This window comes from Eleutherodactylus coqui, chromosome 8, assembly GCF_035609145.1.
Source record: "Eleutherodactylus coqui strain aEleCoq1 chromosome 8, aEleCoq1.hap1, whole genome shotgun sequence".
NCBI lineage: Eukaryota > Metazoa > Chordata > Amphibia > Anura > Eleutherodactylidae > Eleutherodactylus > Eleutherodactylus coqui.
The window spans coordinates 31875519-32136379 of NC_089844.1; the positions used below are offsets into that span (position 1 = coordinate 31875519).

General features: G+C 46.0%; 1 protein-coding gene and 1 long non-coding RNA gene across 3 annotated transcripts; one reads left to right on the top strand and one right to left on the bottom strand.

Moving 5' to 3' along the window:
• Positions 1–75755: 75755 nt before the first annotated feature.
• On the bottom strand, positions 75756–239173 carry CDK15 (cyclin dependent kinase 15). Of its 2 annotated transcripts, XM_066575422.1 has the most exons (15): positions 239078–239173; positions 230088–230119; positions 211102–211251; positions 210056–210153; positions 196099–196178; positions 195141–195235; positions 194738–194800; positions 192448–192571; positions 188932–189052; positions 182304–182397; positions 171436–171499; positions 132418–132466; positions 118992–119131; positions 79747–79867; positions 75756–76875 (listed from the first exon to the last, which is right to left on the bottom strand). In XM_066575422.1, the coding sequence occupies exons 1-14, from the start codon at positions 239121–239123 to the stop codon at positions 79758–79760; spliced, it is 1266 nt and encodes a 421-aa protein (XP_066431519.1). In that variant the 5' UTR covers positions 239124–239173; the 3' UTR covers positions 75756–76875; positions 79747–79757. The 2 variants fall into 2 exon arrangements, with proteins under 2 accessions (XP_066431519.1, XP_066431518.1); XM_066575421.1 differs by lacking the exons at positions 230088–230119; positions 239078–239173 and adding an exon at positions 220999–221122.
• Positions 125185–189121, top strand: LOC136576266 (uncharacterized). Its single transcript, XR_010786328.1, has 3 exons — positions 125185–125268; positions 164404–164529; positions 188905–189121. It is a non-coding gene; the product is annotated as an uncharacterized lncRNA (long non-coding RNA).
• Positions 239174–260861: the final 21688 nt, after the last annotated feature.

Genomic DNA, 260861 nt, shown 5'->3' on the forward strand with positions numbered 1-260861 from the left:
CCTTAGAAGTAGTACTGCCCATGAATTACATTTGCAGCATGTAGAACAGGTCATAGAGTGGAAGATACAGCTTGCCGCCCAGTCGCAGGCAAACAGCACTCAGTCTGCACCAGTTGGCCATGAGCATCTCCTGTCTACTTCAACCCATGCCAAATGCCCTGGACACTCTGAAACAGTTAACATGGATCAGTCTGAGGAGCTGTTTGATCATTCAGTGTCATGGATGTCAACGGAGCAGTCCAAATAACCAGAGGGAGAAGACCAAGACATTGAATGCACTGAAGCCCAAACATTACTTCCTCCTCCGAAGAGGAAGATAAGGGTGGGTCAATGCATGTAAAATGTATGACATTGCTTTTTTGACACACCTGCTGTCTTGCGTAGCATAACTTTTGGCAATTCTACTGCAGTTCCTTGGAGCATTTTTGATTTAGGAGACCCTATGTGAGCCTTTGTTTTCAGTGACAGCCCTGTGCTGTCACTGTAGATGAAAAATTGCCCAAATGGGGAGTTTGTTTGAGCTTTAACCCCAAGCGCATTCTGTGGCAGACCAATCTGCAACGCTATTGAACTGGATTTTTTTGAAGTTCCTATGCTGAATTTTTTTCAAGGCTTTTTGTGTATTTTTTTCATCCTTGTCCACAAAGGGAAAAAGCCCCAATATAAATCAAAGTGTTAAAAAATACATACAAGTATAAATGACTTTTCTGTAAAAACAATTCTACATTACATTTTTTTAAAGAAAAATCCTTCATAATCGCGCAAAACTGCCTATCCAACATCATGTTTTTGTCTGCTTTTGGGATGCAAATATTTCGCTTCTCATGGTTGACAATGCTGGAAAACACATGTATGAATGAAGGTTTGCATCTGCACTGCCTCTCTTCATTGATTTATATACATGTTTTTATCATATTTGGTGCAACTACATGGATATTCCATAGTGGTTCTTGATAGGGAAGTATAAAATGTTTCCCTCGTGTGTTCTCTGTAGATGAAATGTCAGGCTGGAATATTTTCTAAGTTGTGTGATCTCTCCACAGACTCTATGACTTGATCCACAGCTGTTTGTTTTAGAAGCATATACTGATCCTCAAAAGCATATGAATCCGATGAGCTAATAGGACCGTGCTGCGGGAACCATGACCTTGCACAAGTCCCAATGTGCCTCCATGTCCCTGTGTAAACCTAGCAACACTTAAATAGTAAAATGGGGAGAACAGAAGGAAAATCATCAAAAGTACCAAGAACCAACTGTATGTATTAAAAGCAGAATGAAAAATAACTCTCCGTCATTTTTCTCTAGATATATGTGACCAGTGGTGGATTGTCATATGGGAAGTTTGGCCACCGCCAAGGGCCCATGGCCACCCAAAGTACCATAGGATTTGATGCATATTGTGTTTTTTTCACAATTTATGTAATTTGGGACCAAGCCGTAAAGAGCAGTGACCCATGCACAAGACTTGACACAAATGTATGTAGGACCTGTTATTGTAGAAGGACCTACACAAATATGTTGACATGACTATATTAGTTCAGATCCTGAAGCCAGAGTATATAAGTGTCTGTTGTCTGATCTGGGCTCAGTATTTGTATAGGGGGTCTCGTCTGGGTTTTGTATTTAAGGTTTCCAGTCTGGGGGTTATTAGTTTGGGGGCTCTCAACTGGGACTTTTATTACATATTTATTTTTTAGTCTAGTGGGTCTGTTGTCTGGTCTCTAGCCTGTATACACAGGGTGTTTTAAAAGTGTGGAAACGCCCATAGAGAATGAAAATGGTCTGGCAAATGGTAATCCAATTTTGTATACACACTGCAGGGCAAGGGGAAAACCTGACAGCCATTTTGAATGCTGCCATCTTTGATTCAACTCTAGTTTTTGCAATGGGATGTTAAACTGGGCAATTACTCAGGGCTCCCATCCCCAAAGGGGCCCTTTACTTCAGGGCTGTTATTCAGCTGCCCATCTGTGGAAATGAGCAGGTGGCAGCGGAACAGAACTCACGGGCTCTGTCCATCATTTTCATTGCTTTCAGGTTGGATTGAGCTGCTGCCCTCTGCCACGGGGTACAGTGTACATTCATTCACATACCCAACTCCTCTTCCTACTCTCTCTATCTCTGCTCTGAAGCAATGGGGAGTTGGCGAAGACGTTGGGTATACGAATGTGCCCTGCTACACTGTATCAGTGGGCAGCGGTTCAGTGCGATCTGACAGTTATAAAATTAATTGACGGAATTTCGGGGCCAGAAATGGGAATGCAGCATAGAGAATAGAGCCACGGAGCCAAATGTAATGTAGAAAGTGTTCATAGAGCTGTTTTTACAAAAAAGTCATTGGACTCCAGAGGAAAAGGACCCATAAGTTTAGGGGCCAGAAACAGCATGGCAGCAATGTAAATGGGGCCAGGGGCATTGGACTGTAATGGGGATAAGCCTGTCTGAGGGGGATTAATACCTTGAGGGCCATTATTAGTTTGTGGGGGCACAAAAACAAAAAGAAAAATCACTTACTTTATGGGGACAAATGTTCTCCCCATGTTTATGTTGGTTTCCTCTCCGGAAATAACCTGATAGGTTGTTTAGCTTCTAAAGAAGCCTAAATGAGTTAGGGAAGTTAATGTTGACCCCATTGGGGCAAGGACTGGTGTTATTGGTGAATGGCTCTATGCAGCTTTGCTGAATATGTTGGCACTAGAGATGAGCGAGTATACTCGCTAAGGCTAACTACTCGAGTGAGTAGTGCCTTAGCCAAGTATCCTCCCGCTCGTCTGTAAAGATTCGGCTGCCGGCGGGGGGTGGGGAGCGGCGGGGAGCAGGGGGGAGCGAGGGGGAGAGAGGGAGAGAGAGATCTCCCCTCCGTTCCTCCCCGCTCTCCCCCGCCCCCCCGAATCTTTAGAGACGAGCGGGAGGATACTCGGCTAAGGCACTACTCGCTCGAGTAATTAGCCTTAATGAGTATACTCGCTCATCTCTAGTTGGCACCATATAAGCAATATGAACTTTATAGACAAAGGCGCAGCTGATAGTTATTTGTCACTGGCTTTTAATTATGGGGCAAATGTCGCAGTCTAAATTGTGGAGATCAATTATATTATTTTTAATTCCAGAGCATTTTTGCTCAAAGGATTCTTTTATGATTGTGCATCAACTGGAAATGTGTAATGTCTGTGGATTGCAGGAATCCATCAGCATTACCTTTTGCCTTTGAAAGTAAATTCTGAAGTGAGAAATCCCAGGACTGAAGTTGTTTTTACAACCATGAAAAAAACACATGAGACCAAAGCCAAGCCCTTAAATGCTGTAATAACACATTAGTCCAACTGTCTAGATTATACAAGCAGAGATGGAGAGAGGCACATCAACCATGTGCAAATCAGCTATGCAAAAATACACTAGGCTTTCTATCTCATGTTAATGTTGAGCAAAGGCCCCAGCTTAATGTTCCATAAAACTCTAGAACTTATTTCTTCAGGGAGAACTGGTACTTAAGCTGCTAGGAATCAAAAACTTGTGAGGAAAATGTTCAGGTAATCAACCACAGAAGCCGTCTCTCCGAAGAAATGCTTACACTAATAATTGTAATGCAATGTGACACTCCTCTAAGTCCCCAAACCTGTCTGCCCGCACCTCTTATAATGCCATCTTTTGTCCTGGTCTCAGAATTCTAATATTGGTGTAATGATGTAAACGGGAAATACATTTTTTGGAAATAATTCAAGTGACTCCTTTCGACTATGTATATATAGTACAGTGAGGGATCCAGGTTACCGTCTGACAACCGCTCCCCACGACCTGAGTACCTAGGCAGTCTGGAAAAGCAAAGTTGTCCAGCTCATAGGGGTGGATTAAAAATAATCTATTCTCTGTTATCAAGGTTCCATCAACACCAATAAGGTTTAATGGATTGGTTTGGTTGGAGGCCGTGAGTAAGAACTCGTAAGCCTGTTAGAAAGGTGTTGACATGAACTATATGCAGAAAATTGTATTGGTATTAATGGAACTTTGATAACAAAGAATTTGCTATTTTTAATCCACTCCTCTGAGCTGGACAACTTTGTGTTTTCACGTTGGAAGTCTTACTCGGGACTATTGGTGCTCGAGTGTTGCAACTGGGAGGAATATAGGTGAGCTGGCTTCTTTTTCTGGAGCAGTCTGCCAGAAAACAATCACGGATACACTGATCAGTAAGGACCACTTAAAGGAGTATTCCCCAAATTGACTTTTATCACCTGTCTACATCACTGAGACCCCCACCGATCCTAAAAAACAGGGATCCAGTATGCCCCTTTTCTCTTCACTGCAGGCTCAGTGCACCCGCTACAGTGAATGGAGTAGCAGCCAAGCATGCACAGTGCCACTCCATTCATTTTAATGGGGCTGACGGAAATAGCTTCAGTATATTTTTTCCTGGCTCAGATCCATGAATATTATCTAGAGAATCAATTACCAGATTAATCCCGTTCCCTGAAGTCCAGTGACCAGCAGAGTACCCAGACCCAAATAGAAATTGCAGGGGGGAAAAAAATGAGTTCCATACCGGAAATTCAGTTTAGTTCTTTTTTTTTTTTTAAACCACTTTTCATGTGAAATTAGTGAGGGCACGGAGCGGTATGAGGTTTATCGGATGCCGGATATGCCAGGGTTACTAGGGAAAACAGACATTGCTTGGAATGGGTAGGTGGAAGGTTAGGAATGTGGCAATGGTTTGAAAAAAGGACAAGGTCTAGCCCACCTTAAATAAGCCTCAGTACAGGGTTGGATCATCATTTCCTGCTGAACCAGTGAGCAGCCCGCCTTCCCTTTCGTTAAATTTTGGTGCGTGGGTGAGGGTTTGTTGGTAAATATTCAATGTCGTTACGACGATCAGCCGCTGGGAGGTTGTCCAGGGCACTTATGAAAGTGTGTTCTGGTAGAAGGTGTTATCGGATGTATGGTACACCTCTGTTCTCATGGATATTAAAGAACATTTGGTTCCTTAACGGATAGGTCTTGTGCAATCAGTGGTTCGGAATATGCAGTACTCGGTGGCATATTTGTCACACCCCCCAGTCGGTGCAGTGTGGCTGTAGAACAACCTCTTTAAAAATTATTATGGTATTGACATTTGGATGCCATTCTTGACCTCGCTGGTGTTTTAGCTAAAATTGTAAGTACAGTTATTGTTATCAAGATGTTATTTTGAGTTTAGCAATAGTACTTGTTATATTAACTAATGTTTATGTGAACATGTTATTTAATAAAAAGAGGCAGTTTTGACCAACAATTTCAACATCGCTCAGTGTCGTGGTATTATACTTGGTAGCATGGGGTGTTTGTTGGATGGGTGGTTGAGTTGATTATTAGATAGCTTGGGTAGGGGGTGTTTGATATTTAGCCAGAAATAACTCTGCTATACCCTTAGTCAAGAAAAACCCTAAAAAATGAATTGCCTTAACAATACGGTCATGCACAGTGGTGATCCGGCGATTACACTGGCATAAGATGCTGGTTCTCATTCACGGGAATGGTAAACATTAGAGATGAGCGAGTACGGTCGGATAAGTCAGTTAACCGCACTCTTCTCGAATAACTGCATTCTTGTCCGAGAGTGCTCAGGGGGGGGGGGGGGGGATCTGTCTCACTCTCTACCCCGCTACTCCCCGCTATCCGCCCAGCCCCCCCCCCCGAGCACGCTCGGACAAGAATGCAGTTACTCGAGAAGAATGAGGCTCGCTCAAGTAACTGACTTATCCGAGCGTGCTCGCTCATCTCTACTAAGCATCCATTTACAGCATGGAGCGATGGTCGTTTAACATTTTTCAAAATTTCCACTCAAGACACAAAGATGGATGTATATTATTATATATGATTAAAAGGCAAAGCAGCAGTCAAAGTTTGGTTACTGTGTCGCTTTAACTTACAAATGCCATATTGATTGTCACTTTTAAATTAGAGTCTCAGTACCTGATGATAAAAATGTCACTTGGTTGTTGATTGAACATCCTGACAAAGTGACGGTAGACACTTCCTGTTGTGTTCATCACAGCAAAACAAAAAATGTCAATTTAATTACCAATCTTTTACTACTTGTGTTACTTTAGATTAATGGTATTTTTTAAATGCTAAGGAGAAATTCCCTTTAACCCCTTCCCACTCCAGCACTTTGTGTTTTTCATTTTTTCTTCTCGGCCTTTAAAGAATCGTAACTTTTTTTCTTTTTTTTACATTAAATTATTTTTAGTAAAGAATTTACATTTATCATTTAACAGGCTTACAAAATGAACATATATTAAATATAACTAAAGATCACAAAAATTAAACATCTGAGTACCACCCTTTAGTAATCATTAGTCAGTATTAGTTCCTGGTGGAGTCAAGATTGACAGGGGGGTGACGCCCCCTGTACCTGATTGGCTGCACAGGGTGTTAGGTTCCAGGTCCTGGCAGCACACCAAAGAAGAAAAGAGAAGGCATAGAGCGCCCTATGTCGCAGCAGGCGCCTACCCCCAGGAGCAAGTGCGTTCCCGGCGGCGGCGTACAAGAAGGCAGAAGCAGCCTAACTGTAGAAGCACTGCGCGCCGTGTTTCTTTCCCCAGACTGTGTTTTCCTGCCCGTCACTCACCACTGATTCGGCCGGTGGAACTCACCTGACAGCTGGGACGGAGGCGTGAGGAGGCGGCCGCGATGGAGAGGTGAGCAGCCAGCCAGGTGCATAGCACGCATGGGTGAAATGGGGTGCGGCACGGTGAACTGAGGCTGCAGCGTCTGCATAGATGTGTCCTAATGCTGTAGCCTTAGGCAGACAGTTACTATACTTCTTAGCCTTACATTATGAAATGTAAATGGTGCCATGTTACACCGATAACATGGCAGCATTAACAGGTTATAATGTCAGGCTAACAAGTATAGTAACCCTCAGCCTAACGCTCCAGCGCTGGGACAAATCTATCCACACTGTGCTGCTACGACCTTCGTGGCTTGACCCCATCGGGAGCTGGGGGTGTGACAGGGGCGTTACTCCTGTCAAACCCCTAGCTTCCGGTGGCTTCAAGATACACTAATACCTCATTAGTCCACAAAAACTCCACTCTAAATAATACTTGAAAAAAGCTGTAGAAAACAGCCGAAACTTTGTCTCTTCTTATGTGCAACTAATAAAGGATATGGCACTTTTTATGGATTTGTGAGTATTCCACCTTCTTGACGCCCTGGATGCGGTTTGAATCTTGGAAAATATATGTTGGATTTATAGCCTATGGATCTGGGTCCAATCTAAACCTGCATCGCATATGTAATTATTGAAGCCTTCCCTCAGATTTTGAGGTACGTCTGGGTACTGCTGTCAGCTATTATTGTTTCCACTCTAAATAATATACAGTATATCATTACCATTAATCATTTACTTGCCTTAGTGTTCAGTTTAGCTCCGACAAGCCACTTCAGTACACAAATAACCATGGTGGTTCTTGTCGGGGACCCGCTGGACACCATCAGCCCCTAAGATTCCTTTATTGACCAGTCCATTACTTCATGATAAATAGGCAAAAGAAAAGAGAAAGAGAGAAAAAAAAAAAGAAAAAGTCTCCAGTCACCCTGGCCACCTCATGCTTTATTACTTCTTTATTTGTTTACCCACACCTCTCTTGTCTCCCCCACTAGTCTTTTCTTCATGTCCTCTCTTGTGGTTGCACTGCATCATCCACGAGCCACCTATCACAACTTAAAGACAGAAGGAATCTCCCCAAACCTCCCATGTTTCTTTGTATACCAACCATTTAGCTTCATCCTTGGCCCTTAATTCCTCCATATAATTATTTTCGTCCATGGCCAACACCCAGCTCAAGCGCGTAGGTGCAACCGGGGATTTCCACAATTGAGGAATCACAATTTTCATGGCCAGGATGAAGAAACATCGGATATTCTTTTTACATAGCTTCATGAGTAGAGTTGAGCGAGCATACTTGTGAAGGCGATTTACTCGAGAGAGAGAGAGAGCATCGCCTTTTTCGAGTACCTGCTGGCTCATCCCTAAAGATTCAAGGGGGCTGCGGGGGCAGATTCTGATGCGGAATTTACCATGGCTTGCACTTCGCCCCGTGTCCCAATTGTGGTCCATGCAAAAGGTCTCTTAGAAGTTTTTGGTTCCAGTTTCTTTGCATTACAGTTAATAGATCTGTGAATGATAACAGATTTCATACCTGCGATCAGTTTCAATTGTTCCATTTATGAGTTATAGTTTCCAAAGGATTGTGAACCTGTCAGCCTTATAAGAATGTAACCAATTAAGCACTGAAAATCAGAAAGTCTGTGATCAACTCAAAAAAAGCAAGAATTTGTGATTTACCTAATCAACAGGTGATTAAACAAACCACTTTGTCAGGTAGGCATAATGATTAGGTGGTTGTTATCTTCATCAATGGCCTGCCAGCCACCCTTCAGGGCATTCATTCTACATCCTTGTCTTTAGGCCTAATTGCTTTTTCCATCTTCTTTGTATTTGGAGGTACCTGGTGTTTACCTCAGACAGCTGAGAATTCCCTTCTGACACCAGTTCTGCTTTTTCCTACTTATTTTAAAAACTTTACGGTGAAAATCTATGAATGTTTGTGGGAACGCTCCTTTAAAAAGAGATCAACATGAAATGTACAACTGACAATGATCTGTACGAGGATCAAAACTGCTAGTCATGTAGCTTCCAATAACTTTATTAATAGTTGTGTAAGCAGAGATTAACCCTTTCTAATCCACTGTCTGACATCTTAAAATATTCTGATTGAAGGCTTTACAGCTCTGATGTCGGAAAAAGTCTGGCAGGGTATTCTTACTGTAGATTACTGGTTGCTCTGTTGTCGGGGGCCTCTCCAGCATGTTACATACCGCTGTACTGGCTCTAGCCAGCAGATGGTGCGATTGTATAATGGCAGAAAGAGAAAGCCCCCTAGGAAACTCTGAATCCAAAATTGGATTGCAAAGGGTTAATATAGGCAGGAGATAAATATAGAACTGGAGATCCTCACACCTTGTGAGCCAACATGCTGATGGCCTTGGTGTTACTGGAGCAAACTGAACATGTCCTATTCAGTTATAAATAAAAAAACAAAAAACCTTAAACCGGGCACGGGACTGCATAGAATCAGGACACACAGGTATGTCCCAATTCTTGGATGTGTCCATCTCGTGTGAGTGATCTGACTCTGACATACAGTGACTGCTACTGGGCCTACCATCTCCTGCTTTGCCAGTCTGTCACTTAGTAAGCTCATTGGGGGTCATGCACAAAGACTTTTATGCCAGTTTCTGGCTTTAAAAAGTTACAATTTTTTGCGCAATCTGTAAATATGTAACTTTTAGGCTGTTTGAACCGGCCTTACCACTTTTGAGAAAAGTGGGTGGGGCTTGTCAGGAGGAAAGTGAACCTCCTCTGACCGACAGCCTTATGTATAATTTACTCAATAAATTGGTATAAATTATTCCAGAAATGTACCCTAAGGTGGGCTTTGGCATACATTTCTGAGAAGGCGCATGTGTTTGCGCCTCTTCATATATTGGGTATGCCAGGGAAAGTTATACTAAGCCCGGTGTTGGAAATGCTGGGCTTAGTAAATGTCCTCTATTGTATGTTGAAATCCAACATGCCTGATCTATTTTAATCCTCCCGATCCTTCTGTCATGGTAAACTCCCCCCCCCCCCCCCACATTAAATGGGTGGTGGTTTGGGCTGCCATAAGTCTAATATGTATGGGCACTTTAATTGTAGTTTGTCCACCAGGAGATGAAATGAATATTATTAGACCTGGAGTGGAACATGACCACTCTCTTATATTGTTCTTCTGAAATTATCTTATATTCCCCTCTTAAGAAACATCCAACACACGGTAAAGATCTGTTTCGTTGCCGCATACGTTTATCATATGATTACCACAATTACGTACACTGTACAGGAAGTATACAACAAGGTCATATGAATGTAGATGTTGCATGTAGAACACCCAAATTGAGATCTAAAATGATATTGTCTTCATGAGCCTGGAGAATGGTTATGAAGACCGAACAAAAGATAAAGTTGCATTACTCATGCTTACTTTGTATCAAGCATACCAAAAAAAACTTTGAAGACCACCACATGATCCCATTAGAACCCTAATACACAATCCAAGCAGATACAGTTATATACTGTTTGTATAATTCATTACTGGTCATAGTGCAGATATTCCCAACTCTAAATCACTATAAAACAACACAAGTTACAACTCGAAAAATATATTTAATGGTCATCAGTCAGAAATATTTAATTCATGTTATGTGAATACGTGGAAGAATTCCAAGAGCAACACAACTGTTAATATCTCCCTGGATAAACCTAAAAGGCCTCTACCTCCCATAATAGTCATGGCTGGAGCTAGTGAGGGAATGTAAATTAGGCCTCATCTGCTAAAATAGTCTGTAGAAGAAATTTATGGGGAGATAAGAAACAAAAATAAGACAACCCTTTCAGTAAGAGAAATGTTCCACTCGTGTCCCATATATCTTGGATTTGCTAAAAAGAAAAAAAAAGTTGGATTCCTTGGTTGTTGATACCTTTTAATGGCTAACTGAACGATGATGACACACAGCATACTTTTGATACTACTTAGGTCTCCATTGGGCATGGTTTTTCATGGATTTTCTGGTGGATTATGGCCATGTGATTTCATATGTTCAAAGAACACGATTAGCATAACTATAAGGCCGGGCTCACATGACCATATCGTAATATGCTGCGTAAAGACTGCAGCGTTGTACCAGCATATCGAACTGTGTATCCCTGTGTATTGGCGTGTTTTTGCTCAACACAGACCTACCTAAGCAAGGACATCGCTCCAATAAAGAGCGGCCTTCGGATCTGGGCCCTTGCTGCTCCTAGGAACCCACGGACCCAGGATAGGACACATACACATGCCACCACCGACAGGGACAACTGGACAGAGTAAGAAGACACACAGAGCCAGAAATCACACCATACAGCCACCAAAATGCAAACACTTGTAGCAGATGTTAATACTATAAATGCCAGGTATTAGTTGACATTTTGATCAAAATATGGAAGCTAGCGGGCCACTTCATGGCTCCTGGCTATACCACTAGTCCCTAAACTAACCAGGAGTCCAGCGACACAACCAAACAGACACAAACCTTTCTTATAGCCACCAGAGACAGCATGAGCACAGAGAAAGCTAACCAAACCCACACCTGGGAAGACAGCTTTATGTGCACTGGCCTGCAGTGATTGGCTGACTGGAGACACACTCACACACACGCCCAGCCAGCACAATTCCCACACCTCAGCAGGAAAACTGCAGAGCACCTGTAGCACCACAGGTGTAAGGAGACAGATGTGACAGTGTGCATGAAGAATTCTTTTTCCATAGCACGCTATGCAGGGTTATTACTACGGAACCCGGAGGCAAACGCCCCTCCAGATTCTGCTGCAAAAATCCACCCATGTGCATGAGGCTTAACAGTCTGTTTATGGGTTTACTGCAAAAGTGATGCATGTAAACAGCGGTAGATCAGCGGCTGCATGAGACACAAAAGAAGACCCAGAGTGGCAGATGAAAGATATAGGTTGCCTACTTCTATTTTGTGGCTGGAAAACCCCTAAAGAGTAACTGCACTTTTTAAAAAGTTTTCACAGGCAAGAGCGACGTCCAAAGTTTTGAACGTTGGAGGTCCAGGCCCTGCAACCCCCACTGATTGCTTAAAGCAAGGAGCTGTAGCACTTAACCATGCACGATGCCCCTTTAGTTGTCTTTGCTGCCTGCCAGTTCCACTTCGCATATGAAGCTGGATGCATAGACTGCTATAGAAATCTATGCGTTGGCCTTCAGTTGATGACAGAATCTGACAGGCAGCAAAGACAGGCGAGAGGCACAGTGTTTGGGTGAGCCCTGCAGCCCCTTTATATGAGTGATCAGCACCCAGACCCCCCACTGATCAAAACTTTAACATCATCATGCCAAGGGTTTAAACAGTATACAGCAAAGTCTGCAGCATCGGCCGCACAGGAACTGTATAATTACTGTTTGTTAATCTTACACATTTGGAGCCTGTTGGGGGATATTTTAGGGGTTGGAAAACCTAATTTTTGATTCATTATATTTCACTTGTAGAAACTGGATGATGACAGGTAACTAATATTTTTTTAAGATCATTGACAAGAAAAGACGACACTTAGATAATATTCTATACAAGCCTATCTGATAAGCAACAGCATCTGGTAACCTCACGAATCGGCACGGTCATTGCTGCAGTTTTTGATCACTTTTCCTTATATTGTTTTTGCAGATTGGGAGCATAAACAAAAGATTTTACAGATTAGGTAAATCAATAAATCATGTGTGATTAGATTGGCAGAACCCGCCGATTTTGGCAAGTCTGGCCCATCATCTAATGTGTATGGGCCACTGACTCTCCCCTGATGGCAGATGACGCAGGAAATAGGGATCAGGCAGTTGAAGTTCAGTTGACTGATCCTTTTGTTCTTAGGAAATAAGCTGCTGCCAGAGAAGTCTTGCAGCAGCTTAATCCCCCCTCTTCATTCTTAAGGCATGCGTGCTCAGCCACTATACATAGCTATCTAATATGTATGGGTAGCCGTAGGCCACTTTCACATGGCAGTATTTCGCGTCAGTGTTTGTAAGCCAAAACCAGGAATAGGACATACAGAGAAAAAAAAGGTATAAGAAAAAGATTTGTATCTCTCCAGTTTCTTGGACCCACTCCTAGTTTTGGCTTACAACTACTGACGTAAAATACTGAGATGTGAAAGGGACCTAAAGGCGATTACGACCATGAATACGATGCTGCTTATATTATGAAACAATATTTAGATGTACAAGCCATAAACCATGTTAGTTTATATAATGTACTGTATATTTTACACTCTTTTCATGAAAGTTTTTTTTTTTTTTTTTTGTTTCTTATCAGTGAAATTCTGGCATACTGGGAAACTTTTGTTGGCTCACCTCTTGCCCTCCCCCAGGTTGATCCTAGGCTCCTCTCTAGGCATTGTATTCTCAGCATGCCTAGGAGGGTGTATTTCAAAGGTCTTATCAGAGAGGGCACATTAAAAGGTGTTTATTTTCGCATATCCACAGCCTGATGGGGGACAAGTCCATTTGAAATGCAGATTAGCTTAATTCCATTCCAAGCCTCCCCCTTCTCCTATGTGGGTGGTATCCGTAAGTAAATACCATGCCGGCAGATGAGAAGTTGGAAGATAGAGAACTGATCTTAAATTCTACATACTGGAGCTTTAGCCGCATCCTCTTCAACTCCTTTACAAATGAGGAAAAAAGCACATGGCAAATGATAAAGTTCTATGCATTAGCACATACAGTATATATATACCCTGTTTCCCTGAAAATAAGACATACCCTGAAACTAAGACATAGCATGATTTTCCAGAATTTTTGAGGATGCAAAATGATTTTTCAGGCTTTTTGAGGATGCTTGAAATATAAGCCCTACTCCAAAATTAAGCCCTGCTAACAGTTAATTTAAAAAGTCAATTTAAATAGTGTCCAGGCAGCTATACATGTAAAAAAGTTAAACCTTATTGAACAAAAATTAATATAAGACACTGTCTTATTTTCAGAGAAACACTATATATATATATATATTTATTTATTTATTTATTGAGCTCCTCCCTCATTGACTCGAATGCTGTAGCAGAATGATTGTGATTGAAAAGGGTTCCATTGGTCCTGGAGCGGAAAAAGTTCCGCCCAAATCACTGGACGAGCACCACTTTCAACTGGATCAGTGCCTATCGGTATGTGGTCTCAGCTGAAAACTACAGTAGAGTGCTATTTGCCCTGTCACCTACTCTGGCGAGCCACAGGCTGCTTCATGCACACAAAGTATATCAGGTGGTGATCACACCGCTTGTGCCGGACCCTGTACTGCAGGATGGACAGAAGCTGCCACTTGTGAAAACAGGAAACGTGAGTCTTGAATTATTTTTCATTGACTCTAAATAATACATATGGAAGCAGCATTAGGGTTCATTCACATCAGGGTTCAGGAGTTCCGTTTTCTTGCTCTGTTCGGGCAGCAGGAAAATGGCCCCCCTGGCCGAACAGTTCCATCTTATGACAGAGCCGAACAGAACCTTTTGACTAATGGGGTCTGTTTGATTTCTGGCCAGCAGTCCGGCATTCCACCGGACTCTACAGAATAAAATAATGCAGCTTGCTGCACTATTTTGTTCTGTCTTCTAGCAGAAATCTGAAAGGAACCTCAGACGCTGATGTGAATTAAGACTTGGGGCCCATTTACACGGGGCGAGTGTCGGGCAAACAGTTTGCCCGATACTTATCACCACATATACTCGCTCCTGTGCTGTTACACAGGAGCGAGTATCGCTGGATCACTCACAGCCAGGCCAGCAGGGGGCCGGGGTGGCTGGAGGAGAGTTCTCTCCTCACCCCCCCCCCCCCCCCCCGCCCCTCTCCATTCACTACAAGCTGCTTAAAATTCGGAACGCTGATCATTCAGTATAAACAGCAGCCGGTCAGTACTAAACGGCCGCTGCTTGCAGTGAATGGAGATGCGCAGGGGAGAGCGAGGAGAGAAATCTCCTCCAGCTGCCCTGGCCACTCTGTGAGCGAGCCAGCGATACTCGCTCCTGTGTAACAGCACGGGAGCGAGTATGTGCGGGAACAATTGACAGGCATCGTTTTTCCAACACTCTTCCTGTGTAAATGAGCCTTTACAATGCATGTGGGACAGCATAAAAGGTGCAATATTATTATGTTGGAATGGGACAAAACAAAGGGGACATTATTACTATACATGGAGGAAGTACAAGGGGGATTAATACTATGCATGGGAGGGCAGCACAAAAGGGGTATTATCACTATGTACTGGGGATGCCTTGTGCCACCATACAGGGTCATTGCATGTGCATCTGATCACACCACTTAGGTCCAATTGTGAAGGAAGCTGTTTTGTAAGCTAGAACAGACAGATCTTGTTTAAATGACCGCTATGGAGATGAAAATATTTTGGACATTGATTATCTGATCTGAAAGATCAGTACATTTTTTTCCAAAAAGTATTAACTGGCACAAATAAACTGCAGAAAGCAAAGCGCGCCAGTCCAATAAGACCGCAACTGTATTTTTCCATCAGTCTGGGTTCCGTTCTTGAAATACAAAATCTACTTTACAAAAAATATTACTAAAGTCTGATATATTTATTTACTTTTATGTTACAGAAAATCATTCACATTTCTGAAGGAGCAGATTTAACATTCAGAGTGGAGGATGGATCTCTTTGAAGTATCTCAAGAAAATCTAAGCTGTGGTAGCTATAAAATAAAACATAGATTAAGACACTATTACTCTTGGGGCCACTGACGGGTATACTATTGGTACTGGAGTCACTAGCAGGGTCACTGTTACTGCTGGAGACAATTACTATTGGGGCCACTACTGTGGGCACTATTGTGGCCCCTGAGGGGAACACAATTAGTAGTTGAGGCCACAGCGTTAAAAACCTCAATTGTGATAAGCCATGCCCCCAAACACACTCCCAAACCCCTCCCCATTTTACATCGGTCCGCATGTTTTTGTGACAAAGATGGCAACCTTAATGTCGCATAATGTATGTGACAAGAGCAATACACAGATCATCTCCTCCTGCAAAAACAAAAGTATACACAATGCAAAGTACAGCAAAACAGGGCAACCCAACTTAACCACAATCTATTAACCAACTGGGATTCCTCCACATGTGAAGGGAGTCGTCTGTCAGTGCCGTTTTGAGTCATCACAGCTAGTTAAACAACAGGTTTATTAACAATACACAGTAATGCACTAACTTCTAATCCAGTAACCAGCAATATCTCAGTATAACCACAAAGTCTAAAAACAATTGTAATTGGTTATTACTCAAAATCCTTGCCCAGTCAACTGGAAGCAACAATAAGGGATACTGAGTTTACCAAACAATTTTTAAGGCTCTTTTACATGCAACGATTATCGCTCAAAATTCGTTCATACAGCCGAAAATGAGCAATAATCGTTACATGTAAACGCGGGCATCTGGCACTTTTCATTTGAATGATGATTTTAAGGTTAAAATTAGAGATGAGCGAACGTACTCGTCCGAGCTTGATACTCGTTCGAGTATTAGCGTGTTCGAGATGCTCGTTACTCGTGACGAGTACCACGCGATGTTCGGGTTACTTTCACTTTCATCTCTGAGACGTTAGCGCGCTTTTCTGGCCAATAGAAAGACAGGGAAGGCATTACAACTTCCCCCTGCGACGTTCAAGCCCTATACCACCCCCCTGCAGTGAGTGGCTGGCGAGATCAGGTGTCACCCGAGTATAAAAATCGGCCCCTCCCGCGGCTCGCCACAAATGCGTTCTGACATAGAGGAGGGAAAGTGCTATCTTGGTGGAGCTGCTATAGGGAGAGTGTTAGGAGTATTTTAGGCTTCAAGAACCCCAACGGTCCTTCTTAGGGCCACATCTAACCGTGTGCAGTACTGTGGAGGCTGCTTTTTGCAGTGTTGCACATTTTTTTTTTTGGTATATCGGCCGTGCAGAGCATTGCGCCCTGCAGTAATACTCCAGGGCCAGAAGTGGTGGTTTGGCAGGGACAGAAGACATATTGATTGAATATAGGCAGTGGGCCTTTGCAAAAACATTTGGGGAAAAAAATCTATTTGGGCTGCCTGTGAGTGTCCTCAGTGTTCTGGGTCTCTGCTGGGTGTAGTAGTCCTCCAAATTATTTCCTGGCGTTCCGTAAGCGAAGTCAGCCTCCAACCACAGGCCAATAAGCGGCACATTTAATTACAGCGTTCTGTTTCTGCACTACTCGTAATACACCATGCTGAGGGGTAGGGGTAGGCCTAGAGGACGTGGACGCGGGCGAGGACGCGGAGGCCCAAGTCAGGGTGTGGGCACAGGCCGAGCCAGTGCGGTGGCCAGGGGTAGAGGCAGGGCCAGACCGAATAATCCACCAACTGTTTCCCAAAGCGCCCCCTCGCGCCATGCCACCCTGCAGAGGTCAAGGTGCTCTACGGTGTGGCAGTTTTTCACAGAGACGCCTGACGACCGACGAACAGTGGTGTGCAACCTTTGTCGCGCCAAGATCAGCTGGGGAGCCACCACCACCAGCATGCGCAGGCATATGATGGCCAAGCACCCCACAAGGTGGGACGAAGACCATTCACCGCCTCCGGTTTGCACCACTGCCTCTCCCCCTGTGCCCCAACCTGCCACTGAGATCCAACCCCCCCTCTCAGGACACAGGCACGACCGTCTCCCGGCCTGCACCCACACCCTCACCTCCGCTGTCCTCGGCCCCATCCAGCAATGTCTCTCAGCGCAGCGTTCAGACGTCGCTAGCGCCACTGTTTGAGCGCGAGCACGCCGCCACGCACCCGCACGCTCAAGCGTTAAACGTGCACATTGCCAAATTGATCAGACTGGAGATGCTGCCGTATAGGCTTGTGGAAACGGAGGCTTTCAAAAGCATGATGGCGGCGGCGGCCCCGCGCTACTCGGTTCCCAGTTGCCACTACTTTTCCAGATGTGCCATCCCAGCCCTGCACGACCACGTCTCCCGCAACATTGTACTCGCCCTCACCAACACGGTTACTGCCAAGGTCCACTTAACAACAGACACGTGGACAAGCACAGGCGGGCAGGGCCACTATATCTCCCTGACGGCACATTGGGTGAATTTAGTGGAGGCTGGGACAGAGTCAGAGCCTGCGACCGCTCACGTCCTACCCACCCCCCGAATTGCGTGCCCCAGCTCGCTGGTGGTATCTGCGGCGGTGTATGCTTCCTCCACTAAACCACCCTCCTCCTCCTCCTACGCAACCTCTGTCTCGCAATCAAGATGTGTCAGCAGCAGCACGTCGCCAGCAGTCGGTGTCGCACGGCACGGCAGCACAGCGGTGGGCAAGCTTCAGCAGGCTGTGCTGAAACTACTCAGCTTAGGAGAGAAGAGGCACACGGCCCACGAACTGCTGCAGGATCTGACAGAGCAGACCGACCGCTGGCTTGCGCCGCTGAGCCTCCAACCGGGCATGGTCGTGTGTGACAACGGCCGTAATCTGGTGGAGACTCTGCAGCTCGGCAGCCTCACGCACGTGCCATGCCTGGCCCATGTCTTTAATTTTGTGGTTCAGCGCTTTCTGAAAAGCTACCCACACTTGTCATACCTGCTCGGAAAGGTGCACCGGGTCAGCGCACATTTCCGCAACTCCAAGACGGACGCTGCCACCCTGCGGACCCTGCAACATCGGTTTCATCTGCCAGTGCACCGATTGCTGTGCGACGTGCCCACACAGAGGAACTCTACGCTCCACATGTTGGCCAGGCTCTATGAGCAGCGTAGAGCTATAGTGGAATACCAACTCCAACATGGGCGGCGTAGTGGGAGTCAGCCTCCTCAATTATTTACAGAAGAGTGGGCCTGGTTGGCAGCCATCTGCCAGGTCCTTGGAAATTTTGAGGAGTCTACCCAGATGCTGAGCGGGGATGCTGCAATCATTAGCGTCAGCATTCCTCTGCTATGCCTCTTGAGAAGTTCCCTAGAAAGCATAAAGGCAGACGCTTTGCACTCGGAAACGGAGGCGGGGGAAGACAGTATGTCGCTGGATAGTCAGAGCACCCTCATGTCTATATCTCAGCGCGTTGAGGAGGAGGGAGAGGAGCATGAGGAGGAGGGAGAAGAGACAGCTTGGCCCACGGCTGAGGGTACACATGCTGCTTGCCTGTCATCCTTTCAGCGTGTATGGCCAGAGGAGGAGGAGGGCGAGGAGCATGAGGAGGAGAGGGAAGAGACAGCTTGGCCCACTGCTGAGGGTACACATGCTGCTTGCCTGTCATCCTTTCAGCGTGTATGGCCAGAGGAGGAGGAGGAGGAGGATCCTGAAAGTGATCTTCCTAGTGAGGACAGCCATGTGTTGCGTACAGGTACCCTGGCACACATGGCTGACTTCATGTTAGGATGCCTTACTCGTGACCCTCGCGTTACACGCATTCTGGCCACTACGGATTACTGGGTGTATACACTGCTCGACCCACGGTATAAGGAGAACCTTTCTACTCTCATTCCCGAAGAGGAAAGGGGTTCGAGAATGATGCTATACCACAGGGCGCTGGTGGACAAACTGATGGTAAACTTCCCATCCGACAGCGCTAGTGGCCGAAGGCGCAGTTCCCAGGGCCAGGTAGCAGGGGAGGCACAGAGATCAGGCAGCATGTACAGCGCAGGCAGGAAAACATTCTCCAAGGCCTTTGCCAGCTTTCTGGCTCCCCAGCAAGACTGTGTCACCGGTCCCCAGTCAAGGCTGAGTTGGCGGGAGCACTGTAAAAGGATGGTGAGGGAGTACGTAGCCGATCGCACGACTGTCCTCAGTGACGCCTCTGCCCCCTACAACTACTGGGTGTCGAAGCTGGACACGTGGCCTGAACTCGCGCTGTATGCCCTGGAGGTGCTTGCTTGTCCTGCGGCTAGCGTCTTGTCAGAGAGTGTGTTTAGTGTGGCTGGGGGAATCATCACGGATAAGCGTACCCACCTGTCAACCGACAGTGCCGACAGGCTAACACTGATCAAGATGAACAAAGCCTGGATTTCCCCAGACTTCTCTTCTCCACCAGCGGACAGCAGCGATACCTAAGCAATACGTAGGCTGCACCCGCGGATGGAAGCATCGTTCTCTATCACCATCAAAAACGGGGACCTTTTTGCTTCATCAATCTGTGTATAATATTCCTCCACCTCCTGCTCCTCCTCCTGAAACCTCACGTAATCACGCCAAACGTACAATTTTTCTTAGGCCCACAAGGCTCAGTCATATAATTTTTGTAAACAATTTTTAGACGTTTCAATGCTCATTAAAGCGTTGAAACTTTCACCTCAACCAATTTTTATTTTAACTGGGCTGCCTCCAGGCCTAGTTACAAATGCCACATTAACCAAAGCGATTAATGGGTTTCACCTGCCCTCTTGGTTGGGCATGGGCAATTTATCTGACGTACATTAGTACTGTTGGTACACCAATTTTTGGGGGCCCTCGCCTACAGTGTAATCCAATTAATTTTTTGCCCACCTGCATTACAGCTGACGTTACATCAGCTGTGTTGGGCACTGCAATGAGATATATTTATGTACCGCCGGTGGCTTCCTGGCACCCACCCATGCTGTGGGTCCACAGGGAGTTGTAACTGCCTGTGTCCACTTCTAAAGAACCCCAGTCTGACTGGGGCATGCAGTGTGGGCCGAAGCCCACCTGCATTAAGCACGACATTACCTCAGCTGTGTTGGGCACTGCAATGGGATATATTTATGTACCGCCGGTGGCTTCCTGGCACCCACCCATGCCGTGGGTCCACAGGGAGTTGTAACTGCCTGTGTCCACTTCTAAAGAACCCCAGTCTGACTGGGGCATGCAGTGTGGGCCGAAGCCCACCTGCATTAAGCACGACATTACCTCAGCTGTGATGGGCAATGCAATGGGATATATTTATGTACCGCCGGTGGCTTCCTGGCACCCACCCATGCTGTGGGTCCACAGGGACTTCACAATAGGGAGTTGTACCTGCCTGTGTCTATGAATTAAAAACCCTGGTCAGGTTAGGGCATGCAGTGTGGGCCGAAGTCCACCTGCATTTAATCGGACGTTACCTCAGCTGTGATGGGCACTGCAATGGGATATGTTTATGTACAGCCGGTGGGTTCCAGGGAGCCACCCATGCTGTGGGTGCACACGGAATTCCCATTGCGGAGTTGTACCTGCCTGTGACTATTTATAAAAAAACGCGGTCTGACTGGGGCATGCAGACACCTTGACAGAATGAATAGTGTGTGGCACATAGGTTCCCCATTGCTATGCCCACGTGTGCAGCTCCAGATGGAGGTGGCACAGGATTCTCATTGCTTATGTACAGCATTGTGGACTATCGCCCCGCCCCTTTTAAAGAGGGTCGCTGCCTAGCCGTGCCAACCCTCTGCAGTGTGTCCCTGCTTTTCCTCTGGCAGACGCACTTATAAATAGACATGAGGGTGGTGTGGCATGAGTGTAGCTGAAGGCTGCGCAGGGACAGTTTGGTGTGCGCTGTGGACACTGGGTCGTGCGGGGGGGGGGGGGGTTGGGCAGCATGTAACCCAGGAGAAGTGGCAGCGGAGTGTCATGCAGGCAGTGATTGTGCTTTGTTGGAGGTAGTGTGGTGCTTAGCTAAGTTATGCATTGCTAATGAGGGCTTTTCAGAAGTCAAAGTTGTTGGGAGGGGGGGGGCCCACTCTTGCCGCTATTGTGGCTTAAAGGGGTGGTCCGGCCATAAACATTAGGTCTCATTACTTCTGTTTGCCCAATACAATGCACTTTGTAATATACATTGTGCATTGTAAATTAGGCAAACAGAAGTTATTCAGTTACCTTTAGGGCTCATGTCCACGGGCAAAATATGATTTAAGATCCGCAGCGGATCTCCCGCATGCGGATCCGCATCCCATAGGGATGCATTGACCACCCGCGGGTAGATAAATACCCGCGGATCGTCAATAAAAGGGATTTTAAAAAAAATGGAGCATGGAAAAATCTGGACCATGCTCCATTTTCGTGCGGGTCTCCCGCGGGGACGGCTCCCGCGGGCTTCTATTGAAGCCTATGGAAGCCGTCCGGATCCGCGGGAGACCTAAAATAGGAATTTAAAGTATTTACCTATCCGGCGCGGGCGGGGAATGTCAGCTGTTCCTCACGGCCGCATCTTCCTTGCTTCGGCTCGGCGGATGTGCCCGGCGCATGCGCGCGGCACGTCGACGACGTGCCGGCGACGTGCCGCCGGCGTCAGGAATTCATCCGCCGGCCGAAAATGAAGATCCGGCCGTGAGGAACAGCTGACATTCCCCGCCCGCGCCGGATAGGTAAATGTTTTTAAATTGCTATTTTCGGCGCTCATGTCCGCGGGGCAGGAGGGACCCGCTGCAGATTCTACATGGAGAATCTGCAGCGGATCTGATTTTCCCCGTGGACATGAGGCCTTAGGGTTGCCCCCCCTCCCTGTGTTGCTCCTCGGTTGCCATGGTTCCTGGTTCTGACAAGTCTCTTGTCCTCTTCTTGTCGGGACGACCGGGGACGCGCCTCTCCAGCACAGCTCTGCGCATGTGCAGAAGAGCTTCAGCCTGGGAAGCTCAGTTCTGCCTGCAGGGGAGGCGTGTCTGCTGGCTCTTCAACTCCAAGGTAAGAATGAGAGGAGAGGCGAGCTCTCGTGGGGGGGGGGGGGAGGATGGATGGATGTGTGCAAGTGGCTGTCAGAAGTCCCGGGGCGGGGGGGGGGGGGGGGGGCGGGCGGCAGTGATGTGTGTGCGTGTGCAATGTCAGGAGACCCGGCTGTCAGAAGTCCCAGGGGGAGGGGGGGGTGCAGTGATGTGTGTGTGTGCGCAATGTCAGGAGACCCGGCTGTCAGAAGTCCTGGGGGGAGGGGGGATGGGGGGTTCAGTGATGTGTGTGTGTGTGTGTGTGTGCAATGTCAGGAGACCCGGCTGTCAGAAGTCCCGGGGGGAGGGGGGGGATGCTGTTAGTGTACTTGTGTGTGGGCACTGTAAAGGGGGACTCTGTGGGGGAGGTCACAGGGGGGCACTGTATAGGGACGCTGTGGATGGGGGGCATGTGTAGGGGGGGTACTGCGGAGGGCACTGTGGGGGGGAATACTGGGCGGGGCACTGTTGAGGGGGGACTGTGGAGAATGCTGTGGTTGGGGGGAATGAGGGGGGCTACTTTGGAGGGCACTGTAGGGGTGACACTGGGGGGCATGTGTAGGGGGTACTGTAGAGGGCACTGTTTGTGGCACTGTGGGGGATCATTAGGGGGGCACTGTGGGAGAGTACACTGTGGGGGCGGGGGTCATTGTGAGGGGGGGGGGTCGCTGTGGGAGGGGCACTATGAGGGCATGTGTGTGTGGGGAGATGTTTTGTTTCACTTTAGCAGGGTGGGGGGGCAGTAGGTAGCCTTGCAGTGGGGGGCTGCAGGAGAGTTCTCTCTGGGCTCTCCCCAGCCCCTCTCCATTCACTATACACTGTGCTGCTGTTTACACTCATGCCAGGATTTTATCCTGACATGAGTGTATAACGCAGTCTCCCCTGGCCACACCCCCTCTGATTATAGTATGCAGCAGGGGGCGGGGCCTGGGCGGGGAGAGACTGTAGAGCAGTTCAATAGAGGTGGGCGTGTCGTGGGCGGGGCTAGGAGGTGAGCTGAGGGAGGCCATGAAATCCTGCCTTTTCATGTCTCTTACTACCATCGGGAGCACGCACACAGAGGAGGGAGAGTGCAGAGCATGTGAGAAGGCAGCACAGAGGGAGAGCGCAGAGCATTGTGGGAAGGCAGCACAGAGGCGCCATCTTTGAAAGCTGCAGTGAAGATCAGATTCTAAGGTAACAAACTGACATTGCAGCTGATCTGCCGGCCGGTTTGAGCCCCTGTATGCTGTCTGTTACTATCCTTACTGAAAGGAAAGCAGCAGCATTATAAAAATTTTTACCCTGTGTGGCCGGAGAACCCCTTTAATAGTGGGACCTGGGAACTTGAGATGCAGCCCAACATGTAGCCCCTCGCCTGCCCTATCCGTTGCTGTGTTGTTCCCATCACTTTCTTGAATTGCCCAGATTTTCACAAATGAAAACCTTAGCGAGCATCGGCGATATACAAAAATGCTCGGGTCGCCCATTGACTTCAATGGGGTTCGTTACTCGGAACGAACCCTCAAGCATCGCGGAAAATTCGTCTCGAGTAACGAGCACCCGAGCATTTTGGTGCTCGCTCATCTCTAGTTAAAATCCATCTTTCAGCCACTCGGGGATAAAGCAAACACATTTATCTTTTAATAGACCTCATGTTGTTATCTCCATGGCATGTTTACACTAGCCTGGAGGAGAACAATGCAATCTGCAGACAGCCAGGAGAGTACAAGGGAATGTGCTGGAAGCTGTGTGCACAGCTGGGTGTGTGATTTATCACACACTGGGCTCTACAAGCAACTCCTGGAGGCTCTTTTACATGCAAATGAAGATGATAAAGTGTTAATGGCCATTTATGGCCATTAACACTTGATGCAAATAGATCGCTAATAGAGATGAGCGAGCACCAAAATGCTCGGATGCTCGTTACTCGAGTCGAACTTTCAGTGATGCTCGAGAGTTCGTTTCGAGTAACGAACCCCATTGAAGTCAATGGGTGACTCGAGCATTTTTGTATATCGCCGATGCTCGCTAAGGTTTTCATTTGTGAAAATCTGCAAAACACAAGAAAGTGATGGAAACGACACAGAAACGAATAGGGCAGGCGAGGAGCTACATTTTGGGCTGCATCTCAAGTTCCCAGGTCCCACTATAAAGCCACAATAGCGGCCCCACTGTCAGCGTAAAGATCGTTCTCCTCTGCCACAGCTGTGGCAGATAAGAACGATGTTAGCCCATTGAATTCAATGGAGCCGGCAATACAGCCGGCTCTATTGAAAGCAATGGGTTGCCGGCGTACGCGGGATGAATTGTAGGGAAGGGCTTAAATATATAAGCCCTTCCCTACAATTCATCCAGAAATGTGTAAAAATAAAAATATATATATATATATATATATATATATATATATATATATATATATATATATATATATATATATATATATACACTTACCTGGTCCCGGCAGAACGATGTTAGCCCATTGAATTCAATGGAGCCGGCAATACAGCCGACTCCATTGAAAGCCATGGGCTGCCGGCGATCGCGGCATGAATTGTCGGGAAGGGGTTAAATATATAAGCCCTTCCCTGCAATTCATCCAGAAATGTGTAAAAATAAAAAATATATATATACTTACCTGGTCCCGGCAGACGGAGTTCAGTGCGGCAGGCTGCAGTTCTCCTGAACTGCTCTAAACAGCTGTGAGTAGTATTCAGCAGCCGGGGATTTAAAATCCCCGCCTGCTGAATGAGATGCCTCTGATTGGTCACAGCCTGACCAATCAGAGGCATCCCTCACTCACACCCATTCATGAATTCATGAATGGGTGAGTGAGGGCTGCCTCTGATTGGCTTAGCGCAGGGACAGCTGAGAGCTGCCCCTTAGCCAATCAGAGGCAGCCCTCACTCACCCATTCATGAATTCATGAATGGGTGTGAGTGAGGGATGCCTCTGATTGGTCAGGCTGTGACCAATCAGAGGCATCTCATTCAGCAGGCGGGGATTTTAAATCCCCGGCTGCTGAATACTACTCACAGCTGTTTAGAGCAGTTCAGGAGAACTGCAGCCTGCCGCGTTTGCCGGGACCAGGTAAGTATATATATATTTTTTATTTTTACACATTTCTGGATGAATTGCAGGGAAGGGCTTATATATTTAACCCCTTCCCGACAATTCATCCCGCGATCGCCGGCAGCCCATTGCTTTCAATGGAGTCGGCTGTATTGCCGGCTCCATTGAATTCAATGGTCAGTGCTCCTTTAATCGAGACGAGTACCGCGAGGTGCTCGTCTCGAGTAATGAGCATCTCGAGCACCCTAATACTCGAACGAGCATCAAGCTCGGACGAGTATGCTCGCTCATCTCTAATCGCTAAATCTTTCATTCTTTCAGCCATTTGAAAGATTATCTTTGCATGCAAAAGGGCCTTTAGGTCTTTCAGCACGGGATACCTGCAGCAGCTCTGTTCCCAGCTGACCGGTGATCAATATATTTCTAGCCCGCAAGTATGGGTTCAGCATCCACTGGCGGGAGGGAATGGAGGAACCGCTTGGCACTAACTTCACTATTCATCACTTATTTTTCTGTTCACTAGTGGACAACTGCCCATAGGACAATTGCTTTAGACCCATAGCATACACTGTTCCTACTTTCCCACCCCCTCTTAAGGAGACAGGACCACAAAAAAACACAGTATTTAAAATAGAACGGTAACAACTTGTACCCCCTCACACATGTTCATATAATGTACAAATGTGCTGCATGCTGCAAAGAAAGATGCTCCATATAGCCCATCTATGCTCCATCCTATTGTTAGTGTTTATGAATGAGGTACCCCCTCGGTTAACGACTGGTTGGTTGACCATGAGTATGGCTTCTTCTAATTTGGGCTTGTGTGGCGCAGAGTGTTTAGGCAGCAGTATGCAGTCATAAGCTCTCGCTCACGACCTGAATGTTGTGAGTTAAATCCCTGCATGGTTCAGGTAGCCGACTCAAGGTGTATCTTGACGCCACCAGAAGCTAGGGGTTTGAGAGGAGGAACGCCCCTCTCACACCCCTAGCTCCCGATTGGCGGCCAAGATTACGGTCCTACAATGCAGTGGATGAGGGGGCTGAAGCACCTTGCCATGTCACTGACCCGCAGTGTGCTAGGCGGCTGCACGGCACTCACCCGGCTCCCTGTCACACTCCCAGCGGTGTCGGCTCCCTGCTTCACTCTCCCTGCTGTGCCACCTCTCACTGTCTCTCCATCTGGCCCTCTGCAGTGCCTAAAAGCGACAGCGATGTGACCGGTAAAGCCGCTTCACACCTGTGTGACTGTGTTTTCCCCTGCTGCTCTGGCGTCCTTGAAGAGGCTGCCAATGTGAACGTTAAAGGTGCTTCACAGCTCTGTCATGGTGTCTCCCCCCCCCCCCCCCCCCCTCCGGAGTCCCTGAAGACGGCGGCGATATCACAGTGAGAGGGTTGGAGGGGGCGCGCTTCTGGAGCCGTGCCGTTACACCAGCTTCACACATGCTTTCCCTCCCTGTTTTTAACCCCGCGCTGCAATGCTACAGTTACGGAGGTTGCGTGTTATGCTTCACCCGCGTGGAAGCCCCTTCATGCGAGCACCTTGAATTAGTGCCGGGACCGGGGACTGTATGATAGTGGGCTGCCAGGACCTGCAAGGAAAGGCTTTGCTGCAGCCAATCACGTTCAAGGGGCGTCACCCCCCTGTCACTCTTGACTCCACCAGGACTTCGTGGTGGCGTCAAGATACACTAATACCGACTCAGCCTTCCATCCTTCCGAGGTTGGTAAAATGAGCACCCAGCTTGCTGGGGGGGGGGGGGGGTAATGAATAAAAAAAATTACCTGAAAGCGCTGTGGAAAAAGTTGGCGCTATACAAATAACAAATACTTTCCTATCAAAAACAATAAAAAAGTAAACTAGAGAGCACAATTCTTCCTTTACGTGATGATAAAATATTGGCACACTTGCAGAAACGATGTCGTCTTGCTGACAGTCTGCTGTTGTCAAAAGCGGGACCAAACTTACCAAAATCAGAACACGGTTGGAAGAACATTCAGATGTGTATTTTGGAACATCTTCAAAAGGATCTGAACAGCTCTCACCAAATAAATAAACCGTCAGTCCTGCAGCATTTTGCTCCTTTAGAAAACCCCTCTAACAATGTACGCCTGGTCTGACCTTCTGCAGGGTGCTTAACAGTTTTTATACAGTAATTGTATCCAATTATGCCCCATAACAGCAGAAGCAAATGGATATTTACACGTCATGTCAAGCTTCGGCTGTGTTCATTTCCTTATCTGAGAAACATGAAGTAGCACCCAGTATAAAAGATGAAATACTAGAGGAAAAATAAAGACCCCAACTTCTATGAATTAAACATATAACTGCAAATGAAAGCAAGAAGGTGGAAGAAGAGTGATATGTGTGCGGTAGCTGACAGCTCCCATCTCCCTGCTCACAAAATCTCTCACCAGAAGTCTAATTAAGAGTCCATCAAGACTCAGGAAGACAGTTAGGAAGCAGATGTCTTGTTCACAGCTGATGGAAGGGACTTGTCTACAAACTTTCTGTTTTGTGTTGCTACATCTGTAAATAACACTGCGAGGGCTCATGCGCACAGCGCAGCCATGTACACGGAGCCTATAGGCCAATACGGAGTCGTACAGTTTACATGGGTTTTAATGCAGGCTGTGTAGGGAGGTGCATGTAAAAGTCCAGTGGAGTGTCTCACTATTTGTTTTGGGATTGGTATGGAATTAAAAAAAAAAAATGCTTCCATACAGAGGTATAGCAAAGGTCCATGCACGGAAGCTGTATGGAGCCATATTATGGCCATGTGCACAAGTCCTAGATTCTGTTACAATGTGTACACTAGGGCAGTATCATTGATACATTGATGCAAAAAGCATTTACATAGAACTGCAATTCTACCTTACAGTTTGATTTATATCGCCAGTTAGGTGTTTTTTAATACTAACAGCCATGGTTCATTGGCAAGGATATTGAATGATTGTATTAAACAATGTGATTTTAGGACATCAGCGTTTTTAGCATGCGAGAATATATGTAATTGTAGTTGCAACTTTAAAAAGCAGTCAAATGAAAATGTTAACACAATGTAATGCTGAGAAGCAATGATTGAACCACATGCGTTATAATTAGAGATGAGCGAGTATACTCGCTAAGGCACATTACTCGAGCGAGTAGTACCATAGCCGAGTATCTCCCCGCTCGTCTGTAAAGATTCGGGGGCCGGCGGCGGGCGGGGAGCGGCGGGGGAGAGCGGGGAGATCTCTCTCTCCCTCTCTCCCCCCCAACTCACCTGTCACCGGTGCCGACCCCCGAATCTTTAGAGACGAGCGGGGAGATACTCGACTAAGGCACTATTCGCTCGAGTAATGTGCCTTAGCGAGTATACTCGCTCATCTCTAGTTATAACACTATATATTGCCGTCCTGAAGGAGCCCATAAACACCCAGTAGCTGTTGACCAAACGTGTCTTCTGTTGGCAGCTCATCTCTCCTGCAAATAAAAGAATTGAGTATGAAATTCAACATGCCTGATCCTTCTTTCATCAAATCTCCTTGTCTGGAGAGAGTTGGGAGGCTCCCATATACACAAGACTGTCAGCTGCACCTCCACCAAAATGCAAATAAGGAAGATGGAACAATACCTCTGCAGCTCCACTTATTAGATGGAAACACCCCTGAAACAGCTGTCTGTGTATGGATTCTGGCTTGGTTTTCAATTCACAATCATTGTTCTAAACAACTGTATAAAAGGTCGGACATTGATTTACGGGAATGCTGCCATCCAATAGGTGGCGCTGCAGAGCTATTGCTCCATCTCCCTTATTTGCATATATTTTCCACAGGAACATGCATGGCCTTATAATACTCCTCACTAACCTTCTAGATTCTCTTCTTAAGGAGAGATGATACCCCTCCCAATCCACCAAAATCTGTATGGATCCTTAAGAATTACCAGTGTTTTAGATACATCAGTATAGAGCTTCAGAATTGGGAACTTTTAGGATATAACGTTTTCTGCTGCGATAGATATTTCTAGCATGTCCACCTATTAAATAAAGTTAAGTCACATTATTATGACCACCAGCTAATATTTAGAATAACCACCATATGCCACACGAACAGCAGCTAGATGGGCTAGGAGTAACTCAATAAGGTGCTGGTGGGTGGTCTCCGGTATCTGTAGCCATGCTGACTGCAGTACATCCCATAGTTGCTGGAGGGTCCATGGGGGTAAACCATAGAGCGAACTCGATGATCGAGGTGGTCTCACAGATGCTCAGTTGAGTTCAAGTCTGGGGAACTAGAGGCCAGAGAAGTACTTAGAAGTTTTGGTTGTGCACTTCCAACCACTGGCGGAGATTTCTAGCCATTTCACGTTACATAGTTTTACTGGAAGATCCCATCTGCCCCAGGGAAAACAAAACAGCATGTATGGTTATACCCGACCTTCAGGGATGGATCCATTACCAAATCAGTTCAGAGTGCCTTCCACATGGATGAGTGGGCCGATATTCAGGCTCTGCAGGCAGCTCTGTAATATACGTGACGCCTAATAGAAAGCAATGCTTCTCTTAAATGCTATAGGCATTTTTTCTTTAGATGTGTTTCTATATATTTGGAAATAGCAGTAGATGCAAATAGACTTGCTGCTGATTTAGGGCTCCTTCACACTGGCGAGGGTGATATCAGGCCGTGACTGGATGAACCCCTGGATGTGAGACGTTTTCACATGGAAACAGCCTCGCATCCCTGCAGGACTGAAGGGATCCCCCACTGCAGCTGTTACAGCAGCAGCAAGGGATCGCAATGTTCTCCCATTGTTTATAAGGGGAGCGGCGCTGCTGCCGCCGGCCCCATTGGAAGCAATTGGTGATATCATAAAAAAGAAAAGACATGCTGTGTTTTTTTTTCACGCAGCATCGAAGGAGTGAAAACATCGTAAATGAGAATGAAAATGGAAAATCATTGGTTTAATAATCTCACGATTTTCTCGCCAGTGTGAAGGAGCCCTTAGAAACGGCAGCGTGGATTAGTTGCGGAAACTTTCAGCTGCAGAATTTCCGTAGCAATTTTGCTAGCAGAAATTGCGCAGCGGTTTCGACCCGTATGAAGGCTGCTTTAGGCCACCTTCACACGCGGTGGAAATGACTCGCTGTTTTAGTGCGGCCATCTGAGCATTAAAACACTGCTAGTGTGAAAGAGCCCTTATAGACTTGCTGCATAAAACACAGAAAGATAGGGCAAGAAACAGCCTCATGAGAACAAATCCATTGGAACAAGTGCGCAAACACGTTCGTCTGTAGTGTGCAAAGCTCCCGCACCCTCTCTGCCCATTGTCGGCTGCTGGCAATTGGAGGGGGCAGGGGCTTAGCAACTAGCCTGTTTCCCTGAAAATAAGACATACCCTGAAAATAAGACATAGCATGATTTTCCAGAATTTGAGGATGCAAAATGATTTTTCAGGCTTTTTGAGGATGCTTGAAATATAAGCCCTACTTAAAATTAAGCCCTGCTAACAGTTAATTTAAAAAGTCAATTTAAATAGTGTCCAGGCAGCTATACATGTAAAAAAGTTAAACCTTTTTGAACAAAAATTAATATAAGACACTGTCTTATTTTTGGAGAAACACAGTAGCTCCCGCCCCACCAATTGCAAAAAGCGAGCAAGTGGCGGAGAGAAGAAGGGAAGGTGGTGGGAGTTTAGCAGACAGGGAGTTTCAGAGTCTATGGAGCCACCGCCGTATTCCGACCAGAAGGTAGTTCCTGAACAATTTTTCTTGGCCGGCGTAAAAGCGCCCGGCCAAAATGCGCTATCTTAGCCAGCTGACCAAGAAATAAGACCTACCCCGAACAAAAGACCTAACCTGAAAATAGCCCCTAGCTGCATTACATTAAAAAAATAGCCATCAGATTGGTTCTCGGGTGCTGCGATTCAGCCAACCAGAACCATCGCTTCCTGGAGGTGGGGTTTATAAACCACCGTAACCATGAAACGATGTGCTGAGGCCTGAAAGCAAGTTTGCCGGAATGGAGGAGACCAGCAGGAGGACCCGAATCACGCCTGTTAGGTAATGCATTGTTTGGGGGTTTTTTATGTTATGCAGCTATGGGTTATTTTCTAAGTAGGGCATATATTTCAAGCTCCCACCAAAATACAGAAAAATTGGAGTAGGGCTTTCTATTGTTAAAGTTGCATTGCACGAAAGCTGCGATTTCGTGCGATGCAACACAAATAAAAGCTCTATAGCAAAACATAGGCTACAAAAAAAAGTATAGTACAATGTGTCGATACGGGGCAAATCAACTCCATTCACTGTACTAGTATGTTACGCTGAGGCGAGTGTATTTGCGTATACGCTCGTCTGAAGCCGCCTTATATTCTATATACATTTTTTCTATCGATGTGTTTATAGATGTTTGTGAATAGCACTAGATATATCTAAATAATCTGAAGTTTAGGAGACCCAATAAATATCATATCAGAGAACTATATTATGAGCAATTTCCTAAAATAATGCATTCCTTTCAGGGAACAATCCAGCAGAAATCCTCGCCAGCCTGCGAAGCGCATCAGCCATTTATTTAACCATTAATGGGTCTTATTTTTGAAATGACTCCCTGGAGGTTGAGTTCTGAATGGAGTTTCGTCTGCTCTTCTCTCTTGTCCTCTGTCGCTGTACATCACTAATGATGCATTATGTACAGGATTGGAGGCTCTAGGCCCCCACTACTTTAAGAAGCTTTTCAAGAACATTGTAATACAGTGGGAAACACGTTATTTTCTTCAGGTGTGATCAAGAGGTTCCTCTGCTGCTGTCAGCGAGAAGACATTTTCCAACATACAGAGCGTCTGTCTGCAACATTCTCTCATTATCCTTGGAAAATTACTAATGAGGTAGAAGGAAAGATGGTGTCTGCTGCTTCAACCACCTGCTGGGGAGGTAATGAAGCAGTGTCTTGCTATGGTGGGGCAATCACTTTTATCTCTGGGAACCCCAATCACCATTTAAAAATGACACCTGTCACGACAGAAATGTGGGGATTTTAATCTATCATTAGAGCTTTTTTTCGGCTGTGTCACTTCTAATCTGCCATTTAAAGCTGGTAGTATGGAGAAAAACAAGGCGTGTAGGGCAAGGAAGGTTTCTGACTTTTGGTATTTTAGCAGATGTATTATGTTGCCATTTTCCTTAAAAATTCACTATAATTGAGGAGAGGTTTAGGTTCTCACTAGAACACAAGATATCGTTATCACAAATCATCATCCTCGTGTTTCACAAGATACTTATTCAAGATTAATTAAGGATGGTTTACTTCTGACATCTGTTCTTTGTCTTAATTGCAATTGTTACTCCATTTTTTAAATTGTCGGGATACAAAACAAAAAGGGAGAGGGAAGAGGTGTTCAGTAAACAACTTTAGCAGTAAAGTAATGAGGAGACCTACAAGTCCCCTATAATATTGTATATAATAGGAAAAGAGTACCGCCAGACAAAAAGCAGGAAGGAAGAGGAAATAAACAAGAAAAAAAGGAGAGAATGATTACATCGACTTGTAAAGAGTAGCCGGAGAGACATGAACAACAGACAGGGATGGGGGTTGCGTCCTGACCAGGCGTGCAACATACACAAATAATAATAATAAGCACAACTGTGCATAACACAACGAATAAGAACGACCCTGCAACGTAAATACAAAATAAAATAAGGGAAATCCTTACCCCCACAAACCCATACCCCAGGAGGGAGCACTGCGTAATAGGCGGGTCGATTGCTTCCAACAGGTGCGGACCCACACTCGTTCCTAAGCCACTACAAATCCCTGCCAGGGAGCCCTGAACAAACGAGGAACGGTAACCAGCAGTGGTACTTAGCTGTAGTAGCGGTCTGCAGCACGGGCTGGAGCTCCAGAGCCTGGAAGTGCTCCTCACCAGAAGCACCTGAAATTGACCAGCACTGAGGTCAATTCTAGCATAGCTAATATAGGGCAGGGGCTACTGAGACAGGTGAGGACTGACATCACTCATCCAAACATCACGCCCCTCAGCCCCAGGAAAGACAGAGCCACTGTCGTCCGGTCTGAAAGGATGGCGAAGACCCCAGAACAGCTGAAACAAAGGGGCCTTAGAATCTGGCTAAGGCTTCATTCACACAAGCGTATATCAGCTGCACTTTCATGCCCGGCCGATATACGCTGCCCATCTGATACATTGCTTTACAATGCATCAGTTCAGATGGGCGTATTCCCACAGCGTAAAAGCGCTTTTATGATGGGCAGGAAAGACAGTTCAGAAACTATTTTCTCGACCGGAAAACAGCAACGGCTCCCATAGACTCCTATGGGAGCCCATGGTAGCTGCCGGACAATGAAGGTGAGAGGAAGTTTAGCAGCATGACCCTCTTCTCTTCTCCTCTCAGCGCCTTGCCAACTGTTTGCAATGGGAGGGGGAAGGGACAGGGTAGGAACCAGTTGCTAAGTTACCGCCCCATCCCGTCTCCTCCCGTTGCTGGCAGCCGACAAGAGGCAGAGAGGAGGGATCACGGTGGCCCGGGGAGGTCACCAAAACCGGGACTCCTGTGCCGCACCCCCACAGCCCGGGCAATGGGGCCGGTAGTGTGGACACGGAGACTCCCGGAGCTGCCGGACCTCACAATAAAAGGTCGGACATTCATTTGCGGAAATGCTACCATCCAATAGGTGCTATTGTTCCATCTCCCTTATTTGCATATATCTCCCACAGGAACATGCATGGCCTTATAATACTCCTCCCTCACCTTCTAGATTCTCTTCTTAAGGAGTGATGATACTCCTCCCGATCCACCAAAATGTGTATGGATCCTTAAGAATTACCAATGTTTTAGATACATCAGTATAGAGCTTCAGAATTGGGAACTTTTAGGATATAACGTTTTCTGCTGCGATAGATATTTCTAGCATGTCCACCTAATAGATAAAGTTACATTATTATGACCACCAACTAATATTCAGAATAACCACCATATGCCACACGAACAGCAGCTAGATGGGCTAGGAGTAACTCAATAAGGTGCTGGTGGGTGGTCTCCGGTATCTGGAGCCATGCTGACTGCAGTACATCCCATAGTTGCTGGAGGGTCCATGGGGGTAAACCAAAGAGCGAACTCGATGATCGAGGTGGTCTCACAGATGCTCAGTTGAGTTCAAGTCTGGGGAATTAGAGGCCAGAGAAGTACTTAGAAGTTTTGGTTGTGCACTTCCAACCACTGGCGGAGATTTCTAGCCATTTCACATATTGCATTGTCTTACTAGAAGATCCCATCTGCCCCAGGGAAAACAAACAGCATGTATGGTTATACGCGACCTTCAGGGATGGATCCATTACCAAATCAGTTCAGAGTGCCTTCCACATGGATGAGTGGGCCGATATTCAGGCTCTGCAGGCAGCTCTGTAATATACGTGATGCCTAATAGAAAGCAATGCTTCTCTTAAATGCTATAGGCATTTTTTCTTTAGATGTGTTTCTATATATTTGGAAATAGCAGTAGATGCAAATAGACATGCTGCTGATTTAGGGCTCCTTCACACTGGCGAGGGTGATATCAGGCCGTGACTGGATGAACCCCTGGATGTGAGATGTTTTCACATGGAAACAGCCTCGCATCCCTGCAGGACTGAAGGGATCCCCCACTGCAGCTGTTACAGCAGCGGCAAGGGATCGCAATATTCTCCCATTGTTTATAAGGGGAGCGGCGCTGCTGCCGCCGGCCCCATTGAATGCAATTGGTGATATCATAAAAAAGAAAAGACATGCTGTGTTTTTTTTCACGCAGCATCGAAGGAGTGAAAACATCGTAAATGAGAATGAAAATGGAAAATCATTGGTTTAATAATCTCACGATTTTCTCGCCAGTGTGAAGGAGCCCTTAGAAACGGCAGTGTAGATTAGTTGCGGAAACTTTCAGCTGCAGAATTTCCGCAGCAATTTTGCTAGCAGAAATTGCGCAGCGGTTTCGACCCATATGAAGGCTGCTTTAGGCCACGTTCACACGCGGTGGAAATGACATGCTGTTTTATGGCGGCCATCTGAGCATTAAAACACTGCTAGTGTGAAAGAGCCCTTATAGACTTGCTGCATAAAACACAGAAAGATAGGGCAAGAAACAGCCTCATGAGAACAAATCCATTGGAACAAGTGCACAAACACGTTCGTCTGTAGTGTGCAAAGCTCCCGCACCCTCTCTGCCCATTGTTAGCTGCTGGCAATTGGAGGGGGCAGGGGCTTAGCAACTAGCCTGTTTCCCTGAAAATAAGACATACCCTGAAAATAAGACATAGCCTGATTTTCCAGAATTTGAGGATGCAAAATGATTTTTCAGGCTTTTTGAGGATGCTTGAAATATAAGCCCTACTTAAAATTAAGCCCTGCTAACAGTTAATTTAAAAAGGCAATTTAAATAGTGTCCAGGCAGCTATACATGTAAAAAAGTTAAACCTTTTTGAACAAAAATTAATATAAGACACTGTCCTATTTTCGGGGAAACACAGTAGCTCCCGCCCCATCCCGTCTCCTCCCGTTGCTGGCAGCCGACAAGAGGCAGAGAGGAGGAGGGATCTTAGAACACTAGTTCCTGCCCTGTCCCACCCCCTTCCCTTGCAGAGAGTCGGCAAGGGGGTGGAAAGGGAGAGGCAGTTTAGCAGATCTAAACTATCTCCCCCTGCCCGACGGCAATCTGGGCTTAACATATATGCACCAGGCCCAGGCCATCTGAAGAAATCTGCCATTTATGCGTCTGTTCACATGATTTTCGGTCGCCGTTACACAGCCGATCGAAAATCGCTACGCTTGTGTGAAAGAGCCCTTTTACACGTAATGATTATTCTCACTGGATCATGCGAATTTGAACGCATCACCCAATATTTTCAATGGGACAGTCAAACACATCACAGGCCGTGCGATGCGCCCACAACTGCTATGTGATGTTTCAATGGGAAATCCTTGGATATTCGTGAAACATTCTGTAGGATCGGAATTTCAGAAAAGTATTGTGAATAGAGATGAGCGAGCACCAAAATGCTCGGGTGCTCGTTACTCGGGACGAAATTATCGCGATGCTCGAGGGTTCGTTTCGAATAACGAACCCCATTGAAGTCAATGGGCGACCCAAGCATTTTTGTATTTCGCCGATGCTCGTTAAGGTTTCCATGTGTGAAAATCTGGGCAATTCAAGAAAGTGATGGGAACGACACAGCAACGGATAGGGCAGATGAGGGGCTACATGTTGGGCTGCATCTCAAGTTCACAGGTCCCACTATTAAGCCACAATAGCGGCAAGAGTGCCCCCCCCCCCCAACAATTTTTACTTCTGAAAAGCCCTCATTAGCATGGCATACCTTAGCTAAGCACCACACTACCTCCAACAAAGCACAATCACTGCCTGCATGACACTCCGCTGCCACTTCTCCTGGGTTACATGCTGCCCAACCCCCCTCCCCCCTGCACAACGCAGTGTCCACAGCGCACACCAAACTGTCCCTGCGCAGCCTTCAGCTGCCCTCATGCCACGCCACCCTCATGTCTATTTATAAGTGCGTCTGCCGTGAGGAGGAACTGCAGGCACACACTGCAGAGGGTTGGCACGGCTAGGCAGCGACCCTCTTTAAAAGGGGTGGGGCGATAGCCCACAATGCTGTACAGAAGCAATGAGAAATATAATCCTGTGCCACCGCCATCAGGAGCTGCACACGTGGGCATAGCAATGGGGAACCTATGTGCCACACACTATTCATTCTGTCAAGGTGTCTGCATGCCCCAGTCAGACCGGGCTTTTTAATTCATAGACACAGGCAAGTACAACTCCCTATTGTGAAGTCCCGGTGGACCCACAGCATGGGTGGGTGCCAGGAAGCCACCGGCGGTACATAAAAATATCCCATTGCATTGCCCAACACAGCTGAGGTAGTAATGTTGTGCTTAATGCAGGTGGGCTTCGGCCCACACTGCATGCCCCAGTCAGACTGGGGTTCTTTACAAGTGGACACATGTAGGTTAAACTCCGTGTGCACCTACAGCATGGGTGGCTCCCTGGAACCCACCGGCGGTACATAAAAATATCCCATTGCATTGCCCAACACAGCTGAGGTAGTAATGTCGTGCTTAATGCAGGTGGGCTTCGGCCCACACTGCATGCCCCAGTCAGACTGGGGTTCTTTACAAGTGGAAACAGATGCATTTATAATTCCCTGTGGACCCACAGCATGGGTGGGTGCCAGGAAGCCACCGGCGGTACATAAAAATATCCCATTGCATTGCCCAACACAGCTGAGGTAGTAATGTCGTGCTTAATACAGGTGGGCTTCGGCCCACACTGCATGCCCCAGTCAGACTGGTAATATGTACCTTAACAGTAACCGCGTTGGTGGTAATGTGGTGGTGACTGCGGACCTAGTAGCGCGGTTTTATTTTGTTGGTTTTCGGAATGTGGCCAGGATTAAGTGGGCGGTGGCGGGGGATGTTTTTGAGGCACTACGTGTCCTCTCCACGTGTCCGTGGTTATATGCACCTTAACAGTAACAGCGTTGGTGGGAAATGGCCTCGCCGCCATCATGTCTTTGGGAAGCCTCTGTTTCCACACCCCAGAGACATACCATTAGCAGCGGTATAGGCAGAGCCCATAATTAGTAACATTTCAGCCGTATCATTAGGACAGGCCCCACTAACATATCACTAGCAGCATTATAGGGGGAGCACAGTATTAGTTCCATTTCAGTAATAGTAGCACTCAAGACAGGCCCCAGTAACAATTCCGAAGCAGCAGTATAGTGGGAGCGCAGTCTTCGTTCCATTTCAGTAATAGTAGCACTCAAGACAGGCCCCAGTAACAATTCCGAAGCAGCAGTATAGTGGCAGCGCAGTCTTCGTTCCATTTCAGTAGCTGCAGTATAGACAAGGCCCAAGTTACATTTATGTAGCTAAAGTGTAGGCCAACCCCACACACCTTTCTGTACCATGAGTGCAGGCGAAGAACATAGAAATTGCTATGATTACACTGTAGGTGAGTGCCCAAAAAAATTGGTGTACCAACAGTACTAATGTACCTCAGTAAAAATTGGCCATGCCCAACCAAGATGGCAGGTGAAACCCATTAATCGCTTTGGTTAATGTGGCTTAAGTGGTAACTAGGCCTGGAGGCAGCCCAGTTTAACGAAAAATTGGTTCAAGTTAAAGTTCCAACGCTTTTAAGAGCATTGAAACGTATAAAAAAATTTTAGAAAAATTATATGAGTGAGCCTTGTGGCCCTAAGAAAAATTGCCCGTTCAGCGTGATTACGTGAGGTTTCAGGAGGAGGAGCAGGAGGAGGAGGAGGAATATTATACACAGATTGATGAAGCAGAAATGTCCCCGTTTTGGATGGTGAGAGAGAACGATGCTTCCATCCACGGGTGCAGCCTACGTATTGCTTAGGTATCGCTGCTGTCCGCTGGTGGAGAAGAGAAGTCTGGGGAAATCCAGGCTTTGTTCATCTTGATGAGTGTTAGCCTGTCGGCACTGTCGGTTGACAGGCGGGTACGCTTATCTGTGATGATTCCCCCAGCCGCACTAAACACCCTCTCCGACAAGACGCTAGCCGCAGGACAAGCAAGCACCTCCAGGGCATACAGCGCTAGTTCAGGCCACGTGTCCAGCTTCGACACCCAGTAGTTGTAGGTGGCAGAGGCGTCACGGAGGACGGTCGTGCGATCGGCTACGTACTCCCTCACCATCCTTTTACAGTGCTCCCGCCGACTCAGCCTTGACTGGGGAGCGGTGACACAGTCTTGCTGGGGAGCCATAAAGCTGTCCAGGCCCTTAAAGACTGTTGCACTGCCTGGGATGTACATGCTGCTCGATCTCCGCACCTCCCCTGCTACCTGGCCCTCGGAACTGCGCCTTCTGCCACTAGCGCTGTCGGGTGGGAATTTTACCATCAGCTTGTCCGCAAGGGTCCTGTGGTATAGCAACACTCTCGAACCCCTTTCCTCTTCGGGAATGAGAGTGGGAAGGTTCTCCTTATAGCGTGGGTCGAGCAGTGTGTACACCCAGTAATCCGTAGTGGCCAGAATGCGTGTAACGCGAGGGTCACGAGAAAGGCATCCTAACATGAAGTCAGCCATGTGTGCCAGGGTACTTGTACGCAACACATGGCTGTCTTCACTAGGAAGATCACTTTCAGGATCCTCCTCCTCCTCCTCCTCAGGCCATACACGCTGAAAGGATGACAGGCAAGCAGCATGGGTACCGTCAGCAGTGGGCCAAGCTGTCTCTTCCCCCTCCTCCTCATCCTCCTCATGCTCCTCCTCCTCCTCCTGAACGCGCTGAGATATAGACAGGAGGGTGCTCTGACTATCCAGCGACATACTGTCTTCCCCCGCCTCCGTTTCCGAGCGCAAAGCATCTGCCTTTATGCTTTGCAGGGAACTTCTCAAGATGCATAGCAGAGGAATGGTGACGCTAATAATTGCAGCATCGCCGCTCACCACCTGGGTAGACTGCTCAAAGTTTCCAAGGACCTGGCAGATGTCTGCCAACCAGGCCCACTCTTCTGAAAATAATTGAGGAGGCTGACTCCCACTGCGCCGCCCATGTTGGAGTTGGTATTCCACTATAGCTCTACGCTGCTCATAGAGCCTGGCCAACATGTGGAGCGTAGAGTTCCACCGTGTGGGCACGTCGCACAGCAGTCGGTGCACTGGTAGATTAAACCGATGTTGCAGGGTGCGCAGGGTGGCAGCGTCCGTGTGGGACTTGCGGAAATGTGCGCAGAGCCGGCGCACCTTTACGAGCAGGTCTGACAAGCGTGGGTAGCTTTTCAGAAAGCGCTGAACCACCAAATTAAAGACGTGGGTCAGGCATGGCACATGCGTGAGGCTGCCGAGCTGCAGAGCCGCCACCAGGTTACGGCCGTTGTCACACACGACCATGCCCGGTTGGAGGCTCAGCGGCGCAAGCCAGCGGTCGGTCTGCTCTGTCAGACCCTGCAGCAGTTCGTGGGCCGTGTGCCTCTTATCTCCTAAGCTGAGTAGTTTCAGCACGGCCTGCTGACGCTTGCCCACCGCTGTGCTGCCACGCCGCGAGACACCGACTGCTGGCGACGTGCTGCTGCTGACACATCTTGATTGCGAGACAGAGGTTGCGGAGGAGGAGGAGGAGGAGGGTGCTTTAGTGGAGGAAGCATACACCGCCGCAGATACCACCACCGAGCTGGGGCCCGCAATTCTGGGGGTGGGTAGGACGTGAGCGGTCCCAGGCTCTGATTGTGTCCCAGCCTCCACTAAATTCACCCAATGTGCCGTCAGGGAGATGTAGTGGCCCTGCCCGCCTGTGCTTGTCCACGTGTCCGTTGTTAAGTGGACCTTGGCAGTAACCGCGTTGGTGAGGGCGCGTACAATGTTGCGGGAGACGTGGTCGTGCAGGGCTGGGACGGCACATCGGGAAAAGTAGTGGCGACTGGGAACTGAGTAGTGCCGGGCCGCCGCCGCCATCATACTTTTGAAGGACTCCGTTTCCACAACCCTATACGGCAGCATCTCAAGGCTGATCAATTTGGCTATGTGGACGGTTAACGCTTGAGCGTGCGGGTGCGTGGCGGCGTACTTGCGCTTGCGCTCCAACAGTTGCGCTAGAGACGGCTGGACGCTGCGCTGACAGACATTGGTGGATGGGGCCGAGGACAGCGGAGGTGAGGGTGTGGGTGCAGGCCAGGAGACGGTAGTGCCTGTGTCCTGAGAGGGGGTTGTATCTCAGTGGCAGGTTGGGGCACAGGGGGAGAGGCAGCGGTGCAAACCGGAGGCGGTGAACGGCCTTCGTCCCACCTTGTGGGGTGCTTGGCCATCATATGTCTGCGCATGCTGGTGGTGGTGAGGCTGTTGGTGGTGGCTCCCCGGCTGATCTTGGCGCGACAAAGGTTGCACACCACTGTTCGTCGGTCGTCAGGCGTCTCTGTGAAAAACTGCCAGACCTTAGAGCACCTTGGCCTCTGCAGGGTGGCATGGCGCGAGGGTGCGCTTTGGGAAACAGTTGGTGGATTATTCGGTCTGGCCCTGCCTCTACCCCTGGCCACCGCACTGCCTCTTGCAACCTGCCCTGCTGCTGCCCTTGCCTCCCGCTCTGAAGACCTGTCCTGAGTAGGCGTTGCAAAGCAGGTGGGGTCAGTCACCTCATCGTCCTGCTGCTCTTCCTCCGAATCCTCTGTGCGCTCCTCCCTCGGACTTACTGCCCTCACTACTACCTGACTGCAAGACAACTGTGTCTCATCGTCATCGTCCTCCTCACCCACTGAAAGGTCTTGAGACAGTTGCCGGAAGTCCCCAGCCTCATTCCCCGGACCCCGGGAACTTTGCAATGGTTGTGCATCAGTGACGATAAACTCCTCTGGTGGGAGAGGAACCACTGCTGCCCAATCTGAGCAGTGGCCCCAGAACAGTTCCTGGGAGTCTTCCCGCTGCTGAGCATGTGTCATTGTAGTGGAGTGAGGAGGCTGGGAGGAAGGAGGAGCAGCAGACAGAGGATTCGGATTTGCAGCAGTGGACGGCGCAGAACTGTGGGTGGACGATAGGTTGCTCGAAGCACTTTCTGCCATCCACGACAGGACCTGCTCACACTGCTCATTTTCTAATAAAGGTCTCCCGCGTGGACCCATGAATTGTGCGATGAATGTCGGTACGCCGGAAACGTGCCTCTCTCGTAATCGCGCAGCAGTCGGCTGCGATACACCTGGATCAGAAGTTCGGCCTGTGCCCACACCCTCACTTGGCCCTCCGCGTCCTCGGCCGCGTCCACATCCTCTAGGCCTACCCCTACCCCTCAGCATGCTGTATTACCAGTGATTTGATTTCCCAGGCAGGAAATAAATTGGCGCAAGCCTGCAGGCCAAATATACTTGTTTCCCTTTTTTTTAAAAGGAAAGGCCCACTGCGTCTATTCAATGAATAATACGTTTAATAACTGTGTTGTGCCCCTGCAAATGTGTCACAGAACTTTAGTGTTGCAAAGTTATTAACTACAGCTGAGCAAGGAATTTCACAGGCAGGAAAGAAAGTGGCGCAAGCCTGCTGTAAAACGTAGCTGGTTGCGTCTGATTTTTTTACGTTCTCCACGCAGCACACACGTACCCAGAGCCCTGAGGACTGTCAGAGGCAGGCCAAATATACTTTTTTCCCTTTTTTTTAAAAGGAAAGGCCCACTGCGTCTATTCAATCAATAATATATGTCTTCTGGCCCTGCCTAATCAATTCTGTCCCTGTAGTATTAATGCAGGGTGCAATGCTCTGCACAGCCGATTTTGAGAAAGAAAAAAAAATGCAACACTGCTAACAGCAGCCTGCACAGTACTCCACACGGTTAAATGTGGCCCTAGAAAGGACCGTTGGGGTTCTTGAAGCCTACACTCACTCCTAACACTCTCCCTGCCTAACCACCACTTCTGTCCCTAATACAGGGTGCAATGCTCTGCACAGCCGATTTTGAAAAAAAAAAAATATATATACACTGCTAACAGCAGCCTGCACACGGGTAGATGTGGCCCTAAGAAGGACCGTTGGGGTTCTTGAAGCCTACACTAACTCCTAACGCTCTCCCTATAGCAGCTCCAGCACCAGCAGCACTGTCCCTCAGCTATCTCACAAGGCATCTGAGGCGAGCCGCGGGAGGGGCCGCTTTTTATACTCGGGTGACATCTGATCTCCCCAGCCACTCACAGCAGGGGGGTGGTATAGGGCTGGAACATCACAGGGGGAAGTTGTAATGCCTTCCCTGTCTTTCAATTGGCCAGAAAAGCGCGCTAACGTCTCAGAGATGAAAGTGAAAGTAACCCGAACATCGCGTGGTACTCGTTACGAGTAACGAGCATCCCGAACACGCTAATATTCGCCTGAGCATCAAGCTCGGATGAGTACGTTCGCTCATCTCTAATTGTGAAGTATTTGTGCATGAAAAACTCCTCGCATCGGCATGTAAACTGTACATTCACAAGCACAATATTGGGCAGGGTTTCTCAGCCCGATATCACGCTCTCCTGTGTGAAGGTAGCCAGAGGGAGTATTTTACAGAAATTACAGATAACAAGGGTTGTTGTTGAAAGAGGAACCACAAAGTTGCCAAATCGAATGAGGGTGGCAGTATGCCATGGATCTGCCAGATTATGAGTAGGACCAGGAGTGTAGAGAAAGGGTGTTAATGAGAAAAGAAGAGTTCTCCCTACAATAGTGCTACACCTCTCTAGTGAAGCAAATAGGGCCCAAAAGGGAATTTGGGAATACAGTTGGACTCGAACCCCAGATAAATGAGCTAAAGAGTATAGGGGCCAGCCACAACTTTTCAATTTAATTAAAGGGGTTGTCCCGCGCCGAAACGGGTTTTTTTTTTTTTAATAGCCCCCCCGTCCGGCGCGAGACAAACCCGATGCAGGGGTTTTAAAAAAAAAAAAACGGATAGTACTTACCCGAATCCCCGCGCTCCGGTGACTTCTTACTTACCTTGCGAAGATGGCCGCCGGGATCTTCACCCTCGGTGGACCGCAGGTCTTCTGTGCGGTCCATTGCCGATTCCAGCCTCCTGATTGGCTGGAATCGGCACACGTGACGGGGCGGAGCTACGAGGAGCAGCTCTCCGGCACGAGCGGCCCCATTCAGAAGGGAGAAGACCGGACTGCGCAAGCGCGTCTAATCGGGCGATTAGACGCTGAAAATTAGACGGCACCATGGAGACGAGGACGCTAGCAACGGAACAGGTAAGTGAATAACTTCTGTATGGCTCATAATTAAAGGGGTTGTCCCGCGGCAGCAAGTGGGTCTATACACTTCTGTATGGCCATAATAATGCACTTTGTAATGTACATTGTGCATTAATTATGAGCCATACAGAAGTTATCAAAAGTTTTATACTTACCTGCTCCGTTGCTGGCGTCCTCGTCTCCATGGTGCCGACTAATTTTCGGCCTCTAATGGCCAAATTAGCCGCGCTTGCACAGTCCGGGTCTTCTGCTGTCTTCAATGGGGCCGCTCGTGCAGATTGCCGACTCCGTGTAGCTCCGCCCCATCACGTGCCGATTCCAGCCAATCAGGAGGCTGGAATCGGCAATGGACCGCACAGAAGCCCTGCGGTCCACAGAGAGAGAGGATCCTGGCGGCCATCTTCAGCAGGTGAGTATGAAGACGCCGGACCGCTGGGATTCGGGTAAGTACTACCCGGTTTGTTTTTTTAACCCCTGCATCGGGGTTGTCTCGCGCCGAACGGGGGGGGGGGTTAAAAAAAAAAAAACTTGTTTCAGCGCGGGACAACCCCTTTAATGCACAATGTACATTACAAAGTGCATTAATATGGCCATACAGAAGTGTATACCCCAACTTTGTTTCGCGGGACAACCCCTTTAACTTTATTTCTGGTTAAATGGTAATTAAACTTTTTATAAACTTCTAAAACGTCATGGTGACATGTTAGAAGTTTTGATGAGTCCAGGTCCAGGTGCTGAAGCCTCCACCAATCACTAAAACAATTGAGCAGAAATGCTCAGCTGAATGCTGTGCCTGTTCCTGTATCACTGTGAGTGGTGTGTGAACCCCATAGACCTTCTACTGAGCCCATGCGCTGCTTAGGGCCTCATTCACATGAGTGTTGTTTTAGTGCTGCATAGGCATGTGAAAAGATTGCGTCTATACTGCACTAAAAAAATCAAAAAAAAAATCGCATGAACGGGGGATTTCCAGCTATTTTATTTAGCTGTGAAAGTGCCCGTTCACAGGATCAGAGGTGCGTGGTGCTTGTTATCCAGCTCCTGTAGGAGTCTATGGAAAGACCTTGCACCAAAGATCGGTCAGGTCCTTTCTTTTTTCACAGCGCGGACCTTAGATGCGAGTTTTGCAGTCCATGTCCTGTCTTTGATTGGTGTGAGTATTTAGCCCGTCTAAAATTCCTTCATCTTAACGGTGCATCACAGAAGGGAAAATAAAAAATTAAAAACAATCACAGAAAACGGCCATTACTTACTGACTGAGGAGTGCATATAGATGCATCCTCCTCTCACCATGCAGGTAGCTGACTACCAAATGGAGGAGCCAATAACAACTGAGAGGGCACCGATAAAACACCCACTCACACTGCCTCCTGATAATGAGGGGGGTGGCTGCTTGGTGTATACTCCCACACATAGTGGATACAGGGTGCCAGACCATTCTGATATATGTAGTTCACCATGCAGACCAGCAACCTATTAATGACGCCATGATAATTCGGCGGGTTGCCCTGCACTTCCATCAGTGAACCACATTGGTACTGCCACCCTGGGCTCCCCCTGGAGTCTTAATGCCACACTGCATGTGAAGGGGAAATCAAGAATTAAAAACAATCACAGAAAAAGGCCGTTACTTACTGACTGAGGAGTGCATATAGATGCATCCTCTCACCATGCAGGTAGCTGACTACCAAGCATCCACCCCCTCATTATCAGGAGGCAGTGTGAGTGGTTGTCTTATCGGCGTCCTGCATGGGTGTTTGGTAGTCAGCTACCTGCATGGTGAGAGGAGGATGCATCTATATGCACTCCTCACTCAGTAAGTAACGGCCATTTTCTGTGATTGTTCATCTGAACGGTGTAGTATACAAACAGTGGAAAAATCCCCGCGCTCCGGAACCCAAAAGGATCAATGATAGACTCTTTGGTCTATACAATATCTTTTATTTATACGACGCGTTTCGGCAACATAGTACTTGTCTTTCTCAAGCATATAACATATATAAATATTGAAAATACATCTACATTTATATAGAAGTTTAAAAAGCCCACTTACGCTCATCACGATGCACGCCAGCGCCGGAGCCACCTTGGCGTCATGTGAGCAGCGTTATTTCCTATCTACGTGGCGTAATACATTACCTTCTTTTGTCAATGAAACCTCGGTTTTACAACCTCACTCACAAAAACTTGTGTTTACTATAGTGGAAAACCACCTCCTTTTACTATTCGTATCATTCACGATTCCATTCATAAAACTCTACATTTACTATAGTGCTCGCTGTCACAGCCTTAACCCTTTCCAATCCAATTTGTATCCTGGTTTTCCTAGGGGGCTTACTCTTTTTCTGCCGTTATACAGCGGTGCTATCTGCTGAGTAAAGCCAGTACTACATGAGGGGACACATTGGATAGGCTCCGACAGGAGAGAGGCTGGCAATATACAGTAAGAGAACCCCGACGGACGTCTTCCAACATTGGAGCTGCACAGCCTTAAATCATAATGTCTTTAGACGTCAGACAGTGGATTGGGAAGAGTTAAAATTGTAAATAGCTCATATCTAGTTAAATCATAAATATAACCTTACATCTTAAAAATCATTTTAAGTAATTTTCTCTTAATCTATAGATATCACTAATCACTATTATTGTGCAGTAATGCAAACCAAAAACATCCATTTTTTGTTTTTAAAATGATCATACTATCTCATTATGCAGCTTAAAAAATAAATTAACTAATCAATGGTGTCGATTACATCTTCATTAAATCTATGCAATTAATTGATTAATCCTTAGATTATAATAAAATATAAAATCATTTGTTTTACATTCAACCTACTAAAATCCATGTCATTATATAATCGTTATTTTTAATATTAGAAATCCCACTATAATTTATTCTAGAAAATATATAAAAATGGTATCATAATAATAAATGCCTTTGAAGCGCTATAAAAGATTATCAAATATTATTCTATTTAGATTTTTTCTAATATTTCATTGAGACCTGAAGGAACTAAAGTTTGTAACCTATAAATCCAGTACATTTCTTTTTTTCTCAACTGGCTAATGGATTTAGTGTGAATCTGCCATGCCTTATCACAGCGATCATCAGTGCTGTGGTGAAATTTCCTCAGAGGGACACAAATTGTGTAAAAAGAAGAAAATGAATAAAAAAAGAAAAATGTAAAAAAAAACCTTTTTTATGCTTTTTCTCAGATTAGCATAAAAAAGGGGGAAAAAATCAAACCCCCACATATTTGGTATTATCGCATCCGTAACGACAAGTACAATAAGTTGCACATGCTTTTGACTGTGCACAGAAAAAAAGCATTAAAAAACGCTAAAAAACTGAGGCAAAATGCTAATTTTTAGCATAAAACGCAATAAAAGTGATCAAAAAAAGCCGTATGTACCCCAAAATGGTACCCATAACAACTACAGCTCGTCTCGCAAAAAATAAGCCCTCATAGAGCTCCGTACATAAAAAAATTAAAAAGTTACAGAACTTTGAATGCAGCGATTTAGAAAAAAAAGATTTCCAAAAAAAAGGGTTTTTATTGCAGAAAAGTGGAAAAACCTAAAAAAATGTAAGAATTTTGGTATCGTTGTAACCGTAGCGACCCGCAGAAAAAATAGATTGTGTCATTTATGCTGCATGATTAACGCTGTAAAAAAAAAAATCTATGGTAGAATAGATGCGTTTTCTCTCCCTGCTATCATAAAAAAAAATAATAAAAGTTTTACAATCTAGTAAATGTACCCAAAAATGGTAACAATAAAAACTACAGTTCGCCACGCAAAAAACAAGCCCTTATACGGCCGCATCGACGGAAAAATAAAAAAAGTTATGACTTTTGAAAAATGGAGAAGAAAATCCGCCAAAAATCGTTGGGTCCTTTTTCCATAAATTCATGCAGTATGGGATCACTCTTAAGTATAGACCAATGTTTTTGGAATATTTTCCGAATTGTCTGGATCAGGAACCCAGAGTGGTTGAAAAGCGTTCGGGGATATCGGGTGCCAGTGGATTCTCGGTCCTGAGAATTCCACTGAGCACCAGGTGAGTACTCAATAATACTCACTACATACCTGCTTGCATTTTTTGATGAAGAGGCGCTGATATATATTTCCTATTTATCTGAATGGTTCTATAGGAAATCATTGGCAATCTTTTCATGCGCCTCTAATGCGCTAAAACAGTCTGAACAAGGCCTAAAGCAGTGACGGATGAACACTTCTGCCCATTCATTTTATGGATCACAGCTCCTGGACCCCCCACTGATCAAATCTTCTGACATGTCACTATGACGTGTGATTCTTCTCAGTAAGAGAAACCAAGTACTGCAGATATAATACCCTTTAATGCGTAAAAAAGCCACATGATGTTAAAGCGAGCTTTCGGATCCTCTTAGGACTCTTTCTCTGACCTGAGGAAGGGTCCTAAGAGGTCCTAAATAGAGATGAGCGAACGTACTCGTCCGAGCTTGATACTCGTTCGAGTATTTTTTTTTTTTAATTCGTTTTATTTAAAACAGAAATATTTTGCGCAGTACAAAAATCGAAAAAGGTTTGTTAAATACATATCAAATTGTACATAGGTATTACATTGTACTTGAGTTGGTATTGTAAATAATATACTAATTTCTGGATACTTTTTTAACATTTATATCAATAAACTTAACATATAACCATCGTAACCTGTCTGTGTCGATCCTTTGAATTTGTATAGTAGAACTTCGTGTGTTTAGTGATGTAAAAAGGAGGGGGGGGGGAGGAGGGGGGGGGTTCAGGGTTAAGAGTTTATTCTACAGATAGGGTGGATTGGGAATCCAGCCAGGGAGCCCATACCCATTGAAATTTGTTCGGGCAGCCTCTGTTTTGGTAAATAACTTTCTCATAGGAGATTATTGTGTTCACCATTTGAATCCATTGTGGGACTGATGGGGCTTCGGCAGCCATCCATTGTATGGCTATCGCTTTCCGCGCCAGAAATAGCACCCTTTCGAGGAAAGTGCGGGTATGACACGGCCATACCTCCTCCTCCAGTAGACCAAATAAAGCTATTTTTGGGTCCAGATCGATGATAAATGGGGGTGGTAATATTGAATTTATAAAGTCTATGATTTTGGACCAGAAGTCATTAACTGAAGGACATTCCCAGATCAGGTGCCAGAACTTTGCTTCCGGTTGGCGGCATCTATGGCAGGAGTTTGTCGAGGCATTGCCCATTTTATAGAGACGGCTGGGGGTAAGGTAAGCCTGGTGTATTATGTATAGCTGTTTCAGTTAGTTGTTTACGGCGGGGGAGACAGACAAATGGGATTTAATAACGTCCAGCCATTCTTCAGATGATAGGGATGGGATAGAAAGTTTCCATTTGTCCCAAGCTGGGAGTGGATGAATATCCATTTTGGCTGAGAGGAGGTGCGTGTAGAGTGCTGAGATCAGACCTTTGGGCCCTTGTGATTTAAGGATACCTATTGTAGGAAATTTTGATATTCGAGTGGAGGGAAGTGGGAATTGGGAGTTTAGTGCATGTCGCAGCTGAAAAAATCTAAATAGTTGGAGTTGTGGGGCCTGCAATTTGTCACGCAGCTGGGTAAATGTGGGAAGTGTTCCGTCCGTATAGATATCTGCCAGTGAGCGTACCCCTTGGGATATCCAGTATTGGGGGTCTGGGACCGAGTGTAAGGCCACTAAGCCAAGGTTGTTCCATAAAGGGAGCTCGGACACTATATCTTTGTATCGTTGTAGAGTTTTGGCCTCCTTCCATACGCTTAGGGCTAGTCTGTGAAGTGGTATTGTGTCAGAGGAGTTTGTGCATTCTGGAAATTCTAGGTAGGCTAGTAAGTTGTTTGCTTTAACCTGTTTTGCCAGGTATTGATCTGCTATTGGCATCTCGCGGTCCAGAACCCAGGCTCGGATGTTTCGTAACTGGCCTGCTAGGTAATAAAGCCGTAGGTCCGTGAGGGCCATTCCGGCTTGTTCTTTAGATCTTTGTAGTGTTAAAAGACTTAATTTCGAACGTGAAGAGTTCCATATGAATGAAGTGATGAGGGAGTTAAAGGTTTGGAAGATGCGTTTAGGGACGCTCACTGGCATGTGTTGTAGCACGTACAGACACCTTGGCTGGACAGCCATTTTAATCAGGTTTATGCGTCCTGCTACCGACAGTGGCAGCTTAGACCACTTTTTTAGCTTATATTTTATATTTTTTAACAGTGGGTCAATATTATCCTCTATGGCCTTATTATGGTCTTGGGGCATAAACATCCCTAGATATTTAAATGTAGTGACTACCTTCAGCCCATACCTGGATACGCAGGGATCGTTTTCCGGGGTAAGGTTTGTGTACAGGATCGTAGACTTGGACCAGTTGACATACAGTCCGGATAGAAGGGAGAATCTGTCTATTTGGACCATGGCCTGGGAGAAAGAGTTTATTGGGTCTGATAGAAAAAGAATTGTATCATCTGCGTATAGCCCTACTTTACTTTCAATCCCCCCCCATCTGATGCCGGTTACGCTGGGGGTACATCTCAGGCGGATCGCCAACGCTTCAATGGCTATAGCAAATAGGGCCGGGGATAGTGGGCATCCTTGTCGGGTGCCTCTTGCAAGTTGGAATTCGGCCGATGGGATACCATTTACTATCACATTAGCGCTTGGATGTTTATATATGGTTTTAATCCACTGTAGGAACTGGGGGCCAAACCCGAAACGAACTAGACAGGCTTCCAAAAATACCCATTCCAGGGAGTCAAAGGCCTTCATCATGTCCAGGGAAACCAAGGCCCATGGCATGTTATTCTGCCTGCCCAGCTGGATAGCTGTTTGGACTCTGCGTATATTGATTGTTGTGGATTTCCCTGGCATGAAACCAGTCTGGTCGGGGTGTATGATGGATAGGATTACCTGGTTCAATCTAATGGCTAAGATTTTTGTCAAGATTTTATAATCTGCATTTACCAATGAGATGGGACGGTAGGAGCCGCAGTCTGTGGGGTCTTTATCTGGTTTTAATATGACTACAATGGAGGCCTTATAGAAGGAGGATGGGAGTGCTTTATCTAATTGGGCCTGCTGTAATGTCTCATATAGTTGTGGGGCTAATTGTTCACTGTACTTGCGATATACCTCTATTGGGAGGCTGTCTGGGCCAGGGGATTTATTAAGTGCCATTTCTTGGATTGTCTGTTTAATTTCATCCAGGGTGATTGGGGCCTCCATGAACTCCATCTGTTCTGTGGAGAGTGTTGGGAAAGTCAGGTCCTGTAAGTAGTTCATTACTAGAGATGAGCGAACGTGTTCTTCCGAGCTTGATATTCGTGCGAATATTAGGGTGTTCGGGATGTTCGTTATTCGTAACGAACACCATGCGGTGTTCTGGTTATTTTCACTTCCTTCCCTGAGACGTTAGCGCGCTTTTCTGGCCAATTGAAAGACAGGGAAGGCATTACAACTCTCCCCTGTGACGTTCAAGCCCTATACCACCCCCCTGCTGTGAGTGGCTGGGAAGATCAGGTGTCACCCGAACATAAAAGTCGGCCCCTCCCGCGGTTCGCCCCAGATGCGGTGTGAGTTAGATGAGGGACAGTGCTGTTTGTACCGGAGCTGCTGTAGGGAAAGAATTGGTAGTTAGTGTAGGCTTCAAGACCCCCCAAAGGTCCTTATTAGGGCCACTGATAGCTGTGTGTTGGCTGCTGTTAGCAGTGGCAATTTTTTTTTTCTCAAAATCGCCTCTGCAGACCGTTGCACCTGGCATTAGGGACAGAAGTGCTGCATAGGCAGGGAGAGTGTTAGGAGTGAGTGTAGCCTTCAAGAACCTCAACGGTCCTTTCTAGGGCCATATTTATCCGTGTGCAGTACTGTCCAGGCTGCTGTTAGCTGTGCTGCATTTTTTTTTGCTTCTCAAAATCGCTTCTGCAGAGCATTGCACCCTCCATTGATACTGCAGGGAAAGAATTGTATAGGCAGGGCCACAACACAGTTATTATTCATAGAATATACGCAGTGCTGCCTTTTGCTTGTAAAACAAGTGAAAATAATTCTATTTGTCCGGCCTCTGTCCGTCCTAAGGGCGGTGGACACGTGTCGGCTGCGTGTGACACCTTTAAAAATCATACGCACCCAGCTACGTTTTACTCCTGGCTTCGCCATTTGCTTTCCTTAATTGGGAAAAAAAATACCTGCTCTGCCACAGTTAATAACTCTGCTACCCTCACGTTCTGTGACACATTAGCAGGGACACAGCACAGTTATTAAACTTCTCATGTTCATAGAATATACGCAGTGCTGCCTTTTGGTGCCAAAAACCGGAAAATAATTCTATTTGTCCGGCCTCTGTCCGTCCTAAGGGCGGTGGACACGTGTCGGCTGCGTGTGACACCTTTAAAAATCATACGCACCCAGCTACGTTTTACTCCTGGCTTCGCCATTTGCTTTCCTTAATTGGGAAAAAAAATACCTGCTCTGCCACAGTTAATAACTCTGCTACCCTCACGTTCTGTGACACATTAGCAGGGACACAGCACAGTTATTAAACTTCTCATGTTCATAGAATATACGCAGTGCTGTCTTTTGGTGCCAAAAAACGGAAAATAATTCTATTTGTCCGGCCTCTGTCCGTCCTAAGGGCGGTGGACACGTGTCGGCTGCGTGTGACACCTTTAAAAATCATACGCACCCAGCTACGTTTTACTCCTGGCTTCGCCATTTGCTTTCCTTAATTGGGAAAAAAAATACCTGCTCTGCCACAGTTAATAACTCTGCTACCCTCACGTTCTGTGACACATTAGCAGGGACACAGCACAGTTATTAAACTTCTCATGTTCATAGAATATACGCAGTGCTGCCTTTTGGTGCCAAAAAACGGAAAATAATTCTATTTGTCCGGCCTCTGTCCGTCCTAAGGGCGGTGGACACGTGTCGGCTGCGTGTGACACCTTTAAAAATCATACGCACCCAGCTACGTTTTACTCCTGGCTTCGCCATTTGCTTTCCTTAATTGGGAAAAAAAATACCTGCTCTGCCACAGTTAATAACTCTGCTACCCTCACGTTCTGTGACACATTAGCAGGGACACAGCACAGTTATTAAACTTCTCATGTTCATAGAATATACGCAGTGCTGCCTTTTGGTGCCAAAAAACGGAAAATAATTCTATTTGTCCGGCCTCTGTCCGTCCTAAGGGCGGTGGACACGTGTCGGCTGCGTGTGACACCTTTAAAAATCATACGCACCCAGCTACGTTTTACTCCTGGCTTCGCCATTTGCTTTCCTTAATTGGGAAAAAAAATACCTGCTCTGCCACAGTTAATAACTCTGCTACCCTCACGTTCTGTGACACATTAGCAGGGACACAGCACAGTTATTAAACTTCTCATGTTCACAGTACATACGCAGTGCTGTCTTTTGGTGCCAAAAAACGGAAAATAATTCTATTTGTCCGGCCTCTGTCCGTCCTAAGGGCGGTGGACACGTGTCGGCTGCGTGTGACACCTTTAAAAATCATACGCACCCAGCTACGTTTTACTCCTGGCTTCGCCATTTGCTTTCCTTAATTGGGAAAAAAAATACCTGCTCTGCCACAGTTAATAACTCTGCTACCCTCACGTTCTGTGACACATTAGCAGGGACACAGCACAGTTATTAAACTTCTCATGTTCATAGAATATACGCAGTGCTGCCTTTTGGTGCCAAAAAACGGAAAATAATTCTATTTGTCCGGCCTCTGTCCGTCCTAAGGGCGGTGGACATGTGTCGGCTGCGTGTGACACCTTTAAAAATCATACGCACCCAGCTACGTTTTACTCCTGGCTTCGCCATTTGCTTTCCTTAATTGGGAAAAAAAATACCTGCTCTGCCACAGTTAATAACTCTGCTACCCTCACGTTCTGTGACACATTAGCAGGAAAACAGCACAGTTATTAAACTTAGATTATTCATTCACTAGAGGCAGTGGGGCCTTTCGTTTTCAAAAAAGGGAAAAAATTATATTTGGCCTGCAGTCTTGCGCCAATTTATTTCCTGCCTGTGAAATCAAATCACTGGTAATACAGCATGCTGAGGGGTAGGGGTAGGCCTAGAGGACGTGGACGCGGCCGAGGACGCGGAGGGCCAAGTCAGGGTGTGGGCACAGGCCAAGCTCCTGATCCAGGTGTGTCGCAGCCGACTGCTGCGCGATTAGGAGAGAGGCACGTTTCTGGCGTCCCCACATTCATCGCCCAATTAATGGGTCCACGCGGGAGACGGTTATTAGAAAATGAGCAGTGTGAGCAGGTCCTTTCCTGGATGGCAGAAAGTGCTTCGAGCAACCTATCGTCTACCCGCAGTTCTGCGCCGTCCACTGCTGCCAATCCGAATCCTCTGTCTGCTGCTCCTCCTTCCTCCCAGCCTCCTCACTCCACTACAATAACACCTGCTCAGGAGCGGGAGCACTCCCAGGAACTGTTCTCGGGCCCCTGCTTAGATTGGGCAGCAGCGGTTCCTCTCCCACCAGAGGAGTTTATCGTCACTGATGCCCAACCATTCGAAAGTTCCCGGGGTCCGGGGGAGGAGGCTGGGGACTTCCGCCAACTGTCTCAACAACTTTCTGTGGGTGAGGAGGACGATAACGATCAGACACAGTTGTCTTGCAGTGAGGTAGTAGTAAGGGCAGTAAGTCCGAGGGAGCAGCGCACAGAGGATTCGGAGGAAGAGCAGCAGGACGATGAGGTGACTGACCCCACCTGGTGTGCAACGCTTACTCAGGAGGACAGGTCTTCAGAGGGGGAGTCAAGGGCATCAGCAGGGCAGGTTGCAAGAGGCAGTGCGGTGGCCAGGGGTAGAGGCAGGGCCAGACCGAATAATCCACCAAGTGTTTCCCAAAGCGCCCCCTCGCGCCATGCCACCCTGCAGAGGCCGAGGTGCTCTAAGGTCTGGCAGTTCTTCACAGAGACGCCTGACGACCGACGAACAGTGGTGTGCAACCTCTGTCGCGCAAAGCTCAGCCGGGGAGCCAACACCAACAGCCTCACCACCACCACCATGCGCAGACATATGATGGCCAAGCACCCCGCAAGGTGGGACGAAGGCCGTTCAGCGCCTCCGGTTTGCACCCCTGCCTCTCCCCCTGTGCCCCAACCTGCCACTGAGATGCAACCCCCCTCTCAGGACACAGGCACTACCGTCTCCTGGCCTGCACCCACACCCTCACCTCCGCTGTCCTCGGCCCCATCCAGCAGTGTAGTTCAGCGCACCGTCCAGCCGTCGCTTGCACAACTGTTGGAGCGCAAGCGCAAGTACGCCGCCACGCAGCCGCACGCTCAAACGTTAACCGTCTGCATAGCAAAATTCATCAGCCTTGAGATGCTGCCGTATAGGGTTGTGGAAACGGAGTCCTTCAAAAGTATCATGGAGGCGGCGGCCCCGCGCTACTCAGTTCCCAGTCGCCACTACTTTTCCCGATGTGCCGTCCCAGCCCTGCACGACCACGTCTCCCGCAACATTGTACGCGCCCTCACCAACGCGGTTACTGCCACGGTCCACTTAACTACGGACACGTGGACAAGCACAGGCGGGCAGGGCCACTACATCTCCCTGACGGCACATTGGGTGAATTTAGTGGAGGCTGGGACAGAGTCAGAGCCTGGGACCGCTCATGTCCTACCCACCCCCAGAATTGCGGGCCCCAGCTCGGTGGTGGTATCTGCGGAGGTGTATGCTTCCTCCACTAAAGCACCCTCCTCCTCCTTCTCCTCCTCCTCTGTCTCGCAATCAAGATGTGTTAGCAGCAGCATGTCGCCAGCAGTCAGTGTTGCGCGGTGTGGCAGCACAGCGGTGGGCAAGCGTCAGCAGGCCGTGCTGAAACTACTCAGCTTAGGCGATAAGAGGCACACGGCCCACGAACTGCTGCAGGGTCTGACTCAGCAGACCGACCGCTGGCTTGCGCCGCTGAGCCTCCAACCGGGCATGGTCGTGTGTGACAACGGCCGTAACCTGGTGGCGGCTCTGCAGCTCGGCAGCCTCACGCACGTGCCATGCCTGGCCCACGTCTTTAATTTGGTGGTTCAGCGCTTTCTGAAAAGCTACCCACGCTTGTCAGACCTGCTCGTAAAGGCGCGCCGGCTCTGTGCACATTTTCGCAAGTCCCACACGGACGCTGCCACCCTGCGCACCCTGCAACATCACTTTAAGCTGCCAGTGCACCGACTGCTGTGTGACGTGCCCACACGGTGGAACTCTACGCTCCACATGTTGGCCAGGCTCTATGAACAACGTAGAGCTATAGTCGAATACCAACTCCAACATGGGCGGCGCAGTGGGAGTCAGCCTCCTCAATTCCTTTCAGAAGAGTGGGCCTGGTTGGCAGACATCTGCCATGTCCTTGGTAATTTTGAGGAGTCTACCCAGGTGGTGAGCGGCGATGCTACAATCATTAGCGTCACCATTCCTCTGCTATGCATCTTGAGAAATTCCCTGCAAACCATAAAGGCAGCTGCTTTGCGCTCGGAAACGGGGGCGGGGGAAGACAGTATGCCGCTGGATAGTCAGGGCACCCTCCTGTCTATTTCTCAGCGCGTACAGGAGGAGGAGGAGCATGAGGAGGATGAGGAGGAGGGGGAAGAGACAGCTTGGGCCGCTGGTGACGGTACACCGGCTGATTGCCTGTCATCCTTTCAGCGTGTATGGCCTGAGGAGGAGGAGGAGGAGGAGGATCCTGAAAGTGATCTTCCTAGTGACGACAGCCATGTGTTGCGTACAGGTACCCTGGCACACATGGCTGACTTCATGTTAGGATGCCTTTCTCGTGACCCTCGCGTTGCACGCATTCTGGCCACGACGGATTACTGGGTGTACACACTGCTCGATCCACGGTATAAGGAGAACCTGCCCACTCTGATTCCCGAAGAGGAAAGGGGTTCGAGAGTGTTGCTATACCACAGGACCCTTGCGGACAAGCTGATGGTAAAATTCCCAGCCGACAGCGCTAGTGGCAGAAGGCGCAATACCGAGGGCAAGGTAGCAGGGGATGTGCGTAGATCGAGCAGCATGTACATCCCAGGCAGTGCAACAGTCTTTAAGGGCCTGGCCAGCTTTATGGCTCCCCACCAAGACTGTGTCACCGCTCCCCAGTCACGGCTGAGTCGGCGGGAGCACTGTAAAAGGATGGTGAGGGAGTACGTAGCGGATCGCACGACCATCCTTGGTGACGCCTCTGCCCCCTACAACTACTGGGTGTCGAAGCTGGACACGTGGCCTGAACTAGCGCTGTATGCCCTGGAGGTGCTTGCTTGTCCTGCGGCTAGCGTCTTGTCGGAGAGGGTGTTTAGTGCGGCTGGGGGAATCATCACAGATAAGCGTAGCCGCTTGTCAACCGACAGTGCCGACAGGCTAACACTCATCAAGATGAACAAAGGCTGGATTTCGCCAGACTTCTGTTCTCCACCAGCGGACAGCAGCGATACGTAAGCAATACGTAGGCTGCACCCGCGGATGGAAGCTACGTTCTCTCTCACCATCCAAAACGGGGACATTTCTGCTTCATCAATCTGTGTCTAATATTCCTCCTCCTCCTCCTGCTCCTCCTCCTGCTCCTCCTCCTGAAACCTCATGTAATCACGCTGAATGGGCAATTTTTCTTAGGGCCACAAGGCTCACTCAAATAATTTTTCTGAACAATTTTTATAAGTTTCAATGCGCTTAAAAGCGTTGGAACTTTAACTTGAACCAATTTTTCGTTACACTGGGCTGCCTCCAGGCCTAGTTACCACTTAAGCCACATTAACCAAAGCGGTTAATGGGTTTCACCTGCCCTCTTGGCTGGCCATGGCCAATTTTTGGGATGTACATTAGTACTGTTGATACAGCAATTTTTGGGGGCCCTCGCCTACAGTGTAATCAAATTAATTTTTAGCCCACCTGCATTACAGCTGACGTTACCTCAGCTGTGTTGGGCAATGCAATGGGATATTTTTATGTACCGCCGGTGGGTTCCAGGGAGCCACCCATGCTGTAGGTGCACACGGAGTTTTTAATACATGTGTCCACTTCTAAAGAACCCCAGTCTGACTGGGGCATGCAGTGTGGGCCGAAGCCCACCTGTATTACGCACGACATTACTACCTCAGCTGTGTTGGGCAATGCAATGGGATATTTCTATGTACCGCCGGTGGCTTCCTGGCACCCACCCAGGCAGTGGGTCCACAGGGAGTTTAACCTACATGTGTCCACTTGTAAAGAACCCCGGTCAGACTGGGGCATGCAGTGTGGGCCGAAGCCCACCTGTATTACGCACGACATTACTACCTCAGCTGTGTTGGGCAATGCAATGGGATATTTCTATGTACCGCCGGTGGCTTCCTGGCACCCACCCATGCTGTAGGTGCACATGGAGTTTTTACTACATCTGTACACTTATAAAGAACCCCAGTCAGACTGGGGCATGCAGTGTGGGCCGAAGCCCACCTGCATTAAGCACGACATTACTACCTCAGCTGTGTTGGGCAATGCAATGGGATATTTCTGTGTACCGCCGGTGGGTTCCAGGGAGCCACCCATGCTGTGGGTCGACAGGGACTTCACAATAGGGAGTTGTACCTGCCTGTGTCTATGAATTAAAAAGCCCGGTCTGACTGGGGCATGCAGACACCTTGACAGAATGAATAGTGTGTGGCACATAGGTTCCCCATTGCTATGCCCACGTGTGCAGCTCCTGATGGCGGTGGCACAGGATTCTATTTCTCATTGCTTCTGTACAGCATTGTGGGCTATCGCTCCGCCACTTTTAAAGAGGGTCGCTGCCTAGCCGTGCCAACCTCTGCAGTGTGTGCCTGCGGTCCCTCGTCATGGCAGACGCAATTCTAAATAGACATGAGCGTGGTGTGGCATGAGGGCAGCTGAAGGCTGCCCAGGGACACTTTGGTGTGCGCTGTGGGGGGGAAGGGGTGCGGTTGGGCAGCATGTAACCCAGGAGAAGTCTCAGTGGAGTGTCATGCAGGCAGTGATTGTGCTTTGTTGGAGGTAGTGTGGTGCTTAGCAAAGGTATGCCATGCTAATGAGGGCTTTTCAGAAGTAAAAGTTGTTGGGAGGGGGGGGGGGCACTCTTGCCGGTATTGTGGCTTAATAGTGGGACCTGTGAACTTGAGATGCAGCCCAACATGTAGCCCTTCGCCTGCCCTATCCGTTTCTGTGTCATTCCCATCACTTTCTTGAATTGCCCAGATTTTCACACATGAAAACCTTAGCGAGCATCGGCGAAATACAAAAATGCTCTGGTCGCCCATTGACTTCAATGGGGTTCGTTGTTCGAAACGAACCCTCGAGCATCGCGGGAAGTTCGTTCCGAATAACGAACACCCGAACATTTTGGTGTTCGCTCATCTCTATTCATTACGTCTGCTATAGAGTCACTTGTGGAAGAGCTATATAAGTTGGCATAGAATTCCTTAAAACAGTCTGTAATAGATAGGGCATCAGTCAGTTCCGCGCCGTGTTGGTTTTTGATCTTGAGGATCGTGTTAGTTTGATTTTCGTGTTTAATTAGATTGGCGAGTAAGTGACTGGATTGATTTCCCAGTTCGAAATAGTATTGTTTAGCAAAGAATAGTTTACGTTTAGTCTTAGTGTGAATATGTTGTTTATAGAGGCAGGAGAGGCTGAGCCAGGCTATTTTATTAGCATTTGTAGGGTCGGAAATGTATAGCCTTTCGGCGTCTAATGTCTGGGCTTCCAGCTCTCTGTCAGTCTGGGATGTTGATTTTTTGATGTGTGTAATAGCGGATTTGAGGAATCCTCTAATATAGGCCTTAAGAGTGTCCCATTTTAGGGCTGGGTGGGTGTTCTTATTATGTGCGTCTAGAAATAAAAATATGTGAAAGGGCGTTTGGTCATCTGACCCGATTAGTTTAAGCCAGAATGGGTGCAATTTCCAAGTGGGCAGTATCTTGTGTTGGGGATATTTTAACGTTAATAATATTGGACTATGATCAGATATTCCTCGTGGGCAATGTGTAATATTGGAGAGACAGACTGCAAGTTCCATAGAACTAAATATATAGTCAATTCTCGCCAGGGCGTTATGTCCAAGAGAGTGGCAGGTGTATTCTAGGGTTTCGGGGTGGCGCAACCGCCAGAGGTCGACCCAGCCAACACCCTCGATCAGTTGCCGTAGAGGGGAGCTTGTGGTGGTGGTGGTGTTTAGGGGTACGCGAAATCTATCTTTTGTTGGGTCCATTACTTGATTAAAGTCGCCCATGCAGATCACTCCTGCCATAGGGTATTGATGTGCAAATGTTATGGCAGCTTGCAGGAGATGTAAATTGTTATGAGGGGGATCATAGATACACAGGATAACATACGGTTTAGAGTCTATTTCAACATATATGAATATGGATCTGCCTTCAGGGTCTTTACGGATATTGATGGGATTCCATCTCAGTGTTCTGTGGACAAGTAGTGAAACACCCCTGGAAAAGGAGGTGTGGAAGGAGTGGGCCATCCACTGAACCCATGGTTTTTTGAGGGTGTCAGCTTTTTCTATGGTGAGGTGTGTTTCCTGCAGGCAGACGATGTGGGGATTAATTTGCTTAATGTAGGAAAACACTGCCCTTCGTTTGAGAGCAGTGCCTAGGCCTCGCACGTTCCAACTGAGACATGTCAGAGACATTGGTATCCGCGTGGGTATGGGGCTTTAAACGGGTTATCTGCACTCGTAAAGTGAGGGTGAAGAGAGGGGCTTTGCATATACTGGGAAAAAAATCGGATCAGCACAGACTTGTCAAGAAAAATAATAAAATTCAATTTAAAACAATTTAAACTATCAACCATTGACATCTTGCTTAAATTTCAGCGTAGATGTCAAACAACAGAGAAAGAACAAAAGAGAAGTTAGCTACAGTCTATCTCGAAACTAGCAGATGTTGTCGTTAGGGGATATCCCTTTGGCCTACAGAGGGTCAAATCTTTTGCCAACTGGGTTTTACATATGTTGTAACAATGGCATCGAAGCAAAGAGAGACTAAGAGAAATTTGTCTTGCTTCATGGCTTTCTATTTTTTGCCCTCCGTGGGTCAGGGGGACCTCAAATTCTATTAATCACAGCTGAGTTCAGGGTTTTGCCGCCTGTGTGTTAGGGCTAGGCATTTTTGGCGGTTCAGGGTGCATGTCGAGCCACTCCAGTGCCTCGGTGGCAGAATGTAGAAAGGTCACTTTCCCTTGTGTCGCGATGCATAGCCGAGCTGGGTACGCCATTGAGTAGGGGATGTTCCTGTCCTTGAATTTCCTCTTGACTTCCGTAAAGGTGGCCCTTTGTTTTTGTAGGTCCGCAGAAAAGTCTGGGAATATGGAGATGGTTGCGTTATTATGTTTGAGTGGCCCTCTCAGTCTGGCTTAGCGTAGAGCAGCATGTCGGTCCCTACAATTTAGGATTCTTGCCAGGAATGGGCACGGGGGAGCACCCGGTTGCGGGGGTTTTGCGGGGACGCGATGCGCTCTTTCTACTGTAAAGTGAGTCGAGAAGGTGTCGTCTCCTAGTAGGGATTTCAGCCAGGTTTCAGCGAATACTTCCGCTTGGGAGCCTTCTGTCTTTTCGGGGAGACCTATTATGCGTAGATTATTGCGACGTGAGCGGTTCTCTAGGTCATCTAGCTTAGACTGGCAGAATTCAGTTAGTCTTTCGACTTTCTTCACCGCCGCGGGGAGCGGACGGAGAGAGTCCTCTGCATTAGAGATACGGTCTTCCATCTCTCGCATTCTGCCCCATATGTTTTGTAGATCCTGTCTTAGCAAAGTGACGTCTGTCTTGACTTCTTCTATTTTGTTAGTAAGGGAGGATTTACAGGTGTTAATAGCCTCCAGAAGTTGCCGCAAGGTTGGTTCCGAGGCTTGTCTTGTGTCGTCTTCGAATTCTCTCGCTTGAGTAGGTCTTATTGTTCGCGGAGAGTGGTCGGGGGTTTCAGTGCGGGAGAATTCCTTTAATTTTTCGGCTGCAGAGCCACTTTTAGCGCGTGTGCTCATGGTGAAGAATATCAGATATGCGCGTTAATTTAGAGAGGTCGGTGGGCGACTGTTTCTGTGTCCCCCTCCAGTTATGCAGCACGGGCGATGTCGGGTAGCGTTGCTTGTGGAGGGAGTAGGTTAGCGATTGAGATAGTGTAGAATGTCTACTTTAGAAGTTTAGACGTGTGGGTCTGCAGAGTTCTAGAGATTTAGTAGTCACAATTTCCAGATAGCGGGAGTCCCATAGATTAGATAGCTAAAGGGGATCCAGCTAGGGCTTGATCTGGGCTTGGCGAGAAAGTTAGTCAGTAGTGATGTCTCTAGCTAGCCGCCCCGTCAACTAAGGTTTTTGAGTTTCGGGCTTTCAGCCTATATAATGTAATTCAAGGGTCCAGGAAAGATTAGTGTCCCAGATGGGCCTTAGTGTTTTGCCGGTCCGGCTAGTTGTGTTCTGGTTAGATTTAATGCAGAATAACGTCTCCTTCCCCCAGAGGGTCACTATGTAATTGCGTTAAGTAATAAAGAGGATGTTTCTCTAGGGTATAGGGGTGTCCTCAGAGCCAGTTCTGTCGGGCTGGGGTGTTACCCCCCGTCGCCCTTCAAGAGGGAAACTCACGGTTTGTTGCCGGCTCCGCAGGGCCGGGTATGGGATCGTGATCTCGCAGCCTCGGAGTCCGATGTGATGTGGGTTGTCGCGGTCCAGTGGCAGCAAATAGTTTCAGGTCGTAAGGCTGTTGTTGGACCCGTTGGGTGGCTCGTGGTCTTCAGCAGGGCTGCACCGTGGGTGTTTTCCTCCGGGGGCGCTGCGGTAGGTCTCCAAACTCTCAGGAGCTGTCTTCCACTCGGTGGGTCTTTTAGCGGTTTTCCCGCCACAGAATATAGGGTTCCCGTGGCCCAGTTGTAGTAGAGCGTCCCCGGGGGACAGGCCAATCCGGGAGTTCGGGCGAGGGTGGGTCGTTCCCCTCCACAGAATGGTGTAAGTGGAGGTTACACCGCACTCGGGTCCCGGCACGGGGCCGCGCGGCTGTCAGATGTCCTCCGATCTCGGTGGGCGCAGGAGCAGGAGGGTGAGCCGCTCACCCCTCCGGAGCCAGGTCCGGGCCGCTCCGCAAATAGCCCGCGGCCGGATGTGGTGCACCGCAGCAGCCGCCGGGGGTCCGGAGTCGGAGGAGTACCAGCACGGGGTCCGGCGCGCGGCGGGTCTTCCGGGCATCTCATGGACAATCCGCGGCCGGGTGTGATGTGCTGCAGCGGCCGAAGGAGGTCCGGAGTCGGAGGAGTGTCGGCGCAGGGTCAGGTAAGCAGCAGTTCTTCCGGGCCGTCCCGCCGATCGTCCGCGGCAGGATATGGCGCGCTGCGGCGGCTGAAGGGGGTCTGAAGTTGGGAGGGTATCAGCGCGAGGTTCGGTGAGTCGCGGGCCCTCCGGGGCGCCCCGCGGACAGTCCACGTCAGGATGCAGCACACCGCAGCCGCCGAGAGGGGCTCGGGATCAGAGGGGTGTCAGCGTTGGGTCCGCTGAGCAGTGGACTTTCCAAGGGGTCTTGCGCTGTGTCAGCCGCGTCCAGAGCGAGGGGGTCGGTCCACCCGGGTCCCGGTCCGGCACACCGGTAAGGTGGGGCAGCGAGGCGGGGGCCACCCGCTCCGGGGATGAGCGGGAAGGCCGCAGGGCGCTGGCGTGGCGTTGCCTCTGCTCCGACGGCGTCAGGAGGAGTTATTTTCTTTTGGCCGTGGTTTGGCCACCTCTGCAAGGTTCTAGAGGTCCAGTTGGCTAGTTTGCAGCTCTTGGTGACATGTTAAGGCCAGGATTTTGAAGGATTTTGTAGTTCCCCTGGGGAGCTCCTCTCAAGTGCGACTGTACATGTCGGTCGCTGGCTCCGCCACTCGTTCGAGTATTAGCGTGTTCGAGATGCTCGTTACTCGTAACGAGCACCACGCGATGTTCGGGTTACTTTCACTTTCATCTCTGAGACGTTAGCGCACTTTTCTGGCCAATTGAAAGACAGGGAAGGCATTACAACTTCCTCCTGCGATGTTCAAGCCCTATACCACCCCCCTGCAGTGAGTGGCTGGCGAGATCAGGTGTCACCCGAGTATAAAAATCGGCCCCTCCCGCGGCTCGCCACAGATGCGTTGTGACATAGCTGAGGGAAAGTGCTATCGTGTTGGAGCTGCTGTAGGGAGAGTGTTAGGAGTTAGTGTAGGCTTCAAGAACCCCAACGGTCCTTCTTAGGGCCACATCTAACCGTGTGCAGTACTGTGGAGGCTGCTTTTTGCAGTGTTGCACTTTTTTTTTTTTTTGGTATATCGGCCGTGCAGAGCATTGCGCCCTGCAGTAATACTCCAGGGACAGAATTGTGTAGGCAGGGCCAGAAGACATATATTATTGACTAAATATACGCAGTGGTCCTTTTCAAAAAAATATTGGGCAAAAAATCTATTTGGCCTGCCTGTCACTGTGCTCAGTGTTCTGGGTCTGTGTGTGCTGGGTGTAGTAGTTCTACAAATAAATACGCAGCCAGCTAAGTGTTACAGCAGGCGTGCGCCAAATTATTTCCTGGCTGTGAAATCACCGCTCTGTTGCAGTTAATAACAGTCAACACTCTGCAGTTCTGTGACACACACATCAGGGACAGAATTGTGTAGGCAGGGCCAGAAGACATATATTATTGATTGAATATACGCAGTGGTCCTTTTCAAAAAAATATTGGGCAAAAAATCTATTTCGCCTGCCTGTCACTGTGCTCAGTGTTCTGGGTCCGTGTGTGCTGTGTGTAGTAGTTCTACAAATAAATACGCAGGCAGCTAAGTGTTACAGCAGGCTTGCGCCAAATTATTTCCTGGCGTTCCGTAAGCGAAGTCAGCCTCCAACCACAGGCCAATAAGCGGCACATTTAATTACAGCGTTCTGTTTCTGCATTACTGGTAATACAGCATGCAGAGGGGTAGGGGTAGGCCTAGAGGACGTGGGCGCGGCCGAGGACGCGGAGGCCCTAGTCCGGGTGTGGGCACAGGCCGAGCTCCTGATCCAGGTGTATCGCAGCCGACTGCTGCCGGATTAGGAGAGAGGCACGTTTCTGGCGTCCCCACATTCATAGCACATTTAATGGGTCCACACGGTAGACCTTTATTAGAAAATGAGCAGTCTGAGCAGGTCCTGTCGTGGATGGCAGAAAGTGCATCCAGCAATCTATCGAACACCCAGAGTTCTGCGCCGTCCACTGCTGCAACTCTGAATCCTCTGGCTGCTGCTCCTCCTTCCTCCCAGCCTCCTCACTCCATGAAAATGAGACATTCTGAGGAGCGGGCAGACTCCCAGGAACTGTTCTCGGGCCCCTGCTCAGATTGGGCAGCAGTGGTTCCTCTCCCACCAGAGGAGTTTATCCTGACTGATGCCCAACCATTGGAAAGTTCCCGGGGTCCGGGGGATGAGGCTGGGGACTTTCGGCAACTCTCTCAAGACCTTTCAGTGAGTAAGGAGGCCGATGACGATGAGACACATTTGTCTATCAGTGAGGTAGTAGTAAGGGCATTAAGTCCGAGGGAGGAGCGCACTGAGGATTCTGAGGAAGAGCAGCAGGACAATGAGGTGACTGACCCCACCTGGTTTGCTACGCCTACTGAGGACAGGTCTTCAGAGGGGGAGGCAAGGGCAGCAGCAGGGCAGGTTGCAAGAGGCAGTGCGGTGGCCAGGGGTAGAGGCAGGGCCAGACCGAATAATCCACCAACTGTTTCCCAAAGCGCCCCCTCGCGCCATGCCACCCTGCAGAGGCCGAGGTGCTCAAAGGTCTGGCAGTTTTTCACTGAGAGTGCAGACGACCGACGAACAGTGGTGTGCAACCTTTGTCGCGCCAAGATCAGCCGGGGAGCCACCACCAGCAGCCTCACCACCACCAGCATCTGCAGACATATGATGGCCAAGCACCCCACAAGGTGGGACGAAGGCCGTTCACCGCCTCCGGTTTGCACCGCTGCCTCTCCCCCTGTGCCCCAACCTGCCACTGAGATCCAACCCCGCTCTGAGGACACAGGCACTACCGTCTCCTGGCCTGCACCCACACCCTCACCTCCGCTGTCCTCGGCCCCATCCACCAATGTCTCTCAGCGCAGCGTCCAGCCGTCGCTAGCGCAAGTGTTTGAGTGCAAGCGCAAGTACGCTGCCACGCTCAAGCGTTAAACGTGCACATAGCCAAATTTATCAGCCTGGAGATGCTGCCGTATAGGGTTGTGGAGACGGAGTCCTTCAAAAGTATGATGGCGGCGGCCCCGCGCTACTCAGTTCCCATTCGCCACTATTTTTCCCGATGTGCCGTCCCAGCCCTGCACGACCACGTCTCCCGCAACATTGTACGCGCCCTCACCAACGCGGTTACTGCCAAGGTCCACTTAACAACGGACACGTGGACAAGCACAGGCGGGCAGGGCCACTATATCTCCCTGACGGCACATTGGGTGAATTTAGTGGAGGCTGGGACAGAGTCAGAGCCTGGGACCGCTCACGTCCTACCCACCCCCAGAATTGCGGGCCCCAGCTCGGTGGTGGTATCTGCGGCGATGTATGCTTCCTCCACTAAACCACCCTCCTCCTCCTCCAACGCAACCTCTGTCTCGCAATCAAGATGTGTCAGCAGCAGCACGACGCCAGCAGTCGGTGTCGCTCGTCGTGGCAGCATAGCGGTGGGCAAGCGTCAGCAGGCCGTGCTGAAACTACTCAGCTTAGGAGATAAGAGGCACACGGCCCACGAACTGCTGCAGGGTCTGACACAGCAGACCGACCGCTGGCTTGCGCCGCTGAGCCTACAACCGGGCATGGTCGTGTGTGACAACGGCCGTAACCTGGTGGCGGCTCTGCAGCTCGGCAGCCTCACGCACGTGCCATGCCTGGCCCACGTCTTTAATTTGGTGGTTCAGCGCTTTCTGAAAAGCTACCCACGCTTGTCAGACCTGCTCGGAAAGGTGTGCCGGCTCTGCGCACATTTCCGCAAGTCCCACACGGACGCTGCCACCCTGCGCACCCTGCAACATCGGTTTAATCTGCCAGTGCACCGACTGCTGTGCGACGTGCCCACACGGTGGAACTCTACGCTCCACATGTTGGCCAGGCTCTATGAGCAGCGTAGAGCTATAGTGGAATACCAACTCCAACATGGGCGGCGCAGTGGGAGTCAGCCTCCTCAATTCTTTTCAGAAGAGTGGGCCTGGTTGGCAGACATCTGCCAGGTCCTTGGAAAGTTTGAGGAGTCTACCCAGGTGGTGAGCGGCGATGCTGCAATCATTAGCATCACCATTCCTCTGCTATGCCTCTTGAGAAGTTCCCTGCAAAGCATAAAGGCAGACGCTTTGCGCTCGGAAACAGAGCCGGGGGAAGACAGTATGTCGCTGGATAGTCAGAGCACCCTCCTGTCTATATCTCAGCGCGGTGAGGAGGAGGAGGAGGAGGAGGAGGAAGATGAGGAGGAGGGGGAAGAGACAGCTTGGCCCACTGGTGAGGGTACACATGCTGCTGGCCTGTCATCCTTTCAGCGTGTATGGCCTGAGGAGGAGGAGGAGGAGGAGGAGGATCCTGAAAGTGATCTTCCTAGTGAGGACAGTCATGTGTTGCGTACAGGTACCCTGGCACACATGGCTGACTTCATGTTAGGATGCCTTTCTCGTGACCCTCGCGTTACACGCATTCTGGCCACTACGGATTACTGGGTGTACACACTGCTCGACCCACGGTATAAGGAGAACCTTTCCACTCTCATACCCGAAGAGGAAAGGGGTTCGAGAGTGTTGCTATACCACAGGACCCTGGCGGACAAACTGATGGTAAAATTCCCATCCGACAGCGCTAGTGGCCGAAGGCGCAGTTCCAAGGGCCAGGTAGCAGGGGAGGCGCGGAGATCAGGCAGCATGTACAGCACAGGCAGGGCAACACTCTTTAAGGCCCTTGACTGCTTTATGGCTCCCAGCAAGACTGTGTCACCGCTCCCCAGTCACGGCTGAGTCGGCGGGAGCACTGTAAAAGGATGGTGAGGGAGTACGTAGCCGATCGCACGACCATCCTCCGTGATGCCTCTGCCCCCTACAACTACTGGGTGTCGAAGCTGGACACGTGGCCTGAACTCGCGCTGTATGCCCTGGAGGTGCTTGCTGGTCCTGCGGCTAGCGTCTTGTCAGAGAGGGTGTTTAGTGCGGCTGGGGGAATCATCACAGATAAGCGTACCCGCCTGTCAACCGACAGTGCCGACAGGCTTACACTCATCAAGATGAACAAAGCCTGGATTTCCCCAGACTTCTCTTCTCCACCAGCGGACAGCAGCGATACCTAAGCAATACGTAGGCTGCACCCGCGGATGGAATCATCGTTCTGTATCCCCATCAAAAACGGGGACCTTTTTGCTTCATCTATCTGTGTATAATATTCCTCCTCCTCTTCCTGCTCCTCCTCCTGAAACCTCACATAATCACGCCGAACGTGCAATTTTTCTTAGGCCCACAAGGCTCAGTCATATAATTTTTGTAAACAATTTTTATACATTACAATGCTCATTAAAGCGTTGAAACTTTCACCTCAACCAATTTTTATTTTAACTGGGCTGCCTCCTGGCCTAGTTACCAATTAAGTCACATTAAAGGGGTTCTGACACAAATAATGTTTTTATGCTTTAGCAGCCATTGTTCCCTGGTCTGCCTAATGGACCCAGGGAACCCATGGGTTAATGGCTGCTAAAGCATAAAAATCTTATACTTACCTTGTCTCCTGTTGTTGTTGACATCGGGGGGTCATCTCCCGGCAGCATATTAGCACTTTCTGCTTAGGTTAAGCAGCCTGACTAGAGCCACCTGATTGGTGCACGCTGTGCAGTCACGTGGTGCCGAAGAGCCAATCAGGTGGCTCTAATCAGCAGCGCTGCTTAACCTAAGCAGAAAGTGCTAGTATGCCTCCCGGCAGGCAGTCTTCTTCCTCCAGCAGCCGCGCCGCTCCGGGATCGCGCGCATGCGCAGTGGAGAGGTGCCCTCTGGCAGCACTCCGAAGTTCAGCCGGACGGACGGGCCGCCCACAGCAAGCACTGCTTGTGACGTGCTTGCTGTGGCGGTCCGTCCGTTGACCTCGGAAGTGCCTGACGGACGGACCAGAGCAGGAATCGGTCTTTTTGACCGCTCCTGCTCTGCTTTAAAGGCACAGAAGAAGATGCCGGCTGGAGGGGACATGCCTGGCGATCGGGCCAGGCCAGGCAAGGTGAGTACAATTTTTTTTTTTTCTTGTCAGAACCCCTTTAACCAAAGCGATTAATGGGTTTCACCTGCCCTCTTGGTTGGGCATGGGCAATTTTTCTGATGTACATTAGTACTGTTGATACACCAATTTTTGGGGGCCCTCGCCTACAGTGTAATCAAATTAATTTTTAGCCCACCTGCATTACAGCTGACGTTACATCAGCTGTGTTGGGCACTGCAATGGGATATTTTTATGTACCGCCGGTGGCTTCCTGGCACCCACCCATGCTGTGGGTCCACAGGGAGTTGTAAATGCATCTGTGTCCACTTCTAAAGAACCCCAGTCTGACTGGGGCATGCAGTGTGGGCCGAAGCCCACCTGCATTAAACATGACATTACTACCTCAGCTGTGATGGGCAATGCAATGGGATATTTTTATGTACCGCCGGTGGGTTCCAGGGAGCCACCCATGCTGTGGGTCCACAGGGAGTTGTAACTACATGTGTCCACTTCTAAAGAACCCCAGTCTGACTGGGGCATGCAGTGTGGGCCGAAGCCCACCTGCATTAAACATGACATTACTACCTCAGCTGTGTTGGGCAATGCAATGGGATATATTTATGTACCGCCGGTGGGTTCCAGGGAGCCACCCATGCTGTGGGTCCACAGGGAGTTGTAAATGCATCTGTTTCCACTTCTAAAGAACCCCAGTCTGACTGGGGCATGCAGTGTGGGCCGAAGCCCACCTGCATTAAACATGACATTACTACCTCAGCTGTGATGGGCAATGCAATGGGATATTTTTATGTACCGCCGGTGGGTTCCAGGGAGCCACCCATGCTGTGGGTCCACAGGGAGTTGTAACTACATGTGTCCACTTCTAAAGAACCTTGTCTGACTGGGGCATGCAGTGTGGGCCGAAGCCCACCTGCATTAAACATGACATTATTACCTCAGCTGTGATGGGCAATGCAATGGGATATTTTTATGTACCGCCGATGGGTTCCAGGGAGCCACCCATGCTGTGGGTCCACAGGGAGTTGTAAATGCATCTGTTTCCACTTCTAAAGAACCCCAGTCTGACTGGGGCATGCAGTGTGGGCCGAAGCCCACCTGCATTAAACATGACATTATTACCTCAGCTGTGATGGGCACTGCAATGGGATACATTAATGTACAGCCGGTGGGTTCCAGGGAGCCACCCATGCTGTGGGTGCACACTGAATTCCCATTGCAGAGTTGTACCTGCCTGTGACTATTTATAAAAAAACGCGGTCTGACTGGGGCATGCAGACACCTTGACAGAATGAATAGTGTGTGGCACATAGGTTCCCCATTGCTATGCCCACGTGTGCAGCTCCAGATGGAGGTGGCACAGGATTGGATTTCTCATTGCTTCTGTAGAGCATTGTGGACTATCGCCCCGCCCCATTTAAAGAGGGTCGCTGCCTAGCCGTGCCAACCCTCTGCAGTGTGTGCCTGCGGTTCCTCTGGCAGACGCACTTATAAATAGACATGAGTGTGGCGTGGCATGAGGGCAGCTGAAGGCTGCGCAGGGACAATTTGGTGTGCCCTGTGGACACTGGGTCGTGCGGGGGGGGGGGGTTGGGCAGCATGTAACCCAGGAGAAGTGGCAGCGGAGTGTCATGCAGGCAGTGATTGTGCTTTGTTGGAGGTAGTGTGGTGCTTAGCTAAGGTGTGCATTGCTAATGAGGGCTTTTCAGAAGTAAAAGTTGTTGGGGAGGGGGGGGGCACTCTTGCCGCTATTGTGGCTTAATAGTGGGACCTGGGAACTTGAGATGCAGCCCAACATGTAGCCCCTCGCCTGCCCTACCCGTTGCTGTGTCGTTCCCATCACTTTCTTGAATTGCCCAGATTTTCACAAACGAAAACCTTAGCGAGCATCGGCGATATACAAAAATGCTCGGGTCGCCCATTGACTTCAATGGGGTTCGTTACTCGAAATGAACCCTCGAGCATTGCGAAAAGTTCGTCTCGAGTAACGAGCACCCGAGCATTTTGGTGCTCGCTCATCTCTAGTCCTAAAGCTTGCTATAACATCATGTCTTTTTGTTAGCCATTAGAATGTATCATATCTACAAGATTACGTGGTTTCTCTCACTGAGAAAAATCACATTTTGCTCTGCTAGCTAAAGGTCCATTTACACCAGCCGATGATCGCTAAAAAAAAATCGCTAATCGGCGATCGTTTGAGCGATAATCGTTGCATCTAAATGTGTGCCCATCGTGCGCTTTTCTGGCACTACTGGCTGATTGTTAAATTCAGTCCGACCTAAAAATCGTTGGTCAGCCTTATCAGCAGTTCTTCATGGGGAGTGCTGATAGCTTTGTTTCCCCATGGAGAACAAAGGATCTGAGTGCAGATAAGAGCCCTCTGGCTATTAACTGCTTTCAGCTAAGGCTTCATTTGCACACCTAATTGCTCTTAAGTAATTATTTAATAGTTTATGCAAAATGATCGCTCAAAGCTGTCACTAGAACTATCATTTGGGTGATCTTTGAGCGATCATCAGCCCATGTAAACCAGCCTTAACACGGTACCAAATCTTTTTTTTTTTTTTCGTTTTACTATGATAGGTCAGATGTTAGTAAAAAGTTGAGTTACCCTTTAACCCCTTAGTAACATGGCTTATTTTGGAAGATGCGATGATATTTTTTGGAGGGAAAATTCATCTTCACTTTTCAAAAGTCATAACTCTTTTATTTTTCCGTCGACGTGGCAATGGGAGAGCTTGTTTTTGCATGGCAAACTGCAGGTTTTACTGGTAAAATGTTTGGGGCACATAAAATGTAACTTTTATTTTTTTGGGAGGGCAGACAGAATTCTGCCATTATTTTTTTTTGTTTTTTTAACCATGCAGCAAAAATGACATGATGTTTTTTAAATGTTTTGCATGGCTGCATTCAAAGTTCCATAACAGTTTTATTTTTTACACTCCTGAAGCTCTGGGAGGGCTAGTTTTTTGTGTAATGAGCTGTACTATTTTCACATTCATATGACTTTTTTGATCACTTTTATTGCTTTTTGGTAAGCAAAATGAACAAAAAAAGCATCTGGGCTTTTTAGCTTATTTTACAGCATTTTTTGTGATAAAATGTGTGTTCAATTTTTTGTACAGGTTTTTTATGGATGAAAACGTGTATGTTTTTGTAAACACAGGGGGAAAATGCGTAAAAAAAGTTTTTATTGCTATTTCTTTACAGATTTTTTATGTCCCTGTCGGGGACATGAAACGGTGAAATTATAATAATGCATTGCAATACTTCTGTACTGCATTGTATAATCGCTAATAATAGCGATCATAGGCTATGGCAGACCCGGACAAGAATGACTGGCTTCTAGTTGCTATGGCAACCCATGGACCCTCTGCAATTTGCTATGGCAACCCATAGACCCTCTGCCAATCACATCTCAGATGCCACCTGCTGATTTTGATGTGGAACTGAATGTCTTAAAACCTGCCAGCAATTTCTCCCCAAAATTCACAGTTAGACCTTGCGTGGAATTCAACAGCTGCAGATTTGGGTGCGTTGTGCATCCTAATTCCGGCCCATGTGAAAGGTACCATAATAGAAATACCAGCCAGAGGATTTACTAAATACATGCACTGTAGTGATATCAGAACAAATCTGTGCCTAGGGAAAAAGGCAAGCACCTGTAATGCCATCACAATAAAGTGCAATCTATACATAAATACAGAAACTACTGCGACCTTGTAAAAATGTAACAGAGCCTAGGAATGAGGAGGAGCACTATTGTGACATCATCAGAATAAAATAACGCAAAAAAATGAATACAATGATAAGTGGGTAGAACGATGGCTCAGTGGTTAGCACTGTTTTCTAGCAGTGCTGGGGTCCAAAGCCCACCATGACAACAACATCTGCAAGGAGCTTGTATGAGTTTCTTCCACACAAGCACAGGGAGAAAATATTCCCAAAACACACCAATAGGGCTTTTTTACACGAGTGTATATCGATCAGCGTTTTCACAGTTCCATCTGAGCAGTGTCCCCCTCTTCCCTCCCCCGCATCAGCTCTCTTCTCCTCTCCTCTCCCCTGAGCAGTTTGCAACGGGAGTGGGTGGGACGAGGGCAGAGCTAAGCTGCAGCCCCCTCCCAGCTCCTTGTCTGCAGCCAGCAATGGGAGTGGGTGGGACAGAGCAGAGCTTAGCTCCGCCCCTGTCCTGCCTCTCCCATTGCAAACACCGGAGTGGAGCAGTGAGGCAGAGAGCTGGTGGGGAGAAGGTAAGGGGGGAACTGCTTAGGTGGAAGCGTATATCAGCCGGCCGTGAAAATACCGTCCGATATACGCTTATGTAAATAAGCCCATAGACTGTGAGCTCCAATGGGGCAAGGTATGTACAGCACTGCAGAATAAGTACGCGATATGTAAAAATAAATAACATAATCTAATATTGCCTAGAAATTTCAGATACCATGGTAACCAGATCACAATAGAACACAGCTGGGAAAAGCGATTGTGACATTCATTCTTTAGCAATATCCTTCACTCCTAAAATTCTAAGATAAAGCTTTATAGTGAATCTGTAAAAGTTCAATATAACGAAATTAAGCCCGCTTCTTCTAGATTTCCGGGGCATTATTCATATGCAGATTTTTATTTTTATTTTTGTATCATTTGAAACAGGCTGGACTTTAGCACATGTTGTAACATTGTAGATTTGTGGATAAACCTTTAGGGTTTTCTTTGTGATTCTTTTCTTCACAAAATGCATCTTCTGATGAATTTTGGAATGGCAGTCCTGGCATCCTGTGCCAGCTGTAGCGGAGAGGACATGTAATGGCAGAACATCGTGAGTCGGGAGGAGATGGGGACCACATCATAACTCTTCACAGGTTGTAACAGCTAATGTTGCGTTTTTCGTTTTGTGTTCTGTGGGCAACTCTTAAATTCTGTTGTAACCATGTTGACTTGCTGCAGAGCTGGTGGTTCGGTAATAGTACATGGGTGAAGTGGGCAACCTGGTACAGTAGAGGAGGGGTGGAATTTAGGGGGAGTTATATAAGGTAGTGTGATGTCAGGTCACGTGCAGATAGAGTAAGTGCCTAACTAGAGGAGTGAGAAATGTTTACAGGACAATGCCAACTCTAATGGGTATCTTGTCCTTAGTGAAATCCGTAGAGACCTGGTCGGATCAGACCACATGAGCGGGAGTCTTCCTGCCCAGTTACATCCAGTGGCTACTCCCTGTTAGAAGGGTGCAGAGCAAGTATAGACCAAGAGCCACGTTATCGTAACGTTTAAAGAAATTGTACCACAATTGACTTTTATCACCTGTCCACAGGATAGGTAATAATGTCTGATCGGTAGGGGTTTCGCTGTTGCGACCCCACCATTCCTAAGAGTGGGAGTGTTGTGTGTCTCTCTCTTCCTCACTTTGGGCTCTCTGCACCCCATCTAGTAATGTGGAGATTGAATGGAGTGGCAGTCGCTCATGCAGGGTATTGCATTCATTTTCAATGGGGCTGATGGAAATAGTTAAATGCAAGCGCTCCGCTATTTCCGGCACTACCATTCAAAATGAATGGAGCAGCACTGCGTTTGCGTGACCACCACTCCATTCACTCTCCTCCTCACTGCAGGGGGTGCAGAGCAGTGAAGAGGAAAGAGGGACATAAGACCCCCATTCTCAGGATTAGTGGGGGTCTCAATGGTGGGATCCCACTGATCAGACTTTTATCACCTACCCTATGGATAGGTGATAGAAGATAATAGTTATACAACCCCGTTAAGACTGTACCTCACTTCTGCAAAGTTTGAAAAGTGTGAGAAAAGTCTGTTGAAAGCGCCTCAGTGTCCGGTGTTGTCATGTTAGGTCAAGAGGACTACAATCACTATGTGTGTTGGTCCAGACCCCACGTCAATCTTATAAGTGCACCCTGACTTCATAACTTCAATATCTCCTTTATGCTCCAAGGTCCATTTCAGAGAGTCACATCTTTGGAAAGCCATTACCACCCTGTATAATGAATTAATGTTAATTGCACATTGCATGATATTTATTAACCCTTTCCAATCCAATTTGTATTTTCGGCTATGCATCACCTTCGCAGCAGGCCTTAACAGCAAAAAGGTGCTCTACTAAGTACTAAAGACATTTGTCATGAAGGGGTAGAATAATTCTGAGATTGCAGTAGTCATTAACCCTTTCCAATCCTATTTCTGTCCTGGTTTTCCTAGGGGGCTTACTCTTTTTCTGCCGTTATACAACGGCGCTATATGCTGGCTAAAGCCAGTACTGCATGGGATGACACGTTGGATAGGCTCCATCAGCAGAGAGGCTGGCAATATACAGTGAGAGAACCCCGACGGACGTCTTCCAACATTGGAGCTGTGCAGCCTTAAATTATAATGTCTTCAGAGGTCAGACAGTGGATTGGTAAGAGTTAACTATCCCTAGCTAGATAAATGTGATTTTCCTGCATAATTTTACCAATCTGTGCAAGCTGACTGCGGATACCTGATATCCAATAACAGAATTAGGCTGAACAATGGCTTGGTATAATATATATGTTTATTTTATATGATTTCAGCAGTGTTTTGACTTCATATTTAAATGTACAGCAAAATGTTAGCCAGCAGTACCGATGTAGCCAAGTTTAATATGACTCCTAACAAGTCATGATAACTTTCTATACCACAGTTTATTCGCCCTATTAATAGATTTACAATGGCTTTTGTTGTGTTAATATAACAATAGCTTTTCAATTGTTTAACATAAGATAACTTGTAGCAAAAAGTTATGACGGTCAAGTAAAATTTAGCGACATCGGTACTAGATCTGTTACAAAAGTGAACATTTCTAGGTCTCATAGTCTCATTTTACTCCAATAGTATCAGAATCTGTAGGTTAAAGGCAGAGGAGACCTGGTTCCATAACACTACAAGAACACAAAATGCTAGGCTGGCTTCACACGGGCATATTTGCGCGTGCAAAATCTGCTTGCACAGTATGCAGAGTGTAAAGCTCATTGATTTCAATCAGGTCTTTCAGATTTCTGTATTTTGCGCACATGTTGGTCGCGCAAAAAAAAACTAGAACATACTCTATTTTTCTGTGTGTTTGCACACCAAAGATCCTGTATAAGTCAACGGGGAGTGCGCAAATCCACATGCAATACGCAAGAAGAACTGTGAAATACTGCGTGATTGCGCTGGAAAAGGACCACGTGGAACTACTTAGCCATTTGAATTGGTGCATTTTTGTTTGCCATAAGCAAATGAACATACCCTGCGGGGGGCAAAAAGTGCTGTAAAGTACGCCGATGCACACGCAAAAAACCATTGTTCATTCCGCAAATACCCAGCGCTTAGGAGTGCGCAAATATGCCTAAACTCATGTGAAGCCGCCCTTAGTCTGAAGAAATATTAGTGCTACAGATCAGCATTGTCTCCACTAGAGTCTCTCCTATAGAAGAGCAGCAAAGCTACAGCAAAAATAATGGTTCCCACTGTGGAGAACTGGATAAAGCAGGACATATACTTTTATAAGGTGCAAGGTTCTTCAATTTTGTTTCAAGATGGCTTCTCTAATAAGAAGGCAGCAGGTAGGGGAGGGTGTGCAAAGTAGGGTGGAAGGCTAGTACATTCAAACAGGTGCATACAGAGCTTGCGGCTGAACGTCCATCTAGATAAAAGGTAGAAAGCAAGAATAACTTTATAAGCAGATAATGTACAATGTATCCCACAACCAAGAGGCAATGTAGTTACACATAAGGATCTGAGGCAGGACCCTCTTAAAAAGCCAAAACCGATCATTAACATATTTCCGGAACAGTTTACTTAGAACAGTGATGAGGCTCATAAGTAAGTCATTTACAGCAAATGAAAGACAAACAAAAGGGAAACCACCACTTTACTCAAATACTGGAAGAGGCCAAAAAGTAATCAAGCTCAACCATTTACTTCCTGCTACATTTATTCCTTTGATCAACCCCCACCCAAGAAAAACATGAGATAGCGCAAGGATCCCAAGAAAAAGCACTTTGTATCTCTTCTGTGTTTCTCCACATAAATGTATTATATTCTTCTCATTTTGTACCAAGTCTCTCTTGTATTCCTTTCTTCTACAATATTAGGTATTTTTTAAAGTTACCGCAGATACGCCAATAATTTGTCCAATCCAGTGGAGTCTGTCCAGAACATATTTTCAACCATCATCTGTTATACATGCTGGGAAAAAAAAATGTATGCCTCCAACGGAAGGCTACAATCTATCATAGAGTATTGGAATATAGTAGGCTACATTACTCATATGCTACCATTGTAAATACAAGTATATGCTGCGGTGTGTGTTGGTATATCATAATGTATGTTATATGCTATTGTAGATAGATATACCGACATACAAGATCTGATAGAAGACAAAGCACATTCTTTTGCCCCATGTCAAGTGAATGGAGCCCTATGGATAGATTTAGTACATTTAGCATATATGCCAGGAGCTTTTCCCAGCTTTAAAGGTGATGGAGCCTTTGGAGAGCAACGTGTCCTTTTTCACTTATATGCCTGTTTTGGGGTTGGCGATCATTATTTCATTGGGGTTTGATATACAATTTGCATTGTTTGTCTTCTGCAACTTCTACATATCACTGTATGTAGACAGTCTAAAGGCTATTTTACATGAGCTGAGTTCTTGGCCTGATGTAACAAGCGGCAATCAACACGCATGTCAATCGAGCGCTCATTTAATTATTTTTTTTACACAGGCTGCAAATCCGCTTATGGGGAGCAATGATAACTAGTACGATTGTTTATCCCCATTGACTGGGCCGTACTTCTCCCTGTTCACACAGGGTAACGTATTCCCGATCTGTGAGCCTTTTTATGCTCCATGAAACTGAATGATCAGCCAAGAAATGCTCGTTGGTTCCTTGACTCCTTTACATGGACTAACTGTTGGGTGAATGAGCATTTACACTAATGTTTGGGCCTGATCAGCCTGTATAAAGGGACTTTTAGCCTGCAATTTCTATATAGTGATATGCAGAATGACATGCATCTAAAGGCCCATTTAGACATAATGAATAAACATTGATAAACATTGTGTCCTTTACAGCGCAAGATAATCGCTCAAACGTTGAGCGATCACCTTGCGCTGCGAACGGAGGATGCAGAAGACAAGCGGGGTGTTCCCGCTTGTCTTCTACGTCCAGCTGTTCTCCGCTCGGAGCGCCCGGCTGTTATACAGCCGAGCGCTTGGAGCGGAGGATGCAGAAGACAAGTGGGGTGTCCCCGCTTGTATTCTGCATCCAGCTGTTCTCCTCTCTGAGCGCCCGGCTGTTATACAGCCGAGCGCTTGGAGCGGAGGATGCAGAAGACAAGTGGGGTGGCCCTGCTTGTTTCTGCATCCAGCTGTTCTCTGCTCGGAGTACCCGGCTGTTATACAGCCGGGTGCTCAGTGCGGGGTATGGAGAACAGAGCTGGACCGCTCTGTTCTCCATACCCAGCCTTATATCAGGGAGCGGGATACAGCTGAAACAATAGTATCATCTGTATCCCGCTGTGAATCCCTGATCAGGCCGATCGTTGTCTTTCAGCATGCTGAAAGACAACGGAGAGCGACGGGAGAACGAAAACTGGACGATGTCAGTGCCGTTACACACAACGATTATCGCTCAAAAGCCGTCTTTTGAGCGAATTTTGAGCGATAATCGTTGTGTCTAAATGGGCCTTAAGTGAAAAAAATGCCTTCCCCTCCAAAGGTAGCCATAGCCTTCAAAGTCATAACATGATGCCAACAGGCTCTTATAAGAAAAAGTTTTGTTTCAACCACTGAAGACTCCAGTTGGGCCCATGCAGAACTCAATGACAAACATTCTATTTTGCGGCTAATCACCAGTACTGTATCTGAGATCTATGTACCACAAAAAGAATGGAGCAGCTGTCATCGGACAATGGAATCTTTTTTTTAATCTGTTTTAGATTTAAAAGAAAACAATTGATAGTCTCCTTCAAGACCCTCCTCTATTAGCCAGCGTGGAGAGCGACTGCAAACAGCTGCTCTTGCTTTGTTGCTCTGCAATAAGCGGCACATCTGTGAATTACACATACAGTGGATGGCTTTCTAAGGGCTCTGCATGCAGCCCGGAGGTTGTCCCTCAACTTTTTGTCTATGCATCTATGCATGGAATGTGGACCTCTGTATCCGAAACAATGAAACTTAGATCAATCATTCTGGAGTAAATATTAGGTAACCATTCCTTGTTCTTATGTCTAACTCAATGAAAAGAGGAAAAAATAAAAGAGAACATTGAGCCAGCTTGATTCCGTTGGTAAACATTGGGCAACTAGATTGTAAACGCAACTGTGATAAAGATTGATGTGAGTAAACCTCTGTTCAGCTCTATGTAATGTGCTGCTTCTACAGTATGACAAATTGGAATCCGCACAATCACATTTATCTTTGCATATCCACTTATAAATGTTAACACCTAGTATTCCTAAATTTGCTGTTTTTGGTCACAGCGGCACACCACTACGGGCTGAGAAGACTCACCTTTGTAATATTCACCATGGCTTATGATGTACGGTTGGCTGGGAAACTTTCCGATGAGGGATAAGCAGATCTCGGATCTCAGGTTTAAGGCTCAGCCCAGGTACAGTGAATATGGACCGTACTGAAAGTAAACACATGCATAGTTAGCCGTAGTTGCATCTAAATTACTTCAGTGGTGGTGACCACATGACAAGAAATGGTGGCTCTGTTTAGATTAGTGATACCTGAAGGCAAGAAGCACTCAGTAATCTAAACTTGTCCAACGACCTACAATGCAGAATAAATTGGCAAGTAGTGAGGACTGTATGGATGGCAAATATACCGTCTTCTCTCTAGATATAGTCCACATATTAAGCTCTTATGATGAGCACTCGAGGACCCAGTATTATCATAATATATATAAAACGAATTTGGTGCAATAGACAGACTTACTTTGCTCAGTTATTTTACCCTGTAAAGGTTGGACGCTCACTGGCGATTTTTTTTCTTTCTTGCGCTGCGAGACCACTAGAAAACTCTCGCCTCGCAGCGCAAGAAAGACGCCGGTATAGAACCGGCATATCGCTAGTGGTTTCAATGGGGCCAGCGGCAGCAGCGCTAGCCCCATTGAAAACATAGGGAGAATGCCGCGGACTTCTGCCACAGCGGTCACAGCTGTGGCAGGAGTTTCCTTCATCCCCGCGGGGACCGCGGGATAAAGGAATCCTCTGTCACAGCTGTGGCAGAAGTCTGCGGCATTCTATCCCATTGCTTTCAATAGGATCGGCACTGCTGCCGATCCCATTGAAAGCACTGCTTTGTCAAGCCCTGCGGAATGATTATCGGGGAAGGGCTTGAAATATAAGCCCTTCCCCGATAATTAGCAAAAAGTGTTTAAAAAAATGAAAAAAAATTTACTCACCTCTCCGGCGCCCTCCTGCTGGCTCCCCAGCACTGCTATTAAGCTCTTTCAGCAGGCGGGGATTTAAAAATCCCCGCCTCCTGAATGGGCTGTGCAGATTGGCTGAGGGCTCAGCCAATAGCAGCTACTGCTTAGCTATTGGCTGAGCGCTTAGCCAATGACACATAGCCCTTAGCTATTCATTCATGCCGATGCCGGCTTTTTTCTCGCACTGCGCTGCGAGACTTTAACTTTACTCTCGCAGCACAGTGGAGAAAAAATCGCCAGTCGGTGTCCACCCAAGGGTGACTACTCACTACAGTTTTTTTTCACTGCGAAATTCACAGCGTTGTTTTTTTCTGCAGGCGAAATTGCGATTTTGCGCAGTCACAATTTTAACATTACAAGTCCCATAGACCCCTGCAGAAAAAAAAACGCTGCAAATTTCGCAGTGAAAAAAAAATGTAGTGGGTAGCACCCTTAAAAAAACATCTACAAACTTTGGAATACTTTGTATGATGCACCCAGCTATAGTCTGCTATTGTTTGCATTAACGTAATGGTCTAGAAAAAAAAAGATCTAGAAAAACTTCCACAGTGGGTGGCAACTAACAGAATGGTATTTAACAGGGAGAAATGCAAAGTCTTACATCTGGGCAAGAAAAATGAAGAAAGCATATACAGAATGGGAGGAACTGAGCTAAGCAACAGCAAATGTGAAAAAGACTTGGGTATACAAATAAATCATAGACTGAACATGAGTCAACAATGTGATGCAGCAGCCAAAAAGACAAACACAATTCTAGGATGTATTAAGAGAAGCATAGAGTCTAGATCACGTGAGGTGATTATCCCCCTCTGATCTACCTTGGTCAGACCTCACCTGAAATACTGTGTCCAGTTCAGGGCACCCCACTTTAAAAAAAAACATCGACAAACTGGAGCAAGTTCAGAGAAAAATTACCAAGATGGTGAGCGGTCTGCAAATCATGTCCTATGAGGAACGGTTAAAGGATCTGGGAATGTTTAGCTTGCAAAAAAGAAGGCTGAGAGGAGACTTAATAACTGTCTACAAATATCTGAAGAGTTGTCACACTGCAGAGGGATCAGCCCTATTCTCATCTGCATAAGGAAAGACTAGAAGCAATGGGATGAAACTGAAAGGGAGGAGACACAGATTAGATATTAGAAACAACTTTCTGACAGTGAGGGTGATCAATGAGTGGAACAGGTTGCCACGGGAGGTGGTGAGTTCTCCTTAATGGAAGTCTTCAAACAAAGGCTGGACATATATCTCTCTGGGATGATTTAGTGATCCTGCACTGAGCAGGGGGTTGGACCTGATGACCCTGGAGGTCCCTTCCAACTCTATCATTCTATGATTCAATATGTATATGCTATATAAAAGTGACAATTATGAAGCAGAAGGAGAACATACAAACTCAATGCAGATGTTGTTAGATTTGAATCTAGGACCCCCAGCACTGCAAGACAATTGTGCTAACCGCTAAATCCCACCCTCATTTGGCTGTGATCATTATTTTAGGGGTATTGGTGAACTTCTAGTTCTGTACAAACCGATCTTGTTTTTGCTGATCTCTATTCAGAAGCTCTCCGCAATCAGTGGCTGTGACAAAGGAAATGTAGCATTATGGTCCTTTTACAAAACTCATTCTGAATCATGTATCAAGTAGCGATCAACAAGATTGGTGCTCAATTACCTGACCTTCACATAGACCGAATCAGTACATATGGGGGACGAACGATTGTACATGTGATCATTTGACCTCCATACTTGTCAGCAGCATATCCCCCGTTCACAAAGTAAGCTATGTTGCTGACGATGGTGATTTTTTTTCTCGTGTTGCACGAAAGATGTGATCAGCCAACAACTATACACAGTCCGATGGTCCAGCAAACAAACATTCCTAAGAGTTTTCTTGCCCGTTCATAGGACCGTGTAAAAGTTCCTTTACGTGGATCTATAGTTAAAGCCATACACCCTAATACACAACCACAGTGCAAAGTGGATATCTTAGTGAGAAGACGCACCTAAGACCAACTAAAGGCTACTCTGATACAGGTGTCTTTTTCTGTGTTTAACGCTGCATTTTCAGCACAGCGCTAAACACTGTCAATCACTACATTGATTTCAATAGGGCTTCTCCAGACAAGCGTTAAAATGAAGCGTTTTTCAAGCGCTGTCTATTCTATTGTCATGCGATTCTGCATTTTAAAATGCAATGATTTGCCCATTGAAAGGAATGGGCAGAAAATGCGGTACAGTATGCTTTGCTGCGTTTATAACTGTGCTGAAAACACAGCCAAACCCTGTCAAAAATGCATGTCAACACACCTGAAAATGCAGTAAATGCAGCGTTAAAAACTGCAGCGTTTTTTCAAACGCCTGTTTTATAGTAGCCATGGGCAGATTTGCATTGTGGAATCCGGAGTAGTCATCCGCCTCCAGATTCCGCAGCAAATACCAACCATACTGTGTTTAAGCCTACCTCAATAAGAAGAGATACCCTGATTCTCAGAAAGGAGGGGGGGAGGGGTGTTTGAAATATAAGCCTTCCCACGAAAATAATCCCTAGCTAGACTACATGAAAAAAGAAGCAATTATCCCCAAGTAGGCGGCATTCGAGTCCCTGGCGCTGGTCTGTGGCGCTACTGCAAGCTGCTGTGTTCTCCTGAATGCCGACATAGTATTTGTTTTCCTGATAGCGGGGCTTGAATACCCCGCCTCCAGCAAGCTGCTGCTCTGATTGATTAATCAAGCGCCACGTCAGCCAATGAGAGTGGGTGTTCGATTAACCAATCACAGCTATTCATTGAATGACATCAAGTCCATCAACTGTTCCCAACAGCAACCAGCAGAATTCCATTGGGAACAGCTGACAAAAGTGCAAAATGGTATTCGAAGACGAACATACAGAGACCTGATTTGCATTAAGATGTTAAGATAGTAGCTCAGTTGGAAGGGTTAATCTTTCTCAATAGGACAAGATATACTTGGCAGCTAAGTTCCAATGAATGAAGTGTTCTGACGAGCTGTAAACTTTTTAAAGTGAAAATCAGTTCAAACCCGAAACTTGTGTACATTGAAGGCAGCTCATTAAGCTGGAGAAGATATTAGAACACTGTGCAGATGCAATCTGAGAATAAACTGTTCTCCCTGTCGAGGCGGTTAATCTCCCATCTCCCCATTCTAAGCAGTCACTTGCATATTTATTTATTCAGGGCACGAGGCTCCTGAGGTAATTAGACTGTCAGATTCAGAGTTAATAAGAAATTGCCGGAGAGAGAAGGCATCTTCTGTGTCTTTCACACTCTCTTCATCTTCTATTTTTTATCTTATGTGCTTAGTGGCTTTATTTCACTTGCTGTTTCCTATACCGTGTATTTTCTTCTCTGGAAGCTCAGGATCTTAATTAAGAGATCACTTATCTCCAAATGGGGCTCTGTCTAGCTGGAGCTATTCCTGCCCTAGACCACTGATGTGTTTGCTAATAAAGGCCTACAAGTGGCCCTTGGTCCAACTAAAGCCAAATTGGGTGACCAAATAAGAGCATTGGGATTAAATGTTCACAGTAGACCATTAAAATTAACAATAGCTGAGGAACACATCATTATCATAACCACATGAGACCTCTGGGCCCCTATTGCTTTACTGTGGGGTAGGCAGACTTGTTGAGGTAGAGATCTACGATAATAGTACACAAGTTACAAAAAGGATCTACCATGATAAAAAATGTCTCATTTTTACACAAAAAAGACCATGTTTAGGTCGCAGGCTGATCTTATACAAGGTGCTCACAATTTGACACCTGTTTTGGCTTTGACAAAAACAATGAGGCACATTTACTAATACTGTCTAACAGTTAAGGCCTCCTGCACACGGGCAGGATTTCCTGCAGAATTTCCGCCCGTGCCCGCTGCCATAGGATTGCATCAGATAATGCAATCCTCTGCAGACAGACAGGATTTGATGGCGTGAAAAGACGCGTGGTAAATAAATTGTGGCATGTCCTGTTTCTTTGTGAGCCTCGCAGAGGCCCGCACAGAAATGTCACTGGTGATGCACTGGCTCCGCTGTGCGCATGCGGGATCCATCTGCAGGAGGCCATAGACCACATGTGTCAAACACAAGGCCCGCGGGCCAAATCCGGCCCGCTGCCTCATGTTATGTGGCCCGCGGCGTGCCCACGCCGCTCACCACTGCAGCGATTACCAGTTGGGGTGCCGCTGCTCCCTGCTGATAATCGCGCTATTACCGCTGTTCCCGGCACACACTGAGAGGACTCAGGGAGGAAGCGTGCCGGGCACACACACTGCCGTCAGTGTGTAGCCGGGATCAGCGCGAGCAGAAGGAGAGCGGCGCTGACTGCAGGGAGCAGGTAAGTATAAGGGTTGGAGGAGGGTTAATATTACTGCTGCGGGGGGGGGGGGGGGGGTAATATTGCTGCTGGAAGGGGTTAATATTACTGCTGCTGGGGGGGTTAATATTGCTGCTAGGGGGGTTGGTTAATATTACTGCTGCTAGGGGGGGGGGTTAATTAATATTACGGCTGCTGGGGAGGGTAATTAATATTACTGCTGCTGGGGGGGTTAATTAATATTACTGCTGCTGGCGGGAGTTAATATTACTGCTGCTGGGGGGGTAATTAATATTACTGCTGCTGGGGGGGTTAATTAATATTACTGCTGCTGGCGGGAGTTAATATTACTGCTGCTGGGGGGGTAATTAATATTACTGCTGCTGAGGAGGGGGGATAATTAATATTACTGCTGCTGGGGGGGCTAATTAATATTACTGCTGCTGGGGGGGGGGGGTAATTAATATTACTGTTGCTGGGGGGTTAATACTGCTGCTGGGGGGGTTAATTAATATTACTGCTGCTGGGGGGGTTAATTAATATTACTGCTGCTGGGGGGAGTTAATATTACTGCTGCTGAGGGGGGGGGGTTAATTAATATTACTGCTGCTGAGGGGGGGTTAATTAATATTACTGCTGCTGAGGAGGGGGGTTAATTAATATTACTGCTGCTGGGGGGGCTAATTAATATTACTGTTGTTGGGGGGGTTAATACTGCTGATGGGGGTGTTGGTTAATATTACTGCTGCTGGGGGGGGTTAATTAATATTACTGCTGTTGGGGGGTAATAATATTACTGCTGCTGGGGGGGGGTTAATTAATATTACTGCTACTGTGGGGGGTTAATATTACTGTTGCTGGGGGGGGGCATGCTGCTAGGGGAGGGGGTTATGCAGCTGCGGGGGTTAATATTACTGCTGCTGGGGGTGGGGGTGGTTTATATTACTGCTGCTGGGGGGGGTTAATATTACTGCTGCTGAGGGGGTTTAATATTGCTGCTGGGGATGATGTTGCTGAGGGGTTATTACTAGTGAGGGGGTATATATTACTGTGGGGGTTACTATTACTACTGGGACCACTGTGGGGGTCGCTATTACTACTGGAGCCACTGTGGGGGTCGCTATTACTACTGGAGCCACTGTGAGATACCCTGTTACTATTGGAGCCACTGTGGGATACCCTGTTACTACTGGGGCCACTGTGGGGCTCCCTATTACTATTGGGGCCACTGTGGGGCTCGCTATTACTAATGGGGCCACTGTAGGGGTCAATATTTTCACTGGGCCACTATGAGAGTCACTATGACTACTGCGACCACTATAGGGGTCACTATTAGGCCTCGTTCACACGGGCGTAATTGTATTTCGGTCGCACAAATACGTTACATATTTGTGCAATCGAAAATCGCTTATGTCTGTCTATTTGGGCACGCAAAAAAGAATGCAGATGAACCCACTGAGATGGTGCACAAATATGCAGTGAATACATAGGTTTCCTGCGCATTCGCCACATATTTGCGCGGCCCATTCACTTCAATGGCCTATTGCGGTGCGTAGTATGTAACAAAGTAGGTCATGCTGTGTGAAAACATACATCATGTGAATGACTTTACTGCATATTATGTTCACAAATACACTTGTGTGAACGAGCCCTTACTATACTGTCTTACAATCGGCCCTTTGAAGGTCACCATAAGCCCAATGTGGCCCTCGGTAAAAATGAGTTTGACACCCCTGCCTTAGACAGTGTAAACTAAGGCGGCCTGCACATGGACAGATTTGCATTGTGGAAGCTGAGGCCGGCATCCGCCCCCGGATTCCGCAGCAAATATCTGTCATTTACATGCTATGCAAAAGCGCTTTTCCCTGCCCATGAGTGGAAATCAACTGCGATTTTCCGCTCACCGGGGAAGATGCGCAGCATGTTCTATTTTAGTGCAGGACCCGCACAGACGGCTTTCATTGAATTCAATGGAAGCCGTCTGTCCTGTGTTCCTTCCACAATGAGCATTGCAGAAGGGTCGCGGGATCTACTTCGTTGCCATGCTCGTTTTTCAGACAAGTCGGAAAAAGTGTCCAAAAGGGTCTAAAAAACATAGCGAATGTGGTATAAAGCATGCAAGATATAGTTTTCTGGTACAATTTGCACCCGAAAGCTTTTATATTTTGAATAGCAAAGCTTCCAATTGTTTTCACATAATTTTTGCTTATTTTTGCACACATATATTACAAAATGGAGCAAACACACAGTATATTTACATCTTATCACAGAAGAACTTATCCTTCCCCATCTGCTCCAATGTATCAGTCATTCTAAACAGAAATAAAAAGGGAAGCTAAAAGTGGTTCCTGGTGGTTGCACTAGCTGGCATTAGGCCCCTTTACACGAAATGCCATTTTAGTGTAAATGCTGCCAGCAGCTGAATGCCAAACAAACTTTTTTCGCTTCATGTTCGTCACTCGTGCTGTGCAGGCAAAAGAAATCAAACAACAATCAGCCCGAATGACTGCCTGTTTACTGTGAAAGAAAGCAGACAGGCGGGAGCGTTCTCCGACCTGTTCCGCCTCCATTCACGGAGCGATCATTGCTTCTGTGTGGAAGAGCCGGAGCGATCATCGCTGGGACGACTGTTGGAAGCCTTTGCGTCAGACAGCTGTCCCGTGTAAAAGGACCCTTCCACTAGAGATTTTTGTCATCTTCAATGACTGATATTAACTACTTATTGCTGTCAGTCACCATTTCTACATGACATGAGCAAATAAGGGGGATGGAATAAATCCTCTACAGTGCCACCTATTGAAAGGCAGCATTCCTTCAAGTCAAAATCAGACTTTTTATACAAGCCTTGTTACAATGACTGGGATTTTGACTTGAAGGAATGCTGCCTTTCAATAGGTGGCAATGTGGAGGATTTATTCCATCTCCCTTATTTGCATATTACCCAGAGGAGCGTGCGTGGCCATTTGAGTCTCCTCACGTAGTTTATAGTATATAGTTGCTCTCCCTAAGGAGAAAAGAGCATTTCTGACCTACATGACATAAAAGACTGTGCTAGACACTGACCACAAGAAAGATCTATGAAAACTGTGATCAGACGCATTGGTCTTTTTTGATGGTTGCCAGATGTGGTTGTTGGTAATACATTTAAAGCTTTCTATGCCAAAGAAGATATATGTGCCCTATCAGTAAAACTGCAGATCAAAGATCAGGGCAGAAACCCAGGTCGCCAATTTGTCTTTTTAACATATGGCATTGCCATCTAGAACAACAACCTTCACCGACCAACCATAAAAAGACACTTTTTTTAAAACTGAAACATTTAGTATATAACTAGATTAAAGGGAACCTGTCATGTTCCCACAGCACTATAAAATCAGTTATGGTTCTGTTAGGGAACATGAGAGGAAGACGGGTGATGTATTTTTTTTTTATACTCACCCGCTCCCGTGATCCAGTGTTGTCACCAGTGAAGTTGCCACATGGCACAAAAATCTGACTCTTTTCAGAGTCCCGTACACGCTCTCCTATATGAGTTTATTAGTGAGGGACTCTGTATGACCAGTATGATAACTGGAATATTTCAAGATTATGTTGTATTGATAGTAACAATAAAATATAGAAGGCACAGAATAGTGAGAGAGAAAGTGGGGAGAAATTTTAGCATTAAGATGGTGCCTGATAAGTATCACATATGAGGCTGCACTGCATGGAAGTGACTATATATATATATTTATATATATATATATATATATATATATATATATATATATATATATATATATATATAAATATATAAAGACGAAAGCCCTCACTGATTCACTGACTGACTGACTGACTGACTTCGCCACTAATTCTCCAACTTCCCGATGTCGTAGAAACATGAAATTTGGCACAAGCATAGATTATGTCCAAAATAGGAAAAGCTAATGGGTCCCAACTCAATTGTTCAATTCTAGCACAAAATAATTAGCGTCCAAATTTAACGTACAGAATCTAATTCTCTCACTTCCCGGTGTCATAGAAACTTGAAATTTGGCACGAGCATTGATTATGTCATAAATAGGAAAAGCTAATGGGTCCCAACTCTATTATTCAATTCTAAGCGCAAAAGAATTAGCGTCCAAATTTTATGTACGGAATGTAATTTTCTCACTTCCTGATGTCATTTTATATAAAGGAAACGTCGCATGGTTACCTCCCTGTGGTGTTTCCTGGGTAATGCAGAGAACTATGCAAAATGGTGAACATATATTTTTCCTCGGTTTCTCTAAAGTAACCACGACTTCATAAGATTTTCCGAGTGAACACCAGATAAACACCAGTACCAAATTAACTCGGGCGAAACCGGGTATATCAGCTAGTAACATATATAGGAGACATCCAGAGTGTGACATACTGTACAATCAGGTGAGGGGTGCACGGATGGAAAAATGTGTTTTTGCTGGAGCAACCCTTTAAATAAAATGTAATTTTCCCAACATGCATTCCTAATATTATGGTCATTATCTGCACCATGGCTTAGGAGCTTAGTAGTTAGCACTGCTGCTCTGTAGCTCTGGGATTATAAGATGAATCTGACTAGAATCACATTTCCTTTTAGATTAACCCCTTCCCACCCCAGGACGTACCGGTACGTCCTGGGAGCCTGGTACTTCCCGCAAGAGGGCGTACCGGTACATCCTGGGGATAGCGCGAGATCACATATGATCCAGCGCTATCCCGCAGCGGGGGCTGGCTGTCAGTCACAGCCGGCGTCCCGCTGCAACAGCGGGGGGGGGGGGGGGGGGATCGGAGATGCGCCCCCCGCTGTTAACCCCTTCCCTGCCGGGAAAGAGTTCACAGAGGGACCGCACTCCCTGTGTGTCTCCGGCTGGCACTCGTGATGTCATCGCGAGAGCCCGGCCTGTCACCATGGCAACAGGACGCCAGGCACTGGCGTCCTGTATTGCCTATGCCTATGATCACTGTATAAGCGATAAGGCATGGCAGAGCAGTAGCTCTGCCATGCCTTATGATAGCGATCATAGGCACAGTGCTGCAAGTCCCTCAGAGGGACTCAAATTGTGTAAAAAAAAGAAAAGAAAAATGTAAAAAAAAAGAAAAATGTAAAAAAACCCCTTTTTTATGCTTTTTCTAATATTAGCATAAAAAAAGGTAAAAAAAATGAAAACCCCACATATTGGGTATTGACGCATCCGTAACGATGTGTACAAAAAGTTGAACATGCTTTTTATTTTGTACGGCAAAAAGCGTAACAAAAAACGCTAAAAAACAGGCAAAATGCTAATTTTTAGCATTTTGCCTCCCAAAAAATGCAATAAAATTGATCAAAAAAGCTGTACATTCCCCAAAATGGAACCAACAAAAACTACAGCTCGTCTCGCAAAAAATAAGCCCTTATAGAGCTCTGTACATAGAAAAATAAAAAAGTTACAGGACTTTGAATGCAGCTATAGAGAAAAAAAAAGATTTCCAAAAAAGGGTTTTTATTGCAAAAAAGTGTAAAAACCTAAAAAAAATATAAGAATTTTGGTATCGTTGTAACCGTACCGACCCACAGAAAAAATTTTGTGGGTCATTTATGCTGCATAATTAACGCAGTAAAAAAAATCTATGGCAGAATTGATGCGTTTTCTCTCCCTGTTATCATAAAAAAAATAATAAAAGTTTTACGATATAGCCTATGTACCCAAAAGTGGCACCAATAAAAACTACAGCTCGCCACACAAAAAACAAGCCCTTATAAGGCCGCGTCAACGGAAAAATAAAAAGGTTATGGCTTTTGAAAAATGGAGATGGAAAAATACCAAAAATCGTTTGGTCCTCAACGCCAAAATAGGCCATGTCCTTAAGGGGTTAAATGTTCTCCTCATGCCAATGTTGGTTTCTGAGTTGGATGGCACGAGTAGAGTGGTTTGAAGTTGACAATTCTGTTTTCCCTGTGATTTGACCCATGTTTGCTTTTTGAATTTGGAATTGATACTTGAGGACATTAATCAGTTGTTGCCATATGGCAGCCAATACGAGTGATTCTGTATAGACATGTATGGCTGCAACTAGACAAACAAGACTCATGAGGCAAGTTAGTTAACACCTTAAAAGCTTTGTTATGTTCCTTTGTTATTATTCATTTCTGAACAATTTTTTAGTGGGCTTGTAGTGGCCCAGAGGGTCCTCCAGAATAGCCATACATTCATTGTCCTGTGAACACCTTGCTATGTGCTCATATTGAGACATAGAAGGTGTCGTACGTCGGAAAGCCCTGTCTTTCCCCTTTCTTTCAACAACCTAAACTAACTGCTTGGCAACAGCTGGCTGCTGATTGGCTGCTTGTCACGTAGTCACTGATTAGGGAAAGGGGAAGCATGAGAGTCTGGAGAGTGGGAAAAAAGCTCGGGGCTAGATAGGATGTTAGGGGGAGGAGTAGCTAAAAGTGCGGGAAAGGGGCAGGAAGAGAAGAGGGGTTGTAGTTAGGAGGAGGAGGAGAGTGGACATGCTGTCGGAGCAGGACGCGCAGGAGGTATTCCGCAGGCAAACCAGAGAGAAAGAACGTTGCCTGGAGTAGGAAGCCAGGATTAAATAAGCTTCCGAATCAACCCACATCATGGAGAAACAAACTGGGACCTTTCTAACAGTGAGTTACACTGAACCCTGCTCAAATATTTTCAGGGAAAGTAAGAGAGGCCCAGCTTTAAACCAGCTTCAGTTACTACCATAAAGTCTTCTAAACAAACATCCGAATAGATAACTAGGACTGTGGGAGCATTATGAGGTAACCTCTAGAAACAAATAGAAAGAGCATTGAAGAGTAAAGTGGTAAATGTACTGAACTGGATTTGTGAAACAACGTTACCAACTGTATGTCAAGTGAATACTTCTGTCATAATCTGCAAGTCTGCCATTGTTGTGATTGTTTCACTATTTCAAAAATTAGTAAACGGCATACCTCTACTTTGCAAACTAAAACTATCAGGACTCATGTCAGTTATTTAGTCTTTAACTCCGAAGTTCCTGAAGAGGTGCTGGCGTCACGTGACAAACCACTGTTGAACAGTGTTTTACTATACTGATCCTTTTGCCACCATGTGCAGCCGAGCCAGGCACTTTGCCGCCATTGCTGGGAGAGATTCCAGAGCTACCTGTGACATCCATCTTGATAACCCGTGGTCTCCCCTACATTGACGTGCCTTGCTCAGACGCTGCAGGCTGGTGGGCATTTTCCTGTGAAAAGAGGACACTGCCATTAGGGAATACTGTTATCATGAAGGGGTGTACTTGGTCTGCAACAATGTTGAAGTAGATGTTTTATGTCAAATTAACATCTATCCAAAGGATCCAAAGTTTCCCAGCATAGCATTCAAACTTGCCAACAGTCTTGATTTTGGAGGGACAATTCAACAAACTGGGTTGGGTTTTTGTACACCCCTTTTAAAATTGACCATTTTTGAGGTGTTCTCAGGCTTTCCCGAGAGTGAGGTTTAAATATCCCAAATTTGTATGCTTTAAATGTTGGGAAGTAATCTGTTATTAGAGGTATACCACCCTTAGAGAATAACAGTATGTCCTCTTAGAAACAGTGTAAAGTTGCATCACCCCAAAAGGCTCAAATAAAAACTCTCAGAATTGGCATTTGGGTGATTAGTTTTTCAGTGCCAGCCTTTTCTGCTCTCCCATTTGATATACAGTGGTACCTTGAGTAATGAGTGCCTCAGCTTGCGAGCTTCTTGATTTGCGAGCAGGTTCTTTCCTGAATTTTTGCTCTGATTTAAGAGCAAAAAGTCGGGTTACGAGCCTGCTCGCCAGTCAAGAAGCTCGCAAGCTGGGGCTCAGGGGGGGGGTCTAATACTCACCTACCGCCAGCATTCCGGTCCTTGCGATAGTCTGCGGTGCTGCTGCAGGCAACCGTATCCTCCTCCACGCTGACATAGCATTTCTTCCTGGAAGCGGGGCTTGAATACCCCACCTCCAGCAAGCTAATGCTCTGACTGGTTAATCCAGCACCGTGTCAGCCAATGAAAGCCTGCGTTGGGTTAAGCAATCACAGCCATTCAATAATATCATTGAATGGCTGTAATTGGTTAACCCAGCACCGGCTTTTATTGGCTGACGCGGCGCTGGATTAACTAATCAGAGCATTAGCTTGCTGGAGTTGTGGTATTCAAGCCCCGCTTCCAGGAAGAAATGCTATGTCGGCGCGGAGGAGGTCACGGTGGCAGGACAAGGACATAGTGGCAGCAGAAGGACGAGGAGGCGAAGCGAAAGCAGGAGGAGGAGGAAGCGGAAGCAGCAGAAGGAGGATGAGGAAGCAGCAGGAGGAGGAGGACGAGGATGCAGCAGCAGCAGGAGGAGGCAGCAGGAGGAGAACGAGGACGCAGCAGCAGCCCGCACAGGGACCGGAATGCGGTAGGTAAGTATTGATGTTTGTTTTTTTACATGTAGTTAGGGCTTATTTTTGGGGAGGTCTGGAACGGATTAATGGCATTTCAATTCATTTCAATGGGAAAAATTGATTTGAGATACGAGTGTTTTGGGTTAAGAGCTACGTCACAGAACGAATTAAACTCCTAAGCCAAGGCACCACTGTATAGTACTATATGAGTGAGTGCTGTTCATTTTGAGTGGCAACTGAGATTGAAATGGGTTACTGGCCTCCCCTGTAGATGGGAGCCCATTTTCACCTTTATAAATTAGCCTTCACTTCACAATGTACCATATTAAACAGGCAATCACTGTTGGAATATATATATATATATATATATATATATATATATATATATATATATATATAAAACATTAAATGGCCACTTTTTTAGAGGCACCCGTCCTTTCATGATTGGAGATTTCCAGTATGGAAATTAGACCAGCAACACCCAAGTGCAGCAATAAATCAAGTGAGCAAGCTTTGATTGGTTCAATTTAAATGTGAATCGGCAATAAAATAGGAAATCAAGTGATTTCAAACAAGGCCTGGTCATCTATGCTAGATTAGCTGGGGCATTTCAAAAACTGCCAACCTTGTGAAGTTTTATCAGGCAATGGTTTAGAGAGTATACCAAGAATTGTGCGATCAAGAAAAAAGCATCCAGCAAAAAGGGGCTACTGTGGATGTAAACATCTCAGTGACGATATGGGTCAGAGGAGGATGTTAAGAACTGTTTTGGGAAACAGGCAGTGAAAATTGCAACTAAATGCAACGCTGATGCTCCAACTAACATGTGTGAAGCCACAACTCAACATTTCTCAGCACGGATGGTCTATAACTGCAGACAACTAGTTTAAGTGCCATTTAAGAGAAACACAAAGGCGAGACTCCAGGGGGCGAAAGGACTCAAAAACTGGATCACTAAACAGTGGAAAAAGATCGCCTGATCAGATGAGTTCAGATTTCTGTTGCAGAAGGCTGATGGGAGGGCCAGAATTTGACACAAACCCCATGAATCAATGACCCCTTTCTTTAAGCTGTTCAGAGCATGTCCGTTTCTCCATCTAATTTGCAGCAACTGCAAGAAGCTATTCTGACCACATGAGACAATATTCCTGAAGAACAATTCCAACACCAATGGAATCTATGCCATGACGACTTGCTGCAGTTGTGAAGGCCAAAAGAGGTCCAATGCACTTCTAAATGGGAGTCTCCAGTAACATGGCCATTCAGAGTGAATATACCGTAGCTCTTATAATAGATATCTAGGTTTGCTCTGAATTCCTTGGGTAAACTGTAGTAAACTAAGATCAGTGTATGAAAGTCAATGTGTTAGTAAATACATTTGTGTTAAAAAAGCCAAAAGTATTATACATAGTAACATAGTTCGTAAGGCCGAATGAAGACAATGTCCATCTAGTCCAGCCTGTTTATCCTCCTGTGTTGTTGATCCAGAGGAAGGCAAAAAAAGCCAAGAGCAGAAGCCAATTAGCCCTTTTGGGGAAAAAATTCCTCCCCGACTCCCTAATGACAATCAGACTAATCCCTGGATCAACCCCTAATAGTTCCTACCTGCCTGTATACCCGGATGAACTATTAACCTAAAATTTATAACCTATAATATCCTTCCTCTCCAGAAAGACATCTAGTCCCCTTTTAAACTCCTGTATGGATTTTGCCATCACCACATCCTCAGGCAGCGAGTTCCACAGTCTAACTGCTCTTACAGTAAAGAACCCCTTTCTATTAGAGATGAGCGAGCACCAAAATGCTCGGGTGCTCGTTACTCGAGACGAATTTTTCGCGATGCTCGAGGGTTCGTTTCGAGTAACGAACCCCATTGAAGTCAATGGGCGACTCGAGCATTTTTGTATATCGCCGATGCTCGCTAAGGTTTTCATTTGTGAAAATCGGGGCAATTCAAGAAAGTGATGGGAACGACACAGAAACGGATAGGGCAGGCGAGGGGCTACATGTTGGGCTGCATCTCAAGTTCCCAGGTCCCACTATTAAGCCACAATAGCGGCAAGAGTGGGCCCCCCCCCCCCCTCCCAACAATTTTTACTTCTGAAAAGCCCTCATTAGCAATGCATACCTTAGCTAAGCACCACACTACCTCCAACAAAGCACAATCACTGCCTGCATGACACTCCGCTGCCACTTCTCCTGGGTTACATGCTGCCAATTCCCCCCCCCCCCCACGACCCAGTGTCCACAGCGCACACCAAACTGTCCCTGCCCAGCCTTCAGCTGCCCTCATGCCACGCCACCCTCATGTCTATTTATAAGTGCGTCTGCCACAGGAAAAGCAGGCACACACTGCAGAGGGTTGGCACGGCTAGGCAGCGACCCTCTTTTTTAAAGCGGCGGGGCGATAGCCCACAATGCTGTACAGAAGCAATGAAAAATCCAAACCTGTGCCACCTCCATCTGGAGCTGCACACGTGGGCATAGCAATGGGGAACCTATGTGCCACACACTATTCATTCTGTCAAGGTGTCTGCACGCCCCAGTCAGACCGCGGTTTTTTATAAATAGTCACAGGCAGGTACAACTCCGCAATGGGAATTCCGTGTGCACCCACAGCATGGGTGGCTCCCTGGAACCCACTGGCGGTACATAAAAATATCCCATTGCAGTGCCCATCACAGCTGAGGTAGTAATGCCATGTTTAATGCAGGTGGGCTTCGGCCCACACTGCATGCCCCAGTCAGACTGGGGTTCTTTAGAAGTGGAAACAGATGCATTTACAACTCCCTGTGGACCCACAGCATGGGTGGGTGCCAGGAAGCCACCGGCGGTACATAAATATATCCCATTGCATTGCCCATCACAGCTGAGGTAGTAATGTCATGTTTAATGCAGGTGGTCTTCGGCCCATACTGCATGCCCCAGTCAGACTGGGGTTCTTTAGAAGTGGAAACAGATGCATTTACAACTCCCTGTGGACCCACAGCATGGGTGGCTCCCTGGAACCCACCGGCGGTACATAAAAATATCCCATTGCATTGCCCAACACAGCGGATGTAACGTCAGCTGTAATGCAGGTGGGCTAAAAATTCATTTGATTACACTGTAGGCGAGGGCCCACAAAAATTGCTGTATCAACAGTACTAATGTACATCAGAAAAATTGGCCATGGCCAACCAAGAAGGCAGGTGAAACCCATTAATCGCTTTGGTTAATGTGGCTTAATTGGTAACTAGGCCAGGAGGCAGCCCAGTTAAAATAAAAATTGGTGGAGGTGAAAGTTTCAACGCTTTAATGAGCATTGAAACGTATAAAAATTGTTTACAAAAATTATATGACTGAGCCTTGTGGGCCTAAGAAAAATTGCCCGTTCGGCGTGATTATGTGAGGTTTCAGGAGGAGGAGCAGGAGGAGGAGGAGGAATATTATACACAGATTGATGAAGCGAAAAGGTCCCCGTTTTTGATGGGGATACAGAACGATGCTTCCATCCGCGGGTGCAGCCTACCTATTGCTTAGGTATCGCTGCTGTCCGCTGGTGGAGAAGAGAAGTCTGGGGAAATCCAGGCTTTGTTCATCTTGATGAGTGTTAGCCTGTCGGCACTGTCGGTTGACAGGCGGGTACGCTTATCTGTGATGATTCCCCCAGCCGCACTAAACACCCTCTCTGACAAGACGCTAGCTGCAGGACAAGCAAGCACCTCCAGGGCATACAGCGCGAGTTCAGGCCACGTGTCCAGCTTCGACACCCAGTAGTTGTAGGGGGCAGAGGCGTCACGGAGGACGGTCGTGCGATCGGCTACGTACTCCCTCACCATCCTTTTACAGTGCTCCCGCCGACTCAGCCGTGACTGGGGAGCGGTGACACAGTCTTGCTGGGGAGCCATAAAGCTGTCAAGGGCCTTAAAGAGTGTTGGCCTGCCTGTGCTGTACATGCTGCCTGATCTCCGTGCCTCCCCTGCTACCTGGCCCTCGGAACTGCGCCTTCGGCCACTAGCGCTGTCGTATGGGAATTTTACCATTAGTTTGTCCGCCAGGGTCCTGTGGTATAGCAACACTCTCGAACCCCTTTCCTCTTCGGGTATGAGAGTGGAAAGGTTCTCCTTATACCGTGGGTCGAGCAGTGTGTACACCCAGTAATCCGTAGTGGCCAGAATGCGTGTAACGCGAGGGTCACGAGAAAGGCATCCTAACATGAAGTCAGCCATGTGTGCCAGGGTACCTGTATACAACACATGGCTGTCCTCACTAGGAAGATCACTTTCAGGATCCTCCTCCTCCTCCTCCTCAGGCCATAAACGCTGAAAGGATGACAGGCCAGCAGCATGTGTACCCTCACCAGTGGGCCAAGCTGTGTCTTCCCCCTCCTCCTCATCTTCCTCCTCCTCCTCCTCACCGCGCTGAGATATAGACAGTAGGGTGCTCTGACTATCCAGCGACATACTGTCTTCCCCCGGCTCTGTTTCCGAGTGCAAAGCGTCTGCCTTTATGCTTTGCAGGGAACTTCTCAAGAGGCATAAAAGAGGAATGGTGACGCTAATGATTGCAGCATCGCCGCTCACCACCTGGGTAGACTCCTCAAAGTTTCGAAGGACCTGGCAGATGTCTGCCAACCAGGCCCACTCTTCTGAAAATAATTGAGGAGGCTGACTCCCACTGCGCCGCCCATGTTGGAGTTGGTATTCCACTATAGCTCTACGCTGCTCATAGAGCCTGGCCAACATGTGGAGCGTAGAGTTCCACCGTGTGGGCACGTCGCACAGCAGTCGGTGCACTGGCAGATTAAACCGATGTTGCAGGGTGCGCAGGGTGGCAGCGTCCGTGTGCGACTTGCGGAAATGTGCGCAGAGCCGGCGCACCTTTCCGAGCAGGTCTGACACGCGTGGGTAGCTTTTCAGAAAGCGCTGAACCACCAAATTAAAGACGTGGGCCAGGCATGGCACGTGCGTGAGGCTGCCGAGCTGCAGAGCCGCCACCAGGTTACGACCGTTGTCACACACGACCATGCCCGGTTGGAGGCTCAGCGGCGCAAGCCAGCGGTCGGTCTGCTCTGTCAGACCCTGCAGCAGTTTGTGGGCCGTGTGCCTCCTATCTCCTAAGCTGAGTAGTTTCAGCACGGCCTGCTGACGCTTGCCCACCGCTGTGCTGCCACGACGCGCGACACCGACTGCTGCCGACGTGCTGCTGCTGCTGACACATCTTGATTGCAAGACAGAGGTTGCGTTGGAGGAGGAGGAGGAGGGTGGTTTAGTGGAGGAAGCATACACCGCCGCAGATACCACCACCGAGCTGTGGCCTGCAATTCTGGGGGTGGGTAGGACGTGAGCGGTCCCAGGCTCTGCCGTCAGGGAGATATAGTGGCCCTGCCCGCCTGTGCTTGTCCACGTGTCCGTTGTTAAGTGGACCTTGGCAGTAACCGCGTTGGTGAGGGCGCGTACAATGTTGCGGGAGACGTGGTCGTGCAGGGCTGGGACGGCACATCGGGAAAAATAGTGGCGACTGGGTACTGAGTAGCGCGGGGCCGCCGCCGCCATCATACTATTGAAGGACTCCGTTTCCACAACCCTATACGGCAGCATCTCCAGGCTGATAAATTTGGCTACATGCACGTTTAACGCTTGAGCGTGCGGGTGCGTGGCAGCGTACTTGCGCTTGCGCTCAAACACTTGCGCTAGCAACGGCTGGACGCTGCGCTGACAGACATTGCTGGATGGGGCCGAGGACAGCGGAGGTGAGGGTGTGGGTGCAGGCCAGGAGACGGTAGTGCCTGTGTCCTCAGAGCGGGGTTGGATCTCAGTGGCAGGTTGGGGCACAGGGGAAGAGGCAGCGGTGCAAACCGGAGGCGGTGAACAGCCTTCGTCACACCTTGTGGGGTGCTTGGCCATCATATGTCTGCGCATGCTGGTGGTGGTGAGGCTGCTGGTGGTGGCACCCCGGCTGATCTTGGCGCGACAAAGGTTGCACACCACTGTTCGTCGGTCGTCTGCACTCTCAGTGAAAAACTGCCAGACCTTAGAGCACCTCAGCCTCTGCAGGGTGGCATGGCGCGAGGGGGCGCTTTGGGAAACAGTTGGTGGATTATTCGGTCTGGCCCTGCCTCTACCCCTGGACACCGCACTGCCTCTTGCAACCTGCCCTGCTGCTGCCCTTGCCTCCCCCTCTGAAGACCTGTCCTCAGTAGGCGTAGCAAACCAGGTGGGGTCAGTCACCTCATTGTCCTGCTGCTCTTCCTCAGAATCCTCGGTGCGCTCCTCCCTTGGACTTAATGCCCTTACTATTACCTCACTGATAGACAACTGTGTCTCATCGTCATCGGCCTCCTCACCCACTGAAAGGTCTTGAGACAGTTGCCGGAAGTCCCCAGCCTCATCTCCCGGACCCCGGGAACTTTCGAATGGTTGGGCATCAGTCACGATAAACTCCTCTGGTGGGAGAGGAACCACTGCTGCCCAATCTGAGCAGGGGCCCGAGAACAGTTCCTGGGAGTCTGCCCGCTCCTCAGAATGTCTCATTTTCATGGAGTGAGGAGGCTGGGAGGAAGGAGGAGCAGCAGCCAGAGGATTCTGAGTTGCAGCAGTGGACGGCGCAGAACTCTGGGTGGACGATAGGTTGCTGGAAGCACTTTCTGCCATCCACAACAGGACCTGCTCACACTGCTCATTTTCTAATAAAGGTCTACCGCGTGGACCCATTAAGTGACAGGCAGGCCAAATAGATTTTTTCCAAATATTTTTTTCAAAAGGACCACTGCGTATATTCAATCTATAATATATGTCTTCTGGCCCTGCCTACACAATTCTATCCCTGGACTGTGTGACGGAACTGCAGTGTTGCACTGTTATTAACTGCAACAGACCGGTGATTTCAGAGCCAGGAAATAATTTGGCGCAAGCCTGCTGTAACACTTAGCTGGCTGCGTATTTATTTGGAGAAATACTACCCCCAGCAGACACGGACCCAGAACACTGAGCAGAGTGACAGGCAGGCCAAATAGATTTTTTCCAAATATTTTTTTCTAAAGGACCACTGCGTATATTCAATCTATAATATATGTCTTCTGGCCCTGCCTACACAATTCTGTCCCTGATGTGTGTGTCACGGAACTGCAGTGTTGCACTGTTATTAACTGCAACAGACCGGTGATTTCAGAGCCAGGAAATAATTTGGCGCAAGCCTGCTGTAACACTTAGCTGGCTGCGTATTTATTTGGAGAACTACTACCCCCAGCAGACACGGACCCAGAACACTGAGCAGAGTGACAGGCAGGCCAAATAGATTTTTTTCAAATATTTTTTTCTAAAGGACCACTGCGTATATTCAATCTATAATGTATGTCTTCTGGCCCTGCCTACACAATTCTATCCCTGGAGTATTACTGCAGGGCGCAATGCTCTGCACGGCCGATATAACAAAAAAAAAAAAAGTGCAACACTGCTAAAAGCAGCCTCCACACTACTGCACACGGTTAGATGTGGCCCTAAGAAGGACCGTTGGGGTTCTTGAAGCCTACACTAACTCCTAACACTCTCCCTGCCTAACCACCACTTCTGTCCCTGGACTATTACTGCAGGGCGCAATGCTCTGCACGGCCGATATACCAAAAAAAAAAAAAAAAGTGCAACACTGCTAAAAGCAGCCTCCACACTACTGCACACGGTTAGATTTGGCCCTAAGAAGGACCGTTGGGGTTCTTGAAGCCTACAATAACTCCTAACGCTCTCCCTATAGCAGCTCCGGCACCAGCAGCACTGTCCCTCAGCTATCTCACAACGCATCTGAGGCGAGCCGCGGGAGGGGCCGATTTATATACTCGGGTGACACCTGATCTCGCCAGCCACTCACTGCAGGGGGGTGGTATAGGGCTTGAACGTCGCAGGGGGAAGTTGTAATGCCTTCCCTGTCTTTCAATTGGCCAGAAAAGCGCGCTAACGTCTCAGAGATGAAAGTGAAAGTAACCCGAACATCGCGTGGTGCTCGCCTCGAGTAACGAGCATCTCGAACAGGCTAATACTCGAACGAGTATCAAGCTCGGACGAGTACGTTCGCTCATCTCTACTTTCTATGTTTGTAATGAAACCTGCTTTCTTCTAGACGTAGTGGATGCCCTCTAGTTACCATCACAGTCCTGGGTGTAAACAGATCATGGGAGAGATCCTTGTATTGTCCCCTCATGTATATATACATAGTTATTTGATCTTATACATTGTTATTTGATAGGAGTGACACCTTTATTAACTAACCAGAAAAACATTATTTGCAAACTTTCTGGTTAGCTAATATACATATTACCCCTTGTAATACTTTTGGCTTTTTTGTGCAAAATTATTGACCACCACAGATTTTTCTGGCTAACAAGGCACCACACTATATTTGCTGGACCTCATACACTAAGTTGTGATGGCAATGGTTAGATGACTGTGGACCAGTCTTATGAGTGCACATACTTTCATGTAAAGAAACAGTGTCCTTCTCCGTCACTCCTGCAGTATTTACCCATGAAATAATACCGTGAAACCAAAATTACAAAAAACAAAAGGTCTTGTAGAAGAGGACTTCTTTCAAACAAGTAAGCAAATACATGTAGAGTTTATGGGAATTGAACATACATCACAGATATATCTACAGTAGATCAGGGGCAGAAGTGGTCATTAGTACAATTAAAGGGGTTGTCCCGCGGCAGCAAGTGGGTCTATACACTTCTGTATGGCCATATTAATGCACTTTGTAATGTACATTGTGCATTAATTATGAGCCATACAGAAGTTATAAAAAGTTTTTTACTTACCTGCTCCGTTGCTAGCGTCCTCGTTCCCATGGAGCCGACTAATTTTCGCCCTCCGATGGCCAAATTAGCCGCGCTTGCGCAGTCCGGGTCTTCTGCTCTCTTCAATGGAGCCGCTCGTGCAGAATGCCGGCTCCGTGTAGCTCCGCCCCGTCACGTGCCGATTCCAGCCAATCAGGAGGCTGGAATCGGCAATGGACCGCACAGAAGAGCTGCGGTCCACGGAGGGAGCAGACCCCGGCGGCCATCTTCAGCAGGTAAGTATGAAGACGCCGGACCGCCGGGATTCAGGTAAGCGCTGAGCGGTTTGTTTTTTTAACCCCTGCATCGGGGTTGTCTCGCGCCGAACGGGGGGGGGGGGGGGGGGGGTTAAAAGAAAAAAAAAACCCGTTTCGGCGCGGGACAACCCCTTTAATATTAAACTTCCACTTGGTTAGGAAAAATCTCATGAGTATGACTAGTTTAAATGGAATGTGTCATAAAAATCACCTATTTATATCACATTTTTGTGTTAAACGCTTTTTAAGAATTTTTGGTGATTTTGTTTTTTTTTTACATTTTCAATCACAATCTATATTTAATTTTAAAAATATCCTAAAATCCTGCATTTTTCACACTGACCACAGAGCCTAATAATAGACTGATTTATTCTTCACCTGTAGAGAAAGCTTTGCAGCAGTTATTTCACTAACATCACAGGCAGGATTACACTGACAGCTAAACACTTATATGAAGATAATGCAGAATCTACCATTCACAATAGGTATAAACTGTGACTATCTACTCCTGACCCCCTGCATAGGTCACAGAACATATCTAGAACAGTCTCCATACAAGTCAATGGGCCCCCTCATGTCCATTGTGTGAATGGCCCATGAGGCTGCTGTAAATACTCTTAGTGGTGTTAAATGTAGCTTAGGAAAGATAGTCGTCCCCATAGTTATGTACAGACAACAGAATAAACCATTCTACACTCAGAAAATAATAGAATAAAAAATCTACACTCCGAAAATAAAAGCAGATTAGAAACATGGAAAATGTTTCACTATTTGCTTTTAATTAATGCAAAAAAAAAAAATGGTGATATAGTCCCTTTAACGTAAATTGAGCATTTTTTGGGGCTCTCGACATTAGTGTTGGGACCAATTTAATATGCATAAAACTGAGGAAAAAAATTGACAAATACCAATCCTATTTAATAAATTATGAAATGTTAAGGGAAATTCACTAAAACTGACCCTCACAAAGCAAGGGGCTCAGTAATACTGGACTATGGTCAAGTAGTAGGTGATATTCATTGGGATGGGCCAAGTCAACTATGTTACAGATGACAGAAGTTGTCATGTAGCATGATCCTTCATTAGATGTGACAACGAGGCTGACAAAGTTAATTCAACCAACATCCTATTAGTATATAACAGTTTTTTTTCCCAGCTAGTATTTGGATATTTTCAGCATCTTCTCTCCATGGATACCTTCGCCCTGCCTGCTCACCATTTCTCTTTTGCTTCCACCTCTCTCCTCACATACCTCTGTATTTATATCTATTCTGTCTCTCTCTCTCCCCATCTCTGTTCCTGTACGCCGTTGCAGGCACTTTCATCTGTTCCCTTGGGGACTGGATATGTCACCGCGGGATTTGCTTGTCCGCCTCTCATACAGTGGCAGAGCCCCATGGCTTTGACAAACCTCATTTAATTGGGAGGAAGCCAGGAGGGTTTGAAAGAACTCGCATGTCTACGAAACTCCTTTTATCAGGCATAATTTAAACTCTGCATGGAAAAAAAAAACCTATATGTAGAAAAGAAAGTCAAACTCCCTCCTGCTGTGAAGCCCCCCTCATCCCTCCGCAGATAGGCAGGTTCATATAAGATTCTATCTTTTTATTTTTATAAAATTGTCATTGTAGATTTACATTCTGTGGCTGTCGGAGGAGTGAAGAGGAATGCAGATATAGCCGTCCTTCACTGTCACGATTACTACTCTTTCTGCCTCCGTTCAATATTTACAGGAGGCAAATTCAGATTTTCTTTTATTTCGTAAGTGGGATAATATCTCTCCATGGAAACCGATGACAGAAAAAATAACAAGTGCGTACCGTGTTTCCCCAAAAATAAGACAGTGTCTTATATTAATTTTTGTTCAAAAAGGTTTAACTTTTTTACATGTATAGCTGCCTGGACACTATTTAAATTGACTTTTTTTGATTAACTGTTAGCAGGGCTTAATTTTGGAGTAGGGCTTATATTTCAAGCATCCTCAAAAGGCCTGAAAAATCATTTTGCATCCTCAAAAATTCTGGAAAATCATGCTATGTCTTATTTTCAGGGAAACAGAGTGTTTTTGGGTCTCCTAACAGTTTATAATGGTGCGAACAGTGACGATTATTATATAATGTGGTACCTTCAAGCATCCTTGGGATTAATGATGATGACAAATAGTGTGGGAACTGAACTCTTAGTTCTAGAGTATTGCATTATGAAATAAGAAAAAAAGTTTCAAAGACGATTTCCAGCCAAAAACTACAAGCAGAGTTCTGGTTGGAAGCTGGGTCTTTCGAAATAGTCTTTTTCTAAGTAATTTTTGTAGTGGGTCTTTGTTCCTGAGAAGAGTAAATTGTAGAGGAAGTCGTTGGCCCAACCTAGAGAAAAAATATTTCTAGTTTTTGGCAGGAGAAAGACTTCTATTTGGTGGCTAATTATGTCAATATTATGACGGGGTGCTGATAAGTCCTTGACTTGTTACGTCAATGAAAGTTACATAATTTGGAAGTCTAATCTTTCTAATACATTGTGAACAAATTTTAGCATGATCTCATGTGGCGTTCTTCTATTATGTAGATTTGAAAACAACATGGCGAAGTTTGTAGTAGATTTCACAGCAAAGGAGAGAAAAGCAGTGATGTAGTTCCTGTTTCTGAAAGGGATGTCGGACGAAGACATTCATGGAGACGCGGTGCAAATATTAGGTGGCAAATGCCCTTCGTACTCCATAGTGACAAACTGAGTCACCAACTGGACACTTCAACACGATGATGAACGCTTTTATAGGAGACCTCCAGTGATGACCATTCCAGATGTCATCCTTGACATGATTCTGTAAGACCAGCCAAATTCTGCTTAGATGATAGCTAAGGCTTTGAATACTTCCAAAGAGTTGGGTCCATAATTTATGATCATCTGGACAGGAGGAAGGTGTCTGCCAAGTGGGCTCCAAAATTGTTTTCAGCAGATCAAAAGCGTGCCCGAGTGGAAACCTTCCAGGGAATTCTGCAGCATTTTTGGAAGGACGCTGATGCTATCCTGGATCCTGAGTCAAAAGAGCAGTCAAACGAATTGAAACACAGTTGCTCCCCATGTTCAAAGAAGATCACAGTGCAGAAGTGGTCATCCTAGGTAATGCAGTCTCTCTTCTGGGATAAAGATGGGATACTGCTTGTCGACTAACTTCCAAAGGGGTCTACTATATGTATTACGCAACACCTTTGGATAAATTGAAGGAGGCATTGCAGACTAGAAAGCACAGAAAATTGATCCATGGTGTCATGTTCTTGCGTAACAATGCCTTGTCCCACACAGCAGCCATCACCCAAAGCAAACTGGCTGACCTGGGCTTTGAGGTGCTGGAAACACCTCAAGGGAACCAAATTTGCCTCCATTTCTGACCTAATTGCAGCAGCTGATGCCTGGTTCACAATCCAACCAAAGGAAGTATTTCTGGATGAGTTGAAGAAGTGGCAGCACTACAGCCAGAAGTGCATTGATATCCGATAAAAAGAAAAAGGTTTAGTACTGTGTTAGCCAGTAGAGCAAAATGGGTTTGTTCTCTTTTAATGGCTAACAAAAAGGCATGATGTTATAGCATATGCTGAAAAAAAAATCTGCTGGGAAGGCGCAACTCTCCAGAGGTTCCAATAAAGGTGCCAGAACAATTAGATGAATAGCCAACTTCTCGTTTTATTTAGAATATTGAAATTTAAAATCCAGCTAATAAACGCGTTTTGGGTTAAACCCCTTCATCAGTAGTGCTGGGATGACTTCACTCTCAGGGAAGGGAACTCATACCCTAAATACTGGGTAACAGAGTCATGAGCTGGAGTAGAGTGGATGTCCAAGGGAGCACTTCTCCTCTCCACCCATTTCTCATGATGTTATAGCAAGCTTTCAAACCTACTTAGGGTTCATCAAGCCCGAAGAAGAACCCTGAGTAGGTTTAAAAGCTCGCTATAAAATCATGTCTTTTCGTTAGCCATTAAAAGGTATCGTATCATCAGGATTATAAGTTTCATTGATCTATTCTATATTTGATGTTTATTAAACAATGACTGCTTTGTTTATATTTGTTTTAATGTATTATTACAAAATTCAGTAAAATTTCTGAGAAATAAAAGGTATCATATCTACAAGATTAAGTGGTTTCTCCTACTGAGAACAATCAAACTTTGATATCCGATGGGACTATATAAGATAACTGTGCAAATTCCTTGATCTGTATCAATTTTCTTTTGGTCAAAGCCAAGGACTTATCAACACTCTTTTGTAGTATCTTTCTTTAAGTATCCTATACACAAGCTAGACATGTGCCTGGGGTGGCAAGGTTTATGGGGCTGCATGTCAATGGGATTCTATGCACTTTGTAATTTTCCTACATATTTTTTATTATGACTGTCTTATTATAGCTCTGTATAATTCATAGTTAACTTGGGAATTTGTAGAAAGCTGCTGGTGTTTTTCATAAGGTAAAAAATTATATGTAAGCCCGTACCTATAAGGGATATTAACCTGCTTTGAAGCTTTTTAGCTCATCTTTATTAGGGAAGAGCTGTGATTTGTGACTACAGTTGATCTACAATGCTTACAGGGAGTCTGTGGTAGTCAGACACACCCCCTGTCTCATCACTGGTTCAGGGAGACACACCTCTTCTCTCATCATTGGTTCAGGCTTCTGCTCTCTCCTCCCCCTGAAGCTCTACCTCCTCTGATTGGCTGCTATGTATTAGACCATCAAATGTGACCAGGAAATCAGTACATGGACGGATGATTTCTGTTATAGTAGGGGCAGAATGATTATAAACTGGGGAATACTTAACTAGCAGTAAGACCTATTGCTGCACATATATTAAGAGGAATGGCTCTTTGTAAGGAGGAGCCTTGATGGGGGCACTATAATGTCACCCATTTAAAGGTACCTTTGCATGAGGTGATTATCACCCAAATTCTTGCTGGAAAAAGCTGATTTTGGTGATAATCATTCTGTGTACACACGGCTGCCGGCAGGGCACTGAGCAAGAAATCATTCACCTATCAGACAAAAAATGCAGAGAGCGCATCAGGGTTCTTCAAATGGTCATCCACCACACATTCACATCCTCCAGGGGGAGAGCTGCAGAGGTACAGAGGGGGTTTCTAAAAAGAAAAACTTCCCCAGATAAACAGGAGAGAGGACAATAATCAATAAAAAATACTGCTTTCCTGGAATGCGTATAGAAGATACCATAGACCACATCAAGGAAATAGTAAAGAAATGGCACTTACTCTGAGGGAGGGGGGTATGAAGAGCAGAAGCTCCCCCCTAGAAGTGTCGATTGCTACAGACAGAATGATGATGCAGTCATATTAGCCTGGGATTGGTTCATAAAGATCCTTTATTATATGATAGGCGGCAACGCGTTTTAGTGCTCTCAGGCACCTTTTTCTCAAGCCGATATACCTGTGCTCAACAGTTGTCCCGTGTAAAGGTACCTTAAGACTTTGGGGCATTTAGTGAAACTAAAGAAATATGACTACGTAACAGGTCCTTAACCTTTAGCTGTGGCCGTGGAGTTTCGCAGACCCCTCCCCATTCTAGATTTCCGAGTATCGCATACTTCCCTGCTCCCCCTGCGACTGAACAGCTCAGTAGCTTTTGTTTTAGTAACGAAAAGACCGGTATGAGAGGTGGTTGCATCGACTGAAAAGTTCCTATAGTTCTTTATTATGTAACATTACTAAAATATATGAGTCAAAGTTGATTATTCTACATGTTTTAAAATTATTTATAACTGAAAATTACTAAAAACAAGTTATTGTAAACATCCAGTTCATTATTGTGAAAAAAGTCAACCCCAATATATAGCAGACCGTGAGACCCCACAGAAGTGTAACAAATAAATCACATCCACAGTCGAAGGTTAAAGCTGTTACCCAGTTGCAGTTTGAGTCACTTGCAGTCAAGCTGATCCAACTGGGCGCCTACACTGTTATGAAACCCTGTGATCGATTCTGATCACTTTGCGTAGTACAATAAAAATTGGGAGGGGGTGTGCCCCACCCCATGGCTTGGCATATTGACCCATTACTTACTCCAGAAAACTTGAGTAAGTTATAGTAAAAATCTACAGCTCATATTTTGGTTTGTAGTGCCCAGATGGGCTTCTCTCACACAGGCGCTAAGTAAAACACTGCAACTGAAATCAATGGGATCATTATACTGCGATTATCACGGCATTCAAAACGCTGCGGTAATCCCGGTAAAGAGCGCTTTTGTGAGAGTGGCCTTAATGCATTTGGAGCATCTTCCTCCAGCAGGCTTCAGATTAAAGCCAATATATGAAATTCCAGCCTCATTAAATTCCCCCTTAATCTTTTCCTATGTAATTATTGATGCATTAAAAGAGGTATTTCAGCCTCATTAGGGTCAGAGATGGAAATATAATAAGGGGCATCACTTCAATTGATTTCAATGGGAGAGAAGCCTTTATTGCACTTCTGGCCCTAACCACTGATGATAATGTCTGGCCCCACTGCACTAACAGTGGACCAGACTGTAAGCTGATTGTTGGGAATCCCGAGCGGCGGCCCCTACACAATGAACTATTGATGTCTTATCCTGAGAATAGGCCATCAATAAAGTCTCAAACAATTTATAAGTTCTCAGGAAAATTAAAAGTCTGATATAAGTGTAACTGGTAACTAGGAAAGAAAGCAGGATGTGCATTTTCCCAACTCATGTTCTACCTTGGCTAGATACACCCTTCACTCTGATAAGGGTCGAGTGACAATGGTGAAGGATTGTTTTCCTATACAGAAGCAGACTAAAGGCCCATTTACACCAGCAGATGATCATTTAAACGACAGTTTGAGTTACAGGTTTGAGCGATCATTTTGCAAAAACTATTAAGTAGCTACTCAGCTACTTAAATACCAATTAAGTGTTATGTCTGTCAGCACTTGGTTAAATAATTACCAGCACACCTAGTGTCTGTAGGTTCTATCCAGACTGGCCAGGGTTAACAGCTCCTGCGCCTTCTAGCCTAGGTTAATTATCCTGCTAGTGTCTGAGAGGTGTGGCTGGTGATTGACTTATCTGGCAGCCAACCAGCTTCTCCCACCTCCCTATAGGATCCAGCTCTTGCTGCTTGGGAGTTGCTGATTATTCTCCAGTGATCCCTGAGCAGTCCTGCTTTTCAGACCTGCTGAGTTCTGGCTCTGGTACTTTGACCTGTTCCTAGTTTGTGCTGGGTGTTCTGCTACTGTTGATAGTAGCTGCTCCTGGTTTACCAGTTTTTCCTGTCATATTGGTCCATACTTTCAGCCTAGCCTGTAGGTACCAGTAAGTTGCTTTCTGCATAGGTACGGCGGTTCCTTTCTGTCTTGCCACTAGGCAGCGAAGGGTCAGTGTTGGTGGCCTGGACCTGTCCACCATTGGGGCTACCTCCAGGAAGGGACATTGGCGTGGGTGAGAGGCAGGGAGTCCCGTGACATGTGCACCCATGCACACTACCTGTATTGTAACATACCCGTACCGTGTGTACCTGTGCACACTACTAGTATTGAAAGTTCCGCGCCGTGCGTTTCTGTGCACACTACTAGTATCGTAACATTAAGTGTGCAAATGAAGCCTTAGCTGAATGCAGTTAATAGCCCTAGGGCTATTTTCTGCGCTCAGATCCTTTGTTCTCCACTGGGAAACAATGCTATCAGCACTCCCCGTGGAGAACTTCTAATAAAAGTGACCGACGATTTTTAGGTTAGCTTGAATTTAATAATCAGCTAGCTGTCCCCGAAAAGCGGACGATGGGAGCACATTTACACGCACTGATTATCGCTTAAACGATTGTCGATCAGCGGTTTTTGTTTTTTTTATACGATTATCGGCTGGTGTAAATGGGCCTTTACACATTAATCTACAGTATGTTAAAAAGGCAGATATTGAGTTTAATTCGAGTCTTTTAATGCAGGAAGCCAATACTTTCATTAGCATGTCAGCTGACTTCCTCTCTTAATGGTGTAATATTCCGAAAATATATAATAGAACAGGAGATGTCAGCATCAGAAAGCTTGTTTTAGAAAAATGCATATTTTTTGGATCACAGTGATGTGCGCTGTCTGCACAGAATGCTTGATGAGTAATTTCAGAAATGGAGTAGACGTTTTAAGCTCTTCGCCAGTTTCAGAATGTTTACTTAGGAATTAGAAGCATAATTTCACCATATGGATGAATGGAATGTTCCATTGACTAAGATTCCTAGTAATGAGAGAACTGAAATCCTACACATTTATAGGAAGACATAAGCGGTAAACTGGCCCGTTCAGGATTTAGGAGATAACCCAAATAAAGAGTAGGCATGCTAGGAATTTATAGGACAATCTATCAAAAGGATTACCAAAGGACCCCAGGACATGTGACTCAGTCATTGCCATGTGTTCTGTAGAGTGTTTTTGTTAACCAGTTTCTAGCAGTAATGAGTATTGACCTTCTACTTGCAAAACTTCGAAGGGGGAGAGGTCTAGTAGCTCTGGGACATTTAGGGAGAGATTACAGGTATAAGGTATTCTCACTGGTAAGGCATATTGCCCAAAGATAAGAATCATTAGAAACCCCCTTTAAAATGGTTGAATAATGTTTGAGAACCAAATGTTGCAAACATCCTTTACATCTGTATTTCACAATGGAAATCTAGGGATATATCCGGGCAGGGTAAAGACAAACCTGTGTTCAGGCCAAGCTGGCATAAATGTTACCACTAGAGAAGAGCGAGCATACTCGCTAAGGACAATTGCTCAAGCGAGCATTGACCTTAGCGAGTATCTCCCCGCTTGGAAGAAAAGGTTTGGCTGCCGGCGCGGGTGAGAGGTGAGTTGCGGCCATGAGCAGGGGGAGCGGGGGGGAGGGGGGAGAGGGAGAGAGAGATGTCCCCTCTGTTCCTCCCCGCTCTCCCCCACCGCTCCCCACCCGCCGCCGGCAGCTGAATTTTTGCTCCCAAGCGGGCAGGTATTTGCTAAGGTCAGTGCTCGATCGAGCAATTGTCCTTAGCGAGTATGCTCGCTCATCTCTAGTTACCACTAAACAGTCCCCTCATAGTGTTTATTGGTAGACTTCAATAAAGTGTGCCATGAATACTAATGACCATATGTGATGACTTGGACTTTAGTTTTTCACGCAGTTAGCGGCACCAAAAGGGACCATCTGACCTGCAAGAAATGTTCTGCTTCTAAAAGGTCTAACAGGGTCAAGTCATCCATAGCACTGCTGGTTAAAGGGTCACTTTCAATTCATAAGACATCTGACATGGCATAGAAACATGTCAAAAGTTTGTACCAGTGAGGTCCAGGTGCTGAGTATCCCTCTGATCTAGAACAAAGGGGTATAATCTATCTCCAGAGTACTGGGCTCTTTTGGCATCTCTTGGCATGCATGGCCCCATATGTGCTCTTTTTTTAACAGGTGAGACATGAATGCTGTCGTAAGTTTGAGGAGTTGAATACAGAAAAGCCATAACAAACTTGTTATCAATTTAAATAGGTCTGTCCTATTGGGAAATTGGTACAATAAGTTACTGTAATTTACTGTAAGTTTCCAGCATTGGAGCCACTGCTAGGTGTTAATGAAGCTGCTACTCAGCATGAAAGGGAAGTTCCAAGTTTAGAAGTACTCTTCAGATATACTGTAACTATGAACTGAATTGCTTTCTCTTGCTGCAGAAGTGACCTGAAAATGGAGCAAAATGGATGGGAATATAAAAGCCACTATAGCTTCTTACTTTTTATATCAGAAGTCTACAGGCTACTTTACAATAGTCGGTAGTTTAGATCTCATTTGCAGATGACAAATTGATGCATCAGGGTACTTTCACACACATTGGGTTTTTCCACACAGATTATGCCTCTAAAATCGCTGCAGAAATGTGTGGATCCATATGAAGATTTAGCCCCTGCCTATGAGAAAAATCCACATGTGATATTAAGAAGTAGCATGTCACTCTTAGATCAGTGAGGATCCGACTCCCAGCACCCCTGCTCATCAGCGGTTTGAGGCACTGGTATAGCTAACTATAGGGGACGCAGGGGGTACAGTTGCACCCGGGCCCAGGAGCTTTAGGGGGCCGTAAGCCTCTCTTCTCCATATAGGGAGCCCAGTACTATGAGTAAAACATTATAGTTGGGGGCCCTGTTACAGGTTTTGCATTGGGGGCCAGGAGCTTCAAGTTAGGCCTCTGGTTTGAGGGGTGCTCAGATGAGGGCTGTAGCTTCTTTCTAAGCCTGTGATGTCTCATCCATTAGTCACATGGCCTTTTGCAATTCAGTTGAAGTGAATGTGATTGAGCATGAATACCAGGTAGAGCCACTACAAAATGTATGACTCTGTGCTTGGTATTCAATGTAGAGGCCCGAGTGTTCACCTGAGCACCGCTGTTCCTTCAAACAGCTGAACGGCAGAGGTGCAGGGAGTTGCCCCCACCCGATCTGATATTGATGACCTATCCTAAAGTTCTTGATAACCCCTTTAACTGTAAAACAGTTGTAGATTGTTAACCTGAAAAGTATACAGAACACATTACTTTTGGACTGTACACTTATCATTCGGTAAGCTGAGGCAGACAACTAGACATATATTAAAGGGGTTTGTCATAAAAAAATTCTATACTTACTTACCTATTCCTCCCCAGGCAGTCTCCTTACCAGATCTTCGCCTGGCTCCTCCAGTTCCCCGGGTCATGTCACCTCCAGCCGGCCGGATCCTCTTCTCCCTGTGACGAAGCGTACATTGCCGGTATTCTGCTTCCTGTAGGGCGATATGCGCTACGTCACTAGTGACCGAGTATTCACTGCCTAATAGGGAATGACGAATGCTCAGCACCCTGCTTTAGCGTGACTGCGCATGCATGAAGTATCGCGCTAGAGCAGGCTGCCAATGTTTCAGCATTCCCTGCTAGGCAGTGAATGCTGCATTACTCGTAGCGTTTACTGCCCTGCAGGAAGTGAACTGCAGGAAGAAGAGGATCCTGTCAGCTGGAGGCGACGTAATCCGGGGAGCCAGAAGAAGATAGGTGAGTAGAAGAAGTGGTAAGAAGACTGCCTGGGGAGGAATAGATAAGTATTTCTTTTTCTTTTTCTAATGACAAACCCCCTTTAAGTAATTGTGTGTATATAGGTAATTTCTAGTACACTTCTATAATCAGCATTGCCTTTTTCATGAGCAGAAGCAGTCATCAGACAAAGGCTGCTGTATAGCTGATTGTACCTGTTGCTTCATTGTTTGACTACAGACTAATGCAAACAGGATTGCACTAGGGACGTTAAATGTTCTTCTAATGGATCCTTCCTTTCATATTGGATTTTAGAGAATTGACGCAGTTCACTTTTATATTAGTGCAAGTTCATAAAAAGTGACTTTAAATGGGCTGTGCATTTAGAAGACTCATTTAAAATACCTAATTAAGGCATGTGAGTTTATATAGTAGAGTCTCTTATTTTCTTCCCTCCATCAATTAGCCATAGTGGTGAGTGACTACAAAGAGCATGCATTACATGGTCAGATATTGATTTCAAAGGGTACCATGTAATGCCTCATTTCTCTTGAGGTGGTGCTGCAAGGGGAATGGACATGTGTTGTTGCATTCCTCAGATTACAGCTGATCGTTGATGTACTTGCGTGATCATCTTAACTTCAGCAGGCCATTCTAACAAAAAGAGATTGTGCAGTGGAGAAACCCTGTGTTTTTTTACATTAGGGTGGTCACACAAATTATATTTGGATCAGCTGAGCCCACCATATCTGGCAGGACCAGCCAATCATCTGATGTGTATGGTGGCCTCCCTAGTCTTCTGATATTGGGGGAGATAAGATCAGGCAGTTTAATCCATTTGTTCTCAACACATCAGCTGCTGCCAGAGGTGTTTGCTAGCAGCTTACCCTCACTACATACAAAACACACGTATACTTGGCCAAGCTGAGAAATATTCAAATTGGTCATGCAAGACGTAATGTGGGTCACTGTTTTAAGGGTTTCATGTATATTTGCTCTTCGCAATGCCAAAAAAAAAATTAAAATTCTGAAACGGTAAATTCCTCGGCATGGCCAACAATAGAATTCGATAGAAGATCCTCCATACTTCCCCTCTTTATTTAAGAGTTATAGATGGTGTGCACACATTTACCTTGTAGGAACACTGCTAGGAGGATACCAACGTAGGTCAGGGTTCAGTGCTCCAGAAGATATGCCCACTCACACACAGCAACGACTGGCTTGCTGGCTGACATCACACTGAGACAGGTGAATCTAAGGACCGATTCACATCTGCATTAAGGTTGGGTTCACACGGGGCGGAATTGCAGCGGAATTTCCATGTGGAAAGTCTGCATGGCAATCCCGCCCGTGGCTCCTAATCCTGGGATTAGTCAGCAAAGTGGACAAGATTTTGCAAAAATCTCGTCCGCACGCTGCGGCCAAGCCGCACGAAAACGGACATGCAGCGCGGAATGCAATTCTGCAGCATGTCAATTCTTTTCCGCAGCAGCCTCTCTCCTCTCTATGGGGAGAGAAAGCTGCAGCGGAATGCTGACGGCAAAGGCGCTCCAACCTGCGGCTAAATGCTTTTGGTTTTGAAGCTGTGCTTATCCTGCGAAAATCCTGTGGTTTTTCGGTGCGGCCATTCGCACGGTGCTATGCAGGAAACAAATTGCAGCATGTTCTATATAGCTGTGAGCTCTTGCATCCATTAAAAGCAATGGGAGAACTCCACGATCCTCTGCCATGGCTGTGACAGCCGCAACAGGGGATTCCCTTCATCCCCGCAGTGATGCGAGGCTGTTTTCACATAAAATGTCACGCATCCACGAGGCTTTCACATGGATGGCGAGGGCGATATCGGGCCGTGATTCTCAGCCCAGTATCGCTCATGTCAGTGTGAAGGCAGCCTTAGGACACATTCAGAGTTCTGTTGGAAAAAGCCTCTATAAGGTTTCTATTACACGAGCGCTAGTGGTGCTCGAGTTTTCCTGACAATTGCCAGGCTGATCCTGCAGATATAGGTGCAGCCTGGCAAATATCACTATTTGGCTGGGCTCACCCGACCGTGTGAGCCGTCACGCAGAAAGTATGTAAAGTATGTAATGACCTGCTGCATACTGCCAATCTCCATGCACTGATTTGGCATGCATGAGCACAAATTACACGCCAAGATAATGCATGTTGCGGGTTTTTTTGCGCAAGTAATACATGCGTGGAAAAAAAAACACTAGTGGGAGTGGCCCAATATAAATCAATGGGCTATGGACATCACATGCCACACGCAGTAAAATTGCAGTGAAAATATGCCCTTGTAAGAGCGGCTTCACATGAGCGTTAACGGCGATTGTGTAATAGCACCCGTAGGCCTCAATCACATGGGTGTAAATACGCCACATATTTTTTACATATGTAATACACATTAAATAGAACCCATTGATTTCAATGGGTTTATTCACATCTGCATTAGAGATGAGCGAGTAGTGCCTTAGCCGAGTATCTCCCCGCTCGTCTCTAAAGATTTGGGGAGCGGCGGGGGAGAGCGGGGAGGAACGGAGGGGAGATCTCTCTCTCCCTCTCTCCCCGCCGCAACTCACCTGTCACTGGGGCCAGCCCCCGAATCTTTAGAGACGAGCGGGGAGATACTTGGCTAAGGCACTACTCGCTCGAGTAATGTGCCTTAGCGAGTATACTCGCTCATCTCTAATCTGCATATTTTTTACACAATTTTCGCAGCATGTCCTATTGTGAGGCATATTATACACCTAATGGTCCATAGTGAATGGGCTAGTGCAAATATTCACTGCCTATTTGTGTATCGAGACAAGGGCCCTTATGTATATTTTTGCGCGCATAAGTATGCTGCATAATTATACATGCAAAAAATCTGAAATACTCGAAGAATTGGCTATTTTCAGTCTGTCCATATGGACTCAAAAACTCTCATGCCTGTGTGAATCAGCCCTAACTGGGAGAAAGCGAGCATGGCAATTATATTATCACGACCATCAGCAGATCAGCACAATTGTATTTGTAACATCATAAGATGGACTTATTACACATGGTGCGGATATTTATTCTGGCTTTCTACCATGATGTTTTCTTACCACCAACCATTGTTGGTTTGTTACATGTTTATCCAAATAGCTTTGAGATCTGGTCTTTTTCAAGTATTCACTCTCTATGTGGGTACCATAATTATATTCCAGTGCACTCGGCTCTGGGACACTTGCCTGTTAGTAAGTGAGCTGCCTTGCTTGTCTTTCCATATTGAGGGTGGATTCAGATGAGCGTGATTATGTGCGCACAGAACCACGCATCTATTAGAACCATTGGTTCCCTATGGTGTGTTCACGTCTGTGGTGCGTGTAAATATTCCCCTCGGGGAATCCCCTTGTCGCTGAATACTGTGGTAGAGGATCGCGATGTTCTCCCATTGCTTTCAATGGGACCGGCGCTTCTGCACTCTCATTGAAAACAATGGGCTGCCGGCAAGCCCTGCAGGGATTTTCAGGGAAGGGCTTTAAATATAAGCCATTTCCTGAAAATCATCCCTAGAATGTGTTAAAAATAAAAAAATATATATACTCACCTCTCCGCATCTGCCGGGGCTCAGACGCTCAGCCAATCACATACAGCCCTTTCAGCAGGCGGGAATTTTAAATCCCCACCTGCTGAAACAGAATCAGAGCAGTGCAGGGAGAAGACAGGCTGGGTGTACCTGAGCCCCGCCAGCTGAGGAGAGGTGAGTATATATTTTTTATTTTTAACACATTCTAGGGATGATTTTTAGGGAAGGGCGTATACTTAAAGCCTTTCTCCGAAAATCCCTGCAGGGCTTGCCGGTAGCCCATTGCCTTCAATGGGAGTGCAGAAGCGTCGGTCGTACTGAAAGCAATGGGAGAACATCGCGATCCTCTGCCACAGCTGTGACAGGGGATTCTTTACTCCCCGCGGGGAGTCCCTGTGTCACTGAACACTGTGACAGGGCTGTCACAGAGTTCAGTAACAAAAGGACTCCCCGCAGGAAATATTTACACGACAGCGGCGGAGAGGTGAGTGTGTGTGTGTATATATATATATATATATATATATATATATATATATAAACATTTTTTTACATGCCACAATCAATGTAGATCGTGGCATGTAAAGGGTTCACAGAGGGAGCGCGCGACCTCTGTGATGTCATCGGCCCTCTGATACGTAATTGCAGAGCACTAATTGGTTGCTGGCAACCAGACACAAAACAAAATAGTTGGGGGCCTGCCATGGCCTGTGATCGCAATTATAAGTAATATAAAAGTAGTAAAGAAAAAAAGAGAATAAATAGTAATTGAAAAAAAACAAACACTTTTTTGCGCACTCTTCCCTCTTGGCATAAAAAAAAATCGAACCTCCCTTCCCAAATATTTGGTATCTATTTATTCTGCACAGCAAATGCTGAAAAAAACTGAGCAAACATGGTTATTTTGTTCACTTTGCCTCCAAAAAAATGCAATAAGGGTGATCAAAAATAGTCATATGTACCACTACATGGTACCAATAAAAACTGCTCATTATGCAAAAAAACAAGCCCTCACAGAGCTCTATCGATAGTGAAATAAAAAAGTTATGGGACTGTATGCAGGGATACAAAAAAATAATTTCCAAAAAAGGGGTTTTCTTATGCAAGAGTGGAAAAGCCTAAAAAAATACATAATTTAGGTATCGTCGTAATTGTACCAACATGCAGAAAAAGATGTATCGTGTGATTTATGCTGTATGCGTAATGCTGTGAGAAAAAAAAAACAATTGGAAGAATTGATGTGTATTTTCTCCCTGCCTCCAAAAAAAATTAATAATAAAAGTTTTGCAATACATTACATGTACTCAAAAATGGCACCATTAAAAACTACAGCTCACTGTGCAAAAAACAAGCCCTTATATGGCTATGTCTATAGGAAAACAAAAAAAGTTATGGCTTTTGAAAAGTGGAGATGAAAATCCCCTAAACATTGTTGCATTCTTAGCGCCAAAATAGGCTGTCCTTAAAGGGGCTGTCCAAGTTATAGTTTGTAGGTAAAAGTAAGATAATGTATAGTGATATACTCACCTCTACTCGCTCCTGCTGTGTCACACGGCACTGAAGCCAATAACAGAACTTAGCGCTCGATCAGTGGGCTCTCTTATTGCCTGCGGTGCCTGTGGTGTCCTAGCAATGCAGCCTGCAAACAAACACAGGCACAGAGGACCAAGAACCAGAGCGGAAGCGGGGAGAGGTGAGTATATCACTATTTGTTATTTTACTTCATGCAGGAGGGCTATAAACTATACCTCAGACAACCCATTTAAGGGGTTAAATTACTTTGTTTTTATTCTAAATAATAAAATTCCTTAAATCTTTCACCGTGAGACGAGATTATTGACAAAGTGTTGGTTTTTGAAAACAGGAATGCCCAAAAGCACTCAGCTTCTTCACCAACTTAATCATCAAGCGTACGGTTTAGGTGTTTGATGTGTTTGATTAATACGTATAAAACATGGATGTGCCCGAAAACTTACCATCAGATAGCTGATAAAGTTGACAAGGCAATGTACTGAAGAGTTTATGAAGGAGGGCATCTTCAGCAGAAATCCTTTCACGAGGACAACCTTTCAACATCTTACATGCCAGATCTTCAGCCCCCATGGTTCTACTCAATCTAGAACAACAAAACAAGGTTGATGCTTTAATACTTCAAGTAAAAGTTAGAGCCAACTGTATAATTCATGAATTACTAGTACACAAATAGAATGAGCCGCATAACGTCAAACGTACGACAAATAGTAATTAGCGTTGTGTGTTACAGAATGCTAATTTGTGTTGTACAATATTACTCTGTGACACAAAATTCTAATGTAGATCTGTGTTTATGTAAAAAAAGTTAAAAGTTTTGTGTTTCTGAAATTAACATTTAGAGGAACGACAATCAAAAGATAAAACTATATACTTTTTGGGTCAAAGTAATTGTCACGTCTGTGTCGGACAAGGGTTAATGGTGCATTAACCCTTGTCCTGCATAACAAGGTGGCAGGTCTTGGCTTGTGTCAAGGCCACCATGCCAGGACGCAGTGCAACCAACAAGCCGTGACAGTAATAGTCTACAATTCGTTTTTTGTTCAATATTCATTGAAATACATGTAAATGAAGAACATATGATAGCATTTTGTGACCACTTTATGGCAGTACATACCATACTGTATCTCAGAACAGCATGCATATTTTTTTGAATGCACGCAACTGGTTACTGTGGTACCACAGAAAATCACTGCATAGAAATATTCAGTTCACTAAAACAAAGTGACTAGTGAGCAACTTTTCATTCGTTCATCTTTGAAACACTGCTTGTCCACAGTGAATGAAGACGAGTGGCCAAAAGAGATCTCCAGAACGCTCTGCCTGCCTTGAGCGAACCACTTTCACTCCTGTGTGAATGCACTGGAGCAGTACGTCTCAGGACGACAGTCAGATAGTATTGCTCATCGTGATCGTCCAGTCAATAAAATCGGGCCCATTTATGCAAAATCAGATCGGTCACCCTGCCCAGATTTTTAGCATAAAATCACCAAAAAGTATTTTAAAAAAAGAGACGGTAAGTCAGGTTTGAACCTAGAATTCCAGCAGTCCTAACAACTGAGTCACACTTGTCTGTTCTGTCCGAGAGGAGGAGAAGAACAACAAGAATGAACACAAAGAGAACATAATAACCCATCCAGATGTTATCCTTCGACAGATGTGAAGCTAGACCTCCAGCACTGCAAAGCAGTATTAATAACTACTGAGCCACCAAACTTGTCCTTTCTGCACCCGGCAGTCGTCCCATGTAAAGCCTCTCTTACAAGTGACTTTATGGGAATATTTGGCTAGCTGAGCATATTCAATACTAGTCAAGAATAGTCATTTTTGGTTGATTGGTAGCTTAAAAGCAATGGACAGGAAGAAATAAAGAATACGTAGTGTAGCATAGTGATGTCTACTAAAGATAGGTGGTGAGTCCAAGAGGCACAGCAGCTGGGTGTTAATTACACGCCAACAAATCCATTTAATAGACAGAATATAAAACAAAGATTTCAGGCCACTAAACCCAAGAAGAGATGAAGTTTTGTTTGCTGTAAAACACAGTAGATTCCATTCCTCTTCAGCCTTCAGAGGGGCCTGTAATGTAGAACAGCTTCATCTGGCAGCGGCACACGCCCAGCTTTGGGAAATGGAATTTCCAATCACTGTCCAATGCTGTTAGATAAACTCAGACCCAGTATCAAGTTACTGAGGTGTCCGGGGTGTGTGCGACTAGTAATTGAAAGAATCCATTTAGTGTGACTTCAAAACAATGTATAAGAAGCTCAGAGGGCTTATTTTATTAGTCTGTAACAAATAAGACCATGCCAGTGGCCTAATAAATGTCGCTCAAGTGGAATTAGCACCCAAATTCAAGTGTTTGTTTAGAAGTGTATCATACAGTTTAATCTTCTGGATATTCTAATAATAAACAATAGATAATGAAGCCACTTAAATTAATCACCTCTGAGTAGGGGCTTGGCTAAAGGCTCATGGGCCCGGGTGCAAAAGTTTATCGTGGAGCCTGCCCAACTTCTCTTAACTCCTTAATGCAGAGGCTAGCTTGAAGCTTCTGGGCCCCAATGCAAAACCTGTAACAACTATAATGCTTTATTCATAGTACTCGGCTCCCTATATAGAGAAGAGAGGCCTTAAAGGACCCTAAGGCTCCTGGGCCCAGGTGCAACTGCATCCCCTATAGTTACGCCAGTGTGTCTAAGTATATGTACAGTAAACTACCCTGGCTTTTGTGTCATTTTGCAACAGATTTTTGGAGGGTTTTTATGACAAATGTATTATTTCTTGCACTCCACTTGTCAACCTGCAGAAGGTGAATTAATACCTTTTGATGTAGTTTTGTGGCTTAAGATACCTTTATACTGTATGACTGTTGGGCGCATAAGAGCCTGACAGTCGTTCCAACAACTATAACTTCTGTGCTTTCACATAGGAGTGATCATTGTTCAGAGGCTGAGCGCCGCAGAAGTCTCTTCCAGCCACCCGCCTCCAGTTACTGAAAACAGGCAGTCGCTCAAAGATTGAGCAACTCCTCTTTACACTGAGCAAGAAACTGCTTAGTAGTCCTTACGTTTCAGTGAGCTAAAACGGAATGACTAGTGAGTACCAAATAACTTCTAGCTCAGTCTTCTGTCGGGAGAGTATGTACACCGACCAACTGTTGCCCATAATTACTCGTTTGCGCAATTATTTGAGTGACTATTGGCCCGTGTAAAGGCAACTTCTCTCCTGCTGCCCAAACCTGAGCGTCAGATTCTGGTTGTCATTATCAAGCTACTTGAGGATGTTTATGCAGAAGCAGTAAGTGCCAGAAATTTCAGAGCCCAATTCTTCACCAGGGTCCAGAGAAAAGAGGAGAACATTCAACAATATTCTAACAGTCTTCAGGAAATCCTAGCCAGCATACAAAAATGAGACGCATGCGGAATGAACACCATGGGCTCGATGGACCAAATCTTGAGAGATCAGTATATCCTTGGGCTATGCCCCTTTGCCAGATTCTATGTTGGTCGGTCTTGGCTGATCCTTTGCTAACTTTCCACTGATTGCTTGCCAAAGCTGTTGCTCAGAGCAAGAATGAAAACTATGGACCATATGATATAAGGTCACAAACCATGGTGGTCTGAATACCTGCCTGATCGTATGTGGGCTTGCTACAGCCGTGTCCACAATACCACAAGTTACAATCCATACATGCTGCTTAATGGACAAGGTGGAAGAGAAATTGTTGAACTGCATCTTGAGCAACCAGAGGATATCACCAAAAGCATAAGTTGTCGAGCCTTGTCCTGCGGTGGCTCGCAGGACAAGGTCTTCAACAGAAGATGCATGTAGCCAGAACCCCAGTACAAGAAATTCAGCTGCAGCCTGCCGATCGAGTACTGGTCCAAGAAAATCGTCCAAACGCAGAACTCAAAGATGGAAAGTCGAGCCTTACAGAGTATTAATCTGCATATGTAGTACAATCAGACAGTACTGGTGCTCATCCCCAAATCTTGCATCGGAACATGCTGAAGCCCTGTCAATTCCATGGCCAGGACAGGCACGAGTTCCCACAGACTAGAGAGTGGAGGCCGGCAGTAGAAGGGAGAAACTCTCCGAGTGAAGTGCAGATGAGGATTTGATGTGACTATTTGAGTGTAGAGGCAACTGAGTAGCTGAGCGGGCTGTAGACCGCTGCCTGCGCTAACCCTGTGTCTGGAGAGACCTCTGCTGCAGATGTTTCGAGTTGCAGATTCCCAAAGCCTACAGCCAGAGGGATCACGCATGAAACAGCCATGAAGGAGGACATATCATTTAACAGTTACCCAGATCGGAGACCACTGAGGAACATCAGAGGCCTCATAACCTCAACAACGGAACAGAGGATGCCAGAGGTTGTGATTGAGGATGGGCCTCTATAAAAACCGACTGTGCACACACGAACAGCTGGCATTAGATAGCAAGCAAGCCTGCCAGTCTGTCGGACGTCCACAGTTGGACACGTGCCCCTTAAAACTATGGCTACTCAAAATGCCTACTTGCAAAGGATGGGTCTTTCACTGATGTAGTTTGATAACTATATGCAGAGATTATGCAGTTCCTAACCCCTAAGTGATTACTGGACTGTAGTGATATTTTAAAGCAGACTGGCATAGCAATCACTCCTTCTCATGTTAGAAATGCATTCATCCCAAATAGCTCATTTACATATATTTTACTAAACATAACAAACACACAAAGTGATTAAAAATGACAATCTACTATGAAAAAAATTGCTTTGATTTAAAGGAACCCTAAAAGTTGAAAATTCACAAAACAAAATCAATCCCGGCAATTCCTCCCTTAATCTCCGGTTTGTTTTATGTTAATTTTATATTATGTTGCATGAATTCAGAGGACGCCAAGGGGAGGATTCCTGTGTTATGCATAGTCCACCGAGGCCCTGCACCTAGCACAGTGTATCAGCAATGCCTGTAGTGTTTCTTTCATAAGCCATTCCACTTGGACTTGCTCTTTATGGGTAAATCCACATATAGCATAAACGCTGTAGATTTTCTGCAGTATTTTACAGTACAAGCCATGTGGATGAGACTTCAAAAAATCTCAACCACTTGCTGCGGAAAAAAAATCTGCATGTCAATTTATGCTGCGGATTTTCACTGCAAATTTCTCCCCTTTAAATGTCTGTGGTAATTCAGCACCAAAATCTGTGGCAAATCTGTTGTTAAAGCCCATATAGATAAAACGATTTTCGCTCAAAAGCCATCTTTTGAGCGATAATCTTTGTGTCTAAGCTTGCTGCCATCATGCACTATTCGTTCATCGGTGATTTCTAGCAAGCTAGTTAGAAATCACCAATGACTCTTATCAGCGCCGCCCACTGATTTTCTCAGCGGGCGGCGCTGATAGTATTCTTTCAGCTGGTATCCCGCTGGCAGTTTTCAGAAAGATACCAGCTGAAAGCTCTGAGAACAATGCAGTTGTTTGAATATACAAAACAGTTGCTTTGTTCTCGGAGTTATCCTGGTAGTATCCCGTTCTGTCTGCATTAACTCTTAAGTAGCTAATTAGCTACTTGGAGTAATGCAATGATGATCGCTCAAAACTGTCACTTAAACTGTCGTTTGAGCGATTATCTTTCAGTGTAAATGGGCCTTAACATAATCTTGCTGTAGCACATTTTAACATGCAACAAAACCTGCAGCAGAGTCCCATATGGACATAGTAGCAGAATCACACAGTTTAGTATTGGTGCAGATTTTCATGTTTTTGGCATGCATTCAAAAAGTTCCCTCCTTATGATTCACTTCTGATGTGGCTTAAAAATGCACATATTTTAGTAACTTTCCCCTATGTGAACCCTGCCCTAGGGTTGTTAAAATTGACGCTACTCAAAGAAAAAGCAATTGAATTGCAATCTTTTCAGAAATAGACTATTTCAGGACTATAGCTGTATAAACTAGGAACACACTAATGAACGGACTATGATTAATATATTCTGCCAAAACCTATGGAGTTTGCACACATTAAAAAAACTGCCTTGGGTTTGCAAAGCATATGAACCAATTTAAATAGTCAAAACTTGATACAACCCAATTTAACGCACAGATTGGCTTCATTCAAAAACTGCCAAATGTTTTTGCACGCTCCTTCATTTCCTGTTTTTTTAAGCTTTTTGGAACCTGTATTGGTTTTAAACTTGATCTTTTAAACGAGATATATATATATATATTTGCATCCCAGCACCTGATAAGAATATAAATCCCTAGACAAGCCAAGACTTTCCTTTGAAGTTGTGGTCTTTAAAATGGTTTGGCCGCTGGAAACCCCTGAGGGCGTGTGTTTTTCTTCTTTTCCTTTCAGCCTTCTCCCTTGAATGGCAGAAGGGCTCGATCATTTTATGAAGGACTGAAAATTGTCTGCAAAAGAGCGAGTGACAACGACACTGAATACAGGGGTCACGGCGGCAATTGTGTCCGGGGCCCCTGCCCTTCAGTTCACATACAATGCTGGTATTATGGGCAAGAACAATTGCAGTGAAGACGAGAAATTAGTACTCCTTCTTCTGGGTAGAACTGCTCCAAACCCCTTTCTAGAGTGTGATGGCTGCATATGTTACTTCCCCTCCATCGGACATTTTCATTCTCTCTATGCATTTTTATCAACCTGGATAAGATACATTATTCTGTTCTTTTCTCCTGGCAGTAATGAACCAACTCAACATGAGCTGAGAAGAGTGAGGTAAGACGTCTCTGGACCCTATAAGGTACAGAAATGTGGATAGGGTATAATTATATTTTAGAACAACCCCTTTAAGGGCTCATTCACATAACCGAATGCGTATAACGCTGCCGGGGTCCCGCAGCGGTTTACCGGTCTGTGTGAGCCAGCGGAGGCCCGGCTATCACCGTGTATGGCAGCGAGTGCACGCGGTCATGTGCAGTGTGACTTTTGTCTTTTTTTTCAAAAATTCCACGCTCTGTCTTATAGCGGGGCTGCATATGCATCGTCGCCGATATGCAATGTATTGTGTATGGAAAGTGTTGCATACGCTACCCATATAAAAGAATAGGGCTCAGGCTGTGTGATAGGTGGTTAAATAGAGCATGCCACAATCTTTTCACGTGCGTGTTTACACGCCAATGTGAACAGATCAATGTATGTCCCTGTACTTTCATTGACTTCATTCATCGCATGTTACATGGCCGTGCATAGTATGCGCCAAAATCAGGGCTGAGTGAATGAGCCCTGAAGAAGACATGTGTACTAGCTTTTGGCCCGGCCACCAGCTACCGCTGTTCTCTGCTATTTCCATTGAAGAAGTAGTCTATTTCCCTGGCAATGAGCAGTAAACAACCAGAGGGCAGATGAATCAAGTGCTGCAATATCTGGAGAACGGAGCGTTTTGGAAATAAACATCTTCTGGGTGAGGGCATTGCTTTGTGATTTTGAACACATTGAAATAGGATTCCCAAGATGGGAAAGCAGAATCGGTTTCTAACTGCTTCTGCCTTCTCTCTTGCAGCCCGCATAGTGCTCAATGAGCGCTATGTAGTGAAGAGAGAAAGCAGAAATGCCACTTGCGATATTCAACCCACCAATCACATTACCCGGGTGCCCCCTGTCACACTAGAGCTTTGGGTGTTTTCCCATGAAACTGGGGCTCTTATGATGCCCAGCTACAGTGGAAAAGTGTGAGACTAAAAAAAAAAAAAAAAGCCAATGTGAATGTTCTCTAGAGGTCTTATATGACGTCATGGGGGCATAGATTTAAAAAAAAATTCACAAAAATAAGTTTAAAAAAAATACAAAATAAAACAAAAATTTATATAAAAGAGAAAATGACTAGAGATGAGCGAGCATACTCGCTAAGGACAATTACTTGATCGAGCATTGCCCTTAGCGAGTACCTGCCCGCTCGACAGAGAAGGTTCGGCTGTCGGTGCAGGTGACAGTGGAGTTGCGGCAGTCAGCAGGGGGGAGCGGGGGGGAGAGAGAGATATCTCCACTCCATTCCTCCCCGCTCTCCCCCGGAGCTCCCCGCCCGCCGCTGGCAGCCGAATCTTTGCTCCCAAGCGGGCAGGTACTCGCTAAGGGCAATGCTCGATCAAGCAATTGCCCTTAGCGAGTATGCTCGCTCATCTCTAAACATGACCCAACCAATATCGTCTCTATCTGCACCCTGTAATCCGAGGTTATGCAAATTGTAAAATCAAAACCTTTGAAGCAAAAAGAACCCCTCCTATACTTTATTTTAGTGTAACTATACTCATTTTAAAAAGAAACTATAATTTAAAAAATTTTTTAGCCTTTTTACTAGAGATGAGCGAGCGTACTCGGAAAAGCACTACTCGCTCGAGTAATTTGCTTTATCCGAGTATCGCTGTGCTCGTCCCTGAAGATTCGGATGCCGGCACGGAGCGGGGAGCTGCAGGGGAGAGCGGGGAGGAACGGAGGGGAGATCTCTCTCTCCCTCTCTCCCGCCCGCTCTCCCCTGCTCCCCGCTGCGACTCACCTGTCAGCCGCAGCGGCACCCGAATCTTCAGGGACGAGCACAGCGATACTCGGATAAAGCAAATTACTCGAGCGAGTAGTGCTTTTCCAAGTACGCTCGCTCATCTCTACTTTTTACCCCTAATAAAACTAAAAAAATGGTGAAAAAAATCAGTACAAAAAGATATTTAAAAAAATAGCCCTATATGTCATGGAAACAAAAAGCAGCAAAAAATAATTTTGGTAGCTGAAGAAAAAAAAAAAAAAAATAGAGCTGTAAAACCACCACAGGGGTAAAACCCCTAAAATGTTTCTGGTCCTTAAAGGGTTAAGTGCAATGGCTACTGAATGATGCTGAAAAATGCTGGAGACTCAGAAACACTATTTATGAACATTGTCACGTCTTGTTAGCTACCCTGTTTCCCTGGGGAAAAAAACATACCCTGAAAAAAGACATAGCATGATTTTCCAGAATTTTTGAGGATGCAAAATGATTTTTCAGGCTTTTTAAAAATGCTTGAAATATAAGCCCTACTCCAAAATTAAGCCCTGCTAACAGTTAATTAAAAAGTCAATTTAAATAGTGTCCAGGCAGCTATACATGTAAAAAAAGTTAAACCTTTTTGAACAAAAATTAATATAAGACACTGTCTTATTTTTGGGGAAACACGGTAGTTTATAGCACTGTATTGATGCACGAGCCTCAATATGTTAAACGGTTGTTCTTGGTGAACACTTTTAATTTCCCTTTTCCAGTTGACGGTACAATTGGCACACAGCAATAAACACAAGATGCCTATATAAATCAGGGACTACATGTGTAACCGTTATAGGACTGCACTGCAGGCACGGTCGGATGCCATAATGTTGTTTTCTGTCTTATGAGGGTTTCCTCGCACTAAATTGATAATGAATTCAGCAAATTCTCCCACACAGCACATGGCGAGTCACGTGGGAGCGTTCAGTCTTACTGCTGTTTCTGCTCTTGTTAGACACAAGTTTTAGTCGACTTGCCTTTGACAGTCCCAGTTGGGGCTTCCTTTTAAGAGCCAAGACCCCTCCCTTGCTGCCATCTGTTCAAGTGTTTCATGCTCAGGCTCACATATTGTAGTGTATGGCATGAGGGATGGGGCACATATTTTTATGGCTAGCTGGCTGAGGGAGGCCTGCAGGTGCCATCGCCTGTGTTGTGTCAGGTGATGGGGTGAGAAAGAATCTGAAGGAGACAGGTGTGTGTATCAATGCCTAAGTATCATCTTCTTGAGAATGTGGACACAAAACCGCAATGGTGATTTTTCAACATAGGGACTTTGTTTTAATCATTGTGCTCTACCATGTCTGCATCCTATAGTGGGAAGATGATCCATATGGTACAATAGGTATAGAATAATCACATCTATTAACAGTATGTTACAAGTGAGAACTCTAGTTTATGCCAGGACTACAACAGCATGAACCATGTCTTTTAGGGCTTATTCAGACGACCGTATATCGACCACGTATTCACGCCGGCTGATATACGGTGTCCCTCTCTGCAGGGGGGGGAGGCTGAAAGAGGCAGGAGCAGTGCTCTGAGCTCCCGCCCCCTCTCCGCCAACTCTCCACCCCCCCTCCGCCCCTCTGCACTATTTGCATGAGGGGAGGCGGGATGGGGCGGAGCTAATTCCTGAAACTTGGCCCAGCCCCGTCCCGGCTCCTCTCATTGCAAATTGTGCAGAGGAGCGGAGAGGAGGTGTAAAGGAGGCAGAGAGGGGGCGTAAAGGAGGCAGAGAGGGGGCGGGAGCTCAGTGCACTGCTCCCGGATCTTCCAGCCTCCTCGCCCTGCAGAGAGAGACGCCGTATATCGTCTGAAGCCGCCCTTAAACGGCTCTAAACTCCAGCAAAAAACAAAGACTCAACTTTGATTTGCAACTATTCCATAGGGTTTAAGCTGCTGCAAGAGAGTAATCTTCACCATGCGGTGTAACTAATGCAAGTATTTTATTGTACAAGTTGTTACAGATGTGGCAAATTATGGGGCTTTTTTTAAACAAAAATAAGGGTCTACATAATCAATGAAAGGCATCTTTTTACATGGAAAAGTTTTTTTCCCCACTATTTATTACTTTTTTCCTAAGTCAAAAGAGGAACTTGAATATGCAATCTTCAGATCACTCATATAATAAACTGCAATACTTCTGTATTACAGTGTAATTTCAGTAATTGTAAGTTTTTAGGAGTTTTGCAACCCATCACCCCCCCCCCCCCCTTTCCCTCTCGAGATGACATGATAGTAGGAGCCACCCTCCCCCCCCTATGATCAGCATTGACTGTGGCATCTATGGAGTTAAATTGCTAAGGTTGGAATCCTCTTCAACCCCAGCAGTTAGTGCAGAATGACAGCTGTACAATATAGCTACAATCACAAATGATGCACAATGAGGGTTCAGGCTCAGCTACTGAGCCAGAGACCATTACTGTGCCATATTAGTATGACACTTGTGCAAAGTGCATGTGACCCATGGAGTACTATTATGGCATTGAGCAGAAAGAGGTTTATAATATCATACGAGTATCCAACATAGATATAGATGGGATGATAACTTGTAATGCTGACATTTAGGGTTTATTCAGACGATCGTATATCGGCCAGGTATTCACGCTCGGCCAATGTAGGTGTCCCTCTCTGCAGGGGGAGGAGGCTGGAAGAGTCGGGAGCAGTGCTCAGAGCTCCCACCCCCTCTCTGCCTCCTCTCCACCCCCTCTCCACCCCTCAGCACTATTTGCAATGGGAGGCGTGGGACAGGGTGGAGCCAAGTCCCCTGCACTTAGCTCTGCCCCCACCTGCCCCTCTCATTGCAAATAGTGCCGAGGGGCGGAGAGGGGCGGGAGTGCACTGCTCCTGGGTCTTCCAGCCTCCTCCCCCTGCAGAGAGGGACACCGTATATAGGCCGGGCAAGAATACCCCGCCGATATACGGTCATCTGAATAAGCCCTTAGGGTGCATTGTCACGTAACAAAAAACACTTGCGATTGAGACTTCGCCCAGCCACAGCTGCCAATAGCTGCACTAGCTTGTGGACCTGATCGGCAAGATCGTGCTTGTCTTGACTGCCGCAGCTGGGCAAAGTCTCAGCTGCACACAGTTCTTGTTACGTGTGAACGCACCCTTACAGTCAGTAGGACACTGTCAGACAGGTGGATGTGGATCTGCTTTGTCACACACCAGTGTGGTTGTGGGCCAACTGAGGTGGCAGCAACTGTGGAACGCTGGTCTTCACGCTTAACCCCTCCAAAGTAGGATACCGGCTTTGGTGCAGGGTCCCCACCCGGCTGTGTGGCTGCTGACACAACACTGGACCAAGGCGCAGTACCTGAAGATCTGAACAGGTCCATAGTAAAAGGGCAATCTTGAGTCAGCACTGGCAGCACATGTGCATAAACAAGGAACAGGATGTATGTCAGGGTACACAGCAGACAGTGTGGTCCAGAATACAGAGCCGAGGTTAGGGAGCACATAAGTCAGTTTGGTCAGTATACAAGAAAGGGTCAAAACCATAACATATCAATAGGGGGCTTCATCAAAAATGGGAGGATGAGACCAAATTGCCTAAGTGCAGGAATGGGATTGAAGGAGAACAGACCTCGAGAGGGAGTAGGAGTGTGCACGAACCCCATAGGCAGGCAGCAGGGATGCAGAGGAGGACAACGCTTGACATGTAGGATGGCAGCGCACAGGTAAGGCATGGGAGCGGCGGTGATGTTCCACGACAGACACTTTATTGTCCGTTTATGCTCTGCTGTCACAATCTCCTAGATCTTACCACTACACATTAGTGTTGAACACTATTTCAATTTTCTGCAAGAAAAAGCACCTATTTTTTAAGCTGTTTCCAAGATCTGATTCTGATAAAATCATTAGACCAGTGTAATGTGTCTACCCAACTGTGTGTCTGCAATCCTTGGTGTCGGATGCCGCAACTGCATCCTCGGCGGTGGCACTAGGAAACTGGCTGGGCAGGATATAGGCAGAGTGCACAACCATCCAAACAAATCTGTATCATTATTCTGGTGTATGTCTTTAAATCAAACTAGAGGGTCTTTCCTGATCTGCTAGCGGACTTTGATAGAGAAGTCAACGGTTCAATCAGTGTACCTCTTCAGCAGCCTATGAAAGTGCTCAGCGCTCTATCTAAATGCCTCCTTCCCATCTGCTTTTGCCATTTATTGAACTGTTCTACCTGCTGTACTATCCTTGTGTTATTCTCTGTCTTCTGTGTTACTGATCTGGTTTACTAGACTACCCTTCTGGATTACCCTCTCCTGCCGATACCTGATTCTGACCTTGGACTTGCCTGACTTCCCGCTTGTTTGCCTTCTTGTACCTTGTAGTGCTCCTGGTTTCTGCCCCTGCTCTGACCTGATTCTGATTCTTTCTTATTCATTTTTTCTGGTGTTCCTCTGACTTTCCGGTTTAATCCCCTGACTTTTCATGCCACCAATAAGTGGCTATTGTGTTGATGCACTTTGGTGGTTCATGGCAGTTAAAAACCACATCCCGCTTCGAGGGGCTATAGGGTGAATACCTGCAATTAGAGATGAGCGAGCGTACTCGTTAAGGGAAATTACTTGAGCTAGTATGGGCATTTTCGAGTACATGCCTGCTTGCCCAAAAAGATTCGGGGCCAGCGGGGGGGGGGGGGGGGGGGGGTGGGAACAGGGGGGAGATCTCTCTCTCTCCCCCATGCTCACTCCCACAACTCACCCCCGAATCTCACCCCCGAATCTTTTTGAACGAGCAGGCATGTACTTGAAAATGCCAATACTTGCTCGAGTAATTTGCCTAAACGAGTACGCTCGCCTATCTCTATCTGCAATCCCTAGGTGTTGCTAGCCAGAGCAGCTTGCACCAAGTCTAATTGTGGACACAAATTTGCTAGGCAGGCATTTTTCCTGACATTAACCTAACAAATGTTACAATCAGGTTGCACTCACTTTTATGATTTGTGAGCACACTGAGTTTTCTTTAGGTGTAATACATTCATGCTTTCTTACTAGCAAAATTGTTTGCAGCAGGAGATGGTCAGGGCTAGTGAGGGGGCTTGCATAAGGAGTATAGTTCCCCCTGTAGCTCATCAGCAAACTGTAGACTAGTAGACTATAGTATATTCAGGGCCCACAAAATACAGATTGTTACAAAACACTCTACAGCCAGTTAGGTGGTTTGGGAAGAATCCAAAAACTACATTTTCCCATGGTTGCCTTTCTAGATACTAAAGAGCATACAGACCAATTCCCAAATCCATGGGCATCGGAGTTACACAAATGCTTGCAGGAAGAATAATCCCCACTGTGTGCCTTTCCATGTTTTATACATTTTATTTTTCGTGCATGTGGTATTTCAATACCTTGGCTTACCTTTCCCAGACACTTCCAAACGGTTGCTTCCCTCTTAATGTAAGCCAATCTAAAAAGACATTAAAATAGATATATTAAAATTAATTCAAACAATACGTACAATTGAATTATATTGGACAAATCCACAAACAATTTCTCTGCAGACGGTCATTGATGGAAACTTACTGCCGCGGTTCTCCGCGGTCAGTCTGTCTGTCAGATAGGCTAACCGGCGGAGATTCATCTGCCGGCTCCTGCTCCTGGGCTGCGGCTCCCACGGCGGAGATTCACCACGGGACTTTGCAATGCCCGTGGACAGGGGGCCTTAAAGAGAACCTGTCAGATCGCTAATGGTGCCTGGGAGGTGACCGTTACGGTACTATAGAGTGACAGACACACTAATTTCAGCGTTTTGTCACTGTTTGGCTTGGTGGTTTTGGAAAACTTACATTTCAAAGCTGCAGCCCAGGAAGCATGGAGAGGCTTATTAATAATTTTCATGAATTCACTTCCCCCTACCACTGATTGACAGGTCTCTCTGTAGTGCCATGCATATGGAGTGATCTGTCAATTAGTCAATCAGGAGAGCATGGGGTGGACAAAGAATACATGAATACCAATGAGCCGCAACAGACTCCGCTCTGCCGGTGATGCAAACATTGTAATGTGAGTTTTCCTAAACTGCTAAACCTACCAGTATAAAGTGACGGACCGCTGAAATCAGCAGGTCTGCTATTTACTGTAGTGCTCACAGCCAAGGCACCATTAGGGACCTGACAGATTCCCTTTAAGTGCTAAGAGCGGTATTTATCAGCAACGTATTTCCCCTTTCTTTTAGTGATAATCATGCAGATAGTTGTCTGCTATTAATTAAAAAACATCTTTTTATTTATATACCTAGATTTCTTATTAAAGTATGCTTACAGAGTATTACTTGCAAAAAAAGTTGAGAGGATCTCATGAAAGCTTCCATAGGAGAATCCTTGCAGCTAAATCATGCAAGGTGTGTCTTTCTTGCAGGAGGCATTTACAGTTATAGACTACAGTTAAGCTCTCCTGTAGCCTGTTCAGACAGGCATTGAATGGCTGCGATTGGTACATCAAGCACTGGCCCTGATTGGCTCTGCGACGCAGTGCTCAGCCAATCAGAAGCAGTGCTTCCTGAAGGTGGGGATTTTCCAATCCCTGACCAGAAGAGATGCCTAAAGAGAACTGCCAGAGACCAGGGAGAAGACGGGTCGGAGCCGGACAGCGCTTCTTAGGTGATGTATGTGCTTTTATGTTTTTATGCAGCTAGGGCTTATTTTAGGGCTTTACAGTGGAATTTCCTACTGTAAAAGTTGCATTGCACAAAAACGCGGTTGCAACACAAAACAAAACCACAAATATTAACGGCTTTCACTGGTTTCATTTTCACTATCGGGTTTTTCACCTGTTAATATCCTATCTTTCCAGAACATAGTGAATACAGTCTGTGGGAAAGATTGGGTAGCCGCTATCTTCCTGCGGTTATTTTCAAATGCCTGCGCTCTGGCACGGAGTTTAAAAAGTCGGTGAAGGGGAAGAAATTCCCTTCGTTCAGGCACAACTACAATCCGTGCCAGCGAGTATAGCTACGCCTAAGCTTGTCGGAGTAAGCCCTCACACTGTGGATTGTAAATTCAAAACATGTTCTGAATTCCATGTGGATATTATTCACTACATGTACACTGGGTTGTGAAAATCCTCATCCACACATACCCTGTTTCCCTGAAAATAAGACATACCCTAAAAATAAGACATAGCATGATTTTCCAGAATTTTTGAGGATGCAAAATGATTTTTCAGGCTTTTTCAGAGATGCTTGAAATATAAGCCCTACTCCAAAATTAAGCCCTGCTAACAGTTAATTAATAAAGTCAATTTAAATAGTGTCCAGGCAGCTATACATGTAAAAAAAGTTAAACCTTTTTGAACAAAAATTAATATAAGACACTGTCTTATTTTTGGGGAAACACGGTATTGCGCTGTAAATTCTCCTATATGTTTGGTGCATAAACTGAGGTAGGCTATGAGTTTAGAAAAATAAATTGAATAAAATATCAAACATGTTCATGAATAACTAAATTCCGTTTTATTTAGTTTTATTCTTCTACAACGTCTACTTTGCATTTCACTAGAAGCTGGCATTGGAGCTCTGAGCCCTTGAATTGTTTCTGTATACCCCTAAACTAAAATATTAATATTATTTTATATAGAATTGCAGACAAATACTGATGCTGTGTTATTTAATTTTGCCAGGGGGGTCTGGTGGTAGATGTTATCTTTAAGGAGCAACGAGCTTGTGGGAAAAATTCCCTCTCCCTTCTTAATCTTCTGCCTCCTTGATGTTTGCAGATTGTTTTATTAACAAGTGCCATATTCAATACTGAATATTGCCCAAAAGTGAAGTGAAGCAACTGCAAGACTATCAAAGCAGTGGAAAGCATACATAATTCATAGGGACCCTCTAATCTCTCGAGGGTAGAAAGAAATCAAAACATTTTGAATACAATGTATTGAAAGTGACCTGATCATTGTATAGGATTGTGAATACTTCTATAGACTCTCTCCATGAGACACATCAGAACAAGTGTACGTGGTGTAAAGAGTAGGCAGGTGGTAAAGTTTAAGATAAGGCGTATCTCCTGAAGGTCTTGTTCAACTACTTCTCCATACAAATTGTATAATGTTGGATGCAATGTGAAAAGAAAATGCAAGAATATGCATTGACTGACTACTGTAAGGTTAATGTAGTGTACTTGGTGCATGGGGCTGGTAGATCTCAAGATTAATTGATCAATGTTAAATGGAGGTAAGCAAAGCAATATGGGAATTAAGTACCGTATATACTCGAGTATTAGCCGACCCGAGTATAAGCTGAGTCAAGTATAAGCCGAGCTATACTCGAGTATATACTAGGTAAAAAAAAAAAACCTCCATACTTACCTCCGAGCCGGCGTCTGTGTCTGTGTGGCAAGGTTCTTGAATTTTCCCCGCTGTCATCCCCTGCCGTCCTCTCTGCTAGGCTCTGTCATCTCAGCACTGTGATTGGATCGAGCGCCAGCCAATCACAGCCAGCACTCGATTATTCAGATCCAATCACAGCCTGATGGTGGGGAATTACAGAGCCGAGCAGAGAGGACAGTGGGGAGAATTCAAGCAAATTTGGCACAACAGTGACATTACCAAGAACTGGACGTCCCACAGAGCTGTGGAATACACTGACATACTAAAAATCACAAGATAGGAATTGATATCAAGTAGGACCTCCTTCAGCCCAGCTAATTGCAGTAACTTGACGTGGCATCTATTCTATAAGGGCACAGAAGACATCTGGAGGGATGCTAAGCCATGTCCTCTGGATAGCCACACACAGCTCTGTGGTATTTATAGGTTTAGGATTTCGAATGTGAATGAACCTCTCCACTGCATTAAATGAATGCACATTTAGGCTCATTTCAGGCAAACTTGCAAACCAAGAGTTCGATTGGTAGGAACTTTTCAGAATGTTCCTCGAACCAGTTCTGGACAACTTGGGCTTAATGGCATAGTAATAATAATAATAATAATAATAATCTTTATTTGTATAGCGCCAACATATTCCGCAGCGCTTACATAGACAGGGGGGAATACAGAAAGACAAAATACAAAAATTACAGAACCACGGTTACATATAGTAATCAGTTGATGGAAACAATAGGGGTGAGGGTCCTGCTCCAACGAGCTTACATACTACAAGTAATGGGGTGATACAGAGGGTAAAGGGGCTGGAGATGTGCACAGTATGGCGAGGTGGAGAGTGAGCGATGCTATACACATAGACAATGGTCAGACATTTAGCCGTGTGACGGCAGAAACGGTGTGACTGCAGGAGCGGTTTATGATGGCTAGCAGGGATTGCAGTCAGTAGGTCGGGGAGCATGTTATCAGGCGGAGTACAGAGAGGTTTGTTTAGGGAATGCGGTATGCCTCCCTGAAGAGGTGCGTTTTTAGAGCACGCCTAAAGTTCTGCGAGTCCTGGATTGCTCGAGTAGCCTTTGGTAGTGCGTTCCAGAGGACCGGTGCTGCTCTGGAGAAGTCTTGGAGGCGGGAATGAGAAGTTCGAATTAAAGGGGCGCTCAGTCTGGTTTCATTAGTAGAGCGGAGAGCCCGGGCTGGTTGATGGATTGAGATGAGGGAGGCGATATAGGGTGGCGCTGTACTGTGGAGGGCTTTGTGGATGAAGGTAGCGAGTTTGAATTGAATTCTGTATTTAACGGGCAGCCAGTGCAGTGACCGGCACAGGGCAGAGGCGTCCGAGTAGCGGCTAGACAGGAAGATAAGCCTGGCTGCCGCATTCAGGATGGACTGGAGAGGGTAGAGTCTGGTGCAGGGGAGGCCGATCAGCAACGAGTTGCAATAATCGAGCCGGGAGTGGATGAGGGCGACAATAAGCGTTTTTAACGTCTCCACAGTGAGAAAAGAGCGGATTCTTGCGATGTTCTTGAGGTGCAGCTGACATGTTCGGGCCAGAGATTGGATGTAGGGGGCAAAAGAGAGATCAGAGTCAAATATGACCCCAAGGCAGCGGGCGTGTTGTCTAGGAGTTATGGTGGCGCCACACACTGAGATGGAGATGTCAGGATGAGGTCGGTTAGTGGAGGGTGGAAATACCAGTAAGTCAGTTTTAGAGAGGTTTAGTTTTAGGTAGAGAGAGGACATGGTGTTAGAGACAGCGGACAGACAGTTAGTGATGTTTTGGAGGAAGGGTGCAGAGATGTCACGGGCAGAGGTGTATAGCTGGGTGTCATCAGCGTACAGGTGGTATTTGAGGCCAAAACTCCTGATGGTTTGTCCAATAGGGGCTGTGTAGATAGAGAAGAGAAGGGGGCCAAGGACCGAGCCCTGGGGGACCCCAACAGCAAGGGGAAGAGGAGGGGAGGTAGAGCCAGCAAAGGAGACACTGAAAGAGCGGTCAGATAGGTAAGAGGAGAACCAGGAGAGGGCAGTAGTATCCTTTAGGCCAATGGAGCGTAGCATACTGAGGAGGAGTTTGTGGTCAACAGTGTCAAACGCTGCAGAAAGGTCGAGGAGGATCAGTAGGGAGTAATCGCCCCTCGATTTGGCTGTCAGTAGGTCATTGGATACCCTAGTAAGGGCAGTTTCTGTCGAGTGTTGAGGTCGGAAGCCAGACTGTAGGGGGTCTAGGAGAGAGTTCTCTGATAAATAGCTTACAAGGCGGGAGTAAACAGTAAACTAGGCGTTCTAGTAGTTTGGAGATGAAGGGGAGGTTTGAGATGGGTCTGTAGTTGGCAGCATCAGTCGCGTCCAGAGTCGGTTTCTTTAGCAGTGGGGATATGATGGCGTGTTTGAAAGAAGAGGGAAAGATGCCAGAGGTCAGAGAGAGGTTGAATATAGTGGTGAGATGGGAGATGACCACTGGGGAGAAGGAACGGAGGAGGTGTGAGGGGAGAGGGTCGCTAGCGCAGGTGGTGGGGCGAGCAGAGAAGAGCAATTTGGAGACTTCTTCCTCTGTCGCTGGTCTGAGTACAGACAGTGAGCAGGAGCTAGATGCAGTGCTGACAGGACTAGGGTCAGGGCTAGTCTGGGATTGGGAAGTTATTTCCTGACGGATGTCGTCTATTTTCTTTTTGAAGTAAGCAGCCAACTCTTCAGCACTGAGATCCGTCACTGGGGGCTGCGGTTTTGGGCTGAGAAGGGAGTGAAAAGTATCAAAGAGCCGTTTAGGGTTGTGCGATAATGAGGAGACTAGAGAGGTGAAGTAGACTTGTTTGGCATGGTGGAGGGCGAGGTTGTAGGTTCTGAGCATGAATTTGTAGTGGAGGAAGTCTGGTGCCGTTTGCGATTTCCTCCACAGCCGTTCAGCACTTCTAGAGCACCGCCGGATGAAGCGTGTATGAGGTGTGAGCCAGGGTTGCCGTGTTCTGCATCGAATGGCTCGGGTTCTGGGGGGCGCTGCTTCATCCAGGGTACATTATCCTGCTGGAATATCCCACCATTCTGGGGGTACAGGAAGTCCATGAAGGGTTACAAATGATCACCTAGCAGTGAAACATAGTGGAACCAACCCATGCCATGAGAATACACTCCATACCAATATGTAACCACCACCAGCCTGCACAGTGCCTTTTTGACAACTGGGGTCCACAGTTTCATGGAGTTTGTACCACACAAGACCCCTACCATCAGCCAGAAACAATTGTTACTGTGACTCATTGAACCACACCACGTTACCAGTCCTCTAGGGTCCAGTTAGCAGCTGTAGTGGCCCAGTACATGATCCAGATCCTCTCCATAAATGTCATACATGTTTGTCTTATGTTGATGCACTGTGCAAACCTGTCCTGTTAGTTCCAGTGTGTGTGTTGCACAGCTGCGGCGCTAGAAGGGTTAAATGCTTAATTAAATCCAAGCCTGCATCTAAATGTATGAGTTATGTTATGTCATGTGGTATGAGAGAAGGTATAAATGGCAGTGCTAGAGAGCGAGAAATGGTCCATCTCTTCAGTAGTGTTGCTGTTCAGGGGGTCCAGGTACATTGGGGCACCTTCAGCCTCCCTGTGCTGAAGCATGGAAGAAGAGAAGTGATTTCCCGTACTGTTTGTGTTTTGGATGTGAGTGGATTGAGCCCCCCAAACATGAGAGCATTTGTAAGTAACTACTTCTTCTCAAGGCCAGTGCAGAGGTACTATCTCATCATTTAAGCTTTCCTACGCAGCTGTCTAGAGCCAGGATCACAGCGTAGAGGTACACCCTTCAATTGTCACACCCACGCGTCTGCAAGTCGGGGCGGAGGTACTGCAAAAAAATAATCTTTACTTCGTTTTGAAGTCATTTGCCTGCACTGTAAAGTCTTTAAATGAACTGCCTTGTATAATTTGTTCCAGTTTTCAAGTAAAGGTTTATGCGAGGCTCTAACCGTTACCAGGGACCCGTGGTACTGTCTGTGACTGCATTTATTTGTGGGTCTTCTGCTCTCAAATCCCATGGAAGCTAAAGAACGCTGCACTGACCTGTGGGATATGGATGTGGGGTCTTCTGCACCGAATGTGAATGTGATTTCTGCCACTTGCTTGTCTGTTCACACAAACAATTCTAGCCAGATACCACCAGTCACAATCATTAAGTACCTGTAGGTGACTACTGCACTGTCCACTGTGGGTGGTTATACCTTCCATGTCATGTTCCCAGTACACACGTGACACTGTGTATGAAGGAATGTTAAATGCCTGCACAACTTTGGAAATGGAATGACCCATCCGTCTGGCGCCCACTAACACGCCTCGTTTAAAATCTGATAATTCACGTTGCCTTGTTATGAGCACAACAATTTACAATTCCTACAGGTGTGGGCATACCCAATCCATCCCCTTAAGTATCGCCAATTCATAATGAATTTTCATACTGCTATCCCATGACTTTTGCCATGTCAGTGTTTGTAAACAACACTGACTTTGCAAAAGTCATGGGATAGCAGTAGGTGAATTGTTAGTTTACATGTTCAAGACCTGACATATTTTAACATTTTTTTGCTACATAAGGAAAACCTTATAATTTTTATGCAGACCGATCGTACGCTATGTTTCCTTTTCAATGGAGAGTGAGCGTTTCAGTTATTTGAGAACATTTCTTGCATAACCAAGTTTCAGGAAAAAAAATATTTTTCATAAGTTTCCCACAGCTATTGTTATGGTTTTGAAGACATTCCATATTATTGCCCTAGAATGTATTTATTTAGCTTTAGTATTGCAAATTCTTTTAAGGGAACCCATCATGTCCCCACAGCACCATAATCTAAGAGATGTATTTGTTATACTTACCCGCTTCCGCATCCAGCGCTATCACCCGGTGAACATCACATGGTCGCAGGAAAATCTGACTCTTTACAGTCTTGTGCACACACTCTCCCATAGACGTGAAAGGGAACTGTCATCACCCAGCTCCCTATCACGTCTCTTAACAGACCTTAGTTTATGGTGCTGTGAGAGGTTCCCTTTAAAGGAAATCTGTCCCATTGTGCATATAGTCCTATGACTAGGAGTCCAGTGGGCAGTCCTGCTTAGTTATTGACAGCCTTCCCTGTATGCCTGTGCATACACAGATAGCTGTCAACCACTGAACTGGACCTCCCACTGGACTCCTAATCATAGAAAGAGGAGGGATATAAATGAATAAAATACAAGATATACTGAATCTTTTCCCACAGAACTGTATATGATCAGCTACTCCTGCTCTGTACCGTGCTGCCCACACATTGGACTCTCATCTACAACATGACACATTCCCTTTAACCCCTTCCCTCCCCATGATGTAAGGGTACATCATGGGAGCGTGGTACTTCCCGCAAAATGACGTACCCTTACGTCATAGGGATAGCACGAGATCATAGCAGATCTCGCGCTATCCCGCAGCGGTAGCCGGCTGGCACTAGTAGCCGGCCTCCCACTGCGTCAGCAGGTGGCATCAGAGATGTGCCCACCCGCTGCTAACCCCTTCCCTGCCGCGATCTAGGTAGATCGTGGCAGGGAAAGGGTTCACAGCTGTGACTTCAGCCTGCTCTCGCAATATAATCGGAAAGCCCGGCTGGTTGCTATGGCAACAGGACGCCAGATACCGACGTCCTGTATTGCCATTGCCTAAGATCACTGTAATAAGCGATAAGGCATGGCAGGAGAGAAGTCCTGCCATGCCTTATCGTAGCGATCTGCAGTCCTGCTGTGTAAGTCCCCCAGAGGGATACAGATGGTGTAAAAAGAATAGAAAAATAAAGTACAAAAAATAAAAATGTAAAAAAAAAGTTAACCGTTTTTTTTATGCTTTTTCTCATATTAGCATAAAAAAATCCCACATATTTGGTATTGACGCGTCCGTAACGATGCGTACATTAAATTGAACATGGTTTTTATCCTGCACGGCAAAAAGCGTTACAAAACACGCTAAAAAACTGAGGCAAAATGCTAATTTTTAGCATTTTGCCTCCCAAAAACCGTAATAAAAATGATCAAAAAAAGTATGTACCCCAAAATGGTACCAATAACTACAGTTCATCTTGCAAAAAATAAGCCCTCACAGAGCTCTGTCCATGGAAAAATAAAAAAAGTTGTAGGACTTTGAATGCAGCGATTTAGAAAAAAATAATAATTTCCAAAAAAGGGTTTTTCTTGTGGAAAAGTGGAAAAACCTAAAAGAAAAATATAAGAATTTTGGTATTGTTGTAACCGTACCGACCCGCAGAAAAAATGTAGTGTGTCATTTATGCTGCATAATTAACGCTTTCAAAAAAAAAAATCTATGGCAGAATTGATGCGTTTTCTCTTCCTACGATCATAAAAAAAATAATAAAAGTTTTACAATGTAGTCAATGTAACAAAAAATAGTACCAATAAAAACTACAGTTCGCCACGCAAAAAAACAAGCCCTTATACGGCCACGTCAACGGAAAAATAAAAAAGTTATGGCTTTTGAAAAATGGAGATGAAAAAATACCAAAAATCGTTTGGTCCTCAACGCCAAAATAGGCCATGTCCTTAAGGGGTTAAAGACTAGCAAAAGCTCAAATTGGCACTCTTTTGTTTTCTTCAGCATTTCATACTTTTTCTTTATTACAGTCATACATGGTAAGCCACAAGACCCTTACAAAGGTAAATATTCATAGCACTGCTGATGCGGGGTCAGACTTGCGTTCCTTGGGAGCAATGCCTTTCAAGAGGAAGCAATTAATAAAGATGTCCACATACAATAGAATAAAATAGTTGAATTGGACAATTTAAACCAAAATTATCATTTGTCAGATAAAATTTAACAAAATATGGTTGTAGTCAACCAATGACACACGACGGTTGCCTGAAAAGAAGACGACCACATCTGAAATTTGTGACTAATAGGTGATAGATTTTCCATCCATAACAATCTTTTGTTGAAAGAATGTTCCCACAAAGATCTTCATCATTCGCCCGGTGTCACCGATCATGTGGGATCAGTTTGAATCATCAGAGTGACCTATATTAACAATTGTGTGTGTGGCGGCATCTGCGAAACATTGTACAACAGACATTTACTTCTGCAACGTTATTCATCCATCCATCTACTATCTGTTTAATATATAGGGCCAAATGTAAGGCTTCTTCAGACAAGTATAACCATGAATAGGATATGCCTGTCTGCGCATAGTACAGTTTGTGTACACGCCAGATACCCTTGCCCTGATTCAAGAGGCTATTTAGGCTAATAAGGTCCAGATGTGTTCTTTTCCCCATGGTGTTGCACAGCATATCGCACAAGCATTTGAACATCCCCCGTAGACTTTTATGGGACCCTTTGGTGTGCAGAAGAATAGAGCAGGTCCTATTTTTTTTGTGCATGTGAGAAATGTGCATGCAAAAAAAGTTGTTTTTTTATCTTACTCCTAGAGATGAGCGAGCATACTCGCTAAGGACAAGTGCTTGAGCGAGCATTGCCCTTAGCGAGTACCTGCCCGCTCGGAAGAAAAGGTTCGGCTGCCGGCGCGGGTGAGAGGTGAGTTGCGGCAGTGAGCAGGGGGGAACGGGGGGGAGAGAGGGAGAGAAAGGGAGAGAGAGAGATCTCCCCTCCGTTCCCCCCCGCTCTCCCCCGACGCTCCCTGCCCGACTCCGGCACCCGAACCTTTTCTTCCGAGCGGGCAGGTACTCGCTAAGGGCAATGCTCGATCGAGTAATTGCCCTTAGCGAGTATGCTCGCTCATCTCTACTTACTCCCCATTCAATGGGTAAAAACATAAAAGAAAAGCAGCGCTCTTTGTAAATTTGATTTACTTTTTAAAATTTGAAGGATACAGATCACATTTTTAGGTTTGTATTTCTTTAAAAAAAATCAAAAAACATTCACCTCCACACGAAACACATTTATACTGAAACATGCGGTTTCAATGCAATTTTTCAGATGCGAACGGCTTGTATCCCGACAGCGCTCAATGTCCCTATGTGAACCCAGCGTACCTCGGTCACATAATACTTGTGTGCCAAATCTTTCTTCCTGCTGCATTCTTGCATTCTCGTATGTAAATTGTAATTTTTGTGCTAAAACGTGATGTAATTTGATGCAAAGAAGCGGAGTCACCAGATGCAAATGTGTTATAACGCTGGGCACCTTGTATGACATTGAAGAGTCATTATTTTATCATAGCGGAAACTCTTGACTTGATGGTGACAGCCGGAGCACATTGTGTATGAGCCCATTTAAACTGTCCTCACCCCTCTAATGTCTGCCAGAAGCGGCCAATGTGACCTGCATAAAGTACACAACCAGAGATGAGTGAATGCTTGTGGTATTTAGACTGCTGAACAGATGTGCTGTAGAGTAGTTTGTGACCCCCACAAATCCCACATAGCATTTGTCTATTTATCTCTATTTCATTTTCCTTTGAAGAAACCAAAATGGCAGCCAAACCTCTCTGGTCAGCAAGATCAGACTACGGCCACATCAATATTCCGACCAGAAAGTATCCTTGGAATCGGGAAGTCTGTAGAGCTGGAAACTGAGAAATCCATGCCTGGGTCGCCTCCTTTTTTCAGATGGTGTGAATTTAAATAAACAAAGGAGATTTTTTTTGAAGAGTGCCAACTTATGTTCTCTCCACAAACTGCAGGGATCTGAGTTTACATAATAATAATCTTTATTTGTATAGCGCCAACATATTTCGCAGCGCTTACATAGACAGGGGGAATACAGAAAGACAAAAAATACAAAAATTACAGAACCACGATTACATAGTAATCAGTTGATGGAAACAATAGGGGTGCGGGTCCTGCTCCAACGAGCTTACATACTACGAATAGTGGGGTGATACAGAAGGTAAAGCGCTGGAGATGTGCACTGTATGGCGAGGTGGAGAGTGAGGGATGCTATAAACATAGACAATGGCCAACATTAAGCCGTGTGACGGCAGAATCGGTATGACTGCAGGAGCGGTTTATGATGGCTAGCAGGGATTGCAGTCAGTAGGTCAGGGAGCATGTTATCAGGCGGAGTACAGAGGGGTTTGGTTTAGGGAATGCGGTATGCCTCCCTGAAGAGGTGCGTTTTTAGAGCACGCCTGAAGTTCTGCGAGTCCTGGATTGCCCGGGTAGCCTTTAGTATTGCGTTCCAGAGGACCTGTGCTGCTCTGGAGAAGTCTTGGAGGCGGGAATGAGAAGTTCGAATTAAAGGGGGCCTCAGCCTGGTTTCGTTAGCCGAGCGGAGAGCTCGGGCTGGGTGATGGCAATAATCAAACCTTTGTCCATGTAAAATGTAGTATCTGATATAAGCCAACAAATGCCTGAATAGTTCAATGTTTCAGATTTTGTAGATTACATGTCTAAATTTTTCATTGACAAACTAAAGCTAGGTCATAGACCGTTCAAATGGTCATTGTCCTCGCTGCATTTTTCATGCAACAGAGAGAGAACAATGAGCTATTGCTATAGAACTCCAGTGCCACCTCCTCAATGGAGGAAACAATGTAATCGGACAAGAAAAATTCTACTTTCCAGATCTTCAGGGTGATTCAAAAGACTGGGCCACCAAAAATTTCTTCTGTATGACAAGAGATACATGTTGGAAATTCTGTAGAACACTTAGATGGATGGAGAAACTTTTTGGCATTATTATGGTGGCTGTCTTGTGGCAGTCATCTTGGATTCAGCCCAAGAAACTTCAATAGAAAAGGGTCATAAGATACATGATTTAATGGTAGAGTTTCATCAGAAATTGATTGGTGCAGTCATGGTCTTTCTTTGTTTTTTTTTTTGCAATACTTGCAACAATTTTTGAGTTATGGATGTTGTCATGTTGAGTATTAATAAAGTTGTTATTTTGAATTGTGCGGTATAGAAAACTCGAATTGCATGTCTTTTGATATACCATAAAATGCTATTAACAATCCAGGACAGAACTGAGATTATCCTGATTGTAGATAATAGAAGGTCACGTGAGGTGGCCGGGGTTTTCAATCAAGAAGATCCAGGAAGGCAGCCAGTGAATGCACAAACTGTCAGAAAACAAATTTGGAAGTTCAGAGACACTGTTAGGCTGGGTTCACACGGGGCGGATTCCCAGCGGAAAACTCGCGGTGTGGCCGCAGCGAAAAAACGTGAGATTTCCGCCGGGAGAAGGGCTGCTTCAAAACCCGCGGCACTTAGCCGCAGGTTTTAAAGCGGCCTGGTCGCTTGCTCTTCTGCTGCAGTCGGTGCTCCCATAGAGGAGAGCGCGGCCGCAGCTGAAGAAGAAGTAAAAAAATGAACATGCTGCGGCCAGCGAATCCACACCGCAGTGCCGGCTTTGCCACTGCGGATTTTCAGAAATCTCGTCCACACGGCTGGCTAATTCCGGGAATTTCCACGGCAAATCTGCCCTGTGTGAACCCAACCTTAGTGTTCATGACAAACCAAGAACTGGTTGTCCGAGCATTATTTCCAATCCCCAAGTGTCAGCAGCTGTGCTAGCTGTTTTCATGAAGAGTCTACAATAAAATGCCAGGAGACTGGCACTGAAGCATGGTGTTAGGGAACTGACTGTCATAAGGATCCTCAAAATGTGACTGTTCTCAGTGAGAGAAACCAAGTAATCTTGTAGATATGATACCTTTTAATGGCTAACAAAAAGACAATGCTATAGGGAGCTTTCGAAACGAATTAGGGTTCTTCCTCAGGCTTAATAGAAGAGATCAGTGGACTAATTAAGTAGATTATCAGTGGACTAATTAAGTAGTTGCTCCTCTTTTTGTCCTGCTCTGGTATTGTTTTAAGTGCAAATTAATTACAGCATGTCTGTGCCTTTTCATATGTGTGTGTTTGTGTATATATATATATATATATATATATATATATATATATATACACACACACACATACTTCTTCAGATCTATTCCATTTTGAGGAAAAACCCTAAGTAGGTTTGAAAGCTCGCTGTAACATCATGTATTTTGGTAGCCATTAAAAGGTATCATATCTACAAGATGACTTGGTTTCTCTTGCTGAGAACAATCACACTTTGCTCTCCTGGCTAACACCGTACCAAACCTTTTTCTTTTTTTCCAAGACACATAGGTCGCTCCCATGCAAACAGCAACTGCACCAGAAGTTGTGTGAAGATGACCCTAACAGACGCTTGGAATTCTGGCAGTGTGCATTAAAAATTAGTGACCAACTTATGAATCATGAAATCATGAGGATGGTCTAAATTCTGTCCTGAATTGTTAATGGCATATTCCAATGCCTAAAAAAACATTTGAATTATATTTTCCATATAACATAATTCAACATAACTTATTTAACACTCAACATGATATCATCCATAACTTGAAAATGGTTGCAGGTATTGAAAAAACTGACTGCAGCTATCAATTTTTTAAACTGAAATTCCATCCTTAAGTCATGTGGGCCATGACCCATGTCAATGGAAGTTTCTTGGGCTGAATCCAAGATGGCTGCCACAAAGATAGCCAACAAGCATCAATATAGTGTCAAAAAGTTTTCCCCATCCATCTAAGTGTTCTACAAAGTTCCCTACTTGTATCCCTTTTTGTCAAAAGATATTTTGGGTGGTCCTGACTTTTGAATTACCCACTGTTCATCGGGTCTACCAGCACTATAGATAGTCTCTTATTATGAATTGGGCACCACATTAACAGTTGAGAAAGAAGAAAATGTTGATCTTAAGAAAGTGCAGGACATGAGCTTTATCTCACAATTTCCTCAAAGTTTGCTGATCCATGACTGTTCCGTTGTGTTCAAGCTCTCCAAAACATTTCATACAGTGTTTGTGCTGACTATAGTCACCAATGATCTCAGTACTTCACACTACAGTGACCGCAATACAAACGGACTGAACTGCAATTACAAAGTAAGACCCCGTTGGTATCAAACCACATATACGTATGGGTGGTGAAGAGGTTAATTTCCCCGGATCACTCTGGAAAGGGAACAATTAGATCCTCCCTCCCACCGCACATACATCCTGCTGAATATTTTTGCAGGGTTGTTTGCTTGTCTAGTAAACTCTGACTGCAGAGGTAATCAGGGCTCTGTTTTACATTAGCCTGGCTGCCCCAGAGAGGCTCCTTGAGGATTTCACAAGGCTCTTAAGCTGCTAGAACCTGTGTTTTTGTGTTTTTCTTTTTATATGTTGAGTTCATGCATTTTTGGATTTGGACAAATATAGGTTGTTGTTTACTAGAATTACTCTAGAAAACAGCATTAACAAGACATATTGTAATTGGGAGGTATTGAATATACCAAGACAGATTAGTTTTGTGTGATGCACTTTATAATCAACGACGGTGCTTGAAAGTTTGTAACCAATTCCGAAATTTCCATCCTTCTGCTTATATTTGACAAAACTACATCAGATTTTCAGAAAAGTAGATAAAGAGAACCAAATCGAACGAATGAGTGAAAAATATTAAACTTGGTCATTTATTTGAGGAAAATGTTCCAATATCGCACATCTGTGAGTGGTGAAAGGATGTGAATAGAGATGAGCAAGCGTACTCGGTTCGGGTGTTTTTGCACTTGAGCACCGCTTTTTCTGAGTAACTGACTACTCGGGCGAAAAGATTCGGGGGCCGGCGTGGTGGAGCGGGGGCTAGCAGTGTGGAACAAGGGGGAGCTCTCTCTCCCCCCCCCTCCACTCCCCTCTGCAACCCCCCACTCACCCCCGGCGCCCCCCGAATCTTTTCTTCCGAGTAGTCAGTTACTCGGAAAAAGCGGTGCTCGGGTGCAAAAACACCCGAACCGAGTACGTTCGCTCATCTCTATATGTGAACCTTTAGGATAAGAAGACAATTTGAAGGTGAAATTATCATCAGGTTTTCAATCAATGGAAAGACAATCAGGTGTGAGTAGGCGACTGTTTTATTTAAAGGGTCTATCAAAGTCTGATCTTCACAAAACGTTTGTGGAAGCAGATCATGGAATGAACAAAGGAGATTTCTGAGGACCACAGAGGAAGAGTTGTTGATCGTCATTAGGCTGGAAAAGGTTACAAAACCATCTCTAAAGAGTTTGAACCCAATTCACAGTCAAACATAATGTGTATAAATATTGTGTTGAAAATTCAAGATCATTATTACCTTCCCCAGAAGGTTGGGTTGGTTTGTTGGTTGGTCAACCAACAACAATCACACTAAGAACAAGGCGTATAGTAGTCTAACTAAAGGCCTTTCTCACATTAGCTAATGTTAATATTCATGAATCCACCATCAGCAGGACACTGAACAACCATGGTGTGCATGGCAGAATTGCAAGGAGAAAGCCACTGGTCTCCAAAAAGAACATTGTTGCCCATCTGCAGTTTGCTAAAGCTCATCTGAACAAGGCAGAAGGCTGCTGGAACAATGTTTATTGGATAGGGAAGACCAAAATAGAGCTTTTTTAAGTGAGAAGCATTATGTTTGGAGAAAAAAACCACTGCATTACAACATAACAACCTCATACCATCCGTGAAACACTGTGGTGCTAGCGTCATGGTTTGGGCCTGGTTTGCTACATCCGGGCCAGGACGGCATACTATCATTGATGGAACAATGAATTCTGAATTGTACCAGCAAATTCTAAAGGAAAATGTCTGTCTGGGAGGTGAATCTCAAGAGAACATGGGTCATGCTGCAAGGCAACAACCCAAAGAAGACAAGTAGTCCTACAAAAGAATAGTTAAAGAAGAATAAAGTTCAAGTTTTTGAACGGCCAAGTTAGTCCTATAGAAATGTTGTGGAAGGACCTGAAGCAGGCAGTTTATGGGAGGAAACTCGCCGACACAACAGAGTATGGAGGAATGGGCTAAAATGCCTCCAAGCTGATGTGCAGGACTGATCAGCAATTACTGGAAACATTAAGATGCAGTTATTACTGCACAGGGTGACTGAAAGCAAGGGTTCACATACTTTTGCTATTCAGACATGTAATATTTTTGACTCATTTGTTTGATTTTAGATCTCTTTATCTAATTTTAGTATTTGTGTGAAACTCTGATGCAGTTTTAGGTCAAATATAAGCAGAAATATGTAAAATTCTGAATGGTTCACAAAGTTCCAAGCACTACTGTCCATCTGAATATCTTAAGGTAGCCATACAGCTTAGAATGCTAGTTCAGAGTCAGCTGTTTTTCCCAACCCACCATACAAATGTACACTCGGCTGAGCATGCATGTGTTCTCAATAAGAAGAGGGGAATGAGTCACTGCCAGACACCTCTGGCGGCAGCCTATCTCCCTCCCAACAAAGACAACATGCACCAACCATTTTATCCCCTGACTTCGAGGGAAAGTTGTTCCACCCCTATACACATTAGATGGTCAGCTAGTCCAGCCAAAATTGGTCAGCTGATGTTTATCTGATATGTCTGGTCACCTATAGTTTTCTTTTACATGGCATCTGTTACTAAACACATACGTTTGGAAAGAGTGAGAAGAGAGAGATCATTGTTTGAAATGTCACTCAATGTCCCATAGAAGCTTAGTACAATGGATAGTTCAAGGCATGATAGCACAAGCAGCTCCCATCACATGGTCAAGAAATCAAACCGATTGTCCAATTGACAGTTTTCACAGCGGAGTTACCTTACTACATCTAAAGTACTAGATCAGTTTTAGTATAGATTGCATGCACTACTACTCCCAGCATTCTCTGTACTGTTTAGCAATCCAAACATGTGTAGGCAACTGAAGGAGAGCAATCAGCAGATTCTTGGCATCTTCAGCAGAAGTTTAGAAGTCTATGATTTCTCTCAAGATTTTTATTATAGACTTGTGTGGCAAAGTTTATCTTGGCTGATAGTTTAAATTAGTTGTGTCTAGTTCTTGTGCTTAATCCTATTATTCTAGTTTTTGCCAGCCTCCAACGACAACAGGAATAAAATCTGCCAAATAGTCAAAAGTTGCCTCAGCCCAAAGTGCAATTTTTGATGCTTTGCTTTGTGTTAATCCAAGCTGGGAGCAAAGTACAAAGCCTTAAAGGGGTTGTCCAGTTGGAAACTATTGATGGCCTACCGACAGGATTAGCCATCAATAGTAGATTGGCGGGGATGCATCACCCAGAACCCCTGCTAATCAGGTGTTCTCTGTAATAATTCACTTAAGCACTGAGCTGATTTCTGCAGAAAGAAAACAGCTCCGTTCCCAATGCAGTGGCCAGATTTGGTATTACAAGCAAAGTTTCCATTCACTTCAATGCCTGCATTACCAAGTCTGACCACTGGAGTGGGAACGAAGCTGTTAGCTTCTTGCAGAAATCAGTTTAGTGCATGAGCACACTGGCACAGAAAGCAGCTAATTGGTGGAGGTCATGGACGATGGGCCCCTGCCGATCTACTACTGATGACCTATCCTAAGGATAGGCCATCAATAGTTTACAACTGGACAACAGCTTTAAGAACACAGCGACATTACGGATCTCTGTTGTTTATAGCACTGTGGTCATAGATTGTTATAGGCCTGTATTGTAACTCCACATGCTTCCAATGTTAGATGGAGGCACACAGATAATTTTGCTGCATCACATGCCGTGTAAAGCCCCATTTACACGCAAAGATGATCGCTCAAAATTTGTCAGAAACTGACAGTTTTGAGCGATCATTTTGCATTAGCTACTAATGGGCTAATCAGCATATTAGTAGCTAACTAGCTTAATTTGCATGTATTTGAAGAACAGGGGGTGGTCTGTTCTCTAAATACATCTGCCTTGTTCTGCCGAGGGCTGCCAGCTGCATACAATACTATCAGCGCTGTCCACGGAGAACACAGCATGCCGTCTCTGTTATCAGGGGTGACGATTTCATGCTGACTTAAAGTCAGCGATGAATGAAGAGTACATGGTAAGTACTTTAGTCTCATTTACACGCAAAGATGTTGCTCAAAATTCATTTAAAAGATAGGGAGAATGACATCTTGAGCGATTAATTTGCATAAGATGCTAATGGGCACTAATACCTATTAGCAGCTTATTAGCTTCATTTGCATGTAAATGAGCCTCCTTGAGCTGTATGCAGAGAACAGCAGATGGTCTGTTATCTGCATACATCCACTTTGTTCTGTTGCGAGACTGCAGCTGAATACAATGTTATCAGCGCTCCCGTGGAGAATCAGAGCGTGCGATCCCTGCTATCAGCTCTCCAACCGAAGGATGGATTTTAAACTCAACATAAAATCATCGATTGGCCGAAAGCAAACAATGGTAGCATTTACACGCAACAATTAGCACTCAAAAGCCATCATTTGAGCAAATTTTGAGCGATAATTGTTGCGTGTAAATGGGGCTAAAGCTAGTACTCCCTAGAAACAATATAGTGCCTCCCTGATTTCAATGCTTTTGTTTTGACTATTGGGATTCTCACACGTTAACACTACACGCGAGAAAGACAGCCCTTGCCCTATCTTTACTGCAAATAGTTTATGCGTGAAAAAACAGGGCTGGACCTATCTTCCTGTTTTTTTTTACCGTGCGCAATAGTGCGAATTTTAAGCGGGAAAATAAGAATTTGTCCTTACAAATGTCAACATGCATTAGTACAGTTGCAGTGGCTGAGATCAGCTCTTAGGGCTCATTCCCACGGTGTATCACACATCGATTTACCGCCGAGTAAGCCAATTATCGCCCACACATTGTGCATGACAGTGCATCTCACGCACGCTGTCATGCGCAGTGTGACTTGATTCGTTTTCTAATTCCCCGCTCTGTCTTAAAGCGGCGTTGCGTATTCAACCCCGCACATACATACTTTATTGTGCATGTACAGCATTTAATATGCAACCCACAGAGAACAATAGGGCTGTATGAGCGTAATAGGCAGTGAAATAGAACATGCTGCGATCTCTTTCATGAGCGTATTATATGCCATGTATATACGTTAATGTGAGTGGATCGATGAAAATCCATGTACCCGTTCACCGTGTATTATGCTTGCATATATCGCGCGTGTAATACGTGGTGAAATTACGCTCGTGGAAATGAGCCATTAAAGGCATAATTGGTCAGTTAATTAGTTCAGCCCGTTTTACTAGAATGACAGAAACCATTCAAACGCACTTTTCTAAAGTCCTGCTCTCCCAGGAGCTCTGATGACGTTACATGTATGTCTTGGGCACATACAACGGTTGCATTATTTTTATTGTGCACAGACAAGTAACTGTCGGTACATTCTCAGTGGGATAAAGCAGCAGGAAGCGTCTCCGAGAAGATTTAATGTTATGCTAAGGGAGCCGTGTTAAGACCTTTCCTGCTGACAGAATGCCCCCGAAGTGTGTCTGTCATGTGCGATGACAACGCCGTAAAATGATGCTAGTGTTTCACATGACCCGGGGAGGGCAGAACGCCCTTTTGCTGTAGCCATCTACCCCCCTTTCACCCCCAAAAATCACACATAGACTTATTTTGGCTAAATTGGCCACAGCAGCCAGTTTATTAACAAACAAATATATAACAAAAACACACAAGATTATACCAACGCACGAGGGGGGAGTCCTTGGAGTTACCAACTCTGGTGCGACAATACCATAAAAAACAGAACTTCGCCCCACAGCCGGCATACAGGCTCAAGGGCAACAGGCCGCCCATTGGGTGGCTAACACTACCGTCACTTAAGGCGGAGGGAGTCTACTGCCCCCTCCACAGCCCAAGTAATCGCACCAGACACCATCTTACTACCTAAGGAGGGAGTCTAAACAGGTGAGCCCATGCCCACCCAACTCCCCCCCCACACGATTTCCAACTACTCCAAGGACCCCCCACCCGCCAAGCTGCCATGACAAACAAGATCCCCCACACCTTCACACCAAATCATACGGGCGGGAGGGTGGGACACGCAGATTTCTCTGGAAAAGATGGCGCTGCCTCTAACCCCCTACTTATATATCCCCCCCCTTCTACCCCCTCTACCAATCACTATCTTCCCCCCCTGATTCCAGAACATTCCACTATACTCCCTAACTTTCGTTAACCCTTACCTTACCTCCCAGAACATTCTACCAAACCCCCTAACTTTCATTAACCCTTACCTTCCCTTACTGCTCAAGTTGTCTGCCCCCCCGCGTCATGTGCGGCCTCCACTATATGGGGCCTCTGTCCCCAACGTTACTGCCTTAACCTTGACCCGGGGAGGGCAGAACGCCCTTTTGCTGTAGCCATCTACCCCCCTTTCACCCCCAAAAATCACACATAGACTTATTTTGGCTAAATTGGCCACAGCAGCCAGTTTATTAACAAACAAATATATAACAAAAAACACACAAGATTATACCAACGCACGAGGGGGGAGTCCTTGGAGTTACCAACTCTGGTGCGACAATACCATAAAAAACAGAACTTCGCCCCACAGCCGGCATACAGGCTCAAGGGCAACAGGCCGCCCATTGGGTGGCTAACACTACCGTCACTTAAGGCGGAGGGAGTCTACTGCCCCCTCCACAGCCCAAGTAATCGCACCAGACACCATCTTACTACCTAAGGAGGGAGTCTAAACAGGTGAGCCCATGCCCACCCAACTCCCCCCCCACACGATTTCCAACTACTCCAAGGACCCCCCACCCGCCAACGCAAGCACGACTTACACCTCAGTCTGCGCCGCCCCCAACAAGCCTAATGCCCTCTCTACACCTTCCTGAATGGCAACTGCCCACAGATCGGTCCCAATATCGTTAAGGTGGACCCCATCGGCTGCCCAGTAGTTTCCCTCACCTTTTTCCAAGTCGATGTGCCGAACGCTGACACCTCCATTCCTCACAACGAAAGCTGACACGTGCCTGTTCAACTTTACCCTGGCCCGGTTAATCCCTTCGATCGAGCGAACCCCTCTCCAGCTCCTCCTCGGAATAATCTCTGACCACACAATGATCATGCATGGAAAGAGGCAACGCAAACGAAGGAAGTCATGCGTAATGTCACGGCGCAACTCACGCGCCGGGCGACTCCCCAAGTCGTTGCCCCCAACATGCAGGACCAAAATGTCCGGGCTCCTGTCTAATCTCACATAGTTATCTACATCCCGCAACACCTGGCTCCACTTCATGCCCCTCACACCCAACCAACGCACTGATACTAACTCTTTCGCGAACCCTAACTGCCTCCCTGTCGGTCTCACGCTTGCCCTCTCTGCAGCCCAGTACACGAAAGAGTGTCCCATCAGCCAAAGCAACACTGGATACCTGGGACCTAAAATGGGACCTGAAATGGGATACAAAAACCACGAATCATACATAATCCAGTTATTCCCCCTCCGTATGACATATTACCACGGAAATTTTTTTTTTATTTTTTTTTATTTTTTTTATGACAACACTCCAATCACTCTTACCACAACCGATTACACCGATTCAGGCCGAACATACAGCCGATATCTACTGGACTCCCATCTTCCAATCTTTTTTACCGCTTCTGCTGATAAGCCCCACTGCGCAGCCTCCGTTGCGGCCCCAATCCGAAAAGAATGAGACGAATATGCGGCTCCTGCCAACCCCAAAACCGACATAGTTTTTTGCAACACCGCGTTGAACTGATACTGCGACAAAAAAGACCCGTCCTTATGGCAAAACAACGGCCCCGTAACCTCTTCCCGCAAATGTACATACTCGTTAAAACAACGTACCGGGCACATCAATGCCCCAGGCACCTGCGACAAAGAAATTTCTTTGCCTTTGCACATTTGATCCGTTTTAGACCGCCGCAACCAGATTTGCAACCCGTTGCCGAACGCGACCACATCCGACCTAGCTAAACCCCCCTGAACTGCCTTACTGGGGGAGACTAATTCCCCCAATCTAAAGGCCCCGAAAAACGCGAACGCAAATGCACACCGAAATAGCCGCAACTCAAAAGCGTCTGTGCAAAAACTTCCCAACTCCACGCCCATCCTTTCCAACAATTCAAAAGTAATCGGCCTCCGCCTATCTTTTACTCGCTTATCCTTCCGAAAGCCTCTCAACGCCTGCCGCACCAAGAAGGCCTTTGTCAAATCTCGCTGCCCTCGAGACTTAAAACCAAAAGCCAACCCAGCCATAAAACGGTTGACCCTCGCCACTGACCACTCCATGAGGGACACATTACCCAACCACGCAAGTAACGCCGTCACCTGATCATCCTCAGACAGATCCCCTCTCAACCCACTCAACCATCCCTGCCACTGCTCCCACGCCGATAAATAAGCCGACCATGTACCCTGTGCCAACGAACCGATAATCAACTGCTCCGCCGCACGTCGACCACGGTCCATAGCTCCGGTGGACACCGCAGACCCTCCTGTTCCGCCTCCGGCGCCAATTCCCGAAAACGATCCCACTGGAAACGAGAAAGAGAATCCGCTATGTTGTTCTCCACCCCCGGAACATGGACCGCTACCACCCATGCATTCAAAGACAAACAAACCAAGACTAAATGCCGTAATAGATCCACTACTGGCGGCGACCGGGCCGACACACTATTAATCACCTGCACTACTCCCAAATTATCACAGTGGAACCGCACCTTCTTGTTCCTAAACCATTCACCCCAGACCGACACCGCTACTACAATTGGGAACAGTTCCAGCAATACTAAATTTTTTACGGCCCCGCATCGCCGCCATTCGTCCGGCCAATGACCTGCACACCATTGACCCCGAAAAAATGCTCCGAAACCAAACGCCCCAGCCGCATCTGTGAATAATTCACAATCAAAATTATCCACCGCCTGGTCAATAAACAGCGACCTCCCATTATACTTAACCAAAAAGGAGGACCAAACTGAAAGATCTGCACGGATCTCAGTAGAGATACGCACAAAATGATGACTTGCTTTAACACCGGCCGTCGCTCGCGCCATTTTTCTACAAAATACTCGCCCCATCGGTATTATTCGACTAGCAAAATTCAATTTACCGAGCAACGACTGCAAATCCCGTAAGGTAACCTTCTTTGCGTGAGCTACCCTCCCCAAATGCAAACGTAGCGCAATCAATTTTTCCTCCGGCAACCGGCATTCCATCTTCTCAGTATCAATTGTGATACCAAGAAAACTCAGGCAAGTAACTGGACCCTCCGTCTTTTCGGGTGCCAATGGAACCCCAAATTTTGTAGCAACCCACTGCACCGTAGACAAAAGGGAACTACACACGCTTGAACCTGCCGGACCTATACACAAAAAATCGTCCAAGTAATGCAAAATGGATTGCAAACCGGACACGTCCCTAACCACCCACTCTAAAAACGAACTAAATGCCTCAAAATAGGCGCAAGAAATCGAGCACCCCATGGGCAAACATTGATCTACAAAAAACTGACCCTCCCAAACACACCCCAGCAAATGAATACTGTCGGGGTGAACTGGCAACAAACGAAACGCCGATTCCACATCTGTCTTTGCCAATAGTGCCCCTTTACCGCATCGCTGCACCCATTTTGCCGCTGCATCAAATGACGTGTAGACCACTGAACAGAGTTCAGGATCTATCCCGTCATTCACCGACTCACCTTTTGGAAAAGACAGATGGTGAATAAGGCGAAACTTCCCTGGTTCCTTCTTAGGAACCACCCCCAATGGAGAAATCACCAGATTAGGAAGTGGGGGGGCCGAAAACGGCCCTGCCATACGTCCCAACTGGACTTCCTTCTCCAGCTTCTCCTTCACCACCGACGGAAATTGCAACGCCGAACGTAGGTTTTTTAGCGCGCAAGGAACCTGATGCAAAGGGGCCGGGATTCTAAAACCCTCGGAAAACCCCAATAATAGTAGCCGCCCTTTCTCCGCATCTGGATACCTACTTAGAAAGGGGGCCATCTCTAGAACCTTCACCGGCGTCCTCCCTCTTATTATCCGACCCTGCCGATTTTCCCTTTCCGCGCTTAAAACATTTTGACGCCCCATGGGACGTTCCGCTACACACGGAGCAGTTGTGTTTGAAACGACAACTGGCTCCAAATTTACACTGGCCTTCGTTAAATTGCCAGCAAAAACCCGCCTTCCGCACTCCTGATGCCCCGCCGCTCGCGGCAGAACTTCCTCCACTGCTTGTGCCGGAAGATCCGGCACTCCCAGGAAAGGACTGCCCATACCGTGTAGGGGCCATGACCTTGAGCCACAAACCAATATCCTTGTGATCCCACCGGATATTGGTGCGCACTGCTTTGCGTTGACGAAATTGCTCGTCATAACGCAACCACGCCTGACCCCCGTAAGTCCTATGTGCCTCACCTATGGAATCCATGTAGCAGAAAAGGGCCGAACAATTCTCTGGCGCCTTTTCCCCAATGACCCCGGCCAAAATAGCAAACGCCTGAAGCCAGTTCGCAAACGTTTGCGGAATCAGCCTCCAGCGTTTTTTCTCCTCCTCCTCTTTTTTGGTCTCCGTTCTCTTCCCTTTCTCTAAATTAAATTTTTCCAGAGGCAGCAATGAAAAGATCTCGACGTATTCGTCTTTCCAGATCTTTTCACGCACCTCCTTCTTTAAATGAGCCCCTAGCGGGCCCTCAAAGCATACATAGACCTCACCTTTTGCCCTGTCGTCAAGCCTTACTGCCTCCCCATCCTTCTCTGTCTGCACTGCTACCGTCACCCCCGCACCACGCTGAACCTCCGCCGGCACTAAAAAACCCGGGCCCTCCATGAGCCCCACTGCGCCTCTACCCCCGTGCGGAACCCATGCCGCCACCGGAGACGGGATTGGTAATGCCGTCCCCCTCTCCCTATCACACCGCTGCAAAAGCTCCCTAACGTTACCTAGCAACTCCCGTAATTCACCCCCAAACTCACCTCTCAAGTTACTAGCATTCACCCCCAAACTTTCACTCACTAACTCTCTATCACATAATGCATTTGACAAACATGACATTGAGCTATGCTCACCAGGCTGCATGGAAGCTGTGTCACCACCAGCCGGGTCCCGGGAAGTCGTCAGATCCTCGTCGCTCCCCGATTCTGCAAGCTCGCCGTCTTCCAGCCGCTGTCCTGCCAGCTCGGCCGTTGCGCTCTGACTGGTCCCCGCTCGTTGTTCCCGACCCGGAACCACCACGACCGACCGGACTCGCCCTGTGCCGCTGCCAGCAGCACCCTCCGAAATCTGTCGCCGACTATCCATCACAGGAGACTGCACAGTCGATCTGGTCTGTCTGGTCCGGCCCCTGGCCGGTACATCACCACGGGGGGCCGCCGTAGGGAATCTCCTCCTCCCACTGGTCCTGACGCTGCCACCAGCCCCTGCGGCCGTTCCTCTCGTTGCTGGACGCTTGCCAGAAGCTCCCCCGGCCGGTGCATCACCAGGGGAGGCTTCCGTTCCTCCTGCCTGCTGTGTGCCGACTGATGCTGCAGGCCCCGCCCCCTGACCGGAGCTAGAGCCCCTGCTCACCGTGCTCACCGGCAGCCTGCTTGGATTCCTCCTGGACCGCTGCTCCTCTCCCCGAGGCTTAGGAAGGGAACCGCTGCCCAAAGGGTCCCCGGAGGGGCTCCGGAGCCGCCGACGAGCTGGAGGGGTGACGTCATCATCTCGCAGCCGCGACGGAGGTCTAGCCCGCCGCGGCCTCCTCTCCTGCACTGCTGGAACTGCTTCTCCTCCACTGACACTGCCTAGCAGACCAGACACCTGGGCTTGCAGCCAGTCCTGGCCATGAACAGACGCCGCTGCCCTGAGCTCCTGCAACAACCTATCTATCTCAGCCATGGTAAGTCCTTTTCCCGTACTTTCTGACACGCAGATTTCTCTGGAAAAGATGGCGCTGCCTCTAACCCCCTACTTATATATCCCCCCCCTTCTACCCCCTCTACCAATCACTATCTTCCCCCCCTGATTCCAGAACATTCCACTATACTCCCTAACTTTCGTTAACCCTTACCTTACCTCCCAGAACATTCTACCAAACCCCCTAACTTTCATTAACCCTTACCTTCCCTTACTGCTCAAGTTGTCTGCCCCCCCGCGTCATGTGCGGCCTCCACTATATGGGGCCTCTGTCCCCAACGTTACTGCCTTAACCTAGAGGTTTGCCCAGGCAACTAAATGCAAACTTAAGCTCAATATAAAAAAAATGCTACCAAAGTAAACTAAGATGTCATCTAAATGTCACAATCCAGGTATTGTATAGACTGCTAATACAGCTCAGTCAGAGGCGTAACTTGAAGCTCCCGGGCCCCGATGCAAAACTTGTAACAGGGCCCCCAACTATAATGCTTTACTCATAGTACTGGGTTACCTGTATGGAGAATAGAGGCCTTATGGGCCCCCTAAGGCTCCTGGGCCCAGGTGCAACTGCATCCCCTATAGTTACACCCCTGAGCTCAGTGTACAGGAGCTACATGGCAACTTTATTAGAGGCACCTGCCCTATCATAATTGAAGCTTCCTTGTATGGAAATTAGACAATTGACACACACACACACGTTAAGCATAAAATCAAGCAAGTAAGTTTTTTATTCAAGCTATCTGAGAGACTTTGAACAAGGCCTTGTGATTGGCGCTAGATTAGCCGAGCCAGATCCATTTTCTGTGAGGAATATTCTTTTTCTACATTAGGTGATTAGATATATTCTGGGTCTAATGTATAAAAACTAGGCCAGAAAAAAGGTGTTGCTCTTCCATTGTGACCCGAGCCCTCCACCGCAGACCGTGACAACCTTGGCTCACGCCCCAAACGCGCTTCATCCAGCGATGCTCTAGGTGTGCCGAATGTCTGTGGTGTAAATCCAAACAGGCCGCAGGCTTCACCCACTTCAAATTTATGCGTTAAACTTACAACCTCATCCCCCACCATGCCAAACAAGTTTATTTCACCTCCCTCGTCTCCTCACTATCTCACAACCCAAAACGACTCTTCGATACCTTCCACTCCTTCCTCAGCCCCAAAGAACAGGCCTCCATGACAGATCTCAGTACTGGAGAGCTAGCCGTCCACTTCAAAGAAAAAAAACGAAAACGTAAAGAAATCTCCGAACATTACACAGCTAGCCCCAATCCGGTCTCTTCAGCACTGCATCCTTCACTCACTCACTATCTATACTAGAACGAACGACAGAAGAAGAAGTCTCCAGACTGCTTTCCTCTGTTCGCCCCTCCACCTGCGCTAGTGACCCTCTTCCCTCACACCTCCTCCGGTCCCTTTTCCCGGCTGTCATTACCCACTTCACCACCTTCAACCTCTCCCTGTTCTCTGGTATTTTCCCCTCCTCCTTCAAACACTTCATCATATTCTCTCTGCTAAAGAAACCGACCCTTGACCCGACCGACGCTGCCAACTACTGACCCATCTCAAACCTCCCCTTCATCTCCAAACTACTTTAACGTCTGGCCTATTCCCACCTCACACGCTTTCTCTCTGATAACTCCTTGACCCCCTCCAGTCTGGCTTCCACCCCCTACATTCGACTGAAACTGCCCTCATAAAATTATCAAATGACCTGAGGATGGCCAAATCGAGGGGCGACTACTCCCTACTAATTCTCCTTGACCTCTCTGCTGCATTTGACACTGTCAACCATCACCTCATCTTTGCTATGCTTTCCTTCATCGGCCTAAAGGGCACTGCTCTCTCCTGGTTCTCCTCCTACCTCTCTGACCACTGGCTCTATATCTTCTCCACTCCCCCTCGCCCTTGGGGTCCTCCATGGCTCAGTCCTTGGCCCCCTTCTCTTGACTATCTACACAACCCCAATCGGACAAGCAATCCACAGATTCAGCTTTCAATACCACCTCTATGCTGATGACACCCAGTTATACACCTCTTCCCATGACATCTCTGCACCTTTCCTCCAAAACATCACCAACTGTTTGTCTGCTGTCTCTAACACCATGTCCTCCCTTTTTCTCAAACTAAACCTCTCAAAAACTGGCCTCCTTGTCTTTCCTCCATCAACCAGCTGAACTTTCCCCAATATCTCCATATAAGTATCTGGCACCATCATACCCCCCAGACAGCACGCCTGCTGCCTTGAGGTCACACTGGATTCGAACCTCTCCCTTACACCCCATATCCAATCTCTGGCCCAAACATGCCCCCTGCACCTCAGGAATGTTGCTAAACTCTGGTTGTTCCTCATCAAGGGCATGCTAAACACAGTAAAAACCACGGAGACTTGTGTATAGTATAGGCAATGCAGGTACAATTCACCTTACATGCTGACAGGCTATAGCTCAGAGGTAGGGAGGATACACAGGATCAATATGGCCCTATAGTCCACATTATCTATGTCATTGATCCTGAATTGGGAGCACTCCGGAGGAGGAAGGAGGGTAGGGGTCACTCCACATACACTCTTGCAGACAATTACTCAAGGAAATTGCTTAGCCTAGATACACCCCGCACAGCATAAGCGTGGGTGTCACAATCAAGTACCTCTGTTCGGTGATCCTAAAGTTGGACGGCCGCACAGGAAAACGCCTGTATTGTGAACGGGCATCTGTTTTCAGAAAGTTGGGAGTTGCTCTCTCTCTCTATGGCTGGGACCCGCTCTTCACATCCACATTCCAAAAGCTACGGGATGCCGCTCCTCCTCCTTCATCTTCACCTACATAGAAGCTAAAGGTGCTTCCATGCAGCTCTGTGTTAGCACTCTCTCCTCCTGAAGATGCACTCCTTTCCCGCTCTCAGACACTCACATTTATACCTTTACTTGTACCACATGACACAAGAGAATAGATACATTCAGCAGAGGGAGCTGACAGGCAATGATTTTATTAACGTTAACCCTTTAGAAACTGCAGATGTGCAACACTCATACAGAAAATGACAAGACAACTTTGCACAGTGCATCCACAGGAGACAATACATGTATACATTCATGGAGGGGACCAGGATGGTGTTCTGGGCCACTACACAAATAAGGATTATTATTATTATCTATCAGATTCCAGGTCTTAATTTTTAGGTCCAGTAAGACTCTAAAAGCAGCTGGGAAAGCTTCACTTTTATGTACGAGGCGCTGTGAATGCACATGATGTATTTTGTATGTTTTTCTATGTTTCTTTTACAACTATATATTCTTCCAATCCATTGACTAAATAATGGGTAACAAAAACTAAACTTACTGCATTTACATACAACAGTATACATAATCTAACAATGAAATGGGAGCTTCTATTCTGTCTATAAAAAATTGATTTTTGTCTCCCTCTCCTGGCTGAAGACAGAATAAACATCAAATAAGAGTATATCGTGCTCGCTAAAATATAATGCATACCACTATTGAGTTGGTTTGGTTAGGGATTGGTTTGTAGGGAGTTCACACTAGAAACTTGTTCTAAAAGTCAAGTAGTCAACAATATTTAATAGCCGACAATAATAGACTCAGTGCTGATTTCTTGTGGGCAAAAGAAATCAGTGATTTGGTAACCATAACGTTCTCTCCATGTCAGAGCTGTTAGGTTATATATGCCAGCAAAGATATCTCTATATACTCAGAACTGTATTTACCACTAGGAGGTCCAGTGCCTAGGGTGGTTACCAACAGGGGGGCGGCTGCGTGCTGCTAACAAGCTATGAGCTTGTTTACATTCCTTCACCCTGCCACCTCTCAGCCTTCTCACTAGGTTAGGCATTCTTGTTTTGGATGTATGTATACTTAAGGCTGGGGTCACATGGGTTGTATTCTCAGCGGAAATCTTGCGGTTTTCCCACAGCAAAAAAACACAAGATTTCCGCTGGGAAAGCGCAGCTTCAAAACCCGCGGCTCTTAGCCACAGGTTTTGGAGCGGCCTCGTCGCATGCTTTTCCGTGGCGGCCGGCTCTCCCATAGAGGAGAGCACGGCCACAGGAGAAAGAAAAAAAGAAAGGACATGCAGCGTCCTGGGAATCCACGCGCAGCGTCGGCTTCTGCCGACTTTGCCGCAACAAATTTGCCGCCCCGTGTGGACGAGATTTTTGACAAATCTCGCCCACATGGCTGGCTAAGTCTGCATGGAATTTCCGTGGCAAATCCGCCCCGTGTGAACCCAGTCTTACTGGTGTGGGAGAAAGGAGGGGGGTGGAGCAAACCACAAAGAAGTATCAAAGGCTTGAGTCCCAGGTGTATGACCAGGACTCAAATAACCTTGAGGAGGGTTATAGAAAGTAGTTGGTGGAGGTGCTGCCAGTCAGGTAAACCCACCAATGGCAAGTGGACTAGATAGGCGAAACAATGCTGGTATCTTGGCGCAACTCTCCAAAGAATAGAGTGAATATAAAAAAATACATCACCCGGCTCCCTGTCACGTCTCCTAAGGTCACCATAACTTAGTTTATGGTGCTGTGGGGATATGATAGGTTCCCTTTAAGTGCTTTTGAAAGACATTGCAAATTTTGTTTAAAGGAGATGTCCCGCGCCGAAACGGGTTTTTTTTTTTTTAAACCCCCCCCCCCGTTCGGCGCGAGACAACCCCGATGCAGGGGTTAAAAAAACCACCCGCACAGCGCTTACCTGAATCCCGGCGGTCCGGTGACTTCAATACTTACCGCTGAAGATGGCCGCCGGGATCTTCTACCTTCGTGGACCGCAGCTCTTCTGTGCGGTCCACTGCCGATTCCAGCCTCCTGATTGGCTGGAATCGGCACGTGACGGGGCGGAGCTACACGGAGCCGCTCTCTGGCACGAGCGGCTCCATAGAAGACTGCTGAAGACCCGGACTGCGCAAGCGCGGCTAATTTGGCCATCGGAGGCCAAAAATTAGTCGGCACCATGGAGACGAGGACGCTAGCAACGGAGCAGGTAAGTAAAAAACTTTTTATAACTTCTGTATGGCTCATAATTAATGCACAATGTACATTACAAAGTGCATTATTATGGCCATACAGAAGTGTATAGACCCACTTGCTGCCTCGGGACAACCCCTTTAAGCGTTAGTCATGGATGGCTAGACTCTCAGAACCCCATCTATAAATACTAAAACACTATGTCAGCTAATCTCTGATCATATGTGGGTAAAGGAGAAGAAAAACTGGATCCACTTCCCCAAATAACAATATACTATAATAAACATTATTGCTATTGCGTTTGAAATACGTTGGAAATGTTGTTGTGTCCGTGTGAACGCTATTATGCTTTTTTTTTTTACAGAAGTTGTTTCAATAAAGAAGAATTTTATGGAATCCTCTTGATAGCAGGATCTCTGGTTTATCGGCTGAATATGGAGGTCTTGAAAGGATCTTTCATGCCCCGGCATTGGATTTGGGAAAAAAACAGGTGAGCTGGTGTTATCAACTTTTATCTGAGTTGAAATCCGAGTGCCTAATCTTTATCTTTCCCATATCTGCTGTTAAGGGGAATACTCAAACATTAGATGATTGAACAATGCCACTGAAATCTGTGTTTTTTTATTTTTTTTCATCCCATGTCTTTCTTCTTAAAGGGAACCTGTCACCTTTCAACAACACCATAAACTAAGTTATTGTGCTGTTAGGAAAGGTAACAAGATGCCAGGGGAGGTATTTTTTATACTCATTTGCTATCCTGATCCTGCACTGTCACCCTGTGAAGATTGTTTGCATTGCAAAACTCTGATGCTTTTCAGATTGCAGTGTATATGTACAGCACCACTGGCGTAACTATAGGGGATGCAGGGGATGTGGTTGCACCCGGGCCCAGGAGTCCTAAAGGGCCCATAAGGCCTCTCTTCTCCATATTGGGAGCCCAGTACTATGAATAAAGCATTATAGTTGGGAGTCCTGTTACAGGTTTTGCATTGAGACCGAGGAGCTTCAAATTACGCCTCTGCATTAAGGGCTTAAGAGAAGTTTGGGGGCCCCAAGATAAACTTTTGCACCAGGGTCCATGAGCCTTTAGCTACGCCCCTGTACAGCACAGTTGTACTTCATATGATGTCCCATAGGAAAATAAACTCCATATTCCTATGCATAACATCAGAGGCATATAGGGGTAAAGTAAAGCTTCATTCAGCTCTATAGGGTTACCCAGTTTAGTCTCGTAGAATCCTATAGTTATCGAAGTTCAATTCATTAGAACCATGGACACTTTGGGTTCTACAACTTGTAGCTGACCTTAGAAATAAACATCTACTCTTCTAGTTGAAATCGGATCAGCTTGCTCTAACACAATGATTGCCCTAATTATACAGGGTTGGTAAATGCAGATATAAGAAGTATTGCTGATGAGGCACTATTTCAGTAGGATACTCTATTGTGTTTTAAGACTGTGTTGGTTTCTGCAATGAGCTCAACAGTCTGGGCCCCTTCCTCCCTGATAAATGTGTCTGCTAATTGTCTGCACAGTGTCAGTTTTAAGTCAGTGTAACGGAGCCATTGTTCAGAGACACCATGCATGTGAATGGAGGGAATGGGATTTAAAATGGAGCAGAGCGAGCTCATAGCTGAAACAGGGTCACAAGTAACACCCTTCTCTTTCAGATGTTCTTTCCATGCTCTGATAAATACCAAAGCCCTTTTCCCAACAATTCTTGCTCCTCTGATTTTTTTTTTTTAGGGATCTTTGAATGTTTTCTATGGTTAGTAAGAATATTGGTCCAAATTATACAGTAGCTCTCGTGACTAAGCTGCCTTTACATCACTAAAGGTGCAAATATATCAGAAGAACATTCATCTAGCGGGCAGCTATTTCCCCCAACTACCCCAAATACATCAACGTTTGGTTCAGTCAGGTGATATTGTTTTCCATGGGAACAGGGGAGACAGCCACTAGCGGCAGCTCGTCTCTGTGGGGGTCAAAAGAAACAAGCCTTTAAATTCAATGTGCCCAATTCATCTTTCGGGGGAACGATGTGAAGCCTCACGCAGAAGCAACAGTTGGCTAATCCTGCCAAAATTGGTGGGTTTTGACGACCCACCAATTTCGCTCATACATATGGGGGCCTTTGAGGAAAGCTGTGGCGGTGGCTCATATCGAGAGGGTTCAGAAGGATCAGGAGTTGAAATTTTGCATGCCGAATCTTTCTTTACGTCAACATAAACTGTTGGGGGAAAGTTGGGAGGAACCCAAAAACATGTGAGAGTTGTCCAGTTTCACCGAAATTCGCAGGGTAGAAAGATTAAGGCCTTAAAGGGGTTGTCTCGTGAAAACAAGTGGGGTTAAGCACTTCTGTATGGCCATATTAATGCACTTTGTAATATACATCGTGCATTAAATATGAGCCATACAGAAGTTATTCACTTACCTTCCCTGCGCTGGCGTCCCCGTCTCCATGGCTCCGTCTAACTTCAGCGTCTAATCGCCCGATTAGACGCGCTTGCGCAGAAGGGTCTTCTGCCTTCGGGTCTGTCCGGCAGCAGCGGCGTTCTGGCCCGCCCCCTTCTACGCGTCATCACGTGGCTCCGCCCCATCACGCGTGCCGATTCCCGCCTCCTGATTGGCTGGAATCGGCACACGTGACGGGGCGGAGCTACGCGATGACGCGTAGAAGGGGGCGAAGCCAGAACGCCGCTCGTGCCAGACCGAGCCGAAGGCAGAAGTCCCTTCTGCGCAAGCGCGTCTAATCAGGCGATTAGACGCTGAAGTTAGACGGAGCTATGGAGACGGGGACGCCAGCGCAGGGAAGGTAAGTGAATAACTTCTGTATGGCTCATATTTAATGCACGATGTATATTACAAAGTGCATTAATATGGCCATACAGAAGTGCATAACCCCACTTGCTTTCGCGAGACAACCCCTTTAAGAAATAGCCATAACACAAATGTTTTCTTCTTTGTTGCACTCTACATCCCAGGACAATAAAAGCTGTGTTCTACTGCTGTACAGATAGAACAGTCTGATTATCACATATCAGTGTCCAGTAAGGTCATCTGTGCAATAAAGCACTAGAAACTCGAACAAGTAGGTCATCAGAATAATTAATCTGAGATATAATAATCTCAACAATGGTACATCTTGAGTTGTGTGACTTTGGATAAGATAAGGAAGACTTGACTACATTCTCTTCCCAACTAAATATAGAGCTTTATTGGAAGATTATAGCTCAGGTAATGGTGGTGGGAGGAATGTATAAACTTGTAGATATGGAAGAGGGACTTTCCTGAAAAGACAATAGGACTGTAACTACAATCTGTATGCAAGCTTTAGGCTGGGTTCACACGGGGCGGATTTGCCATGGAAATTCCGTGCGGAATTTCACAGCGGCAAATCCGTATGTGGCCGCTAATCCTGGGATTAGCCAGCCATGTGGACGAGATTTCTCAGAAATCTCGTCCACACGGGACGGCAAATCTGTTGCGGCTAAGGATTTGCCGCTGCGGCATGTTCATTTTTTTCCCGCTGCGGCCGCGCTCTCCCCTATGGGAGCACCGGCCACAGCGTAAGAGCGAGTGGCCGGGCCGCTTTAAAACCGCCGCGGGTTTTGAAGCAGTGGTTCTCCCGACGGAAATCTCGCGGTTTTTCACTGCGGCCAAACCGCAAGATTTCCATCGGGAATCCGCCCCGTGTGGACCCAGTCTTAAGTAGATTTGATGTACTATTACCGGCAGGTAAGTTTTCCGCTAATCATCTTTACATAATAATTGCATTCACTTCTACAAAATACATTTTAAGAGAGAGATTTTATAATTCTTTTTAAAAGCCTTAAAAACTTTATTTAGGGATTTTTCACACAGGACAGAATATTCTGCAACAGTGCTGGATCTGGAACAATAATACTCGCCTCTTTTCGCAAGTTCGTTCCCAGCTGCAGGCTCCAGATCTCCCTGGTGACATATGATTTGCAGCCTGCAGTCAGCCTGTGACGTCTAATAGACCTGCTGCTGCAGCCAATGACGGAGTTCAGCGATGATTGCTGAGTACTATCATTGGCTGCAGCAGCAGGTTTACAGGAAGTCCCAGGCTGCAAACCATACGTCACCAGGGAGACCCAGAGCCGCCGGCAGGAGGTAAGTATGGAGGGGAGAGAGGTCAGTATAACTTTTTGTTATGTTTTGGCTACAGAACTTATATTTTGGACAACCCCTTTAGTTATGAAACATTAAAGCCCAATGATTATAACATATCATAATGGTAATAGCCGTGTCCAAGCCCTTACATCAAGGAGCATTGCCTCTCTTTATTGCCAGACTTTTACCTCTTATTTGAGCTTCTATGAGTTCTCACTTTCATAATCAGATATTGTCCAGTGAATCTGCGTAATATGTACTCAGGATGTTTGCAAGCTGGTTTGGTTACATTCTGACTAGTAGTGACTGACAACTAGAGATGAGCGAGCGTACTCGGAAAAGCACTACTCGCTCGAGTAATTTCCTTTATCCGAGTATCGCTGTGCTCGTCCCTGAAGATTCGGGAGCCGCTGCGGCTGACAGGTGAGTCGCAGCGGGGAGCAGGGGAGAGCGGGCGGGAGAGAGGGAGAGAAAGATCTTACCTCCATTCCTCCCCGCTCTCCCCTGCAGCTCCCCGCTCCGTGCCGGCACCCGAATCTTCAGGGACGAGCACAGCGATACTCGGATAAAGCAAATTACTCGAGCGAGTAGTGCTTTTCCGAGTACGCTCGCTCATCTCTACTGACAACATTAATAAATAGGTGAGACTAAGAGCTCTTTTACATTGCCAAATAAATCATTCAGTCTGAATGCATACACCGGTTGTACGACAAATGCTAATTCATTTTCCTATCGTTAGTTATTCAGGAGACCTATAGCCACAAAAGGGAATATCAGTGTTTGCCAGTCTACTGTGACATCACTCTTAATAATCACTGTGTGCAATATTCCCTCCCTATGACATCATTTTGGCTATTGCTATTTTGTGACACCACTTTTTGAAATGTCACTGTAGATAATGACCATGGTGATTGGGTGCACCAGCCCTGCACTGTCACGTCACTCTATTTACTACTCCTGTGCTGTTACTTTACTTTTGTCATTACTCCTGTGCTGAGACATCACAATTAGAAATGAGCGAGCATACTCGCTAAGGGCAATTGCTCGAGCGAGCATTGCCCTTAGTGAGTACCTGCCCGCTCAAGAGAAAAGGTTCGGGTGCCGGCGCGGGGGAGCGGTGAGTTGCGGCAGTGAATCAATTATCCATGCGATGTAGTATCACTATGTGCATCATCCATGTGACTATAACAACTATTCCTGTGCATTGGCAACTTGGTGCTTTTTAAGGTTTGCAAGACCATATCAGTTGTAAAAATGGCTAGAAATAGATTTAGGATCGTAGAAACGTTACAGGTTGACTAGCGGCTAATTTAACTCAATAAAGACAAGGCACCATTAACATATTGCAGCAGTAAAAATACAGCATGTGATTACAGCTACTGCAATCCAGCAGGAGGAGGTTGAGTTCTCAGCAGTTAGAGACAGCCGAGGACCTGAAGGAGAAGACAGAAGCGGTTTTTAACCAGTTCTGCCTTCTCTTTTACATACTGCATAGCGCTCAATGAGTCCCATGTAGAGAATGCAGGAAACAGCACTGTTGTTTCCTTTATGGGATCCAGTGATCCCGGAATGTCAGAGCTGCAGGGTCTTAGCAGACCCCAGGTCAGCTCTCACAGTGACTAATGTCACTAGGGGAATGTTTTACCCTGTAACTGGGGCTTCTATGCAAACCTAGGTTAAAGTGGAAAACAAATACCGAGTGAATGTCCCTCAGAGGGCTTATTTGACGTCATGAGGAACATGGATGCTTAGAAAAAAGTTGTAAATATAATTACAGAATTATATATATATGAAATCGACCCACATCAACCTAAACCACTGCCATATTCGCCCTGTAATTTAACCCTTTCCAATCCAATTTGTATCCTGGTTTACCTAGGGGGCTTACTCTTTTTCTGCCGTTATACAACGGCGCTATATGCTGGCTAAAGCCAGTACTGCATGAGGTGACACATTGGGTAGGCTCCGACAGCAGAGAGGCTGGCAATATACAGTAAGAGAACCCCAACGGACGTCTTCCAACATCGGAGCTGTACAGCCTTAAATCATAGTGTCAAGCATGTCACACAGTGGATTGGAAAGGGTTAAGGCCATATAAATTATATATCAAAACATCCAAAATAAAATGGTGAACCCATTCCTGTACTTTTTTTTAACATAAATTTAATCAATTAAAAAAAGAACTACACAATTATTTTTTTGTACTTTTTGTACACATTGCTCCTAATAAAACAGAAAAACTGAAAAAATACATTACTTAAAAAAGTACAAAAACAGCCTAAATGTACAAAACAGCCTAAATGTCCCCCAAAAAACACAGCAAAAATAATTTTGATAGGCCAGAAAAAAAATAGGTCCATAAAACCACCACATAGGTATATCCAGGACTGTGACTGTAACAAGGGGGCGCCCTCTGCATCTAGAGGAAAGAAGGTTTTTACACCAACATAGAAGGGGGTTCTTTACTGTAAGAGCAGTGAGGCTACGGAAGTCTTTTCTTGAGGACGTGCTGATGGCAAATTTTATTAAAAAAAAGAGTTCAAGAGTGACTTCGACGCATTTCTTGAGCAATACAATGTCATGTTATAATCACTAACTTCAGAAAGGTCGGTGATCCAGGGATTATTCTGATATCCAGATTGGATTCAGGAAGTTATGTTTTCCCTTAAACGGGGAAAATTGGCATCTACCTCATTGTTTTTTGCCTTCCTCTGGATGAACATTGAGGGGGCTAATAGGCTGAACTGGATGGACATGTGTCTTTTTGTGGCCTTACATACTATGCTACTATGTTTAAAATCACTAAAATGTGTCTGGTCCTTTGGGATCGAAATGCTCTGGTCTTTAAGGGGTTAAAAAAAAATCTGTGTCCAATAAGAAAATAATAAAGCAGCCTATACTCATCTGCTGCGTCCCCCCACCAATCCGGTTCCCATCAGTTTGCTCTATGCAACCTCAGTCTGTTTTGGGTTAGCATGGTCTCTCAAGTGCCATCTAAGTGCCTGAGCTCTGCAGCCAAGCACTGGTCCCAGCATTGGTGCAGCTGATTGACCGGTGATTGGCAGCAGCAGTGAGACTGGATTACTCGGAGGTGAGCGGAGACCGTAAGAACCAGAACGGCAGAGATGAGAGCAGCGAGGGACACAGCAGATGAGTGTAGGCCGGTTCATTGCTCTCTAAGATTCACCGTCTTGTATTTTTTTAACTAGCTGCCAGACATCCTGCTACGCCATGGCCGTGTATCAGACATCTGCTTACCTGTTTTGTAGTTTGGAAGTTGTGATACTCCAGGCCACGATTCCTCTGTTGGCGTGCCTAGAACCTGCAAGAATTAATTTTTCATGATTATCACTATAAGAATAATGTGCATTCATGCAGTATGATTCCCTACACCTGGAATGAATGACATGGACCTGACAAGTGTCAGAACACCGACCATTCTGAATGATCAAACATATTAAACATATGGTACTTATAAGGCCTCATTTATATGCGATCCGTGTTATTTGTGTATTTTTTACGCACGTAATATGGAGAGATGAAACCCAATTGGGTACTCAGACATGACTTTTTCATGCATGTGAAGAAAATTGCAACATGTTCTATTTTCATCTGTGCCACGGACTGAAATAGCCTTTCATTGTTAATTTACACATTAAAGGAATATGCACAGTTTCAGTCCGTGAAAACGCTGCGTATTTCAGAGACTGAAGTTGAATACGCCTGTGTGAACAGTGGGTAATGGAATCTTGTTCTACCTAGGGAGAGCAGTTTCTCATGGCACTATATCCCCCCAGACATATTCCTATATAAGCTGTAGTTATCTATATACAGCATCTCCACAATGATTGTGATCTCGTTGTGCCCTCTTGACTTCAAACTATTATAATGAGTAAAACCATGTAGGACTCTCTGGAGCCGTCATGGATACAACTCGTGAAAGTGCTACATAACTTGTTAATTGTATAGCGCCAACTTATTTCACAGCGCTTTCAGGTAATTTATATATTTTTTTTTTGCACAGTACTGTATATGTATAATAGTACAGTAGTGCCTGGACATCCGAGTTTAGTCCATTCTGTGACTGAGCTCTTAGGCCTCATGTCCACTGGGACAGATCCGCAGCGGGTGTCCCGCACGCGTGATCCGCGCCCCATAGGGATGCATTGGACACCCGCAGGTAGTTAAATACCTGTGGATGTCATTTTCCCTTGAGGCGCGTATTGCGTGTGCGGGAAATCACCCACAGCATGCTCCATTTTAGTGCGGGTCTCCCGCAGGCTTCTATTGAAGCCTATGAAAGCTGTCCAGATCCGCGGCACACCCGCAGCTGAATTCCTGCTCTCCAGGGCGGAAGTGCAGGAGAGCAGGAGTTCAAAAAAGATGGAGTGCACGGCGCATGCACGCGGCACGCTGCCGACGTACCGAGAACAACCGCCGGGCCGAAGAAAGAAGATCCGGCCACGACGGAGGGAAGATCCGCAGCCTCTGGACAGGTAAGTAATGCTTATTTTTAGGCCTCATGTCCGCGGGAAAGGAGGGACCCGCTGTGAGACTTTGCATGAAGAATCCGCGGCAGGCCTGATTTTCCCCGTGGACATGAGGCCTTTAGCCAAAAAACTCATATGTTAAAGTACTTTTCCCCATTGAAATGAATTAAAACTCCATTAATGTGTTCCGCACTAATGGTGTTTCAATTCATTTCAATAGGGAAACTAACTACAAGTAAAAAAAAAATCAATACTCACCTACCACGGGCATTCTGCGATGGTCTGTTGCGTCCTCCTCAACGCCGACAGAGCATTGCTTTCTCGATGCGGGGCTTGAATGCTCCGCCTCCAGCAAGCTAATACTCTGATTGGTTAACTCAGCGCCGAGTGAGCCAATAAAAAGCCGGCGCTGGGTTAACCAATCACAGCCATTCAATGATGTCGGGAGCCTTCATTTAAACACTAATAAGCTCTTATTAGCTTAAGCAAAGTGAACGCTTAAAACCGTGACTCAAACTGCCGTTTGAGCGAATTTTGAGCGATAATCGTTGTGTCTAAACAGGCCTCTAGTGAATACTGTCCTATTATCGAGTTCACTGTACAACAGTGTGCAATTAGTCTGCTCCGCTGCCGGCTGTAGGTAGCCTTGATGTTATCAGACACAACAAATATGGCTCATGGCCCCTGTAGACCCGAGGCTTACTTGGTAGTCAATTTAGCAGTATACCTTTCATGTTTTCTAAACTTAGAGGGAATATGAAATCTAGAAAAAGAAAACATTTGACTAATCGGCGATGTCTGCCATTTTTACTTTATGAAGATTAATTATTAGAGATGAGCGAACGTACTCGTCCGAGCTTGATGCTCGTTCGAGTATTAGCGTGTTCGAGATGCTCGTTACTCGAGGTGAGTACCACGCGATGTTCGAGTTACTTTCACTTTCATCTCTGAGACGTTAGCGCGCTTTTCTGGCCAATAGAAAGACAGGGAAGGCATTACAACTTCCCCCTGCGACGTTCAAGCCCTATACCACCCCCCTGCAGTGAGTGGCTGGCGAGATCAGGTGTCACCCGAGTATAAAAATCGGCCCCTCCCGCGGCTCGCCACAGATGCATTCTGACAGAGATCAGGGACAGTGCTGCTGGTGCCGGAGCTGCTATAGGGAGAGCGTTAGGAGTGATTTTAGGCTTCAAGAACCCCAACGGTCCTTCTTAGGGCCACATCTAACCGTGTGCAGTAGTGTGGAGGCTGCTTTTTGCAGTGTTGCACTTTGGTTTTTTTTTTGTATATCGGCCGTGCAGAGCATTGCGTCCTGCAGTAATTTTACATTGTCCAGGGCCAGTAGTGGTGAGGCAGGGACAGAAGACATATTTAGTGTATATGGGCAGCGGGCCTTTCCAAAAACATTTGGGGAAAAAAATCTATTTGGGCTGCCTGTGACCGTCCTCAGTGTACTGGGTCTCTGCTGGGGGTAGTTGTCCTAATTCATACGCAGCCAGCTAAGTGTTACAGCAGGCTTGCGCAAAATTCTTTCCTGCCTCTGTGTTGCCTCTTACATCACCGCTGTATTCCTGTCCACAAGTGTACTGGGTCTCTGCTGGGGGTCGTTGTCCTAATTCATACGCAGCCAGCTAAGTGTTACAGCAGGCTTGTGCAAAATTCTTTCCTGCCTCTGTGTTGCCTCTTACATCACCGCTGTATTCCTGTCCACAAGTGTACTGGGTCTCTGCTGGGGGTAGTTGTCCTAATTCATACGCAGCCAGCTAAGTGTTACAGCAGGCTTGCGCAAAATTCTTTCCTGCCTCTGTGTTGCCTCTCACATCACCGCTGTATTCCTGTCCACAAGTGTACTGGGTCTCTGCTGGGGGTAGTTGTCCTAATTCATACGCAGCCAGCTAAGTGTTACAGCAGGCTTGCGCAAAATTCTTTCCTGCCTCTGTGTTGCCTCTTACATCACCGCTGTATTCCTGTCCACAAGTGTACTGGGTCTCTGCTGGGTGTAGTTGTCCGAATTCATACGCAGCCAGCTAAGTGTTACAGCAGGCCTGCGCAAAATTCTTTCCTGCCTCTGCTGTGCGTTCCGTAAGCGAAGTCAGCCTCCAACCACAGGCCAATAAGCGGCACATTTAATTACAGCGTTCTGTTTCTGCACTACTGGTAATACAGCATGCTGAAGGGTAGGGGTAGGCCTAGAGGACGTGGACGCGGCGAGGACGCGGAGGCCCAAGTCAGGGTGTGGGCACAGGTCGAGCCAGTGCGGTGGCCAGGGGTAGAGGCAGGGCCAGACCGAATAATCCACCAACTGTTTCCCAAAGCGCCCCCTCGCGCCATGCCACCTGCAGAGGCCAAGGTGCTCTAAGGTGTGGCAGTTTTTCACAGAGACCCCTGACGACCGACGAACAGTGGTGTGCAACCTTTGTCGCGCCAAGATCAGCTGGGGAGGCACCACCACCAGCATGCGCAGGCATATGATGGCCAAGCACCCCACAAGGTGGGACGAAGGCCGTCCACCGCCTCCGGTTTGCACCACTGCCTCTCCCCCTGTGCCCCAACCTGCCACTGAGATCCAACCCCCCTCTGAGGACACAGGCACAACCGTCTCCTGGCCTGCACCCACACCCCCACCTCCGCTGTCCTCGGCCCCATCCAGCAATGTCTCTCAGCGCAGCGTCCAGACATCGCTAGCGCAACTGTTTGAGCGCAAGCGCAAGTACGCCGCCACGCACCCGCACGCTCAAGCGTTAAATGTGCACATAGCCAAATTGATCAGCCTGGAGATGCTGCCGTATAGGCTTGTGGAAACGGAGGCTTTCAAAAGCATGATGGCGGCGGCGGCCCCGCGCTACTCGGTTCCCAGTCGCCACTACTTTTCCCGATGTGCCATCCCAGCCCTGCACGACCACATCTCCTGCAACATTGTACGCGCCCTCACCAACGCGGTTACTGCCAAGGTCCACTTAGCAATGGACACGTGGACAAGAGCAGGCTGGCAGGGCCACTATATCTCCCTGACGGCACATTGGGTGAATTTAGTGGAGGCTGGGACAGAGTCAGAGCCTGGGACCGCTCACGTCCTACCCACCCCCAGAATTGCGGGCCCCAGCTCGGTGCTGGTATCTGCGGCGGTGTATGCTTCCTCCCCTAAACCACCCTCCTCCTCCAACGCAACCTCTGTCTCGCAATCAAGATGTGTCAGCAGCAGCAGCACGTCGCCAGCAGTCGGTGTCGCGCGGCGTGGCAGCACAGCGGTGGGCAAGCGTCAGCAGGCCGTGCTGAAACTACTCAGCTTAGGAGATAAGAGGCACACGGCCCACAAACTGCTGCAGGGTCTGACAGAGCAGACCGACCGCTGGCTTTCACCGCTGAGCCTCCAACCGGGCATGGTCGTGTGTGACAACGGCCGTAACCTGGTGGCGGCTCTGCAGCTCGGCAGCCTCACGCACGTGCCATGCCTGGCCCATGTCTTTAATTTGGTGGTTCAGCGCTTTCTGAAAAGCTACCCACACTTGTCATACCTGCTCGGAAAGGTGCGCCGGGTCAGCGCACATTTCCGCAACTCCAAGACGGACGCTGCCACCCTGCGGACCCTGCAACATCGGTTTAATCTGCCAGTGCACCAACTGCTGTGCGACGTGCCCACACGGTGGAACTCTACGCTCCACATGTTGGCCAGACTCTATGAGCAGCGTAGAGCTATAGTGGAATACCAACTCCAACATGGGCGGCGTAGTGGGAGTCAGCCTCCTCAATTCTTTACAGAAGAGTGGGCCTGGTTGGCAGACATCTGCCAGGTCCTTGGAAACTTTGAGGAGTCTACCCAGATGGTGAGCGGGGATGCTGCAATCATTAGCATCACCATTCCTCTGCTATGCCTCTTGAGAAGTTCCCTGCAAAGCATAAAGGCAGACGCTTTGCGCTTGGAAACGGAGGTGGGGGAAGACAGTATGTCGCTGGATAGTCAGAGCACCCTCATGTCTATATCTCAGTGCGTTGAGGAGGAGGGGGAGGAGCATGAGGAGGAGGGGGAAGAGACAGCTTGGCCCACTGCTGAGGGTACCCATCCTGCTTGCCTGTCATCCTTTCAGCGTGTATGGCCGGAGGAGGATCTTGAAAGTGATCTTCCTAGTGAGGACAGCCATGTGTTGCGTACAGGTACCCCGGCACACATGGCTGACTTCATGTTAGGATGCCTTTCTCGAGACCCTCGTGTTACACGCATTCTGGCCACTACGGATTACTGGGTGTACACACTGTTCGACCCACGGTATAAGGAGAACCTTTCCACTCTTATACCCGAAGAGGAAAGGGGTTCGAGAATGATGCTATACCACAGGACCCTGGCGGACAAACTGATGGTAACATTCCCATCCGACAGCGCTAGTGGCAGAAGGTGCAGTTCCGAGGGCCAGGTAGCAGGGGAGGTGCAGAGATTAGGCAGCATGTACAGCGCAGGCAGGGGAACATTCTCCAAGGCCTTTGCCAGCTTTATGGCTCCCCAGCAAGACTGTGTCACTGCTCCCCAGTCAAGGCTGAGTTGACGGGAGCACTGTAAAAGGATGGTGAGGGAGTACGTAGCCGATCGCACGACCGTCCTCGGTGACGCCTCTGCCCCCTACAACTGCTGGGTGTCGAAGCTGGACACGTGGCCTGAACTCGCGCTGTATGCCCTGGAGGTGCTTGCTTGTCCTGCGGCTAGCGTCTTGTCAGAGAGGGTGTTTAGTGCGGCTGGGGGAATCATCACGGATAAGTGTACCCGCCTGTCAACCGACAGTGCCGACAGGCTTACACTCATCAAGATGAACAAAGCCTGGATTTCCCCAGACTTCTCTTCTCCACCAGCGGACAGCAGCGATACCTAAGCAATACGTAGGCTGCACCCGCGGATGGAAGCATTGTTCTCTATCACCATCAAAAACGTGGACCTTTTAGCTTCATCAATCTGTGTATAATATTCATCCTCCTCCTCCTGAAACCTGACGTAATCACGCCGAAGGGGCAATTTTTCTTAGGCCCACAAGGCTCAGTCATATAATTTTTGTAAACAATTTTTATACGTTTCAATGCTCATTAAAGCGTTGAAACTTGCACCTGAACCAATTTTTATTTTAACTGGGCGGCCTCCAGGCCTAGTTACCAATTAAGCCACATGAACCAAAGCGATTAATGGGTTTCACCTGCCCTCTTGGTTGGGCATGGGCAATTTTTCTGAGGTACATTAGTACTGTTGGTAAACCAATTTTTTGGGGCCCTCGCCTACAGTGTAATCCAATTAATTTTTTGCCTACCTGCATTAAAGCTGACGTTACATCAGCTGTGATGGGCAATGCAATGGGATATATTTATGTACCGCCGGTGGGTTCCTGGCACCCACCCATGCTGTCGGTCCACACGGAGTTGTAGCTCCATGTGTACACTTCTAAAGAACCCCAGTCTGACTGGGGCATGCAGTGTGGGCCGAAGCCCACCTGCATTTAATCGGACGTTACCTCAGCTGTGATGGGCACTGCAATGGGATACATTTATGTACAGCCGGTGGGTTCCAGGGAGCCACCCATGCTGTGGGTGCACACGGAATTCCCATTGCAGAGTTGTACCTGCCTGTGACTATTTATAAAAAAACGCGGTCTGACTGGGGCATGCAGACACCTTGACAGAATGAATAGTGTGTGGCACATAGGTTCCCCATTGCTATGCCCACGTGTGCAGCGCCTGATGGCGGTGGCACAGGATTATATTTCTCATTGCCTCTGTACAGCATTGTGGGCTATCGCCCCGCCCCTTTTAAAGAGGGTCGCTGCCTAGCCGTGCCAACCCTCTGCAGTGTGTGCCTGCTTTTCCTGTGGCAGACGCACTTATAAATAGACATGAGTGTGGCGTGGCATGAGTGCAGCTGAAGGCTGCGCAGGGACTCTTTCGTGTGCGCTGTGGACACTGCGTCGTGCGGGAAGTGGGGGGGGGTTGGGCAGCATGTAACCCAGGAGAAGTGGCAGCGGAGTGTCATGCAGGCAGTGATTGTGCTTTGTTGGAGGTAGTGTGGTGCTTAGCTAAGGTATGCATTGCTAATGAGGGCTTTTCAGAAGTAAAAGTTGTGGGGGGGGGCCCACTCTTGCCGCTATTGTGGCTTAATAGTGGGCCTGGGAACTTGAGATGCAGCCCAACATGTAGCCCCTCGCCTGCCCTATCCGTTGCTGTGTTGTTCCCATCACTTTCTTGATTTGCCCCGATTTTCACAAATGAAAACCTTAGCGAGCATCGGCGATATACAAAAATGCTCGGGTCGCCCATTGACTTCAATGGGGTTCGTTACTCGAAACGAACCCTCGAGCATCGCGATAATTTCGTCCCGGTGCTCGCTCATCTCTATTAATTATCCTTTTCTTGGTCCAGGAATATACACTCGGTGATCAAAGCTTAACCCTATGATGACTTAGAAAGACGACCAAGGAAAGGCCAAGCAATAAATAAAACATTTAAACTGATGCTACATGAAGAAGCAGCTGGATTCTCTTCTTCCTCGCCACAGGTTTACACCACCAATCTAAAAATGTCAAATTAGAAGACGCAGAAGCATTTCTTGTAGCTTTTATGAAGATTTACAATAGGGTTCATTTTTAGCAAAATACAATACTGTAAATGTCATGTGAGTAACCGATTCAATAGATGGGGTAGTGAATCAATATTTTCATTTATTCTATGCTTGAGGTAAATGATAAATATTCAAAACAATGGCATAAGACCCTAGTCTGTTAAAGGGGTTGTATCAGAATCACAAGTTATCCATTATCCACAGAATAGGGAATAACTGGCTGATTGGTGAGAAGCTCACTGCTGAGACCCCCACCAATCCAAAGGAGGGGATCCTATGTCCCCCTCTGCCTGTCATTGCGGGGCTACTTCACACCCCGCAATGAATGGTGGTATGGCCGAGCATGTAGGCTGCCATTCCATGAATTTCAGTGGGGATGACGGAAATTGCAGAGCACTTGCCACTTGGCTATCTCTGGCAATCCCATTGAAAGTGAATGGAGTGGCCAGCGCTCTTTTAAGTCGCAGTGAGGACAGGGGACATTGGACTCCCATTCTCATGATCGGTGGGGGTATAGGCAAGTTATTCCCTATCCTGTGGATAGTTGATAAATTGTTATTTTGGTATAACTCCTTTAAAAGGGCTTTCTTGGTTTACTCGCTAGAGCCCCTGTGTTAGTGTCCGAGGCTGCTGTGTGCCATCACCATACAGCTCTGTACAATGTGAAATGGCGAAGAATGGTATTGCAGGAACAGTTCCCATTCATTTGAATGGGAACTACACGTAATGTACCATTCAAAGTCTCTACAGTGTGCAGAGCTGTGAGATTCCTGCACACAATGACTCCCTGCACTAGAACAACTTTAATGATCAGCTGATCATTAGGGGTTCCAGGTGTCTGATCCCCGACGATCTGCTATTGATGACCTATCCTGAGGTGAGATCACAAATAGGTTCAACCTGGAAAACTCATTTAAACTTTAAGGCCTCCTTCCCACGAACGGATTTCCGCCGCGTAATTCGCGGCGAAAATCCGCTGCGTTGCACGCAGCTATTAGGTTCTATTGAACCTAATAGCTCCATGCTCACGATGCGTAATTCCACCGCGGAATTACGCACCGCGATTTCTCCCGTCCTCACCCGCAGCATGCTCTATTTTCTGCGGGTGAGGACGGGCTGTACGCACTGACGGCTTCCATTGCAGTCAATGGAAGCCGTCCATTCACGCTATCTCCCGCTGTAACCAGCGGGAGATAGCGTGAAAAAACGCTTTCCCGCCCACCGCCGAGCGTCATATGACGCCAAATGACGCGGTCCGGCCGCGTCACGTGACACGGCTGGTGACGCGAGAGTGGTGGGCGGTGATGAGCGGTGACGAGCGGTGACGCGGCGGTGGTGGGCGGGGAAGCGATTTCACGCTATCTCCCGCAGGTAAGTATAGGGGCTCTGGGGGGCGCCGTGACGGGCTTCACAGCGGAATATTACGCTGCGGAGCCCGTCACGCTCGTGGGAAGGAGGCCTAAAGCTGGGCGGGACAAATGGTAAGCAGAATAGACCATTAACTAGCGTGCCATATGGGGTACAGGGCACAACCTACGGAATGTTAAAAAAAAAATGTTCTGTGTATTCTGAAACTACTGTCTTGTGCACTAAGAGCGCTTACCCTAGCATTAAGCCAACCTGCTTCAAATGGTTAAGGTTCATAGGACTAGGAAAAAGAAAACCCTTTAAATCTAGCCCTGCGAAATTCATTAAACGAGACGCAGCAGAAGAAAGTTAAAAAGACCATATACACTAAAATATGAATGATATTTCTAATATCTCATTTTTATAAAGATATGCAATGGCTTAAAGAGTAACTAAACTTTTTTTTTTGGAGGGGGAGGGGTCGAGTTTTACCTATGATTTTAAGATACTTTGTAATATGCATCATCAGAAGATTTTGCTTATTTTCTTTTAACCCTTTGCAATCCAATTTTTAGTTCAGGGTTTCCTAGGGGGGTTTCTCTTTCTGCCATTATACAACAGCGTAGTCTGCTGGCTAGAGCCAGTACTGCGATATATGACATGCCGAAGAGGCTCCTGACAACAGAGCGGCCAGTAATCTACAGTAAGAATACCCTGACGGACGTCTTATGACATCGGAGCTGTAAAGCCTTCAATCAGAATTTCTTCAGACATCAGACAGTGCATTGGAAAGGGTTAAATTAGCTTCTAAACTTTCATCGACCCAACATCTGACAGCTTGTACCGATAAAGTAGTAAGACAGTACAGTATGGAGTACAATGTGCAGTGTCGCAGTATGAGGGGGAGCCAGAGAGAATTAGATATCCATTATATTTGGTTATCTGGATCCACTTCAGCTCTACATGACAATACTTTACCTTACCGCTACTGGATGGAGACATCATTTCATGACTTTCTCTCAGCCGTACAGTGCCATCACCTATCTAAGAGATATCTAAACGGTTTCTGAATAGGTAGTTGGCCCACTAGGCTACAATGTGGATTGATATTCCTTAATGGAACATAATAGAGGAGTGCAATAAAATGAATTGGGAAACATGTTTAGCCCTTTCTAATCCACTGTCTGACATCTAAAGACATTCTAAATTGAAGGCTGTACTGCTTCCAATGTCGGAAGACGTCCGTCAGGGTATTCTTACTTTAAATTACTGGCCACTCTGTTGTCCGGGGACCTCTCCAGCATGTCCCATACTGCAGTACTGGCTCTAGCCAGCAGATGGCGCCATTGTATAATGGCAGAAAGAGAAAGCCCTGAATCCAAAATTGAATTGCAAAGGGTTAAAACAATTTTTGCTGAAAGCTGCAACAATACTTGCACCTTATTTAGAAGATATTGCTAACGTGATTTTATGACTAATTTCAATCAAAGAGCCTCTAGTACACTTTGTGCTATTCGGCACAAGTTGTCAGATGTTTTTTTTAATTATATTTTTATTTCGAGAAAGAAGTTGAAAAGAACAAGAGAAGAGAAAAAAGAGAAGACGACAGATTCTTATATCACAAATATAAAGAGAGGTCAATAAAGGTGTATTATGTATTATTGCATTGATACATGCACTGTTCTAATTAGTTGTCCACTTACCGACCAGATCTTCTCAAGTTGTTCAAAGGCATCTGACACACCAGAGAATGCTGGGTATCCCTGAAGCATTTCTATAAATATACATCCTGCACCCCTGGAATGAAAACAGAGGGGATTAAGTTTCAGCCTCCTTAATGGGTCACAGGCTGCGTTTCTCATATCGTTACAAGCATTTCCTAAGGACTTGATTTTTTCTTTTATTCTTACACTAATGGCACACAAGGAAGAATACGACTAATCAGGTTGCTAACGATGGACATGTGAAAAACCATTCCATGTAGACAAGATTGTGATAAATTGGCATCCAGTGACAAATAATGAATATGTTTATGTAAAGAAAAGAACCAATCCTGTAATGTCAAGTACTACCACAGGGCAGGGCTTCAGAGGCAACAGAATGTAAGGGGTATGCCAGGCATTTACTATTGATGAAATATCCCCAGGAAAAGTCAACCATAGCTGTTCAGTGGGGATCTAATGTTTGGGAGCTGGAAATGTAACAGAACGGCTGCAGCAAAGTCCATAAGTCACATTAGCCTGATATTACCCCTGTTAAAACTTAAAGGGCTATCCAGCCAATGGAATCAGAGTGTAAGCACTGCTCCAACCCCTGTGTAGTGGCTGGCACTTGTAACTGTAGGCACAACTCTATATGAAATCAATAGGACCCCAGCCTGCAATTACAAGTGCAGCTGCCATTGATTTCAGTGAGAGCTGCGCTTGCAATAACTAGTGTCGACCACTACAAGGGGTCGGAGTAGTGCTTCTGCTCCGACCCCTGTGTATGCCAGCAGGCGCTGTCTGGATAATCCCCTTAACTTTTATTATACAACTTAAGACCATCTCATTTGTTTCTATTAAAATTCGCGAGCTGCATTTGCACTGTATTTTAGATCCCTAAAGACTCTGGCATAACCAAGGTATAGCCCAATTCCCATTTACTTGGCATAATGTATATGGCTGCAGAACTGGGAGACCATGTCATAGATTTATTCTACCATATATGTATTTGACAATGCCTTCTGTTCACCATGTATAATGGACACAGGAAAGTACTACCATGTTGTTTTCATGGCATTCATTAATGATGCACCCACTGTGGATATAACGTGGGGATGTTGGCTCCTTAATGGAAAAATGAGAGTACTGCTCAGGGGCTGAATTACCTCCCTTGGCGTGAAAAGTATGCATAGAAGAGATAATTGCAGCATGAAAAGCTGCAGGATTGTTATAAGAAAGCTGAGCAGGTGAAACCCTCATTAAGAACTTGAAGGCTAAAACTGTTCAAATGGAATATCCATTTTGCTTCCTCCTGAAGAAGCTTGTTCAAGTTGCCGCCTCTAGGGTCATTGTGAATTCAGCTCAAATCATAAAATTGAGTGTTCATTAACACAGTGGACAATGTTTGATAAATATGGCACAGCTACTGAGCTGCACCACGGTCCTGGCATTGTACCTATGTAGAAAGCACAGTCCTTGTATTGTATCTATGCAGTAAGCTCAATTCTGGTATCGTACTTGTGCTGTAAGCTTAGTTTTGGAATCAAATCTACATAGAAAGCTTAGTTTTGGTATCATATATATACAATAAACTTTGTTCTGGTATTGCATCTATGCAGCAAACTTGGTTCTGGTATCATCTCTATGCAGTAAACTGGTTCTAGTATAATACCCATGTAGTAAGTTTGGCTCTTTTACCGTATCTATGTAGTAAGCTTGGTTCTGCTATCTTTATTATACATGCATTGTCAAAAAAAATAATGCCAGATAGAAATGTCGGATTGCTGCAAAACTCGGATGCAGTTATGTCTCAGGCAAATATGTAAATGATTACAGTTGTGGTCTGATTAGATATTGGGTCTTGCCACCAGAGGCCATAAATGTGCTTCCCACTTTGACTCTAAGAGGCTACTTTTGTGCTTCTTACCTCTTGTTGAGAGATCGTTGACTACTAGACATTTCTCTACGACGCACTTGACGACATTTTGCCCAGTTAACAGACTTTGAGAGGAGGCGAATCTCTGGAATGAGAGGAGCAGGATGGGCGTTTCAATGAATTGCCCGCCATTCAGGCCGTCTGACCAAGCTGTTAGGAGGAGTTGGGAGTAGTGGTTAGGTGAAGGCACACACACACACCAAACAGGCTCTAGACGGCCCAGAGCACCAGTTGAGAGGATCGTTTGATCCACCGACAAGCAGGAGCAGCTCGAACTGTTTCATTGTCCGCCATCCAGAGACAGGAAGTATCATCATTACAGGCCCTTGTCCGTCGGACCCATTTCCAGGTGCTTTGCTGAAGGACATTTATCTCATGTTGCCCATTATGTCTACTGCCTTTGCACCCACCGACTGTCACCACTGTTTGCAGAGGTGTCGTGAACAACAAAACTGTACTGCTATGGAGAGTAACCAAGTTGTCATCAGCAACAAATCCAGTTTTAGTTTGAGCACTGATGACGGGCGTGTTAATTTCTGTGGACCTAGGGGTAATTGCTTCAATCCTGCCTTTGCTATGGGACGAGTTTGAGTTTGCACGATCTAGAGCAGTGGTGGCGAACCTATGGCACACGTGCCAGAGGCGGCACGCAGGGCCCTCCCTGCTGGCGTGCGACACCATGGGTTGCCTACTTGGTTCAGCAAAACCAGGGAGAAGGCATCAAGCAGCACACTGACGTCACAGTGTGTGCCGGGATCAGTGCCAGCAGCAACTCCGTGCAGAGGAGGAGCGAAGCTTCCACGAGGAGGAGGAGGAGGTAAGTACATTGGTCTCGGGCAAGGGGGGTGGGGGTGTCACTATTACACTGGGGGCCGCTGTGGGGTGTCACTATTACACTGGGGACCACTCTGAGGTGTCACTATTATACTGGGGGCCACTGTGGGGTATCACTATTACTACTGGGGGCCACTGTGGGGTGTCACTATTACTACTGGGGGCCGCTGTGCGGTATCACTATTATTCTGGGGGCCACTGTGAGGTGTCACTACTATTCTGGGGGCCACTGTGGGGTGTCACTATTACTACTGGGGGCCACTGTGGGGTGTCACTATTACTACTGGGGGCCGCTGTGCGGTATCACTATTATTCTGGGGGCCACTGTGAGGTGTCACTACTATTCTGGGGGCCACTGTGGGGTGTCACTACTATTCTGGGGGCCACTGTGGGGTGTCACTATTACTACTGGGGACCACTGTGGGGTGTCACTATTACTACTGGGGGCCGCTGTGCGGTATCACTATTATTCTGGGGGCCACTGTGAGGTGTCACTACTATTCTGGGGGCCACTGTGGGGTGTCACTATTACTCTAGGGGCCGCTGTGGGGTGTCACTATTACTCTAGGGGCCCTTGTGGGGTGTCACTATTAGGACTGGGAGCCGCTGTGGGATCTCGCTATCATGTTGGGGGCAGTCGCTATTATCACTGGGGCCGCTGTGGGGAGTCGCTATTATCGCTGACCGCTGTGGGGGGTCACTGTTACCGCTGGGGGGGGGGTCACTATGACTGCGTTTTGGATGCGGAAAGGCTGTAGAATTTTCCACTGAGGACATTCTGCAGTATTTACGCATCCAAAAAGCAGTCAAAATCTGCACGCTGTGTATTTTGAAGCGGCCCTGTCCTTTTTAGAACAACTGGGGTAAAAATCATACGTTGTGATAAGCCCCGCCCCCTGGCATGTTGGCACTTTGCCATAAATATGTGGGTTTTGGATTGCAGTTTGGGCACTCGGTCTCTAAAAGGTTTGCCATCACTGATCTAGAGGCTCATGTACAGCAAATGTGGACCAATATACTGCAGGATACCATACAGAACCTGTATGTCTCCATGCCCGCCTGTATCACATCTTGTGTCCAAGCTAGAGGCGGTACAACAGGGTACTAGAGCCTCCATGCCCGCCCGTATCACATCTTGTATCCAAGCTACAGGCGGTACAACAGGGTACTAGAGCCTCCATGCCCGCCTGTATCACATCTTGTGTCCAAGCTAGAGGCGGTACAACAGGGTACTAGAGCCTCCATGCCTGTCTGTATCACATCTTGTATCCAAGCTACAGGCGGTACAACAGGGTACTAGAGCCTCCATGTCCACCTGTAACACATCTTGTATCCAAGCTAGAGGTGGTACAACAGGGCACTAGAGCCTCCATGCCTGCCTGTATCACATCTTGTATCCAAGCTAGAGGCGGTACAACAGGGTACTAGAGCCTCCGTGCCTCCACCTTGTGTGCGTGCTCTCATGCATTCACTGGTCCCAACACCTCCTAACAGTCTGGTCAGAACAGCCCGGGTGATAGGCAACTCATTGATATAACCATCCAGCTGCTCACATTCCAAGAATGCACCCCCTCTTGTATCGCAGAGACGTCTAGTGGCCAACAAGCTCTACACAAGCGGAACAAGAGGTTCATTACACACAAGGAGCCTCTGAGAGCCTTTGTATAGGACAATGGTGGGACCACTTTTAGGGCGCCAGGTAGCAACACCCCGTTCATCTAATCATTTGTATATCTGCCTGAGATTAACATCTTAATGAGTTTTGCAGCAAAACCACAACTCCGTCCAGTGGCTGGATTTTTAAATTTTTTTTTTATATTTAAATAAAGAAACAAAAACCTAAAACGCATAATGACATATGCAAGCATGACTATGACAATACCATGGCCTCCTAGATCCTGCGGACGCAATGCAGTTCTTTTGAATTCATATTAACCTTCACAACATAATGGACTAATGTATAAAAAAGGTTTTTAATAAAAAGCACCGACAGGGTTAACTGCAGAAGGCACTTAGCACCTGAGATACTAAATCGGTTCCTTAGCGCTCTGCATCTGCTCTGTATTCTGTGCCATCGTCCACTGCCAGGATAAAATGGTTTGTATTATCTTTCATCCTTTTTGCACATTTTATATGTGCAGGGAGTGCGAGCACTGGAAAACTCAGAACATCATTTAGATTCCGACTATATGCCTTGCCTTCTGTTTCATTTCGCTCTTCGGCACCTTGTGTCTACGTATGATCTCCGTGTCCTCCTGCCCTTGAGTCTGTATCCAGCATCTCTATGAAGTGCACACAAAGCAAGCTGTTTAAAACTAAAGGGCTTCCTTCTGTGTAAGAAATAGTATGGCGCTGTACGCATGGCGAGCGGTTTGTAGATTATAGGATCTTGAAACTGCACTTTTGATTGTAGTGTAAGTTCCTACATCAATATTTTCTTCTTTACTAGCTCTATCCTTTTATTTATGAATGACGTGTCGCCTTAATTCATGTTCTGATAGCTTCTGATGGAGGCCCTCTGCTGTGAAGCCACAATGTATACTAGATGTATAGGAAGACTGCTTCATTACATGTATGAACAAAAATGACATACGGAACGTATTACATTGCGATGTTTGTAGATTAGATATCTTTTCAACCAAAAGACACTTTCCCCAAAAGATGTATACCTCTTGCTTACAATGAATGAAGCCCATTTTGGCCAAAAATACATGCGTGGCATGACGAACACACAATACCTTGTCTATATACAATAAAAGTCTTTGTTTCATTTTTAATAGTTTTTTTTTGTACTAGTTTGTGTAATACAACTGCAGGCTGCAGGCAGTCTTAACCCTTTCAAATCCAATTTGTATCCTGGTTTTCCTAGGGGGCTTACTCTTTTTCTGCTGTTATACAACGGCGCTATATGCTGGCTAAAGCCAGTACTGCATGAGGTGGCACGTTGGATGGGCTCCGACAGCAGAGAGGCTGGCAGTATACAGTAAGAGAACCTTGACAGACATCATCCAACATCGGAGATGTACAGCCTTAAATCATAATGTCTTCAGAGGTCAGACAGTGGATTGTAAAGAGTTAAAATTTGTTTAGGAAGAAGACACCCATGCTAGAAAGGTCTAAGTAAAGGCTTATTCATGCAGTCATGGCCGTGTGCTGCCTTGAGAACTTGGACGCAAAAAGCACATTGATGCCATCCATATACCGGCCATCTGATGTACACAGAACCCTATACAATGAATTACTCTCATCTGTGAAGAAGAATAGGAATAGGCCATGTAACGATGGTCTATGTGAAAATTCGAACATATGAAAATCATCCCTGGCTATTATGGGTCCATGTGCTGCCGGTGAAATGGCCATCTGAAAGGACCCTAAACTGATTCATACAATAAAAGCAGTTTGGTCTTCATATCACGATGCCTTCAAGTGAAAAGGGTATTAAACCTTTCCAATCCACTGTCTGATGTCTTAAGATATTATAATTTAAGGCTGTACAGCTCTGATGTTGGAAGACATCCGTCGGGGTTCTGTTACTGTATATTGCCAGCCCCACTGCTGTCGGAGCCATCCAATGTGTCACCTCATGCAGTACTGGTTTTAGCCAGCAGATAGCGCCGTTGTATAATGGCAGAAAAAGAGTAAGCCCCCTAGGAAAACCAGGATACAAATTGGATTGGAAAGGGTTAAGACAGGAGTTATCAAGTTCGCTGCCCAAACTTCTTCTAGCCTTTTAGCATGGCTGATTTTGGATAAAGACAACTCCAATGTACTCGTGAATTTTTATGTGGCCAAAACATCTATTATATATAATTTGAGGCTTACATTTTTTAGGAGAAAGAAGAAGACTCTTGTTCTTACCAGATGTCAAGGTCAGTCGAATAATCTGTAGCACCTAAAAGCACATCCGGTGGACGATACCAGAGAGTGACCACTTCTGAGGAATATGTCTGGCTGGGAATTGACTTTGCACGGGCGAGACCTATGAAAAGTGCAAGTAAAAATCTGTCAGTCTATTAAATCCTTCAAAGAATCGCATATTCAGTCCAAGAAGCCCATTCTTCTATGATCAAAAATATTTTTAGGATTTTTTTATATATAAATTCATTGTGTGCCTTCAATTTACTGGAAAGCTCCCCCCTGTACATATTACACAAATGTCATTCAAACCCGACAATTTCAGCAGGACCGGGTGATTGTCAAATATGTATGGGGACCTTCTGACGTTCCCCCAACAAGATTGGCTCCTGACACCTGACAGCTCTGTCCCTATACACAAGCAGGGAGCAAGCTGTCAACATGCTGAGGGTGGGGAGAGTGGCCCCTGTGGTCCATCTCCTTACCTCCATTCCTGAGTAAAACTTCAAAGTGTGTTTATTCTGAAATGCTGCAGTGTTTCAGAGTAACACTTACATGGAGGCAATGTGCAGATCTGTCCTGGGTTTATGCTGCTCATGGTTCAACAGCATCAACCCGGTGACAGGTTCCCTTTCAACACAGCTGACTTCTTTCCAGTCAATGACAGCCTATCATCAGTCAACTAAAACCATTGTTTGTTGCTAAATTTCACCCAGCCACTGATTGTTTTGGTTGAAATCATCCGTTGCAGTCAACTTTAGACCAATATGTATCATCACCTTAAGTTCTATCTGTATCTCAATAAGTAGGATTCAGTAGTAGAAGGAAGAAAATGTATTACCTCATCACCAGGCAGATTCGGGTGCCTAAGGGATATTTACATGGGTAGTTTACTCACCATTAACAACCGCCGATAGACTAGCATAGCTTGGTGATCAGCACTCGTTACTGTCATCTACAAGTGACAGATCATTGCCAGTATGGGCATGAACAATTATCAATACACTATGTTGACAGAAGTATTAGGACACACATAGAATGTGATGAAATACGACTCTATTGACATTTTTCAATACGGTGTTGGGTAGCCTTTGGCCTCAATGGCTGCAGTAACCCTCCTAGGCATGTTTTCCAGATAGATGTGCAGAGGGATTTGCCTCCAATCCTTGAGGAGAGCTTCAAATAGTGATGTGCGGAATGACGGGCGTGTTGGGTGTGCACGGATACAGCATTCTAGTTCGTCCCAAAGATGCTCAATGGAATTGAGATCTGGACTTTGGAATGGCTAAGTTTGCAGATGTTCTGCTCCTCCAACCAAGCCTCAACAGTGTGTGCTGTATGACATGGTACTTGGTCATGTTAGTGGAGTACCAAAGAATTGCCACAGGGTAGTTAATGCTACATTGTCCAGAATGTTTCTGTATCCATTAGCGTTGGCGTTGAAAGTAGACTTCCCTATAACCGATAGCCCAGCAGAAACAACCGCACATCATAACAGTTCCCTACAATTGGTTCTGGTGCTAATGGATGTTCCAAGTGAGACCTCCTGAGTGAGTTTTTTAGCAGACAATGTGTTTGAGGCCTTCACAGCTTGTATAAGGTTTTGTTGGCCCTGTGCTGTTAGTTTACAAGATCTCCTTGAACATGGCTCTACTGCACCAGATGTTTTCCATTTTCGAATAACATTGCCAACAGTGAACTTTAGAAGGTCCAAAAGCGCTATGATGTCCCCTACTGACTGGTGGCTCAGGTGACATCTCACCACCATACCAGGTTCGATGACTGTCAACTCTACACTTTGTGACATTCTGATGGTTTCTGTACTGGAATATGTCTGTGAGATACTCTCCTTTACACCTAATGCACACACGTCTGATTTACATACCCCTTTGTTTGACAGCATAGGATTGGTGGGTGTCCCAATTATTTTGTCAACATAGTGTACAATTGTTCATTCCTATACAGTTTGCATATGTTAGCAGCACATCCCCTGTTTCCATGTGGAGATGTACTGCTGATGATTGAACATGTTTTTCTGCATAAAAGATGTAAGCAGATGATGAATGGCATTTACTCATATATCGGCTTATAGTGGACATGTTCACACAAGCCAATAATTGGGAAATGAACATTCATACAAACATTCATTCCTGACCAACAGCCTGTGTAAAGGGGCCGTAACCCTGGAGTATTACCCTGGGTAAAACTTCACCCGATCAAATCTTCAAACTGGTGCCACCAGAGCACTATTGGTTTAATTTATTATATTATTACAAAACTGTATTGAGCTCTTACATGTATGATGATACACTTGGCTACTGTTAAACAACTACTTTAGAAAAATAAAGTTATCATCTTCATATATTTTATCAATTGTTTTTATGCCAAAAAGCAGAATGGGAAGGTATAATATTCCAGGGTTAATTAAAAAAAAGGGATTGCAGCTCCAGGAGAAGTTGAAGTATGACTGGCACCAAGGCATAACTATGGGTGGTGCTGAGGTTGCAGTCACACTCAGGCCCTGAATGAAGAAGCCTAGGAGGTCCCAAGGCCTCATATTTGGAGGCCAGTATCATGAATTACATGTGACAGTTTTAGGACCCTGTGAGTTTATGTTCACAGTGACATTAAGGCTTCCATTCATGATGTTCTACCGGGTCTGTTGTACTACAAGATACCACCGGATCCCATAGACCACACGGACTGACAGTGCTGTTTTTTAAAAATGATGGTACTTATAATTGAGGCTCCAATTAAAGCCTCCAATGCAGAGTCTTGCAGATATTGCATTGGGACACAGCATCTTCAAGTAGCGCCTATGGCTAGCACACAGTTTCCTTAGAAACAGATATGCAAATGGCTTACACTCTGTTTATATGCTGAGATTGTTTTTAACAACTAGTCTAATTGAACAGTATGCACGTTCTCTGTCTAACGCCAATTCCTTGATGACTTCTAATTTCCATGTAATTTACAGTAAGGTGTAAATTTACGTATACAGCAACCGCATTATCAATATTACATGTATCAAATTTGTTGCAGTGCATCAGCTGCAATCAGGAAGTGGAGCTGGGTGATGTCACCATATCAGTCCCAACCTACTTGACCATGCCTTCGGAGCTTGCGCCTTGTCATTTGGATCTGGGTGCCAATGCGTGAATTCCAACCGTCAATTGCAGAAGTTCCCTAAGGTCTCATCTGTTGCAAATCTCTCGGTGTATAATGTGCCTTTCTTTTCAACTCTGCTACAACATCTCTTGTAGCTATGGACTATATTTGTCCATTGCAGACATTAGTCAAGTCTTTGTCTGCTGTGTTGGTGAAGTCTGTAGAGGGCAGTGTACTTGCACCCTGCAACAAAGTTAGTTTGTGCTTTGATACAAGAATCCTGTACTCTCCTCCGCTATATTGCACAGACTGTACATCAAAAGCATGTTCCTGCAAAAATAAGACTAGCCGCCCCAGCCCCTGTTGTTTCAGCTGCTGTGCACTAAATGGCCTTATCAGGCCTGCACTTACCAAAGTCAGCCAGCTTGAGCTCCCCCAGGTAGCTGATGAGAAGATTCTGCGGCTTTAGGTCCCGATGTAGGATGTGCTGGTGATGGATATAGGCCAGACCTCTAAGCAACTGGAACATGAAGAGCTACACGAGAAGATAACAAGTTTCAGATCAAAAGGAGATTCTCTTCACCTTGTACAGAAATACTTTCCTATAGTTCTGTTTAGAGTCAGTAACACGTAACATGCTAGAACCAGGCTTTCTTAAAATTTACTACACAGAAGTATTTCATGGTCAATTCAGATGGCGTAAGAATAGGTCAAAGATATATATATATATATATATATATATATATATATATATATATATATATATATATATATATAGTGTTTCCCCGAAAATAAGACAGTGTCTTATATAAATTTTTGTTCAAAAAGGTTTAACTTCTTTACATGTATAGCTGCCTGGACACTATTTAAATTGACTTTTTAAATTAACTGTTAGCAGGGCTTAATTTTGGAGTAGGGCTTATATTTCAAGCATCCTCAAAAAGGCTGAAAAATCATTTTGCATCTTCAAAAATTCTGGAAAATCATGCTATGTCTTATTTTCAGGGTATGTCTTATTTTCAGGGAAGAAGGGTATATATACACTGTCAACAGAAGAGCTTTCAAAGGAAGAGCAACACTCATTCCCAGAAAGCGCTACTTGCAGACATTCAATAGGGAAATATATGGCACCTAGTAAATCATTTGGGCCAGTGTAAGTTAGTTTGCTCCCAGCAGAAAAGGGTTAAGGTTAATGCTATGATCGTCCACAGTCTCTACATGCCCAACTGTACTATGTCTAGAACTGTTTAAAATGAGGTGTTCGCTATTCTCGACTTGTCAGAGGCCCTAATGAACACCAGCAGGCCAATTTAGAACCTAGGTAGAAGGGCTGGATTTATTACAATTGAGCTAATAAAAAAACATGATTTCATGAACTGCAAATTATATAGAAGCTCTATTTATAAGGAAGCCTATTAAATAACAATCCCGTAAAAATATGACTGCAGCATCTGCTACAGAAAGTCGGGGCCAATAAGCCAGTGATACTGGTCCATTCATTAAAGAGTCAAGATCTCATGTCCACGGGCGGATCGGAATCTGCATCTCGGAGCCCGCAGCGGATGGACTGCGGAAAGTATTTTAATAATTTTAAATGGCTTTGCGGATCGTCTATGGGGTCCATCCACACGGAATCCACGGTGAAATGCTGCGATTTGATTTCAGCACTGAAAGATCTGCAAATCAAATTCACCTGCGGATGCCCATGTCTTTTTATGGGCGGCCTGATTTGTGAATCTCCCACGCGGTGACCCCCTGCGGAGTCCGCAAATAAGATCCGCCCGTGGACATGAGGCCTGAGGCTAGGGCTACACAAAAACTTTTGCCATGATGGGTGTCGCATGATCATAGATTGTTGTGCAACACTGCAGCCTTGAACTGCTATTTAACGGAGTCACGGTGTGAGTCACAGGTTGCCACAATCGTGGTGTCGGGAACACAAGAAATCCATCAAGGTTGAATTTTTTTGGAATTATGATGCCTCAGTAACCTGTGCCTAGCACGATGATTTAACCCCCTTCTCCTCAGCAGCCACCATTAACTCCCCTCAGCAGCCACCATTAACCCCCCTCTCCCCTCAGCAGCCACCATTAACACCCCCTCCGCTCAGAAGCCACCATTAACCCCCCCCCCCTCCCCCACTCAGCAGCCACCATTACCCCCCCCCCCCTCCCCGGCTCAGCAGCCACCAGTAACAACCCCTCAGAAGCCACCATTAACCCCCACCCCTCAGCAGCCACTATTAACTCCCTGCAGGAACATAACCCCCCCCATATACTTACCTCCTCCTTGCTGTCAGCGCCCCTCCCCCTCTGCTCGCGCTGAGCCCGAGTGCACTCTGATGTCAGTGTGTGCTTACTCCCTGAGTCCTCTTCTGCGGAACTGAGGAGCAGAGGACTCAGAGAAGGGGGATCCCGGCTGCACACTGATGTCAGAGTGTGCGCCAAGATCAGCGCTAAAAGTGATTACCAGCGGGGAGCTGCGGCACCCCAGCTGGTAATCGCTTCAGTGGTGAGTAGCTGTCGGCACGCCACGGGCCACATAAAATGAGGCAGCGGGCCGGATTCAGCCCATGGGCCTTGTGTTTGACACATGTGTACTATAGTATTTCAATAGGATTTAGAAAAAGACAAAAGTGCCTTATAATCATTCACCGGTATGTACCTTACTACTGATTGTTTAGTTCTGATAGAGGTCTTACCCGAACATTGTAGGGCAAAAGTCCACCTGGGTGCTGCACCATATACTGCGAAAGGTCTGTATGCTGCAGAGAAAACATAGTAGCTATTAAAACTGAACACATCAGATGATCGAGCATGGATGGACTGACCATTCAAACATTAGACAATATCTAAGGGCCCATGGCCAGTCATTCCACTATTGATATCAATAGCAAGTTGGAACCTCCAATCGTCACACGAACAACTGGATTTTACAGCTTTTCTGATTCATATGTCCTAAATGTATCGTTTGGGACAACTTCTTTAAATTACTGCATAGCCTTATTTTTTTCTTCCGCTATTCACGAACACATCAATTCTATTCACTGCACAGTAAACCAGCGTCCCTCATCTTACATATAGAGCACTTATATCATCACTCACCACATATTCAAACACAAACGTCAGCGTCTCTCTGGTTTGAATGATGTCATGTAGAAGGACAATGTTTGCATGTTTCAGACCCTTCAAGAGAGATGCTGAAGAGAAAAGCAAAGACAAGCAACATTTGAGAAAGGGCGTTTTAATCTTAAATGAGTTGAGCTCTAAAGACTGATGACTAGAGATAAGCGAGCGTATTCACTAAGGCAAACTACTTGAGCGAGTAGTGCCTTATGTGAGTACCTGCCCGCTCGTCTCAAAAGATTCAGGTGTCGTCGGGGGGGGAGCAGCGGGGGAGAGCGGTGAGGAACTGGGCTGGAGATCTCTCTCTCACTCTCTCCCCCCGCTCCTCCCTGCTCACTCCTGCAACTCACCGCTCTCCCCCGCTGGCACCAGAATCTTTAGAGACGAGCGGTCAGGTACTCACATAAGGCCCTACTCGCTCGAGTAGATTGCCTTAGCGAGTACGCTCGCTCATCTCTACTGATGACCTATCCTAAGGATAGATTCCCTGATCAGCAGAAGTCTGCTACCCAGGGCCGCTGCTAATCTGCTGCTTCAGTGTATGGAGCTAGAAGCACACAGCTCCATACACTTTGTAGGGTATTATAGACACAGCTCACTTGTGTCTATAATACCCTACAAGTACCATCTCGGACCACTGTAAAACGTACGGAGCCGTATGCTTCCTGCTCCGTATACTGACACAGTGGCCTCACACAGATAAGCTCTTTAGCGTTGGACAACCCCTTTAATTCAACACTGTTGAGATGGATATCGTAATTTTTTCCAAAAATGTTTTTGCTTTAGCTGTTCTAGAAAGAATTGAGGTCATGTGGATAGAATGTTATGGCTTCCCATTAGGAAATATTATATAAATAAGAATAAACAAGCAAAAAGGGAGAAAAAAATGGAATCCTTATGTATAGTAAATGTAGGTGTCAGAAATGAGGAACATTACCTTCTCGGATAGCAGTGAAGGGTACACCTTCCTCAGCTTTCATGCTGATGACTTTCAAAGCAACGAGCTGTCCATTAATCCTGGGGGGAATAAGACATGGCTGCTGAATTTGGCTATTCAATCGATTTCTCTAAACAAGAATAAAGCCTGATCCATGATTTGCAGTTACATCTAATAAATGTAGAAAAAAAGTGGTTGTAGGCGCAATCCCTTTTCTTAACCCCTTAATGACACGGTCTATTTTGGCGTTGAGGACCAAACGATTTTTGGTATTTTTTCATCTCCATTTTTTCAAAAGCCATAACTTTTTTACTTTTCCGTCGACGCGGCCGTATAAGGGCTTGTTTTTTGCGTGGCGAGCTGTAGTTTTTATCGGTGCCATGTTTGGGTACATAGACCATATCGTAAAACTTTTATTATTTTTTTATGATAACAGGGAGAGAAAACGCATCAATTCTGCCATAGATTTTTTTTACAGTGTTAATAATGCTGCATAAATGACTCACTAAATTTTTTCTGCGGGTCGGTATGGTTACAACGATACCAAAATTCTTATATTGCTTTAGGTTTTTACACTTTTTTGCAATAAAAACCCTTTTTTTTTTGGAAATCTTTTTTTTTTTCTCTATAGCCTCATTCAAAGTCCTGTAACTTATTTGTTTTTCCATGTATGGAGCTCTATAAGGGCTTATTTTTTGTGAGACGAGCTTTAGTTTTTATTCGTACCACTTTGGGGAATATATGGCTTTTTTGATCACTTTTATTGCATTTTTTGGGAGGCAAAATGCTAAAAATTAGCATTTTGCCTCTGTTTTTTAACGTTTTTTACACTTTTTGCCGTACAAAATAAAAAGCATGTTCAACTTTTTGTACATGTTGTTACGGACGCGTTAATACCAAATATGTGGGGGGTTAATTTTTTTAACCTTTTTTTATGCTAATATTAGAAAAAGCACAAAAAAAGGTTTTTTTTAACATTTTTCTTTTTTTTACATTTTTCTTTTCTTTTTTTTACACTATTTGAGTCCCTCTGAGGGACTTGCAGCACTGTGCCTATGCTACTGCTCTGCCATGCCTTATCGCTTATACAGCTATCATAGGCATTGGCACTACAGGACGCGAGAGCCGGCTGGAGACAGAGGCAGCGCGCTGAGTAGATCGCGGCAGGGAAAGGGTTAACAGCGGGACGCCGGCTGTGACTGACAGCCGGCTCCCACTGCGGGATAGCGCGAGGTCAGTCATGATCTCGCGCTATCCCGATGACGTAAGGGTACGTCATGTTGCGCGAAGTACCAGCCTGCCATGACGTACCCTAACGTCACTGGGCAGGAAGGAATTAAAGAGAAACCACGTAATCTTGTAAATATGATACCTTTTTAATGGCTAACAAAAATACATGATGTTACAGCGAGCTTGTGATCCTCTCAGGCTCTTCGTCAGGCTAAAACTAGATCTGAAGAGGCATGAATCTTGCTGGGAACAATCACATTTTGCTCTGCTGGCTAACACCGTACCAAACCTTTGATTTCACTTTTTCTTAAAGAGGCACAAGACGTATTTCTAAACTTGACTCCTCTGTCGAGTTTAGAATGCAATAGAGACATTTTGGAGCCGTTGTGCCCCTTCCTCAATATTCTAGCTGGGAACGCACAGCCGGCACTGGTGTATTTTCTTTACAGAGGAGTGGAGCACTAGCATAAAGCCTGATCCATGATTCACATTTAGTCATCTAAAAAGCAGTTTGTCAACATGATTGCACTATTACGTTTTGCCACCAGATGGCAATATCACAGTTCTCTTAGGGCTTTCTTTTTTACTGCGTATTATGTGCACTGGTTTGCACCCGCGGTACCAATCTTTACAATCACAGAAAATGGCCATATACTTACTCACTAAGGAGTGCATACAGATATCTCCTCTCACCATGCAGGTAGCAGACTACCAGATGAGAGAGCTAATTGCACTTGTGTGGGACACCGAATGTGGTTCACTGTTTGAAGTGCAGGGCAACCCGCCGAATTATCATGGCATCATTAATAGGTTGCTGGTCTGCATGGTGAACTACATATATCAGAATAGTCTGACACTTTGTATCCACTCTGTGTAGGAGTATACGCCAAGCAGCTACCCCCCTCTATATCAAGAGGCAGTGTGAGTGGCTGTCTCATCGGTGTCCAACACAACTTCTGGTTGCTTAATATGTAACATTCATTGGTCTACTGATGATGAAACTTACAGGAAGATACATGGCTGTGCCCAGAAGTATTCAGACACTAAGACCATTTTGATAACCTAGCCTCTGTAGACCACCACAATAGATTTGAAATAAAGCCATGAAGATGTGATTGAAGTGTAGATTATCAATTGTAATGCAAGTGGTATAATCATTGAAGAATTACAGCCATATTTTCCATAGCCCTCTATTTTAACCCTTCACTGCATTTTGTATCATATATGATACAGTACACATATTTCCATATATTTCTTTAAGCAAGGCTTCTGACTCTCTACTGCATGTTGTAACAGATATGAGACACTCCATGGTATTACTATGTGGTTCTCAGAGCAGCCACCAGATGTCATAGTTGGTCAGTTGCAGATTATGTAGAATATAATCTTTGTCATGTTATTAGAAGTTCATGCAGTGAAAGGCTAACAGGCTCTAAAGTAATTGGACAGTTGACTGATAAGCAGTTTCAAGGTCCGGTGTGGTCTGTTCCGTCATTATTTCATGACTAATTAAAGAACAAAAAGGGTCTGTATTGAATCCTAGTATTGAATCTGCATTTGGTGGCTGCTCATAGAAACTTTCTATATGTGGTCCAAGTAGGTGTCAATACAAGTAAAGGAGGCTAGTGATAGGCTGAGAAAACAACAAATCTATCAGAGAGACAGTGGAACTTGAAAAGGTTGTACCCAGATATTCTTTTGTCTCCTATCTATACTACATGTGATAACAATTTCATAGATGTTGAGAGCCCATTTACACTGAAAAATAATTGACAAAAATCTCTCAAATGACAGTTTGAGTGACATTTTTGAGCGATCATCTTTGCTTAACTAAGTAGCTAATTAGCTACTTAAGAGTTAATGCCAGCGGAGCGGGATACCACCGCAATAGCTCATAGAACGAAGCAGCTGTTTTATATATGCAAACAGCTGAATTGTTCTCTAAGCTTTCAGTTAGTGTCCCACTGAGAACTGCCAGCGGGATACCAGCTAAAAGAATACTATCTGCACCGCCTGCTGAGAAATTCAGCATGCGGCGCTGATAAGAGTCATTGGTGATTTCTAACTTGCAAGAAAACACCGATGAACAAATAGTGCACGAACAGTGCACGATGGCAGCTCGTTTAGACACAACAATTATCGCTCAAAAGATGGCTTTTGAACGAATTTTGAGCGATAATCATTGTATCTAAATGGGTCTTTGGTCTCACTGCTGAGACACCCTCCAGTCCTGAACATGAGGGTCCTTATGCCGCCCTCTTCTGCCAGTCTTCTGTCACTGCGGGGATGCTTATCCTATCTGCAGTAATGTTATAATTAGAGATGAGCGAACGTACTCGTCTGAGCTTGATACTCGTTCGAGTATTAGCGTGTTCGAGATGCTCGTTACTCGAGACGAGTACCACGCGATGTTCGAGTTACTTTCACTTTCATCTCTGAGACGTTAGCGCGCTTTTCTGGCCAATAGAAAGACAGGGAAGGCATTACAACTTCCCCCTGCGACGTTCAAGCCCTATACCACCCCCCTGCAGTGAGTGGCTGGCGAGATCAGGTGTCACCCGAGTATAAAAATCGGCCCCTCCCGTGGCTCGCCACAGATGCATTCTGACAGAGATCAGGGAAAGTGCTGCTGGAGCTGGTATAGGGAGAGCGTTAGGAGTGATTTTAGGCTTCAAGAACCCCAACGGTCCTTCTTGGGCCACATCTGACCGTGTGCAGTACTGTTGAGGCTGCTTTTAGCAGTGTTGCACAATTTTTTTTTTTGTATATCGGTCGTGCAGAGCATTGCGTCCGCAGTCTGCAGTCATTGTACAGAGTATAGGGCCAGTACTGGTGAGACAGGGAAAGAGATATTCAGGCTATATAGGCAGTGGGCTTTTTCCAAAAAATTGGGGAAAAATACTATATTTGGGCTGCCTGTGACCGTCTTCAGTTTACTGCGTGTCTGCTGGGGGTAGTAGTCCTAATTAATACGCAGCTAAGCGTTACAGCAGGCTTGCGCAAAATTGTTTCCTGGATCTGCTGTCTCTGTCTAGATCGCCGTCATCCCGCCAGAGGGAAAGAGTATACATAATATTATACGCTGCCTACAGTATCTATCTGCTGGGGGTAGTAGTCCTAATTAATACGCAGCTAAGCGTTACAGCAGGCTTGCGCAAAATTGTTTCCTGGATCTGCTGTCTGTTACATCAACGCTGTCATCCCGCCAGAGGGAAACAGTATACATAATATTATACGCTGTCTACAGTATCTATCTGCTGGGGGTAGTAGTCCTAATTAATACGCAGCTAAGCGTTACAGCAGGCTTGCGCAAAATTGTTTCCTGGATCTGCTGTCTCTGTTACATGATCGCCGTCATCCCGCCAGAGGGAAAGAGTATACATAATATTATACGCTGCCTACAGTATCTGTCTTCTGTATCAGCTCAGCATTTAAAAAAAATAGAAGCAAAATACTTAAGGCCTACTACTGGCCTTTGCCCACTTGACTGCTTCTGCGCTGTGAATTCCACTAGCTCAGTCATACGCACCTACGTCTCACTACAGGCGTGCGCAAAATTGTTTCCTGGCTCTGCTGTGCGTTCCGTAAGGGAAGTCAGCCTCCAACCACAGGCCAATAAGCGGCACATTTAATTACAGCGTTCTGTTTCTGCACTACTGGTAATACAGCATGCTGAGGGGTAGGGGTAGGCCTAGAGGACGTGGACGCGGGCGAGGACGCGGAGGCCCAAGTCAGGGTGTGGGCACAGGCCGAGCTCCTGATCCAGGTGTATCGCAGCCAACTGCTGCGGGATTAGGAGAGAGGCACGTTTCTGGCGTCCCCACATTCATCTCACAATTAATGGGTCCACGCGGTAGACCTTTATTAGAAAATGAGCAGTGTGAGCAGGTCCTGTCGTGGATGGCAGAAAGTGCATCCAGCAATCTATCGACCACCCAGAGTTCTGCGCCGTCCACTGCTGCAACTCTGAATCCTCTGTCTGCTGCTCCTCCTTCCTCCCAGCCTCCTCACTCCATTACAATGACACATTCTGAGGAGCAGGCAGACTCCCAGGAACTGTTCTCGGGCCCCTGCCCAGAATGGGCAGCAATGGTTCCGAATCCTCTCCCACTGGAGGAGTTTGTCATGACCGATGCCCAACCTTTGGAAAGTTCCCGGGGTCCGGGGGATGAGGCTAGGGACTTCCGGCAACAGTCTCAAGAGCTTTCAGTGGGTGAGGAGGACGATGACGATGAGACACAGTTGTCTATCACTCAGGTAGTAGTAATTGGAGTAAGTCCGAGGGAGGAGCGCACAGAGGATTCGGAGGAAGAGCAGCAGGACGATGAGGTGACTGACCCCACCTGGTTTGCTACGCCTACTGAGGACAGGTCTTCAGAGGGGGAGGCAAGTGCAGCAGCAGGGAAGGTTGGAAGAGGCAGTGCGGTGGCCAGGGGTAGAGGCAGGGCCAGACCGAATAATCCACCAACTGTTTCCCAAAGCGCCCCCTCGCGCCATGCCACCCTGCAGAGGCCGAGGTCCTCAAAGGTCTGGCAGTTTTTCACTGAGAGTGCAGACGACCGACGAACAGTGGTGTGCAACCTTTGTTGCGCCAAAATCAGCCGGGGAGCCACCAGCATGTGCAGACATATGATGGCCAAGCACCCTACAAGGTGGGACGAAGGCCGTTCACCGCCTCCGGTTTGCACTGCTGCCTCTCCCCCTGTGCCCCAACCTGCCACTGAGATCCAACCCCCCTCTCAGGACACAGGCACTACCGTCTCCTGGCCTGCACCCACACCTTCACCTCCGCTGTGCTCGGCCCCATCCACCAATGTCTCTCAGCACACCGTCCAGCCGTCGCTAGCGCAAACAATACGTAGGCTGCACCCGCGGATGGAAGCATTGTTCTCTATCACCATCAAAAACGTGGACCTTTTAGCTTCATCAATCTGTGTATAATATTCATCCTCCTCCTCCTGCTCCTCCTCCTGAAACCTGCCGTAATCACGCCGAACGGGCAATTTTTCTTAGGCCCACAAGGCTCGGTCATATCATTTTTGTAAACAATTTTTATACGTTTCAATGCTCATTAAAGCGTTGAAACTTGCACCTGAACCAATTTTTATTTTAACTGGGCTGCCTCCAGGCCTAGTTACCAATTAAGCCACATTAACCAAAGCGATTAATGGGTTTCACCTGCCCTCTTGGTTGGGCATTGGCAATTTTTCTCAGGTACATTAGTACTGTTGGTACACCAATTTTTGGGGGCCCTCGCCTACAGTGTAATCCAATTAATTTTTTGCCCACCTGCATTAAAGCTGACGTTACATCAGCTGTGCTGGGCACTGCAATGGGATATATTTATGTACCGCCGGTGGCTTCCTGGCACCCACCCATGCTGTCGGTCCACACGGAGTTGTAACTGCATGTGTCCACTTCTAAAGAACCCCAGTCTGACTGGGGCATGCAGTGTGGGCCGAAGCCCACCTGCATTAAACATGACATTACCTCAGCTGTGATGGGCACTGCAATGGGATACATTTATGTACAGCCGGTGGGTTCCAGGGAGCCACCCATACTGTGGGTGCACACGGAATTCCCATTGCGGAGTTGTACCTGCCTGTGACTATTTATAAAAAAACGCGGTCTGACTGGGGCATGTAGACACCTTGACAGAATGAATAGTGTGTGGCAATAGTGTGTGGCACATAGCCCCTCGCCTGCCCTATCCGTTGCTGTGTCGTTCCCATCACTTTCTTGAATTGCCCAGATTTTCACAAATGGAAACCTTAGCGAGCATCGGCGATATACAAAAATGCTCGAGTCGCCCATTGACTTCAATGGGGTTCGTTACTCGAAACGAACCCTCGAGCATTGCGAAAATTTCGACCCGAGTAACGAGCACCCGAGCATTTTGGTGCTCGCTCATCTCTAGTTATAATGTATGCAGCGACTGCTGCACGTGCGCAGCCGCTGCTCCATTAATTTCAGTGGGGCTGCCAAAAATTGCGGAATTCTTGTACTAGGCTATCTCTGACAGTCTCACTGAAAATGGATGAAGTGGTAGTGTGCATGCAGGATCATTGCTCCATTCACTCTCTTCCTCATTACAGGGGGCACAGTGAGCCTACAGTGAGATGAGGAACACGGCACCTCTGTTCTTACATACATAGTGACATAGTATGTAAGGTCGAAAAATGACACATGTCCATCCAGTTCAGCCTATTACGCCCCAAGGTTGATCCAGAGGAAGGCAAAAAAAAAAAAAAAAACGAGGAAGAAGCCAATTTTTCCCATGTAGGAGAAAAGATTCCTCCCTGACCCTAATCTAGCAATCGGAATAATCCCTGGATTACCGACCCTTTTGAAGTGGGATCGATGGGGTCCCAGCAGTGAGATCCTCACCAATCAGACTTTTATTACCTATCCTCTGAAACGGCGATAAAAGTCAATCCTGGTAAAACTTCTTTAAGGAGGCCAAGAAGTAAAGCACCGGACAAGCTCAGCAACGAAAGAAGGGCGGGAAGAGCACAGAAAGCACTAAAGGGGATGAATTCTTTCCTTGGTAAAGAAAAACCCCTTCCTAACATGTAGCCAAGAACAATCTCTAGGAGGTCAGCCTATCACTGCCAAAGTCTACAATCAAGAGACGCCTTCATGATTGTAAATATAGAGGGTTTATCTCAAGATGTCGTCTCATCCTCATAAAACTATAAACTTTATTCCATATATCAAAAACATAATGCTGAGTGCAGTAGAAAGGCTAGAAAAGAATCTTATGTATTTCAGATCATACACCAATTAACTCCTTTCTGTCATTAGAAGAAAAAAAAATCAATACTTACCTATTCTTCCCCCATCAGTCTTCTTACTGTATCTTCTCCTCGCTGATCTTCTCCTGGCTCTTGCAGTTCCCCGGGTCACCTCACCTCCAGCCGGCCGTATCCTTTTCCTCCTACTTTGGAGCGTCCATTCTCAGCAGTCTCCTTCCAGCAGGTCATTGTATGTTACATCACTAGTGGTATGGCATTCACACCACTAGTGATGTAGCGTACACTAACGCCAAGACTGCGCAAGCGCTGTCTCACTGCGAGTGTTCATAAACTATTGTTGCAAGACAGCGCTATGAGCAGTTTCGGCAATAGCTCAGCATTCGCTGCTAGGCAGTAAATGCTACATCACTAGTGACGTAGCGTACATTGACCTGAAGGAAGGAGACTGCAGAGAATGAACACTTCATCACCAGAAGAAGAATCAGCCGAGAGGTGACCCGGAGGACAGCAGGAGCCAGGAGAAGATCGGCGAAGAGAAGATGTGGTAGGAAGACTGATCAGTGATATCTTTCAAAAGCCATAATTTAATAAAATTTTCTGTGGACATACTGTATAAGGCAGGGGCGTAACTATAGAGGGTGCAGGGGTTACGGTTGAACCCGAGCCCAGGAACCTTAGGGGGCCCATAAGTCCTCTCTTCTCCATATAGGGAACCCAGTACTATGAGTAAAGCATTATAGTTGGGGGCCCTGTTACAAGTTTTGCATCGGGGCCTAGGAGCTTCATGTTACACCTCTGGTATTAGGACTTACTAGATAAATTGTATTTTGTAACATTACTATTTAATACGTAATGTGGCGAAAAACGTATACAAGTTTTTAAAGTGATCCTCCACTTCTGGACAAACAAAGATGGCCGCACCAGCTTCTCTGACTACCTGATGCACACACTCCAGTAGTATGTATCATGAGTCACACAACATGCAGCTTTGAGGGACTAGGGTTGCCCACATGAGCAAAAAATTTTTAAAATATTAATACATCACCTAGAAGCAATGTCAGCTCCGGCGCGTGTTCTGCCCGTGTCCCCGACACTCTTCATGTTCTTCTGGCTAGGGATTGAAAATATCCCTGCCTCCTGGAAGTGCTGCCTCTGATTGGCTGAGCACTCTGACCAATCACAGCTGAGGAATCCCCTGCTGTGGCTGTGATAGTGATCCTCTCCCATTGCTTTCAATGGGGCAGCACTATATGTGTGAATTTTAGGACTGCACAACAAGTGCGAAGAAAAAACGCGTCTAAAGCTCCGGTCACGCGTTTTTTATAACTGCGGTCTGCATTTTTTTTCACATACCTATACATGCGTGACAAAAAACGCTTATCTGACTAAGCCCTAAAATGGAGAAAGGGGTTTTGTTTTTTATGGAGTTTATGCTGTGGTAAAAATTACATGAGTACTTTATTTTTACGGTCAGTGCAGTTACAATTAAACCAAATTTACACTTTTTTGCTTTACTAATTTTAAAAAATAAAAGTATTAATAAAAGTGTATTTACGCGTGGGAAAATCGCTCGTACGCTCGTACGTGGGGATGAATATCCGCATGACCAGCTCCATTGCCAGCTATATGTTCTTTTTCTGGCACATGCTGTGCAGGTGTTTTACTGCGCGGAAATACGAACGGATCGCCACCCGTGTGACTGAGCCCTTAAACAAAATCTTTTTGTCTCCACAGTCTGAGGCCCATACGTTTTTTCTTTTTTGTTAATGCAGCTGTGTGGCTTGTTTTTTTTTGGGTGAGCTGTAGTTTTTATTAGTACTATTTTGAAGTGTTTTTTTTTTGGTTTTATTTAATTTTTGTTGGGAGGCGGGATAACCAAAAAGATGCACGTTTGGCATTGAATGATTTTTTACTGTGTACTTTACATTAGGTCAATACGTTAGTCTGCACTGTACTATACTGGTCCATTGTTTTCGTGTTTTTTAACTGTGTTCCCTCCCCGTGGAAAGATGATAAAAGTTGATTCTATGGCGCCTCCTTTAAAGTGACCCTCCAGTCACAAAAGGGCGCAGGGGTTATACTACAGTTTTACGTCTCTGCTGTCCCTCCAATCTGGCCATTCCAGGCTCTATTTTGGGCCATCCAATATGGCCACCGCAATTTTCTAACTAGCTAGTGCACACTGTGCACTGCTATCTGGTTGGTCAGTGCTGATCACTTGAGTAGCTCTGGCCAACCAGAGAGCAGATATAGTGCATTGATAGTCTAACACTTAGGGCCAGAGGCGTAACTTGAAGCTCCTGGGCCCCGATGCAAAACCTGTAACAGGGCCCCCAACTATAATGCTTTACTCATAGTACTGGGCTCCCTATATGGAGAAGAGAGGCCTTATGGGCCCCCTAAGGCTCCTGGGCCGGGGTGCAACCACATCCGCTGCATCCTCTATAGTTACGCCCCTGCTTAGGGCTCATTCACAAGGGCGTGGGCGTATGCATATAACGCTGCCAGTCTCCCACAGCATTGTACACATTACACCCCATACGCTCTGCTAGAGAGACAGCATAGATCGTGTATGGGCTCCCATTGACACTGCGCATGCCTGGGAATCTGACGGTGCAGACATGCGCAGTGTGATTTTTATTTTTTATTTTTTCAAAAAATGCCCGTTCAGAGAGAGGATGTGTATCGAAATGCGGCCCATACACATTGCATGCGTATGACAGCGTGTCATACATAGTCCATTCAAGGACTGCATATGATACGGGGAGAAATAGAACATGCTGCTACTTATTTCTCCTGCATATCGATACGCAGTGCCCCCACGCATGTGTGAATGGACGAATGAAAGTCCATTGACTTTCATTGCCTCCAAGTCATCGCATGTTACGCAAGTGACAATACACCCATGTACATGCACCAATGCATATTAATGCACAGTGTGCATCAGGTAATCTGGGAAGCAGTGCGGCCATGGGTGTTTATCCAAGACCAGAGAGACGCTTTAATTGAGTACAAGCAGAGCCAATGATGTGTCTGCTTTACATTATTAAAGATGGTATAGATGCTGTGGCAAATTGTAACATATGGACGGACATATTAAGGCCATTCTCACACTGGGGCTAGGGGCATTTCAAACGTCGCGCCAATTGCGGTTCCATACTCCCACTGATTTCAATGGGGCCTGATAGATCCACACTCAAATGCTGCATTTTTGAGCGCTGTCTGCTCTATCAGTAACCTGCGTCCAAGCCCACTGATCAAAATCGTGGTAAATCGCTACGTTTGAAATGCGGTGTTTTACCGACGCTGTGTGTGAGAGTGGCCTAAAGGTGTTCGAAAAAAGCCAAATATAAGTGAAACATATGCCTGCTGTGATAAGTTGGGGGTGCATTATACAATGGCTCCGTCTGCTGGCTAGAGCCACTACTGTTGTATGGGACATGCTGGAGAGGCCCCTGACAACAGAGCGGCCAGTAATATACAGTAAGAATACCCTGCCGGACGTCTTCCGACATTGGAGCTGTACAGGCTTCAATCAGAATGTCTGAAGACGTCAGACAGTGGATTGGAAAGGGTTAACCTGTGCAGAATATAACAAAATACTATAGGTGTGCTGAATTCATCAAATAACCCCAAACCCTAAAAATAATGGAGCAGTATATCCAGTTCACTGTTTGCTCCTTGTAACCAGCATTCCACATGAAAGAACCTGGGGATTGCAGGCAGATTAGGTCAGATACATTTATTGAATCAGTAGCAGTACAGAATCAATACCACTAGTTCATTTACAGCTGCAGAGAAGTGTCATAAATTATTATTTTGCATGGCTTCAACCAGGAGTAGTGCCGCCATGATTTAACAATGGCTTCATTTATCTCAATGTTCTAAAGTTATGATGCTATAATCAGACATAGTGGTAAAGGCTCATGTCTACAGCCACCATGATCTTCAGGGGACGGTGACTCCTTATTTTTAGTTCTTGATGACTTCCATATATGTATGTTGCTATATATTAGTATTGACTAGAGATGAGTGAGCATACTCGCTAAGGACAATTACTTGATCGAGCATTGTCCTTAGCGAGTATCTCCCCGCTCGGAAGAAAAGGTTCAGCTGCCGGCGCGGGTGACAGGTGAGTTGCTGCCATGAGCAGGGGGAGTGGGGGGGGGGGGGGGGAGAAAGATCTCCCCTCCGTTCCTCCCCGCTCTCCACAGCCGCTCCCCGCCCCCTGCCGCCGGCAGCCGAATGTTTTCTTCCGAGCGGGCAGGTACTCGTTAAGGGCAATGCTCAATCGAGTAATTGCCCTTAGCGAGTATGCTCACTCATCTCTATTATTGACCTATAAGTGCCGTGGGACTCAGCTCTGTTCCTTTCTAGCAGTGTAATAGTCGGATACTAGCATCTTCCTTATGATTCCTGGATATTGTTTTTTCTCACTGGTGGTTGAGTTCTTCGCAGTTTTTAATCATTCTTTCCATCCCATAAGGGTAGATTCAGCTGCAGCGTCATTTTTGCCCTGGAAAACTCCACTGCACAAATTTACACCTACATGGAAGTACACCCATTGTCGAAAAAAATCAAGCTTCTAGAGGCAGCTGTTAGGAAGTTAATTGATTCCATGTGTGATTGGGGCACTGATATAAGTAAGTGATTACAATATCAGAGCAAAAGCATAACACTGGGGAACAACATTGTCTTCATGGTGCCTGGAATTTTAGACCTTATTCTGGGTATTTTTGTGCCGCTGATTCTGAAATAACATCCATTTTGTTCTCGGAGCTCTAGTGTTTGAGCTATTCCTGATGACATCATCTATTGTTACATTTGCTTTATTTTCCCGCCAGCATTTGCTCACGATTAGTACATATGGCACATATCGCCACTACTACACATCGAACTGGGTTGGTGAAATAATTTGTAAAGACACTGAAGAAAAATGGAACGTGCCTTGGCTACAAATGTAGAAAATTTCTGTAGTGAGAATTTATGTGCTTATCAAAGAGAAGATGATCCCAGATCTCATGCAGAAGTCTGGACCCAGGAGAAATACAAATCACACCAGCCTGTGCGGTATCAGATGATTTCTAATTTATTCTAAGGTGCATGTGGTTTATATACCATAAATGACATCACAGGAAAGGTACATACCTCCAAGATTAATAATAATACATAATAGGCTGAAACTAAAATGATTAACATAGGTTACACATTTTAAGGTGTTACTATAACATACAATGAAACCCTTATGAATTCAGTGAAAAGGAATGCAAGGGGGGGTCTGGGAGACTTTCTTATCTTATGTCAGTCCCAGTACCATGCAGAGCTATAGAAACCTTTCGTTTAACGCCTTCACTGCTTATACTAGCATCATGCTATATCTTTTTTAGTCTACAATGCAATAAAAGAACAATTAACTGATACATTGATCTACAATTTTCTTAACAATTTACTGCGAGGAGCATGGAGAAGCTAAAAGCAGGTAAATTCAATGGACCACAATCCGGGAAATCATGAAAGACCATCGTTTCTAAGATTCAGTGGACAACTGAATCCCAGCGGGATACCAGCTGAAAGAATACTATCAGCGCCGCCCGCTGAGAAAATCAGCATATTGCGCTCATAACAGTCATTGTTGATTTCTAGCTTGCTAGAAACCAACGTTGAACGAACAGTGCATAATGGCAGTGTGTTTAGACACAACGATCATCGCTCAAAAGATGGCATTTGAGTGAATTTTGAGCGATAATCATTGTCTAAATGGGCCTTTAGCTGTCTATCTATTGCACAAAAAATATGCACATAATACAGAGTGCAAATACGCCGTGTGAATGAACCCTTATGAATGGCCCTTTGATGACAACCATAATGCTGATGTGGCCCACAGTGAAATGGAGTTTCACACCCCTGATATACAGCATTTTGTTCTGAGGATTTTAGCACTCCAACAAAGAAATTCGAAACATGACACTTACCTGCTTATTCCTTTATATACTGTTGCATAGGAACCTTCACCCAGTTTTTCAAGATTTAAGTAGGAAGAAGCATTGCCAAATGACAGGCCTTTCTTTGGCTGTCAAAGCATAAAAACAATTGAAAACGTATCATCTAAGTCATAATCCAGCAATACAGTGTATAGTTAGCAATCTGTGAATGCAGAGTATTCAAATACATTGACAGTAATATGTCATAGGGCATGACATCACCTACACCGTGCATTATGTTATTAACTGTCATGTGACGTCTGACTTACATTACACTGTCTACATGTGTATACAATGTGGGTTTGCTCAATAGCAAAATGAAAATATACCTTTCACACCCCATGACTAATGCCGTCAGGTTGGCCAATAGGGAGGTGTTTTCCCTATCCGGCTAATCAGCCAAAACAGATCTGTATTTTTTTCCGTCCGGCCCTCACATGGGTGCTGGTTATTGTGCTGTGTGTATGCATGCTGTTCGGACATTTGTCTCTCTGGCATTGTCTGTTTGGTGTAAGTCCTGTTTTTTTTGTACCACCCGTCCAATAGTGATCGGATGCCTGTATTCGGACTTGTTTGCCCCACCAGTCAGGTAGTGGTTGTACGCCTGAGTCTAGTTCTGTCTGCTTCCTCAGTCTGATGGTGGTAAGATGTCTAAAGCATATGTTGTGTTTGTTTCCTCTGTCTGTTGGTGTGCGGATGCTTGAACCTTCCCCATCCGTTGGTGTGCGGACACCTGAACCATGTCCTTTTTGTTGTGTCTTATGTGGCTGTGAACAATCACCCAACTTTTAGGCAGAGTCCTCCAAGCCAATGTTGGTTAGGGATAGCATTCCAATTTCTGTTTTTTTGTATATCTCTTGTTTTGGTGAGGTTATGTGTTCATTTTGGTCAATTATGGACATTATCGAGTCATGGTTGGACACTTTGGTGATGTTCGTGAAGGGCCTCATACTTATGATAAACGTAACAAACAAGGATTGTTGCATAAACTTATGAGTTCTCTGTTTTACAACACAAACTCCACTGGCCACACTCACCCACTGAAGCCCCTGCCCTAAGTTCTTTCCTTGGAGCGGATCGCTGTTGCTTCGAGCCCTAAGCGATCGTATTCTCCGCACTTGGACTGTGTGATACCATTGGGGAGGAAGAGACCGGACAGGACATGGCACATCACTGAAATCTGTAAGCTAAAGAGAAAGCGGCATTAGCTTATGCCAATAATGAAAAGAATAAGATACTGGCATACTGCAAATACTATCGCAGGAACCCAAATATTGTGTTATCATAATAATTATGTATTATGTTTGTACTGCTAGTAAGGTTGGGTTTACATCAGCGTTCTTTTATCTGTTATTAACAGATTTGTGTTTTTTTTTCTCTTCAAAGCAAAAACAATATAGCGGTATGCAAGTTGAAGCAAATTTGCTATCTACTCTCCAATAATTTTTCTCAGCTCAATGGTAGGTTTTTCTTCAGTGTATGGGTCCTAGTAGGGGAGTGAAAATTTCCCCATCCATCACCATAATTTTTATGGCTAGGTGGGAATGACACTACTTCTTTGCAATGACAATCCCTTTTAATGCAGTTCTCACCTGGTACGGCTGCTAGATAGGTGACCTGTTATTCCGTTGGTCGGGGGATGTGACAGCCGTACCACAGCTAGAACTGTATCTCTATAATAACCTCTTTGGGCCAAAATTTTCCTTTTCTTTCCATGCTTTCTCTATCTGTTATCTAGATATACAGTTGAGCATTGATCGTTGACCTTGATCATCAACAGGTAAATATGCTGACATACCGAAAAACTTCACCGTGTCGCCCCACTCACACTATCAAGAGTATTCCAGTGGGGGAGTTGCTTTGTGTAAAGTGTATTTGTTCTATTACATAATCAATGAAATAGTGAGATTGATAAAACTAAAGAAAGCAAATATCCACCCTGGAAGTTAAACAAAGCCAAATTCATTGTAAACAATAGGGATCGATCTGATCTCTTACATATGCTTCCATCTGTAAAATAATCCAGTCATCCAGTAATAGTTTCCACTGCTTTGCGAATTTCAGGAAATACGCCAGATAGTTAATAAATATATACTTGTTTTGCATATTGATCCTACTTTCACATCTATTCTCCACAATGGTCACAGGAATGTAGCAAAGAATGACCCAACTTTGGGTCAACTATTATCGCCCCATCTGTTCTCTGACCATACTGGTCCATCTAGCCTGATAAATTACACTGTGCAATACAATTTGTGTAACCGATAGGCAGATAGGAGGCTTATAGTAACTTCAGTGCGCAGAATTCAAATATGATATCTGTTTTTTTTCTACCACGTAAGGTTTTCCAGTTATGGAGAATAAGGTAATCCAATTGCCGTTGTACTTTATTTTTTTGAAATATGCCTAAACAATTAATCCAGTCGCTCGACATTAACCTTACTTAATAAGAAGAATAAGGATTGCACAACTATTTCACAATCACTGTTACACACCGCATGCTGACTGAACACTATAAGGGTAGGTTTATATAACATATAGGGTATGTTACCACATAGCAGAAACGCTGTGGATCATCCACCAGTAAGTTGTAATTGATGAACTGTGTTTTTACAGGTCATTGGTTAGACTGGGACTACTTTTCAAAATGTAATAACAATATGTCTGAGTGGTGTGGATGTCTGAACAACCCAGACAATCTCTACTATGTCTGCGGGCAGTTCACAACAAAGACACAGCAGAGGAAAATAACATCCTTAGTAAAGTGGGCCTATCACAAGTATTTCAGAATAAAGCTTGGTGACCAAGATTAGAAGTGGGCACCGCACATCATCTGTGTGTCATGTAACACTCATCTCACACAGTGGCTGAAAGGCAAGAGTAGAATGCCATTCCAATGGTATGGCGAGAACAGAGAGACCAACATACTGACTATTATTTCTGCATGATAAATACTAAAGGTTTCTCCAGTAAACAGAAAGATAGCATTCTGTATCCAGATATACCTTCTACAATAAAACCTGTGCTTCATCCGTATTACCTATTCCCGATCCAATGGGAGGCTTGCTATTGGCCTCTGGCCTGGCATCATCCCTGGGACTACTATGGTGGTCACTATTACTACTTGGGCCAATATAGGGGACACTGTTACTTCTGGGGTCACTATGGGGGTCACTATTACTACTGGGGCTACTATAGGGGTCACTATCACTACTGTGGCCGCTATTGGGGTTTTTATGGAGGGAAAGTAATGTTTATTACAGGAGGAAGTCAAGATCCAAGTGTCATTTTCCACCAAAAACAGTTGAATAGTAATATTATGGCACGTCCAAACTGTTACCATCTTAAATAAAGGAAATGGTTTGTAACTTGAAAGCGAGACGTGCGGCTATTATGCAATGTTACCAGTGGAATCCATAGGTTTTAATTATGGAGAAACATATCAATTACTTATGAAAATGTAAAAAAAAATTGTGGCACAGTGTTATTGATTAGCACTTTATCTTGTAGCACTGGGTTTTTCAGCTAAATTCTGACCAGCTGTAAAACTACATGGAGTTTCTTAGTCTTAGACTACATTCAAATGGGCGCGCATGATATCAGGCTGAGGAACTCGTGCTTTTTTCTTTAGTTAGGCCTTGGTCAGATGAGCGGGGTTTTTTTGCGCACCAAAAGGCACACAAAAAAAAAGCGCCACTCGCATCGGCTGAAAACACGTGACCGGGCAATTTTTCATCCCCATAGCATAGAGAAAGTGGCCGGAGCTACAGGGATTCTCAAAGAGAATCCCCATAGCAACACATAGAGGGGCAGGGCTAGAGGGGCAGAACCCTCTAGCCTTGCCCCCTCCTTCCACACTCTCGGGGGGAACCCCCCTGCCGGCACCCGAATCTTTAGATACGAGCGGGCAGGTACTCGAATAAGGCACTACTCGTTCGAGTAGTTTGCCTTATCGAGTATGCTCGCTCATCTCTAATAGCCATGTGACCAGCCTGCGGGGACCGATCCATGGGGAGCAGGTAAGTAAACTTTATTACAAAAGTGCTTAATTCCACAGGGTGTGTTAAAAGAAACAAAGTCATCAAGGACCTGGAATACCCTTTAGTTTAGATCAGGGGTGTCAAACTCATTTTCACCAAGGGCCACATCAGGCTTATGGTGACCTTCAAAGGGCTGATTGTAAGACGGTATAGTAAGGGCTTGTTCACACAAGCGTATTTGCGTACATAATATGCAGTGAATGGAAGCCATTGATTTCAGTGAGTTCATTCACATGATGTATATTGTCACACATCATTCTGTTACATACTGTGCACCCCAATAGTCCCTTAAAGGGGTTGTCCCGCGCCGAAACGTTTTTTTTTTTTTTCAACAGCCCCCCCGTTCGGCGCGAGACAACCCCGATGCAGGGGTTAAACAAGAACACCGGACAGCGCTTACCTGAATCCCCGCGCTCCGGTGACTTCTTACTTACCGGCTGAAGATGGCCGCCGGGATCTTCTCCCTCGGTGGACCGCAGGGCTTCTGTGCGGTCCATTGCCGATTTCAGCCTCCTGATTGGCTGGAATCGGCACGTGATGGGGCGGAGCTACACGGAGCCCCATTGAGAAAAGAAGAAGACCCGGACTGCGCAAGCACGTCTAATTTGGCGATTAGACGCTGAAAATTAGACGGCTCCATGGAAACGAGGACGCTAGCAACGGAGCAGGTAAGTGAAAAACTTCTTATAACTTCTGTATGGCTCATAATTAATGCACAATGTACATTACAAAGTGCATTAATATGGCCATACAGAAGTGTATACCCCCACTTTGTTTCGCGGGACAACCCCTTTAATGTGAATGGGCTGCGCAAATACGTGGTGAATGCGCAGGAAACCGATGTATTCACTGCATATTTGCGCACCATCTCAGTGGGCCCGTCTGCGTTCTTTTCTGCGTGCCCAAATACGTAGGTATAAGCAATTTTCGATTGCGCAAATACATAGTGTATTTGTGCGACCGAAATGCAATTACGCCCGAGTGAGTGAACCCTAATAGTGACCCCTATTGTGGTCGCAGTAGTCATAGTGACCCCTATAGTGGTCGCAGTAGTCATAGTGACTCTGATAGTGGCCCCAGTAAAAATAGTGACCCCTATAGTGGTCGCAGTAGTAATAGTGACTCTGATAGTGGCCCCAGTAAAAATATTGACCCCCACAGTGGTCCAATTAGTAATAGCAATCCCCACAGTGGCCCCAGTAGTAACAGGGTACCCCACAGTGGCCCCAGTAGTAATAGCGACCCCCACAGTAATATTAACCTCCTCCCAGCAGCAATATTAACCCCCGTCCCCTTCCCAACCCGGCAGCAATATTAACCCCCCCTGCCAGCAACAATATTAACCCCCTTCCAGCAGCAATATTAACCCTCCACCGAGCAACAATATTATTCCCCCGCACCCAGCAACAATATTAACCCTCCCAGCAATATTAACCCCTTACCCCCGCAGAAATATTAACCCCCACACACACACACACATCAGCAATATTAACCCCCTCACCCCCGGCAGCAATCAGCAATATTAACCTCCTCCCAGCAACAACAATATTAACCCCCCACCCCCCAGCAGCAATATTAACTTCCCCCTTCCCCAGCCATATGCTTACCTCCTCCTTGGATCGTGCTGAGCCCGGGTGGCATATTATCTTTTTCCACAAGACTTCTGCACTATTGAGCAATTCCAGCAACCTGATTAGTTATTTAGTGAACAATCAATCACTGTGAATCAGCCAACCCAGACAATCAATCACTGTGAATCAGCCAACCCAGACAATCAATCACTGTGAATCAGCCAACCCAGACAATCAATCACTGTGAATCAGCCAACCCCCCCCAGACAACCAATCAGGTTGCTGGAATTGCTCAATAGTGCAAAAGTCTTGTGGAAAAAGTTCCAATGCGCCCAGATGCACAGTGTGTGCAGCACGGCACGCTTCCTCCCTGAGTCCTCTCCTGCGGAACTGAAGAGCAGGGGACTCAGGGGAGAAGGATTCTGATGTCAGAGTGTGCGCCGGGATCAGCGCTGTCAGTGTGATTACAAGTGGGGAGCTGCGGCACCCCAGCTGGTAATCACTACAGCAGAAAATTCCATGCAGGAAAAAGTGTCATCCACGCTTGCTTGCAGAATAAAATGTAGAATCTTCCTTTATTTAAACATATTTAAAATTTGCCAGGTATACACATCTCTGGACCAGACGCGTATCGGCTGCACAGAGCCTTCGTCACTGGTATGATCTGAATAGAGTGTGGGACCAGCTTAAATAGGTGGAACAGAACAAATAATTACAATGGCTGTCAGCTGTACAGGCTATAGGGCAAAAGGGAAAATATACAAAAAACATCAAACTATTGCTGGTAGGATAATGCTTGTAAATAAAACCTGTAGTAACCACTAGAGATGAGCGAACGTACTTGGATAAGCACTACTCGTCCGAGTAATGTGCCTTATCCGAGTACCTCCCCGCTTGTCCTGAAAGATTCGGGACGCGCTGCGGAGCGGGGAGCTGCAGGGGAGAGCGGGGAGGAACGGAGGGGAGATCTTTCTCTCCTTCTCTCCCGCCCGCTCTGCCCCGCTCCCCGCTGCGACTCACCTGTCAGCAGCGGAGCGCCCCTAATCTTTCAGGACGAGCACAGCGGTACTCGGATAAGGCACATTACTCGGACGAGTAGTGCTTATCCGAGTACGTTCGCTCATCTCTAGTAACCACATATCGCACATATAGCAATATAACACAAAAAGGATACCAACGGGCGCTCTGCCAAAGCTTCATATATTTCATTTATTGCAAGATTAACCCCTAGTTGCACTATGTTTGTATCTGTTGAGTTGAACCTCACAATTGGGTTAATAAAAATTGTATATATAGAGGACCATACAAATTTCCCTTGCTATGCGATGGCATTATACTTAGCTCCCCTTTTATATAGAAATTAGCCTGCATGTTCAGGAACAACAAAACAAAAAAATTAAAAATTAAAAAAAAGAGAAAAAAAAAAACGTTTTCCTTATTTCTCTTTGTCAAAAGATAAGTACAAACATGAGCATATACGTTGTTTCTATGAACATGATATTAGTCTGACTTGAAGTATAGCCCCCATAAAGGGATCTGATCCCAGAGGGAGAAAAAATAAATAAATTCCATTTATTTTTTATCCTGGACAAATATACTCATATTGGTTTTCTGCATATATGATGTTTCTATATATATGGTGCAGGTTTGACTTGCAGTATAACCCCCCCCCCCCCCCCCCAAAAAAAGAAAAAAAAAATCACTACAGTGGTGAGCGACCGTCGGCATGCCGCGGGCCACATAACATGAGGCAGCGGGCCGGATTCGGCCCGCGGGCCTTGTGTTTGACACATGTGGTTTAGATGGTCATGTTTGAAGTCTAAATTAAATTGGCGGTCAAGTCTGGTGTGTGAATTAATCTCAGGGGTCAGTTCTGGGATCTGTATCAAAATGGGGGCATCAAGTATGAATTCATTTTCATAGAAACGGAATTTCATTATGAAGTAATTCCCTGGGATGCTGCTATTGCATCTAAAGCCCCATTTACGTTGGTCAGTTTGTAAAGACAAATGTCCTGTATGAACTTAAGGAAATAAGCAATAAATAATAAAACTATAGTGTATCATTGATCGTGCTGCAGTACAAATCATTGTTGTCAGTGACATGATTAGTAGAAGCAAATATCCTACATAATGACATTTACTTAAGGCCCCCGGGGGAGCAGAACCAAAATTTGACCTGGATTTCATAGGGTTCTAGTTATGCCACTGTCTGGCTTAAGAAACCGAAATCAGACTGTGTCTCACTGGGGACTCATATGAGAGTGTTCTTTGTGCTACATAATACACTATATCAGAACTTTATGGTAACAGAACAAGGGCTGCAATAACTAGACCTCCAATGGAGAAGTCATAATAAATTAAGAAGACCATGAATTCAAGGTAGTGGCCGTGTTTAGGGCCTCTTCCCTACATAGCTCCCATTCCTGAATTCCCACTGAAAAATGTATTATTCTTTAATATGTGCTATATGAGCACTTATTATAATACACACTCATACATCATTTAATAACAGCAAACAGCAAGGGGATTTGGCAAGATATTGAGAAAACACTAATTCCTTCATCCCTTCCTAAGCCGAATTGGCATTAAGAATTACAGTCTACCTCCATCTTTTTAAGTGATCTCACCGACCTGGAAGCATTTTTTTTGTGAGGAAAGATACTTGCATTCTTTAGGGGCCTATATAGGGATTGTATCAAAATAATGGAAACACCTAGGACTGATAATGCTCTTGTAGAGGTTTCCATTATTTTAATAAACCTCTGTTTCAGCATTACAGAAGCAGAGGTCACGGCACCAGAAGTGAAACAACCCAGTAGTGATAGACCACATCAGCGAGTGCAGAATATCAAAAGTGACAATGGCAGTAATTATTTTTGTCACTTACCCTGTTTCCCCAAAAATAAGATAGTCATTGACTTGAAAAAGGCCCCTAAGTGGGCTGAAACGCTGTGTTTTTTACTGGATATGGATCAATAAAGAATAGAGATGAGCGAGCGTACTCGGTTTGGGTGTTTTTGCACTCGAGCACGGCTTTTTCCGAGCAAGTGACTACTCGGACAAAAAGATTTGGGGGGCGCCGGGGGGCGGCGTGGTGTAGCGGGGGGTAGCAGTGGGGAACAGGGGGGAGCTCTCTCTCTCTCCCCCCCCCCACTCCCCTCTGCAACCCCCCCGCTCACCCCCGGCGCCCCCCGAATCTTTTCGTCCGAGTAGTCAGTTACTCAGAAAAAGCGGTGCTCGAGTGCAAAAACACCCAAACCAAGTAAGTTCGCTCATCTCTAATAAAGAAGCATCACTCCGCAGCTTAGCTCCGCCCCCTCCCATTGCAAACAGCCGGAGGGGAGGAGAAAGGAGGTGAGCCAGCGAAGATGAGGAAAGGGGAAATGTCTCCCCATGCCCCACAGCATTGCGGCCTTGGCATATATGCACCAGGCCCTTTGCCGTTCAGGCGTTTTTACGGCGCTGGTGGGCGCATGTAAAATGCCTACGGCCATGTAAGTGGGCCCTAATGCTGCAGAAACACGTTGTGGCTGGGAGAAGTCATTATAGCAGTCTGGACTAGATGGAAAAGTGAATAACTCCGGTCAGAGAGGATGTCATCTGTGATCACTGAATATAACTGTATGGTAATCACTTATACAATATGCAGAGCATGCATAGAGCTATTATCTCCCATTATATGGTCAAGGTCCTTTCTCAGGGTTGACCCCATTCAAATTTTCCTATAGGGCCCAGCCTTTTCTCTAGTTACCCGTAGTTCCTTATAATGCCTTAATTGCGGAAAACCCCTATGGGTGCTTTCACATGGGACAAAATAGGTCACAGGACACAATGCAGATACGAATTTTGTCAATTGGTGCGGATGGTGTTCCATTTTTAACTGCGGAATGTGTTATGTGGGGTGTCTTGCACAATTTCTTGCATTTTTTTCTGCAGACTTTAATTGTGTAAATATATCTCCTGTATGTTAGCAGAAAGCTTTTCTGCTGCAGAATGTATTCTTGCAGTTTGGAAGTAAAGACATGCGGATTTTAATAGGTGCGGAATCCAAGCCCCATAGGCATAACATCAGCGCAGACCAGGGGCGTAACTATAGAGGGTGCAGGGGATGCGGTTGCACCCGGGCCCAGGAGCCTTAGGGGGCCCATAAGGCCTCTCTTCTCCATATAGGGAGCCCAGTACTATGAATAAAGCATTATAGTTGGGGGCCCTGTTACAGGTTTTGCATTGGGGCCCAGAAGCTTCAAGGTATGTCTCTGTGCAGCATGGTTTAGGTATGGGTACGGGTACAGATAGAGGGGGGGCCCAGCTCACGTTTTGCATCAGGGCCCCTGAGCCTTTAGTTACGCCCCTGATGCAGACTAATTCCGAACCATGTGAAAGCACCCAATATGTTTTATTGTCAGGTAGGCACCTTTAAGCCCTACTCCACCCCTGTCAGTCAATGGTTAAATGTGTGCAGTTAAATATATTAATTGCACATTATGAGAACTAACAACATACAGAATTAGGATTATACAAAGTATTCCTAAATACATACACATATACACGGTACGGCAAGGCTGAAGAGGGAGTGGTGGGAGGAATGTCTTTTGGCACACCCTGGGTCCTCTGATAACTGTGGATGCACGCCACTAGAAATTGCTGCAGTTCTGAAGGTCAAAGAAGGAGTAATGTGCTACTAGATGGGTATCTCTAGAAAAGGAGCCATTCAGAACATGTAGAAGTACAGTTCACAATAGCCACATTAACAAGATGGGTAGCCATAGAGATTAAATGAGTACATATAGCCAAATAGATATTAACCCTTTTAAGTCCTCCGCTATATGTGTGCGGCAGATGTTGGGTGTCACCGCTCTCTATATGGCAAGTGTTGGCAATCTTTGACAGCTAACCTCTGGCTGCAACTGTCAGGATCGGAGATAGCTTTGCTTGTGACAGTTAACCCTTTAGATATTAGCCGTCGCGTGTCTATATCACCAGAAAAATAAAAAGGTTTCGATTTTTTTGAAAGTAGGAACAAAAAAAGTGGGAAGGGGTTAACAACACATACAGATACTTACATGTAGCACAGTAGGGTGCTTTCACAACTGCGCTCGTTGCTCCTTCGGGGAGCAGGAAAGGGGAATCCCTGTGGGTGAATGGGTTGAACTCAGGACAGGACCGAACAGCGTCATACAGACCCTATTGACTATACTGGGGTCCGTTTGGTTAACGCTCAGCTGCCCGCACGGAGGTTCCAACGCAGATGGGAAACTGTCCTTAGAAAACCAAAGCAATACACTACAGAATAACCTAATAAGTGCATTTATCCCACATACCTCCAAGTTAGGAGAATCTTCCTGTTGACATTCAGGGACATCTCTCCCAGACCTACAGCACACAGCATTGACACACAGCACTTCACCCATTACTTTCTATGCTTCTCATACATTTCATTCTGCCTTGTATTCTATTTTGCCAGTACTTTCTTCACATGACTCACATGACACCCCGGCTTCCAGAAAACAGACCCATGACTCAATCTGCCTTCCCACATTCACTAGAACTCCAAAACACACAGTTTTATAGCTATAATGTAACACGGAAGTGTCTGTCTGTGTATCATATATTCGCCATGTTGTTCAATAAAATTATACAAAATCTACATACATGTAGCGTATCCAGGAAATGGTGTTCATTAGATTTGGAACATGTATGTAGCTAATCTTCCATATGACCATTATTGAGGTACGACAAAAAAAAAAGTTTGATACTGCATTAAGGCCCTTCAAAGGATTGAAAGATTAAGCGATCTATTTGCATAAAGTGTTAACGCCCATTAACACTTTATCATCTTTATTTGCATGTAAAAGGACCTCCAGGAGTTGTGTTGTCATACCCCAACCTGTGTTTAAACACACGCCCAGCTGTGTAAACAGCTGCCCTAACATTCCTTTGTTCTCTTCACTGCTGTTGGTAGATTGCATTGTTCTCTTTGTGGCTGCCTGCACATTCCATTCTTCTCCTTGGGGCTAGTATAAACATGCCGAGGGGAGAGCATCTTGCAGTCTATTAAAAGATGAGCTTTCGAACCTACTCAGGGTTCTTCCTCAAGCTTAATGGAATTCCATTGTTGCTGGATGAGAAGGCCAGGCTCACAATCAGTGTCCACTGTTGCAATTCAACCTAAATGTGTTCTCTGGAGATTGAATTGGGGACTTTTCACACAGGACGGAATATTCCTGCAGCGTATTGAGCCCCCAAATCCACACGGCTCATTTGTGGATTTTGGTGCAGAATTGAAAATAGAATCCTGTCGGCAATTCTGCATTAAAAACTGCAGTTAGCAGCGTGGATTTTAGTATGGAATTCCGGGGCGGCATATTTCGCAGCACTGTGAATGGTCCCTTAGGTAATTTGTGCAGCCCAGCCAAAATTTCCCACAACTAACACAGCCAATTTTTATAGACCTTACCTTGTGCACAATGACGTTATCACCATGGAATAGTAAAAGGCCTTCCCATAATTGTTGCCACAAACTATTAAGCACTGAATTTTTTTAGGATTTTATTGGAGTCTGAGCGGTGAAACTTGTCTTTAAGGGCGGCCGCACATGGGCTTAAGTGCGTATACGCTGCGCTACGCTGGGTGAACAATCGCGGTCTATAGTCCGCCATCAGGGCTATGGGCACGTTTTTTATTTTTATTTGAAGGGGCATTCTAGGAGGGCTCATTATCTATAACTGTTGTTAAGATAGCTCACTAGCAAGATGAAAACTACTAGCATGATATAGAGGTGAAGTTTATTTCTCCCTTCTTAGTCGGCGGGTTCCAAGCGGGGATATGAATTTCTATCATCCACCATTGATTACCATACCTTGAACCTCGCCACACTAGTGCTTATTTATATTCTGAATCCTGCATAACTAGCAGGTAATAAAATCAATAGAGATGAGCGAACGTACTCGGCCACGCCCCTTTTTCACCCGAGCGCCGCAATTCTCGAGTACTTCCGTACTCGGGTGAAAAGATTTGGGGGGCGCTGTGGGTGAGTGGGGGGTTGCAGCGGGGAGTGGGGCGGAGAGGGGGAGAGAGAGGGCTCCCCCCTGTTCCCCGCTGCTACCCCCCGCTCCGCCACGCCTTCCCCCGACCCCCCGGCGCCCCCCGAATCTTTTCACCCAAGTACGGAAGTACTCGAAAATCGCAGTGCTCGATCGAATAATTACTCTAAACGAGTATATTCGCTCATCTCTAAAAATCAACCTTTGCCAAAGATAAAAAATCAGAATCCGCATGTTTATATAAAACATGTGACACATGCGTATTTAATTATCATTGGCAAAAACATGAGCTTTAAACCTTTGAACAGCATTTAATTGATACCCTCCTTATGGAGAGAATACATATTGCCACGTGCCTATAAGTATAACTTATTAAGAGCTACAACTCAGTCTGGATTATCATTGGCTGAGTCAATAAAAGAATAAGCCTCATTTTTCCTGGGCAGCATACTGCATACAGGCGATATACTGTGTTTCAGATATCCTACAGATGCTAACTTCCTGATGAACCGTGGGATCCACGGAGAAACGCGTTGAAGTTTCGAATAAGTTTCTAAAGTTTCACAACTGAAGTTTCCAGAGTTTTATGCAAAAATAAAGCCTCCCTCACACAGGGCGTTTTGTACAGCGTTTAGCACTGCCTTTTCAGCCCAGCGCTAAACGCTGTACAAGGCTCCCATTCATTTCAATGGGGCTGCTCACACAGGGCTAAAACGCAGCGCCTTCCAACGCTGCGCTTTGACAGCGATGCATGTTCTATTTTGGGGCGTTTTCAGCCCTGCGTCGCCCATTGAAATGAATGGGCAGCGGTTTCAGGGGGGAGGGCTTGCAATAGAAGCCCTACCCCGAAAATCAGTCCCAGCTAGCTAGATATAGAAAAAAAGAAAGTAATACTCACCTAGCCACTGCGGTCTGGGTCGCGGCCGCTGGTCTCTGCTGCTGATCAGCGCCGGCAAGCTCTGATTGGCTGAGACAGGCAATGAAGGGCTGTGATTGGGCATCGAGCCAGCGTCGACAACCAATCACAGCACTCTATTGCTGGAGGCGGGGTTCTCAAACCTGGCCTACGGCAATAGACTTGGGAGTACAGGGGAAGCCCGGATCAGCAGCAGAGACCAGCGGCCGCGACCCAGACCACAGCGGCTAGGTGAGTATTACTTTCTTTTTTTCTTTTCAGCATCCGTGGCTGTGTTTTCAGTCGAGCTGAAAACGCAGCCAAAACGCTGGCATAAAGTATGCCAGCGCTGCTGAAACCGGGCGGAATCTGCAGTAAACGCAGCGTTGAAAAACGCTGCGTTTCTGCAAGCGCCCTGTGTGAGGGAGGCCTAAAAGATACACACACAAAGGAACTTCATTGTTGAGAATAATAAAGATATCCTTTTCTCCTACTATAAAATTGATACTAAGTATCACGGGACACCATGTATTGACGTCCCCATTAGTGATATGATCTGCATCTACAGGTCACTCTGAAACCTGACGTAACCAGCATTAGGCAATCACTATGATATCTAGCCAACTGCACTAGTACGAATAAGTATCACGGGACACCATGTACCGATGTCCCCATCAGTGATACGATCTGTATTAATAAGCTATTCCGAAATCTGATGTAACCAGCAATAGGCAATTATCAGGATATCTAGCCTACTGTACTAGTACAAAGGAGAGTTGAGTATCCAATTATATACTATTACAATATCTAATCGGGAGAGTTGAATTCATATCGACCTGATTAAGATAATAAGGCCACTTTGAGTATCTTTAGTGCTTATTAGGGCATATAAGAGCACTTTTTGGAGTTTCTACCGTATACTACAAACGTTCAACTGAAGGATACTCATCCCCTATCGGCAATCTTTATTCGTGTTGCCAATTCTACTTAGTGTGCTACCCATTATTTATTTGTTTGTTCGCTTTGTGTATTTTCGTGTTTGGTGTGCCCTACAATGGTATGTGTTTTTAAAGTGAATCAATAAACATTATTCTTTTAATTTAGTCTAAACTGTGAAGGGCTTCAAATACAAATTAGACTACTGCCCCTGTGAATTAAAAAAAAAACAGTCTATAATGCCCGTATCAATACGTTTACTGTACTTTTTGCCATGTTTGAGTAGGATGGCAGTCTACTTAGTAAGCGGGTCAGCTGACTAGATAGACGGGTCAGCTAACTTGGTAGGCCCAGGTGTTCATGTTTAAGCCCGCAAAATCGTGCAGTTCATTGTGCGATTTCAGGCAGACGGGAACCTTCCGTGAGCACCAAAATGGAGCGCGTCGCATTTTTTTCCTGTGAGTGCAGGAGGAAAAAAACACATGTGAAGGAACCCATTTAATTAAATGGCTTCTATTCGCTGTGCGCTCGGCACGCAGATTTTGTGTCTGCAAATCCGCATGTCTAAGGCTGCCCTAAGGCAATAATACTCTTTGCAATTTACTGGAAAAAAAACAAACATCTGGACCTCATTATACTAAATAGCCTTTGAACCATGACAGGGGTGTGTAGCTCAGGTGTGTATACAGAAAAACTACAGTACTATGCGACAATACAAGCATAGTGGCTGGGAGAGACTTGCATTCAGCTGCATTATATACAGCCCTAAAACATCTGGTTAATTACAGCTATACTGTTCCCAGCATTACTGATGAAGAGGCTTTGTGCCTCGAAACACGTTTATGGTTGATTTAAACAAGAGAAGAAGGATTATATACCTCGCCATCTTCCTCTTCTTATCTTTTGGATGGTTGTGTCATTCTCCAGACATTTTTTTTGCATTTGAGACCTAGTAGCACACTAGGGCCACATATCTGATAAATCTAAAGTTTACAGAACCAGGGTAATAAATACTGACCTGCCTTTCTCTGTTAGCACCTGCTGTGTTACAGAATAATTTGGTAAAATTCAATATGTGTATAAAGAAATATACTAAATGCCATTTTAAATATTTTAAGTAGTGCCGTTTTTTTTAATATGATTTATGTGAGGCTTGTAGTATATAAGCACCTCAACTGACTTCAGAACTAAATTGGCGACTTCAAAAATATGATTTGGCAATTTTCTTGAAATCCTTGCCAATCAGCTATTTTATGGACCACTGTGTCAGTATATGGAGTCAGAAGCACACAGCTCTATACATTTTGCAGTTGCCCAGAGTGGTAGTGCAGGCAAAGTTTCCACTTAAGTGGACTTTTTCAATAAATAAACACAAAGCATATTAACGAAATTAACCACCAAACTAAAGTACTTGTCCTGAAAAGAATCTCAGAATTATTTAGACTAAATTTTAAAAAAAATGCAGTCCAAAATAGGCCGCCTCAGTGAAGGGGATATTATTGTACCTTGACGCCACCAGGAAGTAGTGCTGGAGAGAGCACTGATAGCCCAGTGACGCCCCCTGTACCTCATTGGCTGCACAGATTGCTCCCCTGCAGCACCTAGAAGGTGAGTATTATTCTCCCCTGTGCTCCCGGGCAAGAGTTGTCCTCCCCGCCACTGCTGCCAGCCTGTCAGGTTTGCCGGGCCGGGTCACATGTTAACCTCCCGGATGCTGCTTTCAGTTTCCCAGCCTCCCTGGCCATTATGTTTCCTCGCTGCTGGTATTCTCTGTTGGGCGGCCCTTCCCCGCTGCTGCTGATTCCCGGTGTCCCTGCTGCTGCTCATCCACGGGGTCGGTCTCCCGACCGGCGGCAGCAGGGCATGGACTGTATGCTCAGACAGCAGCGGCAGGAGAGTGGTGTCGGCACCTTGCCCGCTGTGTCCACAGTGGCGGCTACAGCACACATCGACGTCATGCTGATGCAGCAGCGGCAGGACAGTGCAGTCCGGCCCTTCCTCGGTGCTGCTGCTCCCTTCTGTCCGGAGCGAGCGGTTGCCCAGGCCAGATGGCAGGGAGACGGCAGGTACACATTGCAGCATCGTGTTGGTATTATTGTACCTTGATGCCACCAGGAAGTAGTGCTGGAAATAACCCACAGCCCTAACCATCCAGGGTCGGCAAAAATCTGTAGACACGATGCTGCTAGGACCTTACAGACATCAGCCTATGGGGAACTAGAGGTGTGACGGGCGTTCCTGCATCCAAGCCCTGTCAAACCCCTAGCTTCCTGGTGGTGTCAAGATACAATAATACCAGTAAGGGGTTAATCAGTATACTTTGCAAAACCTATTAATCATTCAAGCCCTTCACATCTCTAATCATTCTGCTGCAAATACTCATTGCTCTAAATATGTAAATTGATTCCTGGAGGTGGTGTCAGCCTTTACACCTACACTAAAATAAATTAGACATATGTATGCAGATGCTGTTGTGAGCTATTAAGACCCCAAATCAGATTTGAATGTTGACATGATATAATAAAGTTGACTTGCAGAAGTAAAGATCACAGCATCATGAGGGCCGTCTCGGAAATACGCTGTTGCTTTTGTCAAATATCCACAAAATAGTGCAGCACTACTGATTGCTTGCAGAGCGGGGAGTTGCCCTAGTGCTGATCTCTTTACTATTTTCTCTATGTAATAAAGTTAATCTATTTGGTACTGTCATACAATAAAAATTAACACATTAAAAAGTTTTATTTTATCTAATCCAATGACAATAGGGTAGGAAAGAAACCACCCAGATATAAAGGCCAATTTACACGCAAAAACTATCTTTCAAACCATTAAAAGATTGACAGTTTTAGCGATCATTTTGCATAAAGTGTTAATGGACACTCATGTCCATTAACACTTTATTTGCTTCATGTAAATTGGCCTCCCGGAGCTGTGTGCAGAGCACCACATGTGATCTGAGCCTTGCACACAGCTCCCTTGTTCTCACAAGGGCTGTCAGCAGAATGCAACGTAATCTCCGACTCCCTGCAATATACAGCGTGAGGTCCCTGTTATCTTCCCTCTGGCTGAACGATGGATTTCAGGCTTTATTCACACAAGCATATATTGGCTGCGTTTTCCTTTATGACTGCTATACGCAACCATCTGAGGCATTGGTTTTCAATCCATTCATTCACACGTGCGTGAAAATGTGGCACCGTAAAAAATGGAACATACGCGACCGAAATACGCGCCGGTGAAAATATGGTGGGTAAAAAGATAGTTGTGGTTCTATTTTATGACCGATATATGGCAGCGGAAAAAAAGGGAGGGGGAGGCATTTTAGCACCGTCCAGCACTGCGTAAAGCATACAGGTGCCTCTATGTAGGCATTGGAAGTCATTCCAAGGATTTATGCTGAGCGAAGGCTTATCGGGATGAGACGTATTTTTTCGTTAAAAACATTGCACCTGGTCGTGTGAATGGATGAGAAAATACTAATTAAGCACAGGACTTGATCGTGGGAAAATCGTCCATTCATGCAAATTTACGGCACGGACGTGCGAACATAAAAGGGCATACACGTGTAAAAGAGCCCTTAAGCTCACCTTAAAATCACTGTTCAGCCAAAAAATAAACAATGGCAGCGTTTACATGATCGCTCATATGCCATCGTTTGAACGAATTTTGAGTGACAATCGTTTCGTGTAAATGGGCTTTAATTGTATTGAATTCATTGAGCAGAAACTGCAGCCTTGCACAGGGATTCAAAGTGACTGTCACATTAATTACAATATTCCAGCATAGATCTCGTCATACAAACAAGTGATACAAAATGAGAAAATTAGTTAATCACTGAAGACTAGAGATGAGCGAGCATACTCGCTAAGGCAAATTACTCAAGCGAGTATTGCCATTTTCAAGTACATGCCCGCTCGTGCCAAAAGATTCGGGGGCCGGCGGGGGTGAGCGGTGAGTTGCGGGAGTGAGCATGGGGGAGCGGGGGGGAGAGGGAGAGAGAGATCTCCCCCCCCTGTTCCTCCCCGCTCTCCCCCGCTGCCCCCCGCCAGCCCTTGAATCTTTTGGGAGGAGCGGGTATGTACTCGAAAATGGCAATACTCGCTCGAGTAATTTGCCTTAGCGAGTACGCTCGCTCATCTCTACTGCAGACCATAAAGTGAAATACAGTATAAACCAAGTAAAAACCAATAGAAATGCTTCTGCATGTAGCAATGAAATGTATATTCTGAGCTACCTAAAGAGACTTTTTCACCTTTATGCACCCTGCTGAGGGCAGCATAAAGGCCCATTTACACGGAGCGATGATTGCTCAAAGATCGCTCAAAGGACAGTTTGAGTGACAGCTTTGAGCGACCATTTTGCATAAACTTTTAAGTAGCTACTCAGCTACTTAAGAGCAATAAAGTGTGCAAATGAAGCCTTAGCTAAAAGCAGTTAATAGGGCTCTTATCTGCTTTCAGTTCTTTTGTTCTCCAGCAGGAAACAATGCTATCAGCACTTCCCGTGGAGAACTGCTGATAAGGCTGAAGGACAATGGCTTCTTAGCGGTTTTTTTAACGATCATTTCTCCGTGTAAACGGGCCTTTAGATAGTGACAGGCACGCTGATTGCAGTAGTTTTCAAGAAACTTGCCTTTTATGAGTAGCAGCAAGTGCATTGAGGACTACTTAAAGTAGTCTTAAAGTACTTCTGGATGTTCATGAGCTGAGGCTAGCTACACCCACCCTGCCCTCCAGCCAATGATTGGAAGCTCTCTATCTATGCACAGATGGCTGTGAGGTGAGTGTAGCTAGCTTGCAGCTCATGAATATACATGACTAATTCTGTGCCTGGCTGCTACTAATAAAATGCAAGTTTCTCCTAAACTACTGCACAGATCTAGGCAGCAGGCATATCAATGTAATCAGGGTGACAGGCACTACCTCAATTAGCACTCAATTTGTTGCGGAATATTCTGAGCCGTGTGAAAGGTCCCTTAAGGCCAAGTTTACACAAAATGATTGCTGCGTGCCCACTGTGAAAAGCCCAAATAGTGCCTATTGAAATCAATATTCTGTCCAAGTAATCATGGATGAGTGTAGACTTCCAGAGAGTTGAGTGCACCTTTTCTTACTACCAAGGATGACGTAGACCCTCATGTGTTACATCTATATCAACATATTTTGGCTGATAACCCTTTTAAGGAAAGTCGGTAAAAGCTCCCAAAAAGAAAGGAACGATATATTAGGCTTTGTTCCCACTACTGTTCAGACGCTGCTGTTCTGAGTTTCCATTAGGGGTGCAGTCACTTGCTGTAAAAACGACATGGACCCCATTATAAGTTATTGTTTGAATCTGAGACAGCATCATGGGCTTCTGTTATATATGGAAGCCTCAACACCAGTGTGAATAAAGCCTTTCCCAGCGGTCCATTTCAAGTTTTCCCTAAAAAGAAAAAAATACAAAGTTGTATGAATCCTACCAAAATGCCTCTGGATATGGCTACTACATTCCTAGGCTAAAGCAAACAGCTTGTTTTATATTGTGTTATTCTTACCTCTTCATAGCCAGTGTATTTTTGTTTCAAACCTACAAAAAATAAAACACTGAATTAGAACATGCTAATTGCTGATATATTTTTAAAAAGTAGTACTTATTGCAATTGCCTTAATGGAAACTATAACATCCAGTGTACTTAAAAGGCCACTCTGTTGAAAACACACTTTTCCATCCCTGCCCCCTCACCTAATTGCCTGTCTCCTCTGTTTATTGCAGTCACTTTAATGTGGTGCAGCCTCCTGTCTGATGCGTACCTGCCATCGGTACTGTTGTATTATGTCTCCACCGGAAGCTGGGTTGCCAAGCAGGGAGACGCCCCCAGCCTGTGATTGGCTCTCCCCGCTGTACTCTTGGCTCTGAAGTGCCGGCTGGCTTTCCATGCTGCCCTTTCGGCTCTGATGTGCCGTACACAGCTCAATCAACCGTCGGCCTGCCGCCGGCAATACTGTCCTCCTCCCTGCCCACCCAGTTGCTGGCAACACTGTCCTCCCCCCTGCTTTTACGCTGCTGACCGCTGTGGGATAGCCTGTGCTATCCGTAGCTTCAGCGGATGTGGCCGCTGATGGCTACTTCGCTTCCCTGCCTGCGCCCCCTTCAGTAGCTGTCATGGGCGCCGCTAGGCGAGAGCACGATGGGAGCAGAGTAGCCGTCAGCGGCCGCATCCCCTCCCCCCGTGGTCCCTTCACCAGCTGTCAAGGGCGCCAATGCCGACAGGCAGAGAGAAACACTCCCACGGGAGCAGAATATCTGTGAGCATCCGCATCTTGGCGATACAGCATGGGGAGAAGTACAGTGTGGTTGGCAGCGGTGGGGTGATCTTGCCACTACAGCAGTGGGGAAGAACAGTGTTGCAGGCAGCGGCGGGGTGGCCAGGGGCGACGACAATCTGCACAGCACATCACAGCCGTCAGGGCAGCAAGGGACAGACAATCAGAAAAGAGGGCTGTCAACACAGCTGTATTATGTCTCCACCCCTAACTACCGGTGGAGATATAATACAACAGTATCCCTGCCATCATCTTGATGCTGAGATTTTTTATTTTACTTTCACATCAATCCTAACCAGCACAGCATTACATGAGCAACAAGATTTTCTTTATGATAACTGTGTGACACCGCTGCTACAGATAAAACACCGCCATTACATTTTGTATTCAACTAATAAGCTACAGGCCATAATTTTACAGTCAGGAGGATGAGATATGATTTCCTCTATTATAACTGTGTGACAGGAGCTGTGTGATCATCAGTAACTGTAGTAGGAGTGTCGGTGTCCCCTCTCTAAGCAGTTTCTGTGGTAGGAGCCATGTAATAGCATCTTACAGACTGAGAAACTGACACATAAGCCCAAGTAAATCTGAGGTGGTCAGACATGAGATCACACGACCACCTGAGGAGAAAGAGGCCATTTGTTTCAGATACAAAAGGAATAACTAACTAAAGTAATACATGTACTAGCCAACTTATATATACTGGGGGGGGATCTAACATAATAAATGAAAAACAAAATTCACCGGAGTGGCCCTTTAAATGAGTGATACTTTCTTTAACATTCCATTTTCTTTTTACATAACTGCCTTATTATTGTGGTTGTCATGGGAATAGCACTGAAAATAGCAGAGCCCAGGAAGAGACAGAAGGCTTATTTATCTTGTCAGGAGTACAGCACTGATAATAGATTTCTACTGATCCGTTCAGTTCAGTTTATGCAAAACATTTTATTCACAACGCGTATTGAAGCTGTAATCCCACATGATTGACCAGAAAACAACATTTACTATTTTAACAGAGATTAATTGCCTTGTTGGATCATATAAACACTACAGCGCTGCTAAAAACTACTTTCTGGACTATTTTCTGTCTGTAGAAAAGACCTAGCCTTTGACTTTCTCATAGCCGTATAACAGATGAGGCCATGCATGACACTGGTCCGTCAATCCTCTACATTTACATTACAGTCCAATATTTCTTTATGAGCGCTAAAGAGTGAAGAGAGAAAGTGGAAATGTTACTTCTGCTATTCGACCCGACTCTTACGTGACCGTCGGGAGCCCCATGGCACAGCAGAGCTGCAGCGTCTTAGCAGGCCCTGATCAGCCCTGCTAGTGACTACTGTCACTATAGGGGGATGTTTTCCCCTGTAACTGAGGCTCCTATAGATGCCCCAGCTACAGTGGGAAGGTGTCAAATAAAAAATAAGACAATGTGATTGACCCCCAGAGCTCTTATATGACGTCATGGGGGACATACATAATTTAAAAAAAGTTACAAAAAAAAGTTACAAAATTTACAGAATAAAATAAAAATATATACATAAAAGAAAGTGACCCACCGCCAATGCCAACCCAAACTGTCGCCATATGCGCCTTGTAATCCAAGACTTTCCAAATCATATATCAAGATGTCCAAAACAATATGAGGAAACCATTCCTGTACTTTATTTTAGTGTAAATATACAAATTTTAAAAATAAACAACTATAAATGTAAAAAAATTGTTTTTTTTTTAGCTTTTTTTCCCCCATTAAAACTAAAAAATGGGGAAAAAAAGTTAGTGGAAAAAAAATACTAAAAAAATAGAGCTGTATGTTACGAGAAAAAAAATAGGGCTGTAAAACCACCACATGGATACAATCCCAAAACTACCTGGTCCTTAAGGGGTTAAAAGTTTATATGTTCAGTGCTGTTTCTAAGAAATCCAACGTCTCCGGTATGAGTACACCTAGTACCTGGGGCTGCAAAACCGTTGACAAACGCCTATTGAAAAAAGGCTGGACAACTCCCAAATGGCTTCCTTTACCTGTACAGCCACACTTTATATGCTGGCAATTCAAATGAATGGTCACTGTATTTCCCCTGAAAATAAGACCCTGTCTTATATTAAAAGGAACAAGGTCCTATTTTTTGGGGGAAGTCTTATCATACTTGCCTAGCAGGCACTGTCCGGGTCCCTCCTGCTGGTCTCTGGAGTTCCGACAGGCTTGCTTGCAGTTCTCAGCCGCCGACAGAAGATCACTTCCTGGTAACGAGGATTGCTCTGATTGGTTCTTTAGCGCAGCAGCTCAGCCAATCAATGCGGCGCTCGATGAACCAATCACAGCTATTCGATGCGATGGATCAGTGGTCACAGATGTGCGTCACTGCTCCATTCACATAGGAAACTTGGGCTACACAGATGCCGGGATTGCTGAGCATCATAGCGGACCGCCAGGCCACTTTCACACAGGTTCTTGAAAAAACGCAGCATTTTTTCTAATGCAGCGTTTACTGTGTTTTCAGCTGTGTTATCATGTGTTTTTGATAGCGTTTGACTGCGTTTTCAGCACAGTTATAAACGCAGCCAAGCCAGAACTGAAAAAACGCAGTCAAAAACCCAGCTGAAAATGCAATACCACATTCTACTGTAAAACTACACTCGTCTGAAAGCAGACTTAACCCTTTCCAATCCACTGTCTGACCTCTGAAGACATTATGATTTAAGGCTGTACAGCTCCGATGTTGGAAGACGTCCGGTGGGGTTCTCTTACCGGTTATTGCCAGCCTCTCTACTGTTGGAGCCTATCCAACGTGTCATCTCATGCAGTACTGGCTTTAGCCTAGGAAAACCAGGATACAAATTGGATTGGAAAGGGTTAAAGGGGTTGTCCCGCGCCGAAACGGGGTTTTTTTTTTTTTCAACCCCCCCCCCCGTTCGGCGCGAGACAACCCCGATGCAGGGACGTACAGAAAGCTTACCGGAGCGCTTACCTTAATCCCCGCGCTCCGGTGACTTCTATACTTACCTGTGAAGATGGCCGCCGGAATCCTCTTCTTCCGTGGACCGCAGCTCTTCTGTGCTGTCCATTGCCGATTCCAGCCTCCTGATTGGCTGGAATCGGCACGTGACGGGGCGGAGCTACACGGAGCCGGCATCCTGCACGAAAGGCTCCATAGAAGAAAGCAGAAGACCCGGACTGCGCAAGCGCGGCTAATTTGGCAATCGGAGGGCGAAAATTAGTCGGCACCATGGAGACGAGGACGCCAGCAACGGAGTAGGTAAGTATAAAACTTTTTATAACTTCTGTATGGCTCATAATTAATGCACAATGTACATTACAAAGTGCATTAATATGGCCATACAGAAGTGTATAGACCCACTTGCTGCCGCGGGACAACCCCTTTAATGATATATTTGTATTTTGGCTTCACATAAACACATTTACCAAAAATATATGAAGCCAGCTTTATTGCAGAAATGGTGCAGATTTTTCGCAGCTGTGAAATCCACAGAAAAGTCTGCACTAGAGATGAGTGAACCTACTCGGACACGCCCCTTTTTCGCCCGAGCACCGTGATTTTCGAGTACTTCCGTACTCGGGCGAAAAGATTCGGGGGGTGCCGTGGGTGAGTGGGGGGTTGCAGCGGTGCCCCCCGAATCTTTTCACCCGAGTACGGAAGTCCTCGAAAATCACTGTGCTCGATCGAGTAATTACTCGAAACAACTATATTCGCTCATCTCTAGTCTGCACCGTTCATGTGGAATTTGCAGCGGCTTTTAATGTGGATCCGCAGCAGATTCTATACTTCCGATTGAAACAGTGAAAGTTGCTGTGGATCTGGATCAAAATCCACCACATTGGAGTGGATTTTGATGCTGTTCTTACGTGGTTTTGATGCGGACGTTGGTGCGGATGTTCTTTGGCAGTGTGTGAACCTACCCTACAGATGGATCGCCCTATATTGGTAAAGTTTGAATCTTTGTATATTTAGAAAGTGTTTCCTAAACATCAGTTTACAAAAAAAACGCAGAGCAAAACTGATAAAACTTTTAAAAACATGAACTGCCTGAGAGAAAAGATAATCTTATCTACCCTCCAGCATGATGAAACAATATGTGTTAAAATATGCTGCGGTTCAGAGGAGAAAGAAAATAGCTACTCTTTAATTCAATATTTATGGCTGCTGATTTAAAACAGCGATATGAAGCTCTGGTATAAAGAAGAGGAAAAGGCATAAATAGCAATCCCCGACTATCATGACTGTATTCTCTCCTGATTGTTGCAGCGCTCCAATAAATGAAGGCAAGGCATGTTTTTTTTACCTTTATGTTCTATGAATGCACTTCACACAGAAGCGATCCTAAAGCCTGTCAACGAAGCTAAGCAGCCCACGCCGTATCCGTACTATACAGGGTACTGCAAATGGCAGCCTGGGTTGTGGTTATAGGTCTGATGGGTTTTCATATAACACTTAAGGCGCCTTCACAGAATATTCTGCTATCAAAATTTGCATCACAATCCACATCTCTAAATGCAGATTTTGACATTGAAAATAGCTTTATTCTGCCAGCAATTCAAATACATGTCAAAATTCACGTTAGAAAGGTAGATTTTGGTGCAGGTTAGAGATGAGCGAGCGTACTCGGAAAAGCACTACTCGCTCGAGTAATTTGCTTTATCCGAGTATCGCTGTGCTCGTCCTTGAAGATTCGGGTGCCGCTGCGGCTGACAGGTGAGTCGCAGCGGGGAGCAGGGGAGAGCGGGTGGAAGAGAGGGAGAGAAAGATCTTACCTCCGTTCCTCCCCGCTCTCCCCTGCAGCTCCCCGCTCCGTGCCGGCACCCGAATCTTCAGGGACGAGCACAGCGATACTCGGATAAAGCAAATTACTCGAGCGAGTAGTGCTTTTCCAAGTACGCTCGCTCATCTCTAGTGCAGGTTTATCTGCGCGACAGAATATTCCAGCGTGATATGGGGCCATTAGGGATGAGCGAGCATACTCGCTAAGGACAATTGCTCAATCGAGCATTGTCCTTAGTGAGTATCTCCCCACTCGGAAGAAAAGGTTCGGCTGCCGGCACGGGTGACAGGTGAGTTGCGGCAGTGAGCAGGGTGGAGCGGAGGGGGGAGAGGGAGAGAGATCTCCCCTCTGTTCCTCCCTGCTCTTCCCCGCAGCTCCCTGCCCGCCACCGGCAGCCGAATCTTTGCTCCCTAGCGGGCAAGTACTCGCTAAGGGCAATGCTCGATCGAGCAATTGCCCTTAGCGAGTATACTCGCTCATCTCTAGGGGCCATGAATCCCACCCCCATATCATGCTCCCCACCATGTGAAATCCCCAGGGATGTGAGGCGTATTCATGGCAAAACAGCCTTACATCACTTTTGGGAAGCAGGGATCCTCCGGCACGGCTGACACAGCCATGGCGGAGGATCGCTGGGTTTCTCCAATTGCTTTTAATGGGGCCAGTGCTGCTGCCGCCAGCCGACTTGGAGGCAATAGGCGCTGTTATGCGAAAGCACACCCAAGATAGAACATACCGCAATGTGTTCTGCACAGCAGCTATGCAGAAAAAAAACATTGCCCGCGTGTATGATCCCTTTCAAAAGATTTTAGCACCCGTGTGAAGGCAGCCTAAGGCTCCTTTCAGACGAGCCGATTCTCATGATGTCACTGCTAGGTCGTTGACTCTTGTGCAGCCTTTTTAGACAGGCAGATTAATGCTGCCTCATTCAATGAGAATCATTTAGTATCCTTCAGTCTGAGTAATGACCTTATAGACCGCCATACACAGTAGTAAAAAGTTGGCCAAACCCGCCAATCTTGGTGGGACCAGCTGACTGTTGCATGTGTCTGGGGGCTTCCTGACTTCCCCTGACAGATAGATTGGACGCGTTGAATTTCAAAGCCCGATTTCTTTGTCCTCTCGGAGATAAGCAGCCACAACAGACAGCTCTAACGGCGTTTTCCACTCTCCCCAAGCATACAAAATGATGCCTTAGAAAGCTAAACTTGCACTAAAATAAGTTTCATAACTTCAGGTATGCAATATTTATATTTTAAAACTTAGCGGGCAGTACTCTGAAAGTACACTGTATATTGGCGGAGGGTGGCAGTTATGGGAAACTGGTGGATTTGCTAGAATTAAATAGATTTTCAAATTACTTAAAATTGTTTCACAATCACTCTGTCCTTCCTGGTCGCTGTGACCAGGACATTTGACTGCTGCAGCCAACCACAGGCCACAATAGTGACCTTCTATAGCTAGTGATTGGCTGCAGCAGTCACATGTCCTGGTCTGCAGCAACCAGGAAGGACAGAGTGGATTTTAAATCGTGGTAACACCCCTATGAAGGAGTATTCCGGAACTTAAACTATTGGTGATCTATCCTATAGATAGGTCATCAATAGATGATCACCGGTGGTCCAATGCCCGGGATCAATGCCGATCAACTGTCAGTGCCGGATGTCGTCATCAGTAGTCAGGGCTGGAAATGTAATAGTTAGCTTTGCTCCCATTCAATCGATAGGATCCATGCCTCCTATTAACCCTTCCCAATCCACTGTCTGACCTCTGAAGACATTATGATTTAAGGCTGCACAGCTCCGATGTTGGAAGACGTCCGGTGGGGTTCTCTTACTGTATATTTCCAGCCTCTCTGCTGTCGGAGCCTATCCAGCGTGTCACCTCATGCAGTACTGGCTTTAGCCAGCAGATAGCACTATTGTATAACGGCAGAAAAAGAGTAAGCCCCCTAGGAAAACCAGAATACAAATTGGATTGAAAAGGGTAAAACTTCCAGCTCTGGCTATTACACTTCCAGTGCTGTCCACCAATTACGACGTCCGGCCTAAGGCCTCATGTCCACGGCTAAAATAAAATTTAAAATCCGGAGTGGATCACCCGCAGCATGATCAGCGCCCCATAGGGATGCATTGGACACCCGCAGGTAATTAAATACCTGCCGATGTCATTTTCCCTTGAGGCGCAGATTGCGTTTGCCTGAAAACACCCGTAGCATGCTCGATTCGATTCTATTGAAGCCTATGGAAGCCGTCTGGATCCGCGGCACACCCGCAGCTGAATTCCTGCTCTCCGTTGCGGGAGCGCGGGAGAGCAGGAGTTAAAAAAAAAATAGAGTGCCGGGCCGAAGAGAGAAGATCCGGCCGCGACGGAGGGAAGATCCGCAGCGTCCGGACAGATAAGTAATTATTCTTTTAGGCCTCATGTCTGCGGGAAAGGAGGGACCCGCTGCGGGATTCTGCATGAAGAATCCGCGGCGGGCCTGATTTTCCCCGCGGACATGAGGCCTAATGCACTGACAGTAGCTGGACGATCAGTTGATCTGCAGGGATCCCAGGCAGCGGACCATTGCCCATCAACTATTGATGACATTTAATGAAGATAGGTCATCAATACTTAAAGTCCCCAAATACTCCTTTAAGCATTACTTGCATTTATAAAACACCTTAAAGGAAAGTATAAGAGTTTGAATTCCTGGATCAGTGAAACGGACATACAATACATGTGAAAAACAGGTTTGACACAAGCAGTTTTCGGCACACAAGGACCAACACAGAATGTGACCCTGATACTGATGGATTGTCATGGATGAATACACAAGCCTGTCACCTCAAGGGACCCTGGAAATAAGAATTCAGTTTGGCAGCTTTTCTCCAGCCCCTCGAGGACTTTAATTCAAGTGCACAAGAGCATCCCACATCTCAGCATGCCAGAGCAGAGCCCCAGTTACAGCATGCTTGATGTATCAGCTAGCATTATATATCTTGTGAGGATGCACACGAGTATGTATCATGCAATAATTACTAATGAACTTTAACTGACATGCACGAGATAGGGTCGTTAATACACCAACGTATGAATAACATCAAGATAGCAAAGACCGCAAATGTCTGCAATATCTTCAACCAATTACGTTAAAGTAGATTTGCACTCCCAGTTGTTTAACCCTTATCTGTGCTCCGGGCCTGCAGCATATCAGTTATGTGATGCATTAAATGGGCTTGTGCGGGGTGTTAGCCCTCGAATTGGTGGACCCTGGTGCCTCACCCTAGTAGTAGTACTCCAATGCACATCTGCTTATTTGACAAGCAGTGAATGGCTGCGGATGCGAAGAATGTAAATCGGAAAGGATCATTGTTTTCTGCAAGGGAGTGAAAATCTATTGAAATGCTCTCCTTATATAATGGGCAAGGCAGAGGAGAGGGGCACTTACCCAGGCGACAAAAGGCCTCTGTGGCTGCTTGCCTTATGTTCTGCATGATGGACACAGAGCGAGAGAGAAGAGAGGAAACCGGGAGAGAAAGAGAGAGATCGAAAGAGAGGCAGGCTGCTGTGTTCATCACTGCGCTAGCTGGGGTATACATAGACTTGGAAAGCATAGCGGCAGTATATGGGCACGGAAGGGAGGAAAGGGAGAGATAAACGGTGCATTGATTGCTTTTGAGTGCAGATACCAGTATGTCTATAATTTATTTATCATCTATATATCTACAAGTAGCACGGCACCTATAACAATTATTAGCTGTGGGACATAAGCAGGTAGATAGGAGATTTTCCATTGCCAACTGTGTTTAGTAAGGGTTATTGAAGTCCATATATATGTTACAATATACACATCACAATGCATTGTGCATATTAAGTATAGTAAAAGGATTGCTGGTCTAAAAACCATACAGCGGCAGAACTACCGCTGTAACAACTATCTCGGGTGCCTGGTTAAATAGGGCCTGGCATGCTTCCTCTCTGCTCCATACAGATGAGGAAGAGTTTTGCACCCCAGAGCCTGAAACTAAAGTGTAAAGGAATATTACAAAGCAAAGATATGACTATTTCTTTGGGATGCCATCAGTAGTTCAAGACATCTTTTCTATGGACAAGATCAAATGGACCTATTGCAAACTTTGAAACAGGGCCATTTGTATTTTAGTAACACTCGTGACCTATACACTGATGCGCCAAAAGTCATGGGACAGGAACTAATGTAGCGTAGGACCATTATTTTACTAGGAGTTACTGTTATTGAAAAAATAAGAATTTTAACCATATTTTCAACCTCCCATCCACTCAAAAAAAACAAACAAACTGGTTATATAACTTTGTTGTCATTCTGAATGATTCTGTAACTCCCTGATTTCAAACATGACCGTAATGTTGGAATTTTGAATGATTCTAAATTATCTGAAAATAATAAAAATCTTTGTTAACAAAAAAGTACCACGCTCTTTAAAATTATAAAACCACAATAAATGGAAACACTTTTTTTTAACCCCTTAGTGACGGCCCAATAGTGTTTTCTACGTCCTGCTGTTGCAGGACGTGTATGGAGGAAGATAGCGCTGCTATCTCCCTCCATACAGTGCGGGCATCAGCTGTTTATTACAGCTGACATCCACGGGCAATAGCCATGAGGGGCCGTACGGGCGATAGCGGCTGTTAACCCTTTAAATGCTGCTGTCAATTCTGACAGCGGCATTACAATCCCCCGAATGCTTTTCGGAGGGTCCCGTACGCCCCCCTCGAGGTGAGATCGGGGGAGCTGTGCAGGTGTCATGGCAGCCGGGGGCCTTCTAAAAAGGCCCCAGGGCTGCCTCAGCAGACTGCCTATCAGGCCATCCCCATGGGGGTGGCTTGATAGACTGCCTGTCAAAAAGCAGTATGATGTAATGCTATAGCATTACGTCATACTGCAGGAGCGATCAAAGCATCGCTGGTTGTAGTCCTCTAGGAGGACTAATAGAAAGTGTAAAAATAAGAACAAAAAACTTTTACTAATTATTAAAAAAAAAAAAGTAATACAAGTTCAACCCCCCCCCCCCTTTTGCCATATTTGCAATAAAAAAATCAAAATATTAAACCAAAAATATGTATTTGGTATCGCTGCATCCGATCTATCAAATTAATGCATTATTTTACCCGCACGATGAACGTGGTCCGAAAAAAAAAATAAAGAACGCCACAGAAATGTAATAAAAAGCGATCAAAAAGTCAATCATACGCAACAATGGTACCAACAGAAACGACAGGACGTATCGCACAAAGTGAGCCCTCACATAACTATGTCGACGGAAAAATAAAAAAGTTATTGTGCGAAGAAAATGGACACAAAAAATAATTTAAAAAAATTAAATATCTTAAAAAAAAATACAAGTAGTACAGCAAAAAAAAACTATACAAGTTTGGTATCGTAGTAATCGTACTAACCCATACAATAAAGATATCAGATCATTTTTGTTGTAGTTTGTGCGCCGTAGAAACAGGACGCACCGAAAAATGGTGGAATGTCGTATTTTTTTTCATTTCTCTCCACTTAGAAGTTTTTTTCAGTACATTATATGGTATTTTAAATAACACCATTGAAATCTACAACTCGTCCCGCAAAAAACAAGCCCTCATACAGCGATGGATAAATAAAGGAGTTACGATTTTTTTAAAAGGGAGGAGGAAAAAATGAAAATGGAAAAAAAGCAAAAAAGCTCCGTCACTAAGGGGTTAAGTTGCTAATAAAAACATTAGAGTTCATTTTTATGTGTTTCTGTAGAGTTATTCCAAGTAAACCCACCGAAAATACATAAGAGCTAGGGAGGATGTAGATGTCAGAGAAATTGGATCAGAAAGGGTTAAATGACATAGAAAGCAAAGCCAGCTAAGTATATGCCTTCCGCAAACAAGGCATAACATCAGTTGGTATGTCCTCATCCTGGATCTTATCTGATAGTGGCAGGCTGTGGCATTGCCAGGAGTTTAGCAGTGTGTTGTTTAACCTAAAAACTGATTTTCGTAACACTATGTATAATATGTTTATTCTATTTTCTGATACCTATTTAGGAACAAAAAACAGTAACTAGTAGTGATGGATCTGTTGATTGATAATGTACGTTAAACCAATGCGAAAATTCATTCGGCATTAGCTGAGTTCACATGTCCAATTGTAAACTATTGATGGCCTATAAGCAGGATGAGATATCAGTTGTAGATCAGCAGGGGTCTGTAGCCTGTGACCCCCATTGATCAGCATATTGTGTGTTTATATCGCAGCCTCACAGAAGTGATGGAAGGAGTTTTTGACATAAAATGCCTCAAATTTGCTGGTACATCGCATGTGCATGAGTGCAATATTGGGCCAATTTTCATGGTCTGATATCATGCTCAGCCGTTCTCGGCTATTAGATATCTACAGGAGAATGGTTCCTATGGCTGCTTCACATAGGAGTATGCGTTTTGCATGTACCTCAGCGCAACATATCTACACTATGTACTAGGCTTTTTTGCACATATATTGTATTTTATTGTACTTTTTTGCACTTGAAAGGGCATATTTTTGTGCACAGGACACTACCACGCCCTGATTTATATGGCTATTTAGGGTACTGGTTAGAGATGAGCGAACACGTTCGGCCCCGCCCCTTTTTCGCCCGAACACCGAACTTTGCGAACACTTCAGTGTTCGGGCGAAAAAGTTCGGGGGCCGCCGTGGCAGCGCGGGGGGGTGCGGCGGGGAGTGGGGGGGAGAGGGAGAGAGAGAGGGCTCCCCCCTGTTCCCCGCTACTGCCACCCGCGCCGCCGCGCATCTCCCCGCCCCCCGGCGGCACCCGGACCTTTACGCGCGAACACTGCAGTGTTCGGCAAAGCCGGTGTCCGGGTGCGGATGTGTCCGTAACGGACATGTTCGCTCATCTTTAGTACTGGTGCATTATGTCTCCACCAGACGAATGGGTGGAGACATGGGTTGGCTGGGTTCAGTAATGAGGGAGGGCCAGGTGAGAGCCACAGCTGCGGATTGGCTGATGCACACATTCCTTCGCAGACACAAACTAACACCTCAACCTGGCCTTCGCCCATGTACGCTGGCGGGCCCACTGGCACTCTCCCCGCTCGCCTCCCATCTCCCTTCCTAGCCCCGCTGTCACTCTCTTTCCGGCGGTCTTGAATCTCTGCTCCTGGCCCCGCTTTTAGTGTCCTCGCGGGTCGCTTATCATCTGTCCTCTAGCCCAGGGGTCCCCAACCACTGGTCCGCGGACCGGGGCCGGGCCGTTAGGTGCTTAGCGCCGGTCCGCGGCACCGCCGGGAACTTTTCTTCTAAACACAAGGCCTGCTGCCTCGTGTTATGTGGCCCGCAGCGTGCCGACGCCGCGCACCACTGAAGCGATTACCAGCGGGAGCGCCGCTGCTCCCCGCTGGTAATCACGCTGATCCCTGCACACACTGACGTCAGTGTGCAGCCAGGATCCTCCTCCTTTTCAATTTCTCATCAAAATTCACAAGTTAGCTGTACGGATTTTGGTGCAGAATTCTTCACAGGACCACAAATTCTGCTGCGTCCTGGTGGAAAAATTCTGCCGGTGTGAAAACACCCTACTGATATAAAAAGTCTCACCGTTCAGTGTTGATTTTTAATGATCTTTCAATGAATGGGCTTTTGCCTTTATTGTTCTTACTTGCTTCATTGTGAATGTATAAACTTACTCTGCATCGAATCATGTAGTAGTCTACATTATACTGCATGGAAAACAAGAATGAAGATGTTTTCATATTCATATGCTTATGGCCCAATGCCCGCCACAAATTTCACAGCAATATTCATCCATAGCATGCCATGTTAAAAGATTCTTCAACGCCCACGAGTGGAAACCAACTGCTCTATTTTGTGTGGAAAGTCGCATGGATGGCGTTCATTGCAGTCAATGGAAGCCGTCTGTCCCGCGGCAAGTCGCCACGGATCCGTGTCACTGCCAGCGTGTTCTGCACATGTGCGCCAGCTCGCCTGCTGAGACACTTAAAGTAGATCCAGACAGCTGAGTATGGGTCTCTGGGGCTCCCTGCCGGGGCACCGAGTCTGATTTTGCAGTTGGAATCCGACCTGGCCGTGGGCACGGGGCCTGAGGGTGCATTCACACTGGCGTGAAAAATCGCACGAGTTTTGTGCATTGTGAGACGCACAAATATGAAACCCATTCTTTTGAATGGGTTCAGTCACATGACCAGGGTAGGTTAAAGTGATCGCTCCGTAGCCAAACTCAACATCCCAACCTTAAAAAATGACACCAAATTTGGATAACTTGCCCGCAGCTGCCATTTTATTAACATAAATACATGAAACCACAATGGGGTGGGGGAATCTTTGGGGCCCTAAAAATCTGGTGCTTAAAGTTCTTCATAATAAAAAAAAACGTACCTTGCCCACAACCGTACTAACCAGTTCATGGGCACCACTAGCCACCCTTAGGTGGCTAATATATAACAGGGAGGAATAACCGCCCCCAATTGGCCGAATCCCAGAGCACCAGACGCTAACCAAAATGAAACAAAGGAGGGAGTATTATCTGGTGAGGCTGTACCCACCAACTTCCACCCTCCCAAACAATTTAAAACTGACTCCTAGGACCCCCACCTACCCACCATGGCCAGCATGGCTTACCACCTAAGCCTGCGCAGCCACCACCATCAACAACGACCTTTCAATCTCCCCCTGCAAGGCCAACACCCGCATATCTATTCCTATATCATTAAGATGTACGCCATCCGCCAACCAAAAGTTTCCCTCTTCTTTTTCAAAATCAAAATGCCATACACTAATCCCCCCATTCTTCACCACAAAAGCTGACATGGCTGACATGCCTATTTAGTTTAATTCTTGCTTTATTCAAACCGTCAATCGACCTTGCCATCCGCCACGTCTTCCGTGGAATGATCTCAGACCACACCACCACCATACTGGGAAACAGGCAATGGAGCCACAGAAAATCATATTGAATATCCCTTCTCAATTCTGGAGCAGGGTGGCTCCCAAGATCATTCCTGCCCAGGTGTAAAACCAGAATGTCTATTCCTACTCGAACAATCACTCACCTCCTGCAAAACCTGCCTCCACGACATTCCCCGCCTACCTTGCTATTGAATTACTGCAACCTCCTTTTAAAAACCTAACTGCCTCCTGTTCATCCGTGCTCTTGTGTGTTTGGCTGCCCAAAAGACATATGAAAGGCCCCAAAGCCACACCAGGGTTGGGGAATGATGTCCTGTGTAAAAAATTAAAATATACAAAAATGTCATTCCATATATCCCACATCCTAACCCAGTAATACAACTAACGGTAACTAACCAACCTCCCAACTTTTTTTTTTATTATATGACTCTACGAACAGACCCCTTGGGCCGAACATATGTCTTATACTTATTGGACTCCCATCTCCCAATTTTCTTAACCTTCTAAGGACCCAAATCCTCTGTTAGAAGGGTTACCACTGGGGGTGCTGGTGTCCGGTCTGTGCGGGCTGCTCCTTCTGGCGTGGCTGGGGCCTGGGCTGGCTGCTCTGTCCGGAGTTTCCCTATTCTCATGGTTGGTCTACGCAACCAGATCTCCAACCACCTACCAGTGAAACTGACATCATCCATATCCAAACCTCCACTAATCTTTTTGCTGGGTGACACCAACTTACCCACCCAGAGCACCCCGAAAAAGCAAATGCGAAAACACAATGAAAAAGGCTCCTCTCAAAATCATCCCTACAAATTCTTTCCAAACTCTCACACATGCGTTTCAGCATAACAAATGTAACCTGCTGCCTTCCATCCCTAACTGTTTTACCCCCTTCAAAACCCCTTCAATGCCTGTCTTACCCTAAAAGTTTTTGTAATGTCCTGTAACCCCCTCAGCTGAAAACCGACCGCCAAAGCTGCCACACTATCCAGTTCACTTAGGCCACTGACCACCCCTTAACCGATGCTTCTCCCAAAAATCGTAATCAACTTTCGACTGCGCAACATCTACATCCCCCAGCCATTTCTCCCATTCATACTATGCTACCTCGTGTGCTAACTACGGTCCCTTTGTCAACGAACCCCAAATAAAACACTCTGCTGCATGTTAATCAACATCCAAAGCTCCAGAGGACAAGGACATCCCTCTTTCGCTGCATTCGGCACCAGGGAACGGAATCAATACCACTGGAAACGAGAAAGGTAATCCACTATAGAATTTTCAACCCCAGGAGCATGCACTGCCACCACCCATGTGTTCAATGACAAACAAGATAACACCAAGTGGCGTAACAAATCGACCACAGGTGGTGAGCGCACCGATATTGAGTTAATAGCGTGTACTACCCCAAGATTATCATAATGAAAACTTACTTTTTTGTTCCTGAATAGAGATGAGCGAGTATACTCGCTAAAGGCAATTGCTCGAGCGAGCATTGCCTTTAGCGAGTATCTGCCTGCTCGAGACTGAAGGTTCGGGTGCCGGCGCCGGGGAGCGGTGAGTAGCGGCTGTCAGCAGGAGGGAGCGGGGGGGAGAGAGGGAGAGAGATCTCCCCTCCGTTCCACCTTGCTCTCTCCCGCAGCTCCGTGCCCGCTGCCGGCACCCGAACCTTCAGTCTCGAGCGGGCAGGTACTCGCTAAAGGCAATGCTTGCTCGAGCAATTGCCTTTAGCGAGTATACTCGCTCATCTCTATTCCTGAACCATGTTCCCCAAAATGATACCGCCACAACTATCGGAAAAAAACTCCAAAGAACCAAATTCCTAACCAAACCGGCTTGTACCCATGCACAGGCCAGGGGGACGAACACCACTCCCCTTTAAAAAAGGCTCTGATACCCGCCGCCCCAGTGAACAGCTGGCAATCAAAGTTATCCACGGACTTCTCCAAAAACAGTGATCACTGATTATACCCGTCCAGGAATTTGGACCACACATCCAAGTCTACTTTCATTCCTACAGTCACCCAAAGAAAATGGTGCCCAGACTTCACCCCTGCTGTTGCCTCCGCCATTCTATGACAAAAAACTTGCCCCATTGGCATAATTCGACAGGCAAAATTCAACCTACTCAACAATCACTGCAAAATCTTAAGTGTAACCTTCCTAGCCCGACGTACTCCCTGTAAGTCCTGCCATAATTAATTCAATTTGTCCTCTGGCAGCCAGCATTCCATTTTTTTTGTATCAATTGTGATACCCAAAAATTGAACGTAACCAGGCCCTCCGTCTTTTCAGGGGCCAATGGGACTCCAAAACAATTAGTGATCCACTGCACCGTGGCTAAAAGGGCAGCACAAACCCCGGAGCCAGCAAGACCAAAACATAAGAAGTCATCCAAATAGTGAATGATCGACTTAAATCCTGCTACATTGCGCACTACCTACTCCAAGAACGAGCTAAAAGCTTCGAGGTATGCACGGGAAATAGAACAGCTCATCAGCAGGCACTGATCAACATAAAAATTCCATTCCCAAAAACACCCCAAAAACCGCACACACACTCTCAGGATGTTCTGGAAGTAATCGAAATGCTGACTTCACATCCATCTTAGTCAGCAGCACCCATCTCCCACACCTCTGTACCCATTTTACGGCCTCATCAAATGTCGGGGTCTATCCTGTCATTCACTGACTCCTCTTTTGGATAAGACAAGTGATGGATCAACCGAAATTTCCCTGGTTCTTTTTTTAGGTACCACCCCTAGTGGGAGACCACCAAATCAGGTAATGGGAGGGAAGTGAAAGAACCCGCCATGTGTTCCAATAAGACTTCTTTCCGCAACTTGTCCCAACCACTGCCGGATAACGTAACTCCGACTGTAAATTCTTAATTGAAAAGGGGACCTAATGCCTCGGTGCAGGAACTTGAAAACTCTCCGAAAAACCTAACAACAAAAAACGCATTTGAAATATCTAGCAGACCCGTGCGACTGCCCGTTGCATATGGAGCACCTGTGTTTAAACTGACAGTTAGCCCCGAACTTACACTGGCCCTAATTAAACTGCCTGCAAAAAGCTGCCTTTCGCACCCCCGATGCACCCGCTGAATTTGAGGAATTAGCCCCGCTGCTTGCACCGTTAGACCCGGTCCCCCCGTGAAGCGACTGCCCGTAACACATTGGAGCCATAACCTTTAACCACAGACCAATAGCCTTATGATCCCAGCGAATATTCGGTCACACTGCTTTGCGCTGACGAAACTGCTCGTCATACTGCAACCATGCCTGACCCCCATAAGTCCTATGGGCCTCCCTAATGGAGAAAAAGTAGCAAAATAGCGCCAAACTTTTTTTCCAATCACCCCTGCTAAAATGGCAAAAGCCTGCAGCTGATTTTTAACCATTCTGCTCCCTAACCACCTGGTCATGTGCAGCTTCCCCTATGGGTCCGTGTGGTCCCCTCTCTCCAGCCCCATATATTAACAACGTTTTTCTGCATGGCACCATATTGCAATGCGGGAAACACATCACAGCATGTCCTATCTTTCTGCAAGATCCCCTATTGTTTTCAATGGGGCCGTCGGCAGCAGCGTCGGCCCCATTAAAGGAAATGGGAGAACTCATCAATCCTCTACCGCGGCTGGGATTCCCTTCATACCCACAGAGATGTAAGGCTGTTTTCACATGAAAATGCCTCGCATCCACAGAGCTTTCACATGGATGGCGAGGGCAATATCACACGAACAAGTGTGAAGGAGCCCTAAAGCACTGGCATAACTATAGGGGATGCAGTTGAACCCAGGCCTAGGAGCCTTAGGGGGCCCATAAGGCCTCTCTTCTCCATTTAGGGAGCCCAGTACTATGAATAAAGCATTATAGTTCGGGGCCCTGTTACAGGTTTTGCATTGGGGCCCAGAAGCTTCAAGTTACGCCTCTGCCCTAAAGGATTTTTTTACTTAATATATTCAGCAACCAACAAAGGATTCAAAATCTTAATACTAATTCAACCTAAATCATTCATGTGGTATGGAAGGTGTGAAGATAGAGGATGGTCACTCATCAGCTCTCTGTACTAGTGATGGCTGGGAGTACATGCCCACCTCCTGCTACAGAAGCACTGATTAATTAGAGCAAAGGAGGGAGAGACGTGTTCACTCATGGTGACGGAAACCAAAATAGCAGCACTCTGCATGTTGACAGACTATGGAAATAACGATCATCAATGCTCAGTTCAATATGGTCTGATTCACTCCGTTGTGATGAACCTAGAGTTAAATCCTGAAGATTGAAGGGTCCTCATCACTAAAGTACTTCTCAAGACTTGTCAATGATTTAGCAATATATACAGTTGCATACCTGAGCATTAAATATCCACTCATTGACAAAGCATATAATGAAGCGGCACCGCCCGTGACGCGAGCCGTCAAACGCAGACCACGGCAACCCTGGCTCACGTCCCAAACGCGCTTCATCCGGCGGTGCTCTAGGTGCGCCAAGCGGCTATGGAGAAAGTCAAAGCTGCCGGCAGACTTCCTCCACTTCAAATTCATGCTTAAAACTTATAACCTAGCCCTTCACCATGCCAAACACGTTTATTTCACCTCCCTTATCTCCTCACTATCCCACAACCCCAAACAACTTTTTGAGACCTTTCACTCCCTCCTCAGCCCCAAAGAACAGGCCCCTGCGACAGACCTGACTACTGGAGAACTAGCTGCCTATTTAACAAAAAAAAAAATCGACAACATTCGAAAAGAAATCTCTGAAAGCTGCATGGTTAGCCCTGATCCCAGTTTCATCAGCACTGCACCCAGCACCTACTCACTATCTACGCTAGAACCAACGACAGAGGAAGAAGTCTCCAGGCTCCTTTCAGCTACCCGCCCCACCACCTGCGCTAGCGACCCTCTCCCCTCTCACCTCCTCCGCTCCCTTTCCCCAGCTCTCATTACCCACCTCACTACAATCTGCAACCTCTCCCTAACCTCTGGCACTTTTCCCTCCTCATTCAAACACTCCATTATATCCCCTCTGCTTAAAAAACCAACCCTGGACCCAACTGATGCTGCCAACTACCGACCTGTCTCTAACCTCCCCTTCATCTCCAAACTACTGGAATGCCTGGTCTACTCGCTTTCTCTCTGACAACTCACTCCTCGACTCCCTCCAGTCTGGTTTCCGCTCTCTACACTCGACCGAAACTGTCCTCACAAAAGTAACAAATTACCTGATGACTGCAAAGTCGAGAGGTGATTACTCCCTACTTATCCTCCTTGACCTGTCTGCTGCATTTGACACTGTCGACCATAACCTCCTCCTCACAATGCTCCACTCTATTGGTCTAAAGGATACTGCTCTCTCCTGGTTCTCTTCCTACCTCTCTAACCACTCTTTCAGTGTTTCCTTTGCTGGTTCTATCTCTGCTCCACTTCCTCTCGCTGTTGGGGTACCCCAGGGCTCGGTCCTTGGTCCCCTTCTCTTCTCTATCTATACTGCCCCAATTGGACAAACCATCCACAAATTTGGCCTCCAATACCATCTCTATGCTGATGACACCCAACTATACACCTCCTCTCATGAGATCTCTGGACCATTCCACCAAAATATCACCGACTGTCTGTCCGCTGTCTCTAACACTATGTCCTCCCTTTTTCTCAAACTAAACCTCTCTAAAACTGACCTCCTTGTCTTTCCACCTTCTAACGGACCTCCCCTCAACATCTCCAGTCCAGTGTCTGGCACCATCATAACCCCCAGACGGCATGCCTGATGCCTTGGGGTCACACTGGACTCTGACCTCTCCTTTGCCCCCCATATCCAATCTCTGGCCCAAACATGCCACATGCACCTCAGAAACATTGCTAAAATACGTCCGTTCCTAACTACGGACACGCTAAAGACGCTCGTAGTTGCGCTCATCCACTCCCGGCTTGACTACTGCAACTCGCTACTCATTGCCTCCCCCGCACTAGACTCGCTCCACTCCAATCCATACTAAATGCAGCAGCTAGACTCATTCTTCTATCCAGTCGTTATTCAGACGCCTCTGCATTATGCCAGCCGCTGCATTGGCTGCCCATCCACTGCAGAACTAAATTTAAACTCCTCTACCTCACTCACAAAGCTCTGCATGGTGCTGCGCCACCATACATCGCCTCCCTACTGTCAGTACACCACCCAGTGCTCTCACTCCGATCGGATAACACCCTCAGACTAAACACCCCTGTAATACGAACCTCTCATGCTCGCCTACAGGACTTCACCAGAGCAGCGCCCATCCTCTGGAATGCTCTACCCCAAGGCATCCGGACAATTCCCGATGCACGAAATTTCAGACGTGCCTTAAAAACGTACCTCTTCAGGGAAGCATACCAAATCTCCTGACCTAGTCCCCCGCCCCTCCCTATGGTGCCCCACCCTGATTGCCTTCTAATAAATGATCTGTACGTGAAATTTCCTATTGCCTGTGTTCCCCAACCCCTGCACCTCCTGTACCACCCCAACCCATTTGTGTCTAACCCTATGTACCTCACATTGTAATTGTTGTATTGTTTTGCATTTATCCATGCCTGAAAGCGCTGCGGAATAAGTTGGCGCTATACAAATAAATATTATTATTATAATGCACCCAGATAGCAGGGTTGGGTTGCTGTAAAACTCGGATGCAGTTATGTCTCAGGTAGATATGTAAATGACTACAGTTGTAGTCTGATTAGACACTGGGTCTTGCTGTAACGGGGGAACCGTTGCTGTATAAGAAGGCTCTCAGAGGCTGCTTTTGTGTAGTGCACCTCTTGTGGAGAGATCGTTGACTGCTAGACATTTCTCTAGGATGCACTCAAAGACATTTTGCCCAGCTAACAAACTTTGAGAGGGGGCGCATCATTGGAACAAAAGAAGCAGGACCAAGTAGCTCTGAGCTGGTCAGATTTGACCATCTGAGGAACAAGAGGACAGGAATTTCAGATAGAAAGGAAAAACTAACAAGCCCAGCCGTTGTTCACTTCTGCGAGATAGCTACATAATGACTGAAAAAAAATCAGTAGCGCTTTAACTTTAGAAATTGGTTTTAAATCCCGCATGTTGTGCTAAATGAAGAAACGGGTGTTTTGTCCAACTGTTTGTCCAGATTTACCCTGCGTCATAAAATCGAACAAAAATATCTCGGCTATAGATAGTATGGATTCTTTTTAAATAGCCAAATATGACTCTGTTCTGACTCACTCCATCAGTCCTTTTCAACAAAGCAGAACTGAACACATTACTTTCAGTACATTATTGTCTGTTAAATGGAATTAGGCCGACTGATCCAATCTACACTGGGGGCTCCATTGGGTGCGCAGTCAATATCTTGTAGTAGCAGGGGGCTAGAAAGGAGGTTTCTCTTTATTAGGCAATGCTAAGCACCTTCAAATACTGTAAAATGTACACAATCCTATTAGGGCCCATTTAGACACAACAATTATAGTGCAAAAGATGTCTTTTGAGCGATAATCGTTGTGTCATTTACATCACAAGATAATCACTCAAACGTTGAGCGATCATCTTGCGCTCCGGAGGATGCAGAAAACAAGTGGGGGGCCGCTTGTTCTCTGCATCCAGCTGTTTCCCACTCTGAGCACTCGGCTGTTATACAGCCGAGCGCTCCCAGCGGAGGGTGCAGAAGACAAGCAGGGTGTCCCCGCTTGTCTTCTGCAACCAGCTGTTCCCCACTCAGAGCGCCAGGCTGTTATACAGCTGAGCACTCTGAGCAGAGGATGCAGAAGACAAGCAGGGTGTCCCCGCTTGTCCTCTGCATCCAGCTGTTTTCTGCACAGAGCGCCCGGCTGTTATACAGCCAAGCGCTCTGTGCAGGGTATGGAGAACAGAGCTGGACTGCTCTGTTCTTCATACTGAGCCTGTCATCAGGGAGCAGGATACAGCTGAAACAATAATATCAGCTGTATCCCGCTGTGAATCCCTGATAAGACTCATCGTTGTCTTTCAGTACACTGAAAGACAACGATGAGCGATGGTTTAATGAAAACTGCACGATGTCAGTGCAGTTACACACAACGATTCTCGCTCAAAAGATGGCTTTGAGCGATAATCGTTGTAACTAAATGGGCCTTTAATCTCGTAAAGACAACCCCAGTCCATATGCCCTATTAGAGCATATGGAAACTGTAGAGAAGGGTCCCCTGCTCAGGATGCCCCTCTATGAATCAGAATGGAGAGTTGCTCTGTATGAACGACTTCCATTCTGGCACACTGGATCTGGCTTTCATCTGAATGGCCATCATGTAATACTACACTTTTCCTGCATTGGAATGCCTGACTGGCTGCAGCTTCTCCCAGAAAAATTAACTGTTTTCCAGCAGCGGGATCTGATGTGTTCAACTGATCAACCTAGGAGAGGTCTAGAGATGAGCGAGCATACTCGCTAAGGACAATTACTCGATCGAGCATTGTCCTTTAGCGAGTACCTGCCCGCTCGGAAGGAAAGGTTCGGCTGCCGGCGCGGGTGAGAGGTGAGTTGCGGCAGTGAGCAGGGGGGAGTGGGGTGGAGAGAGGGAGAGAGAGATCTCCCCTTCGTTCCTCCCCGCTCTCCCCCAGCGCTCCCCGCCCGCCGCCGGCAGCCAAATCTTTTCTTCTGAGCGGGCAGGTACTCACTAAGGGCAATGCTCAATCGAATAATTGCCCTTAGCGAGTATGCTCACTCATCTCTAGAGAGGTCACATTTTGAAAGGGGTCATCTCTGATGAGATAACCCCTTTAAAGACAAACCAGTTTATATACAGTATAAAGTGAGTGTAAATGAATGGGAATGCCCCACTGGATTCGCCAATACTAAGGCCTATGCAAAAGGCCTATGATCATGTATTTGAACTGACTGGTGTTATCAGTCAGCCTCTAGTACCCTTCTGATTTATTCAAAGGAAAACAATCGCTTTTACGGACAAACGTTACATCACAAAACAGGAGTATACAAAAAGAGTTATTGTGCTCATACAGGATTGGTTAAAGGGGTTGTCTCGCGAAAGCAAGTGGGGTTATACACTTCTGTATGGCCATATTAATGCACTTTGTAATATACATCGTGCATTAAATATGAGCCATACAGAAGTTATTCACTTACCTGCTCCGTTGCTGGCGTCCCCGTCTCCATGGTTCCGTCTAATTTCGGGGTCTTCTTGCTTCTTTAGACGCGCTTGCGCAGATCCGTCTTCTCCCTTCGGCTCCGCTCGGCAGCATCGGTGATTTGGCTCCGCCCCCTTGTACGCGTCATCGCGTAGCTCCGCCCCATGATGTGTGCCGGTTCCAGCCTCCTGATTGGCTGGAATCGGCACGTGACGGCGGCGGAGCTACGCGATGATGCCTACAAGGGGGCGGAGCCAAATCGCCGATGCTGCCGAGCGGAGCCGAAGGGAGAAGACGGATCTGCGCAAGCGCGTCTAAAGAAGCAAGAAGACCCCGAAATTAGACGGAACCGTGGCGACGAGGACGCTAGCAACGGAGCAGGTAAGTGAATAACTTCTGTATGGCTCATATTTAATGCACGATGTATATTACAAAGTGCATTAATATGGCCATACAGAAGTGCTGAACCCCACTTGCTGCCGCGAGACAACCCCTTTAATTCACATGTTAGTAAAATGTCAAAAGTGAAAGAATTTGCAGAAGGTATAATCTTATTTGTAAGGGAGCCACTTATCCAATCAGAATCCACACCTGCTCTGTGAGAAGCATGTGTGGGAGGCAGATACAAGGGTCTAACACATTCTGAACACGTTTGTATATGTGTGTGTGTATATATATATATATATATATATATATATATATATATATATATATATATATACACACACACACACACACGTGTTTGCCTAGGCTGATTTAAGAAAGACATATTATTACTACAACAGTCCCTCCTTTTTGTTTCTTAGAGCAGTCAGGCGAACGTCTAAGCCAAGTACAGATAGTCCCCGACTTGCGAACATTTGACTTACGAATTTCGCTAGATACGAACTATCTGTACAGCACAGTATGATGTAATGCTATGGCATTACATCATGCTGTGCAGGGACCGGACAAGCTTCTATCAAGCCTGATAGAAGCCTGTCCGGTCAGATCGCGGTTGCTAGGCAGCCGGGGGCCTTCTGAAAGGCCCTAGGGCTGTCTATGCAGAGCGCCTATCAAGCCGTGCGCTTGATGGGCACTCTGCATAGACAGCCCTGGGGCCTTTCAGGAGGTCCCCGGCTGCCTAGCAACCGCACAGCGTCCCGTGATCTCATCGTGGAACGCTGTACGGGCCCCCTGAACGTCGGGTGCAGCGGGCACCCGGCGGCAGCAGTTCCGACGAGCCGCGCCGCTCGGCGGAACTGTTAACACTCTAAATACCGCTGTCAGAGCGGTATTTAAAGTGTTAACAGTTCTGACAAGCGGCGTGGCTCGTCGGAACTGCTGCCGCCAGGTGCCCGCTGTAAGAACAGCCGGCAACCGACGTTGTATGGAGCGGGATCCACCTGTACTTACAAATGTCCTAGTGGCAAGTGCCGGTATTCCAACATGACTTCCCCGGATCCCCCAACCGACCTTCCCATAATTTGCATAAACAAAAAGTATTATAAGACGGCATTGCAAGAAGAGAGGGTTGTTTGAAAGGAGATTCAGCTTCAGAGTCAGTAATCAAAGGCAAAGCATCATCATACATAACAGGGACCGCTTTGTCAATAGTCTTTGGGAAAAATCCTTGAAGGCACAAAATAATGCAGTCAATAATAGCAATATCAGTAAGAATAGTCACTAAAGTTCTAGCAAAAGATGAAATCTGGTGGCTCCATCTGCCGAAAGCATCAGCCCACCAGTCATCAAAAGGGGTCGGAGATGCCAGAATTTGCTGCTAGTTCTTTAAAGAGGCTAATTAGAGCCTTTAGAGCCTTAGTTATGGAACCATAGCTGTGAAAAAGATGACAGGGATCGAACAACCTAGGAGAAAGCATATGTTCATCATGGTGGGAAGACTCTCTTGCAATGGGACGTGCGTATCCAATTGGATTTGTCCTTCCAGCTGAACCTCTGTAGCGGTGGTCAGGAACACTTGTTATGGACTGTCAAGTCTGGGTTCTAGAGCTTTGCAGACGTGTCTTCTGGTAAGCACCCAATCTCCTAGTTTCACAGAATGAGTTCCTTCTAAGCTGTCAGGATCTGAAAGGGAAGCAAACACTGGAGAATATACATCAGTTAAGCGTTTTGTGAGAGCAATAACACAGTTTGTCAAGCTACCAGGCTGCATCTGGAGTTATCGTGGTACATGCAATGCTAACCTTTAAATAAAGTCAATACAAGCAGCACTCACTTGTTCTCAATAGGGCTGGATCTATTAGTGCAGAGCCAATGGTGAAAAGAACCCGGACCTTAGTTCCATAGGATACATGCAGAAGAATGAAGAGTCCGCAGCAGCACAATGAAGCAAAAAAGTATAAAACCCTTATTCCTCCATCAGAGTAATGGCAGCAACATTTCGACCTATGCTGCCACGAACTCTTCATTCTTCTGCATGCAATCCTAACCTTGGGGCCACCCCAAAAAGTACCTCATATGCGCTGAGGCCTATTCTGTCAGGTGTGTACCTTATAGAGAAGAGTACCAGGAGGAGGCACTTGGTCCAAGATCTATTAAGCTCTGCCATGGCCTTCTGGATCGTGGTTACTAAGGTACCATTTAAACTCTCTACTCTACCACTGCTTTGTGGATGGTACAGAGCCCCCAACGCTTTCATTCCTTTCTGCATCACCTCTCCTGTGGAGGGAGTACCTCGGTCACTCTCAGTTGTGTCTTGTACTCTATACCTGTAAAGCACCTCAGATATCAGGTTTTGACGATTGCATTTGTGAGCGGGTAGGTCAGACTGCTTTCAAGAATGACCTTGCTCTCCAGATGGGTCCATAGTTATGAGCAATGCCGTAGGCATAGCATGAGTCTGTGTAGACGTTAGCCACGTTCTCATGAGCATGCTTGCATGTTTCTTCCAGAGCTTGTAATTTGGCTTCTCTGGCTGATATGCAAGATGGAAGAGGTTCGGCTTTGACCACATCATGTAAGGAGAGCACAACATAATCTTTATAGAACCTGCCTTCTTGACCATACCTCGATCCATCCACACAGAGATCAAATTCAGGGTTGTCTAATGACTTATCAACATGACTGAATCCCCTATCTCCTGGGCCATTAGCTAGTGCATAGTCATGTGCATCAAGCTAAAAGATAAAAACTATCAGGTGATTATTCCCATTTCCCTCGTTTTCCAGAGGTAGCAAGGTAGCGGGATTGAAGGCGTTGCAAGGCTGACACGTTGAGTGGCACGAGCAGAGCGCACTGTAGGTAAAAGTGACATTCTATGGAGCAAAGTCTGAGCGAAAACCTTTGACAGTGTAAACTGAGACATCATGGGGCTAAATACTGTCATATATAAATTGAAAGCTCATCTCAGAAGTTTTTATGTTTTGTTTTTTTTCAGCTGAAGTTAGCATTTCTAACACAAGAGGGCGGAACAGGGTAAAGGCGTGTTGAGTAATATGCTATGGGACATTGCCAACCAGTCTCTGCTGCAATGCCTGGGAGGCAATGTTTATCACTGCTTATCCTGAATGAATACAATCACAACTTCAGTGAAAACTGACACTGATATATACAAAGGCATGAAAATAGAAAAAACAAAAAATGTGGCTGAAGTTGACATCCTACTCTGAGTGGTCATTAAAGTCTTGTGTATAGGGGGAGAGAAATTTTTATCCCCAGTCAAAATCTGCATCACACATTTTACATTTATCACAGCCTGAACCCTGGTCATTAACTCTCACCCATCCATGCGGTCAAGTCTGTCTCTCTCATATAAATATTAATAACCTTATAATCCTTCACACACAATGTTTACTGCTGTTACGGATTTCAGAAAATTGTAGATCCACTGGACCAACCAAACCAAGCTGAGGACAGTCCCTGAGTGGTTGGTAGCCGACTCCTTAGTTAGACTGACTGTAGACAGGGAAAGGGGAACTGACCCTTGGCTGCAGGGAGAATGGCAGATCCCCCTACTTATAAGCAGAGTGATCGCCCTCATAAGAGCGTCTCTGCGTTAGAACCTCGCATCTGACTATCCCTGATAGGGTGAAACTCAGGACCAGAAGGAACTGGCAGCAGACAGATGCAAGAAGACACACATATATATACAGAATTGGCGACCATGCCAGCTCAGAAAGCCTACAGCAGACCCACAGAGACATAGAAGCATGGCATAGTTCACACAGAACACAGTAGGATGCAGACCGTTCACACCAGGACATAACGCAGTAGGATGCACAGCAGGACATACAGATTTGTTGAAACAGGCAGGTGTAATGACTAATGAACCCCTCAGGTGAGCTCAGAAGGAGAGAGTTGGGTAACCCTCTCAGTGCTGGACAAAAGCAGACAAGGAAAGCAGAAGGACACTAGCAATGGCCGCAACAGCATCACACAAAGAAAAATTTACGGAAGTGCTACAACTCTCCACATCGTGCATACAAATGCATTCAATCGCTACCCTCTCCCTCTGAAATTCCTGTTATAAGGAGCAGCAAACAGAAGAAAAACACTCAACCTTTAACTGTTTCCAATACTAGAACTGTACAACAGATTCCACAGCCAACGCTACTATCACTAATATTTTCCCATAATAGGAATACTCATTTCTACTACAGGACATTCTCACAGAGAAAACAAAATAGTAACACCATTCAGCAAGTATACACACGTCCAACCAATCACAGAACTGACATGTACACAAATAACCGCAAACATGTACCTTAAAATTCCTATCTTTCCTATTTTTAAGACAGTATAATTCACTTGTTTTATTACAAGTTTCTATTCCATTCACATGAGCTAGTACCGCTGCAAGATTTACAAAGTCAGTCACACACTCCTTTCTGCTTGTCTCTCTGATTATCTATCTAACTATGAGGCTGGGAGGCAAGGAAGGGCTGTGCCCACAGCTCCTGGCAAGCACACATTCCTTCTCTCCCTGAAAGTCAGAGATTCTCAAGAATCAAGCATGAACCATTTATTTATTCCAATACATATCCATTATTATACATCTTTTTCTATATATCTATAGGTGACACAATAACACTCTTGCACTGTCTCGGGGCTATCAAAGGCCATTATCAGGTATTGATCCTTTCTCTCTCTCTCTGAAAGTTTTTCTACTGTGGTCTGCTATCTGTGATCCGTATCAATGCTGTCACCCATAGTGACCTTTCCTTGCAGTGCAGATGCCATCTGAGCAGTGTTAAGACATCAAAACATACAGGACAAACAATCACATATTTGTAAACAGATTCTGAATGAACTCGCTTCGTGTCATAGGGGGACATAGACTATGAAAGGATTTGCTTTCTTCCGCATTTACCCCCACCCCTGCGGAGTGGAAAAGATTTTTCCAGCAACAACTACATATGTGGGCAATTTAGGCACAACGCCAGGCAAAACAACTTGAGCTAGGTGCCAAACACAGGCTGCGGGGCAGATAATCGGGTGGGGGAGGGGTTACAGCCGGGAGGGAGGGGGTTTGAATATTCCTATGCAATTCAGAAAAGCCACCCATCGTTGCAATGCAAACATTGGAATGCCAGGTAAAAGGTAGATCGACGGGAGGTGAGAAGCCAGCTCATTTCTGCTGTGGAGCTAAGATGGCCCCTGGGCGGCGTCCGAAGGTATTGTCACAGCAGATTCTAAAGTGGCTGCTAAGCCATGGCTGCCACTGAAATGGCCACCAAAGGGGTGACCTGACTGGGCGATGGTAACAGGCGAGTCCAGGAATACTACATACAAAACATGTATCAAGGTATGCAGACTGCTATTGGCCACAAGAACAACACGGCCATCTAGGAGCAGGGCAATAGGGAGAAAAACATCATCCGTGACACGGGCAGGGCGGTGCACTCAGATGGTGAAGAAGGGCTGCCTTCCTTTGTCTTTAACTCAAAGCACATGGAACAATCACCATCTTGTAACTGCAATAGAGATGAGCGAGCATACTCGGTAAGGCGATATACTTGAGAGAGCAACGCCTTTTTTGAGTACCTGCTGGCTCGTCCCTGAAGATTCGGGGGGGCCGCGGGGGTGAGCGGAGAGTTGCAGAGGGGATCAGGAGGGAGAGAAAGAGAGAAAGAGAGAAAGAGAGAGAGAGAAAGAGAGAGAGAAAGAGAGAGAGAAAGAGAGAGAGAGAGATCTCTTCCACTGTCCTCCCCGCTCCCCCCAGCCTCCCCCCCCCCCCGCAGAGAGGGACGCCGTATATCGGTCGGCGTGAATACCCGGCCAATATACGGTCATCTGAATAAGCCCTAATACTGTATCCCATGTATTATTTTGTGTATGTTACCTCTGACTTGTAAAGCACTGCGGATTATGTCGGCACTTCATAAATAAATATTTTTTCAGTAAAGTACATTATAAGATCCTCTGAGACAATCTGTTATACACTGTAGACATTTTGGCTGTAAATGGTAATCTACAAATCGTTTTCTATAGCAGGGTCATGTGACCAGATTATCACTGCACCTAATTCTACATGCATTTGCTGAACGTTTGTGTAAAATGCATGATCGATCCTAGCGGATGAACAGTTGACACAAAATGCAACTTGCCCAAACAATTGGGTAGAAACAACACAAGATCTCCCCTTACAGTACTACCAGCCGGTCTCCAACTGGGTCAGTCTATCCGAGTCTCAAAAGTGTCTTTATTAGTCCCAGAGCAGTATACAAAAAGGGCAACGGTGCAGCTCCATAGAGCCTTTTTGAAGAATACATCTTAATCAACAGTGTTTCGTCTTATAAAGTAGATATAAAAAGCCAAATTGTGCGTGGATGGTATGAACTCGGACAATCAACTAATGAGACGCGTTCACAGGACGATTCCACCCATGTTTATTGTTCAGCAGGTAATATAAGATTTTTTCCGCCGGGGGTGATGAGGGGGGGAGCGCTGACAGATAGGTTCACGGTGGAGAATCGCGGCATGCCGCGATTTTGATCCTGCCAGCAGAGAATCGTTATGATCCTCCGCTTGTTGACGCCGGCACTGCACTTTCTGTAGCAATGCTATGGAAAGCTTCGCACAGTGTGATCGGATTTATGAGAGATAGCCACACCTGCCTCGCCGTTAACTGCCGTTATCTTATTCGAAAGGAGTTGGGCTGCTGCAGCCTGTCTGACAACAATCACATTGTGCTCTACTGGCTAACAAGTTCTTTAGTTGTACACTTCCTTCATTCTGCCT

Bases quoted from the DNA above. Each gene is read 5' to 3' on its own strand.
- CDK15 (XM_066575421.1), bottom strand. From the start codon at position 221,088: ATGGGTGAAGTGCTGTGTGTCAATGCTGTGTGCTGTAGGTCTGGGAGA. The intron at 196,179-210,055 runs GTAAGTGTCATG...TATTCCCCCCAG, and splicing joins GTATATAAAGGAATAAGCAG to GATTAATGGACAGCTCGTTG. The intron at 195,236-196,098 runs GTAATGTTCCTC...TTTTCTCTTCAG, and splicing joins CTTCACTGCTATCCGAGAAG to CATCTCTCTTGAAGGGTCTG.